Genomic DNA, 286,444 nt, shown 5'->3' on the forward strand with positions numbered 1-286,444 from the left:
ACGGGACAAGCAAGTATATTAGGCCTTTATATATTATATAAGTATATTAGTATATTGTTAAGCGCACCTCTCTTTTTCTTTTCTTTCTCCTATGAGCACCAAGGTCCCAATATTTCCTGCCTTTTCTGTGTGGCAGCTTTGTGGGGTAAGGCATGCATTGCATGCCCCCCTTTTTTATTAAGGGAGGCAGTTATTCCTATAAAAATTATTAGTTCAATCATTCCTCTGGATTTGAGGACTCACTCACATGAGTGAACCTTAGCTCCATGAATTTTAAACCCATGTCTGCCTGTGTTATCTCCCTGTTTTTCTCTTACATACAGAAAACGTCTCTGAAGTGAATTGCACCGAGGTCAGCTGCACCCTAACAGCATGTTGAAATGGTAAGGGTGATACTGCTGTTGTCATACGGCTGCCCAGAATCCTACCTGCGCCTGTTGGGACTGATGGAGAGGCCTCTTTTGGCCTGATAAGGCGTAAAAGAGACTTTGGCATAACATCGACCATCGTAGCCGGCATTGCCCTGACGTTGGCAGCCACCACCACAGCAGCAGTGACCCTAGGACACCCTATAGCTACTGCTAAGACCATGAACAAGCTTGCAGAACTGACTGCCTGAGCTATGGAACAACAGAACTGCATTGATGAACATGTGCGGGTGGGCATGTTTACGTGTTAACAGTGGGTCGTCTTGTTGGTAGAGGAGTGGCACATGCTGTGGGATATGGTTAGGGCCTCTTGTTCCCCATCATCATGTCTTTATGTATGTCACACCTATGCAAGTGCAAAATGTTTCCCAAGCCCGGGAGCTGCTGCCTGCTCATTGCTACCAAGCTAAAGATACTCCTAGCCATGGAACGGGGTTACCAGCCTCCCCAAGTATGGTTTGTGCAGCTGCAACAGGCAATGCGTTGAATGGCAGCCAGTGATGGGTAAGAGGGACCAGGCACTGACCAACCTAAGACAGGGGCTCTGTCATGCTACAGAGATTCTCGATGATGGGTAAGGCTGATAACCTGAGAGTCTACAACCTAAGACAGGCGCATTCAAGTCCACTTCGAAACAAAAAAGTTGGACCTGTTGTGGGCTAAGGAGTTGATTAGTGCTCGTTAGCCTAGGCAGGAACAGGAACTGGGGTTGTGGTTAAAAACGCCTAGATTAATTGGATTTATCTGTATCCAATATCCTGCTAAATGAGGATGTGGGGAAGAGTATATAAGGAGAGGTGAAGGAGCAATGAAGGGAGACTTTCTACAGACTTCTACCATCACTGGTCTCCTCTTGGTGCTTCATCCCCAGACCCTCTCCCTGTCCACATTACTGGTTCTGCTGCCCGGAGCAACCAACTACACCAAAGTAGCCCAAACCCAATTCAAGATGGGCCAGAAAGTGTCCAGGAGTTGCCCTTTGCTTAAAATTAATGCTAGAAGGACTATACCCCCATTACCATAACGTGACATGTCAGGAAGAGATTGTTTCCGAACTCGACCTGTGCAAGATAAAAACTTCCCCTTTTGAATAGTCATTTCCCACTCAAAAGAGGTGGTACCTGATTTCCCCAACTCGGAGAGCCACTGCTTTGAAGGTGATTCCCCATGGTGTCCTTGTTTGCTGCAAATAGAAATTATTCAATGGAGTGGGTGTTTTGGGCCCACAGTTAAGACACAACTTGGGATATTTATGTCCCATAGCCGGGGGCCTGGGTTTAAGTCCTGGCTCTACTTCCGTTCCAGTTTCCTGCCACTGTGCATGCTGGGAGATGATAGCTTAAGCAATTTCATATCTGATACCCAATATGGGACACTGGGACTGACCTCCCAGCTCATGGCCCCACCCCATTTCAGGCGGGGGTGGGGTTAGGTCAGAGGATTAGATATCTTTGTCAATCTCTCTCTAATTCTCTCTCTCTGCCTTTCAAATAAGTATTTTTAAAAACACTAAAATTATATAGAAATGACTTTTTGTGGCAACCACTTTCGGTGGTTTAGATTTTCACTTACCAAGAAATGAACCCACATTGGGTAGATAACAATAGCATTAATCATTTGACCATGAACATTTCTCAGATTCACTCTAATGCTCTTTCTAAACTGAGTTCACACACCTGGACTCCCCTACCAACGGGGGAAATAAGTCTTTTTATCACTCATTTTCTCACATTCCTTGCATACGTCACAGACCTTCCGACTTCCAAGCTGTTATTGAATCCAGTTTCCTTGCCTTGCTTAACTGTTTTTTTCTAAAAGATTTATTTTTATTACAAAGTCAGATATACAGAGAGGAAGATCTTCTGTCCGCTGATTCACTCCCCAAGTGACTGCAATGGCCAGAGCTGAGCCAATCTGAAGCCAGGAAGACCTTCTCCAGGTCTTCCTCGTGGGTGCTGGGGCCAAAGGCTTTGGGCCGCCCTCCATTGCTTTCCCAGGCCACAAGCAGGGAACTGGATGGGAAGTGGGGCTACTGGGATTAGAACTGGCGCCCATACAGGATCTCAGCACATGCAAGGCTAAGCTACTATGCAGGGCCCTAAACTGTTACTTAACAGGCAGACAGACTAGGGAGGGGGCAGGGAGAGAAAATGGGTGCGTTTAAGCACTGGTCCACTCTCCAGCTCTCCAAATCCCATAACAGCCTGGAATCAGAAACCAGAAGCTTAATCCAGCTCTTCCATTTGGGTTGTTGACACTGGATTGCTTGGGCCAGGGTCTGCTCAACAGGAAGCTGCAGTCAGGAGCCGTGGTCTGGTCTCAAACCCTGGCACGGTCACCACTGGGTCAAACTCCCACCCAATCCTTGCTAAATCCTTTTTTTCTTTTTAAAGATTTATTTTTATTTGAAAGGCAGAATTACAGAGAGAAGACAAGACAGAAAGATCTTCTGTCCACTGGTTCACTCCCCAACTGGCCACAATGACCGGAGCTGAGCTGGTCTGAAGCCAGGAGCCAGACCTCTCACGCAGGTGCAGGGTTCCAAAGATCCTGGGCCGTCTTTTGTTGCTTTTCCAGACCATATGCAGGGAGCTGGAAGGGAAATAGAGCAGCCTAAATATGAACCAAGGCCCAAATGGGATGCCAGCGATTAGAGGTGGAGGATTAACCAGTAGAGGCAACTCGCCTGCCCCACTAAATCTTTTTTTTTTTTAAGATTTTTTTATTATTATTGGAAAGCCAGATATACAGAGAGGAGGAGAGACAGAGAGGAAGATCTTCCATCCGATGTTTCACTCTCCAAGTGAGCCGCAACGGGCCGATCCGAAGCCGGGAACCAGGAACCTCTTCTGGGTCTCCCACACGGATGCAGGGTCCCAATGCATTGGGCAGTCCTCAACTGCTTTCCCAGGCCACAAGCAGGGAGCTGGATGGGAAGTGGAGCTGCTGGGATTAGAACCGGCGCCCATATGGGATCCCGGGGTTTTCAAGGTGAGGACTTAAGCCGCTAGGCCATGCCGCCGGGCCCCCCACTAAATCTTAACTGTGGATTGCGCTGAGTGTGGCACAACAGACCTGTCACCTGAGTCAGAGCTGGGCAGCTGCATGACACCACTCATCCCTCTCTGTAAGTCTGCTTTCCCAACAGAAAATAAATAGGAAAAAAAATGACCACAGCTTGTATTGCCACGTGTCTCACTCTCAGCTTCCCCATTCTGTTCCCTCACTGGTATTTCTTGTTTCACGGAGACCTGTATGTCCTCTTGCTCCATTAGCAGTTATGTTCTGTGGCTCACCATTTTTTACATTTACATTCATTTTGCCTTTTCTATTGCTTCATCCGTGTAGGTCCTATCTCACTCAGTGCCTTTATCAACCAAATTTTTCAGAGCCTGTTTTTCCGACTCCACACTGGGGCATTTTATAACTAGTGCGCATGATCATTTAAAAAATAATGCCTAGAAACAAAGAAATTTGATTGTGTTAGTCTTAGCTGTATACCATGTAGTGCAAAAAAAAAAAAAAAGTCCCTTTCTAAATAACTTTAATTCTGCATGGTTTCCTAGGGGCTTTTAGTGAGCCCTGCAAAATCAGGCCTTAGAAAGCGAAGAGATTTTGGCTTGTGTGACAGCCGCGCACTCAAGCACATCAAACAAGGGAGGATGCTGCAAAATGCATCTCCGGCGTGCACTTCCTAACAAGGACTGCAGGCGAGGAACCGGCCTCCGCCAAGTGCACGGCGCGATCCGGGTCCAGCCTCCACGCCTTTCCACCGCTCCCCCCTCCCCCCGCGCGCTCTGCGAAATGGAACATTCCGTGCGAAAGCTTTGACAGCGCGCCTAGGCGTAGTCACGTGCAGCCTTGCGGAATGACGCGCGCTCGGGTTGCCAAGGGGCGTGGCGTGACGGCGCGGAAGGGGCGGGGCGAAGGAAGCCGGCCCGGGTAGCGCGGCGCGGCGGGGCGGGACGGAGGGGCGGGCCGAGGGGGCCGCGCGGGCGGGGAGGGCCCGGCGTATTATGGGATGCGGTGGTGGAATGGCGCTGGGCGCGTGATTTTGAACAAACCCGGGTCTGTGTCTCGGAGGCGCCGCCGCCGCCGCGGCTGCCGGGAGCCCAGGGAGCGCGGCGCAAAGAGGAGGCGGCGGCGCCGCCGGCCTTGGTGAGTGTCAGCCCCGCGATAGGGAGGCTCCCGGGCGGGCCGGCGCGGGCGCAGGGCGGCGGACCGCTCCCCCGCCGGGTGCCGGGTCGGCCGGGCAGTGTCGGGGAGCGGGAAGCTGCGGGCTGAGGGCCGCAGCAAGCTGCCGGCTGAGGGCCGCTGCGGGGCGGAGGATCCCCTTGGCTGTCACCGGAGAGCCAGCGCCTGCCCGGCGGTGTAGACGAAGGGCTCCGGCGGGCCGCGCACGGGCAGACAGCGCGGTCCGGAGAGCCGGGCCGTATGGGCCGCGCTGTCAGGGAACCGGTTCTGCTGCCGTGTCACTCAGGAGCAGCCCTTCCTTCCCTGGCCGCCCGCCGACGCCGCGTTCTTCCTACGCCCCTTTTGTGCGGACCGCGCTCGGTGTGCGTGCGTCGGTTTCGCTCGCGAAGTCCACCAGCTAAGTGTCACAGGGTTCCCGAGGTGCACGGGGGGAGGCCGGGCCACGCAACGGTAAACAACCCGGCGGGGGTGCGGGGGCACCGGGAGGACGAGGGACTTGGGGGCCACTGGATGGACTCAGCGTCCAGCAGGCTGCACCGGACGCGGGCATTGGGGCGGGCGGGCGGTGGCCAGCGCTTGTTTAAGCCTGGGTCCACCGACTACTTGTACGTGGCGTTGTCTTTTCAAACAAGGTAGGGAGATAAAGGGCTGTTTAGACTTCTACCTTAGACTTGTCTCAAGACTAACTTGCTGAAGAGGCACCAGAGTGGCTCTTTTGCCATCCCTGGTGATTGTTGACTCTTTCTGAAATTAACAGAGGTAACTGATTTTTAAAAGAAAAATGTTTGTATTTTCTTAATTAGGTGATTTTAAAAATGCGTAGGTTCTCTTTGAGTTACTTATTAAATATGGTTAAAGGAACTGGTGGGGTGGGCTGAGGGATAGCTCTGGGGTCTTATTGTAAAGCAGATCATTTATTTTTCAGTTTGATGACTTAAATCCTTTAAAAATGATGATCATAAGCATGTGGTAAGACCTTGTAGTGCAGAGCTGTATTTTCCGTATTTGAGAAATTAATCAGGAATGTCTCTACAATTGGGGGGGGGTACGTATTAAATCTAGTTGCACTTTGAGGTTTGGAAGTCTTCGTGTTCAAGGGCAGAAATGAGCAGATAAAGTTGAGTGGTGAGGGATACAGTTCAGAACTCTGTTATTTTTAAGGATAGATTGTTTCTGACCCACCCAGCTGCCTGAGGGGTCAGTGCCTGTGGTTTAGGACCGGGTCAGAGTTCAAGGTGAGCAAATGGAGAGAGCTCATCCTGTCATAGTAGTTCTGTGGGTAGAGTGTCAAAGTTGGAGAATGACGTTCAAGATGCTGATGGTGTTTTCGGTGTCTGAGGTGGACATGGTTAAGGCAACCCCTGCCTCCCACCTGTCTCAAGTCGGTTTTGTGGTGATGAAGGAGTTTGAATTTTTTTTTTTTTTTTAATTTATTGTCCTGGTCCCACCTTCTGCACGGCGGCTGCTTTTTGCACACAATCCTGTGCCGGACTTGGGACCTACAAACGAGAGAGCGACTTCCTTTGGCGCGGTGGCGGCTTGTGGTTTAGGGGGGTGAAAGGTTGTCGAAGCCCAGAGCACTTGTTCCTCGGGTGCGTTTGAAGGGTGGCGGGGCCGGCGGGAGGCTTCCCCGGATATGTGGGTGTGCGCCTCTTGGGAGGGGCGGGCCGGGGCGGGGACGGGGAGGCGGGAGGGGGGAGGCTGCAGACGGCGGCCCGGGCTCGGGCTGCCGGGGAAGCTGCTGAGCTGTGATGGTGATGACGAGGTGAAAATGGCGGATCTTTCGAAATACAATCCCGGCCCCTGACATACCAGAGGCGGCGACCGCAGCGACGTCGCCGCCCGGGCTGGCTCCCTGGCCCCCGGGGTACCCTGCAGCACTCCAGTCCGGGCCAAGTGGGGAAGGAGACGTGCCGGCCAGAGCCACCGTGTCAGGCAAACAGGCAGTGCCCGCCCGGGCTCGGGATTGCCTGGGACCTTCTGGATACCCCACCTCGGAACCGAGGGAGGAGAAAGCGGCCGCGCTTGGAGGTAGAGGAGGCTGGGGTACCCAGGGGGCTGCTCTGGCTGGAGAGCTCTGTATTTGAAGGAGGGGGTGCTGGTGGGTAGGGGAAGAATTACGTGGTGGTTCGAGGAATGACTTGTCCCGAGTGCCAGGAATCCAGAGCCTCGTCATGACATCAACATTATCCGTTGAGAGTGAAGAGGGCTCCAGTGTGCCCTTAGACCTATGGCGCTGTCGAGGCCTAGAGGAACCGCCAGCAGCTACTGTGGGTTCCTGATGCGATACTGAAAATACCCTTGCCAGCCAGTGTTGGTTGGGAGGTGTTCATCAATTTAGGGGGTTATATGTTTCTTGCAGGCACTGGCATTTTATTCTATGTGGAAGATTTTAAATATAGTCTGTAACTTGTTGGGGGTGTTGGAGGCTCACACAGTTTTTGCATAAGGACCAGTGTGAAACCATGAAAAATGTTATTTTTTCCTCCTTTTGTGGCTTATCCATCAGGTGACCCTTTTTGCCCCTGCCATTGGATAATAATTGAGATATTGTCAGTGATATTTTATAACCTATGCTTTTCAGAGAAGTTCTACTCTGCCCTCCTCTCCCCCATCCAGTTTCTTGAATGTAGAGAATAAAGTTATGAAGGCTTGTTTTTTTTGTTTTGTTTTGTGTTTTGCTGTGGTGGACAATCCAAGTGGAATACAGCTCCTGCAGCTCCATTTTGATCATGAGTTTTAGCTTCATTGTTATGGAGTGTGGATGCCAGTGTTTATTATGAGGGTGTTGAGGGTGTGAAGCTGGTCAGGATCAGTTGAGATTTCTGTTATATTCCAAGTGCTGGACTTGTCGCCCTTTGTTTAGAGAGCTGGAGAACTGGACTGACTTAATGGTGGCCATGGTTGGATCATCTGAAGATCCATGGGGTCCACCTGCTCATCCACAGCAGTGCTATTATTGAAAGGTTACACGTGGCTGCTGGAATGTGTATATGTGAGTGTGTGTGTGTGTGTGTTTTCCTCTAGCTTTAGTGCCTTGGAGCTGTGAGAGTCAGCTGAGAAGTCAGTGCTTAAGAATTGCTCACTGGTCATATTTGTGGTGGGCAGTTAGTTCTCTTACTCAGTTTACCTACCAGGAGTGATGTTATACAATATCTTACAGAAGAGAAATACTGTGTGAAAGTGTGTGGATAGTTTGGACTTGTGGCTTTCACTCATTAGAATAAGGAGCCAAAAAGATTTTAGGGGATATACCAGAAGTTTAGTCGAAGATGATTTTATTAATTTGAAAAGTTTTGATGGGAGTTGGCACCATGGTTTACAGGCTAATACTCTATCTGCAAGCACTGGCATCCCATATGGGTGTTGGTTTCTGTCCTGGCTGCTCCACTTCCCATCTAGATTCCTGCTTGTGACCTGGAAAAGCAGCGAAGGATGGTATAACTTCTTGGGCCACTGCATCCACATGGGAGACCTGGAGGAAGCTCCTGGCTGCTGGCATCAGATCAGCTCAGCTCCCAGCTCTGGCCATTGAGGTTGTTTGGGGAGTGAACCAGTGGACAGAAGACCTTTCTCTGTCTCTCCTTCTCTCTGTAAATCTGCCCTTCCTATAATAATAAATAAATCTTAATAAAATAATTTCTTATGATCTTCACTGGAGTTTTATTGCCTTTTCCAAAAAAATTGCAGTTTTATGTCAGTTATTTGGTTCATGTCAGTCTGCTATTTTTGTAAAGAGATTGAGAATTTTGAAAAATAATTATAGCAGGGAAACTGAAATGCTTTTATGCTTTTTGTTTGTTTTAAAGATTAATTTACTTGAAAGTGCTACATAGAGGAGATGCAGTGAACTTCATCCCTCTCTCCGCCATGAGTGGCAGGGGCCCAAACACTCAGGCTCTCTTTCTCTTCTTTTCCCAGGGCATTAACAGGAAGCTTGAGCTGAAGTGGAACAGCCCATATGGGATGTAGGTGTGGCAGGCAGCAGCTTTACGTCTTACACTGCAACACCAACCCTCTGCTGTTTTAATCACAGAAGTTCATTGTCTTACTGCGATGTGTATGGTGTGTGATTGCATTAATGATCAGTTTTCCAGTTCTTAACTGTTGTGGAAAAACAGTTGTCTATTAATGATTGGAGACGTGTTACGGAGGAATGAGGGAAGAGTTAGGCTGCTGGAGATAGTCCTATGCCCTATTGGGAGAGGTGCGTTTTACTGGCTCTGGCACTGGAACCATTTGCACCACCGACTTTATAGATTGAGCATCCTGATCTCAAAATCCAGGCTGCTACAAAGTACCTGGCTCCCGAAAGGGGTGGGTGTCAGAGCAGTTGGAGTTTCAGATTCTGGGATTAGGGTGGCTCAGCTAGGAAAGTCTATGCAAACATTGCAAAATCCAGAATACTTCTGGTTGTGAGCATTGCATGGCTGTGACACTTAATCTCATCAGGTCTCTATGTGTCACACACTATGCTTGTGTCATTGCCTCAGGAGCTCTAGCTTTGGACTCACTCTGCAGTGGGTAGATGGAGTAGGGCTGGACTGGACAAAGCCTTATTTAGACAGCCTTTTTTTTTTTAAGATTTATTTATTGTTATTGGAAAGCCGGATATACAGAGAGGAGGAGAGACAGAGAGGAAGATCTTCCGTCCGATGATTTACTCCTCAAGTGAGCTGCAATGGCCGGTGTGCGCCGATCCGATGCCGGGAACCTCTTCCAGGTTTCCCACATGGGTGCAGGGTCCCAAAGCCTGGGGCCGTCCTCGACTGCTTTCCCAGGCCACAAGCAGGGAGCTGGATGGGAAGTGGAGCTGCCGGGATTAGAACTGGCGCCCATATGGGATCTCAGGGTGTTCAAGGCGAGGACTTAAGCCGCTAGGCCATGCCGCCGGGCCCTAGACAGCCTTTTGAGTAGGAGGATTATCGCCTCAGAAGTTCACTGGTGAGGTCAATCCTGTGGCTTCGCACAGGAGGGAGGAGGTGGAAGCAGAAACACCACAGGTGCCTGTCAGCTTGAGTGTAGTGGGATGGGGTCCTCGTGAAGGCATCATCTCCATGATATGTGACAGGATTATGTGCAGAGAGATGTTAACACCACCAAGAGCTTAAGCCCTGTTGTTTGATAGGGTATTCACTGCCATTACAAAATTTTGAAATATCAGAAGTTAATTTAGCTAGAAAAGCAGAATAAAGACTTTAATTTCAATTACAGTGGGCAGCTGAGGCTGGGAGATAAGGTTGGCACAGGCAACTAGGAGAGCCACCATTGGGAACAAGTCAGGTTTGATGCTCCATGTTTTTCCTGCATCCTAATCTTAAACATGAGCACTACATAATCACCCCTCCCCATTTCTTAGGTAAAAATGTATTTATTTGCTTTGCCCAACAGTTAGAAAGAGGGAAAGATGGAGAGAGAGGGTGATGGGGCAGATATTTTTCATCTGCGGGTTCACTACCCAGATGACTGAAACCACGGGGCTGGGCCGGGCCAGGCTGCAGCCAGGTGTTTGCCAGGTCTCCCACGTGGACACAGAGACCCAAGCACTTGGGACATCTGTCATTGCTTTCCCCCAGAACATTAGATCAGAAACAGAGCAGCCGGGACCTGAACCAGCACCCGTTGGTGATGCAAGCATCACCAGCAGTCATTACTGCTTGCTGTGCCACAGTGCCAGCCCCCACAGTTTCCTTTTAAAGTGAAAAAAATTGTGAAACTCGTATCTTGAGCTAAATTTTTCTTAAAATATGTAATTCATACTTATATATAAAAAACAAGTATAAAGCAAAAATAAATTTGTAAGTATAATGTAAGCTAAATTGTAAGACCAGTAAAATAAACTAAATGTGAGATGAGGCATGATGCTGTTTTCTGAAACTAAGTCTTTGCACAGTGACCATCTTGTTGTCTGCCTTCCCACGCAGGTGTGTAGCTGGTCACATGTTGATCCTAGGATGACAGTCCCCATCCTGATGCTCTGGGTTTGGATGCCACAAAGCTTTCTCCTCAAATCGCAGGCTAAATGGTTGCACTTCCACTTCGCGCATATATGTCATTCTCCTTTCTGTACCTTTTTTTTTTTTCTTTTTAAGATTTGTTTATTTTCATTGGAAAGGCAGATCTACAGAGAAAAAGAGAGACAGAGAAAAAGATCTTCCATGTACTGGTTCACTCCCAAGTGGCCATAATGGCCAGAGCTGAACCAATCTTAAGTTAGGAGTCAGGAGCTTCTTCCTGGACTTGCACTTGGGTGCAGGAACCCAAGGCTTTGGGCCATCCTCTACTGCCTTCCCAGGCCACAAGCAGGGATCTGCATGGGAAGTGGAGCAGCTGGGACATGAACCAGCTCCCATGTGGGATCTTGGTGCATGCAAGGCCACTATGCCACCACACTGGGTGCACTCTGTCTCGCTCTCTTTTTTTAAGATTTACTTATTTTTATTCGAAAGATTTACAGAGGGAAGGAGAGACGGAGAAAAAGATCATCCATCCACCAGTTCACTCCCCAGATGGCTGCAATGGCTGAAGCTAAGCTGCTCTGAAGCCTGGAAACAGGAGGCTCTTCCAGGTCTCCCTCATGGGTGCAGGGTCCTAAGGCCTTGGGCCATCTGCTGCTCCACAGGCATGGATTTGGATCAGAAGTGGAGCATCCAGAACATGGACCAGCACTCATGAGGGGAGAATTAGTTGTTGAGCCACAGCATGAGATCTTTCTATGCTTTTTCTTTAGTCCATCCTAATTCTTTTATCGTAGATTTTGTGGATGAAGTGATTATCCAGATTATCAGAATTTGCTTAAAATACATTAGAGAAAAGAATACAAATCTTTGAGAGTGTTACCAGAAGTCATGGCTTACAACCCACTGACCCTTAAGTGCAGTTGGAGAAGTATAGTTGTGTGCTTAGTTCTTGAATGGCTGACATTTGATTTTAGAAATCAATGCTAAAATCTAAATGGTATAGGTAATTAAACAGGTAGTGCTGCTGGTAAGTTCTAGGTATAAAAGCTTTAGTCTTCTAACACTCAAATTATCTCTAACATCTTTCAGATGAGCCAGTCATCTGTGATGTAGTTATAGGTTAATGCCTTCATGTAATGTGCAACAATGAAAGCATTTATTCACCTAGATTATTTTCCTCTACCTATGAAAATAAGTTTCTGTGATGGTAATATGCTGTGAAAAACTTTTTTTGAAAAATGTAAAAGCCTTGAGCTTTTTTTGTTGTCTCTTTCTTGTATGAGTTTTATTTGTGTGATTAGTGGACTTCATGTCATTGTCTCTATCCTAACGCTGACCGTGGGCTCTGGGCTGTTTGCTGCTGCTCCTCTGACCTAGAGTCCAAGGCACTCCTCAGGTCACTGTGATCTTGCCACTGATCTACTTGGTTTCTTTCAGGAAAAGATCTCTCCTGAATTCTCCAGCCCTCCACATAGCTGGGAGGCAGTAAGTAGATGTTAGCTAAGTGACTCATCAAAATCATAAGCCAATTCAAACTAGGAGAATCTTGTAGATTTTAAGACATAATGCAGTTGCTGAGGAGATTGGTTGGGAGTATTTCTAAATTCTGAGTATTTAGAAACTTACTTTAGGGCCCGGCGGCGTGGCCTAGGGGCTAAAGTCCTCGCCTTGAACGCCCCGGGATCCCATATGGGCGCCGGTTCTAATCCCGGCAGCTCCACTTCCCATCCAGCTCCCTGCTTGTGGCCTGGGAAAGCATTGAGGACGGCCCAATGCATTGGGACCCTGCCACCCGTGTGGGAGACCCGGAAGAGGTTCCTGGTTCCCGGCTTCGGATTGGTGCAGCACCGGCCCGTTGCGGCTCACTTGGGGAGTGAATCATCGGATGGAAGATCTTCCTCTCTGTCTCTCCTCCTCTCTGTATATCTGACTTTGTGATAAAATAAATAAATCTTTAAAAAAAAAAAAGAAAGAAACTTACTTGAAAGGAGCTTCCCAGCTCCCTCTGGGGTTTATTATTTTATTTCAAGTGTTGTGGGGTCCCAGAGTGTTTTCGTAAATCCATTCTACTCAGACCAACAGGTATTTTGACAGCCCAGCACAAGCAACTCAGGAGTTTTAGGTGACACCCCTTGCCATGATGGATTTATTCACTGTTCAGATTGATGTGGAGAGCATTTATCATCTGTGTTCCAGGGACGGGGGATGAGGGTAGAGCGTTGATGAAGGCAGACATGTAGCTGTTCTCATGTAGCTTTTATTCTGAAGAAACCAAGGAGGGATTAGAAATCAGTGAAACTTTCTGAGTGTGAGAGATACAGTGATGGAGAAACCAGACAGAGTAGTTTAGATCACTTGGATCAGTGGAGACCAGGGTAGTAGTGGCACTGTGGTAAACTTTTTTTTAAAGATTTATTTATTTGTATTCTTATTGGAAAGGCAGAATTACAGAGAGAAGGAGAGATAGAGAGGAATATCCTCCATTTGTTAATTCACTCCCTAAATGGCCACAGTGGCCAAAGTTGATCTCATCCAAAGCCAGGAGTTAGGAGCTTCTTCTGGGTCTCCCATTTTGGTGCACGGTGCCAAGGCTTTGGGCCGTCCTTGACTGCTTTCCCAGACCACAGTCAGGGAGCAGGATGGGAAGTGGAGCAACCAGGACATGAACTGGTGCTCATATGGGATCCTGGCACTTGAAGGTAGAGTATTAGCCCTTTGAGCCAACGTGCCATGCCCTTGTTTTGTTTTTATACATTTAAGACAAATGTGGAGATCCTGAGACTTTCTGGAGTGAGTGGCCCTTTTCCTGTGCTTGGACTTCAGTCCATCAGCTGTGCTCTGCTGTGAGGACAACCTGTTGCCTTTAGACCTTTGCTTTAGTGAACTGAAAGTGTTAGAAGCATGTGGGATCCCTTGACTGTGGTCAGGGATCACAGGTGCACCGTCCTCCAGTTGAGGCCATCTGAGCCTCGCCTGCCCCTGGGCCTGTGCTGACCCTCTCTTTGGCTGGAGTGGTCCTCCACATGGCCATGATGAGGTCGCATGTGCTGGCACATAGCTTCCATTCCTCTGAGATAAAATTAGGATGATGATTCATGTCGCTAGGTGCCAAATCCTTTTTCTGCCATGCCCATCAGTTCCTTTTGAGAGTTTTTTTAGCATTGGCTACCATGCCCTGCATGTGACCCTGATTGAAACAGATAAGGTCATCTCACCATCCCTCTGTCGTCCCTACTCCGCTCGGGGGCTGTGGGTGCGACTTGAGGTGGCCTTGTGCTGGGGTCCTACACAGGCCCCAGCTAGACCTTTTCTCCTTAGAGGTTTGAACTTCGCTCCTGGTTCCTAGGAAACACCTCCTGCTCCTGAAACTCCCGTTCTGTTTTAATGGTTCAGATGAACTATTCTAATTACAGAGCTTTAACATATAAAACAGAAACACCTTAAAAGAGGAGCAGTAGGCAAAGCTACCACTGTTGTCGACAGAACAGGAAAAATTCAGTAAGGCTATCACAACTGAGTGACATTATCAGCCAACTTGACCTAATTGACATTTATAGAACTCTCCCCTCAGCACCTGGAGAATACACATTCGTGTGCACAGCGCACATGGAACATTCTCTTGGAAAGATGCACTGTGTTCTGCGTAGTAAAATACGTCTCTAATTTCAGATGTCACAAGTGTTGTACAGACTAGCATGTTCTGACAATAATAAAACAGTAGCAAATTAATAATGAGATAGCTAGGAGTTAAATATTTTGAGAGTTAAGTAGCACTCTTATTTTTTCCACATGTCAAAGTTGAGCCCGCAAGGATAATAAAACTGTATCATTGCGCAGCAGGCCCTCGACACCCCTACTGGAGCACCATTTCGGGCCTCAGCTTCTGTGCCTGCTCTCTGGATTCCTGTCTGTGTTCCTGGGCAGACTGCAGTTGGTGGTCCAAGTGCTTGAAACCCTGCCCCACCGTGAGGCAGTCAAAGAGGGGACTCCTGGCCTTACTCTGGCCAAGTACCAGACACTGCAAGCATTTGGGGAGCAAACCAGCATATGGAAGATCTCCCACTTCACTGTCTTCTAGCTCACTGCTCACCCTTCTTGGTTTTTTTTCCTTCTCTTTGAAATACATGTTTTTTTTTTATCACTAAAATTAATGAAAATCATCTACAGCAACTTTGTGGGGGAATTTTTCATATTAAATGACTACTGTAGAAAAGCTTGAAGTCAGTAATCTAAGCCAGAGGTTAGCAATTTTTTTTTTGTTTTGCAAAAGATCAGATAGCAATTTTTTTAAATTTTATTTTTGATGATATTTACATAGTTGAGAAGGATGCATGACCGTGTGGACCACTGGTTAGGGTGGGAAAGGTTGAAGAATAGGGGAAGGTGAATGAGACTGTTTCCAATTTTCTTCCTGTATCTGGGGGAAGGCGAAGATAATGGGAGAAGCCATACCCAGCCTCCAAACTACATCAGTACTCAGTGTTGGGGGAAGCCACCCAGTATCATCCCAGGGTCCCCAATGTGGAGTATGCTCCAAGGATATTGCTCAAGTGGTTTTGATAGTTCTGAAATGCTATTCATTTTGTTGCTCCAAGGATGAGGAAATCATTCCAACGTCCATTGGCTGAGATAGTCCACCCTAGAGTCTCTGCTCGCCCAGATACTTGCTGTCAATGTCTGGCTGGAAGAGTTGTCCAATTTGTTCTGTACTCCATCCTCTGCTATGCTACTAGATGTCCTCTGAAGGCCCCAGTGGAATGCCATGTCCCCGTGTGCATGTGGGCATGCTGTCCACTGCACAAGCTTCAACAACTGAGGGGGCCCAGTTCTGACTTATGCACTCTATGGTCAGACCACAGATCCTATGATTCTCCCCATGGTTGGAATTCTGAGACCAGCAGTTCAATTGTGGGACTGGGGCAGGGAGGGGAGTGGTTCCCAAAGAAACTTCATCTGAGGTGACCCCAGACCTGACTTCTATGTGTGCTAGCCAGTACGGGGTCTGGGTCAGTCTGTCATTCAGATCAGCCAACACACAGACTGGTGACTGCAGCCCCTGCCTTAGTTCTGTCTCAAGCCTATCTCTTACGTAAACCAACCATACTGCAGCCCAGCCCGACCTGCCCACCACACACTCAGCCCTCATGTACACCAGTGGGAACTGCAGCCCAGTCAGAGCGACCCCCAGTCACCCCACCAGGCCCGTCCCAGCTCTGGTTCCTGCGCATGACAGGATGTGCAGCAGATTGGTCCAGTCTGTCCCACATCCCATGTGGCTTTTGTACGCATGAATGGATGCTGTGGCCTAGCTCAACCCAACTGAACTCACTGTGTAGCCCACATTTATGCTGGCAATTGCTCCTGCCTGTCCAGCCAGGTCCACTCCAAGCCCTGGTTCTCATGTCAATCCAGAGATCGACAATTTTTTTTAAGGGTCAGATAACAAATAATTTAAGTTTTACAGGCCATTTAGGTCCATCACATGTTGAGCTTCTGTCCACCACCCCCAGCCATTTAAAAATGTAAAAAAAAAAAAAAAAAAAAAAAAGAGGAAAAATTCTTATTCTAGTTTGACCTGTAGGCTGTAGTTTGCTGAAATCTGATGTGTGCTTTCATCTGAAGATTCTAGAAAAAAATCCAAATTAAATCCAAAAAAGGCAGAAGAAGGAAGGTAAAGATAACAATCATTTAAGTAAAAATGGACAGTTAAGAAAAATCATCGTTCTAAGCATCGTTCTTTGAAAAGGTCACTAAGAATGGATAAGTCTTGTCAGACTAATCAGGAGAAAATAATACGAATTACCAACGTAAGGGAAAAACAGGGCATTTGTACAGCTCCTACATACCTTATAAGAATAGTATGTGTAACTTTAGACTCAGAGCTTTGGTGGCTTAAAAGAATGTGCAGATGCCTTAGTAGGTATGATTTGTCATATAATAAAGGTCAGTTTTGAAGAATGGTTACTGAGAAACTCCTTATAACCAATTTGAACCTCTTTAAGGACTGGATCCGATGCAGTAGCCTAGTGGTTAAAGTCCTTACTTTGCATGTGCTGGGATCCCATATGGGTGCCAGTTTTAATCCCAACAGCCCTGCTTCCCGTCCAGCTTCCTGCTTGTGGCCTGGGAAAGTGGTCGAGGACAGCCCAAAGCCTTGGGACCCTGCACCCGTATAGGAGACCCGGAAGAGGCTTCTGGTACTTGGCTTTGGATCAGCTCAACTCCGACCATTGTGGCCACTTGGGGAGTGAACCAACAGATGGAAGGAAGATCTTCCCCTCTATCCTCCTCTCTGTATATCTGACTTTTCAAAAAAAAAAAAAAAATCTTTTTTTTTTATTATTCATTGATTATATTGTATTATGTGACACAGTTTCATAGGTACTGGGATTCTCCCAACCCCCTTCCCAAACCCTCCCCCCATGATGGATTCCTCCACCTTGTTGCATAACCACAGTTCAATTTCAGGTGAGATTCCCTCTTTGTGAGCATATACTAAACATAGAGTCCAGCAAAATTAATAAATCTTTAAAAAATTAATGTAATTGGCAAGATGAAAGAAATGCCATGTGATTGTCTCAGTAGTTGCAGAAAACATATATGACAGAATTAAATATTCATTATGATTAAAAGAAAATACAGCTAACTAGAAATAGAAGGAAATTTCCTCAAACCGGAGCACCTATTAGAAACCCACCACTGTAGCTAACAGGTTTGGGAGCAGGGCGAGGCCGCCCACCCTCCCTGATCTCGGTCAGTGTCTGCCTGGCGGTCCCAAGCCAAGGACAGATGGATAAGTGAGAGGAGACTGTGAAGATGATTAGAAAGGAAGGAATACAGGTGTTGCTTGTACACAACATGGATTGCCTTTGCTGAAAACCTTCAGGAGTCTTTGGAGAAGCTAGAACTAGTACTGGAACTGTTATAGACTACGTGGACACACCACAATTATTGATTCAATTTCTGTATAATAGCAATCAATTGGAAAATGGAAGAAAGGCCATTTATAGTAGCATCAAAAATGTGAAATACTTAGGGGTGAATTTGTCGAAATATGTATATGCACTTGAAGTATGTGATGTCATTGAGAAAACAAGATATGTAAGGGGTCTTCTAGAAGTACATGGAAAAATGCATGGACGAACTTTTTTCACACCAAAATAAGTATCTTTAATTAATTCTCTTGCAAATGAGGTGGTTAAAAAAGAAAGATTTACTTATTTGAAATAGCGACACTGGAAGTGGAGGCCTTCCATTCACTGACTTACTCCTCAGAGGGCTGAAACACTAATGGACCCATCTGAAGCCAGGGACCTCTTTTTTTTTAATTTTATTTTTAATATCGTTTCCATAGTTGAGGGATGCATGCCCATGTGGGCCTCTGATTAGGGTGGGGAAGGTCAGGTATGGAGGAAGATGGTGGGACACATATTTCAATTTTTCTTTTTTTTCCCCCTGTGTTTGCAGAGGATGAGGGAGAGGGGGCCTCTGCTTGCTGTCAAAGTACACAAGCACCCCTGGGGATTAGGGGACATCATTTAATGACTCTTAGAGACCCCCGTGTGGGGTGTTATTTGAGTGGTTTTGACAGTTCTGAGAAGTTGCCCTATGGTTGAGAACATGTGTCCAAGGTCTGTGCTGGACCAGGTCCACCTAGTACATGCACGGACCCAGGAACATGCTGCAAAGCTTGGCCAGGAGTCTTGTGCAACCTGTTCTGCTTTCCACCCTCCGATGAGGCAGTCAGCATCCCCTGGCCAGGAGCCTCTTCTGGGTCTCCCAGGTGGGCATAGCAACCCATGCCTGGGTCAGTTTCTTCTACTATTCCCAGGCGCATTAGCAGGGAGCTGGATCAAAAGTGGAGCAGCTGGGACTCAAAGCAGCACTTCTATGGGGTGCTGGAATCCCACCCAGGCTTAACCTACTGTGCCACTGTGCAGGGCGCTGAGCTGTTTTGTTTCCAGGTGGTCTGTTCAGGAATGTAAATGTAGCAAATAGCCATACGTGAAAGAGATAGTGCCTCCTGCTGGTGCATGGGACAGATGTGCTGTTTTCCAGGGCCATCGATGCCTGTCTGCAGGAAAATGGCAGGGTTTGCTTGAGCCTATTAGGAATGATTCTGGTTCTCTCAGTTCCAGGTTCCTCCACTGCGATGCTCGATTCTGACATTTGTGCCTTCTTTGGGTGTGATCTGGGCTGTGGAGAAATGGAGCCATACCCGTTCCTTGCCATGCTGTGAGTCAGAAGTCCTTTTTCTCTGACTCAGGACGGCTGTGTCTTCCATCAGGGTCCAGGACACAGTGACAGACTACTTTGTTGGCTTGTGAGAAGGATGTCTCATCTCAGACCCCCCCTCTCCATTCTTGATGGTTCTGGCCTTGAGGCTACGGGCTGAGACAAACATGTCTTTCTGAAAGAGGAAAGATAAGGTTAGTGGCTATGGCGTGACTGGCAGCTGGGAGTGTATGTTCTCAGCCAGGTGTTGGGAAAGGACAATGGGGCTAAGGGGTGAGAGTTGTGCTGGTTGCACTTGTTGCACTTGTGCAGGAATGTTTGGAGGTTTACCCAAGAGAGATGGCAGCTGCCAGCTGAATGGTGGACACTCACCTCTGTGGCCCTGTTGAAAGGCAGTGTGGGACCTGGTGCAACAGCTTAATGGCTAAATCCTCGCCTTGCACGCCCTGGGACCCCATATGCTCCACTTGCCTTCCACCTCCTTGCTTGTCGCCTGGGAAAGCAATAGAGGATGGCCTAAAGCCTTGGGACCCTGCACCCAGAAGAAGCTTCTGGCTCCTGACTTCAGATTGGCTCAGCTATGGCTGTTACGGCCACTTGGGGAGTGCACCAGTGGACAGAAGTCAGTCTTTCCCTCTATATCTCTTTTTCTCTGCATTGTCTGTCTTTCCAATGAAAATAAATAAATCTAGAAAGAAAAAAAAAAGGCAGAGTGGCCATTGCTGCCTTTTCAGATCTCAAAGCCGCAACCCTGGGTTGGCACTGAGGAGGGAGAGTTTTGGGTGAATTGAAGCCTTAGAACTTTGGTTGACTGTGCTGCAGTGGTGAGGTCTTGAAACCGAAGTAGTAAGAAACCTTTCCTGGGCCCGGCGAGATAGCATAGTGGTTAAAGTCCTTGCCTTGAATGCGCCAAGATCCCATATGGGCGCCTTCTAATCCTGGCAGCCCTGCTTCCCATCCAGCTCCCTGCTTGTGGCCTGGGAAAGCAGACGAGGACGGCCCAAAGCGTTGGGACCCTGCACCCACGTGGGAGACCCGGAAGAAGCTCCTGGCTCCTGGCTTCGGATCGGCTCAGTTCCAGCCATTGTGGCGGCTTGGGGAGTGAACCAGTGGATGGAAGATCTTCCTCTCTGTCTCTCCTCCTTTCTGTATATCTGCCTTTCCAATAAAAATAAGTAAGTCTTTAGAAAGCAAGCAAGCAAGCAAGCTAGCTAGCTTTCCTTACTAAGATGAAGGCACATTCTACCCGTTTTCATCCTCCATGACCTCAGGTGCTTTAAGGAAGATGATGAATAAAAAATTGGGTTGAGATCTCTCTGTTCTGAAGGGAACTGAAGACCTTAACCATGTTTCTGAGTATGTTGAGGATAATTTTAGGGAGGAGGAGGAGTGACAAGTTTATGGCACTGTTTTGAATACAGGCACTCAAAGTCATCATCGTACCTCATTCTCTGACGCCAGAGAACATCCAATCAACTGATGCGCTTTCCTAAGATTGACAGTAGGGAAAGGAACTTGGGGACATTGTGTGTCGGGGAGTGCTCTTGTTTGCTGGTGTTGTGAGTTTGGAACATGTTTTGGAATGTGTAGTTGAGAGTGGTGTCTTTATGTGGCTGGACTGAGTTCATAAGGGCTAGAAGGGATTCTGCTGAGGAAGAGCTGCACAGGAGGAAGTGTTGGTACTTTGGGAGTCTCAAAATGCTAGTGATTAATAACTGTGACAGTGAGTTTGCAGTGTGTGTATAGGACTCATCTAGCCCAATGTGAATACTCAAGACCCAGTAGTTTTTTTAGAAAAGTGACAAAGGCTTTGGTAGACGCTTTTCAAAAGAAGATACACTAATAGGCTCTGTATATGAAAAGATGCTCAACATCATTAGTCATCTGAGAATTGCAAATTAAAACAACAGTGAGGTATCACCTCACGCCTGCTAGAATGGCTTGACAGTACAACAGACCAACAAAAGGCTTGGCAGTACAGTTGTCGACGATGTGCACGTCATACATTGCTGGTGGGTATTTCAGATGGTAAAAATAAAGAAAACCTTGAACTGGAATGTTCATAGCAGTATTCATAATTGTTGGAAACTGGAAATAGTCCAAATGTCCATTGACAGGTGAATACATTCACAGAATAGAATGACTCAGCAATTAAAAAAAAAAGAATGGAATAACAAGTACAGCAATAAGAGTAAATCTCAAGGGTGGACGTCATGGCATTGTGGATTAAGCTACCACTTGGGACACCCGTGTCTCCTATCAGAGTGCCTTGGATCAAGTCCCTCCTCCACTTGTGATCCGGCTTCCTACTCACCTGGGAGGCAGCAAACACGGCTCAAGTACTTAGATTCCTGGCTTCAACCTGACCTACTCCTTGCTCTTGCAGCCATTTGGAGGGAGTGAGGCAACAGATGGAAGATCTCTGCCTCTAACCCCTCTGTCTGTCACTCTGCCTTTCAAACAAACACACAGAACTTACTAAGAAGTAGAGATCTCAAAAAGTATACTTATAGAGAAACCTTACTCTGTGATTCTATCAGGAATACATTATTCAGATGCTCCCTAGCTTATATTGGTTCGAATTCATCTTAAGATTTTTAAACTTTATGATAATGGGAAAGCAATACTCATTCAGTAGAAATTGTATTTTATTTAATTTTTTAAAAAGATTTTTTTAAAATTTAAAAGTCAGCTATACAGAGAGAGAGAGAAAGAATCTTCCATCTGTAGGTTCACTCCCACACCATTGCCATGGAGTGTTTCTAAGTGGAGTATTCAGGGAATTAGGTACAGTAGATGCTTTTTTTTCCCCCAGTACCAATAAGTCTTGATTTATTCAATGTTATTTTCCCAGGGAAAGGAGAAAGGGTGGGGAAGTCAGTATATGTGTTATAAGGTGATTAGAAAATGGGAAAGTACACCAAAAGTCATCCAGTACAGAAAAAAAATCAACCTTCAAATACAAGGATGGGGTTCCCCAAGCCCAGAAGGCTTAGTCTCCTGCAGGTTAGTAATGAGGAGACCTTGAAAGGATACAAGCTTTCCTACCCTCCCTCCCCATAAATTCAAGATTTCACACAAAGCTTTGGTTTTTAGCAGTAAACATGGAGTTGCATGTGTCCATCTCCTATCAAACAGTCTTGTGGCCAGTTTGACTTAAGTTTCCTGCACCTGCATAAAAGTTCCTGAATGAGTTGGAAATACATTCATTCATAGTTCCCTTCTTGGTCTCCATACTCCACTTTCTACACAGAAGGTCCCCAGTAACTTCTCTTCCCTAGGATGCAAATTAAGTAGGCTTGATTCACCCAAAGACATCAGTTTCTAAAATTTTTGGCATGTGAATCACACATAAGGAAATGGCCTTGACTTGGGAGATTGGGAACGAGGGATTCTCTTTAGAATTTTGGCAGAAGTCCTTTAGGGGTGTGGAGATACCCCAAGAATTTATGTGTTAAATGTGTAGGGTTTTCTTTTGTGGGTGGAGGAATGGAGAAGAGAGGAAGAGTAGGCATCACATTTTAAGAATAGAAGATCCAAAATAGGATAGGGGTGGGGAAAACACAAAAGGAAAGATGGTTTGAGATCCCCACTTATGTTCCAGATCCTTTGACTTGGTGCAGAACTTTCTGTCAAAGCTGGTTTGGCTACAAAAAGAAGTTTGTAAACAATACAGCCCCAAAAGAACATGGAGAATTTTATTTATTTATATTGGAAAGACAGATATACAGAGACAAAGAGAGACAGAGCGAAAGACCTTTCGTCCACTGGTTCACTCCCAAAGTTGCCACAGTGGGTAGAGTTAAGCTAATCCGAAGCCAGGAGCTTCTTCTGGGTCTTCCACATGGATGCAGGGTCCCAAGACCTTGGAACATCCTCTACTGCTTTCCCAGGCTACAGTCAGGAAGCTGGATGGGAAGTGGAGCAGCTGGGACATGAACCAGTGCCCATATGAGATCCCAGGCATGCAAGGCAAGTATTTAGCTACTAAGCTATCGCACTGGGCCCTAGTAGGTGCATTTTTAACTAGTGATGTTTTCCCTCTTTTTTGGGGGATCATCAAGACTTGGCCCATCGTACATTGGGTAGCATCTGAATATGACTGCATTTATATGAAGTTCTAGAATGAATAAAAATGCAAAATTAATTCAAGGCTTTAGAACAAATGAGTGGTTATATTAGGTGGCATTTTGAGATTGCATATTGTCTGTAAAGGAATAGACTTATGTTTTTCCTGCCTTTTAAAACACTGGTAGTAAAAAGGCATTGTAATTTTGTTATTGAAATTAATAATTTTGTCATCTTACAACTTGCGTTTGAGTCTGCGCTACCATTCATTGTCTTTGTGACCTTCATTGCTCCTCGGCCTTTTGGCTAAGATCAAGTGTCTTTGTGACCTTGGACAAATTATTTAACCTTATCTGCAGAACAGAAATGATAATGGTACCTACCTGAGAGTTGTCTGGAAGATAAATGTCATCACTGCTACATCATTGCTCAATGGTGATGGTTTATTTTGGTAGCAATAGTATTTGCCAGCCTAATAAGTAATAATTTTCTACTCACGTCCCTCTTAATCTTAAGGAATGTTATATTTTATATCTTTTTTTAAAATTATTTATTATTTAACTTCATTAATTACATTGTATTATGTGACACAGTTACATAGATACTTGGGTTCTCCCACCCCTCCCCAAACCCTCCCACCATGATGGATTCCTCCACCTTATTGCATAACCACAGCTCAAGTTGAGATTCCCCCATTGCAAGCGTATACCAAACAGAGTCCAGCATCTTATTGTCCAGTCAAGTTCAACGGCTTCTTAGGTATACCCTCTCTGGTCTGAAGACAGAGCTAGCAGAGTATCATCCCAGTCAATTGAAAGCTCCAACATACCATCAGTAAAAATTTACATCATTATGGAATTAATTGACATAGTAATGAGTAACCAATATGTTAAAAGTAAATGCGAGTTCCCAGCCACCTTCTGTGACCACCTCACCTACACTTCAATTTTAGTTTATACACAACATATAACATTTATATTTTATATCTTAAAAGGAGGTGAAGGGCCCAGTGCAGTAGCCTAGTGACTGAAGTCCTCACCTTGTATGTGCTGCCATCCCATGTGGGTACCAGTTCTAATCCCGGCCACTCCATTTCCCATCCTGCTCGTTGTTTGTGGTCTTAGAAAGCAGACAAGGATAACCCAAAGCCTTGGAACCCTGTATCCACATGAGAGGCCTTGAAGAAGCTCCTGACTTTCTAGTAAAAAGAAAACATTTTTTAAAAAATGCTGTTTAAGTTCATTAAAAAAAAAAAAAGGCGGGGGAGAGTTATTGATTAGGTCTTACAAGGTTCCTATGGCTCTTCGATATTTTCTGGGCAGATAACTTACTATTATTTAGTCTGCCGCAAACAAGATATGCTGTCTTTAATACATGAAAGTAATAGAATTGATCGCTTTATTGGAAATTCTGTTCACCTTTCAGCCAAAATCATCGCAGCTCTGATTTGTCTGTGGTCTGCTTTCCTATTATGATTGTTTCTTTTCTTAATGAAGACTGACTCCATGCCTTTTCAGGGGTGTCCCCGCCTTTTAAATGGCTGAACAAAATTTGAGGATCTTCTTTTCCAAACAGAAATTTCCTTGATATGAAGATAGTTCCTCAAAGTTCGGTCAAATAAATGGTTTGACCTCTGTTTGCTAACATGGGTTGCTGTAGAAACTTCTTTAGAATTCATTTGGGTACTGAGTGTGTTTTAGTAAATGGAATTGTGCCCTGATTTTGAGACCTAGGTTATTAATGGTTTGAAGTTATTGTTGAATAGGTTAATATATTCATTCTTACATGCTTGTGTGAATCTGCAATTTTGAAGCTTGTCAATGAAAGGGAAAGGAAAACTGGGAAGAAGTAGAATGATCAGTCTTATGAAAGATTGAAAAATGTATGAGAAAGCATTGGAAAGGTGATTTGCATGGTTTTCTGACTCGGTGTGGCCTGGGTGTGGCATTGCTTTGGGACTGAGATATAGTGAGTAGAAGGATGTTTGCTTCTAGTTTTGTGTCCCCCAGGATTTGATTTTCAGGTTCATGAAAGTTGAGGATGTGTGAAAATGGTTGAACCCAAATGGCCATCAGGAATAGCTTTCATTCAGTTACGCATCCTTTTAAAAAGCAGTTATTTTGTCATTTGCATTTTTCTTTGAATTTTTTTTCTTAAATATGTTTTAAAAGCTCGTAACTGATTCATTTTTCAACTTTCATTGCAGCCCCTGATCAACTTTCTAGCAGGAGAACGATCATGGAGGTGGTGCCAGCTGAGGTGAATAGTTTGCTTCCAGAGGAGATAATGGACACTGGTATAACTTTAGTGGATGATGATAGTATTGAGGCTGTTATTGTTTCATCCCCAATTCCCATGGAGACAGAACTGGAAGAAATTGTCAACATAAATTCTACTGGTGACTCTACAACCACGCCCATTTCCACGGAGCCAATCACAGTGTACAGTAACCACACTAACCAAGTTGCAGGCAACACCACAGTTACTAAAGCAGATTCTAATACCACAGTGAAACCAGCTTTTCCAAGTGGCCTTCAAAAACTTGGTGCTCAGACTCCTGTGACAATATCAGCCAATCAGATCATTTTAAACAAAGTATCACAGACATCTGATCTTAAACTTGGCCATCAGACCCTTAAACCAGATGGACAGAAGTTAATTTTAACAACTTTGGGCAAGTCTGGTTCACCAATTGTTTTAGCACTACCCCATAACCAACTGCCCCAGGCTCAAAAAGTCACAACTCAGGCGCAGTCAGGAGATGCTAAGTTGCCACCGCAGCAGATTAAAGTAGTTACCATTGGAGGGAGGCCAGAGGTGAACCCTGTCATTGGTGTCTCGGCGCTGACCCCAGGAAGTCAACTGATTAATGCTGCAACTCAGCCCTCTGTGTTACAGACCCAACAGTTAAAAACAGTGCAGGTAAAAGAAAAGGGGGCTTATTAATTAAAATGCATGTTAACACAGTCTAACTGATTTCTTAGTTGTGTTTGTAGAGTTCTTAATTGCACAGTTGTTTCTGAATTGTTTTGAATGTTTCTTTGAGTAATGGTGTGGGATTTTTTGCTTTTTTGATGTGTCTGATGGTTATGAATGAAAAGTTCTGTCAGAGAATTTAGAACGAATTGAATTTTGATTGAAATTGCGTATGGGTCTATATGGAGCCTTTTAGTCATTTAAAATTGCATTTTATTCTTAGTAATAGTTTAATTATAAGGATATGTTGATGGTATTAAACAGCTAGACTTGCTACAGGGCTATCAAGTCATTCAGGGCCCGGCAGCGTGGCCTAGAGGCTAAAGTCCTCACCTTGAACATGCCGAGGTCACATGTGAGCGCCAATTCTAATCCCGGCAACCCCACTTCCCATCCACCTCCCTGCTTGTGGCCTGGGAAAGCAGTCAAGGATGGCCCAAAGCCTTGGGACCCTGCACCTGCATGGGAGACCTGGAAGAAGTTCCTGGCTCCTGGCTCCAAATTGGCACAGCACCGGCCATTGTGGTCACTTGGGGAGTGAATCATCAGACGGAAGATCTTCCTCTCTATCTCTCCTCCTCTCTGTATATCTGACTTTGTAATAAAAATAAGTAAATCTTAAAAAATAAATAAATAAAATTTAAAAAAACATCATTTAGTTATAATTATTATTACTTTTTTTCCCCCAATTAACAGATAGCCAAAGGTGAAGAAAATATTACAGCTCCTGAAAACTGTGGGGGCTGGCAAGAGTGCATGCTCGCCAGTGTGTTCCTGTTTTTTGGGGGTCGACTATGTGTTATCACTCCTATTTGTAATATGAGCAAGACAGTGATATATAATGGAGGATAACAGGCTTCAGAGTCCAAACAGGGTGTCAACTTCCCTCTGCGCTCCCAGACTAACCTTGGGAACTTCTTGGGAGAGTAATTCTGAAGTTCTGACTTTTGAGATGGCTGTTTGATCATGATGAACTAGCCAGCGCCGTGAACTTCCAGGAACTCAGGGTCTCTCCACGTTGTATCTATTTCTGTGATTAGTACTCTTTATCACCGTTGCCCTAAGCAGCAGAATGACCCACTATGACCAGGAAACAAAAATGCATTTCTTGTTTGGGAGAGTCAGTCGCCTTGTTGAAGAAAGGAGAAGGCATGAATGAAAGAAGTGAAGGAGGAGTAGGAGAGTTTAGGGGAAAATGAGCACTTTCAGCCAACAAGAACTAATATTTTGATTACTATGTTGGCAAAAGAATTAAAAAGTTATTTTTTGTGGGCTTTGTGTTTGAGAACTTCATAGTTTGCAATTTGCCAAGTCAAATGTCAACCTTTGGTGTCCCTTTTCCTTCTTGCTGTCTGTCATCAGTCGCTGGTCTGTGGTTCCCTTTTCCCCATGTTTGTGGACAGTTTCTTGAGTGAGATAGGCTCTCACATCAAATATCATGTCCTTGATTTTGAAACTTATTTTGTACTGATGTTCCAGAGTTTACCTGGCTTTGGTAATATGGGTCAGAATCAGGTTTACAATGACCTGATAACATGAGTCACATTTTTAATTTCATTGGTGAGGGCAATGTACGTATGTATACTTTTCATGATTAGTATACTTGTAAATCACTAATTTTCTACAATAATTCTGTAAATACTGGCAATAAAAAACCAAAAATTTGGGTCTAATTCTTTTTTTATTGCTATTTTTTTTTTTAAAGATTTATTCATTTTATTACAGCCAGATATATACAGAGGAGAGACAGAGAGGAAGATCCTCCGTCCGATGATTCACTCCCCAAGTGAGCCGCAACGGGCCGGTGCGCGCCGATCCGAAGCCGGGAACCTGGAACCTCCTCCGGGTCTCCCACGCGGGTGCAGTGTCCCAATGCATTGGGCCGTCCTCAACTGCTTTCCCAGGCCACAAGCAGGGAGCTGGATGGGAAGTGGAGCTGCCGGGATAAGAACCGGCGCCCATATGGGATCCCGGGGCTTTCAAGGCGAGGACTTTAGCCGCTAGGCCACGCCGCCGGGCCCTTTTATTGCTATTTTTACAAAACTATTCTAAGTTTTAAGAAATAATTTGTTTTAAAAGAGAAACGAAAAAGTCCACTTAGAATATTGTTCTACTTGTCCAAATAATTTTCAGGCAACCTAGATCTTCCCAATCTGAAGGTAAACTATAAAACTCTGAAATGCTGTATGTCTGGTTTCTCGTGCCGAACCACAGTGTTTAATTTGGTGTTACCTGGTGTGTGTGATACTTGTTTATTCCCTAAACAGTGCTCAGCATTGTCTTAGATTTAGTGAAGGTATTGTGACTGCTGGGTGTGGACAGGTGTAAGAAGGAGGCCCATATTGAGAAATGGAGGAACCGGGGTCATTGAGGCCAGAAGCATTTAGAAAGGTTTAGTTGCCCTAAATTCAGGATACATAAACAATGTCCCAGGTGTTGTGTGCGTAGTATAAAAGAGTAGCACATTATTAACATCTGTGGAAACATGACTCCTCCTAGCTCCTACATCTGTCCAACCCACCAGACATGGCTCGCAGTATCGGGAGCGCTCAGAAATGTTCATGGAAAAGCTGGAATTAAAAACCAGGTTTATTTTGGTGTAGAAATTCCTGAAGTCCACCCATAGCATTTTCATAGCGTGCATGAAGTTGTTGAAGGTCACGCATACTATTCAATGACACATTTAGCTACCTTATTGTAAATTTGTTTTTCATTTTTGTCTTAAACTTCTGGTTGAATAAACCTGCTGCAAATCAGGTTTTATAGTTTGTGGTGATGTTGTTCTAGAGTAGTTTGGAATTCAAAATGCAAAAAACCATGGTTTTTGAGTGCGACTAGAAATTGTTAAGTTTCAACAGAGCTCTCTAAAGAAGCATAACCACAAAGGCAAGATGAGAGCATCCATTTGAATAATTAATATAATTTTAGTTATACTGTTCATGTTTTTCTCCTTCTTGGTATCTGTTTATGTAATCAGATGGTTATACCACTCAACAAAAATGAGGAAACAGCTGTTTTATTGGAAAGGCAGATTAACAGAGAGAAGGTGAAACAATCTTCCATCGGCTGGTTCACTCCCCAGGTGGCCACGACAGGTTAACCTGAGCCAATCCAGAGCCAGGAGCCAGGAGCTTCTTCTGTCTTTCACATGGGTGCAGGTTTCAAGGTGGTGGGCCATTCACTGCTGTTTTCCCAGGCCACAAGCAGGGAGCTTGATGGGAAATGGAGCAGCCAGGACGAACCTGAACTGGTTCCCATAAGGGTTCCTGGTGCGTGCAAGGCAAGGATTTAGTCACTGTATTATCACACCAGGCCCCAACAGTTTAAACTCTTAATCTTTATGGCTAAGGTTATTTTTTCTGGAGATGGACTTCTAGGAATATTGACAATTCTAACTGTTGAGATTGTTAATTATATTTAAATATATATATGTGTGTGTGTATGAATTCTGTCTTTAGAATTTTTGGTTTGTAAACACATGTGAAAACATAGTTTCCCTTTATGTTTACTTAAATTGGTGTCATCTTTCTAAAATACAATTATGGATTTATTTGAATACGTTATAATTTTTAAGCTGGTATTTTGTAATATAGTAATGGGTCACTTTTTTAGTGATTTGTATTTCATGTGCCTTTTGTTTTGTCCATAATATATTCTGAGTGTAAGAAAATAATCTGAATATAGCATTGTGTGTTATTTAATTTAATTTGTAATTTGAGCACATAGAACTAATCTATTGCATTGTTCTGTGATCTGTGATAGCTTCTGATGTATTTCTTTTCTTGTTTTTTGATTTAAACTTTAAGAAAATTTACCTCTGGTGTCTTTTTGCTGTTCAAGTAGGTAATTTTTTTATTCGTTTGAATCTTGTTCCTAGTAATAGTAACTTTCTCAATGTTCCTATTTTTCCTATAATAGTATATTTCCTATAATAGTACTGTTCTCAATGTTCCTATATTTCCAGATAAAATTAATGTTGAATGTCCTTCAGAACTTGGAAATTCTATGACTTTTTAAATCAGAGGTAAATTTTGCTTCTGACTTTTAGAAGAAGCCATGTCTTTGCATTATGTTGGCAGTTTCAACATAAAAATATTGGTAATTCTGTATTTCCTGACTTGTGGAAAATTTCAGTTTGGGTCAGAAATGTGCCAGTGTAGTTTCAGTTGGGAGGTATTAGAGATGCAGGCCCTCCCCTGAAGGAGTTGAAAGTCTGATAACCAGGACTTCAGTAAGCAGCATCTCAGAACCTTGCCCTCTGTGACAGTCTTCATTCTGCAGTGCTTGTTTTTTTGCTTCCTGGGCTTTAACTTGCAACATGCTTCGTTTATCTACTACTGATATATAGATCTAAAGCTTAAAACCTAATCGTAAGCCAGTCTCTAGTTATTTTGTTTGTTTTTTGCATCCAGTGACCAGTGTAACTGTATGGTGGTCTGTCATATATACTTTCTTAACTTACTCTTTCAGTTTTTATTACCAAATAATTTGCTGTTTTGAAAAAGAGATAATGCTGCTGTGCCATAATGTTTTATTACTAAACATTTATTTTATTTTCTTCACATGTATCTACCCAAGAAACTAAAAGGAGGACTTATAATAAAAAGCAAAGGTGCTGGTCAGTGTGGCGTTGAGAATGTGATCAGTCTGATATTTTAATGGATGCATTTTAAGAGTTTTTAACATTAACATATAGATATATTTTGTTAAATGAGCTGATTTCATATTGACTATTTATCCAAATCTTTTTTTCTAATTTTGATTGAAAAGATGTTTTTATTGATGCACCTGGTCTTCATAGTTATTTGTATGTTTCAGATTGCTAAGAAGCCTCGAACACCAACCTCTGGCCCAGTAATCACGAAGCTGATCTTTGCAAAACCAATTAATAGTAAAGCAGTTACAGGACAGACAACTCAAGTATCACCACCAGTCATTGCAGGTTATATTTCTTTATAGTTTACTCAGCTATATACTTACCTTGCTTTTAGGTTTAAAAGTAGCCATTCTGCCACCTTAGAAATGTTTGAGTGCAACAATAATAGCTTATTATAAATCAGACTAGTTCATAAGAAATGTTATTAAGTGCATGCTTCATGCAAAATGTTTTATCTCAAAATCAGCCCATTACTTTAGTCATCTTAGAGTTTGGGTAAAGATTTACCATAAGTGTGGCAAAGTTTAAAATTGCAGTGATACTAATTAATATTTGTGTAGCATTTACTGTGTGTCAAGTGCCATTCTTAACTCATGACATGTAGTTGTTTACATAGTCCTCTGGCGATCCTGTGAGGTGGGTGGCTGCCTTTATATGTTCCATCCTGCAATTTGAGTTTGAAATCTCTGATTCATTGATTCTTCTACTTTCTCATTAAATATCACTTCCTTTTGTCCTGAAGTTCTTTGTCAGTGTGGAGTTCATGACTCATCATGGTTACTCCCTTGCAAACGCCATTTGATTCTCTTTGCTATGTATTGCAATGGCTTATTTTTTTTTCCTGGCAAGCAGCTATACAAATAGTTCTGTTCGCCTAGGAAAATCACAAAGCCATGGTGACTGTTCCTTAATTCAGAGCTATCCTAACATGTGCTGTTTGCCAGTTACATGATTGTTGCTAGTTTTCAATATTCTAAAAGCTTTTGTGGAAGCATCTGTGAATGGTAAACTGTTGACTTTCATTATGCTCATTCCCCGTGCCTAGAATGTGTATTTTGATGAAGTTTCTCTAGACATAAACTTAATATGCTGCCATAAATGGATTTACAGATACTGATAATAGGTAACTCTGAAGTCAGTGACAATGACTTGTCATATTCCAAAGGCTTCCCTTTTAGCCAATGAAAGAAGAGCTGGAGAGGTAGTAGTAGTAAGGGGCAGTGTTCGATGAGTGAGAGTTCTCTTTCTTTTGAGGTCCTCAGAAAGAAGTAGAGGATGCAGGAAGGAGACTGTTTTGAGGGCTGTGGTGGTGGCCATGGGTGGCTCAAAGGAAAGATGGGAACGGATTTTGGTTTGGATCTGCTTTATGGGCTGCCATCGTCCAAAAGGAAAAGAGACTTGAAAGTTGAGTGAAAAAGAGGCTGCCAGTCCCGTGGGAGTTTCTGAGTAGCTGCAGGCAGTTAGATGGGAAGTAATGCCTTAATGCCATTTTCTTTGCTGTTTTCTGGGTTTGAGAATTTCTGTTACATTTCACTAATTGTTATTATTCAGTTCAGTTTGAAAGGATAATTCCTACTTTTAACTCCTTCTCAGGAGTCTTTTAAATTCATATAAGCCAGATATTAAACTGCAAAAGTAGCTGTCCTATTAAATTATATCACAAGTAGGTTCCACCATGCATATGTTGTAGCTAAAACACTGTTTCAAAGTGCATTGAGACAGCTTTTTCATGACTTTTGGTCTTGAATTTTTTTTTCTGTGTTTTGATCAAGATAAACTTTTATTTTTCTAAAAATACAAATCTGATCTGGTCCCAACCCTTGCTTAAAATGTTTTTGGGCTTATGCATTTCTTGGCCTCCCTACATCAGTTTGAACAACAAATCCCAGTACTCTCTTAGCATTCAGAGTGTTGATGACCTAATGCATACTTTTTTTTTCTTTAAGATTTATTTATGTTTATTGGAAAAGCAAATTTAAAGAGAAGAGAGATGGAAAGATCTTCCATCTGCTGGTTCACTGCCCAAATGGCTGGAGCTGAGCTGATCCGAAACCAAGAACCAGCAGCTTCTTCTGGGTCTCCCACTCAGGCGCAGTCTCAAGGCTTTGGGCCATCTGCTGCTTTCCTAGGCCATAATAGGGAACTGAATGGGAATTGGAGCAGCTGGGACATGAACCTGGGCCCATATGGGATTCTGTTGCTTGCAGGGTGAGGATTAGCCATTACACTGGGCCCTAATGCATACTTTTTCATTCCCACCTCCTATCAGCTCCATATCACTTGATAGATCATATTCTCTCACGAGCTGGGTCTTGTCTCTTTTCCCTTCACCTGGGATTTCTTTCTCTGTGTTCCTCAAGTTAACCCTTTTACATTTTGGATTACCCATCTTGGGAATTTCTGACTCTATGGTAGTCAGGTACTGTTCCTTCAGTCATTTCCTGTGTGTTCCCATAAAACTTGATTATGCACATAGTTGTCTTTAATTGAACTTTCAAATTTCATGCTAGCTTTTAACCTTTAGTCACATGCTTGACTTTCTTGTTTGTCTCCTATGGCACTTAAGATTTTTCTTGATGGAGATTTACCAACTGCTTCCTCCCTCCAAAAAATGATTTAAAATGTTTTTAGTAAAAAATTATACATAACAAATTGGACACTTTTAACCATTTGCAGGCGTGTCATCCAGTTGCATTATGTCTGTTCACATTATCGTACAGGTAGCGCCACCGTCTATCTCCAACCCTTCTTTCATCTTGCAAGGCTGACATCCTGTACTCTGTAATCAGTAATTCCCTGAACTGCTGATTCCTAGCCTGTGGCAACCGCCACTGGCCTCTCTGTCTCTCTGGGTCCTAAGGGTAGTCATATCGTTTTCATTCTCTTATGACCTGCTTACTTCATTCACCATAATGTCCTCAGGGTTTACTCTTGTTATAGCATGGGTCAGAATTCCCTTCCTTTTTAAAAGGACAGTATTGTGCAAAGGTACTTCTAAAAGTTGATCAGTACATGGAATTTAGAGGTCAGTTTTAGGGCAGGAGTTTGGCCCAGCTGTTGGGATGCCAGTTTAGACCCCTGGATTCAATGGCTGCCTCTGGCTCTTGGCTCCAGCATCCTGCTAATTCAGAACCTGGAAGTTGTGCCGAGGATTAAGCTGTTGGGTTCTCGCTGCCTGTATAGGACACCCAGATTGGATTCCTGGCTTTCAGCTTGGACCTGGTCCAGTCCCAACTGCCATGGATGTGTGGGACACATTCCTTTTTAAGAACCCGCATGTACTGTGTTATGGTGGCTCTTTCTAGCTGTGTTTCACTCCCTCCCTGCCCTGCCCACCTGCTTTAGTTGCTAGTGCAGTTTCTGGCACTGAGGTGTGGTTCCATAAATGTCTCTGCCTATTCATATGTCTGCATCATGGAGGCAGAGTGGTGATAATGAAAGATCGTCATTGTAGTGATTTTCTGTATGATACTTGATATGGGAGTTACTTGTCCATCTTGTTTCTCTAAAAGGTGAGAACCAGCTACATCACAAGCACTTTGAGATACAGAAACCTCCACTCTCAGAGCTCCCATGGTCACAGGTTGCTTCTTGAGAGCAAGCTGCATCCTCACATTGAATTAATTAATCTTTTACAAAAAATGTCCTTGTTCAAAGCTGCTAGCTGCCTGCCCCAGCTTATTCTGTCCAACTAATAACTGTTTCTGTTTGGGTTTTTGAGAGGCAGGGAAGGGAAGGGAAGGGAAAGGGAGGGGAGGAAAGAGAAAGAGAAAGAGAGAGAGAGAGAGAGAAAAAGAAAGAAAAAGAAAGAAAGAAAGAAAGAAAGAAAGAAAGAAAGAAAGAAAGAAAGAAAGAAAGAAAGAAAGAAAGAAAGAAAGAAAGAAGAAAAGAAAAGAAAGGAAAAGAAAAGAGCAAATGCCTGTAGTGACTGGAGCTAGGCCAGGGCTGAAGCCAAGAACTGAGTGCAGGTTTCTTATCAGAGCGACACGGACCCGACCATTTGAGCCATCACCCTGGCTTCCCACGGTCTCCAGGATTCTGGAATCAGGAGCCCAAGTCCAGGTGGAGCCCAGAAGTTCAGCCATGGGATCTGGGCATCCTGCTTGGTGTCTTCACCACTAGACTGTGGGCCTGCTCCAGTTGGTCTCTCTTCATTCTTGGACAATACCTGACAGTAGAATTAGAAAAGTTTGATGAATTGAGTTAAAGGTGAAGTAGACTTAGCTTGCATACTTGCTTGAAGTGAAGTTCAATTAGATCATCTCAAATGCTATGGGAGATGGAAACCAAGAAGTCCCTTTTCAAAGAGAAGCTGCCTCCTTTTCAAGAACGGGAGGTGTTGGGGGAATCTGCGACACCATAAATACTGTGGCTAGAACTGACTTGTATGATAGTGTGGCACTTATCATGATGATATCCTGCACGTTATCACAAGGAGCCTCTCTCTCCCAAATTCAACAGCTGATTAGGTTTTTTTTCTTCATTTTGATTTAATACAGTTACAATCACAAATTAATTTTTTTTTTACAAATTAAATTTTTAGAAAAACAAAATAAAAAATGAGAGTTTTAGTTAGGTTTTGTTTTGAGATTTATTTTGTTTATTTATTTTTTTTGAAAAGGCAGATTTACAGAGAGAAGGAGAGATACAGAGAAAGATCTTCTGTCTACTGGTCCACCCCCCAAAGTGGCCTCAATGGCCAGAGCCGCACCAATCCAGAGCCAGGAGTCCTGGCCCTCTTGTGTATCTAATGTGTATGTGCAGGGTCCCAAGGACTTGGGCCATCCTCTGCTGCTTTCCGAGGCCGTAAGCAGGGAGCTGAATGGGAAGTGGAGCAGCTGGGACACAGGACTGCTGCCCACATGGGATTCCGGTGTGTGCAAGGCAAGGAATTAGCCATTTAGCCATCGCACTGGGCCGTTTTGTTTTTGATAATGGAACTTGTTTGTGTTTAAAATGCTTTTACCTTAAGTACATTTTCTGATACCATTTGTACTCAGGGATTGAGGATTTTCTTTGTGAACATTTGCTGAAAAGCAGTGAAATACCTGACAACTAGAATTGATGAGCTTTTATGGATCGGCATCTTTGTTGGTATGATAACATCTTAATATACTGGTTGTAGAAGCCTTCTCTGATAGGCATGCACTTTGGAAACCAGAATAAACATACTTGTTCCTTTAGGTAGGCCTGCCGCTTCAGGCTGGCTTTGTAGGGTGATTGATGTAGATTCAATCTGTTTCTACAGAATGATTTATGATATATTCAAATAAAAAACCAGAATATTCATCTGAAATTCATCAAGGAATATATAGATGCACACACAAATTCATGTGATCATGTGCCAGAAAGACATTTGGAAAATTACATTTAAAATATTTTTTTAATTCACAAATGAGGATAAAACTTGATTTGCTTTAAAAATAAGCTATAGTTGGCATTATTATCAAATATCTCAGAAACTGTTGGGTACTAGTGGTCTGTTTTTGCCTAGAGAGAAAATTCTTTCTGTTTCTCCCTCTCCACCCAACCCCCACACATTTCATTCCTGTGTGTGTAAACTGGGTCAAAGCATTTACAAGTTAGTTTGGAGATGATTTAATTCTCTATGTATTCCTCTTTTTTTTTTTTTTTTAAGATTTATTTATTTTTATTTGGAAGACGTGGTTACGGAGAGAAAAAGTGAGAGGTCTTCCATCTGCTGGTTCACTCCCTAAATGGCTACAATAGCCAGGCTGGGCCAGGACAAAGCCAAGAGCCAGAAGCTTCATCCAGGTCTCCCATGTGGGTGGCAGAGACCCAAGTACTTGGGCCATCTTCCTTCTGCTTTTTTCAGGCTATTAGCAGAAAACTGGATTGAAGTGGAACAGCCAGGACATGACTCATGCCTATATGGTATGCCAGCATTGCATGTGACAGCTTTACCCAATTAAGCCATAATGCTATTTTTTTTTTTTAATTTATGGTACAGCTGCATAGGTTCTAGTGTATCCCTACCCCCTCCCCAAATTCCCAACCCCGACTGATTTTCCCACTATTATTACAATAGTATAGTCCTTCATAAGTAGTCATATGTCCTTTTTTAAAATACATTTTATTATTATTCTTATTTTATAGTATAGTTTCATATTCTCTTATCCCCTCCCCAGATCCCTCCCCACCCCCAGTTCCTCTATATCATTACTAACATATAGTTCTTCATACTCAGTCATGTCCATCATTGTGGGCCTGGACAATGGCAGAGAGTCCAGCATCCTATTGTCAAGATATAGTAAACAGTTTGATTGTAAGTCCATTTTTGTCTGGAAGCAGAAATGCATAGCACACTACATCCTCACATCTGAATGTTAGTCTCCATTTCACAGCTACTGTATGTCCCCTTAAATGAAAAGTCATGTTTCAAAATCAACAAATAGAAATTTACAATGCCTGAAGTTAAATGACATGTTACTAGATATGACAGTCTCCATTACACAACTACTGTACATCCCCTTAAATGAAAAGTCATGTTTCAAAATCAACAAATAGAAATTTACAATGCCTGAAGTTAGATGACATGTTACTAGATATGACAGTCTCCATTACACAGCTACTGTACATCCCCTTAAATGAAGAGCCACAAAACAAAATCAACAACAGGAAGAAAAAAGAAATTAACAACACCATGAAGTTAAATAACATGCTATTAAATGACTAATGTGTAGCTGAAGAAATGAAAATCAAGAACCTTCTTGAAGAAAATGATGCTACTGTATGATATATGAGTCATTGAATGATTTAATCTGAAGGAAGTGTTTTGAAGAGATGAAACTAACAGAGAATAACAAAACCCATGTGATATAGTTTCCGCTAATCTTTCTTGAAGTGTGTCTCCTCCAGACAATAAGCAGATGGGTTTTGATTTTTAATCCAGTGTACTAATCTATGACGTTTTATTGAGCTTAAGCCATTTACGTTCAGGGTTTAATATACATAGGTGTTACTTTGGTCCTGTCATTTTTTTTTTTTAAAGGAAATAAAGCTTTATTTGCACTTGCAAACAATATCATTTTACCTATTTTAAATCCTAAAGAACATATAGAGATACTTTAAGAAACTACAAAATTAGCAATATTAGGGAATCAAAACAAATACAAAGCTATTGAATTCCTAAAAATAAGAATTATATATACTTTATATATGTATGTATGAATTTCTATATACAATTCCTACATATAAATTTGAAAATAGTTTTAAAGAAAACATCACCTAAATACTCAAAGTGTTTGAGCTAGACAACAAAACAAATGCAGTAGCATTACAGTAAAAATTCAAAATATTGATGAAAAAAATTAAGATAGCATGCATCAGTGGAGTGGTATCCCAATTTTATGGGTTAGAAAAAACATTATATCTTGAATATGATTTCATACACTCAAACAATCTATGATTTCAGTTTAATTCATAGCAACATCCCAATTGTATTATTTTCTAGGAACTGGAAAGTTGATCATAAGATCCATGTTGGAATTATTGGAGACAGAACAAACAGAGCATTCTTGAAAAGAACGAAGTTTGAGAAATTCATTTTCCGAATTCAAAATATACTATGAAGAACAAGGATGGACTTTGGTCCTGTCATTTTAGGAATGGGTTGTTCATTGGTTTAGTCTTCTGTTGTCATTTTACTAGGATGTTCTTCCCGTTTGCCTTTGGTTTTGGTAGGTGCTATTCCTCTTCTCTGCCAAGAGAACATCTTGAAGTATCATTTGTAGGGCAGGTTTGGAAGAGGCAAATTCTTTTAGCTTTTCTTTACTGTGGAAGAATTTTATTTCATTTTCAAAGACAAAAGAAAGCTTTGCTGGATATGTTATCCTGGGCCGACAATTTTTTTCTTTTAGAATCTGGAATATGTCACTCCATTCTCTTCTTGCCTGTAGAGTTTCCTGTGAGAGATCTCCTGTGAGCTTAATTGGCATTCCTTTATATGTCAATTGATTTTTTTTTCACGTGCACATTTAAGGATCTTTTCCTTATGTTCAATTGAAGAGAGCTTGATTATCATATGTCGTGGTGAAGATCGCTTTTGGTCAAGCCTGTTGGGAGTTCTGTGCCCCTCCTGGAACATGTTTCCTAATTCTTCCTCTAGATTAGGGAAATTTTCCTTTATTATTTCATTAAATACATTTGCAAACTCAGCTTCTCTTTCTGCACCTTCTGGGACTCCCATAACTCTTAGATTTGGCCTCTTAATAGTGTCTTTCAATTCTTGAATACTTTTTTTGGCCTGATCCAGCTCTGCTTCCAGCTTTTTGTTTGCTTCCCCCTGGTGACAGGAAATACCTTCCAATTCTGAGATTCTTTCTTCTGCTTGCTTCATTCTGCTTTGGAGACTCTCCACTGTACTCTTAATTTGCTCCACTGTGTTCTTAATTTCTGATATACCAGCCTTGATTTGCTTTGTTGCTTCCTTAAATTCTTTGAACTCTTGCATGAGCTTCTCATTGTTGATCAGAATCTTTACAATGAGTCTTATGGATTCTGTGTGCCCCATTTTCTTGATGTCTTCCTCAGTGAACTCTGAGATTGGCATAGGGTTTTGCTCCCTTGCAGGGGAGTTTTCAGTAATATTCATTGTGCCTTTGTCTCTTCTTTTGCTCTTGATCATTGTACTTCTGGTTAGCAGAGTCTTCTCCTTAGCTCAGGTTTCTAAGCTGTGTCACCCACAGGTCTACAATGCGATTTTACTTATTGCAGTTGGTACACACCTTTTTCCTTGCAGCCACTTGTGCCACAACCTCCAGCAAGTTCCAGGTCTGGGTTCTTATGTCAGATTTCCACTGTGGTCTCCACAGCCCCAGCTCTTGGCTCACCACTCTCCAACTCTTGTGATACCGTGCTGAGGCTGCACCGTTGTCTCTGCAACCTTTCTCCCACTTTCAGTTGGAGCAGGTCCCAGGATTAGAGAGACACCAGGTGTCCTATATAATTAGGTTGTTGGTGGTGCTGATCTTGTTGGAACCTGTTGGACATTAGGTCTGGGTGCTACACGGACCTATTTTGGCTGGTACGCTGCCAGTCAGTATTATTTTCTTGCGGGACCAGTGCAGTCTCGGACCTCAGCAAGTTCTCGCGAGATCAGCACATGCACAGTTCACTGTTGTCCCCTGCAGTCCCAAAGCTATTGCCACAGTGCCCAAAATGGCGCCTGATGTACAACCACTAAGGTTCTTGATTTGCTGGCCGTCAGATCCGAGGGCTATCCCAGACCTGCCCTGAGTGGAACCCGTGGAATGCCACGTCCTTGCAGTTCACTGAGACAGAAATGAGCTCACTCCCAGCTCAGCGCATGCTCAGTCCTCTCCCTCGCCCTTTCCTCTTACACAAAATGGTGCCCAATTCAGCTCTAGGGGGCTGACTGGACTGTGAAATCCACTCCGTTCTCGCACTGCTCGTCCGAGATCTGCTGCTCTGTCTCTGCTCTTGGTCAGATCAAACGGACCAGCAGAACGGACAGTTCTTTGTCTGGGTTCACCACCCGAGCTCCCAGTGAAAGTGCCTTCCCACCTGGTTGCTGGTGGAGTTCTGGCTGCTGGTGGAGTTCAGATCACCGCGCTGGAATATCAGTCTCTGCAACACCACACCGTTGTGTCCGCTGCTTTCCTGTGTCTGTCAGTCTCCAGGTGCCCCTCTGCTGTTGTTCTGTCCTTTCCTATTTCCTGAAATATGTCCTCTCTACTTCATCCTGGTTAAATGTTTTTCCGTCTGTATAAACGTGTCCTTACCCTATTCCGCCATCTTGATTCTCCGTCATATGTCCTTTATTCTGTTTAAGTTAAGCAAGTTTTGTTGAATTTATACTTCATGATTATCTATATGTCCATTATGGCTTCCAAAGAGAGCTCTTCCTTTCTGCTCCTTGGGGGCACTGTGCTGGTCACTCCGTAGCTGAGAGAGGAGCCCCTGTCTCAAGCAGCTTTGGGAGGTCCTACATAGATGGTTGATGCTTTGGCTCAGGTGTTTGACCCAACATGTGTCAGGTCCAAGTCTAAGATGGATTAGTGTGATAGGGAGTACAATTACAATTCTATCATGGGCTCAGAATGGACACACAGAATACTGGGTACAAGGCACGAATGAGCAGTGAAGTGTGGATGGAATCTGGAGCTTTTTTTTGTCCTTGTATTCCTGTCTTGCCTAGGGGCTTCCTGATATTTCAGCTCATTTTAGTATGATTTGGAATTGCCTGAGCTGTTCAGATACAGTGTACAGTAATTTTTCTGTGTTCCTGAGAGATCGTGTCCTGAAGGGAATACAGTATGGAATGTACCTAGGGTAGCTAGAGACACAGTGGTTTTGCTTTGGTCATCTAAAGTCAGTGATAAGTCCAGCAGTGTTCAAGTTGTTCCAAAAGCTGATTTGCAAGTATGCATTTGAATTGTACCTTCACGGTCTGAGCGCAGAGAGGAAGTCCTGTCTAGCAGAGTACTGAGATTCAAAGACAGGTTTAGGTTGTCACATTCAGAGGCTGTGTTCATACTGGGAACGTTTTATGTTTGTCTTGCACTTATTTTCTGATCGTTTTAACTTAATATTTGTGAGACTATGAATAGGACTGTTTTGTAGACTATATAAACTGATACGATATTAATAGAAGAAGCATTGTTTTGTTCCTTTCTGCCTAAGTTCACCAACCAGAGTTCACTAGGGACGTTTAAGTTCCTGTATTGATACATATGAAATATGAGTAATATTCTACATATGCTTCAGCCCTTGTGGGTATAGATCATCATCACATAGATTTTTTTGCTATTATTGCAAAAAGTCAAACTGATGTCCTGCCTCTCATTTGCAGGTAGGGTTCTTTCACAATCTACTCCTGGAACTCCATCAAAGACCATAACAATATCTGAAAGTGGTGTTATTGGATCAACTTTAAATTCTACAACACAGACACCAAATAAAATAGCCATCTCACCTTTGAAATCGCCAAATAAGGTAAACAAATGAGCCACGAATACCACATATTATGGTTGATGCCTTTATTTGTCTTCCTAATCACTTGATTTTAATATTTAAATTATATTTAACAATTTTAATATGTTCCCAAGCAAGTAATAGGCATTCAGTGTATAGTGTATCAATTTAATAATCAAGGCTGTTTAGTGGATTACGAAGATTTATTTTAAACACTTGGTAACATAGTAATCATTTTGCATGTTCTGATTTCTACAGCCCATGACAAAAAAAATCTTTGAAGGAAGTTCACTTTATAAGTGTTTAGTTCCTTTCCCATTTATATTGCAGGAAAATTGTTTTCTTTGGATAAAGCACATATACTGTCCATATAAGTAGAACATGTTTAGTGTAAGTTTTTTAAGATAAAGATCTGATTCTTTGCTGGGTGACAGGACCCAGAGCAGTCATCTTGACAGGACCCAAGCTGCCATCAGATGCTGTTAGCCATATTATTTTATCAGTGTATCCTTTTTTGAATACTTTAAGTCAGATCATTCAAAACCTTTTTATAAGTTGTTTTCATTTTAAGGTGATAGAGTAGCTATTATTTTACTTTCATATGAAGTTAGTGGTCTAACTTACTTGACTAAGGCAGCCACATGTCATTGTGCCAGTCCCAGCATGTTAAAACTGTGTGTCTTAAGAGACATGGTGTCCAGTGGAAAGCCCAGCATTACTCTTCTGCAAGTTGTCACCCTTCTCCTTTGATTTGTTACAGCTCATGAACAGAACAGACATTATACATTTGTCTTAAAGTTTTTAAAGTCCAGCTGTTGGTTTCTGCTCTAAGGAGAATTGCATGTAATATATGAACTTGATGTCTGTCTGTTTTCTTTTAAAGGGGATTCTACCTATATAATAATTAAGATTTTTCTCCCTCTAGATGAAGTGAAGACAGTAAATATTTGGAGTTTGCTGTGTGTCCTGCACACTGGTAGCACTGGGATTAAAACATGGATATGATTCAATTTTTAATTTCAAGGAGTTGGGAAAGAGAATTAGACTGAGACAGTAACAGTTGCCCTCACCCTACCCTGTAGAAGAGCAATGGTCACGGTGGCTGGAGGAGCTCTGCTTCTTGTGTGTCAGGGAAGAAGGGCCATGCTGAGTAGGCAGCTCTGGCAAGGTCTTAACCCTGGGATGGATGAGTGGCAGGGGACTTCCTAGAGGGAAGTAATACTTCACACGACCATATCTGTGTGTGGCCCTCTCATATGAGCTGCATCGCTTTGGTGTGGGAGCCCAGGATGCTAACGTTGGAAAGATCTCTTTATCTTCAAAGGAGTTTGGATTGGCTGCTTGCTGTTGGAGATTGATGTGGCTTTCTGTCACCTCCGAGTCAGTGTTTCTCGATTTTGTCAACACTCCAGAATCATCTCGGTTGCTTTAATAAATCCTGCTGTCTGCCTGCCTCTTGGCCCCAGAGACTGTGTATACATCTGTTTGCAGTTGGCCCTAAGGCCAGGGGTTTCTTAAGTGCCCCTAAGTGATTCACATGGGTGGCCTAGATTGAGAACCACTGTTCTAAATCATAGAAGATTTCCATTTTTAGGAAAATGGTTTTTGAAGCATTGTGCTGGTGGTTGAGGGGTAGGGATGGCTGAACTCTGGGCAAGGCCAGATAGCCTGGTGACCTCAGTCTTGCCTGTGCTTCAGCAGCTTCTGGGGAGCTCTTAAAAAGCTAAAGCCAGGTCTGGCATGATGGCTCAGTGGCTAAATCTTTAGATCGCATGCATCGGCATCACAAATGGGCTCCTGTTCATGTCCACGGTGCTCCACTTCCCATCTAGCTTCCTGCTTGTGGCCTGGGAAGGCAGTGGAAGATGGCCCAAAGCCTTGGGACCCTGCACCCAAGTGGGAGACCCAGAAGAAACTCCAGGCTTCTGGTTTCAGAGTGGCTCAGCACTTCCCATGGTGGCCACTTAAGGAGTCAGCCAGCAGACAGAGATCTTTCTCTTTATTTCTCTTTGTATCTCTTTCTCTCTGTAAACCTACCTTTCCAATAAAAATAAATAAATATTCAGAACAACAGCAGCACCAAACGCTAATGGCTGGCTCCTGCCACCCCATGTAAACCAGAATCTTTAGGCTGGACCCTGGTATTCGGCTTAATACTTTAAAATTCTGAAGTGTACATCAGGGTGGAGAAATCCCAAGTTAGCTGGTAGTACTTTGGGTTTGGCTAGTAGCCAAGCGACTAGGGAAACAGGGATGTGTTGGAAGATTTGAGACTTAATGAATGGATATATCCAGAGTTTGGGAAGGATAAGACTCTAGGATAACTCCTTGACTTCTGACTTGAATGTCTGGGTAGATGGTGGCACAGTGGTCAAATACCTTTAATATGTGGGTTATAGCCAGTGGTGTAAGAAGAGAAGCTACCTTTTTCTTCCACCTTGTCTTGATCCTTGTTATTTGGGATCTTCTTTCCTTGCCTCTTGTTAAGAGTTCACTCATAAGGGCCCAGTGCAATAGCATAGTGTGCCAGGATCCCTTGCAGGCACCAGTTCTAATCCCGGCAGCCCCACTTCCCATCCAGCTCCCTGCTTGTGGCCTGGAAAAGCAGTCGAGGATGGCCCAAAGCCTTGGGCCCCTGCACCCGCATGGGAGACCCAGAAGAGCTCCTGGCTCCTGGCTTCGGACTGGCTCAGCTCCAGCCATTGCAGCCACTTGGGGAGTGAACCATTGGATGGAAGATCTTCCTCTCTGTCTCTCCTCCTCTCTCTGCCTTTCCAATTTAAAAAAAAAAAAAAATGAGCCTGGGCGTAGCCTCATGAGATGGTGGGTTAAGTGGCACACCCACATTCTGTCCTAGAGTGCTTCGTTCAATTCCTGGTTACTCTGTACTTCCAGTTCACCTTCTTGCTAATGTTCCTGGGAGGCAGCAGGTTATGGCTCAAGTGCTGTGTCCTTGCCCCCACATCTGAAATCCAAATGGAGTTCCTGGCCTCTGCCCTCCTACAGTATGTTGCTACTGCAGGCATCTGGAATGAGCAATCAGAATATATCGCTCTGTTTTTCTTCTTCTCTGTCATTCTACCCTTCAAAGAAAAAAAGAAAAGAGCAGACCTTATCCTGATGAGTAAGTATGAGAAGTTCAGGCCAGCACGACGGGAGCCTTCTCTTCCCCCTTGTCAGGCCTATCTGTATAGCTCAGGGATCTATAGCGGGCAGGAGGAATGTCATCTGGTACCTTCTCTTTCTTTCCACTTTAGATTCAGAAGGAAGATTAGTGGAGAAAGGAACAAGTTTTACCTGACTAGGACTGTTGGGATCTGGCTGCCAGTGGCCTCTGTGTGACAGGTGTACAAATGTGAACTTTCAGAGATGTGACCTTAGGGTCGTTTTTGGGATATCCCCAGTGAGTTGTCCACATGACCCAGCTTCCTTTCAGGTAGGGTGTACACTCCCACCACCTTTTGTAATTCCCCTGTGGCTGTCACCTCTTACAGTTGAGCCCATCCCATTTCTGCTAAATATCTTTATTCCATAAGGCAAATGTTTTTGACAGGGGCCCCTTAAGGTGTCTCCTTGGCCTGTGGGAAACCACTGGTAGAAGTACAGCTTGCCTAACTGTGCCATCGTGACAGCTACATGCATCTTGTTTCTTGCAACATGTCCCAGGTTAGGCTAGGCTGTATCCACATGCTCCTGAGGCCACCTGAGGATGTGTCAGATTGTCCTGAGAACATTTTGTCCAGTTTTGGAAGCCAGCCCCAAGAGGCGTGTAAGAGTGCTTTTATCTTAACGCGTTGCAAGCTTACCATTCAGGTGTTGGCATCTCCTCTCTCGGTATCAATCACGTGGCATCGGAGGGTTTCTGGGGGAATCTGCCTTTGTTCTAGCTGGGCTGTGAAGAAGCTCTAACATCCTGCATGTTTACAAAGTATCTTCGATTTAGTAAGTCTGCCATGCATGCCTTGCCCTTCTTTTTACATAAGGTATGGACAGGTCTATCATTTGTAGCTCTCACTATTGAAGTCTCATTTCAGCCAAATTTAGAGGTCTCTTGACTTGGAGAATGCATAAGAAATAGCTGGTTTGGGTAGACAGATGTGTAGTTCTTGGACCTGTCTGTCCTTGAAGTACCCGCTGATCATATGGAGGAGGGTAACATGGGGAAGCTGAATGAACGCGGGTGACTGAGTTCTGTACTTTGATGAAACTGCCCAAAGATTGCATGCAGTTGTAGGTAAAGCAGAACTGAACCACGGAATAGTGCGTGTTAGAAGAAAAGGAGCCAGTGGAAGACAATGAATGGTAAGAAAGCTAAATGGAGGAAGCTAGAATGTGAAGTAAGGGCTCGAGAAGAGTGATACTCGGCCACCATTTTGAGTATCATACAAAAGTCAGGAATAAGTTAAAAAAAAAGTTGCTGACACCCTGCTTGCTTGCTCAGGCTGTCAGTTCAGAAGGACACCCACGCACTTGCTGTACTCCCCTTCCAGCAAATCTGACCACCCCCATCTGCCTTGAATCCGCTGGAGTAGCTCTCACTGTACTGTTCTCTGCTATTGTTGGATGACACCAGAAAGCCCCGATTCTGTGACCCCCACATCGAATCCCCTTAAGGCTCTCCATGTCTCCTCTGTTTTCCCCCACTTGACATCCCTCCACTGTGCCCCTGGCTCGATTTTGTGATCCAGAAAGTCCCCCGAGTCTGCAGCCTTTCCACTGCGAGGTACTTTATTCCTCTGGCACTCCAGGGGACGCTGCTGCTGGACTGCTGACAGATGGCTGTGTTCTCCGCAGTGCTGTGTACAGTCCAAGCCTGGACAGTTGAAGCTAGGTTTTCTGTTTGCTCTGCAGTATAGGTCTAGGCCATTCTCCATCCCTCCTTTGTCTTTGAGTCTGTTGTTACCAAGTTCAATGTGGGGGAGCAAGTATTTATTTTGTATTACAGTTGCCTTCATAAAGGAGGATTTCTTCCTGGGTATTATATACTTTCTAACCTTCAGTTTTATTTAATGTTTATAAGGCTTAGGACCAGTGTTCTGAGGTTATGGGTTACGCCTCTGCTGGAACACTGGTGTTTCATATGAATGCTGATTTAAGAACTGGAAACTCCTCCTTTGATCCAGATCCCTGCTAATGTAGTTGGGAAGCTGGCAGAAGGTATCCTGACCACCTAGGCCCCCACCACTTACCAGGAAGACCTGGATGGAGTTCCAAGCCCCTGGTTTGAGCCCCGCCCAGCCCCAGTTACTGCATTCATCCAGGGAGTGAAGCAGGGCTTGGAGGGTCTGTCACACCCTCTCTGTTACTCTGCTTTCAAATAAATACGTTTTAAACAAAAATACTTGTTAGGCTTCCAAATAAGAATTAAACTAAAGAAAATGTGATTCTACTTGATTTACTTTTTAAAAAATATTATCTGGGCCTGGCGGCGTAGCCTAGCGGCTAAAGTCCTCGCCTTGAACGCCCCGGGATCCCATATGGCCGCTGGTTCTAATCCTGGCAGCTCCACTTCCTCTCTGTCTCTCCTCCTCTCAGTATATCTGACTTTGTAATAAAAATGGAATATATCTTTTAATAAAAAAAAAATGCAACAGGTGCTGGCGTTATGATGCCAGCCTTCCTATATTGAAATGCTGTTTTGAATCCCAACTGCTCTACTTCTGATCCAGCTCCCTGCTATTGCATCTGGCAAGGTGGTGGCACATGACTCAAATATTTGGGCCTCTGCTATCTGTGAGGGAGACCACAACGGGATGTCTGGCTGTTATCTTTGACCTGGTCCAGCCCTGGCCATTGCAGCCGTTTGGGGAGTGAGCTAGCAAATGGAAAATCTCTATCTCTCTCCATCTCCTGCCCCACCTTATTGCTCTTCATTTCAAGTAAATCTTAGAAACACAGTAAGTGAGGCCAGGCATTATAGCCTAGTGGTGAAATCCTCGCCTTGCATGTAGAGGGATCCAATATGGGCACTGGTTCATGTCCCGACTTTGGAGGATGGCCCGACTTTAGAAGATGGCCCAAAGCTTGGGGACCCTGTACCCACATGGGAGATTCAGAAGAAGCTCCAGGCTCCTGGATTCAGATGGGCTCAGCTTTGGCCATTGTGGCCACTTGGGGAGTGAATCAGCAGATGGAAGGTCTTTCTCTGTATCTCCTCTGTATATCTGCCTTTCCAATGAAAATAAGTAAATCTTAAAAAAAAAAAAAGAAGAAATGCAGTGTGTGATGATGACCATCAGATGACTATGTTGATTTGATTCCATTGAATATACTTTAAAGTGATGGAGTCATTGTATCTTACAATGCTGATATTTTCAAGAAATTAGGAATGCAATTGTCTGAACGATTTCAGTTTCCCTGTGGTGCTCTCCATGGCAGTGAGCTGGGAGTGGGAAACACATAGGAAAGGCTCGTGTGGGAGGCTGTTACGGACCAGATGTGGATGATTTAAAGAGCGCTGACGTCACTAGCTAGAGCTCCTTTGCAGGGCGTGACATTAGTGCAAATGCTAGGAAATATAAATAAATATGATAATATAATTTATTTGTTTATTTTTAAAGGTTTATTCATTTTATTATAAAGTCAGATATACAGAGAGGAGGAGAGACAGAGAGGAAGATCTTCCGTCCGATGATTCACTCCCCAAGTGAGCCACAACTGTCGGTGCGCGCCGATCCGAAGCCGGGAACCAGGAACCAGAAACCTCCTCCGGGTCTCCCACATGGGTGCAGGGTCCCAAAGCTTTGGGCCGTCCTCGACTGCTTTCCCAGGCCACAAGCAGGGAGCTGGATGGGAAGTGGAGCTGCCGGGATTAGAACCGGCGCCCATATGGGATCCCGGGGCATTCAAGGCGAGGACTTTAGCCCCTAGGCCACGCTGCCGGGCCAAATAAATATAATAATATAGTTTAATGAGTATCATACAATATAAATATAATGGCTGTATGCTAGGAAGCCGAAGAGAATATGAATTTTAATTGGCACCATAGTCATGCCGCATGATGCATAAAAATATAATATCATCTCAGATAACTGGCATCGGTTAGGCACAGAGTGAGAGCCTGAACAATAATGAAAATTTTCTGTGGTAAAGAGACCTTCTTCCATTCTGCAGTTATCAGTGGCTCTCCAGTATTACTTGAGGCGTGGAGCTCTAGAGGCTGTACAGAATGCAGAGGGGCAGACGGTGATTGGGCAAATTGACTGCGGAGTACAACAATGAGTAGTGCAGTGTGTATGAAGTTGTGGGGTGTAGACTAGGTGACAGAAATGCACAGAGGATAGCAGTGTACAGCTAAGACCATGAGCCAAGTTCACATACTCCTTTAGTCGGCATTCAGCGAGTATTTACTGAACAGCTGCTGTGTATTAGGGCTTGCGCTTCTTGGGAGGAAATAGTAAAAACTAGACCTGGAACCTAAAGTCTGTGGATGACAGAAATGAGTCAACTGAGCATTAACTGAAAAACAGGAGATAGGGGAGTTAGCCACAGTTAGGATGATTAGAGGTGTCCCTGAGGAGTGAGCCATAGTGCGTGTCGCACAGAGTGACCTGGAAGTCATGGCCACAGTGCACACATGGGCGAGGCCAGCAGCCACTGTGGCTACAGTCAGTCTTGCTGGGGAAAGACGGCGAGGATAAAATAAACCTAAGGCCAGACACAGATAACCTTCAAAGCAAAGCAGAGGTGGGCTTCTTTGGCCGTTGAAAAGAGACTGTGGAAGTATGGCTGATTTAGGAAGCAGTAACAGTAGAAATAGTGACACTTGATAAATACTTGGCCATGCCTGGCAGGTGCGTTCAAGACAGGTACAGACTAGAAGTGCAAGGCTGAGTCCGAGTGTGTTTTGCAGTTATCCAGAGGCACAAAGGGATTGGGGTCAGTAATAGATAGCATTGCAGAGTTGAATCTTAGAACAACAAATCTAAGGAAGTGGGTCAGGACCAGATTCCTTTTATATTTTTATTTTTTATTTTATAATTGTTTACACATTTATTGATTTTTAGTTGAAAGCCAGACTTACAAAGAGAGAAGGAGAGACAGAAAGATCATCTGCCCATCAATTCACTCTCCAAATGGCCACCACAACCTAACCTGGGCCGACTGAAGCTGGGCACCAGGAGCTGTTCCAGGTCTCCCATGCGATGACAGGGACCCAAGCACTTGGGCATTCTTACGCTACTTTCCCCAGGCCACAAGCAGGGAGCTGCATCAGACGTGGAGCAACCGGGACTTGAACTAGCACTCATATGGGATACAGGTACCACAGGCCAAGGCGTGGTCTACTATGCCACAGTTCTAGCCCCTGCTTAGCTTTTTATTATGAAGTTCTTACATGATTGAATTGTGATGAATACAATTTGAAGTCAGAGGAATCTTTTCCTAATAAACTGATAGATTGTTATAAGATTTAGATGTAGGTGGTTGCTCTGCATTTTTATTTTATTTATTTAGATTTATTTTTTTTATTGGGAAGGGACGGAAAAAGATCTTCCATCTGGTGGTTCACTCCCCAAGTAGTTGCAGCTGTTACCCACATTTTATTTATTTATTTATTTATTTATTTATTTATTTATTTATTTAGATTTTTTGTTTTGTTTTGTTATTTGGAAAGGCAGATGTACAGGGAGAAGGAAAGACAGAGAAAAAGATTTGTCTGCTGGGTCACTCGCTAAATGGCCTTAATCATGGGAGATGTACTGATCTGAATCCAGGAGCCAGGAGCTTCTTTCAGGTCTTCCACGTGGGTGCAGGGTCCCAAGGCTTTGGACCGTGCTGGACTGCTTTCCCAGGGCCACAAGCAGGGAGCTGGAAGGGAAGTGAAGCAGCCAGGACATAATCTGGTGCCCATACAGGATCCAGGCGATTGCAAGGGAAGGATTTAACTACTAAGCTATCAGGACCTGCATTTTTATTTTGTGTATGGGTTTTCAAATCCATTAGACTAAAAAACAGAAATAATAAATGAATGAGAAAATTTTTTTGATTCATACAAACTTTTTATGCTTTTATGTATTACATGGGTTTAATACCTCTGCTTTTTAAGTTAATTGTGTATTGTCATGTACAGATTTATTATTATTGTATAAAATGCATGAATGCTTAAAAAACTTACGGAGCCTGTGTTGTGGCATAGCTAGTGAATCTGCTATCTGTGATGCCAGCATCTGATATGGGTGCTAGTTTGGGTACAGGTTACTCCGCTTCCCATCAGCTCCCTGCTAATAGCCTGGAAAAGCAGCAGAGGACAGCCAAGTGCTTGAACCTCTGCACTCATCTGCAAGACTCGGATGAGGCTTCTGCCTCCCAGCTTCACTCTGGGAGTTAAAACCCTGGCTGTTAAGACCATTTAGGGAGTGAGCCAGCAGGCTTCTGTATAACTCTACCTTTCAAATAAATAAATAAATCTTTAAAAAAAAAAAAAAAGGAAAAGCCCATGTTCCTTTAATATTACTTGATACCTAGTTAGTGTTCACATTTCCTTATCTTTTTAGACTGTTTGAATTACGATCTAATTCTGTATTCTGTCTTGATAAGTTTGCAAATCTGTGTCATTTTTGTTCTAGCTTTCATAACTGAGAAAATGAATGCTTTTTAATGATAAGTATACTTAAGAAATTAAGATTTTTTTAACAATTTTTGTTAAAAAAACTGTTCCCACTTTTAAAAAAGATTTATCTATTTTGTTTAGAGTGCAGGATAGCAAGTACTTTCATCTGCTGATATACTTTCCAAATTCATGCAACAGCTAGACCTGGGTAAGCTGGAGCCAGGAACCTGGAATTTAATCGGGGCCTCCCAAGTGAGTGGCCAAGGTCCAACCATCTGAGCCATCATCTGTCTGCCCGGGCTGTGCATTAGCAGAAGCTGGGTCAGAAATAGAAGTGCCAGATCTCCAACCAGACACCTCAGTGCAGGATGCAGGCATCCCAGGAAGCCACCTAACCACTGTGTAGGACTTTCTTCCTAACCCTGCTAAATTTTTGTTGTGATTTTTGATGTTCAAAGTTTTAAAATTTCTATGGTTTTCAGTTTGCTTTGTTGTTACTATCTGCACTTTTTTTTTGTCACAGGAAGGAAATCATTGCTGGGGCTGGCATTGTGGCACAGCAAATTTGTGGAATACCAGTTTGAGTCCTGGCTGTTCCACTTCTGACCCAGCTCCCTGAGAAATGTACCTGGGACTGAACCAGTGGATACCAGTCTCTATCCTCTTTTCTCTCTGGAACCTTTTCAAAGAAATAAATCTTGGGGCCGGTGCATTGGCTCAGCTAGGTAATCCTCCACCTCCAAGTGTCATCATCCCATGTGGATGCCGGTCTGTATCCCAGCTGCTCCACTTCCAGTCCAGTTCCCTGCTATGGCCTGGGAAATCAGCAGATAGCCCAAGTCCTTGCAACCTTGCACCCTCATGGGAGACCCGAAGAAGCTCCTGGCTTCTGGCTTCAGACCAGTTCATCTCCCACCATTGTGGGTTTCTGGGGAGTGAACCAGCAGATGAAAGATATTTTGTCTTTCCTTCTCTTTGTTAGTCTGCCTTTCCAATAAAAAATAAGTCTTTAAAAAAAAAAAAAAAAGAAGGGGCCCGGCGGCGTGGCCTAGCGGCTAAAGTCCTCGCTCTGAAAGCCCCGGGATCCCATATGGGCACCAGTTCTAGTCCCGGCAGCTCCACTTCCCATCCAGCTCCCTGCTTGTGGCCTGGGAAAGCAGTTGAGGACGGCCCAATGCATTGGGACCCTGCACCCGCATGGGAGACCTGGAAGAGGTTCCAGGTTCCCGGCATCGGATTGGCGCGCATCGGCCCGTTGTGGCTCACTTGGGGAGTGAATCATCGGACGGAGGATCTTCCTCTCTGTCTCTCCTCCTCTGTGTATATCTGGCTGTAATAAAAATGAATAAATCTTTACAAAAAAAAAAAAAAGGAAGAAGGAAAATTTTTAAGAAAAAAGACAGAATCATTGCTGAGTTTAGGAAGTGTTTGTCCTATGTTTTCTTCTAAGAATTTTCTAATTTTGGCTTCTACGTATGGTTCATGGATCCCTTTTAAGGTCATCTTGGTGTTACTTTGTTTTGTGTGACATAGTGTTAGATAAGGGTCACACTCCATTCTTTTGCCTATGGCTATCAACTTAGCTTGGCACTATTTGTTTAAAAAAGAACAATTTTCCCTCTTCAATGAGTTTGGCATGCTTTGAAAAATAATATGAACACAAATGTGAAGGTTTTTTTCTGGGTTGTCTTGTTCAGTTCTCTGCATTTCTGCCAGTTTTGGTTTTGCTTTTTTAGGTTAGATGTTTGGTCCATGGAAATTTTTAATAATGAGTGTGGCATAGGAATGGGCTTTCTGCAAAAGACCGAGTAGGTAGTTCACATTATTAATTAAACTGTTGATCATTGATCTGAAATGCCAGCTTTCATCTAATTTTGCTCCTATAGTCATTTGACCCGGAGCACCCAAGGCGAAGACCTTAGGTGCTTAGGTACTTAGGTGCTAGGCCATCACACCAGGCCCACTAGTTTTTTTTTTTTTAACGTTTTCCATTTTTTTTTAATTAAATTTTGACAATCTTTACATAGTTAATTTGGGTAAAAAGGTTCAAGGGCTGGGCTGCAGCATGACCTAGTGGCTAAAGTCCTCGCCTTGAACGCCCCGGGATCCCATTTGGGCGCCGGTTCTAATCCTGGCTGCTCCACTTCCCATCCAGCTCCCTGCTTGTGGCTTGGGAAAGCAGTTGAGGACGGCCCAAAGCTTTGGGACCCTGCACCTGCGTGGGAGACCTGGAAGAGGTTCTAGGTTCCTGGCTTTGGATTGGCACAGCACCAGCCGTTGTGGTCACTTGGGGAGTGAATCACTAGATGGAAGAGCTTCCTCTCTGTATATCTGACTTTGTAATAAAAATAAATAAATCTTTTTTAAAAAAAGGTTGAAGGGCTACAGGAAAATGGGTAAGAGTATTATTTCCATATTGTTTCCATCATATATCTGAGGTAAAGAGGGATTTTAAGGGAGAAGCCCCACCCAGTCTCCCATCCACCCCAGGTCCCGGATGTGGGACATGCTCCGAGGGTCTTGTTCTAGTGGTTTTGATAGTTCACCAGTTATGAGTTGCTGCCAGTCTCACCACTCCAAGCATGTTGAGGTCTTTGAAGAATCCACTGATTGACATAGTCCATCTTAGAGTCTCCGTTTGCCCAGTTTTTCACTGCCGACGTATAGCTGAGGTGGTTGCTTGACTTATTCTGTCCTCTGTCTTTTCATGGTTATGGTTCTGAGTCCAGCAGTTCGACTGGGGAGATTCCCAAAGAAACTGTCTGAGTTGTTCCCAGACCAGATTCTTGTGTGTACTAGCAAGTACAGGGACCGTTACAGTCTATCGCCCCAATCAGCTGGTGGTTGCAACTGCTGGGTTGGTTCTGTTTCCAACCTTGTCTTCCACTTGAACCAGTGGGTGTTGCAGTCCATCCTGGTTCTGCCTAGCACACACTCGACCCCCACATAACCAGTGGGAGCTGCAGCCTAGTCGGAGCAACCCACAATAACCACCACCAGGCCCGCCCCCTACCCTAATTTGCCAGTATGTGCAGTAGTCTAGTCCAGTCTGTCTCTCATCCCATTCGGCTCTCAAACATGTCAATGGGTATTGAAGCCTAGGTCCATCTAACCAGCTCCACTATCCAGCCCACACACACACTGGCGGGTGCCTTTCTTCCTGGCCACCCCTGCACCCTTCCTAGTTATCTTGCCCTCCAGTGGGAGTGGTAATCCAAGAGGGAGGAGCCCACTATTTCCTTCCCAGGTCACTCCTACTCCCGGATTATGCACTCTCCAGGTGGTTCTGTGGTTTAGCTTGACAGATTTAGCCCCCAATGCCCCCTTCTGCCAGCTGATGCTGTGGCTAAGCATGTTAAATACCAAGTCAATGTGTCTATTACATTTGAAGCATTTTAATTCTTTAGGCTTACATTTTTTTTTTCGCTTTTGAGGAAAGAGACCAACTTTTGTTCCATTGTACATATTTGTCCCCTAGGTTAATTGCTTCTTCACTAGCTTGGATAGTTATACATTTTATCTCTTACTCTTTCTGTTTCCATTTAATTCAGTGGCTGTTAAGCCCAATGTCGCCTTTATTTTGAATTTTTTAGGGGGTTCCCCAACCTAGTATGAAAGTGATTTTGTGTTGAAGTAATCATCTTTAACTATAGACAGGATCTGAACAAAATAGCACTTTTAGTTTTCTCCTGGGCATTTATGAAATTAAAGAAGTATCAGATTTTATCTTTCATACATTATTTCCTACATGGTGAATACATATTTCCTCCATCATATGTCACTGTCTTTTAGTAGGAAGGCTTTTTGTAGACGAGGTGGGGATGTAATTCTTCATACAGGTGTAGCTGCAGTTGTCAGTGTGTGTACGAGTGCAGCTGTCCCGGTGCATAAATAATGCTGTGCAGCCTGAGAGTATCTTGTGGCCCTTCCATTTGGGTGACATAGTGCAGCACAGTCGGCAAACATCCACAAAGGACGTCAAGAGACTCTTGTTTTGCTTTGCCTGATGTTGTATTTAGCTTTCTGGGAAGTCCCATTGTTTTCTCTCAGACCGAAGGAAAGGATTAAAATTAATGGAAATGATTATATTGCCTCAGATCTCATTCATCCAGAACTGTTTAGTTTTCCTTACACAACTAAAACTGGGCTAACTTTGGACCAAATAGGGCTTCCTGCCCATGTGATAATTAACACTTTGTACCTCCGAGGTATTATAAGCCTTGACTAGACTTAATTAGGGTGTACGATAAGCTTTTCTTTGAAGTTTCACTTGGAGAGCATGGGAATATAAAGATGCTGTAATTAACTTGGTGGGTAGAAATAAAGCCAAATATCTTTGTCTTCTTTCTGTTGAGTATGGGACTTAATTCTCGAACTCTATAATTTTAAAATGTCTTACTAGTTCTCCCTGATATTAACACAGCTGTTTCTTGCAAATTAAATAATAATTTCTTTATAGCAAGTCATCTGACCTGGACTGTCAAAGAAGTTTGCTAGAGATGGAAAGTAGAGCTCATTAATTTTGTTTTTTTTTAATTTATTTTATTGTATTGTTGTTGACAATCTTTGCATAGTTAATTACGGTTAAAAAAAAAGGTTCAGGGAGTATAGGGAAGTGGGTAATACAATTATGTCCATATTGTTTCCATCATGTATCCGAGGTAAAGGGGAATATTGAGGGAGAAGCCACACCCGGTTTCCCGCCCACCCCAAGTCCCGGATGTGGAGCATGCTCTGAGATATTTGCTCAAGTGGTTTTAATAGTTCTCCAGTTATGAATCGCTGCCAGTTTCACTCGATGAGGTCGTCCACTGATTGATATGGTCCATCATAAAGTCTCCGTTCGCCTGATATTTCGCTGCCAACAACATACAACTGAGATGAATGATTGACCTGTTCTGTCTTCTGTCTTTTCTTGGTTAGAGTTCTGAGTCCAGCAGTTCGATTGGGGAGATCTCCAAAGAAACTTTGAGGTATTCCCAGACCAGATTCTTGTATGTTCTAGCGAGCACAGGGCCTGGCACAGTCTGTCACCACGATCAGCTGGTGGTTTCAATTGCTGGGTTGGTTCTGTTTTCAGTCCCGAGTTGCACTGGAACCAATGGGTGTTGCAGTCCAGCCTGGTTGTGCCCAGCACGTACTCGGCCCTCACACTAACCAGTGGGAGCTGCAGCCTAGTTGGGGCGACCCACGATAACCCACACCAGGCCCGCCCCCTACCCTGGTTTGCCAGTATGTGTAGCAGTAGACCAGTCTGTCCCCGATCCCATTTGGCTCTTGTACTTGTCAATGGGTATTAAAGCTTAGTTCCATCTAACCAACTCAACCATCCAGCCCTCACGGATGTTGTTGAGTGCCTCTCTGTCTAGCCACCCCAGCCCCCGTCTTAGTTTTCATGCCCTCCCACGGGAGTAGTGACCCAAGAGGGGGGAACTCACTATTTCCCTCCCAGGTCTCTCTCAGTCCCGGTTTATGCACTCTTTAGGTGGTTCTGTGGTTTGACTTGACAGAATTAGTCCCCAGTGCCAGTTGATGCTGTGGCTAAGCCCAAACATCCCTCACCCACTCTAATTTATGCTTGCACCAGCAGGAATAATCCGCCTAGCCTGGCTATTCCCTGATCTAGTCCACATGCAGCGCACAGGTATTGTAGCCTTGCTTAGTCTGGTCTGTCCCCATCCCAGCCCAAGCTCTCCAGTGGGAGTAGCTGTCTGTCGAGGGGACCAGCCCCTTAATCCCCCCCACCGGCTCTGCCCCTCCCTTCCTGGATCTCACGTGTGCTGGTTGGGTGCTGCAGTCAAATCCAGTACAGGCAACCTCACCGTGGCATTCCATAATGTGTACTGGTTTTGTCGCGACCAGTCCCGGCTCAACCCATACTCTCTTCTGGTGTTCAGATTTGCCAGTGGATGACATGAACTGATTCAGCCTGGTCTGCCCCTGACCCATGCCAAATGTATGCCAGTGGGAAACTTTCCATGGCCTATTCTGGGCTGTTTCCTATCATGCTTCTTGCGCTTACCTGCAGGGACTGTGTCCTGCCAGAGGAGTTGCCCAGGCTCCTCCATCAGAACCCCTCCCAATGCCAGATTTTGCGCATACCAGGGGGTCCTTGAGCCAACCCTACTCAGTTCACCTCCTGTCCTAGCAGGAACAGTGGCTTTTCCTGGCTTGCTTTCACCCCATTCTGGTTCTTGTTGTTGGATGTTTCAGCCCAGCCGAGCTCATTAATTTTGGTTTCATGCCTTTATTTGTTACTATTCTCTGCCTTTCTCTTTGAACAGAATTTCCTTTCAACAGCCTTTGATGAAATACAGGAGCACATTTTATTGCTTGGGGAAGTGCTGTAAGTTAAAAGCTGGGGAAAGTCAAAGTCCAGATTAACAAAAGCTGGGTTGTGTTTTGTTGTATTGTCTATAGGCAGTAAAATCAGCCGTCCAGACCATCACTGTTGGAGGAGTGAGCACATCTCAGTTTAAGACCATCATTCCTCTGGCCACCGCTCCCAATGTCCAGCAGATCCAAGTGCCTGGAAGCAAGTTTCATTATGTGCGACTTGTCACTGCCACAACAGCCAATAGCGCCACCCCACCTGCCAGCCAGAACCCCAGCACAAATACGCAGCCTCTCCAGCAAGGTCAGAAACCGATTGGAGTTTTGTCAATGCCTTTAACAGCTTTATAGGACAGCGGGCCTTGCTAAAAATTCTGGTGGAGTTTGGCATTTCAGCTGACAGTTGGAGCTAGCTGTGGTTATAGAGGGCAATGGGAAGTTACAGTTGTAGCTTAATATTTCATTCTGCCACAAGTTAGCATACCATGTCTCTGTGTTGTATTACCAGATACAACTGCTTGTTAATTTGTGATTGGCTGTGTTAGTGCTGATTTTCAAATTTATTATTTGGAGGGCAGACGATATTGTACAATGGGTTAAGCTGCAGCTTAAAACCCCAGCATTCCCATATCCAAGTGCCAGTTTGTATCCTTGTCGTTCCATTTCTGATCTAGCTCCCTTCTGAATGCACCTGGGAAGCAGCAGAGAATGGTTCAAGTCTCCAGTCTGCCACCAATGTTATGACCACTGGGGAAGTGAGCTGTGAAATACCTCTCCCTCCCTCTCGCTCTCTGCCACTCTGCTTTCAAATAAGTGAATCTTGTAAAAGAAAAAAAGTACCACCTTTGCCAGTGAAATAGTTTTAAATGGTACCAAGTTATTTTGGTTTTTTTTAAACTGTGCGACCTCAAGAAGGTTTGGATCAGTTGACATGACAAATAGACAAGGTATGAATACATAAGAATATCATTCATCTTTTTCTGATGTTGAATCTGTGATTACTAACAAGAAGTAATTATAAACTGTGCTAGTCTTTTCTCAGTTGTGTTTTTTCTAAATGTCATCCCCGTTTTGTGTCCTTTTGTTTTCTTGTTTAAGGTTAACCATTTTTACACCTGATACACAAAAACACTTATGTAACTCTTGTCCATCTTTGTCTGTTTTTTAAGAAAACTGGATTATGTAAAAGGATCACAATAGTATATAGGTGAGGACATAAGTTTTTTCTTGAAAGACTGCTTTCTGTCGAACAGTTTCCAAAATCAGTGTCGAGTGAATGACATGTGTTTGTTTATTTTTTTTTTTAAAGATTTTATTATTATTGGAAAGCCGGATATACAGAGAGGAGGAGAGACAGAGAGGAGATCTTGCATCCGATGATGCACTCCCCAAGTGAGCTGCAGCGGGCCGGTACGCGCCGATCTGAAGCCGGGAACCAGGAACCTCTTCTGGGTCTCCCACGTGGGTGCAGGGTCCCAGTGCTCTGGGCCGTCCTCCACTGCTTTCCCAGGCCACAAGCAGGGAGCTGGATGGGAAGTGGAGCTGCCGGGATTAGAACTGGCACCCATATGGGATCCCAGGGCATTCAAGGAGAGAACTTTAGCCGCTAGGCCATGCCGCCGTGCCCCATGTGTTTATTTTGTAGGAAATAAATAGAAGCATTAAGGATCATGGTTATTTTTCCAGTTTTGTTAAAAGTTCAGAGATTTGAAGCTACCCATTGTTGATGGCTAGTTCACCTGCTGAGAGAAAATGAGAGTTTAAGTTAATACTAACGGAAGTAACATATTGTATACGTATACAGATCTTTTTTGGGACAAGAAAAGAAAGGCAAAAAGAAAAATTTAAGTGGATAAAAGGAAAATTGCATGGATGGGTGAGTGGATATATAGAGAGGGAGATAACAGTAAATGTAAATGTGACAGTAAATGTATTACTGTCTTTCCAATAGCCTGATTTCCCAAGAGGAGTTTTATGACATGCCAAAAGGAACCGGGCTTCCTTCGAAAGCAGTATAGAAACAGAAGCCAAAGTTCAAAGGTCACAGCCTGCTTTTTGCCTGCTCCATGGCAAAGGGCAGATCAGGGCTTGGCAGAGTCCAACTGGGAGTAGGAGGAATTCAGCTTAAAGACACTAAGAAGCCTCCATCTCTTGTGGTGATGGTTCCTGAAGTTTGGAAGCAGGATGTTCCAGAGGATGGTTCAGAGTCCCTTTTAGATAATAAAAATGTTGAAGAGTGTGCCAACTGCTATGTAACCTGCAGTGATGATTGCTAACATGTGCACGGGCGGGGGTCTCGGTTATGTCCTGCCCTTTCCCTGAGTGTTTAGGGTGTTCTCTTTGCTGACCACTTGGTTTTGCATCATTTGCATTCCCTTATGTACAGAGACCAAACCTGTGTACACTTGGGTTTCCAGGTTTTCTAGGTGTGATATATGTGTTGTGTGTGAGAAACACGCGGGCAGGGTAGGAGCAGGAACGGTCCCCCTGTCTGCTGTGACCAAGGGCTGGTCAGACTCCTTTGGCCAGGTGCCTGGTGTATCCCTCTGCCTGTGGCTCACTGACTTAGGAAGCCTCTCCAGGAAGCAGGTGCAGGAGGAGGCCACTGCCCTGCATCCCCAGCATGAATTCCAGCTCACTTTCTGTGTCCCACTACTGTTGTGGAGTCCCTTCTGCAGTGATTATTAGACCTTTCCTGATGCTTGGCTGCAAGTGAGGAGAATCAAAGCTGGACAGGAACAACTTCCAATTCATGTCAGGTAACACTGCTCCTATACTTCATAACCATATACTCTTCTTGAGCAGCGACCTTGTTGAGAAATAGTCCATCTATTGCCAGGACATTCACCCTTGCAGCACAGTGTCCTGCCTTTTAGCATCGTCACAGAGCTGTGCACCCCCCACTCTCTGGAATGCTCCTGCCCTCCCCAGTTCTTCTTGCTGGCCTGTCACCTTGCTGTGCAGCCTGCTGCCTCTCAGATCAAAGCACCCTCTCTCCGATGTTCTCCTTCCAGGACTTACAGTGTTACCTTTAGCCATCAACCTTCCAGCCCTCCCCAAAATAAACAGTCTGTTCATGCCTCAATAGCCATTCTGTCCAAGAAAGTCTATTCTTTTTCATTTACTGTTCAGAGCAATTTAGATCCCATTATCTCAGCCTCATCTCTCAGATTAGCCTCCAGGCCTTACTATGGCATAAATGAAATCTGAAGAGAGATATTGTTTGTACTCTTTTAAGTCCCTCCTTCAGACCAGAAATGCAACAAGCAGGTTTTTTTTTTTGAGCATGAACAATGTGTATTTTCTAGGAGATCCATTTTCTTGCAGGGAGGTTTTTTTGGTTTGTTTTTTTTTTTTTTTTTTTTTTTACAATCTTTACATAGTTAGGGTAAAAAGGTTCAAGGGCTATAGGAAAGTGGGTAAGACTATTATTTCCGTATTGTTTCCTTCATGTTTAAAGGGGGCTATTAAGGGAGAAGGCCCACCCAGTTTCCCACCCACCCCAGGTATGATGTAGGGCATGCTCCGAGGATCTTGCTCTAGTGGTTTTGATAGTTCACCAGTTATGAATCGCTGCCAGTCTTGCCACTCCAAGCACGATGAGGTCGTTGAAGAATCCACTGATTGACATAGTCCATCTTAGAGTCTCCGTTTGCCCAGTATTTCGCTGCCAACATACAGCTGAGGTGGTTGATTGTCCTGTTCTGTCTTCTGTCTTTTCTTGGTTGGGGTTCTGAGTCCAGCATTTCAATTGGGGAGATCTCCAAAGAAACTTTGTCTGAGGTGTTCTCAGACCAGATTCAGCAAGCAGTTTGTTAAAAAGAAATAAATAAAAGGGCAAAAGATTTATACTATCTGAAGGGAAGCTAGCATATAGGTGGGTTTTTTTTGAAGATTTATTTATTTTTATTATAAAGGCAGATATACAGAGAGGAGGGGAGACAGAGAGGAAGATCTTCATCGAATGATACACTCCCCAAGTGACCGCAACGGCCAGTGCTGTGCCAATCCAAAGCCGGGAGCCAGGAACTTCCTCCAGGTCTCCCACATGGGTGCAGGGTACCAAGACGTAGGGCCGTCCTCGACTGCTTTCCCAGGCCACAAGCAGGGAGCTGGATGAGAAGTGGGGCTGCCAGGATTAGAACCTAAGCCCATATGTGACCTCAGCGCATTCAAGGTGAGAACTTTAGCCACTAGGCCACTGCGCCGGGCCCTAGCATATAGTTTTAACATGTGTACTTGTTTTGGTTCAAATGCATAGTACCGACCTCTTGGCTCAATGTCATCCCAGCATTTCTCTCTGTCAGAATTCATCCTCCCTTCAGGCCTGCTCATCCTGGAGTTTTTCATTCAGATAGCTCTCATTGCACCGGTCACTTAGCTGCAGCTTACTTTTTTCTTCCTATATAAACGTGCAGACCTCATGCTAACATGCAGGGCCCTCAGCAAAATGCTTGCAGTCCATCTCTTGCCCCTGGCTGTTGGCTGTAACCCCAACATCCAGCCAGACTGATCTCTTCACCAGTGTTGTGTGGGTTGCTTTGCTGCTTCCCAGGACTGGGCCTGCGTTCCTGGTGCCTCTGCCATGTAGGCCCTTCTCCAGCCTGCAGGCCCTCTTGGTGGTCTGCCTGTTAATCAGGGCCCATGTCAGTGTCCCGTCCTCTGTGCACTCTGTGGAGTCGCAGCCTTGCACAATGCAATGAAGGTTCTTTTTCCTGTGCACTCCTACTTCTTTAGTCCTGCTGGTCTTTTTTGAGTCCTTGCCAGATCCATTGCACTAGAGTATAATCTTGAGAGCATGTGTCTTGTGTTTCTGCTTCTGCACAGCAATGGTTACAGTGCCATGTGTCAAGTCGTGATGCTTATGATAATAACAGTAACAATAAAAGCAACTAGTATGGAGCACTTGCTGTGTGTTAGACACTAATCAGTTTTCATGAACCAGCGTAGATGCTACCATATTGCAAAAGATTTGGACAATGAGAGTTAATGTATTGAGAAAATCGCAGAGCTGGGTTTAGAACTTTGTAAGTTTTAATATATATGTGTGTGTGTGTGTGTGTGTGTGTATACACACACAAATATATATGTATATGAAGAGTTATTTTATTTGTTTGAAAGGTAGAATGACAGAAATCTTCCATTCTCCTGTTCACTCCTGAAATGGCCACAGTGGCCAAGCCTGGGCCAGCTAAAGCCGGAAGTTCCATCTTGTGCTGCCTTTGCAGGTACAATATCAGGGAGCTGGACTGGAAATGGAACAACCAGGGCTTGAACTGCATTGTAGGGTGCCTGCGTCACAAGCAGTGACTTAAATTGATGTATCACCATGCTGGCACTAAAAGCTCATATGCCTACCTTTTATGCTATGCTGACCTTTGCTGTGTATTGTGTTAATACTGATTTATGTGCGTGTCATTTTTCCTGCTTTGAATAGAAGTTTAACAGTTTGAAATTTTAGTATAGAGCAGTATTGTTACTTGGGCTCATGAGCAGCAATTCTTTCATTTGTGTAATATTTCACTTCACTGGATTTAATACTGAGTGTTTAAATCATCTGACTACATAATGAATATTTTCAATAGAGTGTCTCGAGTCTAAAATAAACCTTCCTAGAGTGGCTAGACTGTAGCAGCCGTAACCATGGGTTCGCTGGTAAGATGGGATGATTAGTGTGGAACTACAAGTATCCTGATTAAAGATTGCCCAAAACAGGAAATAAGTGGAATTCTTTAAGCTGTTTCATGCAGATAAACTGGGAGAACAACATCATAACTACTTAAAAATACTTCTCTAAACAAATTGTCCATATTTTTCTTTTTCCTAAAAAAGCAAAGCCAGTGGTCGTTAATACAACCCCGGTACGGATGTCTGTTCCAATTGTTCCAGCTCAGACTGTCAAGCAAGTGAGTATCACACAGCTTCTCTTCTCAGTCTTCTACGCCTACAACTTACCCTTCACATTGAAAGCTCTAACTTAGAGCCAAGAGATTTACACTGCATAATCAGCTGTGAAGTTATTTGGTGATCATGGATGTATTTCCCTTCTTTTTAGGTTGTTCCCAAGCCAATCAACCCAAGTTCACAAATTGTGACTACTAGCCAGCCCCAGCAGCGGTTGATCATGCCTGCCACTCCACTGCCACAGATCCAGCCCAACCTCACCAACCTGCCACCAGGCACTGTCCTGGCACCTGCTCCGGGAACAGGAAATGTGGGTTACGCAGTGCTTCCAGCTCAGTATGTTACTCAGGTATGCGGGAGAAGGGAAGTCACCGCAGGTCAAGAATGGGAACTGAATCTAAGATGGCTAACACTGTCACATTCTGAAACTTAGCTCCAAGTTAAAATGGCTGTTTCCAGAATCTGAAAATGTCAGCCAAAACTTCTGGGCTTATTTCTGTGTCTCTTCAGCACTTGGAAATATACGAGTCGAGCCAGATATAGGAGTAAGTCAGTTGGGAGCTGAGAGTAGCTTGATGAGGGCAACATTTAAAGATGGGAGGAAAAAAAAATCACATTGAAGTTAAACTCAGCAGAATCCAAATGAATTTTTAAGAAAGCCTGATTATAATAAAGTCTTCCCTCAGACATAAATATGATGCCACTGACTTGTACTTGGAAAACAAAAATGTGAGATGCATTTGTCAGTGACATGCCTTCAGTAATCCAACCCTGTCATCTGGTTATCTTAGGAAGCAAGCTAAAGACTAACGTTAGGAGGAGGGGAGAGTGCTGGTTCCATGAAACAGGTAGAAGCTTTATGTATGCAAGCAAATTAATACCATGTTCTAATTGGTTAGCCCAAATTATAAGAGAGGCGGCACCACCATTATGGTATAGAAGATTAAACTGCTGTCTATGACACGTCATCCCTTATGGGTGTAGGTTATATCCCAGGTGCTCCATTTCTGATCTAGCTCCCTGCTAATGTGCCTGGGAAAGCAACAGAAGATGGCCCAAGGACTTGGGCCCATGCAACCTGGAAAGAGTTCCTAGCTCCCAGCTTCAGCCTTGCTAAGCCCCGCCATTGCAACCATTTAGGAAGTGTGCCAGCAAATGGAACATATCCCTGTGGCTCTCCCCTCCCCACCTCTCTTTCTTTCTCTCTGTCTATAACTCTGCCTTTCAAATAAGTAAATAAATCTTTCAGAAAAACAAAAACAGAGAAACAGAAACCTACATATATATTGAAAGGTGCTTTGGAATGTGTTCTATGGCTGCTGATAAATAATGCTGGTCATTGTGTCCGAGAGTGTCTGGCATACTTCTACAACTATGGTCTAAAGCCACCTTTCTTCACCTGTAGCTCCAGCAGTCTTCCTATGTGTCCATAGCAAGCAACTCAAACTTTACCGGCACATCTGGTGTCCAGACCCAGGCAAGGATCCCGTTCAATGGGTGAGTATTTGGTACAAACCTAAGTTAACCAGCTTCACTGCAGAATTCAACAGTCACAGAACTCGCAAATGCCCTGTGTCAGCTTCACCAGCCTCGCCACACTCTGTTGTTTTTCATCCTGAGAATGTGTTTATAATGAAGATGCTAGCTATTTATAAGTGGTGTGTTAGATCCTGGGTTTTTTTTTGCTTATTTGATGTTTGTTTTCTTTTGTCATTGTTGCTGTTTGTTGATCTGCTACTTGCTGCCTTAGCAACACCAAGTTAGATACAGTGCTTGCTCGGTTAGGTGGCATCAACCATACCCCACCTCCAGTTTCTCTGTGTGCCCCTTGACTTTAACTGCTTTTTGTAATAGCATCCTGAGACTTTTAAGGAGCCTTTAACATTTTCCTCTCAGAAGGAGGAGTGGCTGTGGAGTGGTCTCTGGCAGCTGTTGATAACTTACCCCTTTGAAAGGGCTATGCTGAATCTTAGCTCTTTCCCTCTGTTTTCATGTTACAACTTGTCTTTGAACTATGTGATGATGAAATAATAACGGGACAGATTTTTGCTAAAGATGAATGGTGTTGGTTGTAGATTTATTCTAGGAAGAATTTACAGTTTAGAGACTTATAATTTGTACTAGGTGTTTTCGTTGATGAACATGTGGATCTTTGTTCTCTCCTGCTTAGCATAATCCCATCGGAGTCTGCGAGTCGGCCCAGAAAACCCTGTAATTGTACAAAATCCCTTTGCTTGAAATTGTAAGTGTTTCTGCAACTGCTTATTCAATTGATACAATTGGAAGTACTCTTACAAATAAGCAAGAACTAACTAAAGCTTCTTAGCACACGAGTTTCATAAGCCTAAGTCCTCTGAGTAAACGTCCACTGAGTGTTGGTGCACTTAAGGCAGCGTAAAAATACCCTTTTTTTTCCACAAAACCAGCTTTCAAGGTAGAGACACAGCAGCATGAGGCAGACAGCCTTTCTGTACTGAATAGGAATTGGAGTTTATTTCTGACGTTTGTATTTGGGATCCCAGCTAAGGTAATTTTGGATGTTGATCTTCAGTTCATGAAGTCTAGAACGAAGGAATTAGTGTAGCGCTTGCCCTGCAGGTGGTTCAGACCCAATCACAGGAACCGTTGGCACTACCTCCAGAGGTCTACACTGGCACAGAGCAGGAGCCAGGAGCTGGAGCTGTGCTTTGAACCCAGGCACTCTGATTAAGACACAGGCATCCTAACCCTGTCTTAATGGCTAGTGTAAATGCCCACCCTCTAAACCATTTTGCAAGGCTTTACGTGATTAATTTGTTAACATTAAGCTCAAAGATAAAGCAGATGCTCTTCTGGGGGGTCAGTAAGCCCTGAGTTAGCTCAGGAGAGCAGGTCCTATTAGTGTTTTTATGTTTTTCAGGATTTTGAAGTAACTTTGGGAACACATACAATCACATAGCTCCTGTGTTGACATTATTATTACTTAGGCTAGGTTTCTAGGCCACAATTCTAGTTGGTGACTTAAATTTTTAGCCTGATTGAGTATGATTGATAGTATGTGTTAACTCTGTAACTATGTGGACCTGTTTATATTTGTAAATGCTTTGCCACATGCATACCATGTATATAAAATGTGTGCGTGTGTTCATATGTATGTCTTCAGGTAATTACTAGTTTTGTTTAATGAGTGTTAATCTTATACTGATTTTTGCTTTTCAGATATTGTGATTGTTTTGCAAATGGTGAATTTTGCAACAACTGCAATTGTACTAATTGTTATAACAATTTGGAACATGAAAATGAAAGGCAAAAAGCAATAAAGGTGATTATTTTTTATTTTATTTAACAGTAATCTCCAATTTCACTTTTTTTTTTTAAAGAATGGAAATTGTTTTGTAAGGAAGCATATTCATTCCCTTTGCAGTGAGATACAATCTGTGATTCAGCCTCAGTTGTGCTTTGATCTGTTTTGATAGGCATGCCTCGACAGAAATCCAGAAGCCTTCAAGCCAAAGATAGGGAAAGGAAAAGAAGGAGAGTCAGATCGACGTCATAGCAAAGGATGTAATTGCAAGCGATCGGGATGTCTTAAAAACTACTGTGAATGCTACGAGGTAGGACACTGGCTGGGGGAAATGACCCAAGCATCTTGTGAAAATTGTTTTGCATCAAAACATACTACTACTACAGTTTACTTGGAGATTAGGAAGTCATCCTGCTATTGCAGTTTGTACATACGCCCCTTAGCTGGGGGTCCTTGCATGAAGAAGGTCTCCTGGCCTCCCCAGCAGAGCTTTGGCTGTGTCCTTATGGCTCGGGGAGCGGAGGTCTCATTAGCTGACTTGGCAGCTTGCAGCTTCTGGGCCATCACAGCTGGCTGAATGCAGATCAGAGCACGGGTCTCTGGCCTGTCAGGACAAACTTCAGGAGGTCAGCCCCTGTGCAGCAGTGGTGCTCAGCTGAAGGCCAGTGCTGCCTGCCCTTCTCCACGGGCTTTTCAGAGGCACTTGTGTCCAGGCAAGCCTGCACTGCAGAGTGTAGGCCTGAAAGCAGGGATTCCCACCAGAATGCTAGGAGAACCCCCTGCAGGAACACTGTGAAGCTAAACTGAATGATGTGCCATTTGCCTTGACAACGGAAAAAGGCAAGCAAAGAATATGGTTACGGGTGTCTGAGGTGATTGCATCCACTTCCCAATTTTAGTTTTTCACAGACCTAACTTTCATTTATAGCTCAGACATCTTTTCTGGGAGACCTAAGCCCTGAGAGCCAGTGTTGTGTCACAGTGAGTCAGCCACCACTTGTGATGCTGGCATCCTTTTTGATCATTGGTTCAAGGCCCTGCTGCTCGACTTCCAGTCCAGCTCCCTGCTGTTGTAGCAGAAGCTTAAGACCCTAGAACTTGGACCCCTGTCAGCCACAGGGAGACCGAGAAGGAGTTCCTGGTTCCTGGCTTTGCCCTTGCCCAACCTGGTTGGGGTGGCTATTTGCAGAGTGAATCATCAGATGGAAAATCCCTAGTTCTCTGTCTTTTCTACTATTTCTCTGCTATTCAAAAAAGTAAATAAAAAAAAAAAAGAGAGAGAGAGAGAGAAATGGGGCTGGCTGTGTGTGTAGCAAGTAAAGCTGCTTCTGACACCAGTATCCCATATGGGTGCTGGTTCATGACTCAGCCACTCCACTTCCAGTCCAGCTCGTGGCTGATAGCCTGGGAAAAGTTGTGGAGGATAGCCCGAGTGCTTGGCTCCTGGCTACCTATGTGGGAGACCAGAAGAAGTTCCTGGCTCCTGGCTTCAGCTTGGCCCAAACTCAGCCATCGCAGCCATTTGAGGAGTGAACCAGAAGGATAAAGGATACTCTTTCTCCCTCTTTCGCTGTAACTCTTTGAGTGTTTTTTTTTGTTTTGTTTTCATTTTTATTTTGAAAACTTCAATGCAACAGGCTTGGAATGCCTGAGGTAAACTTCAGGTTACCATAACTGATTTCTTGGTATGCCTGAAACTACTGACAGTTCTTTGGGTTGAGTCATTCCTACAGTTGGCTCATCTCATCTCCTTATGTTTTTTTACTGTTTGAAATTAATTTCTCAGTGGGAGACTTTTTTTATTTTTTTTAAAGATTTATTCATTTTATTACAGACAGATATACAGAGAGGAGGAGAGACAGAGAGGAAGATCTTCCGTCCGATGATTCACTCCCCAAGTGAGCCGCAACGGGTCGATGCGCGCCGATCCGATGCCGGGAACCTGGAACCTCTTCCGGGTCTCCCACGCGGGTGCAGTGTCCCAATGCATTGGGCCGTCCTCAACTGCTTTCCCAGGCCACAAGCAGGGAGCTGGATGGGAAGTGGAGCTGCCGGGACTAGAACCGGCGCCCATATGGGATCCCGGGGCTTTCAAGGCGAGGACTTTAGCCGCTAGGCCACCATGCCGGGCCCGACTTTTTTTTTTTTTAACTTTTGGCCAAAAAAGCCTTGCCTTTGCACTTGCTGAAGTAACTCTATTGGTAACTGCCTGTTTCCTTGGTCAGGTTGCCCTGCTGCACAAGGGTGTCACGTGCCTCCATCCCTGTCCCCAAATAGCAGGTGACATGTGAAAGATTTTATGTACCATGATTGTTTTGTGTAATGAACTCTTGTCTAATTTACATATGTAAAAGGCCAAATAATATACTTTAGTAAGTGAAATCATACAGTAGAGTAGCATGTTCTTAGCTCTGTAGTTAATATGCATACAATTTGTATAAAGTCAAGGTTATTTTGTAACATCTCTAAGGATATCTCTGAAGTCCGACCAGCCAGTTTTCATCCAATGTTGGACTGTTTTGCTGCCTTCTTTTACTTGGATACCAGATAAAACATTGGCTTATGTTTATAAACCATACCATACAGAAGTTGTCATGTGAACAGTTTTTTTTTGGGGGGGGGTGTTAGCTTTCAAATCCACCAAAGAGAAAAATGGAAATTGGTGAAAAAGCTGGACAAGAAGATCAAAACTACCCTTTCATACATACATAGCATCGACCAGTCAGCTACATGCTGGGCATGCAAAATTGAAGTAGATATGAACTGATCATGTAACTGAGCTGGTGATCAAATTTGTGAATTGCTACAAGTAGAAAAAATAGTGTTCGAAGAGAGAAACTTACCTATAGGCATTTCAATGGGGATTGTGTTGTGACAGATGCAGTGTCCAGTAACTAATTGGTTATTCCAAAATTCATGAATCAAAAAGTGGTGAAACTTGGAAGATACGAAACTATGAATAGCGAGGGTTTATTGGCTCATGAGGAATTAGCTGCCATGTCTAACAGTTTGGGTTGAATTACTGTTCTTTTGACATCCGAGTCTTCAATTAAGTTGGTTTTTTGATCCAGTTGGTTTTAGCTGGACCCAGGTTCATGTTCACATCACTTACCTTCAGGCTTCTTGACTGGGTAGGTGGCTGTCCACAGTATTTGAATGGTTGTGTCTCTCTTTGTTTTTGAACATTTGTTTATTACTTACCTGCAAGGCAAAATAGTTGAGGAGAGAGAGGGGAAGAAGAGAGGAGATGGAGATTGCTGCTGATGCCTGCAACGGCCTGCTCTGGGCCAGGCCTGAGTCAGGAGCCAGGAGCTCCATCCTTGTATCCCATATGCATGGCACGGGAAGGAGTACTTGGTCCTTCCCAGGAGCATTTGCAAGAAGCTGCTTTGGAAGCAAAGCAAGAGGAATGTGATTGGTATGTCTCTGTCACCGTGAGAGCAGGCAGTTTCTCAGCAGCTGATGCTTATTAAGAGCTGCTTTAAGGGCTGGCGCCATGGCTCAACTGGCTAATCTCCTGCCTGCAACCCATACGGGCATCTGCCAGAGTCCAGCTACGGCCGAGTTCGGAACTCGAGAAGGGTGCGTGAAATAGGTGTAGAGAGAAAAGAAATGGACCACTACAATTTCAGGATCATAATGGGCCGTGCAAGAAAGCTGTCTCCTTTGTTTATACAGAAGCAGTCACAAGCTCTGGCACATAGTCAAATGGGTGTTTCCAAGGATGATTCTACTCTTTGTTTCACCTTAAAGCTCTCAGTAGAAGTTCTCAATAGGCGATGCATATCAATCAGTAGCACATTTCCTACTACAATTCTCATTCTACAACTTAATCTTGAATCAGTTAAGGGAAGAAATGTATCACAAAAAAGGGGGAACCTAAAGATTAAGGATGGTCAAATAGGGGCAGCAAAGACAGAAACAGCATGAATTGTAAAAGGCCCTTTTGCCAAGACATTATCAACAACATCAACTTCTAAGCTCACATTGATAGTAAAGACCAACTCAGCAGTGGCAGACAATGCCTAAACCGATTACAGAATTCTCATCGTGGTTGTCCGATGTCCATGCAAAGGGAGGTGGAACTGCTTTCAGGTGGTTATACAGACATCCACAAACCTTGCCTGCAATGGAACAGTTCTCGTCACACCTTCGTGTCTTCCACACCCACCACACAGACCCTGGCAGGCACCAATTCCTGTTCTAGCTGTTCTACTTCCCATCCAGTTCCCTGTTTTGGGCCTGGGAAAGCAGCGGAGGGTGACATTACACCCACATGGGAGACCAAGTTCCAGAAGCTCCTAGCTCCTGACTCCTGGCTTTCAGTCTTAAGATTGGCTTAGTTCCAGCCATGTGGCTGAGTGAACCAGTAAATGGAAGATATTTCTGTTTTTCCTCCTCTGTTAATCTGCCTTTGAAATAAAAATAAATAAATCTTAAAAAAAAAAAAAAGGAACTGCTTTAAATAAAGTAGTCCTAGACAAACTTAAAATAATGCAATTAGCCCAAATGAATATCCACTAAGTCTTTGAGTAAATGTGTTTTATGGTGTATTATATTAAAAAGGAGTAGAGACGTGCCAGGGGAAAGCGGTGAGGGGACTGAGGATACAGGCTTGGGTGGGGGGTAAACTAGGGGCATAAAACCAGTGGGTTTGTGGGGACCGGGGAGCTCACCTCTTAGACAGCTGAAGCGAACGTGGGGATTTCCTTATGTGCCTAGTCCTGGGCAAGGTGAGGATAATGGAGAGGAAAGCCCCAGGTCAGCACTCTGCTCTGGTGTGCTAGTGGACCAAGCCTGGAGACTTCAGTGGGCCTGAATCTTGGTTGTGTAGAGGGGTACAGCACCAAGCCAGCACATATGATAAGAGCTTGGGACCCCAGAGCACTGAACCAGCAGATTGCCCACTGGGCTTCTGAAGGCTGGGCTAGGCACAAGAATTGTGGATTGATTAGCAAAACAAGCAAAGGGATATGGGGTTGGGAGGACCGTCCTGGGAGTATCTGGCAGATGAGGAATGACTCCTGAGGGACTCTCAATGACAAGGCCACTGTACTTGGCAGGTAAGCGAGGGGACTGAGACATGGAGGTTTGGAGGGGAGAGACCTAAGAACTTTGTGGGTCAGGCCGATGCCCCAGCACACATGGGAGACCTGAGCTGGGCTTGTTAATATGAAGCATTGCTGACCACCACACACCAGCCCACACACAATCTGTGGCTGGGGGCCTGTCTGGCAGGGCTAGATTCCAGTACTTGACAGTGAGTGTTGGATCAGGGGATGGGTCACATTAGGCTGGACCATGACGCCAACCAGCACACAAGAGAACCAGGTCCAGGGTGGATTTTGTGGGGGATATGTGGGCCCAACTCTATGGAGTTACAAGTCCTGCTGGTTAGTTTAAGAGTTGGAATGGTGATGGGCAGAACTAGCCAAGACCATGGAACTCACTAACACTCACGGATACTGGGGCTAGGAGCAAGCGGTGCAGGCCCAGACTGCAGCACCCACATGAGCACCCTAAAGCAAGGTGTGGGGTGAGCCAGGCCACAGCATTTACCAGCTCACACACAGGCTGGAATGGATGGGGCAGGCCATGCCAGGTAAGGGCCTAGCGCCCACTGACATGCATGAGATCTGGGTCTGGGAGTAGCCCGAGTAGGGGAACTTGGGAAACTACCCTGGTGGGTCATAGCTCTTGCTGGTAAGCACGTGGTCCAGGCCTGGGTGTTGGGCAGGGTAGCTCCATTTGTCATCAAGTGTGTGAGTTGGTTTTGGAAGGAAGTGGACTGGGCAGGGCTGAACGAACCATAGCCCACTGGCAATTGCAGAAACTAGGATGGAGTGCAGGTCATACCAGGCTAGGCTGCCACACCTACCAGTTTACATGAGCCAGGAATGGGACCAGACTGAGCACGGCCAGGCTGCAGCATCCCAAGGCAAAGGCTAACACAGCTGGGGGGTTATACTGAGCTAGGTCATAGCAACCACTGGAACACACAAGATCTGTGACTGTGATCAGGCCTGGTTGGGAAACTAAGGGGACACCCCAGCTGGGTTTTGGGTTCCACTGGTGAGCTCAGGGGCTGGAGTTGGGGCTACGGTCTGGTCTGGACATGGCTGCAGTGTCCTCTGGCATGGGTGTGGACTGGTCTGGGGTGTGCCAGACTAGGCTAGATTTCAACACCCACTGGTGCTCATGAGAACCAGGTTGGGTGTAGGACAGGCTGAACTAGTCTCTGCCCCTGCCAAGCCATGTGTGAGCTATATCTGGGTGCAGACCAGACTTGGCTGGGCTGTAGTGCCCAACAATAAGAATCAGAATGGGTGAGGGCCAGTCAGGAAAGGCCATCTTTCCTGCTAGGACAGGAGGTGGACTAAGCAGGGCTGGTCCATGGACTCACCAGTGTGCACAAGATCTGGCATTGGGAGAGATTCTGATGGAGGAGGAGCTTGGGGAACTCCTCTGTTGGGACACAGTCCTTGCACGTGAGTGCAAGAACCAAAAAAGGGAGCAACCCAGACCTGGCCAGGTTACGGTACCCACAGGCTTACCTTTGGTTTAGGTTTTGTGCAAGCCAGACTGGGCCAGTTCATATCACCCACTGGTAAATCTGAGAACAACAATGGTGTGTGGATCATGCTGGGACTGGGTGCTGGCCAGGATGGCTAGGTTGTAGTCCCCACCAACATGAGCTGGAACTGGAGGTGGGCCAGCCCAGGCCAGGCTACAGCACCCACTGGCAAATGCCAAGGTGAGGTGGGCCATGACAGACTGGGCTGCAGTGCCCAACCAGCACATGTGAGACCTAGAGGAGTGGGCAAATCCGGTAGAGAACTACGGGGGCTCCTTTGCTGGAACACTATTCCCACTCATGAGTGTGAGAGCTGGGACTGGGGGCAGACCAGGCTGGGCAGGGCTATAGCACCTGTTGGCCTTCGTGTCAGCTGGATCCAGGGAAAGCCAGGCTGTATGAATTGTACCTACTGGTTCATGCATAAGTCAGAGTGAGTGTGGGTTGACTGGGCTTTGCCACAGCATCAACTAGCACATGGTGGTTCGTGGGGCAAACTCTTTCAAGCTAACCTGCAGAACCACCTGGAGAGTGCAAGATCCAGGATTGGGAGTGAACCCATAAGGGAAATAGTGGACACCTCTCTAATGTGCTGCAACTCTCACTGGTGAGCATGGAAACCAGGATGAGGGGCAGGCATGGCTGGTCAGAGAGTGTCTCCCGCCAGTATGTGTGTGGACTGGTTGTGTTTAACTAGGCTTCAGTGCCCATTGACATGTATGAGAGCGGAATGAGACTGGACTGGTCTGCTGTTTTCCTGGCAAGCACAGAAACTAGGGCAAGGGGCAGGCCTCGTAGGGGTTATTCTGGGTCGCTTCAACGAGGCTATAGCTCCCACTGGTTTGTATGAGGGCCAGGTGTGCTGGACCAGGATCCAACTGGACTGCAATACCCATTAGTGTAGAAGACAGGACTGGAGGCAGAACTGACCCAGCAATTGCAACTACCAGTTGCATGTAGGCTAATTTGGGAGACCAACTGTGACCAGACCCTGTATTGGCATGCACACACAAGAATTAGGTCTGGGAGCAACTCAGATGAGGTTTCTTTGGGTGTTCCCCCAACTGAACTGCCAGATTCAGAACTCCAACCATGGTGAGAATTGCAGGTTCCATAGTTTGACCATAGAGTTCATGTATCAGAGCTAGGCCTCCTCATTGGCTTAGACAGATCAGTGGACAGCATAACCAAATGCACATGGAGGATATGGCAGTACATTGGAACCTGCAGAGGACACCTGGCACCACAATAGAGGACAGAGGACAGAACAAATTGATCAACCACCCTAATCAAGAGTTGGCAGTGAATACCTGGGCAAATGGAGACGCTAAGGTGAACCATGGCAGCCAGTAGATTCTGAAGAGATCTCAACATGATTGGAGTGACAAGATCGACAGCAACCTAAAACTGTCGAACTATCAAAACCACTTGAGCAGGACCCTCGCAGGATGTCCCACATCAGGGACCCTGGGATGGGTGAGAGGCTGGATGTGCCTTCTTCTCTTATGTCTCCCCTCCCCCATATACAGTAAGGATAAAAGAATGTGAAGACAATGGTCTCACCCACTTTGCTTCATCCCTTGACTCTTCACACCCTAATCAAATCTGTAAAAATTATCAAAAATAAAATTTAAAAAAAGGAGTAGATATATTTGTTCATACTGTAGTCAGTCTCTTGCCAGGCACTATAGAGAGCAAGGACAGTCATTTTGTTTGTTAAAATTGACCAGAATTCACTGAAGGTATAGCTGGCAAGAGATACTCAAATTCAGTACGAGTCAGGGAAATGTAGACTAACCTAACTGGAGAATATTAAGAAGAACTAATGCGTCCATTTGGGAGGGGATGTGGGAGAAGCTTCCTTCTGTACATTGCTAATGAGAAGTACGGAGTTACAGCCTCTTGGAAAAATAACTTAGCCACATTTTTAAAATTCAAAACACATAACCTAGGAAAAATAAACCTAATAGTAGAAATCTTGCCTGGTAAAATAAAAGCATAAATCGTTTAGTACATCCTTGATGGTACCTGTTTGAAAAACCTGGAAACAACCACCTGTTGATCAAGCAGTCGGTACCCATTAGATGTGGCACATCATATCAGCCCTTCAAAGGAACTGAAACTGTGACAGGTGATTGGAGACAAACAGTGCTTCGAGTTGAACTGTAAGAAAAGCAAGATTAAAAAAGAAGAAAAGCAAGGTGTAGAATAATTGGCATATGATTTTGTGAACTTAAAGCAACAAAAAATTTATCTGCATATAAGCTCTATTTTTTTCGCATAAATACTTACATTTTATGGATTTTTACATGAAAGAAATACTGTTATTTTAGGTGAGTTTCATTAATCTGTGGACCAAATTCAGCAAGGGAAAGCAGCTATAATAGAAATAGCAGCTGAGAGATACCTCCAGTGTAAAGTTAGGTCTGTATTTGCGTAATTGGGAGGGGGGTCACCATTATGTTAATGGGTGATTTGCCTGAGATGATTGAATAAGCCTTATTTTTAATATTGCAGTGTGCCATTCATATTTGTTACGATATATACATGTTATCAGGAAGGAAAGATTTATGTTCTTGGTGAGGTAAGTTCACAAGGAAGACTTTAAGCATAAGCATTGTGCAGCCACTGTCCAGCTGCTGCCTGTGAGTAGTTAACCCGTTGAGTGTGTCAATAAGAGAGGCTTCCAGCACATCCGAACGCTGGTGGACCAGGTGATGCTAGTTTTGAGGGTACTTCAAAGAGAAATACCAAAATCAACTTACCTTCTGATTCTAGTAAACTTTTGTAGTAGTCTTAACATCTGCTCATTTAGTTGTGAAATCTACTTATAGTAATTCTTTTATGTTTGTAAATCTTTTAGGCAAAAATAATGTGCTCCTCAATATGCAAATGTATTGGCTGTAAGAATTTTGAAGAAAGCCCTGAGAGAAAGACATTGATGCACTTGGCGGATGCGGCTGAGGTCCGGGTACAGCAGCAAACCGCAGCCAAGACCAAGTTATCCTCCCAAATTTCGGACTTGCTCACCAGGCCAGCACCAACTTTGAATAGCGGAGGAGGAAAGTAAGTGTCAGTCAATATTTTTATAGTGTTTATAGTATTTTTATAGTATTTCTCAAGTATTTAATTTTGCTAGTTTCTTTTTTGGAGCAACGTTGAATTTTTTTTTTTTAGTTGCTGCAGACATGATTTTTGCGTTTTTCCCCCACTGTTACTCACTTACCATAAAGAGATTTTAAAGTCAGCAGGAAAACTACTGTCAGATCGTGTAATTCTGCAATGTATGGTAATGCTTTAGTTTGCTATGCTTGTTTTAATTGGGTTTTTGCCTACTAAGATGAGATGTGTTGTAGCACAGAATGCTAAGCCACTGCTTGTGATGTTGGCATCCCATATGGGAGTACTGGTTTCAGTCCCTTCTGCTCTGCTCCGTTTCCCATCCAGCTCCCTGCTAGTGTGCTTGGGAAGGCTGCTGAGGATGACCTAAGTAACTGGGCCCCAGTCACCTATGTGGGAGACCTGGTGGAGTTTTTTGGCTCCTGGATTTGGTCCAGTCTAAGCTATTACCTAGCTGTTGCAGCTATTTGGGGAGTGAAACAGCCTATGGAAGATCCTCACTTTCCCTTTTTCTTTCTCTCTGTTGCTTTGTATTTCAAATAAATAAGTTAAATCTTGACATTAAGAAAAAATCCATAAGTATACTAGTTTTTAAATACATGATAGTATGTTTCACATTTTCGCATTTGCTTGCCTTTTGTTCGTTTGTTTTATGTCCTTGGAGCACTTTCTTCATCAAGTGGACCACCCATCACTGTTTATTGTTAGAATCTTTATTATTTTTTTTCCTTAGGCTCCTGAACTCTAAGATAGAAAAGCTTGACCTTGAAATTTACTTCTTTTTATTTTATTTGAAAGGCAGAAACAGAGAAATCAAGTGTGATCTTCCATCCACTGATTCATTTTCTAAGTGTCCACAACGTCTGTGGCTGGGCCAGTCTGAAGTCAGTAACTGGAAACTCATTCCAGGTCTGTCTGTGGTTGGTAGAGGCCCACATACTTGGGCTGTCACTTGTGTCCCATGGTGTACTTTAACAGGAAGCTGGATCAGAAGTGGAACCAGAGACTGGTGCCGTGACATGGAAGCTAAGCCACTGTCTGTGTGCCGACATCCCATGTGAATGTTGGTTCGATTCTTAGCTGCTTCAGTTTTGATCCAGCTGTCTGCTGGTGACCTGGGGAGGTGGTGAAGGAGAAGTTATTAGGCCCCTGCAGCCACGTGGGAGACCTGGAGATTGCTCCTGGCTCCTGGCTTCAGATCAGCTCAGCTCCAGCTGTTGCGGTCATTTTGGGGGGTGGGGCAGTGGGTAGAAGATCTCTCTCTGCTTCCCCTTTTCTATAACTCTACCTTTTAAACGAAAATAGATAAAAACCTTAAAATATTATGAAAGTAGAAACAGTCACTTCCCTATAGAATGCAAGTAGCACAACTGGCATCTTAACCATCACAGTACGTGCCTCTCCGCCAGGAAAGAGTGACCCTTGATGTCAGGTGGCCCTGAGTTTAGATACTTTAGTCTTTGCTGTTAGTAGTTTGCAAATTAAATACTTTACCTTTCTGGCCTCTGTTTTCTTCTCCTTAAAATAACCCTTTCAGGTGACCACGAGGAGTCAGCCCTTTCGGTCCCCATCACTTGTTAGCTTGATGCATTGTGGCTTGCAATTTAAACTTGGATCTGTTTTACAAAGTTCTTTGGTGCTTAATTAAGGCTTTTGTTTTTTGTTTGTTTTGTTTTTCAGTAGAAAAAAATATTGTATACATAATTTTTTTTCTTTCTTTTTTGAAGACTTATTCATCAGAAAAGCAGTGTTAGAGAGAGCGAGAGAGAGTGAACCATCCACTGGTTCACACCTCAAATGATTGCAATAGCAGGAGCTGAGCCAGTCACAGTGCAGGAGCCAGGAGCCTCTTCTGGTTCTCTTATATAGATGCAGGGGCCCAAGCCCTTGGGCCATCCTCCATTGCTTTCCCAGAAGTATCAGCAGGGAACTAGACCAGAATTGATGCCTTCGGGACTCTAGCCAGCACCTGAGGCCCAGCTTTACCTGCTGTGCCACAGCACCACCACTCAGTATTTCTGAAGAGCTCTTGACAACTTAATAGCAGCAAATGGTTCTCTAATGAAAAAGTGGAAAAGCTTGGATGCCTTAATTAGATAGAATCCTTTCTAAGTTTTAAAATAAATCTTTAGGTTATTAAATCTCACTTCCATGTGAAGATTATAGATAATGCAGCAGTAAAATATGTGCAGTCAAGTTCTTAACCTAGAGAAAATGTTTATGCTGTGTAGCAAAAACACAAAATTATATGGCACAATCAAAAATATGCAAACAACTATATAATTTAGTAGGTTAAGCCTTTGTTTTGAGTAACAAACCCCTGAAATATTTTTTCTCTACTTTTCTGTAGTTTTCAAATTTTTTTTTTAAGATTTATTCATTTTATTACAGCCAGATATACACAGAGGAGGAGAGACAGAGAGGAAGATCTTCCGTCCGATGATTCACTCCCCAAGTGAGCCGCAACGGGCCGGTTCGCGCGCCGATCCGATGCTGGGAACCCGGAACCTCCTCCGGGTCTCCCACGCGGGTGCAATGCATTGGGCCGTCCTCCACTGCTTTCCCAGACCACAAGCAGGGAGCTGGATGGATAGTGGAGCTGCCGGGATTAGAACCGGCGCCCATATGGGATCCCGATGCTTTCAAGGCGAGGACTTTAGCCGCTAGGCCACGCCGCTGGGCCCAGTTTTCAAATATTTCATTATAAAATTTTTATTATGTGACAAGACCAATTATGGAGTGCTATTACAAATACCAACATTACTGTCGTGTGAATTATAATCTTCATGTTACAGTTTTTCTAATTGAACGTGCCTCTTTGCATGTTGAAGGTTTCCGTTCAGGTACCTCAGTTACTTTTCCGGCTCCCTTGTGATAATAGGCCTGATTTCAGATTGCCGTGTTCAGTTGCCATTGCAGCCTACTTCTGTTAGTGACTGCTTCCTGACGGTTGTTGAGGTGGTGGTTAGGTGAGGTTTCCTGGTTTAATCTGTCAGGCTGTAAGGGTTGGTGTGGCTACAATACAGCAAGCCTTCAGGAAGGATTGTTCTGATGTAACACTCAGTAGTCTAGATCCTTATGAATCCAACTCTGTGTACACTGGTGATTGCCCTCCCATTGCTTGCTTTTGCGTGTTGTGATGGGACACTGAAGAATTGTGGCATGCTTCATCTGCTGTTTGTTTACAAACAACATGAGAGGCTTTGTTTTTACTGTTTTATCAGATAGGGCCTCCAGGAGCCAATAATATGTATTGAGTTAGCAACTGTTCATGGAATGTCTGCATCAAGCACTGTTCTAGGCACAGGGGAAACAGTGAGTAAAACATTAAGCAAACACTGCACGCACGCAGGTTGCATTCATGGGAGGATTTCAGTCACAGAAATTTTAGTCTGCCTGTACAATTACATATTTTAGTTATAAGTAACTTTGTCTATGGAGTGAATCATAAATGGTGTATATTTTGTTCCGTATTTTTAAACTGTGCCTAGTGACAAAGCAGATCTGCCTTTTGGAAACCCTTGATGGTATGCTGGTGTTCACTGTGCAAACAAGATGGAAGACTTGGTAGCCACTTCTGTTCTCGCTCAGTAGCATCGTTGACTTTTTCTTTCTCTCAAAACTTATTCCAGGTTGCCCTTTACGTTTGTAACCAAGGAGGTTGCAGAAGCCACGTGTAACTGCCTCCTTGCCCAGGCAGAGCAGGCCGACAAGAAGGGATCGTCCAAGGCAGCCGCGGAGCGCATGATCCTGGAGGAGTTTGGCCGGTGCTTGATGAGCGTCATCAGCTCTGCTGGGAAAGCCAAGAGTGACCCTTGCGCCATGCACTGCTAACCCTGCCCAAGGACCCGTCAGTGCCACTGTGCAGGACGTATAAGGTGCAGGGACGTTTGGTTTTCTGGCACATAGTTCAACAATTACTGTATTTTAATTTGGTCCTTATTTTAAGAGATCTGAAATTATAACATTGAAAGCAAAGATTTTAAATGAGGAAATTAGTGCATTTTAAATCTTGGTTAAATCTGCTTACACCCCTTCTAAATTCTTTGTTATATGATAGATTTTTAACTTGCTTGGGTTTCCTGAGATTTAGATGTTCTCTCCTTCTGATTCTATTGACAAAGAGCATTTATAAATTACTACACTATAATTTATACTGTATGGCGTTGTATGACTTTGTTCAGTAGGAAAAGCCAACGCAGCCTGAGCCTTACCCCGTCATTCTTTGGTACTAGATCTCGACCACATACAGCTGGACTATCTGCATCAACAAAATTACAGGAAATGTATGCTAATGATAGGCTGTGTTGACAAAAGTACTGTTATTTTTAAGAATTAGCTTTTTAGGGCAGATTCTAAAAATAATCGGTTGTCATTTTGGGATTCTCAGAGGGAAGCAGTCCCTAGGCACACTTTTAAAATAAGTTAAAAAAAAAACTATAAAACATTAAGGAACAGTAAATCTCAATTCTGGCATTGTGTTTCTAGATAAATATTATAGAGTGTCTTCATTTTCTCCCCAAGAGGTGGTATGTTTTTGAGATGCTAAGAAATTGTCAGAGTGATTACTGGGTACCATGAAAATGAAAGGTGCTTGTGAATAAAAGTAGGGATATTTTTATTATATAATATGACATAACACTTCACATGAAGTACATAATTTGGCGTAGATGGAGAAATAAGGAATATTGACATTGAGAGAGATGAATTTGGGGGAGGAATTTTCCATCTCTACAAACTTACTTGTAGGCGTCTGAGTTCCAGCGGTTTCAAACCATTGCCTGGATTTGCTGAACCGGCCTCTTAACAAAGCTTTCACCATTACAGTGGCATTTCCTCCGTAAGGAAATTTAATTATGGCATCATTTTTTAGTCAGTGATTTGTAAAGTTGAAGGTGATGAGGGAAGGAATTATTTAAATGATTTTCAGAAATTCAAATTTCAAAAGCTATGAATTTAGGAGGCTATTATAGTAGGCTTCTTGATTTTTATGACAAGAAAAAAATCATGTTGTAATTGAGGCATTTTTTTTTTTTTCTGTTACCTTAATTCTCAGTGATTATCAGTGTGTGATTATACCATTTCCTGCAAGGACTCTGTAGGTGTATGTATTGTGTATATATGTTCATATGAACATGCAAGATACAGTAAATAGCTTAAGTAATCTGAGAAAGGACTCCGTTATTCATTAAAATATCTTCCTTTTGAAATCAGGATTTACAAAATTATAGTGCAGTAACTCTAAATGTAGATAGTGCAAACATTGTTAGCACCTCAATCATAGTGTTTAATTAAAATTTGTATAAATGTAAATTAGTGTAAGAGGATAAAATATCTAATCAAGTTATTTTTCAAAAGATTGCAATAAGTTTTTGGTCTAAACCTAAACTTTGTTCATTTTGTACATACTCTGTGTTAATTCTAATTGTCCTGTTGTGATGTGTATTTATATACAGTGTGCAGAAAGTGTTTGTGAAATTTCAACTGCAGTTGTAGATTATGTATGATGGCATTGCTTGAGAATGTTTTGCTTGTAAAAATTTGAAGGTGCAATCAAATGCTATTAGTTTTTCTGATTTTTCAAGAAGCTATCTAAGTATTAAGCCTTTTCCTTCCTGGGTAGCACCTACTAAATGACTTTTTGTATTTAGGCATTTGCATCAAATTGCTGAACAAGATTATAAAACACATTAACTCAACAATTTTAAAAGACTTTTTGGGGAGGGTTGGGTATATAATTTTTTAGCTCTATTTACACCCCAAAGTAGAAAAATTAAATTTATATTTACTAGAGCTATTCAAAGAATACACTTTTCTATATTGTAAAAACAGGACAGTGAAGAAAATCATACAGAAAAAATAAACATTTATACTATTCTGTAAAAAAAAGGTTTTGCATTTTTTTCTTCAGTTGATTTACACATTTATTTAACCAGTTCACATGCAAAAATCCTTTCATATTATCTAATTCTCAAGGAGATTTGACATTACTTTTGAAAACACAATTAACAAATTGTTTTGAAATGGGAGTATTTTCTTTCCCTCACTTTAAGTGGAAAATCTCAATCCACTTTTTTTATTATGTAATTGAAAAAGAATACCTGTTTGTTTATTTTTAAGTACAGAAAGAGAAAGAAGGCAGAGAGCTACTCCATCTGCTCGTTTACGCCACATGGCTGGGTCAGGTCGGAGCCAGGATTTTCAGTCAGGTCTCCTACATGGATGCAGAGAACCTTAGCCAGGAGCTCGATTGGAATTGGAACAGCTGGGAAATTGAGCCACTGCCCATATGGGGTGCTGAAATCACATGTGGTGGCTTTTCCCACTGCACTGCAATGTCTGCCCGTAATCTGGGACATCCTCTCAATGAAGAAGTAAAAGCAATCTGAAGGTCTCAGCTCTGCTCTGGGGAAAACAGCATCTTAATGGTAGAGATACAAGTAGAAGAGGTGATGTGGGAAGGGACAGGGGCATTCTGTTTTAGCTCTCCCATTTCTGGGTATTGAACAATTGATATTTTCTCAGTCCTACCTAAAATGTGAATAAAAATCATCTTTAGGAAAGTTTTCAGGGCTCACATCCCATATGGGTGTCATAAATATCCCAGCTACTCCATTTCCCATCAGCTCCCTGCTTGTGCTCTGGGAAAGCAGTAGAGGACGGCCCAAAGCCTTGAGACCCTGTGCCCATGTGGGAGACCTGGAAGAAGCTCCTGGCTGCTGACTTCAGATTGGTTCAGCTCTGGCTGTTGCAGTCACTTGGGTAGTGAGCCAGTGAATGGAAGATTTCTCTGTTTCTGTTTCTCTCTCTAAATCTGCCTTTCCAATAAAACTAAATAATTTTTTAAGTTTTCTGTTTTTATTACCATGCAACACAAATAGTTAAGAAAATGAATACTTGTTACATAACTAAAGCTTCAAACCAGATCCTGCAGCCCTACAGCAACAATTCTGTAGGGAACCCAGTTAGTTAACTTATTTACTTATTGGAGTTGTTTTCTGTTAAGCATATCACTTAAGGCTTGTGTGTGAGAATGTATGTGTTAGATCTCCATACACATTTTATCACCTATAGAGCAAATGTGAGCCTTCTTTGATCCAATTGATTTTATGAGGAAAACTATAGATTTTTTGATTAAAACTTTCCTTAATGGTAAATTGTGTGGGAGCATTTAAACCTTCTTAAATTGTGTTCAGAAGCAGTAACTATATTCAGAGGAACGTTTATTGTAAAATCACAAGAACTCTAATGTAACTAATGTATTGTATTACCAGATGACATTTGGCAATATATAAATACATCGGGCCCAGCGCAAATGGCTCCATGGCTAAATCCTAGCCTTTAACATGTCCAGATTCCCATATAGGCACAACTTTGTGTCCCAGCTGCTCCATTTCCCTTCCAGTTCCCTGTTTGTGGCATAAGAAAGTAGGGGAGGAAGACCCAAAGCCTTGGGATTCTGCACCCATGTGGGAGACCCAGAAGAAGCTCCTTGCTGCTGGCTTTGGATCAGCTGAGCTCCAGCTGTTGTAGCCATTTGGAGAGTGAACCAGCGAGTGGAAGATGTTTCTGTGTCTCTCCTCTCTATAAATTGGCCTTTCCAATGAAAATAAATCTTTTTTAAAAAACATACTTGCAGCAAATTACTTTGCAGATATATGAAAAACTGTTCAATCTTATGCTTTAAGAACTAATATGAATTACAAGTCAAAAATTGTCCTGTAAAAGGCACAGAGAATGGTCTGGCGTTGTAGCCTAGTGGCTAAAGTCCTCAACTTGAATGTACCGAGATCCCATATGGGCACTGGTTCAAATCCCAGCAGCTCCACTTCCCATCCAGCTCCCTGCTTGTGGCCTGGGAAAGCAGTCAAGGACGGCCCAAAGCCTTGGGACCCTGCACCCGCGTGGGAGACCTGGAGGAAGTTCCTGGCTCCTGGCTTTGGATCGGCACAGCACTGGCCATTGTGTCACTTGGGGAGTGAATCATCGGACGGAAGATTTTCCTCTCTGTCTCTCCTCCTCTCTGTATATCTGACTTTGTAATAAAATTAAATAAATCTTTAAAAAACAAAAAGGGCAAAGAAAAATTAAGCACTCATCTATGGTTAGAAAGCAATTTGTCTAATAAACTTTATAAAGGACATCCAAACGGTGAAAATGCAGTCTTCTTCTTCCAAGACTGGGAATACCATATTTCATTCAGCACTATCTGAGGTTATTGTGTTGTTTATACAATAAGATGATTTTAAGAGAAAGCCAATAAAATTGATACATGTTTGTTAAAGTCACTATGCAAGATAGATCTATGCTTAAAAGAAAATATTTATGAAAAATAATCCAGAAACACTAGAGAAAGCTACCATGTTCATGGATTGCAAGAAGTGAGCCTCCTGCAGTTGATTTAGAGATTAACATAACTCCAGTCAATATTCCAGCAGGAGTTTTGATAGAAACTGACAAGTTGATTATAAAGTCTGTATGGAAAAAGATAATAGCAAAGACTTTTTTGTAATGTGAAGTTTTATTTATTTGCAAGGCAGATTGTCAGAGCTGTATCTTCCATACACTGGTTCTCTTCCCCAGAAGGTCCACAACAGCAGGGCTGGGCCAGGCTGCAGTCACAGTAAGGCACTCTGTCTAGGTCTCACATGTGGGAAGCAGAAACGCCTGTATCTGGGTCACCATTTGCTGCCTCCCAGAAGGCATTAGCAGGAAGCTGGATCTGAACAGGAGCTGGGATTCCAGACACTCCAGTGTGATGTGGTCATCAAAAGCAGCAGCTCAGCATGTTGTGCCGTATGCTCACCCCAAACTGAAACTTTTTGAAAAAGAGAACCAAGTTGGAGAGCACACACTTCATTTCAGACACATAAAGCTAAGTTGGTCAAGATTGTATTGGTGGGTCCAGCACTATGGCCTAGCCACTAAAGTCCTCGCCTTGAATGTGCCAGGATCCCATATGGGTGCTGGCTGTAATCCCAGTGGCCCCACTTCCCATCCAGCTCCCTGCTTGTGGCCTGGAAAAGCAGTCGGGGATGGCACAAAGCCTTGGGACCCTGCACCTGCGTGGGAGACCTGGAGGAAGTTCCTGGCTCCTGGCTTTAGATGGGCACAGCATCAGCCGTTGTTTCACTTGGGGAGTGAACCATCGGACGGAAGATCTTCCTCTCTGTCTCTCCGACCTTGCAATAAAAAAAATAAAATAAAATCTTAAAATAAAAGACTGTATTGGTGAAGTTTGTATTAGACCCATAGTCGTGGAACACAGCAGACAAACAGATACTTGTACATGTGATTCCTTTTTGGACAAGGGCACAAAAGGCAGTTGAGGGAAAAGTCTTCAATGGGATTTGGATATCTGTAAGTAATGAAACCTCAGTGCATACTATCCTGCAAAGCAGAATGCAAAGGGAGCCTTTGTAACTTCCATGGAATACTTAAAGCTACCAGAGATAGCTAGAACAAAAATCTCTGAGACCTTGAGCTAGCAAAGATTTCTCAGACAAGAAACTGAAAAGTGTGGTCACTGAATGAAAAAAAAAAATGGATGCATCAAAACTTAATTATTATGTGCTCTGTAATAGAGTGGAAACATTTGCGGAGTATCATAATACACTTATATATCCAGAATATGAGAAGTTAAATAAAATTTGTTTCACCCTCTGGTTCACTTCCCAAGTGATGACAATGGCTAGAGCTGAGCCAATCCGAAGCAGGAGCTAGGAACTTCCTCTAAGTCTTCCACATGGGTGCAGGGTCCCAACGCCTTTGGCCGTTCTCCACTGCTTTCCTAAGCCATAAGCAGGGAGCTAGATGGGAAGTAGAGCAGCCAGGACTCAAACCGGCACCCATAGGGATGTTAGCTCTTGCAAGGTGAGGATCAAGAAATTGAGCCATAGCACAGGGCCCAAATAAATAAAATCTTTAAAGTAATGACTTTTTGTGGAGGATAAGCATTTGGCATAGCAGTTAAGATGCCTATATCCCATTCTGAAATGTCCTAGTCTCCTCCTCTCTGGAGTCTAGGAATGCATCCCAGGTAATGCAGTATGGATTACATACATCTGTGTGTTTTTTAAAAGATTTTTCTTCAAAAGGCAGATTTTATAGAGAGACAGAGAGGTCTTCCATCCACTGGTTCACAACCCAGATGGCCACAAGGACTGAAGCTGAGCTAATCTAAAGTTGGGAGGCAGAAGCTTTGGATCACTCTCCTTTGTGAGTGCAGGAGTCCAAGGACCCGAGCCATCCTCTGCTGCTCTCACAGGCCTTTAAGTAGAGCTGGGTCAGAAGTGGAGTAGCCAGGACATAAACTGTTGCCCATATGGAATGCAGGTGTTAACAGGTGGAGGGTTCATTAGCTTTCTACACCACCATGTCTTCCCCCACCCCTGTTGTTTTTCGTAAATGACATTTTTATTGGAAAGGCCAAGTTAAGAGAGAGAAAGATCATCAGTCCTCTGGTTCATTCCCCAAGGTGCTGTAATGGCTGAAGCTGAGCCAGTCCAAAGCCAGGAGCCAGGAGCTTCTTCTTGGTCTCCCAGATAAGTTCAAGAGACCAAGGACTTGAGCCATTCTCCAGTGTTCTCAGCCACAAACAAGCAGCTCAATGAAAAATAGAGCTAGGACACTAAGTGGTGCCCACATGGGAGGCTAGAGCTGCAGGCAAAGGATTAGCTTGTATATACCGCGTTAAGCCCTAGAAAGATACTTTTTCTTAAAAGATTTATTTACTTTTATTACAAAGATACACAAAGAGGACGAGAAACAGAGAGGAAGATCTTCTGTCCAATGATTCACTCCCCAAGTGACAACAACGGCTGATGCTGCGCCGATGCGAAGCCAGGAGCCAGGAACTTCCTCTAGGTCTCCCACGTGGGTGTGCAGGGTCCCAAGGCTTTGGGCCGTCCTTGACTGCTTTCCCAGGCCACAAGCAGGGAGCTGGATGGGAAGTGGAGCTGCTGGGATTTGAACCAGTGCCCATATGGGATCCTGGTACATTCAAGGCGAGGACTTTAGTGGCTAGGCCATAGTGCTGGACCCAAAAGATACATTTTAAAACTTTTCAGAGGCAGATAGAAAATCCCATTATGTTGGTTCATTCACCAAATACAGGCAATGACGGGCTGAGCCAGGTCAGAGCCAGGGACTTGAATGAAGTCCAGGTCTTCCAGATTGGCAGCAGCAGCAGGAACCTAACTGCTTGAGTCAGCGTCACTGCCGCCCACAGTGATCTGTGTTGGCAAGGTCCGGGCATCAAGAACCAGGGCCAGAAATAACAACCACAGGATCAGAATCCAGGGTCAGAAATGGAACTTGGGCACTCTGATAAGAGCTACCACTTGGCTGAACATTGCCACCCTGACTGTCCTTCCTTGTTTGGGTTTTGGTTTTTCTAGAAACAGTGACAACTCCCATCAGCTGGGTCACTCCTCAGTTGGAGCCAATAGCTAAGGCTGGCCCAGGGCTGGAACCAGAGGCCAGGAGCCAGGAAGGCAGAGCAGGTCTCCCACATGAGTCCCAAGTCCTTGGGACGTTAGCATGGGCCTCCAGGCTGCAGGAGCTAAGAGTCAGGCTGCGTCATTCTGAGTGGGCCGCAGCCGTCCTCACCAGCACAAAGCCTGGATGAAACACCTGCCCCTGGGAAGGAGGCTTTTTGGTTTGGTTTCTAAGGAACTGTTTTTTTTTTTTTTTTTCTGAAGAAAAAGACAAAAATGCAGAATTGAAATTAGAACCAATTTACCCTAATCAACATGTGAATGATAATTTCACCATCAGTGAATCTGACAGAAGACTCAGAACCTTTTCACAGATGGCAAAGGCAATGGGCTCTCATAAAAGGCAGGGGCGGGAATATTTTTTGTCTCCAACGTCTGCCTTCCCAATTTACTCAGCACTTAAGGAACGTAAAATGTGTTTTTCTTCAAATACAGAACATATCAGTATTATGCAATGGAAGAGCCAAGACCATTAGCCATCGAAGATGTGGACCTGGTTTTACATAAAGGTTGGGTACAAAAGCTTGTACTGACACGACAATAAGTTACAAGGGGCAGTTCATTAGCAGGTTCTGTTTAATCAAATGTATCGTGGTTTATTTAAAATCAATTCTCTTTGCCAACAAATAGGAAAACTCAGACTTCTGAGCAACGGATCTCGTATAAAACATTAAAACACTGGTTACAATTCAACACCCAAACGTTTCTATTGAGGTAGAATTAAGACATACCAAAATATTCTTTTAAAATTCACCCCCTAAATATATATATATATATATATATATATATATATATATATATATATATATATATATATATATGAAAGGTGGGAAATGACACAGATGCCTTTATACTTTGTTCACCACTCTATTGCCCACAGCCAGGGCTCCCACGTAGACAACAGAGGTCCAAGTTCTTGAGCCATCACCTGCCCCTTCACAAGGTATGTATCAGGAGACTGTATCAAAACTGGAGGCGGGACTTCTCAAGTGGTCATCTAACCGCTGGGCCGAGGGCTTTCCCAGACTCCACTGTTAACCTGCAAGTATCTCCCGCCACTTAACAGGTTTTATAAACATGAGTGAATAATGTGCTTGTTTCTTCTTTCAGTCACTAAAGTACCCAGATTTGGGGAAATATAGGTATATGTTTTCTGACCAACTTTCCAAATCTGAGACAGCGGAGGAAATTATGCTTAAATTTTTTTTTTTTTTTTTGCTTAATCTGTCTTCAGATTAAACGTTTGCATTTCCAAAACACCTGCTGTATACTTTTTCCTGACTCTTGTAGGGCTTGACCATCTTTTGACAGCTTGCTTGTCATGCGCCACCATATCCCGTTATTAACACTGAATGTGTATGTGTGTATGTCGTTATTTTAGCCTCCTGCAAATACACAGAGGTCAGAGTCAAAATCATGGCTTCTTTGTGCTTACTGATGAGCAGCAGACTCTTCCAGAAGGAGTCAAGTAAGTATTCACCTTTTTTTTTTTTCACACATAGTACTTACTTCCAAGTCCAGGAATGCAGGCAGTGAAAACCATGTCACCTAGGTCCTCTCCAGTTTGGTTGCAGCCCAAGAGCAATCCATGGCTGGTACTAACCTTCTGCCTAACAGAGTAGGATTTCCTTCTTAGGACACCCTGGGAGAAAGGTGGTATTTGGCTTTAGCCTAATTTGCAAACCACAACTTCAATTTTCAGATAGAGATCATAAGGTTTCACAACTCTGCTATTAACATTCCTAAAGTCATAAACCAAAGGTCTTTTAGGAAACGTAGTCTGTTCCGGTTTATAGCAGATCATCAAAGATAGAGCTCACTGGTTGGGTCTGTACCTCCAGTTTTCTGTGTCTTGGGAAATTCACAAATTCCTCAGACCATATGAAAGTATGAACAGATTGTATGATATGTTACCAAATTTTCAGTCAGATTTGCAAACTTGTCCATTGTGCAGGTGACATGAACTTTTACCAAGCATTAAAATGCCAAGATATTCTGGTCTCTCATGTCAATGGATATCCACTGCTACTCAGCCTGAATTAACGGTTTCTAGCCAAACATGCCGATGTGTAATCTGTAGGGCTCAGTGTTTCCTTGATATGGTTCTCATTTTAGTTCTGTTTGAATGATGTTGCAAAGGGCCTCAAGCCCCATCTTTATCTCTGATACTTAAAAAACAGATTATTATATCCTTCAGCAATTTCACAAAGTGGTTAATGGCACACACGTCTCCATCGAAGAGATGCTTGTCTAAATCTGCAAAGAGCGACAGATGCTCCAAAAGCTCGCACAGTATTTTCTGTTGAAGGTAAAACTCTCTTTGTGTAGGCCCTAGGTGCAAAACTGCCGTGTTTGAATGGGTTCTTACAACTTGCTCACAGATATTTATGACCCGACACAGGCTTTCTGAAGGAAAATAGGAACCGTACCTCCTTTTAACACATAACAGGGACCCAATTTCAGGAGCCTTGAGGTCTGAGGCATACAAGGCACTGACGCAATCCTCACAAGTTAAAAGAGTGGATAGTTTATTGGCAACATAGGCGGCGCACAAATTGTGATCTGGTTTATGAGCGGAGAGGTCCAGTAACGCTGCGCTTAGCGAGCAGCGGGACCAGTCCTGGTAAACTCTCTCTCTGTGGAAGACTGTCGTCACCTCCCTGACTCCACACTGACTTCGCACCGTCCCCAGGGTCAAGTCTTTCCTTCGTGTGATGGAAATGTCGAAGATGCTTACTTCATTTAGGAACACTTCATTTGGAAATCTGCGTCGGCTCTCTAGGTTATGGTAAGCCTTCTGGAATGTCACACAGGTGAGATTAGCACTGTTGGCTAACTGCCTAAGCATCTTTAAAAACAGTTCCACATGATCCTGACTGAATTTGTAAGTCATAACGTATGGAAAAGGCAGGAGTCTTGGGAAAATATAACTTTGGTACAGCCATCGTAGGCTCTCAGCGTTAAGCAAAAATCCCAGGAATCCTAGTTTTTGCTTCCCTTTGATGATCTGATTTTGACTAGTGTCATATAACGTAGTAAAAATAGTCTTGGCTTCTGTTAATGCATCATTTATTTTACTATAAGTTTTGGAAGACAGGGGTCCTTTAAGTCCTTTCCCATAAAAGTTCCTGCTGTTAAAAATGTTAAACAGATTGTAAATTATACGTAGAAACCGGACAGTCCCAGCGCAGTTCTGAAAAGCAGGCAGGCCTAGGGCCAACAGATATTCTAATGCACAGGCAACATTCTCACTGAAGATTTGGGCAGTATAATTTGGTTTGAGTATGTGCTGCTTCAATCTTGCAAGTTTCCTTGGGAGTCTTTCCATACTTGTTAACTCCTGGTCCTCTAGTGTCGCTAACTCGACAAGGTGCTGCCATCGTGCTGTGCCGTTTTTAAACCGAATGGTTTGCAAACTCTGAAATGTGTTTTTTATTAGTTGAAGCAAGTGGCAAGAATCAAAGAAGTATGCAACCTCCTCGCTGGCAAACGAGGGATGCTGAAACGTACACTTCATGTTGTTGCTGTCGATACGTATCCCCAAGGCTTTCGCCACTTGAATGCCGTGAGCTGTGGCATCGGATGTCACGGCCAGAACTGTGATCCCTGTGTCGCTCAATTTGCCAATAGTCAGACGAACCAGCTGAGCTTGCAAGTAGCCAGATGCTTTGTTGACAAAAAAATAGCCAAGAGGGATTCTCCAATGACCAAAAAACCCCACTGCCATGAGCAAAATCGTTTCTGAGGCAAGTGGCATGTCATCAGCATCCAGTTTCCCAAGACCAAAATCCACAAAACCTTGCATACTGTGGCTACTGGGATCCCACTGGAGCTGCTGCTTGAGAGGGGTCACTTTTATGATCAGTGAACAGTATTTATACAGCTGCTCTCCATTCTCGACTCTTCGTTGAAGGAAAGAAAAGATGTTGCTGTGGAAACCTGGACCAAGTTTCCAGTTGGAAAACCATCTGGAAAATATACAAAATGAAAATCAGAGAAAATGAATGAAGAACTAGAAAGATACAAGGGAAAATGCTTTCAGAAGTCTAAAGAGACTCAAATTCCTACAGGAATCCAGCCAAGTAGCCAAAATTTACAAGTAGATAGTCATACAGTTAGAACACATTAGCCAAGAAAATAGAGCAACTTAGCCATGCAAAATGGCATTTTAGGAAGCAAACATTGTAGCATAATTCACAGTTTCTCATTCATTCTCTGGAAAGTGCACACATTCCCCAGTTTCTTCCAGTTGATCTGTTTATCATGTAGCCCATCAGCTAGTCTCACCTACAAATTCCCTGAAAAGACAGATGGGAAGAACCACTGAGAACATCTAGTTCCTCTGGCTCATTTTACAGATCAGGAAACTGGGACGGAAGGAGATGTTAGGTGAGGTGGCCCAACTGTGCAGCCAGGCAGGAATAAATGCAAAACCCAGCTCTTAATGCCCAGCAGGACAATGTTTTCATCACTTTGTATAGTAAGAGGACTGTGCCCATAGGGACCACTGAGGGCTGCCTACACCCCATCCCTGGAGCATTTTTGTATCCTTGATTTTTTTTTTTAAGTATATGTGCTGCCAAATCAAGCACATCCCTGATCTTCTCTAACATTTTGCAAATTATTCTCTCCTCTTACTGTTTGTGTCTATCTTCAGAACCCCTCAGATGCTCTCTTTCTAATGTGTGAATTCCAGCAAAGACATGATTATGGTAATCTTCTAAAATTAGATTAAAATGGATGCCAACATACAAACTGAGGTGCTCACTTCTGACAGAAGTATGCTTTTGTAACTCAACTCTAAAGTTTATGAATTTGGGTTTATATTCCAGGCAACTAAGATTTTTTTTTTTTTTGATAACTGGGCTCTTTTTAATTGAGATTTTAACATATTTCCTTGAGAATTTCAGGATAGGGCTTTCCAAATATTTTACCTGAAATCTAACACTTTGATAAGAAACTATACTCTTATGACATTTCATGAACTTTCATACATATGAAATTATATAACCTGCATATCATTACTTTATGCGGCAATGAGAACACTGACGTGATTTCATTATGTACAAATGGCTTTGAGAGAACCACTAGCAGAATGTAAAATCCTATCCTTTGACAATAAATTGTCTATAATCCATTTACGAGATGAAATTATTTATGGGTAATTTGTATTTTATTTAAGTAATTTACTTCAAAAGATCTACTTATTTATTTGAAAGGCAATTCCACAGAGAGAGACAGGCATACATCTTCCAATCACTAGTTCATTCCTCAAACAGCTGCAATGATTGGGGTTGGGCCAGGTTGAAGACACAAGCCCAGAATTCCAGCCAAGTCTCCCTTGTGAGGAATAGGGACCCAACACGTCTACTGCTTCCTCAGAGCCATTAGCAAGGAAGTAGATGACAAGTGGAGTAGCCAGGACTTAAATCAGCACTGCTACGGGATGTTGGCATTGTTGGTGGCAGCTTAACCATTGCGCCAGTGTTGTTACGTGATACTTGTATTCTAGGAAAGGGTAAGAACAGAAAGATGATGAGAAAACTAGGGTGTTACGGTGGAAAACCCTTCATAAATATGGTATCAAATTATAAATGTTTAAGTCTTATTTTGTTGTGTTAGGATTCTCAAATGAATGCCAAAAATGCATATGATCTGTTTATATAGTAAGAAAATGTAACTATTTGATTTCTTTATATAGATGTTTTACTCTAAATGAGGTTGGAAAACGAACAGAAAAAAGGGACAAGTGATTAAACCTCTGCTTCAGATGCCTGTGTTGGACTCCCAGGTACTCCACTGCTCATCCAACTTCCTGTTAGCAATGAACCCTGGGAAGTAGCAGGTGATGGCTTAGGTAGTTTGGTCCCCACCACCTAAGTAAGAGATGCAGATAGAGTTCTGGGCTACTGGCTTTAGACTGGCTAAGCCCTGGCTGTAGTGGGAATTTGGGACATGAAGCAGCAAATGGCTTCAACATCAGGGCTGTGCCAGACCTAAGTTGGGAGCCAAGAACTCTAACCTGGTGTGATGGCAGGGCCCAAGTGCCTGAAATATCATCTACTGTTTTCTCAGGTACATTAGCAGGAAGTTGGATTGGAAGTGGAGCAAGTGGGACTTGAACCCATAATCAAAGTGACACCAAAGTTGCCACTTAAGGCTTAACGTGTTACACCACAGTATTGGCCTCTGTCTTACTTACTTTTGAATCTTGTACAGCGTCTATCTATAGAGCAATTTAGTTTACTAAGCTATCGGGACTAAAAACATAGAAACAAAAATGTCAATAAGGAACCGTGCCAGCACTTACCTATGATCAAACTAAATCTTGCGGTTTCATAAGAAAAACTGAATAATTCTAAGGAATCTGTAAAAGCAGTTTACCTTAAAGATCCAAAGTACTAGAACTGGGTGAGTGAAGTACTTCTCTAAACAAAACAGGGTTCTTGAGGTCTGGCTTGGTGTGCCCTCATCTAATTGCTACACAGCTAATGGTTTCTCCATCACTATGGAGGGAAAAGCAAGGATGATGACCACAATTCTGCTGCTACATTTCCCTGGTTACTCACTTTTCTGGTCACTAAGCCAACTAGGCACATATTTTTCCTTTCTTCTCAAATTTCTAGCGCTTCTCTCCTCAACTCTTGGATAGTCACTTTATTTCATTGAGAAAACAGAAACAACCCAATAAAAATCTATTTCCTACCACCCAACCTGCTACCCCATCACATCTGGGTACCTGCTCTTTCTCCTGTTTCAGTGAATGAAATGTCCCTGTTCCTTTCTGTTTCCTCCACGACAGTGTTGGAAGTTATCCAAACTACAAGTCTCCTTTCCGTGTGCAGCACCGATTCTCTTCTAGACTAGACTACTCCCCCATGTTGGAAGATCAATACACATCCTCCATCAACACGTCTTCTCTTCCGCCTACACATGTTTTCCTGCTTTTCTTCATAGCAAAAACCCTTGCATGGAATCTGTAATCATTTTCCCTGCTGCTTCATCTTCTACTCCATCTTGACTCTACTTGAACCACATGTTCCTCTCCATTACTCAACTGTAACTGCTTTTGCCATGATCATCAGTGACTACCAAAGGTCAAGTCTCTGCCCTCATCTTACAGGATCTCCCGGCAGCATCTGACTCCCTCCCACAAATACTTTATACGCCTGCATTCCAGCCACCATGATCTTGCCTCCATCTCTCTCCTGGCGACTCCATTTTATTGGCTTCCCTAAGATTTATTTATTTTTATTGGAAAGTCAGATTTACAGAGAGAAGGAAAGACAGAAAGATTTTCTACACTGTGGTTCACTCCCTAAGTAACTGTAATGACTGATCCAAAGCCAGCAGCCAGGAGCTTCTTCTGGGGTTCCCACGTGGGTGCAGGGTGCCAAGGCTTTGGGCCATTCTCCACTGCTCTTCCCGACCACAAGCAGGGAGCTAGATAGGAAACGGAACATTGGGACATGAACTGGTGCTCATATGGAATCCCGGGACTTGAAGGGAGAGGATTAGCCAATTCAGCCATTGTTTTTTTCCCTGGCTGCTCCTGATCAATAAATATCAAATACAATGATTTTAAAGATCTAATACTTGAACACAGATATATTAAAGGAGCAAATATTTTTAATGGGAAAATGAATGCAAATGCAACCAAATACCAATATGCTTGGCCATTCAGGTGTTTTTGAGGTAAAATTCAGATATTATCAAAATGTATGAATAAGCACTGGCACCGTGGTGTGGTAAGTTAATCCTCCCCCTTCAAGTGCCAGGATCCCATTCGGGTGCTAGTTCATGTCCCAGTTGTTCCACTTTTGATACAGCTCCCTGCTTGTGGCCTCTGAAAACAGGAAAGGATGGCTCAAGTACTTGGGCCTCTGCACCCATGTGGGAGAACTACAACAAGTTCCTGGCTCCGGGTTTCAGACTGGCTCACCTTCACTTGTTGTGCCCAGTGGATGGAAGTGCTCTGTGCCCTTCCCACTCTAACTCTGCTTTTCAAATAAATTAAATCTCTGGTAGGTAGGTAGATAGATACAGATAGATAGATAGATAAAGAAGAATCCCCACTATTTCTGGACTCAGATTTTGTTGATTTGAGTGTAACATCTAGGAGTTACAAAACTCTTGTCTTATCTATGCATCTTCACTTTGTTGGTGGAAATTTTACTGCTGTAATAATATGCAAATAATATGCTACCTGGAAGATCTTAAATGGGCTACAAAACAGGAGTATGAGGACACTTTTAAAAAGAATGTGGGAAATGAAAAGATTATTTGTGGGTAAATGAAAACTTAATTTGGAGGCAAAAAATTCAGGGGGGCCTGGCATGACAGCCTAGCAGCTAAAGTCCTCGCCTTCTAATCACTGCAGCCCTGCTTCCCATCCAGCTCCCTGCTTGTGGCCTGGGAAAGCAGTCCAGGATGGCCCAAAGCCTTGGGACCCTGCACCCGCGTGGGAGACCTGGAAGAAGTTCCTGGCTCCTGGCTTCGGATTGGCTCAGCTTCAGCTGTTGTGGCTGCTTGGGGAGTGCAGCATCAGATGGAAGATCTTCCTCTCTGTCTCTCCTCCTCTGTATATCTGACTTTGCAATAAACACAAAGAATAAATAAATCTTAAAAAAAAAATAGACCCTTAAAAATTAAAATTTCAAAATCCATGCATTGGAATTTGAATACTAGCAGCTATCATGTGCAAAACCCTCGTAATACCCTCAGTTTTCTTTCCCGTCTCAGCAGTTACTCACGTCCTGAGGACAGAAGCATGAGGCAGCTTCAGGAGCTTTCTCACATACTCATAGACTGTTGTACTGCACAGGTAGAGTGTACCAGCAAACTGTTTCATTTCTTTGGAGTAATTAGCTGGGTTGTTCCAGTCATGCAGCTCCCAATGGAAATCTGTGAAAGTGACATTCATTTAGTTAGAGAGAGTGATACACAAAGAGTTATCTTCTATCCACTGGTTTCCTTCTCTAAATGGTTGCAAGGACTGACCAGGGTTGGGTTGGGCTGAAGCTGAAAGCTTCCTTTAGGTCTCCCAAGTGTGTGCAGGGGCCTAAGAACTTCAACCATCCTCTGCTACTCTCCCAGGTACATTAGCAGGAAGGCAGAATAGAAGTGGAGCAACCAGGACATGAACCAGTGTCCACAGGGGAAGCTGGTGTTACACATACTTGCTTCACCTACTACAGCCTCAACAGACATTTTTTGTGCGTGTGGTGAAAAACGGATCATCATGTCGGCATGTAAAATACGCTGTTCATTCAAAATGCGGCAAACTTAGTCATATTTTAATTGTATTGGGTCCCTTAACTGTCCTAACCAACTGTTGATTATTTAGCTGTCAAAATGTGAAAAATTTCAACTTGAAGGCTTTATTATTCATTGGCACCCAGACTAGAAGTTTTTAGAACAAGGGTATAAATATCACAGCTGGTTGAAATTGCCTTTGGGCTATAAATTTGCCTTATTTTGCACTCTGCTTGTGGTAGAGCCCCCTGTTCCTTTTTAATCTCTTCCTCTCCTCTGGAGACATTTCTTTTTTTCTTTTTCTTTTCTTTTTTTAAATGCAATGTTAAATTTTTATTTAACACATGACAAATTGAGATACCCAGAGACTTCATAATAGAAAAATTGAATTAATTTAGATTAATAACATATATACATGATATGATTTTATAATGATCAATTTAAAATATGATTTTGCTGAAGCAGCCTCAAGGTTAATTGGAGACATTTCTTGAAACAGGATTTTTTTTTCCTGTCTCAGAATTTTTCAGTTATTTCCATAAAACAGTAAGTTGGAAACTCTTTTGCTCTTCTTTAACATGTTGGCTCACAAAAAGGACTAAGCGATCTTTTTTTGAAATTATCCACATACCTATGCTATAGAATTATTCAAGAAAAAATAGGGATTCTGTAAATTCTATGGTTCAACTCCACTCTAAAATGACTTTGCAGGCCTTGCACGGTAGCCTAATGGCTAAGGTCCTTGCCTTACATGTGCCAGGATCCCATATGGGTGCTGATTCTAATCCTGGAAGCCCCACTTCCCATCCAGCTCCCTGCTTGTGGCTGGGAAGCAGTTGAGGACAGCCCAAAGTCTTGGGACCCTGCACCCATGTGGGAGACCTGGAAGAGGCTCCAGGCTCCTGGCTTTGTATTGGCACAGCACCGGCCATTGCACTCACTTGGGGAGTGAATCAAAGGATGGAAGATCTTCCTCTCTGTCTCTCCTCCTCTGTGTATATCTGGCTGTAATAAAATAAATAAAAATCTTTAAAAAAAAAAAAATGGGGCCTCCATCTGAAAAATGGGAATATTCATACATCCAAACCACTGTTTGACTATTTTTCACTTACTTATCTGTTCATTAATTTATAAATGCAAAAAATGTGATTGTTTAAAAAAAAATGATGCAATAGCATGTATGAAGTCTATTATAAAAAAGGAAAAGCTCAGAATGTAATGCTGTATAAATTACAGGTTGTCATTTCTGTGTGGTCAGGGCTATGTGATGTTTTAACCTTCAGCTACTTCTTTACTTTTCCTGGAATAAACATGTAAATTTTGTAGCTGGAAGACTGAAATGCAAAAAGCATCTTGGTTAATTTTCATTTTTCTCACTTCTGCTATTGAGACTTTTTACTTCACAGATTAAGAGCAAAGTATACATGTAAGGATATTAAAAAAAAAAAAAAACTACACAGCTATTTTGCAAATATGACAGATTACTAGGAGCAATACCTGAAAATTGTGTTCGTAGCAGAAACTCTGTTTCCTCAGAGAGTAGTTTCTCTTGTACAAGTGCATCGATCAACCGCAAATCCCTTCTCTTCTTGACCAGCCTGCGGTTTGTCCAAGAGACAGGTCCTGCTCGGGACTCCTGTAGCATTTGCTGCACTTCATCCAGCATCTCTGCATCTACTGCCACATGTGTCTTTAAACTATAATTATGGTCCTCAATAGCAACCTCTTGAGACTCACCCAGAAGGGGCTTTCTCAGGATTTTCCGTCTTGCTCTACCTCTAAGGTATATACCTGGAGTAGGCTATTACAGAAATAGGAAATGAGTTATTTTAGAAACCATTACATAGATTATCTATAAAAGCACCACTGATTACAAAGCACTCTTCTGGCTGCTGGGGAGTTAGGTATCAAATGGAATTTTTTAAATCGGTAATCTATAGAAAAATGCGAACGAGCTTGTGGCCTAGAAAAGCAGTGGAGGACGGCCCAAAGCCTTGGGACCCTGCACCCATGTGTAAGACTCAGAGCAGTCTCAGGGCTCCTGGCTTCATATCCGCACAGTTCTGATTATTGCAATCACCTGGGGAAGTGAATCAGTGGAGGAAAGACACTCCTCTCTGTGTCTCCTCCTCTCTGTTTATCTGACTTGCCAATAAAAATAAATAAATATTAAAAAAAATAGTAAGTTCCTGGTTCCTATGAGTAAGTCTGACACCAACGATATACTTCTGAGCATGGCAGTAGGATATAACAACAGCAAAGACGACTATACCCAGAAGCCGCCTAGTGTCAGAGTGCAAATAAGTCAGTGAGTACTGAAGAAGATGGAAAAAGTAAAAGCCATGTATGCGAGTTGTGGTTAAGGGGTAAAAAGATAAAATAAATCAAAGGGTGTGGTTCTGTGGCATAGTGGGTTAAACCACCAACTGTGGCACTGGCATTCCATATGGGCACCATTTTGAGACCCAGCAGTTCCCACTTCCATTCTAGCTCCCTGTTTATGACCTTGGAAAGCAGTTTAGGATGACTCAAGCACTTGGGTCCTTGCACCTATGTAGGAGATCTGGAAGAAGCTCCTGGCTTTGGCCTGGGCCAGCGCTAGTCATTGAAGCCATTTGGAGAATAAACCAGTGGATAGAAGAACTTTCTCTCTGTAATTCTGCTTTTCTTTTTCTTTTATTTTAAACGTTTTAAAAAGGGTTTATTCATGTTTGTTTGAAAGGCACCAAAGAGCTTCGATTCACTGGTTCACTCCAAAGAAGGCTTCAATGGCTGGAGCTGGCTTGGCCTGAATCCAGGAGCCAGGAGTTTCCCTGCAGGGCCCCAAGGACCTTGGCCATCCTCCACTACTTTCCCAGGCATATTAGCAGGGAGTTGGATCAGAAGTGAGGCAGTCAGTACTTGAACTGGTACCATATGGGATACTGGTGTTCCAAGCAGAAGACCAACATAATATATACCACAGTGCCAGCCCCAACTCTGCCTTTCAAATAAAATGAAATCTTGAACACAACACAATAACAACAAAAGAAACCTAAACTGATGATTCACTCATAATAAATCTCACATTTTTCATTTATATCCTCTGATCACAATGCTAATATTAGACATATTTTTGGTAAAAGTACGTAACATGACTGGAAGGAGCTAACAAAAGTAGATTATTTCAAAAAAATATTATGAAAGCTGTCTCATCCTTAACAAAAGCCTGAGTTCTTAAACGATTTCTATCTTTGTGTTTGTGATCCGTCAGTAACCGTTCTGTATGCACATCAACGATCTGCATTTCTGTACTTCGATCCCAGCTGTGATGTGGGCCATCCTGGCTGTGCAATGCTGGGGGAACCTCAGCTCTGCTGACACCGAGGGGGAGTACCTTGTGCAGATAAACAGAGGGCACGACGTCTTTCCTCAGCTTTCTGCGGACGCCATGTATTTCAAAGTCACTTTTTTGAAAATGTCTGGAGCACAACATAGCAGTTGGCCCTGGGAGCCAAATCTTGCTGCTCTCGGGGTCCACGCGGTTAACAGCGCTGATCCATTTTGAGCGCATGAGGGTATCTGTGGGAAAACTGGAGCAATAGGGTGAAACTTCTATCAACACGAAAATATTAAGAGTCAGACTACCGTAATATTCATTAGACAAACCTATCTGCCTGCTGTACATTAACCCCAACTGAGTTTCCTTTACTTGATTCCATTTGTCGAGGCTCCCTGAGTTTTAAAGCTGCATGTTCAACATCGCAGTGATTTAATGTTTTCATCTGTAAGAGGGCAATTCAGCTACCGTAGATCCTGCCTTATTCTATCCTCACTGCCTACACCCAACAGAATCTGTTCAAATGTAAATAGTTCATGAACACAAGCATCTTCTTCTTTCCTATAGCGAGTTTTTATCTGGAAATTCTTTGGTGATTTCTCCTTTCAAGAGGTAGAGTCTAATTCTACTTCGCTTGCGCAGGACCAGGTGCAGTGACCATGGGAGAGCAGATTTCTTCGCGCTCTCTCTACTGCATGGGCTGCTCCTGGGCAGAGTTACCCACCATGCTACAAGCAGTGGCGTGGAGAAGCCTACTGGCTGAGGCCCAAGGCCCTGTGAGTTTCCTCTTTTCTGAAGGCCAGTCCTTCAACCTGAGTCAAGTTTTGGGATGACCGTCATCTTAGGAGGTAACCCACAACACCTGCCTCACCCATGTGCGAGCTCACAGTGTTGCCATGCAACAGAAAACGTTACTACACTTAGTTTTCTCATGTTTGGGTAAAAGGCCCTACTTTTTCCTAGGTTTGAATATGAAACTGCCTCACATTTCTCTATTTTATAAGGTCAGTCAAATTTATAAGGCATTTATTATGGAACACACATGAAGAGCACATTAGTACTTGTTTTGTTCCATTTTCTTTGATTTAGAGACAGATTTCTAGGCAGCTTGCATGCATTTTCTGCAAAAAAAAAAAAAAAAAAGGAGGCAGGGACAGCACAGTGGCTTAGCAGGCTAATCCTCTGCCTGTGCTGCCAGTTTGCATTTCAGCTGTTGCACTTCCAACCCAATACCTGGCTTAGGGACTGGACAAGCAGCAGAGGATCATGCCAGTCTTTGGGACTCAGTACCCACATGGGAGAACCAGAGCAGGCTCTTGGCTGGATCAGTTCAGCTCTGGCTGTTACAGAGTGAACCGGGGATGGATGAACTCTCTGTTTCTCTTTGTCTCTGTCTAACCTAACTTTTCATGTAAAAAATAATAATTGTTATAAAAAAAACAAACAAAAAATGGGGCCTGGAGTAGGCAGCCTAATGGTGAAAGTCTTCGCCTTGCATGTGCTTGGGATCCCATAGGGGCACAGGTTTGTGTCCCAGCTGCTCCACTTCCCCATCCGGCAACCCAATTGTAGCCTGGGAAAGCAGTCAAGGATGACTCAAAGCCTTGGGACCCTGCACCTGCATGGGAGACCCAGAATAGACTCCTGGCTTCAGATCAGCTCAACTTTGGCCATTGTGGCCCATAGGGTTGTGAACTAGTGGATGGAAGATCTTCCTCTCTTTCCTTCTCTCTGTAAAATCTGCTTTTCCAATAATAAAAAAGCTTTTTTTCAAAATCTATTATTTACTTTTATTGGAAAGTCAGATTTTACAGAGAGAAGGAGACACAGAGAAAGACCTTCCATCTGCTGGTTCACTCCTGATGCAGCCGCAGTGGCAGAAGCTGAACCGATCTGAAGCCAGGAGCCAGGAGCTTCTTCCAAGTCTCCCACATAGGCATAGGGTCCCAAGGCTTTGGGCCATCCTTGACTGCTTTCCCAAACCACAGGCAGGAAGCTGGATGGGGAAGTGTCACAGCTGAGATACCAACCAGCTTCCATATGGAATCCCAGCGTGCAAGGCAAGGATTTAGCTCTAGGCCAATGTGCTGGGACCTGGCTGACTTTTTAGATGGAGACAACTCCTTTAACAAAAAGCCAAGGCAGGGGCTGACATCGTCCTAGGAGGTAAAGCCCCCATAGGCGCAGACTGCTGTCTGGGCTTCTCCAATGGCCTGGGAAAAGTAGAAGTCCTGGATGCTTGGAGCCCTACCACCCACTTGGGAGCCCTGAAGAAATTCCAGGCTCCACCCACCATTGCAAGGTTTTAGGGAGTGAATCAGCATATGTAAGAGCTCTGTACAAAGCAGAAGTACACTGAGAGAATGGAAATGTAATTCAGACAGGGAGGGGTCACACGATTAAAGTCCTCACTTAAAAGCCTCAAAGCAAAGTAAAATGCAAGGAAGGGTGTGGGGGCATTTCAAGGAATAATTAGGACCAAAGAGAACGACAAAGAGGTTACTAGACAGGTCATTGGTAATGGTGGTGGTGGTTATCTGGCTACAGCAGGTAGTAAAGCCAGTGGGACTTTATGAAGAGCCTGGTTAAAGGAAGGGGGATAGTAGGGCAGTGAAGAGGGTACATAGGCTCAGGCTGGCCTGTCCCTATTTCAGAAGGGCTTTTAGTGAAAGTAGATAGAGCAGCTGAACAGCAGGGTAATTAACTGACAGGAGAACCTGGCCGGGGAAGAACAGGCCCCAGCTTCCAGAAAATACATAGCTACACACTTGGAACTCCTTCATCTGGACTCACAGTTTTTGCCTCTACATTGCACCTGCGCTTGGCAACGCCTTACCTTTCTCCCCCCCCCCCCCCCGTTAACCGCCCCCACCCCGCCTGGCCCCATCTCTTGCCCCAGCAAGTATTTTCTAAGTCTTTGAACTCCCTACATCGCCCAAACAGCCTACCGCAGTTAAAGCAAATGCCTGCAGGCCCCAGCGTGTCTCCATCGCAGTCTGCACCATAGACGTTCGCGCACGTTAGAAATTCTGGGCGCCTCCCACCTCTTTCCCCCTTTTCGGCCCCAGTGGAAACTTTGTGGCTCAGATCCAGGCCGAAATAGAGACAGGTTCGAACGCCAGACGGGACAGGCCAGAACTGAGTACTCCGGTTGTCCCGGTGCCCCATCACCCGAGGGCCTGCAAACACTAAGGGAAGCTGAAGACAGGAGGCCTCCCTCCCAGTACCGTCGTTGACAGTCATTATGCAAGCAGAAGGAATGAGGTAAGCACAGAGCAGGTGCGAGAGGAGCCCCAATTTCAGGGTTCCCTCGCTCCGCTCGCCCCGCCCCGTGGACGGCGCCACGCACGGCTCGGCCCCGCCCCGGCCCGCAGCCCGCGCCAGGCCCTGAGGGCCGCAGTGTCCGCTCCGGGACTACGCTCACACGCACTTGTGGAAGGAGAGGCCGCGCCTCCGGTTCAGCACGGTGTCCCGGGTGCTACAGCCCACGGCACAGCAGCTTCGGGTCATCTTCTTGTTTGGGAAGGGGGGTCCGCCTCCGGGGTTCCCCGCTTCCGGGGCTCGGACTCTTACTCATACAGAAAGGCGGACCTAGGAGGCCTGTCAATCAGCACCCCCGCTGGGCACCGGAGCCAATCATGAGTCACGTCGCGTCGCAACAGCCAATGAAAAAGCTCGTCGGTGCGGTAGGTGGGACGTTCACTTGGCCGCCTCTCCCGCTCGGTAGAGGGTTGGGGAGCAGGCTTTGTACTCCTCTGAAGTCGTACCTTTTGTATGCACCGGTTCTGGTTCAATCCGGTGCCATCGCCTTTTGTTTGGAGATGGAGCCAGCCGAGGCGAAGCGGGAGGGGCTGGCCGGCGCGCGGCGACGGGACCAGGGTGCGACTTAGAACTGAAGAGGGAGGGATGGGGAGTGGGGAACGAAATCTGGAAGACAAAGTCGAGGTAAAAATGATGGTCTGAGATTCCTGTCCCTTCCTTGCAGCTTTCAAATGCGGAGAAAACGCAGGAGTCGTGAACGGCAGGTGCGTGGTTCCTGACTGGCTCGAGTGACGACTGATGAGAGGATCCGCTGGTTTTTAGTCTGCGAACTCCTGATCGTAAGGAGGGAATTCAGAAGGAAATGGGGTCAGGGCCTGGGGTGGCCGCTGCGGGCAGATGGTGTGGGCTGCGAGTGAGAAGATGCTGGAACTGGGGTTGAGTTGGCTCTTCTCTATTTACCCTCCGGTTTGCATAGAAAGAAACATTGCATTCATTTGTTTCTGTCTTGCCCTTTTTGTGCATTTTGCAAAGATCCCAGCCGAAAACAGTATTCAAGGGAAAGTCTGGCTTTCTCACACCTGTTGGGCCTATCAACAGGAGGCTTGTAATTGAATCCGATTGGGATGGACTGAGCTTCGGCTGAGGGTAGTCCATGAGATTGGAAATTGAGATCAGAGGGATGAGGGGTCTGTGCTGGCCCGCGTGTGGGGATAACACCTGAGTTTAATTAGTGTCAGTTGATTAGACTATTAGTTGCAGATACAGTGCTCAACTAGATAACACCTAATTGCAGCAAAGTAAGAATAAATAACAGTACTTTTTTTCAGGTTTTTTTTTTAAGATTTAATTATTTTTATTAAAGAGGCAGGTTTTCAGAGAGGAGAGAGAAAGATCTTCCATCTGCTTGTTCACTCCCCCAAGTGGCAGCAAAGGTTGGAGCTGACCCCATCCAAAGCCAGGAGTCAGGAACTTCTTTTGAGTCTCCCATGTAGGTGCAGGATCCCAAGGCTTTGGGCCATCCTTCACTGCTTTCCCAGGCCACAAGCAGGGAGCTGGATGGGGAAGTGGAGCAGCTGGGACACAAACCAACACCCACATGGGATCCTGGTGCTTGGAGGTGGAGAATGAGCCAGTGGAACCGCATCACTAGCCCTTCAGTTGTCTTTAAGGAGAAAATTGGCTGCCCTTTTTGGATAACAATTTCATTGAGAATTCCTGTTCCATAAAACTGACTTGGAATGTGGGCCCGGCGGCGTGGCCTAGCGGCTAAAGTCCTTGCCTTGAAAGCACCGGGATCCCATATGGGCGCCGGTTCTAATCCCGGCAGCTCCACTTCCCATCCAGCTCCCTGCTTGTGGCCTGGGAAGGCAGTTGAGGACGGCCCAATGCATTGGGACCCTGCACCCGCGTGGGAGACCCGGAAGAGGTTCCTGGTTCCCGGCTTCGGATCGGCGCGCATCGGCCCGTTGCGGCTCACTTGGGGAGTGAATCATCGGATGGAAGATCTTCCTCTCTGTCTCTCCTCCTCTGTATATATCTGGCTGTAGTAAAAATGAATAAATCTTTAAAAAAAAAAAAAAAAGACTTGGAATGTACAGTTCAGTGATTTGTAGGATGTGCACGAATTTGTTGTGCGCCAGCTGCACAACTGACCCCAGAGTCAGTGGAAGAGCCTTTTATCACCCCTGAAGGGAGATCCGTTCTAACCAGCTGTCCTTCCTCTCACCTCCCAAACTCCAGTCCCCAGAAAGCACCAGTTTACTCTCTGTGGATTTGCCTGTTAGGTTCAGTCCATAAGGAAGTCATTAGCTAGAATGCATGGCCTTTCACGAGAGCTGCTTTCACTTGGGGGAATGGTGTCTGGGCCCATGGTGGAGCATGTCATCGGGCCTTCATTCCTGTACTGATGAGTTTTAACTGCGTCGTGTGGCTGTACAGCAATAGAATTATCCATTGCTCAGTTGGTCAACATTTGGGTATATAACAGATTGGGAGGTTTTGATTTTCATAGATAATTCTTCCTTAATGTTGAAAATGTTGCTGTCAGTTGAGCATGTGAAGTGAGGACTGCTTTTTATGTCCTGCTTAATTGGGTTCCAAGTATTGTAGCTCTCATAGAAAAATAAAACAGCGTAGTTCTCAACGTGATTCTGACAATATTCTCCCAATTATTAATTGCAGAACAGTTCCTGAAAATGGCTGCTTGGCAGAACAGATATGCTAAGAGTGATTCCATAAAAGCAGCTCATTCTCAGAAGCGCCACAAGAGGTCAGTGCACTCAGCTTTTGCCGTACGTCTCTGCATGTGGAATCCCTTGGGGAGCCGTGTTTTGAGTTGTGTTGATCTGTCTTGACACTGGTTTCTGCCCTCTGTGTGCTTTGGGCTGCTGTTGTGGACTCTGTGCTGTGGGATCCTCAGTTTATATTGTTGCTTCCTTTAGGAGCTTCATATCCGGTGATTAAACCTATTTTCACTGCTGTTCACATAATGAGCCGCTGTGATTATTGACTACTTCAATGAGGATATGTAAGCTGTGTTAAAGATAATTGTGATTTGCAAAAAGGCCTTGAAAATGCAGAAAGTGTTTGTTTTTAATGAAAATCTTTTCAGAAGTGGCACTCCTGGAGATGTCGGAGAAAGACGTATAGGTTTTGGAAGACAATGACTGAAAATGTGCAGGGAAGGTAGAGTATCTTTCTTTGTTATTTTAAAAGATTATTTGAGAAGTAGAAAAAGATAGGAGGTAATCTCTTACTTGCTGTTTCACTCCCCAAAAGCCCATAATAGCTGCAGTTGGGCTGGCCCAGGCCACAGCTGAGGGCTAGGACCGCAATTCAGATCTCCCACGTGGGTATTAAGAACCCAAATACTTTGAGCTGTGATTCTCAGGGTCTGCCTTTTACCAGGAAGCTGGGTTCAGGAACTGGCCCCAAGTCATGAAGGTAGGCACTCTACATGGGTTACACACATCTTAACCAGCACCTTAGTCACTATATACTCACTCTCATCTGTGTGTTTTGAATGTATCATGCATTTTTGAAACTATACGAATAACTTGGAAATGGAAAATAGTTCAGATAAAAAGTGGGTTGTGGGCCCATCGCAATGGCTAAATCCTTACCTTGCAAACATCAGGACCCCATATGGGTGCCAGTTGTGTCCTGGCTGCTCCACTTCCCATCCAGCTCCCTGCTTGTGGTCTGGGGAAGCAGTAAAGGATGATCCAAAGCCTTGGGACCCTGCATCTGCGAGGATGACCCAAAGAAGTTCCTGACTCCTGGTTTGGATCAGCTCAGCTCCAGTTGTTGCAGAAGTTTGAGGGGTAAACCAGTGGACAGAAGATCTTTCTGTCTCTCCTCTCGGTAGATCTGATCTGCCTTTCCAATAAAAAATAAGTGTTTTTAAAAACCCAAAGTAGATTGTGACATCTGCTTGTTTTATGGCATAGATCTTCTTAGTGGCTGTGAGGAGAGAAAAATAATTGTGCTCCCCTTGTACATAATCATGACAGTACCTCAAAAAGTCTGGAAAATGTAGTTGAAAGATGTTTGTTGCAAAAGCTTTTCAAATTCACTCAGTTGTTCCCTAATTCATTTTTTCCCTGGTTGTTTTTGAAGACCCCAGCATAATTATTTGTCACAATAGCCTTATAATTTTAAGAAGTCCTGAATCTCCTCATTAGTTCCCAATTGATTCCATGTACTTTTTGGATATGGATGTGGATGTTGGTTAACCTTAGTTTTTAAGACACCACACAGTTAACTTGGCACTTGTGTGGGGCAGGAATCTCGGGGTAGGGACTGGTGGCTCTGATCCAGTGTTCTCATGAGGTTACAGGATCTAAAGAAAGAAGCATGTCTTTGAAAACTTTGGAAGGACTTGTATGCTCTGCTTTGTCCTGTTCACTGAGGCCATCCTCGTGCAGGTTGGGAGGGACTGTGTAAGGGGGACAGTCAAGTGGGGCACCAACATGTGGAGGCTGGCTGTCACACTGTACCCTTTGGCTTGTGTTGCTAAGTTGGAATGGCTGAGCGTTGTTCTTAGTGTTTTCTCAAGGAATATGGTATAATTGCTTGGGTCCAAGGAGCATAGTTCAGTTGCATAAATGCAGCATTCTTGAGCAGTTTGCCTTTTCCTTTGAGCTTCATTTTTTTTTAAAGATTTATTTTATTTTTATTACAAAGATATACTGAGAGGAGGAGAGATAGAGAGGAAGTGGAGCTGCCGGGATCAGAACCAGCGGCCATATGGGATCAAGGCGAGGACCTTAGCCACCAGGCCACACTGCCGAGCCATGACCTTCATTTGTATCTAGTGTAAATAGTACATTTTGCAAGTACTGGCATTTTTCCCCGCTCCCCTGTTACTAATTTCTGCCATGCTTCATGAGAAATATTTTGTCAGATAGTGAAAGTAGACCTGAAAGGCAAAATTGTATTTAGTGCCTGAGATTCATAAGCTTTGAACTGTTGTTCTTCTCATCACCTGCAGGAACACGGCAGCCTGAGCCTTCCCTTGTTGCATTAGGAAGCAGAGCTTTGGATTCGAACCCAAGCATTCTGTAATGCAAGGTATAAGCATCTTACCTCATGTCCTTAATAGCTCTGCCAAACGCCTACCCTGAAATAATGTTTGTGCTGAGTTTTTTGCCGGTCATATTGTAATTTGGAGGCCTTAAATGTTCAGCAATAGAAAATTTAAATTAAAATACAGTTTGTTACACAGTTGCAGAAGGCTAGTAATGGAAGCTTCATCAATGGGGCTTCAAAATAAAGTATAAGTGTCCAATGATTAAACTTTTCGCACTGCTGTTCACATTCTGATTGATTGTGATTACTGTATTTGGATGAGGACATTAAAGTAATCGTGAGATGTGTTTATGTGCACACAGTACAGTTTTCCGTGTGTTGATTTGCCTGTCTGAATGTCCTCCTAGGAATTAAATTGGAGGATGTCAAACATCATTGTCAGATTTATTGGATCCAGAGTCTGAAGGTGTATATAGTAAGGTAAGGTGTTTGTAAGTAGTTTTTTTAAAAGCACATAAAAATGATACGTCTGAGTAAAAAATTGAAATTTAGAATGTAACTGACATACAGGCATAATGTGGATATTTTGCCCTGAAGTAAAAATATTTCCTTTTCAGCTTTTAAAGATAATTATGATTTAAAAGTGAAATAAGCCAATCCCAAAAGGACAAATCATTGTTTCTCTGTGATACAAGGCAACCTTCATGTAAAATACAAGACCAATAGATATATAGGTAAACATGTACATACATATGTTCATCTAGAGTAATTGTATAAGGGAGACAGTCATGCTGAGAAGGGAAGACACAGTGCCATGTGCATTTCTACTCCTGAATGAACGGTGAACTCCTAAAGAAACTGTTAAGTCTATCTTGACAATAGGATGCTGGACTCTGCCATTGTGTATACCTACAGTGTCATGATACACTTAAATAGCAGAATGATGGACTTGTGGCTGTTGCTGAAAGACTGTACTGTTGTGATAATATGAAGAAAAACAAGGTGAAAAAGAGGGAAATGGGGAGGGAGGAAAAGAGAAGTCTTTGAGCCTATGGAACTGTATCATGAAAAACAAAACAAAAAAGTAACTTTCGGGTTGGTAGATTGGATTCAGGAGTGGTCATTGGAGGGCAGTTTTTCTTAGCAATAATGATGTTATCCTTTCATCCTCTGAAATTAAAAAAATACTCTTTTAAATTTATTGTAGGGAACTCCCATCTGTCCAAATACTTGGAAATTCAGCCTAGATGTGCTGTGTAGGCAGCAGGGACGCAGCCGCCTGATGCATCATATGTCTCCCAGGGTGCGCATGAGCGGGCAGCTGGATCAAGAGTGGAGCCAAGATCTGAACCTAGGCGCTTGGAATATGTGATACACACATCCCAAATATCTTCTCAGCTACTCTGCCAAGTGCCTCCTTGCACTGAAATATGAATGACTCTAGGTTGTATCACTACATGACTGTGCAGTAAACTACAGCTTCATTAGGGAGCTATAGATGAGAAGATGGCAGGAAGCTGGATATTGCAAATCTCAGTTCTTTCATAATTAAGCTTGTTGTAGACATTTCTTAAATGTGAAGATCTGTTGTGAATACTTAGGTTGACAAAAGTAAACTTTCTGCTTACGTTTGTAGAACTCTAATGCAAATATTGCTTATAGCCTTTAATACAAAGATTTATGAAAGTAATGCACTTAATAATAAAAGATGACTGGAGAATCATGCTGCTGTTGGCTGAACTGTAAACTTGGTACTGAGTGCTGTGCCACATGTCAGGTACACATGCCATTTATGCCTTGTGTTTTGTTGGTTTACGACTTATTTCTTTAGTGACAAAGAGGGAGAGAATTTTGTACACACTGGTTCACTCCCCAGATGGTCACAATGACCAGCACTGGACCAGAGGTAAAGCCAGGAGCTTCATCTGGGTCTTGTGCATGGGTGACAGGGCCCAAGTAGTTGGACCATCTGCTGCTGCTTTTCCCATGCCATTAATAGGGAGCTGGATTGGGAGTAGAGTGGGTGGGACATGAATGGTCTCCCACATGGCCATGGCTCCTGCCTCATGATGTGTTTATTTGGTTCAGAATTTTACTCTTTCTTACCTCAAGATTTCTGAAACTTCTTGAAAGACTGTCCCTAAGACTGCAAATCCTAATCTGAAGAACTGTGCATTAAAGTATCTGAATGCTTGATCCAGCATAATATGTGCTTTTGTATATTCAGTTAGTCTTTGCTGTACCTGTTTCCAGTGTATGTGATGTTAGGTAACCACAGTTCCATTAAGTAATACGACAGTTACACAATATAAACTGAATAGGTGTATATGCTTTGCTACTAGCTCTTTATTCTTACCTATGCAAATAAGACGTGGCCAGTGATTGGTGACTGAGTATGCTTACTTAGCAAAGTGCATAGTTATGTTGTTTCTTTGTTTCCCAGAGATTGAATTCATGTGATGGTTTACATGGTGGATAATCAAAAAGGAATTGGTCAGCAAAGCAATGAAAAGTGATAATACTGCAAGTAAAATTCAGTGTGATCAGAAAGATAGGCTGCAAAGATAGGCTGGAGCTTAGGCCTTCATGAAGCTACAGTATGAATCAGTGAATGTCTCATGGCTATGAAACGAAGGTAAAGCTGTTTCTACATCTTGTAGTTGAAATTGCACTGGGACTAAAACATCACTTTTGTTTGCAATGAATTGTTCATTTTCACTTTGGATTAAACGAACCAAACAGCCAACATTTGGGGACAAAGCTTTCACGTTACTTGTTACAACTGTAAGACTGAAAAAGAACATTTTGCAGCCACTGGTATGTCAGAAGGTTGGCTTTGGCAGAAGTCAGCATGAATCGATTCATGTTCCACTTTCTGGTGGAGCTGCAGGCTCAGATAAGGATGGTCCATGAAATTTGTACCCAGATGCCACAACCACAGGCTGTCCTTGCTTTGCCAGTCATGTGAGGATGTATTGTGGAGAGATCTGCAGGATTTGGATGGAGTGTTGTGGAAAACAGAGCTGATTGTGGGAGTGCTGGCTCTCTGCTATGCCACAAGTGGCTGTAGTAATGCAACCGGGGAAACCTAGCTTGGGTGAAGCTGTAGGTGTCAATGAGGAAAGTCAGATCTACGGAGAGAAGGAGAGACAGATCCTCCGTCTGCTGATTTACTTCCCAAATGGCCACAGCGGCTGAAGCTGAGCTGATCAAAGACAGGAGCCCGAAGCCTCTTCCGGTTCTCCCACATGGGTACATAATCCCAAGGCCTTGGGCCATCCTCAACTGCTTTACTAGACCAAAAGCAGGGAGCTGGGTGGGGAAGTGGAGCAGCCGGGATATAAACTGGTGCTCACATGGGATCCTGGCACATGCAAGGCCAGGACTCGAGCCACTAGGCTACCGCACCAGACTCTAGAGATATCTTTTAACTTAAACCAGGGATTCTTGGATTTAGACAGTTGTGTTCAGAAAAAGTATATCAATCACTACACAACTTATTGGTTGAAAAAAAATGGGATATTCCAAATGACTAGGAATCTTTCATTTCCATAGTGAGAATAAATCTAATGAAAAAAAAGTTACTTGATGAGAAGGCAAATACTGTTTGAATACTGGTAAAGTATAAAAGGAGTACTGATTTTCATAGCTTCTACTGTTTTGTAATATGCTAAATATTAGTTTCCTATTAAAAAGGTTTTTTTGTACATTGATAAGTAACAACAGTTTATAATGCTTTTGACAACTTTTTTTTAAAGATTTACTTATTTTTATTACAAAGTCAGGTATACAGAGAGGAGGAGAGACAGAGAGGAAGATCTTCTGTCCTATGATTCACTCCCCAAGTGAATACAATGGCCGGTGCTGTGCCAATCCGAAGCCAGGAACCGGGAACCTCTTTCTGGTCTCCCACACGTGGGTACAGGGTCCCAAAGCATTGGGCCATCCTCGACTGCTTTCCCAGGCCACAAGCAGGGGCTGGATAGGAAGTGGGGCTGCAGTGATTAGAAGCGGCACCTCTATGGGATCCTGGCACATACAAGGCGAGGACTTTGGCTGCGAGGCTATTGTCCTGGGCCCTCTCCCACTGGTTTTATGGTGGCAAAACCAGACTTCCTTGGCCAATAGAAAACCGACTTTGGCTTTTGGTCTAGGGATTAAGCCTCCACTCGGGATGCCTATGTCCCATATGGGTTCAACTTTTAGCTCCTTTTGTCAATCTGCTGGTGTGCATTTTGGGAAGTAGCAGGTGATGGTTCTAGTGGTGGGTCTCTACCATCTGCACTGCCATGCTTATCTTACATCCTTCGGGAGGTTTCAGGAATCTGGGGAGTGAACCAGTTGACAGGAACACTCTATTTAGAATCCCTGCCTTAAAAAAAAAAAAAAAAAATTTATACCATTGGGCCCTGTGCAATAGCCTACTGGCTAAATCCTCACCTTGCACCATCGGGATCCCTTATAGATGCCAGCTCGTATCCCTGCTCTGGGTTCAGTCTAGATTTGGTACTTTACTGTGTAGTTTTTCTCGACTTCTCCATTAAAACAAAGACCCTCGGGGCTGACAGACATACAGACCATGCACTTGTTTGGATCCACAACTCCAGGGGAAGCTCGCAGGCACCAGGGGCCCGTGAGTGTGTGCTAAGGGGCCTGGAGCTCAGGGGCTGCTAACTGGCTGCAAAGGATCCCAACTTGGCGGAGTTTGCATCCCTCACATCACCTGTACCTCACTGTGGAGGCTACGTGTGTCCAGGATACACGGTGAGCTGGGTCCGAAGGCTTGATTTTTCTCTAAAGTCTCTAAGCTCAATAGTGTAGGACACCTTACTACAACACCTGTGGGCCTCCTATGAGCTAGATAAGGGAAAAGCCGGGTTGGGATGACTTTTCTGACTGGTGCAAGCAAAAATTAGAGTGGATGAGGGTTGCTTGGACTTTGCCACAGCATCAGGTGGCAGAAGCTGGCACTGGGAGCTTAATCTGTCAAGTTAAACTCCAGAACCACCTGGAGAGTGCATAATCAGGGAGTGGGAGTGGCCTTGTAGGGAAATAGTGGGCACCTCCCTCTTGGGTTACCACTCCCACTGGAGAGCAGGGAAACCAGGACAGGGGCAGGGGTGGCTAGACAGAAAGGCACCCACTGGTATGTGTGTGGGCTGGTCGGGCTCGTTGGGTTGAAGTAGGGTTCAGTGCCCATTGACATGTATGAGAGCCGAATGGGACAGACTGGACTAGTATGCTGTACATACGGACAAGCATGGGAACCAGGGCAGGGAACAGGCCTGGTGGGGGTTATTGTGGGTCGCTCCAACTAGGCTGCAGCTCCCACTGTTTTTTGTGAGGGCCGAGTGTGTGCTGGGTAGAATCAGGCTGGGCTGCAACACCCATTGGTCCAGTGGAATACAGGGCTGCAAATAGAACTGACCCATAAACTGCAACTACCAGCTGATTGGGGCGATGGACTGTACTGTGCCTTGTACTTGCAAGTACACACAAGAATCTGGGATCTCCCCAATCGAACTGGCAGACTCAGAACCCTAACCATGAAGAGAAGTGCAGGCTCCATGGTCTCCCATGGAGTTCAAGTGCCAGAGCTGAGCCTCCTCAAAGGCTCAGACAGAGCAGTGGAGAGCATAACCAGGTGCACATGGAGGATTTGGCAGTCCATCGGAACCTGCAGAGGATACCTGGCACCACAACAGAAGACAGAACAAATCAGGCAACTACCCCAGCCATATGTCGGCAGTGAAAAACTTCTGCAGCGATCTCACCGTGCTTGGATTGGTGAGATTGGCAGCAATTCATAACTGCTGAACTATTAAAACCACTTGAGCAAGACCCTCGGAGCATGCCTCACACCAGGGACCTGGGATGGGTGGGAGACTGGGTGGGGTTTCTCACTCTATCTCCCCCTTTACTCCAGATACAGAAAAAAAACTAGTGTAGGACGCCCTAAGCAGTTGAGCCCTATGAGCCCAGTAGCAAATGGCACTGAGGGCCTCGCAGCCCGATTTTCAAAGTGGGCCGGCGCTAGCAGTGTGGCCAGTGGCTGCAGACGCCCCCTGGACCAGCGCTACGTGGCGTTCCTTCGCTAGCTGGAAACGCCCCGCAGGGCTCTGCTTCAACCCGCGATCCTGCTGGCCGCACCAGCAGCCTGCGCGTCGCCCAGCTCAGAAAGGTCGCCTGCCTGGCGCGCGTGCGCGCGTCAAACCGCAAAGATTCCCGCCCCCCCCCCCCCCGCCACTTCCCCCAGTGCCCCTTGCCCCGAGTTCCCAGCGCCGCTCAGCGCTCCCGGAAGTGCCGTGGCGGGCCGTGCAGCGGGGAGGGCGGAGCGAGACGTGTACCCGGAAGTGCCGGCCGGCCGGCAGGCGGGGCTGCGGCTGCCACGTTGAAGCGGAACGTGGAGGTGGCCCTGGGCCTCGGGAGGAGGAGGAGGAGCGGCGGATTCCGGCAGAGTCGGTCGGGCGCCGCGCTCAGGCTAGGAGTGATCGCTGAGAGTCTCCGCTTGCTGTGTCCGCCTCTCGTCTCCCGTCGTCTCTGTCCGGCTGTCGAGCCTCGAGGTAGAGTCCTAGCCGTTTTCGAAGCCGGGTGGCCCCGGCCTCGGTCTCCGCTGGCCCCGCCGGCCTGAGGCCCTGGGGCTGCCGGTTTGGGGCCCGGCGTCTGGGAGGCGGCTCCCTGGGTGATCGCGCCAGTCCGCACCGCCGCTGGCCGGGCCTCCAGCTGGGGACTCGCGGCCGGGCCGGTAACTGCACTTTAATGGGGAGTCAGCGGAGACCCTCAGATCCTGGGAGCACAAAGAGGTGCAGTCTCCAGGGGCCAGGGCAGGAAAACAGGCTCGGGATTCCTCCCCTCAAGTGCTTAGGATTTTGTTTGCGTTTGAGGTGATGTCATTGATGTGAAGGTTCGTAGGTTGGGACTGCAGGCTTGAACCAGAGACAATAGTTGCTAGTCGCAGCCTGTACTGGCAAAGAAGTCTCAGGAAGTGTTGTGTGGTACTGCTACTAAGTTGTCCTACTATGAAGTTAAATTATAAGGCGGTTGTAAAAAAAAAATCAAAGTACTTGCATTGCGTTGGGCGAGTGGGGGTTATAAACTTTTGTGTAAACTCAGAGAAGTAGTCTGTTTGAAGTTGCGAGGATGTGATGGGCTGTGTGACAAATGCGTCCTCTGAACTCAAAAAAAAAAAAAACTCCTCGTCACGATTCAGTCTGTAATTGGAGGTCCGCCCTTGGTTTCTAACATCCGGCCTTTTCTGTCCATCCCGAAGTTGGGGCTGGCCAGCGCAGGCGCCCCCTTTTTCCGTGTTTCCTGTCTGCTTTTTCCTCCTTGTCTGGTAATGAACTGAGAACGTCTTGCACATTTTAAGAACGTTGGAGAAACTGGAAATGTTCTTGTAATTGTGAATGTATGTTACACGTATTGACGGTTTATTTGGGACTTGGGAAATCTGATCGGCATTTACAATTATACATATACGATATGTATGTGAGCGGCATATACAGTTATTCCATTTTATGTAAACACATTCATCTCTGAAAGTAACAAGACTATAAAGAAATCTGAACTGTGAAGAGCTGTGAATCTCAATCTTTTGGGATTCTACTCCATTTTGAGAGTAATGAAACATTGAATCATCTTTCTAGAATAACCCATACACATTTGCTAATTTCATCAGGCTTAAAAATCCCAAATGAAAAATTTTTGTTGGGTCACATTGTTGCTAGATTGTTTTTAGAAATGTTTCCATTTTTAGGCTAGTTGCAGCTCAAAAGATTTTCTGGTCTTGCAGATTATTTTGACACCTTAACAAGGCAGTGTGGACGCTGGAGTTTTCTTTGGCTTGCTCTTGGTTGCCTGAGATGTGACTATGATTTTCCCATAACACGCATCTTTTATGAATTTTTGAAGGGCACTATGGATATATTATAAAACGAAATGGTTTGCACCAAAATGTATTTTATCTTTTAATTCCATTTTTTCACAGGCTTCTCAAGGCCTCCCAGTTGTTGGTAGGTGTGGGAGTCTGAAGTTCTGATTCTGTTCTCACTTACTGAGGTCCGTGTCAGTTCTGTTTATAGCATTGCTTAAAGGACTCTGGGGTTTTAGTATTACTTTACAAAATTTGTATTTTGAAAATGAGCAGAAGGAGAAAGTTTTCACTTAATTGAATGCAGCTGTGGACAGAGCCGTACCAAATGGAGTTCTAGTATTGAACTTAAGTCTTTGAAGATTCACTGGCATAGACACGCTGCACTGTGACTCCTGTAAGAGTAACCGTTATGGGCCTCAGACATGTGCCACGTAATTATTCCTTTTTAAAAATTTATTTATTTTTTATTGGAAAGTCAGATTTACAGAGAGAAGGAGAGGCAGAGAAGAAGATATTCCATCTGGTTTACTCCCCAAGTGACCACAGTGCCCTTAACTGAGCTGCTCCAAAGTTAAGAACTTCTTTCGAGTCTCCCCTGCGGTGCAGAGTCCCAAGGCTTTGGACTGTCCTTGATTGCTTTCCCAGGCCACCAACAGGAAGCTGGAGGGGAAGTGGAGCATCAGGGATATTAACAGCTGTATGTGATCCCAGCAGCTGCATGGTGAGGACTTTAGCCACTAGGTTACCACACGGGACCTCCACATGATTATTCTAAGCACTCTGAGTAACAAATTATCCAATTCCTACGGCTCTACAAGTGTTGTAGATAGGTTTGTTCTCTGCATTTTACTGAGGATGGAGCGGAGACACAGAAAGCTGGAGTCTTATCATGAGTTGGTATTTCGAGCCAGGGTCCTGGCTCCAGACTCTGTTTTAGCTGCTTGCCTAACTGATGCTGTCTTGTGGATGGTATACGTGAACAATCCACTGTCCTCACAGTATGTCCTTTCATAATGCCTATATTCTGTGTAAGATAGTGTTGGATGAAAGTAGTAGTATTTACCATGTGAATTCTGATCATATATTTTAGATGGTAACAAAGCTGTTAAAACAAGTCTTGGAAGGTATGATTTACTCTAAACTTTCTCATCTTCAAGAAAATCATTTAGCTGAGTTTTCCGAAGAGAGGCAAACTCATGTGTCTCAGTGGACTTGGATTTTTAAAACATTTTTGTAATTTTGAGAATGATGGTAGCAGGTGGAGTGGGGTGCTATTTCTCATAGATGTAGATCATACGAGGTGCTTCATGGCCACTGTGTAGGGTTTTGGTTTGTTTTTTCAGGTGGCACTGAAGCCTTGTATTGAAGACAGACTGGCAGTACAATTGCTGCTGGTGGAGCACTGAGTACCAGGGGCAAGAAAGACATTTCTAAATTGGTTGGAGTTTATGTTCTTGTAAACTTGTCTCCTTGCGCCAGTGTTACACATTAACTAAGCATGCCACAAGAAGGTAGCCCTTGTACCTTTGCTCTGGGAGACAGAGCAATTCTGTTCCATTTTTTTCCTTTAGTTATTTTGGTTTATACTTTAAGAAATCATTCCGAAGGGATTTATAACCTTTTCTCTCCCTGGAAAATGTCCTTTAAAAAGTCAAGAGTTTAAAATTTTCTTTGTGTATGAATCCAGTCTTTCTAGCCCTTCTGTCTACTTGTGTTACTCCAAATGTAAGCATTCAAAACCAGTCATTAAAAATTTCCTGCATATTTTAAAACTAGGCTCCCCTACCCCGTAATCTTAGATGTGCAATTTTCTTGATTAATCTCATGAGAGCAATACTTTTTCAAAATAGCCAGCATACCAAAACGCTAGCCTATGTTCTAGGCAGTTAGGCTCTGTGTAAATACATGATCTCACTTAGACCTCACAATATCCCACAAATTAGTCATTCTCATTGTCATTTCACAAATACAGAATCTGGGTCTCAGAAATTAAATGCTGTATCCAAGGTATCATACCTGCTAAGGATCACAGCCACTGGTCAAATTGAGGATTGACTGCAGGAATCATGCTTTTGACCATGTGACACAGTTGCCTAATTCCACAACTTTTTTTTTTTTTTAAGATTTTATGTATTTATTTAAAAGAGAGAGGTTTTCCATTCCTGGTTCACTCCCCAGGTAACCATGTTAGCCTGAGTTGGGTCTTTCCATATGAGTGCAAGGGCCCAAGGACTAGGGCCATCCCTAGCTGATTTCCCAGGCACATTAGAAGGGAGCTGGATTCAAAGTGGAGCAGCCAGGACTTGAACCTGTGCTCATATGGGATGCCAGCGTTGTAGACAGAGGCTTTACCACAGTGCTGGCTCCCTTATTTTCACAATTTCTGATATGCATCTCTTTCCTTCTTAATTGCGTTGTGCTTTGCCATTAACCATTTCTTTCTTCTATATGTTGATTCTTTCTATTGCATTTTCAGCTCTTTGTCACTATAATGAAATACCAGAAGCATCTAACTTTATAACAGAAAAAAAGGGGCTTATGGTTTTGGTGGTTCAGATCCAGGATCCAGTGGCCCTATTGGTTTGGCCTCTGGTTGATGACATTATTGCTGAGGAGGCACAGAGCATCACTTGGCAGAGGACAGATTTAATGTCTGTGTTTTCTCTTCCGAAGCTGCCAGGTTTCAATCATTGGGTGCCACCATAATGAGATAACCCAAGCCAGAATTTGTACCTCCAAATACCATTATTGAAATGAGTTCCAGACTTCCTAGTGTGATTGTGTTTAAAGATTTATTTACTTATTTGAAAGGCAGAGTTACAAAGAAAGGGGGAGAAGAGACAGATTTTCTACCTGGTGGTTTCTCCAACTGACCTCAATAGCTGGAGCTGGGCTGGTCTGGAGCCAGGAGCGGGAGATTCTTCCAGCTTTCCCCAGTGAGTGCAGGGGTCCAAGGATCCGTGTGATCCTCAGCTACTTTCCGGGGCACATCAGCAGGGGACTGGATCAGAAGTGGACCAACTGGGACTGGAACCAGAACGCACATGGCAGCTTTACCCCCTATGAAATAGCTCTGACTCCCCTCTGAGTGTGATTAGCATAGAACTTAGAGCCCAGAGCATTGATTCCCAGGCTTTTGGGGGACTTTTGACATCAGAAGCAGTGTCCAAAACCCAGCAGCTATGATGCTCAAACTTGTTGGAAGTGACAAGTAAAAACTTGGACCCTAGTGCTTAACTTATAAGTTTAAATCTTAGCACTGCCTCTTGCTAGCCTGTGCGAGTTCTCTTCTTTGTCTTATCTTTAGGATCTGCAGAATCTTCAAATAAAAGCAGATTGTATAAAATTTGGAGAATTATTTGCATAGATATTTCTAAAGATTTATTTATTTGAAAGGCAGAGTTAAAAGATGAAAGATTTGTGTCATCTGAAGACAAACCAGAGTATGAAATGCAGGGATACAGAAGGGAGAAATGGAGACAGATAGATCATTCATTCATTGATTCACTCCCCAAATGGCCACATAGCTGGGGCTGAGCCAGACAGAAGCCAGGAGGCTGGAGCTTCTTCCAGGTCTTCTGTGTGGATGCAGGGACTAAAGAAATGGGTTCGGGCCAGCTCAGTAGGCTAGTGGCTAAAGTCCTTACCTTGCATGTTCCAGGATCCCATATAGAAGGTTGGGTTCCTGTCCTGGCTGCTCCACTTCCCATCCAGCTCCCTGGTTGTGGCCTGTGAGAGCAGTCAAGGATAGCCCAAAGCCTTGGGACCCTGCACCCACGTGGGAGACTCAAAAGAAGCTCCTGGCTTCAGATCAGCTCAGCTCTGGCCATTGTGACCACTTGGGGAGTGAACCAGCAGATGAAATATCTTCCTCTCTGTCACTCCTCTCTGTACATCTGACTTTCCAATTAAAAAAAAAAAAAAAAAAAAACAGATACACCCAAAGTGTAAATGTTCAATTGTCAATAACCTTGAATTTAACTTTAGAAGTAGCGAAGAGAACTGGAAAGACAGCAAGACAGCTGGAGTTAGAAGAAACAAGTGGATTATGTGCCTGGCACAATGGCTCAATAGGCTAATCATTTGCTTGCAAGCACCGGCATTCCATGTGGGCACTGATTTCTGTCTCAGTTGCTGCACCTCCTGTGCAGCTACCTGCTTGTGGCACAGGAAAGCAGTGGCTGATGGCCTGAAAGAAGCTCCTGGGTCCAGGATTTGGATCACTTCAGCTCATTGTTGTAGAGTGAATCTTTGAGTGGAGAATCTTATTGTATCTCCTTTCTATAAATCTGCCTTTCCAATAAAATTTTTAAAAAGATTTATTTTTATTGGAAAAGCAGATTTTACAGAGAGGAAAGATAGAAAGATCTTCCCTCTGCTGATTCACTCCCAAAGTGGCCGCAGTGGCTGGAGCTAAGCCAGTCCAAACCAGGAATCAGGAGCATATGTTGAGTCTCCCGTGAGGGTGCAGGGTCCCAAGGCTTTGGGCCGTCCTCAGCTGTTTTCCCAGGCCACAAACAGGGGGCTGGATGGGAAGTGGAGCAGTCAGGATGTGAACCAGTGCCCAAATGGGATCCCGGTACGTGCAAGGCAAGAATTTAGCCACTGAGTCTTTGCACTGGACCCAAAATAAATACATTTTACAAAAAGTATCTATGGACTATTGCTTCCATAAAGGCCTGGAGTCAAGGACACCATTTACAGCTGACAAATCAGTTAGGAATTGTATAAGCCTGTTTCGCAGTACAAAGGTAAACAGTGAGAAAGATAACACTGTTGAGTATAACTGTGTAGTTGGAGAAGAGCAGTAAGAGTGTATAAATTGGTTTCATCAGTGCAGTTAGTACAACATTAGTTAACTGTATGAAGAAATAGAGGACTAATGGCATTAAATAAAATCATTTATAATTATAGTTATAAAGCTAGAACCAGATGCACATATTAGAAAAGAATCCAGATATCTTGATTACCAAAAGAAATATTTGCACACAGTGAGAGTACACAGTAGCAAAAGATTATAAAGATACATTTTTTTTTATTGGAAAGTTAGATATATAGAGAGCAGGAGAGACAGAGAGGAAGATCTTCCGTCCTTTAATTCACTCGCCATGTGGCCACGATGGCCAGAGCTAAGCTGATCCGAAGCCAAGAAGCCAGGAGCCTCTTCTGGGTCTCCCACGCAGGTGCAGGGTCCTAGGGTTTTAGGCCATCCTTGACTGCTTTCCCAGGACATAAGCAGGGAGCTGGATGGGAAGTGGAGCATCAGGGATATGAATGGATGACTGTATGGGATCCTGACACATGCAAGGCGAGAACTTTAGCCGCTAGACTATTGCAGTGGGCCCAAAAGTCTTTTTTTATTTGAAGATTTATTTATTTTTTATTGTAAATTCAGATTTACAGAGAAGATCTTGTATCCGTTGATTTACTCCCCAAGTGGCCACAATGCTTGGAGCTGCACCAATCCAAACCGAGAAGCTAGGAGCTTCTTCCAGGTCTCTCACATGGACACAGGGTTCTAAGGCTTTGGGCTGTCCTTCACTGCTTTCTCAGGTACAAGCGGGAAGCTGGAAGGGAAGCGGGGCTGCCTGAATTAGAACCAGTGACCATATGAGATCCTGGCACATGCGAGGCAAGGATTTTAACCTCTAGGCTATCATACTGGGGCCTATAAAAGAAAGTCTTGACCTGCTAATAGAAAAATGGGCAAGTGATGTTAATAGAAAAAGATGACGGGTGAATAGGTGTGTTCCCTAATCATGTAAAAAGAGATTCTACACTATGAGAAATGTAAATTGTAACTAAGCCGAGCTAACATTTTTCACTAATTGTGTCTGTGAAAATCTGAAAAGTGGAGAATACACTGTAACACTGTAGAACAGGAGCTGATCATAGGAGGGAACATGGAATTAGACAAGAAGTTTATGTGGTAGGTGGGTACTTGGTACAGCAGTTTAGTTGCCTCTTGATTTGCTACATCCCATAGTACACCAGTAGCCTAGTGGCTAAAAGTCCTCGCCTCACCCATGCCGGGATCCCATATGGGTGCCAGTTTGTGTCCTGGCAGTCCCGCTTCCCATCCAACTGCCTGCGTGTGGCCTGGGAAAGCAGTGGAGGATGGCCCAAAGCCTTGGGACCCTGCACCTGCATGGGAGACTCTGGCTTCAGATTGGCTCAGTTCTGACCATTGCAGCCACTTGGGGAGTGAATCAGCAGGCGGATCTTCCTTGCTGTCTCTCCATCTCTCTGTTTATCTGATTTTCCAATAAGTAAATAAGTAAACACATAAATAATGCTTGAAAAAAAAAAGGAATCCAGTTTCCTGCTCCTGCATCTCTCGGGAGGAAACAGAGGACTCTTGACAGCCTCAGAACTGGGGTCCTACTGTGCACACCACAGGCCTTGAAGGAATACTGGAAGAGCCTGTGCTATTGCAGACATTTGGGGGAGTGAGTTGTCTTTCTTTGCCTTCCAGAGCCAATGACAATGCATTTAATCACTTTTAGAAGAGGTGTAATTTTTTTTTTTTACTTTGATGCAGAAAAAATTTCAAATGCCATTCATATGGGTAGGATTTAGAAAGTTTATGGGGTTGTGTGTTATAAAAAAATTGTATATGGCTTTCAAACCTTTTTACACCAAAATAGGAAAATTTAAATTCCCCTTTTCTGGGCCCAGCATGGTGGCCTAGTGGCTAAAGTCCTCACCTTGAATGCACCAGGATCCCATATGGGCGCCGGTTCTAATCCTGGCAGCCCTGCTTCCCATCCAGCTCCCTGCTTGTGGCCTGGGAAAGCAGTTGAGGACAACCCAAAGCCTTGGGACCCTGCACCGACGTGTGGGAGACGTGAAAGAGGTTCCTGGCTCCTGGCTCTGGATTGGCTCAGCTTCAGCTGTTGTGGCTGCTTGGGGAGTGAACCATCAGATGGAAGATCTTCCTTCTCTGTCTCTCCTCTTCTCTGTATATCTGACTTTGTAATAAAAATTAAATCTTTAAAAAAAATTCCCCGTTTCCATGAACTTTCAGAAATGCCTGCTTATATTGCTCTTTCAATTGTGAAATGCTTGCCTTGGAAGTTAACTTCATAGTATTTATCAAAACTTAAATTGCATGTATCCTTTAACCCGGTAGCTTGACCTTTGAAAATGTGTAGGTATCCCTATCTGCATGAAGTAACACATGTGTGTGGCCATTTATTTTAGCATTGCTTGTAAAAACAGCAAAACTGCGTAAGTGTTCATTAGTGTAGAACTAGTAATTTAAATTATATTACAGCTTATAGTGAAGTACTATGTGATGAAAATGTATTTATGTAAAAATCAGAAATATTGAGCCCGGCACAACAGCATGGTGGTTAAAGTCCTCGCCTTGCACGTGCCAGAATCCCATATGGTCGCCGGTTCTAATCCTGGCATCCCTGCTTCCCATCCAGCTCCCTGTTTGTGGTCTGGGAAAGCAGTTGAGGATGGCCCAAGGCCTGGACCCTGCACCCACATGGGAGACCCGGAAGAGCTCCTGGCTCCTGGCTTTGGATTGGCTCAACTCCCGCTGTTGCTCTCACTTGTGGAGTGAACCATCGGATGGAAGATCTTCCTCTCTGTCTCTCCTCCTCTGTATATCTGCCTTTCCAATAAAAACAAATAAATCTTTTAAAAAATCAGAAATATTGTTGAAAAATGTAGCACCATACCTCCTGAGTTTTTCCACTGAAGTGATTTTAATTTTGTAAGATGGCATGTGGTTTTGTAGCTTGGAGTGACCAACTTTCTTTCTAGCATTTTTGGTTTTAAAATATTTATACTTACCATATTTTTTGTAGTAAATCTGTTAAAAATTCATTTTAAACCCACTCTTGGCATGGGACATTCCTGCTCTTCTGAGATGCACTTTGTTACCTGGCTGCTTTCGCCTCAGACACACTTGCTCATCCTTGTACAGCACTTGTACAGCAAAGTTGATTTCTCATCTCTTTATTCTGTACTGTTTTTATAGAGTACTTTCCAGTGGAAGCACTGCAGGTTGAGCAGCTGTAATCCACACATCCAAAGTGCTGCAACATCTAAAACTCTTTGAGCACTAATAGTAAAGTTTGTACAAGTATTCGAAAATTGAGAAGGCTGAAACCCAAGGTGCTTGTGGTCCCAAGCATTTTGGATCATGAGTACTCAAGCCACTTAGTATGTAGTAGCCCTCTGTGGGCCTAAAATGTTTTCCAGGTTTGTCTTCTTTCTAGGTGTGAACATTCCCAACAAATGATGTGTCTAACCCAGTTTGGATTATGGACACTGGAGAGATACTAATGTAGTTCATGCAATATGTTTCTATGTAAAATATGCTTCTGTGTTCCGTGTTATACTTCATTGTAAACTGTTCTCTTCAACAGGATGAAGCTGAAGGAGGTAGATCGTACGGCCATGCAGGCGTGGAGCCCTGCCCAGAACCACCCCATTTACCTAGCTACAGGTAAGTTTAAAAGATCAGTTGATGCAAGTAATCAATTTTATTCTCCATCTACCTTATTCATATTCGCCTTTTAAAATCTGGTTCGAGCTTCATCTTCTTTGTGGAGCCTTTCCTTCCCCGGCAGGGAACCCCAACCCTCTTTGACCCCGAGCTCAGTGACTTCACTCAGCGCTCCCTCAGCACCTGGTGCACTGTGGCATGCCTGATGCGTGTTCACATACACAAATCTGTCCTGCTTCACAGCAATTTTATCTTTATTCTTCTGGTACTAGATGACACATAAAAGACCCTGTACAAATATCAATTTACATGAATGATTTTGATTCATTGATGACAATTTTGATGCCAGTGGTTTTATATGAAAATAGATAGAATTGAGGTGGGTGGTGTGGTGTAGCAAGTAAAGCCACTGCCTGTGACCCAGCATCCGCTATGAGCTCCAGTTCTTGTCCTAGCTGCTCTGCTTCGAGACCAGCTCCTGGATAATGACCTGGGAAAAACAACACAAGATGGCGCAAGGTCTTGGGACCCTGGGAGACCCAAATGAAGCTTCTGGCTCCTGGCTTCTGCCTGATCCAACCCTGGCCAATTTGCCATTTGAGGAGTGAACTAATAGATGGAAGATATCTCCATATGTAGCGCTTTGAAGTAAATAAATCTTACAAAAATACAAAGATTTAGTTGCAAGAGCTATATATAGAGAAAGAGATGAAAACATCTTCCATCTGCTGATTGACTTTCATCTGCATTTTCCACATGGGTGCAGGGGTTAGAGCACTTGGGTCTTCCACTGCTCTGCCAGACACATTAGCAGAAAGCTTGATCAGAAGTGGGTCAGCTGGACCTCAGACCTGCACCTATATGGGATGTTGATGCTGCAGGTCGTGGTTTAAGCTGCTACAGCAAATCTTTTTTTATTAAAGATTTTTTTATTCCTATTGGAAAGTCAGATTTACAGAGAAGAGAGAAAGATCTGTTTTCTGGTTCACTCCCCAAGTGGCTGCAATGCCCAGAGCTGAGCTGATCAGAAGCCAGGAGCCTCTTCCCAGCCTCCCACGTGGGTGCAGGGTCCCCTGGCTTTGGGCTGTCCTCTGCTGCTTTCCCAGCCACAGAGAGCTGGATGGGAAGTAGAGCAGCCAGGATATAAAGCAGCGCCCATATGGGATCCTGTCACATGCAAGACGAGGACTTCAGCCACTAGGTTACTGCACTGGTCCCTGCTAGGTTAAATCTTTAAAAAGAAAAAAATTAGGTAGTTATATCCTGTATGACTATAGATATAGTGAATCAGAAGACCATTCTTCAGAGAGCGTTTAAAATATACACAGTCTATAAAAACTTGATGCAGCACCCACTGTTACATAGACTGTCTTCAAGCCCTGTGCCAGAGTCTCAGTGCCGTAGTAATGTAAGATCTGGTCAATAAATGCGTGCTGAGAGTTAGCCTCTGATCTAACATTCCTGAGCTAAAAATCATGCTTTTGACTTTTATTTTGTGTAGTTTTCTCTGAACCTTTTGTGTTTGTGTATGTAGTTAGTATAAATGTGTTTTTCACAGGAACATCTGCTCAGCAATTAGATGCAACATTTAGTACCAACGCTTCCCTTGAGATATTTGAATTAGACCTTTCTGACCCATCCTTGGATATGAAATCCTGTGCTACTTTCTCTTCTTCTCACAGGTAAGAGGCTCAACTTAAATTCGTGGTTGTCTAATTACATGTGTGGTTGGTGTATATTTTTGATATAATTATGTTGTTATAAACTGCCAGGGATATCAATGTAATATGAAATAAATATGTCGTAAGAAATCATGTGAATGGGCTTAAAAAAATCTTTTTTTTTTTTTAATTTAAAATACGGAGTTAACAGAGCGAGAGGGAGGATTTACACCCAGATTGTCTGTAACTGCCCAAGCTGGGTTGGTTCTGAAGTTGGGAGCCAGGAGCTTCTTCTAGATCTTCCACATGACCAAGGACTTGGACCTTCCTCTACTGTTTCCCCAAATCTTTAGCAGGGAGCTGAATAGGAAGAGGAGCAGCTGGGACTTGAGCTGGAGCCCATATGGGATGCCATTGCTGCAGACAGAGGATTAACTTGTTAACCTGCTGCAGTGGCTCCAGGTTTTATGGAACTAAAGAAATGTTTATATATTCCATTCACTGTTTTATTACTCATTATTATACAGAGGATATAAAAAGGAAGCTATAGTTTCTAGTATTTTTTCCTCATGATTACTTTTCCACAGTTTTCTATTTCCCGTATCTCACTTTTTATTAAGGACAGGTAAGTGAGCATTTTTATGTTAGACTTCAGTATTTATTCATAATTCTGAAAATATGTGCTGCTTGCTTGATATTCGTGCTAATATTAATTATTGCTGGATGACAGATTACTTAGACTTATTTATTTAGAAGTTTATTTCACAAAGGATTTTTTGGTTTATGACATAGTTTTTTCGATTTTTCTGTTTAAGTACTTGTGCCCTTATATAGTATAAAGGAAGGACATTTTCATTTAAGTAATTAAATAAACTTTATTGCCTTGTTAGCACGTTTCGAAGAGATTGTATTTAGCTAGTAGACTACAGCTTAGGTAATGGAATGTCATGAAGCCTCTCTTACATTACATTGTGCACAACTCTCAAGCTGATGCGAGCTCCAGATAGCCTGGGAGAGTCTAGTGAAAACCCTTCCTTGTCAGATTCCCCCACCTTTGTGTTTCTTCTCCAGGCAATTCCAGGACCTTCTGTTGGTTACCTGTGTGGACACTTGTCATAGTAGACATACTTTTAGTGTTGCTTTTCTGTTAGAAAACATCTTTTTTTTTTTTTTTTAATTTCACTTCCTTGAAATACCTCTGCTGATAATAGAGTACTTGTTAGTGACTGCTTATGTAGTCAGAATTTTTTTATTTTGCAAGATGATTATCTTACCTAGGGGCTCGGAATTCTCAATAGGAAGAGTTCTCTAGTCCTGTCTTTTGAAGTGTACTTTGCTATAGTACACTGCCTCTACATTTTTTTCCTCTGTAAATTAAAAATAAAAATGCCATTTCACTAAACTTGTGCACAATTACCAGATGGAAAAACAGTGTTTGGAGTAGTTATGAAAACACACAAGTTAATTCAGCATATAATTTCAAATTCTTTTCAACATTTCTTTAATTTCAACAATATATTTTGCTCATTTTGTCCTAAAGGTACCACAAGTTAATTTGGGGGCCTCATAAGATGGATTCCAAAGGAGAAGTCTCTGGAGTTTTGATTGCAGGTGGTGAAAATGGAAATATTATTCTTTATGATCCTTCTAAAATTATAGCTGGAGACAAGGAGGTTGTGATTGCCCAGAATGACAAGCACACCGGCCCAGTGAGAGCCCTGGATGTGAACACTTTCCAGGTTAGCCATTTCTGCGACTCTTCATGGTCCTCAGCGTATGTGCTGTTCAGTTGAGATAAGTGCATGTATCTGTTTTGGCTCAGTCATGGATTTGAAAGCTACAAAATACATACCTGGACAGGTTGATGAATGAATACATTTGTTTAGTTGGTGGGTTGAGAGTTAGGATAAGAGTGAAAATTACTGACTCTATGAAAGGAAGCAGGCTAATAGATTTATTTCCAGAAGTCTATTTGACTGGACTTTTTAAAAACATTAGGAATCCTATGAGATGGAAATCTAGTTTTTATGTGTGTGTGACATATCTTTTTTTTTTTTTTTTTTTAAAGAAGTTTATTTGTTTTACTTGAAAGTCACTGAGAGACAGAAACAGATCTTCCATCTGTTGGTTCACTTCCTAAATGGTCACAAAAGCCAGTTCTGGGCCAGTCCAGAAGTGGGAACCAGGAGCTTCTTTTAGGCTTCCCACATGGATACAGGGACCCAAGACTTCGGGCCATTCTCTGCTGCCTTCCCAGGCCCATTAGCAAGAAGCTGGGTTGGAAGTAGAGCAGCTGCGACTTGAACTGGCACCATATGGGATGTGGTGCATGGGCCAGGGGGTAGGGATGAACCTGTTATACCACCACACCAGCCCCGGAAATCTTTACCTTTAAAAATTTGTTGTAGGTTAGCATTAAGGTATTTTGTCTGGGGTAATTCACCGTTTATTAATTAAGAATTTTAAAATAGTTAGAATAGGGCTCGGCAGCGTGGCCTAGTGGCTAAGGTCTTCGCCTTGATCCCATATGGCCGCTGGTTCTAATCCCAGCAGCTCCACTTCCTCTCTATCTCTCCTCCTCTCAGTATATCTGACTTTGTAATAAAAATAAAAAAAAATAAATCTTTAAAAAAAAAAATAAAATGAAATAAAATAAAATAGAATAATTGATCATTAGTAATTAAATTTTAAAATACTTCAAAGTTTTTTTTTAGTGTAATATAAATTTAGTAATTAGTAAAGATCCTATTGTTGCCTTTTTAAATATCAGTAAGTATTAGTTGCATAAATGCATAGGTTGATAAAGATATTGAGTTAATAAGATTCTGAATTTGTTGGGCCCGGCATGGTGGCCTAGCAGTTAAAGTCCTCACCTTAAATGTGCCAGGTTTCCATATGGATGCCAGTTCTAATTCCGGCAGCTCCACTTCCCATCCAGCTCCCTGCTTGTGGCCTGGGAAAGCAGTCGAGGACGGCCCAAAGCCTTGGGATCCTGCACCCGCGTGGGAGACCTGGAAGAGGTTCCTGGTTCCTGGCTTGGGGTCGGAGCTGCACCGGCCGTTGTGCTCACTTGGGGAGTGAATCATCGGACGGAGAATCTTCCTCTCTGTCTCTCATCCTCTCCATATATCTGACTTTGCGATAAAAGTAAAATAAATCTTTAAAAGGCTTGCTTAAAAAATAGATTCTGATTTTGTTTAAAAAAAGATTTATTTATTTATTTATTATTTATATTTGAAAGGCAGAGATCTTCCATCCCCAAATGACTGCAATGGCTGGAGTTGGGCTGCTCCAAAACAAGGATCCAGGCACCCCAAGTCTCCCGTGGCGATGCAGGGACCCAAGCTCTTGGACCATCTGCTCCTTCCCCAGACCCATTAGCAGGAAGCTGGATTGGAAGTAGAGCAGCTGGAACTCAAATTCATGCCTATGGGAGATAGTGACTTTACATGTTATGCCATAGTGCTGGTCCACAATCACATTCTAAGTTAATACCAACCAGAAGAGTTTATAGCATATTAAGAAAACTTTAAATAGTTCTTTTTTTTTTTTTCATAATTATTACAACTAGAAACTTAGGGCATAGAAATTGAGTCTTGGGCCTTGTGCAGTGGCTCAATGACTAAATCCTCACTCTGCAAGCACCAGGATCCCATATGCATGCTGGTTTGTGTCCCAGCCGCTCCACTTCCTGTCCAGCTCCCTGCTTATAGTCTGGGAAAGCGCTGGACCTAAATCCTTGGGACCCTGCAACTGTGTGTGAAACCCGGAAGAAACACCTGGCTTCTGGCTTCAGATCAGCTTAGCTTCAGCCGTTGTATTTTTTTGGGGAGTGAACCAGTGAATGAAAGATCTTTTCTGACTGTACTCTCTATGAATCTGACCTGGCTTTCCAAAAAAGTAAAAAGTAAAAATAAAAGAAATAGAGCCTAAGTTCACTTAATTGCTTACTGTTTAGATAGTGAGTTCCTAGTCAATTATATGAAGCATTTGTTGGTTTTTGGTGTGAGTGTGTTTTGTATTATAGTAGCTACTACCATAAAATTCTTGTGGTGTTGTTTTATGCCACTTGACTAGAGAACTTATGAGCACAGTAGAGAGTCAAAGTAAAAATATTTAAAACTCATTTTTTTGTGCTTCGTATCGTAGTTTTAGGGTCTTTTTTTGCCCTGAAGATATGGAACAGAGATTACAAAATTATTGCCACTTTGAATATATTGCATGTAAATGAACTAGAAAAATGAGAGGATTAAAGGCAGGGTTCCACTAGTCCTCAAGTAGCCTGGTTCTGGAAGCTGACTTAAAGGCATCCTAAGGAAGATGTTATGCGTTTAGCATTCAGCTGTTTCTGAAAGCAGTTGATAGTGACCTCTATTTGTCTTCCAGAATAAGATTTCCTTGTGGGGCTGGTGCAGTGGTGTAACAGGCTAATACTGTGCTTGCAGCTCTGGCATCCATATGGGCTACGAAAGCGTCCTGATTGTTCCACTTCTGATCCAGCTCCCTGCTTATGGCCTAAGAAAAGAGCAGAGAATGGCCCGAGGCCTTGGGCAGCTATGCCCACAATGGAGATCTGAAGGAAGCTCCTGACTCCCAGCTTGGGATCCGCCCAGCTCTGGCTCTTGCGACCATTTGTGGGAATGAACCAGAAAATGGGAGATTTCTTTTTCTCTCTTTCAAGTAAAAATAAAACATTTAAAAAATATATATTTGTTTTTCCTAAGTATTGCTGCAAAGCTACAAATGATAATCCCTGCAGGGTTAGATGGTTTTAAAATCAATCCATGTAATTGTTTGTGTGATATCTTACATTAGAATTGGTTTTGATAATTTGTATGTTTGATTTGAGAGAGTTACACAAAGAAGGCAATACAGTGATCCTCTTCCATTTGCTGATCCAATCCCCAAATCGGTATACCAACCAAAGCCGGACCGGGCTAAAGCCAGGAGCTTCATCTGGGTCTCCCACATAGATAACAGGGGACAACACACTTGGGTCATCTTCTCCTGCTTTACCAGCTCTTAAGCAGGGCGCTTCATGGGAGGTGGAGCAGCTAGGATAGGAATAAGCACATATATGGACGTTGGCTTCACAGGTGACGGCAGAACTGTCATATGCCACAGCTCTGACAGTCACCACCCCACACACATGCATACACTTTATTTTTAGTTAAGTAATTTTAGAATCTGTTTCTCTAAAAATCTAATTAAAATATGAAGGTATATTAAATACAGTCTTATAAGAATATGTTTTTGCTTTCTTAATTGAGGAGAAAAATCAGATGTGCTAAAATTTACACTCTCCTAGCTCTTGCCTGAGTTATTCTGAGGTCTCAGCATTATTCCCAAGTCTTACTTAGTTATGAATAATTTCTTATTGCAGACGAATCTTGTCGCCTCTGGTGCTAATGAGTCTGAAATCTGCATTTGGGATCTCAACAATTTTTCAGCTCCAATGACTCCAGGAGCCAAAACGCAGGTATTGTATTCATTGTGACCAATGTAATCAAAAAAAGCTGTTTCCGTTTTTAATTTTTTTTGCACAAATCTTTGCTTTAATGTCATTGTACTAATACATTTCTTCAGAGTTTCAGTGAGGCCTTCAATGGTAAACATTTAGCACCTGCTGCATGTTAGGTACTGTTCATTTTAGTAGACATACAGTAGTAACAGGGAGACAAATACTCTAGGTTTTCTTAGGTATAGCGTAATTTTTTTTTGTATGATTGCTGTTCCACAGTTTCTGCTAGTTGAACTTCCAACCTTAATTTAAAAAAGAAAAAAAAAGCCACTCGATTTTTTTGCTGTGCATTTCTTGTAAGTTGGGTAAAATTAATCTCCCCTTGTTCTTTCTTTACATCAAGACACCCAATGTGGCCACTTTAACTGGCCCTAATAGTAAGAGTAATTTCTTAATGATAGCATTTGGCCTAACATTTGTCTTGTAGTCAAGGTCATAATTTTTGCTCTTCCCAGATGTCTGTGTCATTCACCAGTGTCTACTTTGTGGCTGTGCTTTTTCTTGGAGTCACTGCAAAATAAGCAATACTTGATTTACAGCAGAGCTCAATAAATGCTTGTTGAGTGAGACAATATTAAACAAAATAAAAAACTTAAAGTGGCATTTTGTGCTAACAGCAGTATTAATTTAACCAAAGGTTTCTGTGGTATAGTTGAATTTTGCTATCATTGAGAAATGGTTTGTAATAGTTTATTCTTCTAGCCCCCAGAAGATGTCAGCTGCATTGCGTGGAACAGACAAGTTCAGCATATTTTAGCATCAGCCAGTCCCAGTGGCCGGGCTACAGTATGGGATCTTAGGAAAACTGAACCAATCATCAAAGTCAGTGACCATAGTAACAGGGTGAGTAAGCGTGTGATGTGTGATGTTGCAGTTCTGCAAGAGTTGTTCTGGTATTGTTAGAGTTGGCAGCAAAGAAAATTTCTGTAAGATTAAATCTTGTATTTTATTGATCAGTCATATTGGAAAGAATCTTTTTATCTCCCTTAGGGAAAATGATAAGATTACCAACAAGTCATGTTGTGTACTATTCAGAATAAAGAGAGAGGTTGATTCATCAAATAGTTTATTCCATGGTATGCTGATTATTTTGCAAAATCTTGTAACAATTTTTAGTTCATTGGCTTTTCCTGGAATGTGCAGACTTGACCTTTCCAGAGCCCTGGCTTATCTCTAGGTTCTGTTGGAGGGAGCTGATGTCACTCTCTGCTTTGCCCTGGGTACCCTGCTGTAAGGCACGTGATATTCAGCCTTACAGAGTCCTTCCATTTTTATATGTTTGAGTGCTGTGAAGTAATTTAGACAAAATATAGACCTTCTGTTTCTTTTAAAGATTTATTTATTTTTATTACAAAGTCAGATACACAGAGAGGAGGAGAGATAGAGAAGATGAACTTCTGTCCGATGATTCACTCCCCAAGTGAGCACAACGGCCGGTGCTGTGCCGATCCAGAGCCAGGAGCCAGGAACTTCCTCCCGGTCTCCAACACAGGTGCAGGGTCCCAAAGCTTTGGGCTATTCTTGACTGCTTTCCCAGGCCACAGGCAGGGAGCTGGATGGGAAGTGGAGCTGCTGGGATTAGAATTGGTTCCCATATGGGATCCTGGCATGTTCAAGGCGACCATGCTGGGCCCTAGACCTTTTGTTTCTTTAATTATGTTTGAAATTTTCTAAAACAAGTTTGCCTCATTTGCCATTTGTAATTTTAAAGCAATAACAATTAAAAAATGTTTAAAATACTTTATTCAGTGTATTCTTTAGTTTAAAAAAAAAAGCTTATTTTTTTTTATTGGAAACTCATACAGAGAGGAGGAGATACAAAGATCTTCCGTCTGTTGATTTACTCCCTAAGCAGCCGCAATAGCCAGAGCTCCGCCCATGTGTAGCCAGGAGCCCAGAGCCTCTTCCTGGTCTCCTATGTGGGTATAGGGTCCAAGACTTCGGGCTGTCCTGACAGTTTGCCCAGGCCACAAACAGGGAGCTGGATGGGAAGCGGGACTGCCAGGGTTAGAACTGGTGCCTGTATGGGATTCGAGCATGTGCTAGGCTAGGACTTTAGCTGCTGGGCTACTGTGCTAGGCTCAGTGTATTGTTGTTTAGGTGAATCAGTTTTAAAGCAGACATTTCAGTGGAATTAAATATACAGTAAGAATTTTGTTCATCTTTTGAAACAGTGGGATCTGTACTTCCAGATAATTCTCAGTAATAATGTTAATTGATCCCATATGAAAATTTAATTAGTAGTTGTTACTTAAAACATTTTTTGTTGATTTTCCTGATAAAATAGAAAAAGAAAGTATGAAGCTTTTTTGTTTTTAAAATATTCTTGTCATTATTTTTTAGAAGGTTAAAAGAATTAAAGAGCAGGAGAGGGGAATCTTGCATGCAAATGGCACCAATGGCCAGAGTAGGTGACTAGCCAGGAGCTTCTTCTGGGTCTCCTACATGGGTGCCAGGGACCCAAGGACTCAGGCTATTCTTCTCTGTTTCCCCAGGCCGTTGGCTGGGAGCTTGATTTGAAGTGGAGCAGCTGGGACAAGGATAGGCACTCCTTTGGAATGCCAGAGTTGCAGGCAAACAGAGGTGCACTATGGTGCTGGCCCCTCTGGTTCTGTTTTTATAAAAAGATTTGTTATTTGTAAGATGGAGTGACAGAGCGGGAGAGAAAGGCACAAGAGATCTTCCATATGCTGACTCATTCTTAGATGGCAGAGACACTTAGTTCTTGATCAGGCTGAAGCCAGGGACCCAGAGCTCTGTGTTTGTCTCCCACATACTTGGGCCATCTTCTGCTGCCTTCCTCGGAACATTAGCACAGATCGCAATTGGAAACAAACCAGTGGGAACTCAAGCTAACGCTCTGACACAGGATGCCTGCATTGCAAGCAGTCATTTAACCTACAGTAACATAGTTAGGATTTTGGCAATGAGGTGTTTGATAAAAATCATAATGGTCCATAATGATTTTGTATGTGTGAAATAGCTAGATGAATGGAAAACATCAAAACATTTTGACTTTTAAGATTACTGTTTAGGGCCCGGCACCGTGGCCTAGCAGCTAAAGCCCTTGCCTTGAATGTGCCGGGATCCCATATGGGCACCGGTTCTAATCACTGCAGCTCCACTTCCCATCCAGCTCCCTGCTTGTGGCCTGGGAAAGCAGTCAAGGATGGCCCAAAGCCTTGGGACACTGCACCGTGTGGGAGACCGGGAGGAAGTTCCTGGCTCTGGATTGGCACAGCACCGGCCGTTGCAATCACTTGGGGAGTGAATCATCGGACGGAAGGTCTTCCTCTCTGTCTCTCCTCCTCTCTGTATATCTGACTTTGTAATAAAAATAAATAAATCTTTAAAGGATTGCTGTTTAAAACAATTTACTAACGTTTAATAGTTTTGTTTTTAAAAACTAAACCTAAACATTTTTGTTGTTGTTTCAATAGAAGCAATCCCAAACTTTCTGTTTTGTTTCTCATAAAGTAAAGTGATTGATAAAATATGAGCTCTAATGTCTGCAGATGCATTGCTCTGGGTTGGCGTGGCACCCTGAGATTGCTACTCAGATGGTCCTTGCTTCTGAGGATGACAGGCTACCCGTGATCCAGATGTGGGACCTGCGATTCGCCTCCTCTCCACTTCGCGTCCTGGAAAACCATGCCAGGTATAATGTTGCTGTTCCAAAAAACTTGTTTCCTAAAACATTTTTACTTATTTTTTTAAAGTGTCGGGTAATTTTTTGAAATTAGAAATCTGTTTGGTCTCTAACTGTTAAAAGGTACTGTAAATGTTTTGTTTTTAAAGTTAAAAATGTATTTCTTTAAAGGTAGAGATAGAGAAGGGGAGTGAGGTTGGAGGAAAGAAATAGAGAGACAGGGAAGAATAGCTCCCATCCACTGGTTGACTCCACAGATCCCCAGATGGTTGGGACTGGGCTCAGTCCGAGAACTAGAAACCCAAGCCAGGGCTGCCATACAGGTGTCAGAATCCAGGGGTTTGAACCATTGCCACTGGCTGTAAGGGTCTGATTTAGCAAGAGGCTGGATCAGGAGCCAGAGCCTAGTATTGAACCCTGACACTCCAGTATGTGGTATGGGCATCCAGTAGTGGCTTGTCCACAAGGCCAAAGGTAGGTCCCTGTTTAAACAATAGTCATCTTGTTTTCTATACTAAGAGTTGGCAGCTAAATTATATTGTAGCATGCATCCTTTGTTGAGATTTTCTGCTACTTGTTTTAAGTATAATTAATAGATCAGAATTCTGATTTGTTATAGAACCTAGGGACAACCCTTGAAATTTATTAAGTAGTGTGGTTTTTATTACTATCTATCATTCTTAATCAGAACAAGTCTTCTATAGCATTTGATGCCAGAAAGCATTTTAACTTCTTTCTGAGTTTTCGTTTTTAATTTACAAGCATATACTTTTGAGATAAGTATGTGATTCAAGTTTATTTGAGAGTTTATTTGAGAGAGAGGGAGTGACAGAGAGATATCTTCCCTCCACATTCATTTCGCAGGTGGCCGCAGCATGGAGTCAGGAGCTTCCTCACAGTCTCCCACATAGGTGGCAGGGCTCGGACACCTTGGGCCATGTTCCACAGCTTTCCCAGGATTAGCAGAGAACTAGATCAGGAGTGGAATAATTGGGAATCGAACTGGTACCCATATGGCACCAGGTGGCAGCGTTCCCCACTTATGCTACCATGCTGACCTGTTTTCAGTTTTAATAAATGTACAAGATGGAGATTTTCTCATGTTAGTTTCTGATTTATGGAATTGAATTAGTTATTGGGCACAGTTCTTCTCACTGATAATTGGGTATCCCAGGAATATAGGCATATTTATTTATGAGACTAAAACTTTTTTTTCTTATTCTTTTGGAAGATTTATTTATTTGAAAGGTAAAGCTAGAGAGAGGAGGAGAGAGAGAGAGCTTCCATCCTCTCTCCTAAGTGATTGTGGCAGTTGTGGTTGTGTCAGACCAGTACCAAGGACCTGGAATGCCATCTAGGTCTCCTGTATAGGTGGAGGGGCCAAGGTATACAGATCATGTTGTTAGGCAATTTTTATTTTTTGTTCTTAACTTTCACATGGTCATAATCTTTTTTTTTTAAAGATTTATTTTATTTTTATTGGAAAGTCAGATATACAGAGAGGAGGAGAGACAGAGAGGAAAATCTTACGTCCAATGATTCACTCCCCAAGTGAGCCGCAATGGCAAGCTGCGCCAATCCGAAGCCGGGAACCAGGAACCTCTTCCGGGTCTCCCACGCGGGTGCAGGGTCCCAAAGCTTTGGGCCATCCTTGACTGCTTTCCCAGGCCACAAGCAGGGAGCTGGATGGGAAGTGGGGCTGCTGGGATTAGAACCAGCGCCCATATGGGATTTTGGCGTGTTCAAGGCAAGGACTTTAGCCGCTAGGCCATGGTGCTGGGCCCCACATGGTCATAATCTAACTGTATCTATGTATTTATTATGTGGAAGGTAAGAAAGACATAGTATACATCATATTGAAATTCTGTATTATTTATGAATTTTAAAAATTTGTTTTATTTGCAAGGCAGATTTTACAGAGAGGAGGAGAGACAGGGAAGGTCTTCCATCCTTTGGTTCATTCCCCAGATGGTCGCAAAGACTGGAGCTGAGCCAATCTGAAGCCAGGAGCCAAGATTCTCCTCCTTGGGTGGCTGCTGGGTCACAAGGTTGAGTCATCCTCCTTTGCTTTCCCAGGCCATCAGTAGAGTGCAAGATGGAAAGTGGAACAGTTGGGACATGAACCAGCACCCGTTTGGGATCCCGGCGTTATAGGACAGAGGATTAGCAACCTGCACCACCATGTTGGCCCAAACGTTCTGTATCGTTGCAATGATCAAAGAATGTGTACATTACTAAATTGCTTTGTGGAAAAATTGAAATAATAACTTTTAGATTGAAATAGTATGAAATTTGATTTTTCAGAATTAAAAAATGTCTTGCTTCCTTTGTGTTTTTCATAGGGGAATTTTGGCAATTGCTTGGAGCATGGCTGATCCTGAATTGTTACTGAGCTGTGGAAAGGATGCTAAGATTCTCTGCTCCAACCCAAACACAGGAGAAGTATGGGGAGGAAATGTTTCCTAACCTTATACCACTTGTATATTTCATTTTTATGTGACTTTTAAGAGTGTTGAAAATTTACCATATGGATTCTTTTTGAAAAACAATTGAGATGCAGAAAAAGAGAGATCTCCCATGTGCTGGTTTTCTCTCCAAAAGCCCAAAGCAGCTGTGGCTGGGCCAAGGGTCGAAGCTAAGAGTTGAGAACCTAATCCAGGCCTCTCACAGTGAGTGGCAGCAAGTCAATTACTAGAACCTTCTCTACTGTTTACCCTGGGGCTGCTTTTACGGGAATGCTGGAGTCAGGAGTTTGAGTCAGGTATCTCAAATATGGATGGAAATTGTATCTTTTTTTAAATTTACTTATTTGGAAGGCAGATACAGGAGACAGAGAGGAAAGGGGAGACAGAGAGAGAAATCTTCCATCTGCTGGTTCACTTCTCAAATTAGCAACTGGGGAGGGACCAAATCCACAGCCAGGAATCATGAACTCTGGCATGAGCAGGGAGCTAGAAGGGACTTAGACCCATTACTCCGGAGTGGGTTGCCTGATGTCATGCAGCAGGTTAGTCTGCTCATGTCCGCAGGACACAGCCATCTTAATCACTAGGCTGAATGCCCACCTCCATAGAGGTTCTTTTTGCATTGTTAATGACATGTTTTAAGTACATGTTGTGGGTAAGTGTGAAATGTTAATCCAACAAATTTCTTCAGGAGAATTATGTAAACCTGGCTGTTTTAACCAGAAAAACAGTTGTTAAAAATAGTACATGGATATGAATAATCACCATTTTCTATAAAAAAGATCAGAAATACTTAGATTGATTTATTTCACAAATGGGGCAATGCATATCTATGTTGTTGAGTACTTTTAAGATTTTAATTTTTGGGGGTTGACAAGGTAGCCTAGTGGCTAAATCCCTCGCCTTGCGCACTCTACGATCCCATATGCGCACTGGTTCTAATCCTGGCTGCCCTGCTTCCCATTCAGCTCCCTGCTTTTAACCTGGGAAAACAGTCGAGGATAGCCCAAAGCCTTGGGACCCTGTACCTGTGTGGGAGACTTGGAAGAGGCTCCTGGTTCCTGGCTTTGGATCGACTCAGCTCCGGCCGTTGTGGCGGCTTGGGAAGTCAGTCAAGAGACGGAAGATCTTTCTCCCTGTCTATCCTCTCTGTGTATTGATTTTTCAATAGAAATAAAATAAATCTTTTTTTTTTTTTTTTTAAGATTTATTCATTTTATTACATCCAGATATACACAGAGGAGGAGAGACAGGGAGGATGATCTTCCATCCGATGATTCACTCCCCAAGTGACCGCAATGGCTGGTGCTGTGCCAATCCGAAGCCGGGAACCAGGAACCTCTTCCAGGTCTCCCACGCGGGTACAGGGTCCGAAGGCTTTGGGCTGTCCTTGACTGCTTTCCCAGGCCACAGGCAGGGAGCTGGATGGGAAGTGGAGCTGCTGGGATTAGAACCGGTGCCCATATGGGATCTTGGTGTGTTCGCAGCGAGGACCTTAGCCGCTAGGCCACGCTGCCAGGCCCATAATGGACCGTTCTTACACTTTTTTAAAAAAAAGCTTGCTATTGTTTTTTTCTTGACTACAGATATTTTCTAGAAGAAAATGCTCACATTAGTTGTAGTGGTTGACCACATTAGTGTTTTGGTTTTAAAAGGACTGCATCCTTTCCTGACTTCTGTTTTGTCATTTTTGTGGCCTAGGTGTTATATGAACTTCCCACCAATACACAGTGGTGCTTTGACATTCAGTGGTGTCCCCGCAATCCTGCTGTTTTATCAGCCGCCTCGTTTGATGGCCGTATCAGTGTTTACTCTATCATGGGAGGAAGCACAGATACTTTGAGGCAGAAACAAGTTGACAAGGTAATAGAAGTGTTAAGAGCTTTATATTGTAATGCATGAAAGAATTACATTGTTATTTTGAACATTTTTTACTGATTAGTAATGTGGATTTCTTGGATAATTAAGTTAAAAAATTTCTTGAAAAAATGCCACACAGTTTGCTACGAATTTTCACTTTCTTTTCTTCCTTTCTTCCTTCCTTTTTATTAGCTGTCATCATCTTTTGGGAATCTGGATCCTTTTGGCACAGGACAGCCGCTCCCTCCATTACAGATTCCCCAGCAGAGCGCCCAGCACAGCGTAGTGTTGCCTCTGAAGAAGCCTCCCAAGTGGATCCGAAGGCCTGTCGGGGCTTCGTTTTCTGTAGGTGGATTTTATTTTCGTGTTCCCCAGGCACAAAGGACTTTTCATAGTGGAATGTTACTGTAGTATGAGCAGAGTGAGCCTGCTTGAGCTTGGCGTGTGACTGTGGATTTCTCATCACAGCGTTCAGAATGATTTCTCACAAAAAGTAGGTCATACTTTTTTTTTTTCAGATTTTAGCTTTATGTAATCTAAGACTTGCCTCTCTTTTTTCAAAAAGGATGTATTTATTTGAAAGACAAGAAGAAAAATTTTTAACAGTACTTCATTCTCCAAATGCCCTTAACAACTGTTGCTGAGCCAGGCTGAAGCCAGGAGCAAGCAATGTCATCCAAGTCTCCTATGTGGTATCAGGACCACAAGGATTCAACCCTCATCTGCTGCCTCCCACATGCATTAGCAGGAAAGCATCAGCAGCTCAGAATTGCTAGTATTTAAACTGGGCACTCCTGTGTGGGGTACTGGTGTCCACATGGCAATTAACTTGTGCTGGACCACAATGCCTCCCCTGTAAGAATTGTTGTATAGGTTAAGCATCCCTGGTCTGCAATGCAAAATCCTCAAAACTTCAAAGGTTTTAGCGTGCTGCATGACACCACAGGTGCAAAATTGTGTAGCTAACCTTCTCAGATGGGTTGCAGTCAGAATATAGGTGCACTAAAAATATTGTGAAAAATTACCTTTGGGCTGTATATGAAGCAGAGCATAAATTTCATGGTTAGACTTGAGCCTCATCCCCATGAGTTCTCATTAAAGATGTGTAAATAATCCAAACACTTTTCCCCCCAAAGATTTATTAGAAAAGCATATTTACAGAGAGAAGGAAAGACAAAGAGAAAGATCTTCTGTCTGCTGGTTCACTCCCTAAGTGGCCACAGTGGCCAGAGCTGAGCTGAAGCCAGGAGCCAGGAGCAGTTCTCTCCAGGTTTGCAATAAGCTCGTTTTTTGGTTACCTCCTTGCAGGGAGACTGATTTTGTTCCTTTGTTCCTGCACAGTTTGGAGGCAAGCTGGTTACATTCGAGAATGTCCGAGTGCAGTCTCCACAGGGGGCTGAGCAGCAGCTGCAGCAGCAGCAGGTCTTCATCAGCCAGGTTGTAACAGAAAAGGAATTCCTCAGCCGGTCAGACCAGCTTCAGCAGGTTGTACAGTCTCAAGGATTTATCAGCTATTGCCAGAAGAAAATTGATGCCTCCCAGACTGAGTTTGAGAAGAATGTTTGGTCCTTCTTGAAGGTAAAATTAGTATTTAAAACCTTTAAAAAAAAAAAAAAGATGTATTTTCTTTTTGTTGTAAAGTCAGATTTACAGAGAGGAAGACCAACAGAAAGATCATCCATCTGCTGAGTTAACTCCCCAAGTGACTGCAATGACAGAGCTGAGCCGACCCCAAGTCAGGAGAGAGGAGCTTTTTCTGAGTCTTCCATGTGGATGCAGGGTCCCAAGGCTTTGGGCCATTCTTGACTGCTTTCCCAGGCCACAAGCAGGGAGCTGGATGGGAAGTGGAGCTGCTAATTTACAAATTGGAGCCCATGTAAGATCCCGCTTGTGCAAGGCGAGGATTTAGCCACTAGGCTATCATGCCTGGCCCTAAAGCCATTTTATTGCCTGCATATTTAAACTTTTTCCCCTTATACTCTGTATCTGCCTTTTAATTTAAGAAGCAGTTGGAAAAGTATGATTGCCTGAATTCATGAAGTTTAAAATGCAAATAATCTGTCTTATAGCTGGAGTTTTTTCCTTCTCTACTTTGAATGGCCTGATATAAAAAAATTTTGGAAGAATTTATTTTTATTTGTTTATTTGAAAAGCAGACAGAGACCAGCCATTCATCTAATGGTTTATTCCACAAATGTCCTCAATAGACTGGGCAGGGCCAAACTGAAGTCTGGAACTTAATCCAGGCTTCCATGTGGAGGCAGAGATTCAGTTACTCTTGACTCCCAAGGTGTGCAATAACAGGAAGCTAGAATTAGAAGTGGAATAAGGACTCCAACCTACACACTCTAAAATGGGATGCTGGCATCCCGAACAGCTGTTAACTGCTGTGCCAAATGTTTTATGAACAAAAGGATTAACCCAGTACGTACCATTTACATGTCTTTACTAGATCCACTTAAGGACAATGGGAAAATATTGTAGATTGCATTTTTATATTTTATATTTATGTATTAGTTTGGGGGAAGAGTTTTGGGATAGACTGTTTCGTATAGTGTGAACTTTGCATTCTTATAACACTGGACGTGAGATTGTCTTTGCAAAAATTAAAATTCAAAATGAGTTGTATTTAACAATGGCTGTTGCTAATACTAATTATTTTTAAAATAGCAGATTTTAAAAAATTGTTGTTTGAGTTCTTTCTAGTAGCGAATCTTTAGGATGATTTAATGGGCCTTAAACATTTTTTAATAGTTCTTGAATTTTTATCAGTTCTTATAAAAGCAAGTATTTTAAATTAGGCCTTTAAGACTGTATCTTTTTTTTAAAAGGTGAACTTTGAGGATGATTCTCGTGGAAAATATCTTGAACTTCTGGGATACAGAAAGGAAGATTTGAGAAAGAAGGTGAAGTCTGGGAAAGTTGAACGACTGTATTATACGAGTAAAATATTTAGTTGACAGACTTTTTTTCTTATAAAGCTCTACATAGATTATCTCAAGCCAATTAATAAGCATTTAATGAGAATTTGTGCTTGGTTACAGAAGTTGCAAATACCAGTTGTTACATTCAGAACTTAAAGTTATACTTGTATTTAGAAGCTGCCAGAAACAATTCAGTTCAAACTTGATTGTTATGGATAATTGGGCCTTGAATGTTAATGTTAAATCACTTAGGAACCTCAAACTCTGGAAATAACTCTGACATTTTAATGCGGTGTGTAACCAGTGACCTTGAGGGTGAAGGAAACTATGAAAGGTCACCTAGGGTCTCCACATTTTCAATAATGGAAAGATTGCCATTTGAAAAGAGGGGGTCATGTTGCAATTTTATGTTGTCCTTCTGAAAAGGGGACTTACACACTGTTTTGCCACCAACATCAGTAATAGTAAAAGTACCCTGACTTCGCAAGCTTAAAGATAGTATTTTATATTCTCTTTCTGTGTAATTTGTGTTAGCGTTGGTGATTGTTTGGAAATGACTGAAATCCTCTGTAGCATCCATGCATCACAGGTTGGATATGGTCCATTCTAGGAGCAGATCAGTGTTCCTTTGAAGTCTGGCCAACGATCCCATCACAGCCCCACTATTTAGTGACTGTGTATCCTTGCTCACTCTTAGAGTTTTTATATTTAACTCTTCCGTTAGCCTAAACCTCATGGTGCTACAAATTTTTTAGGTTTGCCAAAGATTAATATGAAAGTTTTGCTGCATGCCTGATAGCAAAAAAAAAAAAAAAAAAAGAGGAACTAGAATCTGATTCTCAAAATACTTGTAATAGCAGTTCTTTTTCATAGTGAGTAGCTGAAGAAATATTTTTAAAAATCAATTTTTTTAAAGCCAAGTCGAAGCAAACGTGTTCCTTTTCAAGTTGGTTTTGTCATTGAACTGCAGAGCAGGGTGACATCTGCGTTGCAAATTTCTCTGTGAAGGAAAGTAGAAGATTTTAAAGCCAGTTCTGCACAGCTTTTTTTTTCTTTGTTTAAACATACTATGCCTGTGAAGTTTTGTGGATTATTGTTCTTGGGAATGGAATAACATGTAAACATGTTCTGTATACCTCAAAGTAGAATTTTGTTTAGTAGGTGAGTTGTTATTTTTATTTCAGATTGCTTTGGCCTTGAACAAAGTGGATGGAACGGATGTGGTAAGAAGGCGTTTAAAGTTTTGGTTAGGGCATAACGACAAAAAGGAAATTAATTTTTAAGAAATTTGTTTTACGCTTCAGATTTGAAAAATAAATGGTGATTCTGGCTCTTGTCATAAAATAGCATCAGTTTAGCTGACACACAGCATTCCTTTCTCTTGGCATGTTTGAATTTGGTAAAAGAGAAATGGCAGAGCCAACAATTACTACTCAGATACTTGGGATGAACATCTTTTTGTGGCTGGGGGGACCCTTGCTTTTCCTCTAATGGTGTTTCTTAAATTAAATGGCTCTGAATGTTGTTTGATTGGGTCTTTGTCTTCCTCATGACTAATCCTCGTTTCCTGCTGCATTCTTCCTGCTCTGGGACTGTTTCGTGTACCAAAGGCTCTTACAGACTCTGGCCCAGGAGCACAGAGTGATGGGGAGGAAAGCCCTGCTGCCGAGGAGCAGCTCTTGGCAGAGGTACTGATGTTTTTTGCATTATATTGGACAAATGTTTGTGTATCTGGTGAAATATGGAAAATTTCCCCGACTACTTCTTAAATAAGGAAATTGGAATATATTGCCTTTTTAGAGATGCGTAAGATAGGAATCTGTTCATTTTGATTGTAGACCAAAGGAAATGTCATCTCTGAGCTCTTCAGTTCTCTCATCTGACTTCCAGATGTAATATATGTATATAATTGTTCCTATATTGAAATTAACAATTGATTTGAGATTTAACTTTTAGGTCAGATAACATGGCAAACTGAAAAGGGATTTTATTCAGAAATCCACTTGGCATTGCACATAAAGATAATTTTTTATGGCACATAAATGTTAGGTTGCATTCTCAGTGGCATAGACTTCTGAATTAGTCCTGAAGTTTAGACTAGCAAGTATATTTCACTAAACTAAATTGTCATTTATTAACAATGTATCCTTAATGTAGCTGATAAATTTTTGTAACTATCTGAAAAGAGTCCTTGAACACAGGGTTGTATCCTTAAATTTTTCCATTTAACTTTGGAGATTTTTTTTTAACTACTAACAACACTGTAATTTACTTTTCTTGCTTTCTGTGTTGTCTTTGAAAATTAATCAGCAAGTTCATGATTCTCATCTCATTTCTGACTTTTTCTTTGTTCTTGATATGAAACTGTCTTGCCTGCCATACTTTGTATAATCTTTCACTAAATTATAAAAATAAATTATAAAAATAATTCATTATTATGAATAATTATAAATTATTAAACATCATTACAAGATTATAAAAAAAATTTTTTTAGAAGTAGATCTCCTAATAGCATTAATGCAAGATGGGAATAGAGGCTATGTTTAAGACATAAAAGTTAGAGTTAAATTTGGGAATACCTAGAGAAAATTATAGGGGCATATACAGATACTTTTATTTATGCACAGTTAGATTAACTGTGTGTTGCCTAGTAGACAACCATTGGACAATATGAGTAATAGGTAACTTAACAAACTAACCATCGCTGTAATTTTTAAAGAGATTTATGTATGAATTTGAAAGCCAGAGAGAGAGGAATACAGAGAGACAGAGACAGATCTCTATCAGCTGGTTCACTCCCCAGTTGGTTTCAGTGGCTGGGGCTGGACTAGGTGGAAGCCAGCAGCCTCTTCTGAGTCTCCTGCTTGGGTAGCAGGGTCCCAAGTACTTGGGGCAGCTTCTGCTGCTTTATCAGATGCATTTGCCAGGAGCTGGCTCCGATGTGGAGCAGCCTGGACTCATATTGGCACTCTTGTGGGAAGATGGCATCAAAGGCTTATCTTAGCCGTTTGTGCCCCAATGCTGATCCTTCACTTACAAAAAAATAGTGTTTAAGCATCTCTTTGGTTAGAATCATACAGCTTTTTTAAAGAATTCATTTATTTTAGCAGCAGGCAGGGACAGAGTGAGTCCTCCAAGCGCTATTGTGCTCTCCAAATGGCTGTATTGACCAAGCGAGAATGGGCCAGATCAAAGCTAGGAGCGGGAATTGAATTCAACCTCCCATGTGTTGACAGGGACTCCGCTATTTGAGCTATCTCTGCTGATAAATCAGGACTCAGACCTATGCAATCTGATATGGGATGCAAGCATCTTACCCACTTTGCCAAACGCTATCCCTGTGCACAATGTTTTTTTTTTTTCTTTTATTTCACTTTAGTACAAAGAAGCACACATGTTTCAATAGTTCACTCCCAAATGCCTGCAGCATCTGGGACGAGGCCAGGCCAAAATCAATAACCTTGTACTCCATCTGTGTCTCTCCTGTAGGTGGCAGGGACCCAATTACTTGCACAATTATCTGCTGCCTTCGAGGCCCATTAGCAGGAAGTTGCATCGGAAGCAGAGTAGTCAGACTTGATCCGGGTACTGTGATATTGTGAGTGGATATCTTGAGAGGCAGCTTAAGCAGTGTGCAGAATACCCACCCAATATGGGTTTTTTTTTTTTTTTTTAAGATTTATTTTTGTTGGAAAGTCAGATTTACAGAGACAAGGAGAGACAGAGAAAGATCTTCCATTTACTGGTTTACTCCCCAGGTGACTGCAACAGCCAGAGCTGAGCCTATCCGAAGCCAGGAGCCGGGAGTCAGGAGCTTCTTCTGATTATTCCATGCAGATGCAGGGGCCCACAGCTTTGGGTCATCCTCTGCTTCTTTCCCAGGCCTCAAGCAGGGAGCTGGGTGGGATCCCCAGCATTTTAAGCAGTGGATCCACCATCACCTGGAGCTGATCCAGGTCTTGTTCAGACTCAGTTGTTAGAAGAAGAAAGAACAACTTTGGTGAAATGAAATACAACTGGTTTTCAGGGAGGAGGGATGCAGAATATTAGCTGAGGCTCATTGGGGGTGTTGAAAAGTTTGCTTTGCCTTGGATCACATGTTAAGCAACTTTGGGAATCATTCCTTGTATGGTTGCCAGAATGAGAGCCACTATATTTATGTGGTGATACTAGGGCCATGATCAGAAAACTAGGGTTTCAAAGTCTGCTTTTTTTTTTTTCCTAAGATTTATTTTTGTTGGAAAGGCAGATTTACACAGAGAAGGAGATACAGAGAGAAAGATCTTTCATCCAGTGATTTACTCCCCAAATGGCTGCAACAGCTAGAGCTGAGCTGATCTGAAGCCAGCAGCTTCTTTGGGGTCTCCCACACAGCTGCAGGGTCCCAAGGCTTTGGGCCATCCTCCACTGCTTTCCCAGGCCACAAGTAGGGATCTGGATGGGACACAAGTTGGTGCCTATATGGATTGCCAGCACCTGCAAGTAGAACTAGCCAGTTGAGCAATAGCGCCAGATCCTCCCCATTCCTCCCAAGTCTGCTTTTAAAGTAGGCAGTTCCAAGGTTAAAAACAGTAGTTTTCAATCTAAGAAAACACTTTTTCGTTTTGTTCACAAGTGCCTTAAAAAGTAATTCTAGTTTCATTGCTGGTAGTCTGTGCCTGGATCCATGTCCGCTGGAATTGTGTGTTATGGTTTTAGAAATTGACTGGTGGGTTAACTTGGAGGGAAGAGAAAATGACATCTAGGCTTTTACCACCCAGAAGTACTGAAAATAAAGCTCTTCTCTTAAAATACAAATGAAAAATAAATAAATAAAAAGAATAAAGAATGGTGTTTAAGTAGGCAAACATTCTGTTTTCCCCTTCCCTTAGTGATACTATTTACTATTAAAGTTAACGTACACATCGCAGGTACCTAAGACACAGTAAATTTTATGTTTTTAGCTACATTTAGTTTTTTATAACTCCATAAATACAGATTTAATAATTGTTTTTAGAAAGCAAGTTTGAAAGGTAATTAATTTTTAAAGTACTTTTTGTAAATTCTTCAGTGAATATCTTTGATAAGTATCTCTGATTTATTCCCTTTTGTTTGATTTTTAAGTGAAAGGCAGAGTTATGGAGAGGGAAGGAGAGAGACAGAGAGATCTTCTATCTGCTGTTTCACTCTCCAAATGGCCACAAGGGCCAGAGCTGGGTCAGTCTGAAGCCAGGAGCCAGGAACTTCTTCCTGGTCTCCCACATCAGTTCAGGGGCCCAAGGACTTGGGCTATCTTCTGATGCTTTCCCAGGCCATAAGCAGAGAGCTGGACTGGAAGTGGAGTAACCTAGGTTGAACCAAGTCTATATGGGATACCAGTGCAGCAGGCTGAAGCTCAGCATGCTATACCCCGACACTGGCCGTCTGATTTATTTCTTAATGTGAATAACTTAGATTCTTTCTTTCATTTTTGAGTTTTTAAACTCAAATGCTGCCTTTTAATTTTTTTGAAATATTTATTTATTTTTTATTAGAAAAGCAGATGTACAGAGAGGAGAAGGAGAGGCAGAGAGAAAGCTCTTCCATCCAATGATTCACTCCCCAAGTGACTGCAACAACCGGTGCTGCGCCGATCCAGAGCCCAAGCCAGGAACTCCTTTCTGGGTCTCCCACACGTGTGCAGGGTCCCAAGGCTTTGGGCCGTTCTCCACTGCTTTCCCAGGCCACAAGCAGGGAGCTGGATGGGAAGTGGAGCTGCTGGGATTAGAACTGGCGCCCCATGGGATCCCAGTGCGTTCAAGGCGAGGACCTTTACCGCTATGTTATTGCACCAGGCCCAAATGCTACCTTTTAATAGGGGAAAAAAGATTAGGATCATACATTCTTCTGTAATAGTCAACATTAAGTACTAGAAGACATAATGCTGTACTCGGCACTGAAATTATCCTATTCCAAGTGTCCCCGACCTTGAATATTAGACATGTACAATCGTAGAGGTACATACCTTAACCACTGAAGATAAGATCTTTTATCTTGTATTGAAACTGTTTAGAAGAACTTTATAAATAAATTGGTCTCTAAGATTTTTCTTTTGAATTTTTGTGAGTAGAAGGAAAACCACAGTTATTTGCCAATAAAATGCCTGCAATATGTTTCTTCTAACCAATGAAAATATTAAATTTATGTTAATCAGTTTTCGGATTTCAGAAATTTGCAACTTGTTTATTAAAAAAAAATTTTTCCAGAGTAACCTGCTGTTTGAAGTATGACTAATTCTAGAGAATAGTAGCCTGTATAATTGGATTTGAGTTTATGAATACTGTAAGTCATGTTATTACATAAATCATCTGTTTTACAGATTATTTTTTTTATAATCCAAGCAAGCATAGCCCTTATAACCATACCTGGTAAATGGAGTTAATATGTGTAAAAGTGGCTCTTTAAAAATCTTAAATAGTGTAACTTAAAATCTTCTCATGGTTGAGGTATCCAAGAAAAGGGTCTTCCATTTTGATCATAACTTTCAAGGCAACAATAATAAATATCCCCATATACAATATGAATATATACAATTCAGTTTAACAATGTTCTTGATGACCTTAGATTTCTTTTTGTGTAATGGTGTTAATACTTAGGAGAGTCAGAGAATTTAGTGGACACTTAGATCTAAGAATCTCTCTAGGACTCTTGGCGTGTCATCCAGTCAATTGGTAAATAATCATTTACAAATTTTGTTTTGCCAACACATCATGGCAGACTGTTTCATTTTGATTAAATTGCTGGGTTTTTTTTTTCCTTTAATCTCCTAGCGTATTAAAGAGGAAACACAAGAGTCTGAATTTCTACCCTCAGCTGGAGGAACATTTAATATTTCCGTCAGTGGGGGTAAGCAAAGCATTTGCTCTTTTTTCTTTTTTATTGCTTTCGTTAAATTTGAAAGCCAGCAGCTCTGAGTTTAAGGTAGAGATTTTGCCACTGCTAAACTCAGCTATCATTTAGCATATGTGATCCGTGCCTGGGATCGCATACAGTATGGTTCTATATTTTACATATATTTCTGTAGATCTCTTGTATGAATTCTAGCTCATTCTATCTACCAGTAGTTCACATTGCATTGTGTTTGTGTGTGTGTGTGTGTGTATGTGTGTATGTGTATGAATTGCTAATGTGTACTTTTTGTTGTTTTTGATAGTTGCTGTTTAACTTTGGTGTTACTTTCTGGTTGCAGATATTGATGGTCTAATTACTCAAGCTTTGCTGACGGGGAATTTTGAGAGTGCTGTTGACCTTTGTTTACATGACAACCGTATGGCTGATGCCATTATATTGGCCATAGCAGGTGGAAAAGAACTTTTGGCTCGAACACAGACAAAATACTTTGCCAAATCCCAAAGCAAAATTACCAGGGTATGTTATTTTAAGAATAAATAATAACATATTGTATAAGTAATATGCTCATATTCTAGATTTTTGAAGGATAAAAACAGAACAAAACCCTCCATGATATCTTTACCTAGAAACAGTTGTTAGAAGTTTGACACAATTATTCCAGTTTCTGTTGTTATCATATATAGTTTTTTTTAAGATTTATTTAAATATTTATTGCAAAGTCAGATATACAGAGAAGAGGAGAGACAGAGAGGAAGATCTTCTGTCCGATAATTCACTCCCCAAGCCGTCACAACGGCTGGACCTGAGCCAGTCCAAAGCCAGGTGCCAGTATTTTCCTCCTAGGCCACTCCCACTCCCGAAAGCCAGGTGCCAGAAGCTTCTTCTGGTCTCCCATGCAGGTGCAGGGTCCCAAGGCTTTGTGCCATCCTCTAGTGCTTCCCAGGCCACAGGCAGGGAGTTGTATGGGAAGCGGGACCACCAGGATTAGAACCGGCGATCATATGGGATCCCAGTGCATGCAAGGTGAGGACTTTAACCATTAGACTACCGCACTGGGTCTAATACATGAAATATTTTTAAAAAGTTAAAATTACTTTTAAATTGTAGAAAAATTTAACCAAAAATTAATAAAAAATATTCCTATTCCTCTTCCTGTGTATTTTTAATGTATTTAAAGCAGGGTCATAATCATACTTGTGTATGTGTGTGTATTTGATTTCATTTACAGATTACATTCATTGTAAGCATTTTCCCACATTATTTAAGATTGCTATAAAAATTTTATTACTGTACTTTATAAGGTTTATTTCTAATACTTTATTTAATTTACAATATTTTGCTAATAAATAATAAATAGCTATATACCTATAAATGCCTTTGTTGTGGCTAAAGATTTACTCATATTCTGAGTCTCTTCTGGCATAGAAGTCCTAAAAAACTTTTAAGCCTTCTAGTTGTTATTTTCCGCATCATAAAATACTAGCTTTTGCGGATTCTGTTATCCGTAGGAATTAGTGCAGTGTGCCTGCCTCGGGTGCTGTTCATCTCCCACGGCCTCATCACATGAACCCTTCCCGGACGCATATCTTCAACACACTGAGTGTTTTTCAGTTTCTAACTGAGCCTAGAATGCGTTCCCCTGCTTTCTCTTCTTTCTTTGTTTCTTTGTTTTTTTTTTTTTTTTTTAATGTTTTATTAATTTTATTTGAGAAGAGATTGAGAGAAAAATAGGCAGAGATCTCTCATGTGTTGGGTTACTCTCCAAATGATCACATTAGCTGGTGGTGGGCCAGACTGAAAGCAGGAGCCCACAGCTCAACGAATGTCTCCCCTCCATGGGCAGGGCCCAGGTGCTTGGGTCGCTTTCTGATACTACTGCAGGTGCAGTAGCAGGGAACTGGAGCAGAAGTGGAGCACCTGAGACTCAGTTGCTTACACAGGATGCCAGCATTGCAGATAGGGCCTAACATGCTAGGCTGCAACTCTGGCTTGGCTTGTGCCAGATACCCTAGCTTATTCTTCTTGGTGAGGTTCATTCCTGTGTGGCCTCTTGTCACATCTCAGAAGTCCACATGCCTAGGTAGTTTGTCCTGATTCATCAGATCACGTCCCATCTTGCTGTTCAAAGTTCTGACAGCCATCTCTACTCTTCTTCATATTTTACTGGTGTGTTAGTATAGTTTTATGTATTGTGCGAAAATCTATTACGTCATTTTGTTGGCTCAAGGATGTGCTTCACTTTGCTACAGCTTTATTTGGCATGGAGTACCAGCACAAGTAATTATGAAAGATATGCTTGGTTAGGCAGGGTTGATTTTTGTTGATATACCAAAGACTTGTAATTCTCCCTTTGTTTTTCTTTCCTAAGCTCATCACTGCAGTAGTGATGAAGAACTGGAAAGAGATTGTAGAGTCTTGTGACCTTAAAAATTGGAGAGAGGCGTTAGCTGCAGTGTTGACTTACGCAAAACCAGATGAGTTCTCAGCCCTTTGTGGTAAGAAATGGGCTTTATATTTACTTCACGTGTATAATATTATCATTGTTGTAAATATTAAATACAAGTATTATTGCAAATTTTTTAAGTGTGTCATGACAAAACTAACAAATATATCTGCAGCAAATAAGAAAAGTCTTCATTTCAGTGTTCTTGTCAAAATTATTAGCGTTAGTTCTCTGATTATTAAACAGTTTAAAAGCAATACTTTTTGGTTGTAGACAGAAACCAAAGAGTTGAGTTAGAATCTTGCTTTTACTACGTTTATCTCTGTATCACTCAGGAAAAAATAATTTCTAAGCCTCAATTCATTCATTCATAAAATGACACATAAGGAAGCCCTGATTATTGAATGCTGCCTGTTATCAATGAAGAAGTACAACACTTTGAAAGAAAAAGATTTATTTATTTATTTATTTTGAAAAAGTTATAGAGAGAAGGGAGAAAAAGACATCTTCCATGGCAGGAGCCAAAATATGTGGGCCATCTTCCCCTGCATCCCAGGTGCGTTAGCATGGAGCTCAGTCAGAAGTAGAACAGCCAGGACTTGAACTGTTGCACACGTGGGATGCTGACATCACCTGTAGCATCTGCACCTGGTGTACCACAATGCCGATCCCAGGAATGACAACATTTGAATAGGAATTCTTGTCATAGGCCATGTTTAAAGTGCTGGCAGTGGAATAAATGTTATTTTTAAGAAAACAAGCTTTAGTACAGGAAAAAAGAAACAGGCATTTGCTACCTTAAAGGCTTATGAGAATATGAAAACAACAGGGTATTAACTATTTTCATAAATTATACTGAACCTACCTACCGTTGGGAAGTCTATTCCAGTTGATTTTTCGTAATTAATAGAAATAAGTTATGCAGATACAGATTCTTGTGACATGATTTATTCCATGCAGTCTGTCACCTACATGTATTCAGTTGACAAATATTTTATGAGCATTTAAAATGATTTTGTCTCTCTTAGGCATTCGTGTGAACTTTAATCCATACTTATGAGAATCTTAATGGGCTGTTCACAGCCTCACATACAGATTGCTTTGTTTAACATCTTACTTTGCTTTGCTTTGGTTTTGTAGATCTTTTGGGAACGAGGCTTGAAAGGGAAGGAGATAGCCTCCTGCAGACGCAGGCTTGTCTCTGCTATATCTGTGCTGGGAATGTCGAGAAGCTAGTTTCGTGTTGGACCAAAGCTCAAGATGGAAGCAGTCCTCTGTCCCTTCAGGTTAGCATCTGAAACAAGCGGCCCTCACATTTTAGTGTTTTCTTTTACTTTGTATACAATCAAGATATATTCTAGAAATTCATTGTTCTCGAAGTTCATTGCTTTCACCCTAGTTTGTGTTCTAAGAGTTTTTTCATAGTCAATTGTAAGCATTTATTGCTGTCTTTGAAAAAGCAAAATCCATGATGATACTATAGGAAAATGGCATTGCAGCAAAAATGGTCCCAATGTGATCACTTCTTTTTCCTCATGGTCCTGTCCCTATGTCCAGTGGTCCTTCTGCCTTGGGCACAGAAGGAAGTCATGTAGGCTGAGTAATAGAATGCATCCCCAGTCCAATACAGAATCTTCAGTGTTAAGAGACAAAGTAAAAGTGAAGACTATTCTCATAGACTTCTTAATTATATGTTGAAATTTTTTTCCCCAAACATAAATCAGCCAAATTTTACTATGTTTCTTTATGATTTCAGTAGCATCATTGTAAAACTACAAATCAACTAGGTAATTAATTATGTAAATCTTAAGGTTTTCCATCTAATTGCTTCTGGGAGAAAAACACTTGATTCACATTACTGAAGTTGTTTATTCAAAAGTAGACAGATAAGATAGGCCTGTCCATTTTATGTGAAGCCTGGCTTGCCATGTTGAAGGGCAGCATGAGAAATGTTGAGTTAAAACAGTGTGCCCATTTGAGGGTCATGTGCCTTTGTGTGTGAGTCATATTATAATAGTGTGGGGTTTTTTTGGGTAAATGGTGCAATGTGTGTAGATGATATGATGTTCATCCCCCACTTGCTAAAACATAGTTTCAACATGCAGATAACTTCCTGTTGTTCACTTTGAATATTTGCCTATTTTAGATTGCTGGGCAAGGATTTGGATGGTTAGGGGAAGGTGGTAACCTTGTCCTTATCCGTGAGTAAGAGACTTTCTTCTTCCTCAACTTTTCCAGTTACCTTAGTAGTGGTCAGCTATTCCATGCTTTCCAAAGGGAGTTGATAATAGGTGTTATATTTCTAGTAGATTTTGAAATTCTTAGTAACTGTGAATCTTTTCTTGCTTCCTTTTCCTCACATGGTTTTGATATCTTTGACAGTTTCTTTCTGGATTGTTCCTTCTTTTTCTCATTTAGGATCTAATTGAGAAAGTTGTCATTCTGCGAAAGGCTGTACAACTCACCCAAGCCATGGACACTAATTCTGTGGGGGTTCTGCTGGCTGAGAAGATGAGTCAGTACGCCAACTTGCTGGCTGCCCAGGGCAGTATTACTGCAGCGTTGGCTTTTCTTCCTGACAACACCAACCAGGTCAGTAGAACGAACAGTTTGTCATCATTAATGTATGAGTAAGATGAGGCCAGTAAGCACCACTTGGTACTCTGGGTAGGTGGGATGTTTTGGAACAGTTGGATTTCTATCACTCAACTGTGGGTAGATGTTAATGACAGTTCTTCAAGGATCATTTTAAGGACACCTGATCTGTATTAGACAGGATGCTCTTGTAGTTTGAAAGATCCCTTTAGGAATATTTAATATTGGAAAGTTAGAAATGTTAGTGCTTAGTGAAACAGGTGTGATTATTAAAGTGTCTGGATTCCCACATATTATAATACAGATATTAGCAAGGAAATCTATTCTGTGTGGCACTTTCACCCTGCTTTAATTTCTTATTTCATTTATTTAAAGGGTATACAGACATTGACACAGACACAAACAGAGAGAGCTCCCATATACTAGTTCACCTCCAAGTATCTACAGGAGTCAGGACTGGGCCATCCTGAAGCCAGGAGTCTGGAGTTTGTTCTCCCATCCCCACCCCCAACCCCCAAGATTTATTTTTCATTTAAAAGACAGGGTGGAAGGAGAGACAGATCTTCCATTTGTTGTTTCACCCTCCGGGTGGTCACAACAATTGGGCTGAGTCAGGCCAGAACCAGGAGCCAGGAGGTTCTGCCAGCTCTCCCATGTGGGTGCAGAGGCCCAAGCACTTGGGCTACCCTTTGTTGCTTTCTCAGGCGCGTTAGTAGAGAGCTCAGTGGGAACTGGAGCAGCTGGAGGTCCAACCGGTGCCCAAATGGGGTGCTGGTGCTATAGGCAGTAGCTTAACCTGCTGTGCCATAGCAGCAGCCTCAGGAACCTGAATTCAATATAGGATTCCCATACGGGTAGCAGGGAACTAGCAATTGGAGTCATTACCTGTTACATCCCTGGATGTGCTCCTTGAATTGGAAACAGAGCTGAGATTCAAACCCAGGTATTGCAGTATGAGATGTGGGCACCCTAATCCTTATTGGAATGTTCCAGAAAGTTCTGTCTACTCACATGCTACTACTAAGTGTTTTCATGACTGGCAGATGTCTGAATCCATTTTAATCTGTTGCTACTTATAAGGAACAATTGCTTTACATTTCTAATTCATTTTCCTTATTTGGTGTATAATAACACTCAACTTTTTGTTGTTGTTGTTGTTGTTTGTTTAAGATTTATTTGTTTTACTTGAGTCTTCTACCCTCTGCTTCACTCCCTAATGGCTGCAACAGCCAGACCTGGACCACTCTGAAGCTGGGTGGCAAGCACTTTTTCCAGGTCTTCCTGTTGAATGCAGGGGCCTGAGGACTTGAGCCATCTTCTGCTGCTTTCCCAGGCCTTGAGTGGAGAGCTGGATAAGAAGTAGAGCAGCTTTTCACAAACTGGCACCCAGATGGGATGCCAGCTCTGCAAGCAGAGGTTTTGTCAGCTGTGGCACTGCCCTAACCTCACTAGATTATTTGTTTTATTTTAGACTTATTTGTTTATTTGAAAAGCAAAGTTACCGAGAGATCTTTCCTCTGCTGATTCATTCACCTAAATGGCTTCAATAGCTGTGGCTGGACGAGGCCAAAATCAGGAACCAGGAGCTTTGTTTGGATCTCCCAAGTGGGTAGCAGGGGCCCTGACATTCGTCTGCTGCTTTTCCAGGTGCATGAGCAGGAAACTCAATTAGAAGTAGAGCAGTCAGGAAAGGGAATGATGCCCTGCCAGAATGCTGGCATCACAGGTGATGACTTAACCCTCTGTACTTTTTATTATTAATGTTATTCTGGGTGTTGATGGACTTTTTTTTTAATTATTAATTACGTTGCAGTATGTGACACAGATTTATAGGCTCTGGGATTTCCCCTCCCCGTGCCCTCCCCCCTTGGAGGATTCCTCCACCTAGGTGCAGTATTACAGTTCCAGTTAAGTGAAGATTCTTTCGTTGCAATCATATAGCATGCGTAGAGTCCAGCATCTTACTGTCCAGTTAAATTCAACAGTTTCTTGGGGAGACCCTCTCTGGTCTGAAGGTAGAGCTGGCATAATATCGTCCCGATGAATTAGAAGCCCCAGCACAACATCAACAACAATTTACAACATTATAGAATTAATTGACATGGTATTGAGTAATCAATATGTTATAACAGTGCAAGTTCTTAACCACATCCTGTGATTACTTCATTGACCCTTCAATTTTAGTTTGTACTCAGCACCGGCTGCTATACACCTTAAAGTGGCTATAGGGAATTATTCAGCTCTCTCATATCTGTTTTCATTTTAGTATTTAGCTGTTTATTGTGTTGATGCATAATGTTGCTGAACTTGGTGGATTTTTGGATAGTCTTAAACTGACTTATAAAGTTGATGGACTTTTTAAAAGTTGCTTGCAATATTTTGTGTGTTATAGGGGATTATCAATAAATTTCAGTGAATAAAACTATAAAACTTGATGTGCTCCAGGATTCTAATTGGTTTTGCAGACATTTAATGCTAGGATCCACTTCTTACCTGTCTGAATTCTGAATTGTTAATGAAAGTATTCGTTTTAGGAGTATAGTTTTTTTCTTTATGGTAACACTGCCACTACAGTTTTATGAGGACGTTAACTTTTTGAAATTTCATAATTTATTTTTTCAAGTTTATTGTTGTATAAAATTTTCCTCCATGAAAGATAATACACATATCTGAAAAAATTTAGGGGCTGGCAAGCTAATCCTCAGGCTACAAGTGCCAACATTCCACATTAGTCCTGGTTTGTGTCCCTGCTGCTCCACTTCTGATCCAGCTCCCTGTTTATGGTCTGGGAAAGCAGTGGAGGATGGCTCAAGTCCTTGGGCCCCTTGCATTCACTTGAAAGACCAAGAAAAAGCACCTGGTTACTAGCTTCAGATCAGCCAGCTTTGACTGTTGCAGCCATTAGGGGAGTGAGCCAGCAGATGGAAGAGCTCTCTTTCTCTCTGTCACTCCTCTCTCTAGCTCTGCCTTTTCATTATAAATAAATAAATAAAAGAAATTTAAATGGTGCCTTTGAACTTGTAGCCAACTTATAGGATTATCTAGTCTTTTAAAAGATATTTCTTGAAACATTTTAACGCATTGTTTTATTATTTGACAAATATTTAGAACGTGATCAACTTATACCTTTCTAAGTCTGTATAATTGTAGAGCTATGTGAGCCACAAATCTGAATCTTTCAATTTATTTCAAAAGTGTTTTAAATTTCATTTGTCTTAGGTCACTTTTTTCATCCATTACTACCTTTTTCAATTGATATTCTCTGGGAGTCTCCTTTAGTGTATATTGTAAGTTAGTTTTGTCATTTGGGAGCATTAACCACAAGGAAACTTCAAAAGAGATGCAGTGACAAGTAGGAAGTCATGCTATAATGATATGAGTGTAATTCAAACTACTGCCTCAGTTAAATTGTAACTTATACTGTAGGTCATTGAATTCCAATGCCAGTTGTGAATGTTAGAAATCATAATGGCAGGTCCTCAAGTGTCAAGGTCTGTGGTGTAATACATATCAAGTGGGGTCTCCTGAATGATCGTATTGCTTTAGGACTTTCAATATGCTGCTGTAGTTAGGGTGAATTCTAATAATTTCCTCTTGCTACTTACAGCCAAATATTGTGCAGCTTCGTGACCGACTTCGTCGAGCACAAGGAGAGCCTGTATCAGTGCAAGAATCAGCTAAAGTTCCTTATGAGAGGCAGCCGATGCCCAAGGGTAGACCTGGGCCAATTGCTGGCCACCCACAGATGCCAAGAATGCAAGTTCAGCAATATTATCCCCATGTGAGTAAGAGTATTTATGTGTTTCTGTTCAAATTGAAAGTTTCTGTTTGTTGGACAAGACAGCTCTGATATGGTAAAAGTAGACCACATGTTACCTTTCTTAGAACTAATGCTTTCTAGATAAGTCAAAGTGACATTTATGATCTGCTTTTCAGAGTCATTGCATGGGACCAATACTGTGGTATAGTCTGCTAAGGTTCTGTTTGTGGCTGTGGCGTCCCATATGAATGCCAGATTGTATCCTGGCTGCTCCACTTCCAATGCAGCTAGCTCCCTGCTAATGGCTTGGGAAGCAGCAGAGGCTCAAGTCTTTGGGCTTCTGTACCCATCTGGGAGACCTGGAGGAAGCTTCTGGCTTCAGGTGTTGAGTTGGCTTAGTTTGGGCTATTATAGTCATTTAGAAATTGAACCAGCAGATGAAAGAACTCTGCTTCTGTCTCTCCCTCTCTCTCTGTAACTCTGCCTTTCAAATAAAAAATAAAATATGTCTAAAAAATAAATCATTGCATTAATCTGGTCAAACAGATTATTTTACCTGTAAATTGGTTCTGGATTCTATAGGGAATTTTATTTTTTATTATTTCTCCTTAAAGGTATATCCGTCTCTTTCATGGTTTATTTATTTGAATAATGTCTGAAAGTGATTGAGTATTATTCTGAGGTTGACAGAAAGGGAGAGACAGAACAAGAGCTTCTCTCCATTGATTCACTTGCCAGATGTTCACAACAGCCATAGCTTGGCCAGGCTAAAGGCAAGAGGTTGAGCTCCAGCTCAGTCTCCCACATGGGTGCAGCGGCCCAAGGACTTGCTCTGTCTCACACTGCCTTCCCAGGAGCATTAGCAGGGAGTTAGACAAGAAGTTAAACAGCCGGGATTTAAACTAGGACCGGCTTCCCCACTGCATTACAGTGCCAGCCTTGTACATCTGTACTTGAATTTCTGTTTGATTCATTCTATAAACTTGAGTACAGTAGCAGGAATTTTCTTGTTAGTGGCTTAATTTTGTATTTTTAGTAAATAGTCTTTTTGAGCATCTTTTTGTGACTCATTAGTATAGGTTTCTTTTGTTGCTTGTATCTACACAATGAAGAGTATCCAGAATACACATTTTTTGGGTGACTTGGATATTAGAGAAAAGCTGATGACCAAAAGAAGGTTTATGAAGGTGTAGGTTTTAGAGCATGTTGAAGGATTAACAATTTTAATCTTATTTATTTTTTAAATTATCAAATGTTTAGTTACATAAAATGTGGCTTCTTACTGTGTTACTGTTTCATGTATAAACTTCGAATTCCAGAACAGCAGAGATAATCTTCATGTTGTTTGGTGAGAAGTATCTCCCCATAAGTATGTAATGTGTGGACTTAACTGATAGCAAACCTAATAAGTACCTTGTCTGTTTTAAATAGAACAGATTGGTAATAGCATTGGCAAGCATTTTGCACTTCATTGTAGTGAGAGTAAAAAATCCAATCATGAAATGTTTAAAAAGGAAAAAAAATCATCTTTTTTTTTTCTGTTGTATTTTTGATTGGTAGCTAACCAGGATAGATTACATTTGAAAGTAACTAGAATTCTCTGTATTTTGTTGTTGTTGTTCATTTAATAAGAGAGTTTATTGTGAATACCTAGTATTCTTGTACTAGAGTATATACTGGTGAAAATAATATACAAAAAAGAAAATGATACACAAACATGAATTCCCTACCCTGCTGAAGATTGTAGCAGACTTTCAAAGTCTCTGCGGTAGGTGGAACAGAGCAGATGGTGTCTAGGAAAACTGAGATCGCAAGCAACCAACCAGAATTTCAAAACCCGGAGCTTGACTCTCAGCTTTAAGTGGCTGTTCAATGGCCAAAATATTAAACCTCCCAGGTACTTGTGTTAGAGCAAATGCTTTCTTGGAGTACTAAAGCAAGGCAAGAGGGGGCAAGAGGCTTTATTTGTTTTTTGGAAGTTTGTCGGAGGAAAAGAGGGAGGGAAAGAAAGATTTGCTGTCCACTGGTTCCCTCCCCGAGCACTCAAAACCAGCTGAACTGGGCTATGGAAAGCCAGGAGGGTGGCAGGAACTTAATAACTGCTTGCACTATCACCCAGTGTCTTCCCTGGAAATTGAATCAGAAGCAGAGCAGCCAGGATTCAAATTAGCCTTCTGATATAGAGGTGCTGGCATCCCAAGTGACATCTCGGTGTGCCATAGCACCTGCCTTAGAACACCAACTCTTTCCATCGTTGAATTTAACTAAGTCTTTGTGGGAGAAGGTAAAAATATTCAAAGACTTGTTCTAATTGATACCAGTGTTGTGTCTTAAGAAAAATAAAACAAAGTTAAATCATAAATAAAGCATTTTTTAAATTAAAATATATAATACCTTAGATAAGTGAAGACAGTGATTTGTGGTTTTAAAGAGGAATTTGTAGACAGGACAAACAGGATGCCAGGTTAACAGGACTTCCACTCCCAGTCCAGTCAGCACAGCTCTGCCTTTCTTTTGTGTGTGTGTGTGTGTGTTCAAGATTTACTTGACAAAAAAGATCTTAGTTATAGTAACATTGGAAAGCACTGGACTCCAAGGCAAGTCGCGTGGTGCCATGTGAGAATCCAGGGCTGGGAAGCAGGTGACCCGCAGAGCACCATCTCTGCTCATGGTGGAGTGAGAGGCACCTTAGCCGACCCCGCGTTTCTCTTGCCCTTGCCTTCCTTCCTTGCTGCTAAAGAGAGGGCTAGGCTACAGATTCAGCTTCAGTGTTCGCAGTGTGATTGTTAAGCCTTGTATGGGACTTCTGTCAGGATGTTTGCACAGTAATGGTGGCATGAATGCTATTAATGCTTCAAAAATCACTTTTTTAAACAATTTTTTCTGCTGTGTCTTCTTATCCTAGTTTTAGTACCTCACTTTTCCCATTTATTCTTGGTGCTTGAATGGCATTGTCCTCGTGCTTTGATTTATGTTTTTCACATTTGTGTTTCTTCTGCCCCACTCCCATCATTTTGTTATGACTGTTTTCCGTTTGGTATCCCAACTACTTTGAAAGCATTTGCCTGACTGATGTACATTATCTTGAAGCTCTTTTTTGGCCTTTCATCTGGCTAGTATTAATACCTTTTGAGGGTTTTTTTTTTTTTTCTTCTTTTAACATTTTCATTTTTTATTTTCTGTGATTGGTATTTCTTTGTTCAATTCAGGTTAAAATTGCCCCTACTGTCACTACCTGGAGTAACAAAACTCCTACTGCCCTTCCCAGCCATCCACCTGCAGCCTCTCCCTCTGACACACAGGTATATCCTTCATTATTCCTCCTCGAGCAGGATTCTGCTCACCTAAATAGAAATACATATAGAGAGAGTTATCTGTTTCCCTCCCCCCTTTCTGAAGTGCCCCATTCCTCTCTGTCTGTGTTTTATTGCTTCTGTGGTGCAAGAAGCGGTCTTTAGCAGTTTCCTTATCCCTTCTCTTTTTTTTGGCAGTTCAAAAATGTCTTGAACTAGAAATCGTCATCAATGGTTTAAATGTAATTTCTGTTAGAATTTCTTTATCTTTTTTTTTAAGCTTTGCAGAGTTTGAGGAGAAATAAAATTTTCCTTTTTGACATATTTATAATTCTAAAGTATGAAATAGTAATGGCAATTAGTAGAAATGGAAAATCTTGGTGGCATTAGAAGTATCACTGACACTGTTTTATGAGGCTGTTACATCTTTGGCCATTCATTGCAGTTATTTTTTGGACATGTCTGTTTAAAAAAAATCATTTTGAGGAGATAAAATGCAATGTTGCTTATGCAGTAAATTTTTAAAAAATAATAAACATGGAATTTTATTTCAGAGAGTATAAATTCATCTTGTGAGGTTGTTGCTTCCAATGTAATCCTCTTTTTTTGACCATATTCTTACTTCCCAGGGAGAAAATCCTCCACCTCCAGGTTTCATAATGCATGGAAATATTAACCCAAATGCTGCTGCTCCGCTTCCCACATCTACGGGTCATGTGCATGGCCAGGTACCACCTTATCCGCAGCCACAGCGTAAGTAGTGCAACCCTAATGTTCTTTCACAGCAGCATAGCTGATGTAGCAGCCATTCACTTTGGACAAAGTACGAATCAGTTCTGCACAGGACTGCTAAATCCCTGCAGCAGAGGAACATGTTTTCCCAGGAGGCATCCGGCTTGAATCAGCAGGCTGGGCAGTCCTGTCCTTTCACTGTGTTTGAAGCACTTGACTTCTTTGCCTGAGCCATCACTTGGACCTGTTAAAGAGATGCAGATGTCCCACACTTTTAGCGTAAAGAAATACAGTTTTAAAAGTTACACAGTGCAGTCTTTTCCTTTAGGGAATGTAAATTGTTCTGGGAAAAGTGGTTCCAAGGGACATTTGCTGTTACTGCTGTTTATCCATTTTATTTACGTATTTTTAAAATAGGCCTATTTAGAGCAGTTTGAGGTTCACAGCAGACTTGAACAGAAGTGCCACCACCTGCCCACCCTCCCCACGGTCCGTCCACCTCTGCTTCTGCAGTGGTAGATTCAATGGAGCTGCGCTGACCCCCCATTATCACCCAAAGTCCACAGTTTGCGTACATTAGCTTGTACTCTTGGAATTGTAGAGCTTCTGGATTTTATTGCCTTTTTTTAAAGTAGTGTATTTGTTGATATTTATTTTATTCTATGGGTTTCAACAAATGTAAAATCACATTAAAAAAGAAACACTGAATCTCAAATGGAAAAATTACAAGACAATTTATAAAAATTACAATTAATTGCAGAAACAAGAACTAATCCAGATAAGCACCATTTGTGCTAAAATAATGTTCCCACTTTCCATGAATGTAAATTCGAGACAGTGTTTCTTTCAAGTGCTCAGTGTGAACATGTGCTTGAGAGTACTGATAGAAGCCCTTCACAGTTCTGCTAGGTACCTACACTTGGTCATAAAGATAACCCTAATTTGAATTTAAGTCTTTGCTTTAAAACATTGGTTGGCTCTCTTGCTTGATTGGCTCTTAACTCCCTCCATGCAGTGTGTAAAGTCATTAAAGTACTGGTTCTCTCAGGGCTTACAGAATTGACTCTTAGTCTGGAAAGACCCTCAGACTCAGGATGTGGGTTACCGATGATTTTACAAGGTTTGGGAGAAGATAACTGATTCATGATAGTGCTAACGCTGCAGTTTTTATTGGAGACAGATTTTGAACTGCCACCATACTCCATGTACCTTTTTCTGTCGTTTATTCTGAGTAGAGTCCATCTGGTGATTAGTAGGTCTCATATAGCTTTTATACAGGAACAGGAAAATTCTTAAGAAAAGGGTCTGATGATTCAGAGATTTTTTTATAACCAGCAGAATATTCTGGGGGTGGAACTTTTCAAATGTTGGCTTAAGTGGTTCTTAAGTATATGTAGGCCTCTGAACCTCAAAAGCAAAATTTGGTCTAAGTGTTCATTTTTGGTTTTAGCTTACTTTTGGTTAAGTCTAATGATGCAGATCAATTCCCTAGAATGAGATAGCCTTTTGGTTTTCTGTTGTAGTGTGAATAAACTTGAACTAACCAAAATTTCTGTTTCTTCTTCTTGATGTAGCTTATCAACCAGCCCAGCAGTATCCCTTCGGAACAGGGGGGTCAGCACTGTATCGACCTCAGCAGCCTGTTGCTCCTCCTGCCTCAAACGCTTACCCTAACACCCCTTACATCTCTTCTGCTTCTTCCTATTCTGGGCAGTCTCAGCTCTATGCAGCACAGCACCAGGCCTCCTCACCTACCTCCAGCCCTGCTGCTTCTCTCCCTCCTCCCCGTTCCTCTGGAGCATCCTTCCAGCATGGCGGGCCAGGAGCTCCACCGTCATCTGCAGCTTATGCACTGCCGCCTGGAACAACAGGTACACTGCCTGCTGCCAGTGAGCTGCCTGCGTCCCAGAGAACAGGTCTGCGCTTGAAAGGGGTGTGGTTTGGCTCCCTCCTTCCTTTGGTCATGAACAGCTGGGTGTATGGGGACATGTGTTATTTCTACCTGATTGTAAATGGGTACTGTGAGGTGTTGATGGGGGCCTCATACCAAGTTCTAACACTGTTTCTGAAAATGTTATCTTCTCATAATATCTTGAGCAGCTGAATTAGGAAAACCACAGCTTCAAACTAGCAGAAAATAAGTGATGTACCATTGAAAGTAAGCTAAGAAATGAATAGGCACAATGTAGTGTTTGGAATCAATCTAGTGGATGCTAATTTCTTTTGTGTTTTCATTGGGAAAGTTTTGGTTTTTAAAATTATTTGCAACTTAAACTCATTCATGGAAGTTAGTATAGTATCTTAATGAAGTATCGCAAATTTTATAATTTTATTTGTTAAGAATTCATTAAGATCTCATCCTGCTGGGCTGAGAGAAGAGGAGCATTCACCTTTGACTGTGTATTGTAAGAGTAAAGTCAGTGTACAATAGGAAGTGCAGTGTCCACTATGGTAATACTGCCCTCTTGAACATTTTGGAAATTTCTAGGATTTTTTTTTTTTTGGTCTTATATAGTTGTGTCTGAGTATATCTAATTAATCTCATAATTTTGTAAAATTTTCATGATGAGATGTATCTTTATTAATTTTATAATTACAGAAGTACCCGCTGTTTCAGTATGTGTATACAGTATGTGTATACAGTATGTAGTGATTACTTCAGGGTGTTGAATCTCACTTCACTCACCTGTCTTTTTTGTTGGTGGTGGTAAAATACAGTTTTATACATTTTTAAATTCTTAATATTGCAGTTAGAGAATTGTGTTCATTTTATGAATAAGGTTGTATTATCTGGTTTTCACTTTGGGGTGCTGAAAAGAGGCCTCAGAAGTACTCATTATAAAAAAAGAACCCATCAGTTTAGCATAAGAATCACTTCCATAAAAATTGAGTACAGATTGTCTGGGTTTGTGTTTCAGCTTGGCTTCTCAGTATATGGTTTGAGTAATTTTCTAAGTCTCAGTTTCCTCAGAGAATAGCAGTAGTACCTATGCATTAAAAAAAATTGAATACATTTGAAGACAACGATTGGTATATCAGAAGCACTTTTTCTTTAAAGATTTATTGTTCATTTTGAAAGTTACAGAGTGAGAAATTCCATCTCCCCAGATGGCTACAGTAAGAAGCTTCATCCAAGTCCGCTGTGTGGATGCAGTGGCCCAATGCTGGGGCCGTCATTCACTGCTTTCCCAGGCATGTCAGCAGTGGCTGGTTTAGAAGTAGAGCAGTCGGGACACAAAGCAGCACTCACATAGGATGCTGGCGTCACGGGCAGTAGGTTTACCTGCTATACCACAGCACCAGCCCAAATAAACACATTTTTTCAAAGTTAACTGTAATGATAGAAAGCGTTACTCAACTCTGTGCATTTTAATATTTAAAAGAGGTTTCCTTTTCAGGTTATAAATTTTGGCTTTGAATAGGTTGGCAAAAAAAAAATTGAGGTAACACTAACTATTTCTAATTCCAAAGTTATTCAAGATTTGTTTATTTATTTATTTATTTATTTATTTTTGAGAGAGAGAGAGTTAAGAAGAGAGAGAGAGAGAAAGATGGAGAAAGATCTTGCATTCCCTGGCTCACTCCCTAGATGGCACAGCAGCCAAGGCTGACGTAGGCTGAAGCTGGGAACCTGAAGCTTCATTCGGGTCTGCCTGGTGCTGGGGCTGTCTTGCAGTGCTTCTTCAGGCCATTAGCAAGACATTCATCCACACCAGTAGGGGATGCAGGCAGCATCTTTAATTATTACACCACAATGCTAGTTCCTCTGATAATGTCTTAAGAAGCCTGGATATGACATTTTCTTTCCTTTGTGCTTTTTAAACATTGATTTATTTATTTGAAAGACAGAGTTACATGGGTAGGGTGGGGGAGACGAGAAAAATCCGCCATCATTTGCTTCACTTCCCAGATAGTCACAATGACCAGAACTGGGCCAGTCCAAAGTCAGGAGTCAGGAGCTCCTTTTAAAGTCTAATGAGTGTTTGATCCCAGAATTATACATGCATTTTCATCTCTTTTTTAGTGCAAAATGTTAAAATCCCTAATAGTAAAAATCACACATACGTAATACTCACACTCACGAGTATGCTATAGTCATCCTCTGTTACCTCTTAGGAATATATTGCAGAATCCCCAGCCTAGAGCCACAGGAAATGCTGAATTTTGCATATATTATGTTTTTTCCTATTCATATAAGCCTATGAAAAAGTTAAATTATTTAGACATATTAAAACTAACAACAATAATTATACCAGAATGATTATAACTGTATACTGTAATCAATCTGACATAATTGCTCTTTCACCCTGGGACCAATGATTATGTAAAATAAAGGTTACTTGAGCTCAAGTACTCTAATACTATTGGCGTGGTAACAAGATGGCTACTAAGTGTCCAGTGAGCAGGTTAGAGTGCGTAGTACATGCACACTGAACATAGGGATAACTCATGTCCCATACGGAAGGGAGCTACATGCACAAGAGTGCATCATGCTGCTCACAGTGCTGCACAATTTACAACTTAAAAATGGCTTCTTTCTGGAGTGTTCCATTTTATATTATCAGTCCGTATTTGACTTCCAATAATTGGAACTATGAAAAATAAAGCTACTATGTGTATGTGCACCATCCTTTGTTACTCAGATAAATGTACAGTGATACATCACAGATAGCTTCAGTTGTTTCATATTTTAGAGAGGAATGCTACTTCATCTCCAGTGGATGAGTGAAGATAGTACATATTCTGAATAATTGAGTAATGTCACAGTAGGTTAAGCTGCTACCTGTGTGGCTGGCATCTCAGAGCACCATTTTGAGACCCAGCTGCTCTGCTTCTGATCCAGCTCGCTATTGAAGAGCGTGGAAAGCAATGGAACATGACACAAGTGCTGGGCCCCTGCCACCCAAGTGGGAAATCCAGAAGTAGTTCAGACACCTATTTTCAGCCTAGCCCAGTCCCAGTCGTGAGAGGCCATTTGGGAAGTGAACCCTTGGATACAGATCTCTCTCTGTCTCCCTCTCTCTCATGTTCTCTGCCTTTCCAATAAATGAAATAAACCTTATTAAATAATAATTGGCTAATCATCAGAGCTCTTAAGTGAAAGAGGTAGCATGGATTCAAGGAAATCCTCACTTAAAAAGTGGCATAGGGAAGAAGGGAAGGAAATGAGCATTTATTGAGCTGATGTTAGACACTATTTTTTTATTGTTTTATATTTTCTTATTTGTCTCAGAACTCTGAGAAATAACATTTATTATTTTTTAATTGTAGGTGAGGAAACTGAGTTCCTTAGGGATTAAACTTATAAAATTTTCTCAGGTGTGCAATATGATTGAGCAAGTTGAGATACAAACCCAGGTTCTTTCAGTCTTCAAAGCTCCTGTTCCTTCTGTACCAGACAGTCTAGTCTTGATATAGATGGCGGAAAACTGCCAGCCTTGGGATTGCAAGAGTCATATAGCAGCACCGCCCAGGAGTTTGTTACTTTATAATTTAATGTACATGTTTGCATGGGTATTCTTTTTCTCTTTAAGCAAAACAGCATTTGGCTGTGGGCCGTGAAAGTTAGTCTGTGAATGCAAAGTAACATAGTGCTCTAACCTGGCTGAAAACAGAGTAACTAATAAGAAACCAAACATTTTTCAGTGTTCAGCATGCACTATACCTAGCTGCTCTGTTGCACATTAACAGTCTCCTATATTTTATATTAACAGTTAATAGCTTAACTCTGTTCTTTTTTTATTTCCTAAAAATTTTGATCATTATATAAATAATTCTGTGGGAAAACATTGTTCTATGATCATGATTTTATTCAGCATTTCGAAATTCCAGTTGACGGTGGATAATTGCTGACCGACATAGATTTTTAGTTCTCCCATGAATAAACCACAAAATGTTGTGGTCCAGGCCATAGACAAACTGATGTTGCAATCAGCAAAACATTGAACCAGTAAATTCTTAATGATGACCTGTTTGATCTTAAATTGGAATTACCCCAAGGATGGGGAGGTAGAAAGGCACAGTACATTTCTATCGAACAGCAGCTAAGCTGAAGCCTACAGTTTGTATCTGGGCTCAGTTTTAGGGAACCTTATATGCAGGGCAAGAAGGGCAGAGGTTAGTAAGATAAGAGATTCCTGTGCAGGACTTTGAGCAGGTGAGTGGTACTGAGGGAGCATCAGCTCAAGGGGCCTGCAGGGTGGCCTGTGGACAGCACACCAACAGAGCGCGTCAGCAAAGCTGGCTCTCCAGGGGCTGCGTGTGGAGTGGCCAGCCCAGGACAGCAGGGAGCAGTCCCTGTTCCAGGAGAAGTGGGCACTGCCCAGTTCACTTATTTCATTGGTTGGTCGGTTAACTTTCTTGCCTCTGGTTAAATGCGTGCTCATTTTTAAAGGGAAAGTGCTTTCAAAAGTGAAGTCTCTACAATTTTACTCAGGAAAATTGTTTTCTAATAAAGCAGCCTTTGAAATTTTAACTTATGCATACAGTCTTATACTTGTGCGCATTCAACAATTTTGAAGGGTCATAGTGCTGCATGTTTTTGTGAAACAGTATCTTAAAATTTTGTCTTAATTTTTATGAATTTCCCTAAAACCGTAGAACCTGGTTTTACTGGGTTTCAAGTAAAGTGAATGGAACATTATAGCCTTCCTTACTTTAGTTTTATCTTGGGTCACTGAAAAATGGCTGCAAGGATTTATGTCTTTGATTTTATGACTTTTTAAAAAATACAACCTGCTGGCTTGCAAGGATAGGAAGAGTTGATGTATAATGAAGATACCCTATTCCTTCCCTTTCAAAAGATTATCTAACCAAAACTTACCATGAGATTGGCATCATACTGAGATCCAAGGCAAATGGAAAGTGTCTTAGCCACTGTATCCATCCTGTCCTTGTATTCTCCGTGAGGACCTGAAAAGGTCCCTGAGAGGAGGCGTTCGTTCAGCTAAGGGTGGTGTGCAGCCGCACACTCAGGTGCAGGAGCAGCAATCCCTTCCTCCTTCGCAAAGAATTCTGTGAAGTACTTGGTCTCCACACCAGGGAGATGAGACTTTAGCACGGTCCAGTGATGAGCTAGGGTAATTCCCAGGTTGCCCCTAGATTTTTTTTAAAGATTTATTTATTTTTATTACAAAGTTAGATATACAGAGAGGAGGAGAGACAGAGAGGAAGCTCTTCCATCCGATGATCCACTCCCCAAGTGAGCACAACGGCTGGTGCTGTGCCATCTGGAGCCAGGAGCCAGGAACCTCTTCCAGGTCTCCCACACGGGTGCAGGGTCCCAAGGCTTTGGGCCATCTTCAACTGCTTTCCCAGGCCACAAGCAGGGAGCTGGATGGGAAGTGGAGCTGCCGGGATTAGAAGCGGTGCCCATATGGGATCCCGGGGCGTTCAAGGTGAGGACTTTAGCCACTAGGCCACGCTGTCGGGCCCAATCCCTAGATTTTTTTTTTTTTTGCTTAACTTTTTACTATTACAAATGATTTTTGAAAGACCTGAAATAATATAGAGTAAAACAGAAATTACCAAGGATTCTTCCACCTACAGTTCTTTCATTTACACTCACACGTGTATACACATTGAATTTATATAAATATATACTTATGTATATGCTTGTGGGCATGCATTAAAATTGTTACTGTGAAATACATATACAATTTAGCATTTTAACCATGATTTCAGTGTTCTGTTTTGTGGCATTAGTATATTCACCTTGTTGTATGATCATCACCAACATTCATCTGCAGAACTTTTCCATTATCCCTTACCAAAACTCTACAGTGGCATTAACCGACTTCTTATTCCCCCTGCCTTTGGCAACCACTGTTATACTCTCTATGGCCAGGGCTTAGCCAGGCCGTAGCTCCCCAGCACTCGGGCCCGTGGCGAGGACCCTAGCCCTGACCATTGTGGCCATTTAGGGAGTAAGCAGCAGATTGAAGGTATCTCTTTCTCTCTCACTCCTTGACTTATTAAAGTGTTGGATGAAGTGTATAATTTTCCACATCTCCAGTAAATCTTCATAGTACTATTTTAAGTATATAGTCATACTTTTTTTTTTAAAAACATTTATTTGTTTTTTTGGAAGGCAGAGTTAAAGAGATAGAAGAAGACGCAGAGTGAGAGATTTTTTATCCAGCTTTGTCATGTGTTGGAGGATCCAGGCACTTGGCTCATCTGCTGCTGCTTTCCCACATACATTAACAGGGAGCTCAGTTGGAAGCAGAGCAGCCAGGATTCAAACCATTGACTGTGTGGGATGCAGGTATCACAGGCAGTGGCTTAGACTGCTGCTGTATCATAGTGCCAGCCCCTGATAATTTATATTCTTCAAGTAGCTTATCACTCTTATAAAGTATCCCCACAGAGGAGATGTTGTGTTGTTTTTGGGTAAAAATTCTTATAGTTTAAAACAAAAATAATTAAAAATGTTTGAATTCCAGCTAAGACAGAAGTGTATATCAAATTGACAGAAGATTTGAACAGTGATGGACTGTAATAAAACATTGCTTAGTATGTGTATGGCTTGAAGTAGGGAGAAGAATCAGGCATGTGTTGACAGAGGGTAGGTTGGGAGGGGACTTTGATTATTGGAAAAACCTTTATCTTCTAATTCAACAGATCTATTCCCAGCCTCTCCATGTTATCCAGGCTGGCCAGCTAATTCCCTCTGCCTGTTGAGTCTTGTTACTAATGTCAGTCTTAGGACCCCTAACTTGGTTTTAATTATGACTTTGAAGTCATGTTGTAGAGATTTCTTTGTGCTGCTGATAGTTTGTGACGTCAGGATGTTGCCCCAGGCTTTAATACTGAGGACATGAAGCAAAGTAGTCTGCTGTCCTCTGCACCTCCCTGCCATGGAAGACGTGGGGTGGGGAAACTTTTGTTCTGCCCAGGACCACTTCGATGTTTGTAACAGTATTCATAGGCCACACACAATTATCAATTTAAAAATAAAGCTGCTATAGATTTATTGAATTTCAGTTCCCACCTGTGGTTGCCTTGACCGGACCAGACTAAATGACGTTACCCACCCTTGGTAAGGAAGAGGGTCTGTTTTTGGTACTGCTCTGAGAAGAGTGTCAAGCCCAGGGTATTTTCAGCACTTTGAGATCTGCCATATATTGACCTGTGTGGCCCACAAGCTGAAGTCTGGTGCTGGAGTACAGAGTAGCTGGGAACCGGGTACATCCTCCAGGGTAATGCACATGAGAACTCCCCAGGCAGGTATTTACTGAAGTTAGGCATCTATTACCTGGGAGTTTGGTTATAAGGTTATGAAGTCATCACTTCCACTTCAGGTGATAATAGGAAACCACTTATTGTTTATTATTATTGAGCACTCCTTTCTTCAGTTAACCCCTGTGTGAAGAAGTTGGCTTATATTGAGACATGTTGTGTAAAAAAAAAAATTCCTTAGAGTAAGCATTAGGATACCATGAGACCTCACGCTGCAGCATTACCCTGCTACCTGGCATGTACAAAGCAGGAGTAGAGTGCAAACAGAATTGAGCTCACCATTTTAAATGCTATGTGCTCTTGGTTCCTCTCTTGCTAAGTGAAGAAAACTGAGTCAGTATAAGTTACACACCCATAGGAAGTACCTTCACTGCATGCTTTTGATGAAGGTTATAGTGGGCCTGGCCTAACCCTGAATATCTGAGTATTGGAATTGCTGTGTTGGCTGTCAACCAGAAACTTCAGTTACCGGAAGAGATGTAGTAATTTCTAAAAGATTGATGTTAAATGGTTTGCACATCCATTTATTTTCCCTGGAAAAGCCCACATGAGATGGTTACATATTTTCTGGACCTATTCTCATGTACATTAATTTAGCATGTGACCCCAGAAATTTTAGTTATTCCAGAATGTAGTCTTTGGTGCCTCCCAAGTTCAACAGTGAAAAGCACAGCCTTCCTGTCAGAGATGCTCAGGCCCAGTTCTCCTGTGCAGTGCTCACACTCCTGCGGCTCAGGAGTGTGGAACTGGCTCCCTGCTGTGTCCTTAAATCTCTCATTGCAAAAGAGGAGATTGGGCCAGTGATGTGCGCCTCACCTGGGAGCTGGCTGACCAGGAGACTTTGTGACTTAGCCAGTTCATTAGAATCATATTTTACAAACTCTCGGACTGATGTGGATTACAGCTTTGACTAATACCAACATTTAGGTATAGTAAGTTAAGAAGTGCTATCCCTTGGTGATATTGTTGAGCCAACCAGTGGGAAACTCCATGCAAACCAGTTAAGGAAATACTGTTAAGTAGGAAGGGAGAACATTTTCTGTTGAAAGAAGTCAGGTATGAAGAGGAAAGAAATTAATGTATAAAAGTTACTTCTTAACTCTGATAGAAATTAATTCACCTTACCCTCAAACAGGTTACTTTCTTAATTAGATAGGAGACATTTCACATGTGTTGGTTAAAGCTTGGTTCCCTAATAAAAGTTTGCTGTGGGGCAGGTCTTCAGTTTAAGGGGTTAAAACACCTGTACCCCTTACCGGAGTACCTGGGTTTGATTCTCAAGTGGGACTCCCGCTTCCTGCCAGTGCACATCCTGGGAGACCACAGATGGTGGCTCAAATGCTTGGGTTTCTGCCACCCACATGGGAGACCTGGGTTGGGTTCCTGACTGTGTCTCAACTCGGCCCAGTCCTGGCTGTGGAGGACACTTGGAGAGTGAATCAGCAGATGGGAGCTCTGTCTGCGTGTCTGGCTCTCGCTGCCTTGCCAGTAGATGACGGAGAAGAGAGGGAGACATGAAACGAGTAACCCTGACCCTGTAGCATCCCCAGCACATCCAGCAGTAAATTAAAAAAAATAATAACTTGTTCTTTATAGCAATGGGGGGGGAAGGAGAGAAGCTGTTAAATTAGACTTTGGAATGTTTTCAGTAAAACTATGTAAATGACTTTTACTTTTTATCTACAGAAATTCAGTTTATCCAAGACCAGGCATTTATGTTGGAAGGTGAATTGGTTGTAAAATATACTTTGGTAATACCTGAATCATTAAGTATAATTGATGAATGAACAATAACAATAATGCATGTAAATTTGAAAGCTAATGATCCAAAAATCTGATTAGTATCATTTTTATTTAGCCTTGATTCAGTAAAATTTGATAGCTGATTGACTTTATATTATGACACAAAACAGCTTTAAATCATAAAACCTGTGTATTTTATAAAGACATAAAGAAAACAGCTTGTAAGATTGTCTTACGTAACGGGACGAAGTGGCCGAGTGGTTAAGGCGATGGACTGCTAAAGGTTGTCTTAGGTATTGATAAGAATAAAAAGTCGTGGAAGATATTTGAATGATTGATACCTGATCAGAAATGTAAGCATTTTCCAAGAAGCTGGCATAATTGAACTCGGAGTACTTTAGCCTGATTTTGTGTCCCACCTGGTAAAGTTGTGGCTACAGGGTGGTTAGGAGATCTGTAGTTCAAAAGTTTGTGATGTTATGTGTGAATCAGGTTCTTTGGCTTGCTCAACAATTTTATGATTGGATGTCATGCGTATCAAACAAATAAAAGTTAACATGCTGAAAAATAGCTTATTGGAAGAAGAGTAATTTGTTGTCTTTATATATACACATGCACGAAACTATCTTGACTAGTTATCTGGGTCCATGACAGGACAGATTATAATTCGCACTTGATGAAAAACAAAAATGTTACGATTTAAAATTTACTGTGGGACCAATAAAAATAAATCTTCAAAAAAATTTTTTTAGCTTTGTGGGCCAGTGTTGTGGCACTGCAAGTGAAGTCACTGCCTGCAGTGCTGGCCTCCCATATGCTTGAATACTCTCTGCCCCACTTCCCATCCAGCTCCCTGCTAATGTGCCTGGGAAAGCAGTGGAAGAGGGCCCAAATGTTTGGGTCCCTGTGCCTACATGAGAGACTTGAAAGGCGCTTCTGACTCCTGGCTTTGGCCTGCCCAGGTGTGGCTGTTGTGGCCATGTGGGGAGTGAACTAGTGGATGGAAGCTCTGTGTCTCTCCTTCTGTATCCCTCTGTAACTGTACCTTTCAAATCTTTTTTTTTTTTTAAATAAAATGATCCTGTTTTCAATATGCTTTTTCCCCTTTGAAGACACTCAAGGCTCTAATGTACGTAATAAATTATTTCTTTTTTTTTGAAGTTTATTTTTTTATTTGAAAGAGAGGGAGATATTCTGTCTACTGGTTCACTTCCCAAGTCACTACAACTGTGCCAGGGCAGAGCTAGCTGAACCAGGAGCCAGAAGCTTCTTCTGGGTCTCCAACATGGATGCAGAGTCACAAGGCTTTGGGCCATCTTCTGCTTTTCCCAGGCCATTTGCAGGGAACTGGATGGGAAGTGGACATGAACTGGTGCCCATATGGGATGTTAGTGTCACAGGCACCAGCTTTACCCAGTATGCTGCCAACACTAGCCCCAGTGTTTAGTAAATTCTGCTTCTGGTCTTCATTTTTCACTTGAGATATAGGGGTAGGGGTTGTGCTTTTTGTTTCGTTTTGATGTGTTCAGAGAAGAAATTTACTATTTACAATAATTTTGTTACATGTTTGCTGCCAGTCTGGAGGGTTGTTTTTTTTTTAGCATTAAAAAAAAAATCTTACAGCAGATTTTTTAGTAATCTTTCCATCGTATAATTCTCAAAGCAGAGATGCTCAGAATTTGTGGTGCTGTGTAAAGGTTTGTTTTTGTTTCTAAACAGTGTTTCTACCATATAGAGGCGAGTATGTGCTTATTTATTCAGGTATGGTGAATGTAGCAGAACTTTTTTTTTTTTTTAAACAGACTAAGGTCACTGATTCTGCCCTTTCTGGGAGACAGTAGTAAACTGCTCCTTGGAGGTGAAGCATGTCGCCATTCCTACATTAGCCATTTAAATAGAAATGGTGCAAAGGCGGCTGGTCCCTCCACTGCAGCCTGTGGTAGAGGTCTGAGTGCAAGACCGCAGTGCTACCAGCGACCCCACAGGCCAGTTGGTAAAAGTTTTATGAGGTTTATCTCAGAGCTAGGTAGAATTTTAGAAGTTAGATGACGGACTCAATTTCGTTTTCTTGCTTTCAAGATTCTAAAGAAATGTGTCTTCTGTTGTCGCTGATAGGTCCACAGAATGGGTGGAATGATCCTCCAGCTTTGAACAGAGTACCCAAGAAGAAGAAGGTACTTAGAAAAAGACACCCATCCTGGGGCCCACAGGTGTCAGGCTCATCACATAGGCACTTAGAGCACATTACACTTCACTGATTCTTATAAAGGCATAGTTTACTCACTGATGTATTTACAGGGTATTTCAACATGGTTTTAGTCATCCCTGGAGGGAAGCAAAGTGGAAAACAGTATCAACCAAACCTAGCTCTAACGGCAGTGGCACAACTTGAATCCCTTTAAGAAGGCAAAGTGTCAGTTCCAAAAGTAGAAAATAACATTTCAGGCTTCTCAAATGATGTGTTTTGGGTGGCATTACTTCGGTTATGGAGTTCCAGCAAGAATCATGAACTTGGTCATGATACATTGGCATTTTGTCTAACTGGATATTGTTTGAATACAGAAGTGATGGTGTAGTTAAGCATTGTTCAGTTGTCAATAGCTATTAAGAACTTCATAGTTCTTACAATTTTCCTTTCCTTCTTCCCAAGCCATTTTCTTTTTTTTTTTTTTTTTTTAAGATTTATTTTTATTACAAAGTCAGATATACAGAGAGGAGGAGAGACAGAGAGGAAGATCTTCCGTCCGATGATTCACTCCCCAAGTGAGCTGCAACGGGCCGGTGCGCGCCGATCCGATGCCCGGAACCTGGACCCTCTTCTGGGTTTCCCACGCGGGTGCAGTGTCCCAATGCATTGGGCCGTCCTCTCCTGCCTTCCCAGGCCACAAGCAGGGAGCTGGATTGGAAGTGGAGCTGCCGGAATTAGAACCAGCGCCCATATGGGATCCCGGCACGTTCAAGGCGAGGACTTTAGCCACTAGACCACGCCGCCGGGCCCCCAAGCCATTTTCTACTTCTTTTTTTTTTAACTGTTCCTCCAAATACAGCCATGAGCACATAAGGTGAAATTGAGAGACATGAAGTGCTCAAACCTAAAACATGAGTTAATAATCACAGACTTGATCAGCTACTTTGAGTCGTAAAATTGTTGAATATCTACTTTCTGGCCTAGGAAAGGAGTACCCTCCTTAGACACATTAAACACACAAATGCGGCACATGCGACTCCAAGTGTTTCCAGGCCGACTTCTGCAAACTGGACATTGCCTTTTGGGAAGGCCGTATTTTTTGCTTCCCTTTACTGGGGTCAGTGTGGAAGGGCAAGGGCAGAACGGAGAGGTCCAGGTTAGAGCTCCCACTGACCTTAGCCACATTAGCTACTTCATGTCCTATCTTAGAATTCTGCATGAAACTTGATTTGACAAAAGTTTTCTGTTGTGAATTTTTTTTTTAAACCAAGGAATGGTCTAGTTCTCTTATATGAAGCTGAGAAAGTTTTGCTATTTGTTTTGACTCTTGGTGTCCTCTGTTTCCATCTTTGCAAAGATGCCTGAGAACTTCACGCCTCCAGTTCCCATCACGTCACCAATCATGAACCCCTTGGGTGACCCCCAGTCACAGATGCTGCAGCAACAAACTCCAGCTCCAGTACCGCCGTCAAATCAAGCTTCATTCCCACAGCCGCACCTTCCAGGTGGCCAGCCCTTCCATGGCATGCAGCAGCCTCTTGGCCAAGCAAGTATGCCACCATCTTTCTCCAAGCCCAATTTGGAAGGTGCCCCAGGGGCTCCTATTGGAAATACCGTCCAGGTAACAGTCAGGCTGTGGAAGTGGAATGGGAGGATGGCTCTGTTAAATGCATTGTCATATAAAGAGGGTTGTCTATTTGATCATTTACATTTTCTGCCTTGACAGTTGTGGTATATATTTTATTTATTTATTTAAAATATTTATTTATTTTTATTGGAAACACACAGGTCTATAGAGAGTAGAGAGGAAGATCTTCCATTCACTGGTTCACTCCCAAATAACCACACTGGCCAGAACTGAGCCAGTCCAAAGCCAGGAGCCAAGAGTTTCTTCTGGGTCTCCCATGCAAGTTCAGGGTCCCAAGGCTTTGGATCATCCTCTACTGCTTTCCCAGGCCACAAGTAGGGAGCTGGAAGGGAAGTAGAGCAGCCAGGGACTCAAACCAGCACCAGTATGGGATCCCGCTTGTGCAAGGCGAGGATTTAGCCACTAGGCTGTCGCACCAGGCGCAGTTGTGCTGTATCCTGACCTCATCAGTGACATCTGTCTGTTCATGAAAAGCAGGGAGCTGAAGCAAGCTCTTTCCCAGTGGAAAACTAGTTCTGTTTGTCTTTTACTCATCCAATTCAGATTTGTCAGATTAGTATATCTTTAACAGCACTGTGTTTTGCTGTTTTAAATATTTAAATTTTAAATATTAAAAGTTGAATTATGAAAACACATGGGAAAGCATTGAGGTATGCTGGATTAAGCCACCTGTTGGGGTACCCACATCCCTTCTCACATCCTGGGTACTCTCCTTTGATCTGGATCCCTGCTAATGTGTGTGGGAGGCAGTAGGTGATTCCTGTGGGGCAGAACGTCAGTTACCGTGGAAAGTCTGACCCATCCAAGGAGAGATCTGCAATGTTCAGGCAGGTCCTGGAGCCAGCTGCCTGGCTCCGGTGCTCTCTCCAAGGCCCTCAGCCTCAACATGTACAAACTGTAATTTATACTCATTCTTCCAAACAGAGTGTCAGGGTTTCCTGGTTCAGTGAATGGGACCATTTTCATTTCTGTTGCTTCCAGCCAGAAACCTAGGAATCTGTCTCTCCTTTAAACTCCAACTCAGATTTTGAGTGTACTACTATAAATTGTTTCTTGATCTTTATGTTGCTACTCTGGCCCATGTTGCCCTTACCTCAGATCTATACCAGGGCAGGAGCCTCATGATTTTTCTGCCAGCATCTTTCTTGACCCATTTAAAGAAAAAAAGGGGTAGGTAGGGGTTAAGGAGAGATTTATTTATTTATTTGAAAACCAAGATCTTAGGGAGAGATATAGATCTTTCATAGCACTGGCTTATTCCCCAAGGTCCTTTAACAGTGGGGCAGTCCAGATCAAAGTCAGGAGCCAGGAGCTCTGTTCACGTCTCAAGTGGATGTCATTTTTAGGAAGCTGGCTTGGAAGTAGAATAGCTGAGATTCAAACCAGCATGCCAGTATGGGATACAGATGCCTCAAGAGCAGCTGTGCCACAACATGTGCCCTACCTTGATCTAGTTCTAATTTGCTTTTGATTCCTCCTTACTGCAAACAGTACAAGTTCCCCTTGTCATCAGGATAAAGGCCAAAATATCAAACACAGTCTGGAAAGCCTCTTTTTATTTTATTATGCTCCTTCTTGCTTTCTCTGTTCCAGCCACTTGGCCTCCTTTTAGTCTTTTTTCCTCATGCTCCTTCTTTTGGACATGCCATTTCTTCCACATCTAATTGTTATTTATCCTTCAAATGTAATTTCCGGAAGAGAATTCCCATCCTTTCAGTCAAATCCCAGGCATGGCATTTTTCAGGTTCCACTGAGTGTTAACTTGCTGCAGTTGCTGTTCTGACCATTAAAAATTTTTTTTCCCATTAGCTTGAGAACTCCTTGGGAACTCAGTGATTTTTATGTAGCCCGTATCTGGGATATAGTTGCATGATTTTTTGTGTGTGAATGAAAAATGAACCAGTTGGGCCTGGCGGCGTGGCCTAGTGGCTAAAGTCCTCGCCTTGAAAGCCCCGGGATCCCATACGGGCGCTGGTTCTTATCCTGGCAGCTCCACTTCCCATCCAGCTCCCTGCTTGTGGCCTGGGAAAGCAGTCGAGGACGGCCCATGCATTGGGACACTGCACCCGCGTGGGAGACCCAGAAGAGGTTCCTGGTTCCGGCATCGGATCGGCGCACACCGGCCCGTTGCGGCTCACTTGGGGAGTGAATCATTGGACGGAAGATCTTCCTCTCTGTCTCTCCTCCTCTGTGTATATCTGGCTGTAATAAAATGAATAAATCTTAAAAAAAAAAAAAAAAGAAAAAGAAAAATGAACCAGTAGCCCATGTATACACTCAGCAAGATCGTGGCATCGTTCGTCTAGCTTTATCTTGCTATTTTGAAAATTACACAGTGAACAAGCTCTCAGTGAAACAACAAATGAAATTGCACCATAAGATGATGAAAAAAGAGCCAGAAAAACAGAAGCCGGTGCTGTGGGAGAGCCAGGTTAAGCTGCTGCCTATGACACCAGCATCCCACATGAGCGTCCTGCTCCATTTCCTATCCCCGTCCTTGGTGATGCTCCTGGGAGAACAGTGAAGGACATCTAAGTGCTTGGGTCTCTGCACACATGCGGGAGACCTGGATGAAGTTCCATTCTCTGGCATCAGCATGGCCGACCCCAGGCTATTGGCAGCCACTGGGTAGTCAATCAGTGGATTAAAGATCTTTATCTCTCTTGTTCTAATTCTGCCTTTAAAGTAAAGAAATAAATCTTAAAAAACAAACACATGCACACGCACACAAAAACAACCACCCTGATCAGCCTGCTATGTTCTCTAGTACCCTGATTCTGTTTCCATTGGAACAGGTTTATGTCCATTGTTTCTGTTTGATAACGGTCAGCATCTGCTCCCTAAGGAGCTATTTTGAATTAGTCCTGCTTACGAAAATCTAAGCTATCAGAAGAGTGCTTGTTATGCCGTAGATCTACAGTTCCCTTTCCTTAATTGATTCCACGTGTTGCATTTTCATCTGACCTGTCTATAGAATGGTCAGCTTTTCTTTACCTCATAGCTTCAGAATTTTATATGGAAGTGCTTCTGGCCATTTCTGATTATTTTACAACATCTCTTCCAGCATGTGCAGTCTTTGCCTACAGAAAAAATCACTAAGAAACCCATCCCTGACGAGCACCTCATTCTGAAGACCACGTTCGAGGAGCTTATTCAGCGCTGCCTCTCTTCGGCCACGGATCCTGTGTGTATCTTACTCTTTTTAGGGGTTATTAAAAGAATCCTATATGGGACTCTTCCCTAATTGTTGCTCTAAGTCCTACAAGATGTGTGTCTTAAAAGTTTTTGTGAAAGTCCCCAGCCTGGCACTTAATACAGCTTACATTAGAGAAATGGGTCATTGCTTTATGTGTGTGTGTGCGCACACACACACACACACGTTTAGTCCTCCCACTAGCCCCAGTATAGGTAGATTTGTGCGTTTTGTTTTAGAGATGAAATAGTTACAGCAAGGGGCAGGCAGGTACCATCTGCGGTCAGAGCCAGCGTTGAACCCCAGACAGTCCCACTGCAGACCACGTGCCCGCAGCCCCAGAACTGTGCAGTGTCTCATCAGCAGCCTGCATGCTTGGCACATACATACAGCATCAATATAACAGCATCCTGCTGGTCACGCAGGAAGGTCATATATGAGAGTTCTTGCTGAAATTACACCAACAATCACCTCTGTAACGTTACAGGAATCTTAAAGTTAGTTAGATGTTTTAGATACTGGGTAGTTAAAACAGTTGCTTTTATTTAACATATCTTGAGGGTGCCAAAATTCCACAAAGCCAGTATTGTAAATGAAGTTTCTTTTTTCTTTTCTTTTTTTTTTTTTTTTTTTTTTTTTTGCCAGCAAGCAGTGCATATATTTTTTAGAGCCGTTTACCACTCGTCTGCTTGAACAAAACAGCTCTGGAATGTGTTGTTTTCATCAAACACTGGGTATTAGTATGTGTATCCTTCTGCTAGCCCTGTAGCCAGGAATTCCCAGCACAGAGACTGTCAGGAAAGCAGAGCAATAGCAGGAACCTTGACTCCTGGTATTCGGCGAGCGCTGGGAAGACGGAGCTGGAAAAGGAGAGCATGTGAAGCTGAGAGCCAGGAACAGCCAGCGTCCGCTGTGCACACCCTGAGACCTAGGCAGTAGGCTGCAGGGCTGGAGAGCTGCTAGGAAGAAGGTGGCAGAACTCCGCTCCTGCTGCTGGTGGGAGTCTGTGGAGGTGGAGAGGCAAGGGAGACGTGACCCAGCTGAGTAACATTTTGGTGGTGTTTACCTTTTCTTTAGGTAGTCATAACATCTTCCCTCTGGGTGCCCAGAAATCCTGGGCAGAGGGAACCTACAAAGACTGCTCATGTCATTCTCCAGTTAGCGGAGAGGTTGTTATGTCTCCTCAGCTGTCTGCACCCCCTCGGGGTACAGCTTCTGTTTGTAGCTGGGCAAGGTTAGTTTCAGGCAGGGACTATGAGTTTGCATTTACCAAGGTTCATTTGCATCAGTAATTAGAATAGTTTCTATAGCCTTGGTTTATTCTTATTTTCACACGAGTTATGTTCCTTCAACACAAACTAACTTTCCAGCCCAACTGAGTCCCTGATAGTGTCAGTGGCAGCCTTGCCTTGCCTCTCTCTGCTCCTGACACCTTGGCACTCTTTCCTCAAATACCCAGAGCACTGCAGCTCAGGGCCTCTGTCCTGGCGGAGCCCTCTGCCTAACACTCATCCCCCTTGATTGGCGTTGCCTGCTCTTGCTCTGGTAAAGTCTCTGTTCAGATGTCCCAGGGCTATTAGGTTTTACGAAGCCGGACAGCTGTAACTCGCCATCCCATGGGTGGCAGGACCCAAGGACTTGAGCCATTATCTACCTTCAAGATGCACCTTAGAAGGAAGCTGTCTTAGAAGCAGAGCTGGGACTTGACCCTGGGGATTCAGTATGGGGTTCCAGAATCCCAAGTGTGGTCTTATGTGCTGTACCAAATGCCCGCTCCCGCTGAAACGGAAAGTTTTTCATTGTTGTTCTGAAATAGTTTCTCTCACTGTGCTTACAAAATAGGATGGGAGTGGGGTGGGCAAAGAATCTCTAAAGAATTTTACAGCTTTCTTGTTAGTAATCTGAAATTTCTGGAGTTGCCCCTTCTACCCTGCCCCAGTTTGGTGCTTTAAAGGCTCAGAAAGGAGAATCAAACATGCCAAGTGTGACTAAGTGTGTGGAAGTACAATTTTGAAAAGTTAAAGCAAGATTTCACAGGCTAATATTGTGGGACGATTCGCTAACCCACTTTTTGGGATGCCTGCATCCCATATGAAGGTGCTTGATTCAAGTCCAGTTACTCTTTTTTTTTTCCCTTAAGATTTACTTTCATTTGATTTATTTTTATTTGAAAGGCAGATTTTGCAGAGAGCAGGAGAGACAGAGAGAGGGGTCTTCCATGTGCCAATTCACTCTCCAAATGTCCGCAACCGTGTGAGCTGAGCTGATCTGAAACCAGGAGCTTTTTCTGCATCTCCAAAGTGGGTGCTAGGACCCAAGGACTTGAGTCATGCTCCTTGGCTTTCCCAGGCCGTAAGTAGGGAGTTGAGTAGGAAATGGAGCAGCCAGGACTCAGAACAGCACCCATATGAGACTTAGCCTGGTCTGCCAACGTGCTAGCCCTAGGCTACTCAATTCCCTCATCTAGCTTCCTACTAATGTGAGAGGCAGCAGATGCTTGAGTCCCTGCCACCCATATGGGGTGAGATGTGAATGGGGTTCTAGGTTCCTGGCTTATGCCTGGCCCACCCCGAGCTGTTGCACGCATTCAGTGAGTGAATCAGTGGGTGGAAGGTCTGTCTGCTCTCACACATCCTCTTTCTCTAACTTACTACCACTGTGCCTTTCAAATAAATAAAAACATGCAGGCAGGCAGGCATTAGTCTTTCAAAATGTATATGGCTCCACAGTTCATTCACTTATTTTCCCCTTTAAAGCCTACAGTCTACAGTTGCATCATTCGACCTCTTTCCTGGAATGCTAACCATTGCTGCTTACAGGTTTCTGTGGATCTAGCATAACTGCTCACCCCGCAGGCCAGCCTTCACCTGCCCCCATCCTTAATGGGTTCCTAATCTCTCTTATAATAATCTGTTCAAGTCTCCTAGTTGTGTCCATTTCTTTATAAAAGGGAGCTGTTGAGCAGCTTGAGGATAAAGGTGTGGTGAAATGAGATACGGCAGCCTTTTTTGAGCTAAGTGTCCATAATGTAACATCTGTTTTTCCTCTCCTGCAGCAAACCAAGAGGAAGCTAGATGATGCCAGCAAACGTCTGGAGTTTCTATATGATAAACTTAGGGAACAAACAGTAAGTTTTGGGGTAAAGGGGAGGACTTATGATAATCGTTGATTCTGAGTTTTTGCTAGTAAAATGAATGATACATCACACTTTCATTTAGAATGCTTGGGGGCAAAGTTGGCAATGTTTATAAAATGGCCTTTCCTCTGAATCCTGAATTGTGCATTCTGTTCAGTGAGGATGAAGGAAGAGATGCATGCTTGCATGTGTAGAAGAAATTTTAATCCTTCTTAGAACAAACTAGAAACACAGACTGGCTTATTTTAGCCTTAAGATTTCTGGCCTTCTGCTGCTGTTCTTTTTAAACAATCCCAGCTACACTAAGTCATCATGGACTAGGCAGGTGTTCTGATTTCTGGCGTGTCATCTTTCCTGTGATCTGCAATTCCTGCTCCTGTTCTTCTAGAATAGCTGTTATGCAGAGATGAAGCCAGACAAAGCTACAAGCTGAACAGGGCAGTGCGCTGTAACTGAAGGTAGCTGCCAGTAAGGAAGCAAAGCACCCTGTCCACTCTTGTCCCTACCTCTGCATTCCTTTCTTGAGTTTTTTTCTTTTCTTTTTTAATTAATGAAAGCACTAGGAGAGAAGAGGGAGAAAGGCTTGGTGCATTCCTTGCCTACTTTTGCATTTCAGCATTGCTCTGCCCCATTCCCCACACCCAGTCCAACCAGATAAAAATAACCTTCCTAAGACCCAAACCAAAGAGTGCTGCCATCACAGTGGAAGTGGTGTGGTCTGTGGCCTGATCCAAAATGAAGTTTTTTCTCTAAGGAAGGACATGGAAAAGAAAACTTGGTTTTATAGTTGTAAGAGATGGGAAAATCATAAAAAGTGGTTAAGAACTGGGTGAACTGAGTATGTGGCCAGGCCTGTTGTCCAAGTTTAGTTCAGACTCTCCATTGTAGTAACTTGAATCCGTACTTTGAGAGAGCTTGATAATGAAGCTTTCATCTCTTTCATGACGTAGGAAAGTCTGTCAAAGACTTTGACTGCAATAACTGGAAAATTAAAGACATTAGGCAGGCAGAGAAAGTGTCATGTCATTACAGCCTTGGGACTCAGAATAATACTATTTAAGACAGTACCTGGCAGCTCATAATGTAAGATGCATTAATAACTCCCTTACGCAAATCATTGCATCATGCTCTGTGACTTCACTATTGCTTGATCCAAGAATAACAGTGCTCACTTCAAGCCCCATTTCACTATCCAGCTTTAATGTTCATAGAGACTCCCATGGGAAATCCTTTCTTAATGTTTCTTTGGTTCTGCCTTTACTTCAGCTGTCACCGACGATCATCAATGGTTTACACAGCATTGCCAGGAGCATTGAAATGCGGAACTACTCCGAAGGATTGACCATCCACACTCACATTGTCAGCACCAGCAACTTCAGTGAGACTTCCGCCTTCATGCCAGTTCTCAAAGTTGTCCTCACCCAGGCCAATAAGCTGGGTGTCTGAAGGGACAACTTCATCTCCCCACCAATATTGCCATTTTTTCCAAAGAAACGTGTTCTAGAGAAATTGTATGACATGGACCAATCTCATTAGCATGTTTCCATAGCAGCCAGTGAAGAGCAGTTCCATGGTTCCTACAGCTGTACTCACTTTACACTGCTCAAAACCCTGGTGCCTCCTTTTGTTGTAACTTTCTGTTGCACATCTTGATTTTCTTGTTCTGCAAATAGTGTATTTCCTGGATTACACACAGTATTGTTTTCCAGGTATTCTGATAAATATGATTTTTAAAACCTCAATTTACTTTTTAGAAAAATTGCATATGGTTATGCATAAAGCAGAATGAAAGCTAAATTTCTTCCATGTCCTCTCTACTTCCTCCATGTCAATCAAATTAAAGTGTATACTCCTGTTTCATGCGCATGTTGTGAGTTTTTTCAGAACTGCTCTGTGCAACTGAGTTTAGTCCCCATTCCTTGTCTTTTAAGCCTCACGCTAGGCCTGAACCAGTAACGGCAACTAGAAGCTACTACATAGGTTTTAGCAAATTGTATGGGGGAACCTAAACATTGCGTTCTGTAGAATGCATTGAGCTTTTCTCTGTTAAACATTTTCAGTGCTTGGTTTGAGTTTTCAGTCCAGTTCTCTACATTTTGTAGTTAGAAATTTATTTCCTTAAAAAAAAAAATCACTTATGACTGAGATTTAAGCCTGACAAGAAAAACCTTAGTTCTAGTTGGCCTGCTGAGCAAAATCAAAGCATTTTTATCCAATTTTTCTGTTAAATAATTTTATTCTAACCTGCTCTTTAAAAATATTTATTTATTTGAACTCAGTTGCAGAGAGGGAGAGAAAGAGCTTGCATTGTCTGGTTCACTCCTCAAATAGCGGTAATGGCCAGGACTGAACCACAAGCTTCCCCCAGGTCTCCAAAGCACTTGTGTCATTTTCCTCTGCTTTCCCAGGCAATTAGCAGGGAGCTGGATTGAATGTGGAGCATCCAGGGCTCAAACCAACACCCATATACGATGGCAGTGGTTCTGGCGGCAGCTTAACATGCTGTACTACAATGCTAGCCTCTAATATCTTTTCAGAGTAGTGGTAAACAGAAGATAATGCCCTTAGACTGCATGTGGAGACTTAAATGCTGATAATTGTCATTTTTTTGTGCAATGTTACCTACCTTAATTTTCTAGTTTTCCAGCCAAGGGCTGTAACTACTGCATAGATGGCTAGGCTATTCAAGGAGTAAGAATTCATCAGGCTTTTCTGTAGCTGAAGGGAAATAGTCTGCAAGAACCCGTCTCTTCTCTGGGCTGGAATGAGACAAAACAGTCCTCTACACTTAAAAAAAAAATCAACCAACCCAATTTGACATCTCACAATAGTTTTGTAACTAAAAAAGAAAGTGCCTTACTGACATGGAGCGTTTGGCAGCTCCACTAGGTGAAGGCTTGGCCTGGACCTGACACTGAACCACAGAGTCAACCCAGGACTCCATCTAGATAGCAGGCTGCTGGCTTCTAGTCATTGTTTTCTACTCATTGCTCTTACTGTCACATCTGTTTGTGGCTGCATGTTTACCCTCTTGTCATAATGGGATAGTTGGAGTCATTTTAGAAAGACAAAAGTTTGCAACTTTTTTTTGGAAAGAAAAAAGATGAGAAGATTAGATGGCAGGGGAGCCCTAGCCAAACCTTGGGGTTTCTAGAGTATGCATGTAAGAATGCAGTTTGCCTGTGACATCCGAGGAGTTGTCTCCTTTTACAGTACAATGTTGTGGGTTTGCCCCCACTGTGGGGCCATTTCTTTTTTTTTTTTTTTTTTTTTTTTTTTTAAGATTTTATTGTTATTGGAAAGCCGATATACAGAGAGGAGGAGAGACAGAGAGGAAGATCTTCCATCCGATGTTTCACTCCCCAAGTGAGCCGCAACGGGCCGGTGCGCACCAATCCGATGCTGAGGACCAGGAACTTCTTCCGTGTCTCCCACACGGGTGCAGGGTCCCAGAGCTTTGGGCCGTCCTTGACTGCTTTCCCAGGCCACAAGCAGGGAGCTGGATGGGAAGTGGAGCTGCCGGGATTAGAACCGGTGCCCATATGGGATCCCGGGGCTTTCAAGGCGAGGACTTTAGCCGCTAGGCCATGCCGCCGGGCCCTGTGGGGCCATTTCTTAGTGTAGTTTATAACCCTGAGAAGTTTCAGTGAAAGGTGGTAAGATGAGCCGAACCCAAAATTGTTTCTGTCTCTGGAGTATGAAGATAAGAGATTATGGACAGAGTAGCTAGGTTTGTTTGTTTGTTTGTCTGTTGCTACCTGAAAGAGTTAGAGAAGACAGAACAGAAAGACCATCCAAATGCTGTTTTACTCCCCAAATAGCCACAATAGCGAGAGCTAGGCCAGTCAGGATCCAGGAGCCTCTTTGGTCTTCCCTAGGGATTCAGGGGTCCAAGGATGGGCCCTCCTCCCCTACTTTCCCATGCCATTAGTGGGGAGCTGGATTGGAAGGGGAGCTGCTGGGACTCCCAGCCTGTGCCCATGGAGGATGCTGGCACTGCGTGTGGAAGTTCACCTTGCTGTGTACAGCTGCGGAGTAGTTCATTTGTCTACACTTGATCTTAGCCAAAAGGCCAAGAAACAATAGTAGTTTTTCTAAGGAAAAGTTTTGATTTACTTTTTAGGGAATAAAGACAGAATTTTGGAGATTGGTTGTGTAGCAGGTTAAGCTGCTGCCTCTGATTCTGACATCCCATATGGGTGCTGGTTTGAGTCCTGGCTGCTTCATTTCTGATTCAGCTACCTGCTAATAATGGCCTGCCAAAGCAGCCAAAGATGGCCCAGATACTTGGACCTCCAAAGTCACATAGGAGACCCAGAAGCTCCTGCCTTCAGCATGGGCCTGCATTGGCCATTGTGGCTGTCTTGGGAGTAAACCAGGGGATGGAAGATCCATCTCTCTCTTAAAATAAATCTTTAAAAAGACAACATCTTGGTTTTATAAAATGTTTCTGTTGGAATGTTTTCAACATGGACAGTATTGCCATATATACTAAAGTAATTCAGGAAGCTGTGTTTCACACTATTCTTAGATGAAGACCTCAGGGACCATGCAACTGATTGTTCAGTTTTGTAGTCACAGCACCATTCTCTGTGCGTGTGCCATTACGTCATGTCCTGCCTGATGTTAGTAGTATGCATGCTTTAGTAGTATACATCGCATCGCAGACCTCTCTGATTTTCTTATGTCTTTTGTTTTCACGTTTAAAACTACTGAAGTTCTGAATGAAGGAATATGAGGGAAACTGGTTGGTGGGGCCAGGTGTTGGCAGGAGACAGGACACTGAGGTGGTGCTTTTTGACCTCTCCCTTCTCTGTGCCACCCTTTGTTTTGGGTGCCATGGATGTCTTTGTGTCCTGCCTGAGAGTAATTAGGAGTAATGAGATGTGTTGGTGGGGTGGAGGTTGTTCATCTCAATAATGTGGGAGCGGGAATAAGTTGGGAACTGGCAGTCTACACGTGAGCCTCTGTATGCCTTTGGACTTGAACAATTCCCATGTATCCCGGAGGTTGGGAAGATGTGGGTTCCCAGGCAAACACGTGCAGCCTTGCTTTCCACAAGTATCTGAAAGCTGAAGAGGGGAGAATGGCTGGCTATCATTTACCACCCTGGGCTCCCAGCCCAATTGGGGTTCACCCAAGTACGAATAACACAAAGCTACCTTCCATCTCCTCTGCCGTGGAGACTTTCGGAGCCTGTTGGTCCCAGCAAACAGTATGTGCACATTCATATGTGCGTGTGCACAGTGCGCACACACACGTCCCCTCTTCTCAGTTTTGTCTTTCCCCCTAGTGGGCAGCAGCACCCCCAAACCCAGCCTCTGAGTAGTCAGTCTGTAGGGGTGTCACCCATGGATGTCAGTCTCTTCCAGTTCTTCAAGAAGTAAGGGCAGGGAGTGCTCTGTGTATAGACAGTGTGAGCTGCTGCAGCTAGGGTAAAGCCCCCACATCCTCAACACAGGCAGAGCGCAGAGGAGAGAGATGCTGTCGCCTTAGCCCTGACTTGCCCTCTTGCTGCTGCACCTGCTTCCGTATGCACTTCTGTAGCTTGTGCTCTGCTCAGTGCGTTGGTAAACATGGTGTGTGCCTGGGTGCTGTGTTGCGTTCATACTATTCCTCCCAGATGTTTGCCTTTGTTTCAGAAGGTGTGGGCAATGTAGGCCTTGGGATGATTGAAATGGATTTTTCATAAGTGAATAAAATGAAGCAAATAGCCTTGGGTTATTTCTTTGCATCCATTACCAAAGGTAACTGAACTGAAGTGTTCATTTAGCAAATGACACTGACATAGTTAAGGCTGTGCTTGTTAGAATGACTTCATGCTGCAAATACCATTATTCAATAATATCTGAGTTCTTCATTGTATTGTAGCTGTATTCACTGCTAAATTTTTATTTGGTACTAGGCTGACATTTTTTTTTTTAAAGATTTATTCATTTTATTACAGCCAGATATACACAGAGGAGGAGAGACAGAGAGGAAGATCTTCCGTCCAATGATTCACTCCCCAAGTGAGCCACAATGGGCTGATGCGCGCCGATCCGATGCCGGGAACCTGGAACCTCTTCCGGGTCTCCCACGCCGGTGCAGTGTCCCGATGCATTGGGCCGTCCTCAACTGCTTTCCCAGGCCACAAGCAGGGAGCTGGATGGGAAGTGGAGCTGCTGGGATTGGAACCGGCGCCCATATGGAATCCCGGGGCTTTCAAGGCGAGGACTTTGGCTGCTAGGCCATGCCGCCAGGCCCTAGGCTGACATCTTAAAATCTCCTGACCCTGTGAACTTTCCAGGGTTCCTTTTCCTTTTGTCAGTGGCCTAACATTGAACAAATGGGAAGCAGCTTCAGAGGTCTTGTGAAATAGAGGAAGGCTATTTCAAAAAGACTGAAGAGGGGATGGCATTGTGGTGTGGGAAAAGTTGCTATCTGCAACACCGTTATCACATGTGTATGCTAGTTTGTGTCCCCGGTGCCCCACTTCCGCCCCACTCCCTACTAGTGGCCTGGGAAAAGCAACAGAGGATGGACCAAGCGCTTGGGCCCTGTCACTCATGTGGGAGACACAGATGAAGCTGAACCAGTTCGAAGCCAGGAGCTTCCTCCAGATCTCCCACATGGGCCATCCTCTACTGCTTTTCCAGGTAACTAGAAGGGAGGTGGAGCAGCTGGGACACAAACTGGTATCATACGGGATCCTGGCGCATGCATGACGAAGACTTGAGTTACTAGGCTGTTGTTCTGGGCCCTGTGCTAGTATTCTTAGCTTGTTCTGCACTTCCTAAATATTGTGAAGTACTTTCTATAGCTCATTAAAGACTTCCTGTCTGAACAGATGTGTCTCCAGGTAGGCAATGAAAATCAGAGCAATTACAGTGGGATCAAGTTTGAATAGACAATGAGAGTTCTAGACTGTTTCTCCCCAGAAGTAACATGTCAGTGAATATAATCTATAATTTAAGGGCATCCGTAATGTTAGTGTGTGTGTGTTTTATTTTCTTGTTTTTAAAGATTTATGATGTATTTTTATTTGAAAGTCAGATAAAAGAGAGGAGGAGAGACAGGAAGGTCCGTCTGCTGATTCACTCTCCAAGTGGCTGTAATGGCCAGAGCTGCACCGAAATGAAGCCAAGAGCCCAGAGCCTCTTCCGGGTCTCCCACGTGGGTACAGGGTCCCAAGACTTTGGGCCATCCTTGACTGCTTTTCCAGGCCACAAGCAGGGAGCTATATGGGAAGTGGGGCTTCTAGTATTAGAACTGGCGTCCATATAGGATGCTGGTGTGTGCAAGGTGAGGACTTTAACTGTTAGGCTACCATGCTGGACCCTCTTTACTTTTATTGAAAAGATCAGATTTATGCAGAGAAGGTAAGACAGAAAGATCTTCCATCCGCTAATTCAGTTCCCAAATGACTGCATCAGCTGGAGTCGGGCCAATCCCGAGCCAGGCACTAGGAATTTCTTCTCTGTCTCTCATGCAAGTGCAGGGTCCCAAGGCTTTGGGCTGTTTTCCACTGCTTTCCCAGGCCACAAGCAAGGAGCTGGATGGGAAGTGAATCATTTGGAACACAAACTAACACAAACTATCCTGGTGAGGATTTAGCCATTGAGCCATAGCACTTGGTGACCAGTAAGCATGTTCTAATGAGTGACAGAAAACCTTTGCACCCTGCAGTCTGTCCATCCAGGGATCTGCCTGCTTGAGGAGGATTGCCAAGGAAGGTAGAATGGAAATTGCCAGCTGGTCTTGGCAGTAAGGAAAGCAGCCATTTCCTCAAGGTTGCCTAAAATTCACTTCCTTTCCCTGCGAATATATGAGAGTATTTTTGGAAAGTTTGTGGGAAATGTAAGAGTTAAGTTGATGATACACAAAATTTAGCAATTGGGGCATAAATTGGATCTTCAAACAGTACGCAGAAAATGTGTTGAAAACATTGGATCTCACTTTTTTTGCACCAAAATTAAGTTACGTTTCAATCCATTTTCTACAAACATTTTGAAGTACACCTGTGTCTCCCTATAACGGATGACCTTTTTATTTTTTAAAGATGTGTTTATTTTTATTGGAAAATCAGTCTTACAGAGAGAAGGAGAGACAGAAAGAAAAATTATCCATTTGCTGGTTCACTCCCCAAGTGGCCACAGTGACCAGAGCTGAGCCAATACCAAGCCAGACACCAGGAGCTTCTTCCAGGTCTTTCATGTGGGTGCAGGGTCCCAAGTTTTGGGTCATCCTCCACTGCTATCTCAGGCCACAAGCAGGGGACTGGATGGTAAATGGAGCAGGCAGGATGCAAACTGGCGCTTGTAAGAGGAGGACTAGCCAATTGAGCCATTGTGCTTGATCCAGGAACTGAGTTCTAGAGTCTTCTCTGCCTCTTACCGTTGGCCAACTCGTGTCACCTCTTCCTGCCTGCATTTGTTTCTGTTTCCGTTAAAGGAGGGGCAGGACTGGATTGATCTCTCATGTCACTTTTAGCACTGCAAATCTACGCCATTGACATTTCCCAGGTGATATTACCTTCAGGTCTTTCAGAAGGAATCAAAAAGAAATGTTGGCAAGGACCCAGGCTTTTGGGAGTGAGGAGAAAAACAACTGGGACCTGCTTGTATTGGATGACATTTTCCCTTGGTAGGGTTAATTTGATTTCCAGTTGGGTTGATGGTGGTGGTGGGAGGGGTGGTGGCGGCTAATGTTAACACTTTCTTTGGAAACAAGTGAATAAGCATGAGTGGGTTTGTAACATAAGGACCGGAAAGAAATATGCTTGCCTGACCTCAAGGTCCTGACATGCCCGTGTGTGGAACTTCTCTGCATGGCTATCCCCTGAGTCTTAAACAGGCTGCATTCCAGTGCTTCCATGGGGCTAGCAATGAATTGGGTTTTTCCTTGGTACCGCACATCAGGGTCACCCTTTTGACATTATTGAACCCTGTTTAGCAAGCTCCTCCCTCCCCAGAGAACTCCCGTGGCAGCCTGTGGGTAACTGACAGAAAAGGAAGAGAAAGAGGTTACTGAGACCGAAACAATCACAGCAGCTAAGAACTTCTCAGCGCATCTGCCCCTGACAAACAAAATAATTATGTTCAAAAAATAGGGAGAGGGCTGTGGAGAGGAGAGGGGGCTAGAAGCAAACTTAATATCGCCTTTCGTCTGTCACAATAATAGGTATTGTTCATGTATTTCAGAGAGCTGAGGGCAGAGTGGGTGGGAGTTTGGGTCATGCACCTTGAGTCTAACATGGAGGAGGTGCAGGTGTTCGTGGATGCTGGGTCCCTAGGCGGCGTGGCTGTGGAGGCCTCCACAGTATCTCAGCTGTGGCCCACCCTCAGTGATGCTCTGATTACTTCCGCCTCTCACAGCAGGAGTCAGCAGAAAGCTGCATGTGTGAGCACTGCCAACATCTGTGGGGAAATGGAATTGAAAGATAAGTGCACTTGACTGCCTTCTGGAACACCCCCTCATCTCCCTGTCTGGAGCTGAGATCAATATTTGATGTCTAGTGAAGACTCAAGGATATATGACAGGGAGAGGGAGGAGAGAGTTGAAGTTGGCTTGATGGCTCAGTTGCCTAATCCTCTGCCTTGCAGGTGCCAGCATTCTATATGGGCAAGGGTTTGTGTCTTGGCTGCTCCAATTTCTATCCAGCTCCCTGCCTGTGGCCTAGGAAGCAGTAGATAATGGCCCAAAGCCGTGCTACCCTGCACCCACATGGGAAACCCAGAGAAAGTTCCCGACTCTTGGCTTTGGATTAGCTCAGCTTTAGCCGTTGTGGTCATTTGAATAGTGAACCTGCAGATGAAAGCTCTTTCTCTCTGTCTCTTCTTCTCTCTGTAAACTGCCTTTCAAATGAAAATAATTTTTTAAAAGGGATATGTGGAGTGAAGGCCTGGAAAGTCCAACTTCAGGTCACCTGCAGAGATGTTCAAGCAGCTTGTCACTGATGAGAGGGAGAGGTGTCGCCAGCGTTTGACGCAATAGTGAGGCCCCTGCCTGGCCTCTAGTCCCAGCTGTACCCCTTCCCATCCTGCTCCCTGCTGATGTACATCCTGTGAAAGCAAAGAACATGGCCCGAGTGCTTGTGTTCCTGTCCCCCACACGGGGGACCAGGTTGGAGTGCCTGGCTCCCGGCTTCAGCCTGGTCCAGCCTAAGCTGCTGTGGCATTTAGGGAGTGCGCCAACAGTTGGAAACCATCTCCCTGCCTTCCAAGGAAGATGAAAATAAATACATTTTTTAAATTTTTAAGACAGGTGTGAGTTGGGTTTAGCACTTGGGTGGGTTCCCCACTAAGCGAACTCTTATATACCATGTGAACCCTGAAGCGAGGGCGTTCAGATCTGGCTAAAGCCCAGCTCCCAGCCACCAGGGGCAGTGCTGTATTCAGTGTGCAAGGCTGGGCAAGGGTCTTCTGCAGTAAGGTGGAGCCTCTGTTAAAGGGACAGCATCACTCACCAAGAGCCAGTGAAGCATTCGAGTGAGAGCCAAGCCTACCCTCGTCCCTGGCTGAATGAACTCCTTCATGGAAAGTTTCCTAGTCCATTGAGTTCAGAGACAAGGACACACCTCCCCTACCACTCCTCTGGAACATGTCCCATCTGAAGCCTGCATGTGGTTTTGCCATTGTGGGAATGGTGAGACAATTTGTGTTTGGCATACTTGTCCATTCATAGGCAACCTTACTGCCCCTTAAGTCCACAACGTCTCTGAGCTCATTCCTCCTTTGTGCAGAGTTCAGGAGTTGGTAAGAGAGGTGATTGCCTAGGACCCTATGAACCTGCAGGATCTCAATCCCGCAGCCCACCCATGAGGCTTTGTCTTGATGGTCTGGGGTCACCACAAGAACTCTAACTTTCTTCTACCTAGCCCAGTCCAGCTCTCAAGAATGCTCACTTGTATAAATATCACTAAATAATAGAATAAACCACAGGGGCCAACACTGGCGCAGCGAGTCAGGCTGTGGCTTCAGGCCTGCCCTACAGCCTTTGAAGTGCAAAAACTTGGCTCACACTGCTTTCTTTGCCATTTCTTTGGTTGGCAATGTATCATCCATCAAACATGTGGTGTAGAGGGTTAAGCAGCCACCTGCCAGCATCCCATATCCAAGTTCCAGTGCAATTCCCAGCTGTTCTGCTTCTGATCCAGCTCCCTGCTCATGGACCTGGGAAAACAGTAGAAGGAGACCTCTGTTCTTGGGCCTTGCCAACTGTGTGGAAGACCTGGATGGAGGTCCTGGCTCCTGTTTTCAGACTGACTCCAACCCAGATGTTGCAGGAAACTGGAGAGTGAACCAGTGGATGAAAGGCTCTCCCTGTCTACCTCTCTCCTTTGCTCTTCCTCCTTCTCTCTTCCCCTCCCTCAGTCACTCTGCCCTTCAAATCGATTAATAAGCAGATCTCTTAAAAAACAAATCACTAATCTGATAGCCTAGAGACACATAAAACTACTGAGCAGTGGTATACTTTTAATCCGAATTAAGATGTGTTGTGCTATAAATAAAAATGCTGAATTCTGAGGGCCTGCACTGTGGCTCAATAGGCTAATCCTCCACCTTCAAGAGTTGGTATCCCATATGGGGATTACTCCACTTCCCATCCAGCACCCTGCCTGTGGCCTAGGAAAGCAGTAGTGGATAGCGCAAGGCGTGGGACCCTGCACCCACATGGCATACCCAGAAGAAGTTCCTGGCCGTTGCAGCCACTTGGTGAGTGAACCAACAGATGCAAGATCTTTCTCTGTGTCTCTCTGTGAAGCTGACTTTCCAATAAATTTTTTTTTATTTTTTATATACATTTTATTATTATTGAAATAATTTTATGATACAGCTCCATATTCCCTTATCCCCTCCCCAATTCCCTCCCTTCCACCTAGTTCCTCTATATCATTACTAACATATAGTTCTTCATACACAGTCATATGTCCATCATTGTGGGCACGGACAATGGCAGAGAGTCCAGAATCCTATTGTCAAGATATAGTAAACAGTTTCATTGTAAGTCCATCTTTGTCTGGAAACAGAAATGCATATCATACTGCATCCTCACATGTGGATGTTAGTCTCCATTTCACAGCAACTATACATCCCCTTAAATGAAAAGTCATAATACAAAATCAACAATAGAAAGAAAAATAGAAATTTACAATGCCATGAAGTTAAATGACATTTTACTAGATATGACAGTCGCCATTACACAGCTACTATAAATCCCCTTAAATGAAGAGTCACAAAACAAAATCAACATCCAGGAGAAAAAAGAAATTAACAACACCAAAAAGTTAACTAACATGCTATTAAATGACTAATGTGTAGCTGAAGAAATGAAAATCAAGAACCTTCTTGAAGAAAATGATGCCACTGCATGATCTATGAGTCATTGAATGATTTAATCAGAAGAAAGTGTTTTGAAGAGATGAGAACAACAAAACCCATGTGATATAGTTTCCACTGATCTTTGTTGAGGTGTGTCTCCTCCAGACAATAAACAGATGGGTTTTGTTTTTTAATCCAGTCTACTGATCTATGGCGTTTGATTGAGCTTAAGCCATTTACATTCAGAGTTTAATATACATGGGTGTTACTTTGGTCCTGTCATTTTAGGAATGGGTTGTTCATTGGTTTAGTCTTCTGTTGTCATTTTACTGGGATGTTCTTCCCGTTTGCCTTTGGTTTTGGTAGGTGCTATTCCTCTTCTCTGTCAAGAGAACTTCTTGAAGTATCATTTGTAGGGCAGGTTTGAAAGAGGCAAATTCCTTTAGCTTTTCTTTACTGTGGAAGAATTTTATTTCATTTTCAAAGACAAAAGAAAGCTTTGCTGGATATGTTATCCTGGGCCGAAATTTTTTTCTTTTAGAATCTGGAATATGTCACTCCATTCTCTTCTTGCCTGTAGAGTTTCCTGTGAGAGATCTCCTGTGAGCTTAATTGGCTTTCCTTTATATGTCAATTGATTTTTTTTTCACGTGCACATTTAAGGATCTTTTCCTTATGTTCAATTGAAGAGAGCTTGATTATCATGTGTCGTGGTGAAGATCGCTTTTGATCAAGCCTGTTGGGAGTTCTGTGCCCCTCCTGGAACTTGCTTCCCAATTCTTTCTCCAGATTAGGGAAATTTTCCTTTATTATTTCATTAAATACATTTGCAAACTCAGCTTCTCTTTCTGCACCTTCTGGGACTCCCATAACTCTTAGATTTGGCCTCTTAATAGTGTCTTTCAATTCTTGAATACTTTTTTTGGCCTGATCCAGCTCTGCTCCCAGCTTTTTGTTTGCTTCCCCCTGGTGACAGGAAATATTTTCCAATTCTGAGATTCTTTCTTCTGCTTGCTTCATTCTATTTTGGAGACTCTCCACTGTACTTTTAATTTGTTCCACTGTGTTCTTAATTTCTGATATACCAGCCTTGATTTGCTTTATTGCTTCCTTAAATTCTTTGAACTCTTGCATGAGCTTCTCATTGTTGATCAGAATCTTTACAATGAGTCTTATGGATTCTGTGTGCCCCATTTTCTCGATGTCTTCCTCAGTGAACTCTGAGGTTGGCATAGGGTTTTGCTCCTTTGCAGGGGAGTTTTCAGTAATATTCATTGTGCCTTTGTCTCTTCTTTTGCTCTTGATAATTGTACTTCTGGTTAGCACTCTTCTCCTTGGGGTAAGTTTCTAAGCTGTGTCACCCACAGGTCTACAATGCAATTTTACTTATTGTGGTTGGTACACAACTTTTTCCTTGCAGCCACTTGTGCCACAACCTCCAACGAGTTCCAGGTCTGGGTTCTTATGTCAGATTTCCACCGTGGTCTCTACAGCCCCAGTTCTTGGCTCACCACTTTCCACCTCCTGTGATACTGTGCTGAGGCTGCACTGTTGTCTCTGCAACGTTTCTCCCACTTCCGGTTGCAGCAGATCCCAGAATTAGAGACTCCAGGTGTCCTATGTAAATAGGTTGCTGGTGGCACTGATCTGGTCAGAACCTGTTGGACGTTAGGTCTGGGTGCCAGATGGACCTATTTTGTCCAATACGATGCCACAGTCAGTATTATTTTCCTGCGGGACCAGAGCAATCCACTGACATCAGTGAGTTGTCACGAGCTCAGCAAATGCACAGTTCACTATTGTCCCCTGCAGTCCTAAAGCTATTGCCACAGTGTACAAAATGGCTCCTGATGTACCACCACTACAGTTCTTGATCTGCTGGCCGTCAGATCCGAGGGCTACCCAGACCTGCCCTGGGTGGAACCCGTAGAATACCACGTCATTGCAGTTCACTGAGACAGAAATGAGTTCACTCCCAGCTCAGTGCATGCTCAGTCCTTTCCCTTGCCCTTTCCCCCTTACGCAAAATGGCGCCCAATTCAGCTCTAGGGGCCTGACTGGGCTATGAAATCCACTCTGTTCTCGCATTGCCTGTCTGAGATCTGCTGCTCTGCTCCTGGTCAAATCAAATGGACCAACAGGACGGACAGGTCTTTGTCTGGGTTCACCTCCCGAGCTCCCAGTGAAAGTCCCTTCCCACCTGGTTGCTGGTGGCGTTCAGATCACTGTGGTGGAGTATCAGTCTCTGCAACACCACACCATTGTGTCCACTGCTTTCCTGTGTCTGTCAGTCTCCAGGTACCCCTCTGCTGTTGTTCTGTCCTTTCCTATTTCTTGAAATATGTCCTCTCTGCTTCATCCTGATGAAACATTTTTCCGTGCGTTTAAACATGTCCTTACCCCACTCCGCTATTTTGATTCAGGAACCTGACTTTCCAATAAAATTAAAAAATAAATATTTTTTTTTTGTTTTTTTAAAAAATAAATATTTAAAAGAGAAAGGAAGGAAGGAAGGAGGAAAAAATAAAAGACACCCCTTGAGCTGCCAGTGTCCATATTGGAGTTCTCATACAAGGCCTAGCCACTCTCCCAATTGCAGCTCCATGCTAATGCCAACACCCATGTCCTGAGCAGTGTCACAGGATAATGCCTATCAGGAGTAGTATCTCAAGCCAGCACAAGGGGCTGTGCTCCCACCTCCCCATCTGGCAGACCTGGATCGACTTCTGCGTTCCTGAGCCCGCGGAATGAACCGGAGAACGAAGTCTCCAAAGAACAGACAAAGGGTTTGAATAGACCTTTCTCCCAAGATGATACCTAAGTAAGCAACAACTTCATGAAAAAGAGGCTCAAAGCTCACCCTTAAGCAAATGCATTCGTGAGTGCAATGAGGTAACACGCCACACCAATTAGAACGGCCGTTTGCTAAAGCACAGAATGTAAGTGTTGGTGAGCATGTGGAAACACTGGAATCCCTACGCACTCTTGGCAGGAATGGAAAATGATACAGCTACTGCAGAAAACAGTGTGATAGCTTCTCCAAAAGTTAAGCAGAGCATTTCCATCAGACCCAGCAACACAGGATCTCCAAGAGACATTTGCACTCGACTGTTCACCACAGCATTATTCCTAACAGCCAGAGCAGAAGGAACACGTGTGCATGTCCAACAGATGAACGACTGAACAAAATGCGATACATACATTCAAAAAGAAGAAAATTTGGGCAGGCATGGTGCCTGGTAGGCTAAGGCTTTGCCTGCAGCACTAGCGATCCCATATGGGTACCGGTTTGCTCTTGGTTGTTCCATTTCCGATCTAGCTCTCTGATGTATCGAGGAAAGCAGCATAGGGTGTTCAAGTCCTTGGATCCCTGTACACAACATGAGATGCTCCTGGCTTTTGGCTTTAGACCAGCCCAGTTCCAGCTACTGGGGTCATTTAGGAAGCGGACAAGTGAATGTGAGGTCTCTTGTCTCCTTTTCTCCTTAACTTTGCCTTTCAAATTAAAAAAAAATTTAATGAAATTCTTATACGTAGTAAAACTTGAGTAGGCATTAAATAAACTAAGCTAACAGCAAAAAACAAAAACTGTCTGATCTTAACTAGATGCAACCTTTAGAGCAATGAAACCAATAGAAACATAAAGCAGCTTGGTGGTGGGTAAATTGAGCCTCAGTTACTTATTTGACAGGCAAAGTGACAAGGGAGACTGGGAGAGGCAGAGAGACACAGATCTTCCATTTGCCGGTTTACTCTTCAAATAACCATAACAGGCGGGGCGGGGGGTGGGGACTAGGCTGAAACCAGGAGCCTGGACCTACTCCTGCATCTCCCATGACTGGCAGAGGCCCAAGTACCTTGAGTCGTCCTCTGCTGCTTTCCTAGGTGCATTAGTAGGGAACTGGATCCCAGAGAAAGAAATTTGTAGCTGGAGAGCTAGATCAGAAGCCAGAGCAAGTGAATAGTGGAACTCATGGACCAGTGCTGCAGCATAGCATATTGAGCCCTGGGCCTGCAATGCTGGCATGCCTTATGAATGCTGAATTGAGTCCTGGCTGCTCCACTTCCAGCCCAGCTTTCTGCTGATGTGCCTGGGAAAGCAATAGAAGATGGCCCAAGTGCCTGGGCCTGTGCACTCATATGGGAAACGAGTTTCTGGCTTCTGGCTTCCACACCACCATTTGGGGAGTAAACCAGCAGGTAGAAGACCTCTCTGTCTCTCCCTTTCTCTTTGTAACTCTTTGAAAGTTTTAAAATAAATCTTAAAGAATACTGGAACTCGGAATCTAGGGGCTTGCAGGCCTGGGCCCATTTCCTTCTGAGCCACTCTGGCAGGTGCAGCGATGCTTGCTCAGGGCATTTCTGTGCAGTAGAGGCTCTTTCCCAACAGCTCTCAATCCACTTCTGGTGGCAGGAAGAACCCTGTAGCCTGATTTTCACATTTTCCCTTGGAACGTTCTGGGCGATTCTCACTTCTTCATGGTGCTGACTTGAAGGGGGCTAGCCAGGGGTGCACTGGTGACTAAGGAGCGCGTACATGCACACACACACACACACACACACTCACTGGCAAGCGGGGGTGAAGGTGGGAACTGAGTCCGCGGCAGTCCCCAATCCCCTGTTATTGCCTTACAGAGAGTCTGAAACACCCACTGTATAGCCAGACAGCCAGGGATGAGTGGCTGCCCCCATCTCTCCACTGGCCCAGACCCGAGCGTCAAGGGGTCTCTCTCAACCGCAGACACGGGGATTCTGATGTTCTTTGTGGGTTAGACCCTAACTTGACTTGTTTGGGCAAATATTTAACATTCTTCAACACGGGTGAACTGCGGCTTGAAAAGGGGGAGAAAGGCGCCTTCAGGGGTATTGGAGGGTAGGTAGAAGGAGAGAAAAACGTACTCCCCTGGCCCTAGATAGTACTTCTGGCCGCCTTCCTCCCTCACCACTACTGGGGGTTGCTGGGGGATCCCTCCCGCTCCGGCCGGAGCTCTCTTGCGCCTGGCTGCTCGGGCCAGGCGACCGCCTTTCTCTTTGAGAGCTCCACGGGCGGCCCTGATTGGTTGTAGCTATGTAGGTCTTGCTCCCGCCCGCGCCGCTGGCGCCACGCGCGTCCACCCGCTGCCTGCGCTCCGCCCGCCCCCCGCGCGCCTCCTCCTGTTCCCCGCCAGTTCGGCCCCGCAGTGCCTAGGGAAGGAATCAGCAACAGATGCCGACTAGCCCCTCGGGCAGCCCCAGGCCGCTGTGAGCCGCGGCACGCGGGCGGAGAGAGTCGCGGAGCCGTGCCGCGAAGGCGAGCGGGGGACGCTGCGGGGCAGCCCGGCTGAAAAGCGAGACCCCCTTGGTCCCATCTTAGTGTCGCCCTCAGACTAAGCGCTCAGCTTGTCCCAGCCATGCCGGGTCCGGCTGCCGACGTGGAACAGACTCCGTTCTGCGATGCCGAGGAGGCGCTCCGGGTGCGAGCCGGCGGTGACGGCGACAGCCACGGCTTGGAGAAGCCGCAGGCTCGCGGGCAGCGGCGGCAGCAGCAGGACATCATCTGGAGGAACGTGTTCTTGATGAGCCTGCTGCACCTCGGGGCCTTGTACTCGCTGCTGCTCATCCCCAAAGCCAAGCCGCTGACTCTGCTCTGGAGTAAGTCCTGCGCGCGCCCCCTGCACCTGCCGCTTTGCTGCTCGCGCGAGCCCCGGGCACTCTGGGCATTCAGAGCCCCGCCCGCTGGGAGAAGTAGGTCTTTGGGATCAGGTGTAATGGCTTTAACTTTTGTGCTCCCAAGCGCCGGTAGGCGACCCGAGACGGCGCAGTGGCCGGCTCCGGTGGGTGTCAGGAGGGTCTTGGAGTCCTGAGGCGCCCCGCGCCGTACTCCCAGGCGCGCACACGGGGCTGCTAGGCAGCGGCGGAGTCAGGTTTCCGGGGAGGGAGGACAGCGCTGTGGTGGCGTCGCCGATTTCTCCAGCCCCCGCCACGGGCCACAGACCTTAGGACCAGCAAGGGAAGGGGTAGGGTAGGGGATGGCTAGCACACGATGGAGTCCTGGTTCTCGCGCGCCCGGGGGTGGGGATAAGGAGGCAGAAGAAACCAGGTCTCCTCTTGCTTTTCCAAGATCCCTGTCTGTGCCTGCTTCTATGATAGTTGCTTTTTTTTTTTTTTTTTTTTTCTTTTGCCGCAGAAGTTTCTTGGGGCAAACTGAGCCCCGGGCCAGAGTATTCTGCCGCGCCATGAAGTCCCACTGGGGCCATCTGGCCCATGTGGGTCTGGGTCTGCTCCATACCTGTGGCTTTCCTGTCGCTCTCCTTCCTTGTACCCCGCGTCCCTCCCGACTTCAGGGAAGGACTCTGCAGTACCGACCATCCACCCCAGTGGTTCAGGGATTCCAATGGCTGGCTCTTGGTCTCCTCAGTCAGGGCTTGGACGTCCTGCAGTAGCCAGGACGAAAGGTACCGACTGGCATTGCCCTGCAGGGCTCCGGATATAAGGAGATGAACCACCAAGAGCCTTTAACCCCAGTTACAGAGATGTCTATGGACAGAGGTGGGAGATATACACCACCTGCTTCTGTTGCCAGAGGGGAAAAAGGAAGGAAGAAAAGACCTTCCTCCATCCAGCATCCTACTGGGCAGGATGCCAGCTGCAGATGCCTGGGTAGATAACAGGGCTTACTTGGGCTCCCTGCATCCACTTTGGGAGTGTGGCCCAGGCAGGGCAGCCTGGCCGCAGTCTGGACATTCCCTAAACTCTGGAAGGACTTCCCAGAACTCCTGCCTCATCTTCCCTTTCTTGTTCTCTTATTTCTCCCATCTTTTTTGCGCCTTGGTCTAAGTCTTGGCCCGCCTTCCTTGGACTCATTTCCAAAGGGTCGAGTTCTGTGATGTGTGGCCAGCAGGCACTTGGCCAGAACTCTCCACGGCAGCCCCAAGCCGGCTCTGGCCAGAGCCCGAGTCTCCAGCTCCTCCATCCCCTACATTTGCAGAGACACTCAGGAATCTCTGGGGGAATCGGGCTGTGGTGTTCAGAGAGAGAGAGAGAGAACGCAAGAGCTCAGGGCTCAGAAGCAAGGGCTGGAGTTGAAGTGAACACTCAAGATATCGTCTTACATGCCTGGCACGCTCTAGCCTCCAGGCCGTGCGGGTTTGCATGCCGCAAAGACCCTGGGGTTTGACCAGGAGCCACAGGCTGCCGATGCCCCAGCTCTCCAGGCTGGTCAAAGTCACCTCTGCCTTAGCCGTTTCCTTTATACAGTCTTGTGCTGAAAGACCTTGGGCAGGGGACACCTTGCTTGATCCTCTGGTTTCGCCCTTGCCCCTCGCTGAGAAGTCAGTCGCTGCAAGAACCAGCTTTGCTCTCTATGGGTGCTGCTGCCAGACATGGAGCTGACCTGCCCAGCTACACAGCTGCTTTGGTACTCTTCCTGGCTGCCTCCCTCCCTTCATCCTCTATAGAAAGGAGGAACAGAGCACACGGTGCTGGATGGTGTCTCTCCCACATCCAGCCCTGGGAGTCTGGGCCACTGGCTTGAATGTTTCCAGCTGCTGGGCCTTTTCCAAAGGGGGACGTGCGGACACCCATCAGACTCCATGTGGATGGCATCGGTTGGGGTGCATGTGGGAAGGGGCAGGTGAACTGCTGACCCAGAGTTGTTCACAGTCAAGGGCCTTGGCCCACCACCAACTGTCCCTTTGTTTAGTGTTAGAGCCCAGTTTGTGCCAGGGACCTGAGTTGTACAGGAAGTGGGCTGAGTCTACCCATTGCTTGTCACCCTCCACCAGGTGATGTTGCCCCAAAAACGAGGCATCCATGCAGTGCCTCGCCTTCTGAAAGGGTGTGTGAGAGATTCATGAAGGTGGTCTGCCTGGCTCCCTCTGCCTCTCTGTGATTGCCCCTGGGGGTGGGGGGTTTCCAACGGCCTTCCTCCCAGTCTCCCTGTTTTCTGAGCATGCAGCTTTGGGGACAGATGACCTGTGGTGGCCCCAGGGCCTCAGGGTGAATTTCTGAGATCACGGACTGAAAGCAGCTACAGCCTGAGAAAGCCTCTTGAACCACAGCCTTGATCTTGCAAACGGGCTGGCTCCAAAAGTATCTGGCCCAATGAGACAGTTAGTGAGCTCGTGAATGGAGCAGGGAGTGACCACCTGAAGATGGGTCATCTGGGGCTGCTCCCAGGGGAGCCTTGCCCTGACTCCCCCAGGCTGCCACTGTCCACATCATTGACTTTTCTGGTTTCTCTCTGTTTGGTGTCTGGCTTGCCTCAGTGCTCCCCCATAGTGGCATCAGGCTCCTCCCGCCCCAGACCCCTTATAAAACAGCTTCAGTGCCAGTACTAAGTACGCCAAGTTGGCAGTCTGCCTGGTTCCTGGTGAAGTGTCACTTGTCCTGATCTTCTGCCCCAGGGGACTTGTGACCCCAGTTCAGGCAGAAATGGGATTTTTGGGTACCCTCTGCACGCTGAGTATCTGCACCATCCTTGGTGGACTGCAAGAGGGAGAAGGGACAGAGGTTAGCAAAGCAGCTAGGAGGGTAGGGGAGAGTCTGTGAGGTCAGGGGATGGGCGTGAGAGGGCCTGGTCCTCCAGGCCAGCCATCTCCCTTTGGCAGGGGGGAACCTGCGTGTACAACCAGAGACGGGCATCTTTTCCATCGAGTCCTTCAGGCTGTTGGGTCTCTGGCTTCCCTCTGGCCTCTCCGTCCCCTCCCGAAGTAAGCAAGGCTCAGCTGAAAGTTACCTCTGAGCCTAGACTCCCTGCTCTCCTTGCCTGGCCCTGGACAAATGACATACCAGAGTCTTGATGTTTTCCCCTTTAGAGTGGGCATGTGGTAGTACAATTTGGAGGATGAGCTAATGCTTGGAAGTCACTCTACGCAGCGAATAGTCCCCTGGCTGGTGTTAGGTAAGGATTAGCTGTCACCATCATCATGATTATCAGTCCCCATACCAGCTCTTTTTCTTTCAGTAGCACGGGAAACAAAGGCATCAGAAAACTGGCTCAGAAGTGGGCTTTATGCCTGTCCTGCGTGGAAAACATGGCATAGGCTTTGGAAACAAGGGTGTTTTTCTCTGCATACCCGAAGGAAGATGTGGATTGTTCCCTCTGTCCCCCCTCTGTCCCCCCTACCTCCCACCGAGCCTGCTTCTTCCCCTGTGGCCCACTTTCCCCCTGCAGGCTTCCTCTTTTCCACCCAAAGATCCTTGGGTCTTTTTGTTCAGCTGGCCACTCAAGGTCTCTGTATTTTCTTTGAGCCCAACACAGTCCTGGAGAAAGAGGGCCAGATGGTGTCTCGGACTCTCTTTGGGCCTCTGTTTTGATCAGTTTTCCTTCCCTTCTGGTTCCTTTGAGTTGTCATTTGAAACAAATCTTTAATGCTCACTTAAACTCCTAAAAACTTTACACAGTGCTTGCCTCTTGCTTTTAAACCTTGTAACTCCCAGCTTGTTGCTGCTGAGGCTCTTGGGTTTTTAATGGGTGAATACCAAGAGCGTTCCCCAAGGCTGGAAGGCAGCAAAACCAGTGAGAATCCAGAGTGCGTTTGCTGGGTTAGTGGTTCCAACAAGCATGGAAGTGGGTTGATGTCCACGTAGTTAACTCAGGTCCCCCTACCCCAAGAATGGTCAAGGTCACTGGAGACTGCAGAGTGATCATGGCATGAGGAGTGGAGCTGCAGGAGCCAGGGCTAGAATCCTGCTGGCATTGACAATGAGCTTAGCTCCACACTTGTCCCCTGGCAGTGTGCGAGTTGTGGTTTCCTCGGCTGCAGAATTGGGACAGTGATCCTGGGCTGATGGTTGCTTTCCGGAATGAGGTGCACATTCAAGTGCTTGCCACTTGCTCAATGCTAGCTGCTAGGATTGTAAACGTCCCAGGCTGAGAGTGTGTAAGGGAGAGGGAGGCTGAGCTTAAAACCTGCACTGGCTTTGTCTTCTCCCTGCCATTGGAGCCCTTGTGGCTTGGCGCGGCCAGCTGAGCCGGTATAGTAGGCACAGCAAAGGTCCGGGGGTCAAGACCAGTGATGGTGGGAGAAGTCCCCTAAATCCTCTCTTTATTATCCTTATATATGCTCCTTCCCCCAAGCCCATTAACAGAACAATAGAACGCCAATGAGTCTGATAAGGCCAGGTGCTATAGCCATTCCTGAGTGATCAGCTTAAGGAGTGTTAATCAACTCCTTAGCCCACAACAGTGGCTCAAGGCACAACTTTTTAAATCCAAATATTTGATCATGACCTTGCTATGATGTCTCAGTTCTAGCTTCTGTTGAGCTCTCTGGATTGCTTAAAATTTATAACCACTGCTTGGAAAAGCCAGATAGATCTGTAAAAGGGCACCATAGCTCTGGCAGTATTTTTAAAATTTCATTTTATTTTTGATATTGTTACAGAGTTGACAAGAAGGCAGGCCCGTGAGGACCACTGAATAGGATGAGGAGGGTTGAGGGGACAGTGGAAGCCCCGACACAGCTGGGTTTCTGCATTTTCTTCCTTTTAATGGCCATCTCCCCTCAACTTCTCCCTCTACCCCTCTGACTCCTTGTGGCTTATTTTGGAACATTCTCTCGCCAGCAGAAAGGGCCATGGCTAAAATCTTTCAGCTGCCAGCAGCAATGTTTAATTCATGGGCTAGAAAATTAATTTTATTCCCATGAAGAGAGCTCAGGAAAAATAACGAGGAGTCCGTGCCGCATGGCACTTGGGGATTGGGCTTGTCTATTTAACTGATGAACTAGTGCCAGCGAGATGGTGGGAGGATGGGCTGCCTGTCCCAGAACTGGGAAGCCAAAATTTTTTTAATATGATCTATTTATTTATTTGGAAGGCAGAGCAACAGAGAGGGAAGGAGGAGAGGGGAGAAGAGAGAAACAGAGAGCAATAGATCTTCTGTCCATGGGTCCATTCCACAAATGGCTACAGCAGCCAGGGCTGGCTGGTTCAGGCCCAAGCCGGGAGCCTGTGTGGGTGACAGGAGCCCAAGTACTTGGGCCTTCATCCACTGCCTTTGGTACATTAGTAGGGAGCAGAATTGGAAGCAGAGCATCCAGGACTCAAGCCAGGTCCTCCAAAATGGGGTACTGGCATCTCCGCTAGAGGCTTAAGCTGTTGTTGTTACAGCAGTGGTCTCCTGGGAAACATGTTTTGTAGGGATGCTGTTGGCTTCAGACAGCTTCAGTGATGAGGAATGGGTCTAATTTCACTGATGTATTCTGCGTGGGGCACTTCTGTGATGGCTTAGGATTGTCCCCCAAGAGAAGGTGTTGATTCTGTCCCTGATGACCTTGTCCCAGTTAGCATTCTTGTGGTTACAAGGTGGTTGCCAGACTTGTCGGCAGGCAGTCAAGAGAGTTATAGCGGCATTGTGTGGAAGATGAAAGAGGGGCCACTTGCAGCTTCCCAAAGTTTGAGTTCATCCGAGTAGACAGACTCCTCCCAGCAGCTGCGTCCCCAGGTCTCCCTCCCAGAATCCAGTGCCTTTCCTCCGTGAAACCACAGGAAGATATGGGTCACCACGGGTCATTCAGCTCCTAACTGTTGACTGGAGTGTCCACGGGAGTGGTCGTTGGAGTGGCTGCAACAGAACACCATCATCTGGGTTGGGGGGCTCCCTGGATGAATTCCTAGTCACTAGTGCTTTCTCACCTAGCCTGAAGGGCCCCTGGGGTACTGAATGCATTGATGAGTATCCCTTCCACAGAGGGGTTACTCTGAGCACAGAACATTGTAGCTGGCAGGGGAGGCTTCCTGGAACTGAATGGCAAGGGAAGAGGTTCTCTCTAGGGACACTTGGGCCACTGATCTTGTCCAAGGTGAACCTTATCTTGAGATGCACACAGCCTTGAAGCCGGAGACCTCTGTCACCTTACCTCCAATGTTTACTTCAGAAAAGGGTGTTCCAGCCCTGCTGGTGAGGGAGGCCCTCACCAGCTCCTCCCAGCAGGTGCGGTTTGTTTGCAGGAAGGAAGCTTGCTGGAGAGGTGGGTGCAGGCTGTGAGGTCAGGGGAACCAAACAGTAGCCTGTGGCTAAACCGTGGGGTGGGGAAGATGGGTAGGACAGGATGGCCTCATTGCCACAGCATGGAGTCTTTGAGTTAGACTGCATGTGGCTCATATGCCTAATGGGTGCTGCCAGGGTGGCAGTGGTTGGGTATGCCACTAGAAGCCTGCTTTCTTGCCTCTGAAACGGGAGAGAATGAATCCGGCATCAAGTGAACTTGGACATCAAGAGAGACATGGGTAGAGGTCAGAATTCAGGTTTAAGTGTATTTTCTTCCTGTGTCACTGTTATATGAAAATCATCACCTATTCATAGTGTGAACCATGCTGGTTTAGCTGGGTTCCTTGAGGAAACACTGAGTTGTTAATGTAACACATGAATAGCAGCCGCTGAGTCTTCAAAACACATCATCTATCCATTAAGTGATGAATCATTTCTAGCTCTGGACCTGGCGTGACGTGAGAAGACAAAGACCCTGTCTTGTCTGCTCTCACCATTAATAACCGCAAGGAAGGGCTGTGGCGGTCTCCTTCCCTCCTTCCCATCCACCCCCAGCCATTTAGGCCAGGCGAGATGATGGAAAATGCTCTTGTTTTCAAGGTTCTCCATGTGAGATTGGAAATGAACTTCTAGCGCTTGGTTGTCTCCTGGAGTGAGCACTTCACACATCCACTCCCGGAATCATAACATGTTATGAGTGGTGTTTGCAGATGGTTTCAAAAGAGCTCGCTCCAGTCTCATCCTGTGACTCACTGGATGTCGTCAAAGCACCTGTTTGGCCCTGAAGAAGTCTCTAGAAGCCAAAGGAGATATGCTGTAGTGAGTGTGAATGCTGCTCACAGCTTCCCTACTCTTCCACCTGCGCGGGCCAACCATCCGTGGGGCTGAGCTTTGCTGCTCTCGTTGTTTCAGGTTCTGAGACTAAAGGGGAGGAAAAACAATTTTTAAGACCCTTAATAGTTGGTTCTTCCATGGCATAGAGTCCTGTAAACAAAGTCAGATGAACAAGGTTATCAGATTAACAGGCTATTAACCTGGAGATTCCGTGTGTGGCTCTGGATTGCGGATGATGCTGCATCAGTATACAGCGTAGTGCATTTTCAGAGACTGATGGAAGGAAAAGGACTTGGAGCTTGTGGGGGTGGCAACGGGCGGGATGCCCCTTAGGGAAGCATCAGGGAGTGAGGCTGGCCGGTGGCTTTCTCCCATGTGCGTATGCATCTTCCTGATCCACCTTTGTCTTTTCGGGCGGATAAAGGCCCTGCTTTCAGGCAGGTGGAGGAGAGCACAGAGTGCTTTCCTTGGATCTACTTGCTGGCTGCCGCTTTCAGTTCCACAGGACTGGCATGTGTGGGTCTCCCGGAGCTGCACCTGCAGCCCTGGGGATTGCTGAGTCACCACCCCTGCGTGGAGCCTGGGTGTGACCTCCCTGGAGGCAGGGAGAAAGCACCAGGCTAATGCTCCCTGGTGCATGGAGCTGCTGTGCAGTCAGGGACAGTGAGTGACAGCTGCCATCCGTGTCACTGCTGGAGTCCCTCGCCATCTGGGAGCCAAGGGTGAGGGCCTGGCCCAGTGACAGGGCCCACAAGTGCATCTGTTCTTACTGGTAGTCATTCAGCAACAGTCCCAAGTCCATCACTCTGCTATTTAAGTGTATGATGACATTGTAGGTATAGACAGTGCATTTACAAGTGTTTCCCTGGATAAGGGATGTTAGGACAAAAGTGGTGGTGGAGGGCAGGAGGAGACACTGAATTCTGCCATCACAGTGGAGGGATGAGGTCTCTAAGAACTGCTGGCATTCCATGTAAGCGCCAGTTCAAGAGAAGTTTGGCTGCTCCACTTTCGATCCAGCTGCCTGCTGATGTACCTGGCCAAGCAGCGGAGGATGGCCCAAGTGCTTGGGCCCCTGTCCCCTGTCCCCTGTCTCCTGTGTGAAAGGCTGGATGGCTGCTGACCTTGGCCTGGCCAAGCACCAGCCACTGCAGGCAATGGGGGAGTGAACCAGTGGAGAGATTTCTTGCTCTGCTTCTTTGTCTCTTGTCCCCTACTCCCATCCTTGTAAGTCTGTCTTCAAATGTTAGAAGAGTGTGGTAGGGGAGTAAGCAGACACATTTCAGTTGGTGTTGTAAGGCTTTAGCTTGATATATATACATATATTAGCTATTTATGAAAGAGTTACAAGAATAGTACAAGGAACTCCCTTGTACCCACTCTGTGTTGGGCCTAGGCTAGCTGTGGGCACCTCTTACCTCTTTCGCTCTAACAGTTGTGTGCCTATGTGTTCATCAGCCATTTCTGAGGAAGTTGGAGCTGTTCAGACCCCTTTACCAAGAACTGTTTTTTAAGATTTATTTATTTTTATTACAAAGTCAGATATACAGAGAGGAGGAGAGACAGAGAGGAAGATCCTCTGTCTGATGATTCACTCCCCAAGTGAGCTGCAACGGCCGGTGCTGTGCTGATCCGAAGCCGGGAACCAGGAACCTCTTCCAGGTCCCTCACGTGGGTGCAGGGTCCCAAAGCTTTGGGCCGTCCTCGACTGCTTTCCCAGGCCACAAGCAGGGAGCTGGATGGGAAGTGGAGCTGCCAGGACTAGAAACGGCGTCCACATGGGATCCCGGCGCGCCCAAGGTGAGGACCTTCGCTGCCAGGTCACAGCGCCGGGGCCCCCAAGAACTGTTTACTTGTGAATTTCTTTTTATTTTTTTAAGATTTATTTATTTTTGGGCCCGGAGCTTCTTTTGAGTCTCCCATTTGGGTGCAGGGTCTCAAAGCTTTGGACAGTCCTTGACTGCCTTCCTAGGCCACAAACAGGGAGCTGGAAGGGAAGTGGAGCAGCTGAGATACGAACCAGCGCCCATATGGGATCCTGGCGCGTGCAAGGTGAGAACTTGAGCCGCAAGGCTACTGCGCTGGGTCCTACTTCTGAATTTCTTAAGAAAGAAACATTCTCTTAGATAATCAATTTCAATGATTGCTGAGCATTTTAAATTATGTTTTGCACTGTTTTAAGTGACTTCCTACTGTGGGAAATCCTTTACCCAGAAGTGTGTCCTGGGTGGGCTGACTCAGTGCATCATCGATCAGCTGGGGTTCCACGCAATGCTGAAGCCCACGCGGAGGCTCCCAGAGCTCTAGCAGATCGTCACTTTTACTGCCGTCTACAAACCAAACCAAAGCAGACGTAAAAAACAACCAAGTGCTCTACAAAGCAGGGAGACTCTTCTGGGCAATGGGAAGCTGCCCACGCCGCTTGTATCCTCTGCCCTCAGCAGTCTGCTACAGTGCATGGCATCTTGTTAATGCATGAGCCATTCGAGCCCTAGAAGACTCAGTGCCGGAGCTGGAAGGGATGCTTGGGGAGTCCCCCGGCCCTGTTTTACAAGTCAGCCCACGGAGGACCACAAAGGTATTGTTACCCTGGCATCCCAGAGCCGTGGCTGGGAGCCGGAGGCTTTCATTCTAGACTGGGGAGTGGGTGGGGGTTATTCCTGAGGCCCTGAGGAACCTTCCAGGACTGGGAGGCTGCTGGTGAGTGGAGAGTGTGGTCCCAGTCTCCCATCTCCAGCCCCTGTCACACACAGTATTGTCTTCTCTGTGAAGGTAGGACCTGATCACTGAGGGAAAAATAAGTGCCTAGAGGGGTTTAAAGGCAGGCTGGTAGCATTCATACCAGGCCGCTACCTCTGCTGCATGTGTGGCCAGTCCTGCCACCTCCCCGACGCCCAGCCTCTTCTCCTTGGTCCACTTTTGACCTGTTCACCACCACCCTTGAGGGCCAGGGGTAAGATTTACCTGAAAAGGCTCCACCTGCTAAAAGGGGGTTTTGTTTTGCCAGTGCCCCCTCTCAGGCTCACCCCCATTCTGTGCACACCTTTTCTCTGGCACGTCCTCCTCTGATTGGGCCAGGCTTGGGAGCTGGGCTGTGCCTCTGACGACCCCCAGCTGCTCACAGAACTTGCATCGTATTAGCGATAGGTGATGTGTTTCATCATAGGCGATTCATATAACCCCTGCTCTTGTGTGACGCTCAAGTGTTTGTGCTTGACCTTCCCACCCAGCTTTGCAGCAGTTGAAGTCTGGGCTTTTGTTATCGTATTCTTCCTACCTATTGGTCAGACATTTATTGCTAAACAATATTGTTTCTTACTTCCATTGTTAGCCCAATAATTTCTTTGGGTCATCATCTTCTTGCCTTCAACCAGGCAGTAGAATTTCCAATTTGCTTGCCTGCTCTAGTATATAAGGAGTGTCAAGGCTGGCAACTCTACCATGTCTTAGGTCTCAGTTTTTTCGTCTGTTAGTGGGCATGGCATTTGCAGTATTTATTTTATGGGATTGCTGCAAATATTAAGATGTATATAAAGACTACCTGGTATGTCATGAGTACTCACAAGTTATCATTTTATGCAGAAATAATCTTTGGTTAACCTCAACAAATAGCTGAATTAGATGTAATCTAAACATTCAAGGTCTCCGCCATGGCCCATGTACCTTATGAAGTTGGTATTTGAGTCAGAAGGTAGTTGATGGCAGCACACTGGTACAGCAGGCAACTAGAATGTACTCTGTAACCATGCACTTGAACTTGACAGCCCAAGGCAAATGCTGTGTTAGCATTTCAGGATAGCATTTCCTTCCATGTGTTACTAGTTGTTAATACTGATTTGTTAGTTATTAGTACTGAACAAAGAAGGAAGACAGAAAACGTCTCAAAGATTATCTTGAAGAAAAGGAAAGTTAAGGGAAACAAGAGAAAGATGTAGAGGCTGGTGCTGTGGTACACTGGATTAAGCTGCTGCCTGAAATGTGATAGCCCATGTCAGAGTGCTAATTTGAGTCCCAGTTGTGTTGATTCTAATCCGGCTCCCTGCTAATGCACTTGTGAAAGCAGCAGAAGATGCCCTGAGTGCCTGAGCCCCTGCCACCCACGTGGGAGACCCAGATGGAGTTCTGGGCTCCTGGCTGTTGACTGGCTAAGTCCTGGCCAGTGTAGCCATTTGGGGACTGAACCAATGGACTGAAGATCTCTTTCTCTCACTGTCTCTCCCTCCTACTCTCCTATTTGGTTTTCCATATATACATACGTATGCAACAAAATTCTCTGGAGACAGTTTAGCAAGGCTCATGCCCCCAGCCAAGATGGGTCTGACTCGGCTCCTAGGGGTTGGACATTCAGGATGTCTCATTGACTGCTGTCCTGTCCCACCCACCTCATTGGCTGGGCTCATTGGCTGCTGTCCCTCAAGGACCCTCCTTCGTTCGCACAGGCCTGTACTGTTTCTGCCTCTTTGTGTTGTCTTTGCTCCCTGCTATCTCTTTGCCCTGTCCAAACATCCTCCCCTGAGCAGGACAAAAGGCAGATTAGGTCAGGGTCATCCTGCTAGTGCATTTGATCTTCATCATCCTTTTAGAGACCTGGCCTCCAATCACAGCCTGGGGTAGCTGGGTTTAGAACTCCAACATACGATTCCCTACGCTTACAGGCAGGGCTGTGGTTGGTCACACCTGTCCTCCAGCCTTCCATGGGGTGAGGCAATTGTCTGGGGACTAACACTACCCTCCAGGGCTTTCTGATGACCATAAAGCAAGGGCCAGGCTGAGCGGGAAGGAGGCAGAATCCTGCGGAAAGTGAAATAGGAAGGAAGGGAATCTGACAACCGCAACTCCTGTGTGGCTTCTGTTGTGCCATTGAACCTCCAGACTGTTAAATGTGTCGCTGGAGAAATCTCTGTTGGTTGAAGTTTCACTGTTGACTTTTCCCCTTTGGAGTGACCAAGAGGGAAATCTCTGGCAAGCCCTGTTGTTGCCTCTGCTAGGCATGAGAGGAGCCACCCAAGGCCTGTTGGCCCTGCCATAGCCTCCAGTTCTCTGCATCTGCAGCAGGCTGCCCCCAACCCCTCACCCCCTATCACCACAGCAGCCTTGACCTTCAGCTGACATGCGGGTGTGCTGGCTCTGGTCCCACTCTGTGAGATGTTAGGAGACCTGAGCGAGTTCATCTGGTTGACCCCTGCGGTGAAAGTGTGTGTGTGAGATTGCAGATGTGACATAGAGAAGATGCTGTGGGTAACATCCTCACCCCACAGCCAGCCCCCAAGCTACTGGATCTGCCAAAGTTGGATACCAGTCTCCATGGAAACGCCTCAGCTGACCGACCCTTACTTGCACTAACAGGTTCTTCCTGATGTGTGGACAGAGTCCAGGTGTCATGAGAGAGAGGCTGAGACAACTCTGAAGAGGCAGAGGATGAGAGGCTGGGCAGTGGCTAGTCTTCCAGAGACTAGCGGATGCGGCAGGTGCCAGCCTCCTGCTGCAGTGATTCGGACAGGGTGATGGCAAACAGGAAGCTTGCCCACCTCGAGGTCCTCCATGAGATCAGACCTTGAGGGAGTCCCTGGGGCTGCATTGGCTGAAGGCAGTTGTCACAGCGTGTGTGGTTTGCCAGCACTGCCCACGGTGGACCTGCAAAGAGGAAGGCAGCTAGCCTGACTCCTCCAAATGCCGGAATGTTTTTTCTCACCCACGCTCAGCTTGCTATGTGTGTGCTGTACTCAGGGCTCTGGGTTAGGTGGGGAAGTTATACAAAGAAATGAAGACAAGTTGGTCTCTGTCCCCCAGGGTTCCCATCTAGCAGGGGAGGTGGGTGGGGCAGGGCAAGTGCTGCATGTCAGGGTCCCAGACTGTGAGCTCCTGGTTGGGGGTTGGGAGAACTAAGGCTCCTAGAGCAGCCTAGCTTACAGGAGATAGGGTACCAGAGGGGACAGGGGCACCTTGTACTGGGCTTGGCTGAGGACGGGATTTGGTCATGGCGGGTGGAGGTGAGAACAAGTAAGGGAGAGGAGAAGCAGGTGCTAAGACAGGAGTGGGAGCAGCATTCCTTTTGGGGGGACAGGAGCGAGCTTCCTGGGGAAGGAGAGTCCAGGACATGGCTGGTGGGAAATTAAATTAAATTGGCAAGGGAGGGTGGAAATTGTCAGGGCTGGGAAAACCGCAGCAGGAGTTCAGACTATCTTATAGATGGAGGATGGCTGCCTGAGGTGTGGAGCACAGGAAGGGTGTGTGTGTGTGTATGTATGTGTATGCACACGCATTTCTATTGTGGTAATGCAATTGTTTTTGTTTTATTTTGCAAAATAATGCTACTTGGGGCTAGCACAATGGAGTAATGGGTAAAGTCACCACCTGAATGAGCATTGCTTCAAGTCCTGATTGCTCTACTTCCGATCAAGCTGCCTGCAAATGTGCCTGGGAAAGCAGGGAAAGATGGCCCACGTGTTTGGGCCGCTGCACACATGTGGGAGACCCAGAGGAAGCTTCTGGCTTCAGATTGGCCCAGCTCTGGCTGTTGCAACCATTTGGGGGAGTGAACAAACAGATGGAAGATCTCTGTTTCTGTTTGCTGCTCCCCCCAGTCCTGCACACCTCTGTCTGTAACTGCTTTTCAGATATAACATAACAGACATTACATAACATAATGCTGCTTGATCGGGTGCCATGGGTAGGCTAGATTACAGGGGGAAGGCCCTAGAGCCAGGCAGATTGAATAGGAAATCTGTTCGGGGTGAGGATGGAGGCTGAGGGATTGGAAAGAAAGGAATGTATGGATACATGGATGGAATTGTGGGCCTTGGAGACACTGGAAAGGCACGACTGATGGAATCCAGCAGAGGAGGCTGAGGGTAGGCCCAGGGATGCGCTTGGCTCTGTAGGAAACGACCTGCACCTTTGTAAGAAATGATGCCCAGCTGCATGTTCAAGAAGAGAAAGTGTTCTTGCCCTTTAGTGGCTCGCTGCCAGGTGCTCACACCCGTTAGGGAAGGGGCAGTTTGGAGGGTCCTGAGGCTCCGAGGAGGGAGGCAGTGGTCCTCTTGGGGGCAGGGTTGCTAGGAGGCCCAGCAGAGAGGAGCTGCAGCTGCGTGGAGGGGAGCCTGCTCCAGGAGGAAATAGATGTCAAGGGCCGTCTTGAACTTCAGGGTTGGTGTTGAGTGGATGCAGGATGTCTGACCAGAAGCACCTGTTCATTCCCTCCTCGCATTGTGGCAGCATCTCTAAGAAGGCAGAGGAGAGAGAGATCTGGCGGGGAGGGGAGCAGCATCTGGAACCCTGCGACTCACCCACCAGGCTAGTCACCATGGGCCCTGGGCATATGGCAGTGACTAATTGTGAGGCCACATCTGGTTAAGAACCCAACCCCCATCCCCAAAAGGGCAGAACAAACCCCATGTATTAAGAGCCAGGTGGAAGGAAAATGCGTGGTATGTAGTGGACAGGTGTGTGTGGACTTGGTGGTCACAGAGAGCGAGTGAGGGGATGGCGGCTGGGACCCTCTCGGTGGGGCAGAGCTGTCAACCTTTCTCTGGGCTCTGAGATGCCCATGGGACCCCCTCGAGTGTAGGTGGGGCCCTCCTTGTGTCCAGACCAGGCTCACAGAGCCACATCCGGTCACATGGGTGACTGGGAGGATGTGATTGAATTATAATGCCCCTTTCATATGTTAAAATCTTCTTTTTATAAAAAACATTCATTTATTTATTTGAAAGGCAGAGTTACAGAGAAAGGGAGAAAAAGAGAGATCTTTCATCTGTCTGCTGGGTCACTGCCCAGATGGCTGCAACCACTACGGGTATTTCTCTTCTGTCTGTGTCTCTCCATCTTTCAAATCAAGTGAAAATCATTAAGTAAGTTTTTAAAAAGTTCCTTGGAGTTCCCCTACGACTGGGGGCGGGGCAGTGTAAAAGAGGAAGGTGTTAAAAGGCCCTTAGGGCAGCTAAATGGGGTGAGGGGAGCATGAGGGGAGGGCAGTGAGCAGGGCAGGAAAGGGACACCCCCTGGGGCTGGGTGGCTCACTCAGGAGCCGGCAGTCCTGGCAGAGCTTGAATTTGTGTTTGTCTCTGGAGGGGGGTGACCTGAAGGAACCAGGACTGCATAGGAGGTGAGGCGGTAGGTGGTGGTGATAGGAGGTGGGAAGTGTGCTGTTAGTGCAGGTGCCAGAAATGAGAGTCGCCAGGTGGGAGGGCGACTTGGAGGTTGACTGGTTCCCTCCTGATTGTTTATGGGGTAGAGCAACCGGAAGCCTCTACCTAGGACTGAACCTGTGCTGGGTGGGGTGTGAATTTTTTTTTTTACATATTAATTAATTAGCTTATTCAAAAAGTAGTGTGAAGGGGGCACAAGGTAGAGAGGAAAAACCAAAAAGATCTTCCATTTGCTGGTTCAGTTGCCAGATGATCAGAACAGCTGGGGCTAGGCCCGACTGGTACCAGGAACTCCATCCAGGTCTCCCATGCCAGTGGCAGGGGCTCAGGTACTTGGGCCACCTCTCACTGCCTTCCCAGGCTCATCAACAGGGAGATGGATCAGAAGTGGAACAGCTGGGATTCAAACTGGTGCTCTGATGTGGGATGCTGGCGTGGCAAGCAGCAATTCCCTGTCTCTTGATGCCTTCGTCGTTGGTGGGGTGCCTCAAGCCTGGTCCAGAAGGGCAAGAGAGCATCTAAGTTACACTCCCCAACCTACTCCCCACAACCAGAGCCAGCTGCTCTATCTGCTGTTGGCTGTGTTAGTTATTTAAAACAGTTAAAGTTCTAGTTTTTACGATATTACACACAGCTAATTCCCGCAGCCTGGTTCTTTACCATGAGCTGAAAACACCAGATGCAATGAGGTTATCTTAGGTTTATTCCAGCGGGGCAGGAACAGGATGGGGTGGTGGTAGAGCAGTGAGGAAAAAGGGGAGGAAGGGAAGAAGAGAGACACGGAGCTGCACCTGGGGACCTTTATGCCGGTCAGGTGAGCCTGAAAGGAATGGAGCGGGGCGGGGAATTGGGAAGGAGTGAGGGCAGGCCCCAAGGGATTGGTGTCTTAGACTGTCACAGGTGATTGCCTAATAATGACTGGTAAGTGGAAGGAGTTGGGGAAGGGGCTGGAAGATTGGGGGTGAGATTCTCAGGTGAAATGCTGGGTTACATCTGATTGGTGAACTGAGCTGTGAGGAAGATGAAATGGCACCGGGTCCAGGGTGGGGTGTTACAGGCTGAGGATGATGGAAGGAGGCAGAGGACTATCAGCTTCCATATTGTGAACAGAGACTTCAACAAGTTCAAGGAAAACTTGCATGCAGCCGTAAGTGCATTTTGGTGCAAGATCCTGTAGCCATGTCTAGTTCTGTCACAATAGACATTTTCAAGGACTTTCTTCATGGGTTTTACTTTTTTTTTCTTTTTTTGCATTAAAATCATCATTTCTTTTGCTTCTCTTTCCCACAAAGTTGGTGAAGTCGCCCTGTGAGCATTTGGCTTGAGGCCCCATAGAAAACCAGTAGAGAAGCCAGCCTTGACCTGGCCTTTTTCCCGCAGCCAAAATCATGGAGCTGCTTGCTGTTTAGGGGACAGGCTCTAGAGCTTCTCTGAACCTGAAAGGATCGCTCTGTTACCATCCCACTGAATGTGTGGCAGATTAAAATGTATGGGTTTGGGCCCTGTGCAGTAGCCTAGTGGCTAATCCCTTGCTTTGCATGCGCTGGGATCCCATGTGAGCACCAGTTGAGTTCCTGCTGCCCTGCTTCCCATCCAGCTCCCTGTTTGTGGCCTGGGAAATATGTCGAGGACGGCCTAAAGGCTTGGGACCCTGCCTCAGATGGTGCAAGGCAGCCCGTGTGGGGTCCTCTTGTTGTAGGGTTTTTGAACCCCGAATACTGCAGCAGCCTCAAATTCTTGTCTCGCAGGAAAGAAGAATTTTCATGCGGACGCAGTTTAGTTTTAAAGTAAGATTTATTAGAAAATCTGAGAAAGGAGACTCCCGTCCTAGTGACGAGAGGGGGTTCTGAGATAGAAAAGACCCTTACCCCCTGCCATAGTGGCAGGAGGAAAAGCAACAAGACCCTAGTCCCCTGCCATAGTGGCAGGAGGAAAAGCTAGAGAGAAAAACCCTAGTCCCCTGCCATAGTGGCAGGAGGAAAAGCTAAAGAGAAAAACCCATATCAATGGTGGGGAAAGCATCTTTTAAAGGTTCCCCTCAAAGATGTTTCTCCATAAACAAAGGAAATTCCTGGTTTCCATGGTACCTGGCCTTGGGACAAAAGGCCAGAAAGGTGTCACTGGCCAACTTCCTTGGTCCCTTTCTAATGATAAAGAGGCCAGTCTGAAGCCCTCCCCCTTGGCAATGGCTGGAGACAGAATTGGGTGGAGGCTTCAGGTGGAGAATAGATATGTTAATGTTACCCTTGTCTCCTGGGGGAAACACTCCTGATAAAATATGCATTCGTCTTGGGAGAGACGTGTTCTGGTGAATCCAAGACATGGTGGGGAAAATACCCCTTTATATTTGGGAAGAAAAATGACTTGGGGACTCAGAAAACCCTAACTGCCTACCACCCAGTCTAACTCCTCTCACACTCTAGTTTACTCTGGGCTTCCTGCTCTGTTTGACCCTGATGTGTTGGACAGGTTCTGCTGTGGTAACCACCGCACCCGATGCTTATGCCCCGCAGGCTACAACAGTGCACTCCTTCCCGCAGGCCGCCAGCACCTGTTTAGCCCCTTGTTGTCCACGGAGGGGCTCTGTGTGATCCCTGAATTCTGCCCAGTTCTTTGTCTTGGCCTCTGAGGCTCGCTCCTCAGTCTGCCAGTGTAAGAAGGGAAATATAGGTCAGCTTCACAAATCCCAGTTTTAAAAATAAACGCGTTGTCCCCAGGCCCTGCGGGCTTCCAGCCAGTTCCCTGAGCTGAACTGCTTCTGGGAGCTTCATGTGGACGCTGCTCTCGCAAGAAGAGTTTAAAAACCCAAGAAGAACTGACAAGCCTCTCTCAACAGACTTCCATGCCGGCCCTCCAGGCAGCCCCGGAAAGCAAGTGTAGCCGTGTGAAGAGGCACACCATTGTAGTTTTTTCTCCCTAGAGGCCTGGTGAGGGCAGGTGCTGGCCCAGGGTCCCTAAATGCCTCCTTATTTTAATGCAAAGTTGCCTCCATTCACCTCCCTGTTCCCAGTCTCACCTTTCTGAGTCCTGGTCCTTGAACTTGAGCTGTTTCCCAGGAGATGACCTTTTTCTGTGATCCTGTAATCCAGGAGGGGAAAAGGAAAGCCCAGTGTGTCTTTAAGACATGCACCTCTTTCTCCTGGGTGCTCCGGCTTTCTTCCTCTCGCTGTCCTCTCCCCCTTTGCCCTTCACTCTGGAGATAAGTCTCCCCTGGCTTGCAGAGCCCTGGCCCCTTCCATCTGGCTGCCTCACCCCTGTCTCCTTTCTTGGACTCTCTTATCAGGCGCCACTGCGTTATCGCTGGAGCACAGAGTACTTTGGGACTCTTCAAAACAGTCTTGTCCGTGCCCTGGCAAATCTCAGGGCCAGCCTATGCCTGCCTGCCACAGTTCGTGGCAGATGCACCTGTCAGGGTGCTGGCAGCTTTCCCTGTTAGCTGGAGCTGGGGTAAGGGGGGTGGGAGTAGGGAGGACACCTGGGAAGGCGCTCACTCCGCAGTGGGTGGGGCAAGATGGAAATGCTCCAGGGCCTCTGGACCAAAGGAAAGTAGAAGGGCTCAGAAGGAGTGATTTAGGTGACACTGGTGCTGTGGCATTGTAGGCTAAGCCTCTGCCGTCTGCACCAGCATCCCTTTTGGGTGCCAGTCCGAGACCCACTATTTCACTTCCAATCCAGCTCCCTACTGATTTGCCTGCGAAAGCAGAAGAAGATTCAAGTCCTCAGACCCTTGCTATCCGAAGTTGGAGGTTCTCCATCAGCTGGTTTACTGCCCAAGTGCTTGAAATAGCCAGGGCCGGGCCAGGCAGAAATCAGGACCCAATCGGTGATAGAGCACCAAGTACTGGAGCCATCACCTGCTACCTCCCAGGATGAGTATTAGGAAGCTGCAGGAACTGGACTTGAACCTAGGCACTTAGATATATGCAGTGGGAGTTCCAGAACCTTATCCCCAAGGGACTTGCCAAGAAAAGGACTTAGGAAGCAGTTGGTGGTTGGCCCACTAAGTGTGGCCTGAGAGGCCCCTTGCTGGATGGGCCTGAGTTGGGCCTTTCCACTGGTTTATGTTGTGACGGTGGTTGCAAGATGGGAGCTCTGGGCAGCTGCAGGGGCTGGTCTTGTTCTGCTCCAGGGCCTGACCCACCCGGCAGCTTTACACACGTGCTGACTCAGCTGTTGCCTGGGGGAAGCACTCCAGGGGACTCACATGTAGCCTTACTCTCATCAGTCAATGCCAAGGCTCATCCCAGTCAGGAGCCAGGAGCCTTCTCCTGGTTTCCCAAGTGGATGAAAGAGCCCAAGGCTTTGGGTCAGTCTGTGTCTCTCGCAGGTGGGTGTTGGGGACCCCCCTCTCTGGCAGCCTTCCAGCATGCACTTTAGCAGGAAGCTGGAGTCAGGGCAGAGCTGGGATTGCACACTGGTGCTCTGATATGCAGTGCAGTCATCCCAAGCAGCCATTGAACCTACTACGCCAAGTGCCAGTCTGTCTCTGCAGGTTGGTTTGTTTTGTTTTAAAGATGTACTCATTTTTATTGGAAAGTCAGATATACAGAGAGGAAGGAGAAACAGAGAGGACTATCTGTCTGCTCATTCACTTCCCAAGAGGCTTCAACAGCTGGAGCTGAGCTGATCCGAAGCCAGGAGCTTCTTCCTCGTCTCCCCGTGGGTGCAGGGTCCCAAAATTTTGGATTGTTCTCCATTGCTTTCCCAGGCTGCAAGCAGGAAGCTGAATGGGAACTGGCACCCATATGGGATCCCAGCACGTGCAAGGTCAGGACTTTAGCCTCCAGGCTACCACAGTGTGGCCCCCCTGTGTAGTTCTGAAGAGAGCAGGGGACTGAGTGAAGGCTGTTTTGATGAAAGTGAGGACGTGATGTGATTGGGGGCAGGGAGATGTACTGGCTGGGGTTTAGATTGTATCCTTTCTAACATGGAAGAGAAAGCGAGGCAGGGAAGAAGGGAGTGGAGGAAGTGAATGTGGGAGTGGGCTGGGTGAGCATTCCAAGGCAAATAAGGGTTGGGAAAAGGCCTCTCTTTCCTGGTGCCCTTGGGGCTGACTTCATGCAGTTGGAGTTTAAGGTGGGGATCCTGGAGCTGGCACAGGGGCTCAACAAATTCTCCACCTTCAAGCACAAGCATCCCATATGAGTGTTGGTTCGTGTCTCAGCTGCTCCACTTCCCGTCCAGCTCCCTGCTTGTGGCCTGGGAAAGCAGAAGAGCATGGCCCAGTCTTGGGACCCTGTGCCCATGTGGGAGACCCAGAAGAGGTTCCTGGTTCCTGGCTTCAGATCAGCATAGCTCCAGCAGTTGTGGGCATTTTGTGGGGGGTGAATCAGCAGATGGATGATCTTTTCCTCTCTGTCTCTCCTCTCAGTAAATCTGCCTTTCCAAATAAAAATAAATAAAATCTCAGCACGTCTTATAGGCCAGAGGATCTCTGTGGCTCTCATCCTGCCCAGCCATCTTCTGGCTACGCTGAACTGCTGTGCTCCCCTGGTTGGTGAGTTTCTGCCGCTGCTCTTGTTCTGTGGCAGGCCATCAGGGCTCTGAACACCTTTTTCACCCAGGATATGGCAAGGACAGCTTTCCGTCCCCAACCCCTCCGACCCTGCGCGAGCCCCCGCCACGCACTTGGAGTGTCCAGATGCTGTCTGATTCTGCACAGCTATTTATGTATAGATGATCTTTTCAAATGTCAAGGTCAACTTACAGAGATGTTGCCTGTGTTTTGCCTTGTGCTTTTTGTAATCCTTAGAGAACAGTGCATTCTCAGACGTGAGCACGTTTCCCCTGGTTTCTGGGTGTACCTGAGTGGAGGTGCTGTGGCCTGGGGTGCTGATCTTTCTGCCCCCAGGCATAGAGGCTTGCTCTTGCTCTAGGACCCGGCTCTGCCAGAGCAGTGCTCCTTGCTAAAATGTGCAATCCAGGATTTAGTCACTGTCCTTGTTCCAAAGATCCCTCCAATTTGTGGTTCAAGGTACAAGAATGCTAATCAAATGAAGTATCTTTCTTTGGTTTTTGAAGGTTCATTTATTAATCTGAAAGTTAGAATTATAGAGATGGAGGGGAGAGACAGAGACAGGGGTCGGCCTCTGCTGGTTCACTCCCCAGCTGACCACATCAACCAGGGCTAGGCCCTGGAGAGATGCCAGGAGCTAAGAACTCCATCTTGGTCTCCCATGTCAGGTGCAGGGGCTCAGACCCTTGGTCATCCTCTGCTGCTTTCCCTTGGCATTAGTAGGGGGCTGGATCAGAAGTGGAGCAGCAAGGACAAGAACTGATGCCTATATGGGATGCTAGTGTCTCAGGCAGCGACTTTACCTACAAGACCACAGTGCTAGCCCATAAGTGTCTTTCTAATATAAAAAGGACTTTTTTCCATAGTTGTATTATTTTTATTTTATTATTTCAAAATTATTTATTTTTATTTTAATATATTTATTTACTTGGAAGGTAGAGTTACATAGGGAGAGGGAGAGACAGAGAGATCTTTCATCCATTGGTTTGCTTAAGAGGCTTACAGTGGCTGGAGTTGGGCTAATCTGAAGCCATGAGTTTCATCTGGGTCTTCCACGTGGGTATAGAGACTCAAAGATTTGAACCATCCTCTACTGCTTTCGCAGGCACTTTAGCAGTGAGCTGGGTAGGAAGTGGAAGAGCCCACAGGAACAGGTGCTCTTATGAGATGCCAGTGCTTACCTACTATCTCACAGTGCCAGCCTCTCAAATTCATTTTTAAAAAAGGAATCACAGAGAGGCAGAGGGAGAAGGAGAAGCACAGAGAGAGAGAGAGAGCGCGTAATCTTCCATCCACTGGTTCATTCCCCAAATAGCCAGAACTACTAAAGCCAGAACAATAGTTAGAACTCCATCTGGGTTTCCTTTGTAGGTAGCAGGGCCCCAGGTAGTTGGGTCATGCTCTACTATTAGCAGGGAGCTGGATTGAAAGTGGAGTGGTTGTGCACCCATATGGGATGGTGGCATTGGAATGCGGCAGTTTACCCCAGCATGCCCCAACATTGCCCACCCTGGTTGGCTTTGAAGCCCTTTTCTTCTGTAATGGATTCCCACCCTAGCATCTTGGCTCCTGGGGTGCCATTGCCTACGCCCCTATTGTGAGGGTCAGTTGAGCTTCAGGCCTCAAACACAGTGTGTTGTAGACACTATCCCTCAGCCGCTCTTCCTTCCCTTTCTCCAATTCTGGTTTTCTAAACTCTGCTTCTAAACTCCCACACTTTTTGAGTCTCAGATCCATCTTGGGTCATTCAAGAACTATCTCCTGAACCCTTGGGATGAGGCTGACCCTGTACTACCCACGGAGACCCTGGCGGTGATGGGCTGTCTTGTTCTCTGGGGAGCATGCATTGGGAGGGGATCAGGAGATGAAGCTCAGGGTAGGGGGTGGGATACTCCATGTTTGCCCAGAAGAGCAACACCTGTCAGTCAGCGTGAAGCAGATAGGGTGTGGTGTGCGGAGTGTCATGGAAGGCTTCAAAGGCAAGTGAGAGGGTGCAGGTGTCTGGCCTAGTGGTTATGATGCAGCTAGTGGTGTCTGCATCTCACGTGGGAGTTTGAGTGTGGCTTGGGGTTGTGCCCCTGCTTCTCATTCCAGCTCTCTGGAGACCTGCACCCTGGGAGGTAAGGATGGAAGTAGTTCTTTCTCAACCACTCTTGTGAGCGTTTTGGGCTGAGCTCGGGGCTTTGATCTGAAGCAAGGAGTCAAGAGCCTCCTCCAGGTCTCCCACATGGGTGCAGGGTCCCAAGGCTTTGGGCCGTCCTTGACTGCTTTCCCAGGCCACAAGCAGAGAGCTGAATAAGATGCAGGGCCATCAGGATTAGAACTGGCACCCATGTGGGATCCTGGTGTGTGCAAGGTGAGGGATTTTAGCTGCTAGGCTACTCTGCCAGGCCCTGATTTATATATTTTTAAAAATATATTATTTAAAGATTTACTTATTTGAAAGGTAGAGTTATATATAGAAAAAGCGAGGCATGTGCGTGCGTGCACACACACACACACACACACACACACACGAGTGCTCTTCCATTGGTGGTTCATTCCCCGGATGGCCAAAATGGCCAGAGTTGAGTTTGTCTAAAACTAGGGGCCAAAAGCTTCGTCTGGGTTTCTTACATGGATTCAGGAGTTCAAACAGTTGGGTTGTTTTCCACTACTTTCACAGGTGCATTAGTAGGAAGTTGGATGGAAAGTGGAGCAGCCAGAACCTGAAACTGGTGCCTGTATTGGGTGCTGACCCAGCAGGTGGCTTTACCCACTACACCACCATGTTGGCCTCAGTATTCTTTCAGCAAGAGCAAGGGCTTTGTCTCCCTTCCTGTCCTGTTCCCAGTCAAGACTCTGGCCTGGGATGCCGCCCAAGCACAGACATTCCCTGACCCGAACCTCCAAGATCATGGGAAGTTGGGAAATGCTTCCCAAGCACTGTTGCTGTCCAGCTGAGGCAATGAGCATGGTTTCCTGGTGTCATTTTCTGTGGCTTTTGAATTTAGGGCTTGCAAAAGTCTCCTCCCCTCATCCTCACTCCATGGATGACTTTTCAAACTGCAGGTCCCAACCCATATAGTTTATGTGGTAGACAATCAATAATCTGCTACCAGTGTTTTAAAAAATGAAGTGTAAGGGAACAGATCAGCATAATACATCACACAGATGACAGCTGGCTTACTTAGTGCAACCTTGAATGTGTATTCAATGCAAAATGTCTTTTTTTTTTAATTATGGGTCATGGCAAAAGGAGTTGGCAATGCTTTGGAGAATACGCTGGTAGGCCAAATAGGCAAAGATGGTTCATCTTTGTATTCCAACTTTGATTGGCGGTGATTGCCTGGGGTACTGTATCAAAAATAATCCAGAGTCGGTTGGCACTGTGGCATAACAGGTAAAACTGCCACCTCAATGCCAGCCTCCCATAAGAATGTCAGTTCAGGTCCTGGTTGTTTCACTTCCAAATCAGCTCTTTGCTAATTGCTTGGAGAAGTTGAAAAGTACGGTCCAAGTGTTTGGACTCATGTTACCCATGTGAGAGCCCCAGATGAAGCTTCTGGCTGCTGGCTTCGGCCTGGTTCAGCACTGGCAGCCATTTGGTGAATGAACCAGCAGATGACAGCTCTTTCTCTCACTTTCTCTTGATCTTTCTCTGACTCTTTCAAATAAATACATAGGGGCTGGCACAATCCTCTACCTTCAAGTGCTGAAATCCTATGAAGGTGCCGGTTTGTGTCCCACCTGCTCCACTTTCTGTCCGGCTTCCTGCTTGTGGCTTGGGAAAGTAGTAGAGGATGGCTCCAAGCCTTGGGTCCCTATACCGATGTGAGAGACCTGGAAGAAGCTCCTGGCTCCTGGCTTTGGATTGGCTCAGCTCCAGCTGTTGCGGACAGTTGGGGAGTGAACCTGCAGATGGATGATCTTTCTCTCTTTTTCCTTCTCTCTGTGAATCTACCTTTCCAATAAAATAAATACATCTTTAAAAAACACAAATAAATACATAAGTCTTTAAAAAACTTGAGATGGTTTAAAACACTGCAAATTAATTTTCATTTTATTTGAAAGGCGTGGATAGAAATAAACATAGAGATCTTTCATCTGCTGATTTACTGCATGAGTGGCTGCACCAGCCAGGGCTGGAGCAGGATGAAGCCAGGTGCTTGGCCCTCCATCCAGGGTTTCTGGTCTGGAGCAGTGGACCCAGACATTTCAGCCATTACCTGCTGCCTCCCTGGCACCCACTTACAGGACGTTGGAATTAAAAGCAGAGCCAGAACTTCACCCCGGGCACTCTGGCGGGGGATGTGGGTATCTCAAATGGTGTCTTAACTGTCGTGCCAAAATCAGTCCCCTTAAACTGGCTATTTTAGATGTCTCATACCTAGTTCTTTAAATGCTACAGGGGCAATGATTCCTCAGACCAGCTGAGCTGCGCTGATCTGAACATCTGAGACCTAAAATCTGAAACTTTTTAAGAAGATCCTGAATGGAAACTTATACACGTGATCTCTTGTGGCAGGTCAGAATGTAGATGCACTGGAAATAATGCATGAAAGTTACCTTCAGGCTATGCGTACAAGGTGTGTAAGACACATAAATGCATTTGGGTTTTAGACATGGATTCTGTGCTGAAAGTATGTCATTGCCTATATGTGAGAATTCCAAAATCTGAAGGGAAAAAAATCAGGAATGTGGAGCAGTTCTGGTCCCAAGCATTTCAGATAAGGATGCTTGACTGTGCTACTTCTCTTTTAAACATGAATATGTGGAGAGTCCAGTAAGTCCGCTCAGAGATGCGGGTGTCTGAATCTCCCAGCCACGTGGCTGTGGCTGAGAACCTGTGCCAGGCCAACCTTCCTGCTGGGGATCCTAGTTCCCCATCCACCACTGCCAAGTGGTAGGCAAATCCTGGGCTTGTGGGTGACCAGAGTGACAACTGGCGCCAGGCTTTGCCTGCTGGCCATCTGGCGGTGAGCTCTGGAGTCTTGGGGGTCTGTAATTGCTGCCTAGGGACATCCATGGATAAGGCCACTGTACGTGTTAGTGAGGAATGAATCCTGAGGGACACTCAACAACAGGGCCACTGCATTTGCAGGTAAGCAAGGGGACTGAGACCTGGTGGTTTGGAGGGGAGAGACTGGAAGATATGTATGGGTCAGACTGATACACCAACTCACGTGGAAATCCAGAGTTGGGCTTGTTAACATGGAACATTTCTGACCACACACAAGTTCATGAGACAGCTGTGGCTGAGCGCCTGTCTAGCAGGATCAGATCCCAGTACCTGACTGAATGTCAGAACAGGGGAAAAGACAAGTCAAATTAAACAGGGCCATGACACTATCCAGTACACAAGAGAACCAGGTCCAGGGGTGGTTTCTGTGGGGGATATGTGGGTCAAACCCTGTGGAAATACAACTCCTGCTGATTAACTCAAGAATTGGGGTGGGGATGGACTGAGCTACTTGTGACCATGGAACCTGCCAACACTCATAGGTACAAGGACCGAGAATATTCTGGGTAGGCCCAAGCTGCAGCACACTGCATGTGTATCTTAAAATAGGATGTGGGGTGGGCCAGGCCACAACATTCACCAGCTCATACTAGGCCAAGATGGAGGAGCAGGCTATGTCGAACAAGGGACAAAGGATTAACACCCATTGGCATACGTAAGATCTGGGTATGGGAGTGGGTCAACTGGGGGAACTTGGGAAGCTCCCCTAGTGGGTCATAACTTCCATTGGTTAGCACATGATACAGGCGTGGGAGTCAGGCAGTTTGGGCAAGGTAGCTCCAACTGTTGGCTAATGTGTGTGTTGGTTCTGGAGGGGTGCAGACCGGGCAGGGCCAAGCAAACCTTAACTCACTGGCAAGAGCAGAAACCAGGCTGGAGCACAGGTCAAGCTGGGCTAGGCAGTCATACTTACCAGTTTGCATGAGCCAGGGATGGGAGCAGACTGAGCAGGGCCAGGACCCAGCACCTGCCAGCGAGAATTGGGACTGGGTGTAGGCCATGTCATTCCAGGCTACAGCATCCAAAGTCAAAGGCCAAAACAGGTAAGGGACTGTGCCAAGCTGGGTCAGAGCAACCACTGGCACATGCAAGATCTATAGCTGGGAACAGGCCTGGTTGGAGAGCTAAGGGGACACCCTGACTGGGTTGTGGTTCCCAAGGTGAGTGCAAAGGCTGAAGTGGGGGCTGCTGTCTAGTCTGTACATTTCAGTGTCCCTTGGCACAAGCGTGGGCTGGGTCTGGGGCATTCCGAACTGGGCTAGACTCTAGCATCCACTGGTGTTCATGAGAACCAGGGTAGATGTAGGACAGGCTAGGCTCGGTCTTTTCCCCTGCTGAGCCATGTGCGAGCTTTGTCTGGATGTGGATTAGGCTTGGCTGGGGTGTAACACCCAACAGTAAGACCAGAATGGGTGAATGTGTCAGCCAGGAAAAGCCACTGTTACTGCTAGGACAGGAGGTGGACTAAGTAGGGCTGGCTCATGGACCCACTGGTGTGCGTGAGATCTGGCATTGGGAGAGGTTCTGATGGAGGAGCTGGGCAACCCCTCTGTCTGGACACAGTCCCTGCAGGTGAGTGCAAGGACCACAAATAGAGAGCAGCCCATACCAGGCCAGGGGACAGTACCCAGTGGCATACTTTTGTTGCAGGTTAGAGTTGAGCCAGGCTGGGCTAGTTCATATCACCCTATGGTGAATCTGAATGGAGTGTGGGTTGAGCTGGGTTGGGTCACAACACAAGCCAGTTCACATGAGGGCCAGCAGTGGGGGCTGGCTGGGCTGGGCTAGGCTATAACCTACACCAGCATGAGTTGGAATTGGGGGTGGGCCGGACCCAGCCAGGCTACAACACCCACTGGCAAATGTTGAAGTGAGAAGGGCCATGCCAGATTGGGCCGCAGCACCCAACCAGCACGTGTGAGTCCCAGCGGGGGAAGCAGTAAAGCCAGCAGGTGGGTTGTGGAGGGCTCCCCTGCTGGATCACCACTCCCACTGGAGAGTGTGAGTTGGGATGGGGGCAGACCAGGCCAGGCAGGGCTGCAACACCTGTTGGTCTCATGTGGGCTGGATCAGGATAAAGCCAGGCTGGGTTGACTGTTCCTGCTGGTGCAAGCATAAATCAGAGTGAGTGAGGGTTGGTTGGACTTTACCTCAGCATCAGCTGGCAGATGCTGGCACTGGGGGCTAATTCTGTCAAGTTAAGCTGCTGAACCACCTGGAGAGTGCAAGATTCTGGAGTGGGAGTGGGTCCAGTAAGGAAACAGTGGGCACTTCCCTCCTGGGTTGCCACTTTGTCTGGTGACCATGAGAACCAGGACTGGGGCAGGCATGACTAGACAGAGTGGCACCCACTGGCAGTTGTGTGGGCTGGATAGTGGGCCTGATTGGATTGAACTAGGCTTCAATGCCCATTGACATGTACGAAAGCTAAATGGGATGTGGGACACACTGGACCAGTCTGCTGAACATACTGGCAAGCACGGGAACCAGGGCAGGGGGTGGGCCTGGTGGGGTTATTTCGGGTCGCTCCGACTAGGCTGCAGCTCCCACTGGTTTGTGTGAGGGCCGAGTGTATGGTGGGCAGGATCAGGCTGGGCTGCAACATCCACTGGTTTGTGTAAAAGATACAACTAGGGACAGAACTGACCCAGCAATTGCAACCACCAGCATGTGCATAAGCTCATTGTGGCAACAAATGTGCTAGACCCTGTATTGGCAAGCACACACATGAATCAGGTGATGAAGTTTCTTTGGGGATCCCCCCAACTGAATTGCTGGACTCAGAACCCCAACCATGGAGAGAATTGCAAGTTCCATGGTCTGACCATGGAGCTGGGCCTCCTCAGTGACTTAGACGGAGCAGTGGGCAGCATATCCAGGTGCGTATGGAAGATATGGCAGTACATTGAAGTCTGCATAGGACACCTGGTAGCATAATAGAGGAGAGAGGACAGAACAAATTGATCAATTACCCCAGCCAAGGGTTGACAGTGAATATCTGAGCAAATGGAGATTCTGAAGTAGACTGTGTCAACCAGTAGATTCTGGAGAGATTTCTTCATGCTTGGAGTGACAATAATTTGGAACTGTTGAACTATTGAAACCTCATGAGCAGGACTCTGAAAGCATGCCCCACATAGGGAACCCTGGGGTAGTGTCTGGTGGCTGTCCTCCATCCCAGGGTGCAGAAGTGTTTGGGAGGTTGGATGTGGCTTCTCTGCTTGTCTTCCCCCTTCCCCTGCATATGGAAAGGAAAAAAGAGAATGTGGAAATGGCCTTCCTGTAGCCCTTGGCCCTAATTACCCTAATCAACTATGTAAAAATCATCAAAAAATAATTATTAAAAAATATGAATGTGTGGCATGGTTAGGTGATTTGTGTGACTGGCATGTGATGTGGGCTTTTGTTCTTCTTTACTTTTCTTTCTTTCTTTAATAAATTAAAAAAAATATTTGAGAAGCAGAGACCTTGAAAGAGATCTTTGATCTGCTGGTTTACTCCCCAAATGGCTGCCATGGCCCAGGCTGGAGCCAGGAGTCAGGAACTCTGTCCAGGTCTTTCATGTGGGTGGTAGGGTACAAAGTAGTTGAGCCATCTTCTGCTGCTTTCCCAGCCACATTGGCAGGAAACTGGATTTGAAGCAGAGCAGCAAGGACTGGAACCAGCTTTTGACATGGGATGTCAACATTGCAAGAGGTGACTTAGCCAGCCATGCTTCCATGTGGGGACCATTTCTGGGTCTAACATTGTAGTGTATGTGGCTTCAGTTCAACAAGGAGGATGCGTGTTTTTGGAATGGGGGGATTTGAAATGTGAAATCTTGTGTATTCGGCCCCATGGTGTTCTTTGCTTTTCTGATTCTGTGTATGCTTTGTTTCCTAAATAGACCACAGGCTCCCTGAGAGGACAGAGTCCTTCAGTGACTCATGGCTGATGGGAGGGTTGATCCTGACAGATGCCGCCTCTGCCCACTCCTTCTGTGTCCTCCAAAGAGTGTTGTCCCCTGAGTAAATGTCCTGGCGTCCACTAGCTCGGACCAGTGCTGCAGCCTAATGCTACACGTAGCAAACTCAGTGCTTCTTGTTCCATCCCGTGCTGTTTTTGTAGCTTCCAAACCTCTGTAATGCACTGATAGCCCCTCTTAGGCCTCAGTGTTATGTAGGACCACCCAGAGCAGCTCACCACCTGCAGGTGCAACAACATTTTCATTTCCACTTTCCTGGAAGAATGAAGATGCTATGCAACTTCTTTTTGCTCCCACATCTTAGGGATTGCAGCAGATGTGGGGATTCTCAGCCAGGCAGGTGTTAAAAATAAGTGCCATTCCCTATTGATTATTTAAAGTTAAATTTAAATTCTTGGCATCCTTGGCTTGCCTAAGTAGAAATAAACACAGCTGAATCTGATATTCTCATTCAGCTGAGCCAAAAAAAAAAAAAAAAATAGTCAGTTGAAATAGAAGATTCTTTTTTGTGTCCTCTTACCCCGTTTCCTCCCCATGTCCAGCCCTGGCTCCGAGTCAGATTAACCCCCTTGGTTCTGGGCCTGGTCATTTCTAGCAGGGGCAGGCATTCACTCTCCCCGACTCACCCCAGTTTCTGGAAGTCGAATGGGGCCCCATCGTCATTTCCATTTGTCTCATTTGATTCCATCCCTGTTCTGATTCCCTTTTAAGACTCTGGAAATGAAGCCATTCTCTTTTGGGTTAAAATGGGCTCAAGGTGCAGATTAAATTCTTCCCAACCCTAAATCCATTCCTCTTGAAAGGACGATTTACTTCATCTAGCAGCATGAACAAGAGCTTCCTCTCAAATCCCACAGTAATTTGTTTTCTCTCTGCAGCAGCAATCTCCCTGCCTCCTGCCATTGATGGGATTTGTTGTTTCTGCACCTAGCTCAGCCTCTGTCTCTGGGATCACCTCTGCCTTTCCTGCTAGCTCCCCAGATCTGTCTGAGCTGTGACTTTCAGGGACCACTGCTTTCCTCAGGTGATGCTGCCACTCCCAGCTTTTGCCCTTGTGGGGTCTTTCTCCTTGTGCCAGTGGCAGGACTGAATGACCAAGGAGATGGCATTTATAGAGCAAGGTGCGTGGCCAGCCAATGGCACAGCGATGGCTTGCCTGGTGCACAGATTCTTTGGATGCAATGCTGGTGGCTTTGGGGAGCTCCTCAGGCCCTGGCCCAGTAGCCACAGGAAGTTACATCCACGTGAGCCTTTGTGGTGTACCTACCACATGTTCAATATTTTAATCCACATCTCACAGAGTTTTCACAGTCCTGGAGGGAAGCTACTGCTTACCATCCTTATTTGAGGGAAGAGGAAAGTGAGTGGTGAGATTTGGAGAAGTGGAATAATTTGGTAGTTGGTAGAGTTGCAATGTTGACCCAGTCTAAAACTCTTGTAGTGAAACATGTATGTGTGTGTATAAAAGAGAGAGAGAGAGAGAGAGAGACATAAACTTTGGAGTCAGCCCAGGTTTGACCATTTAAAAATATTTATTTATTTATTTTTAATTGCAAAGGCAGATATACAGAGAGAAGGAGATAGAAAGATCTTCTGTCCACTGGTTCACTATCTGAGTGGCCAGAATGGCTGGAGCTGAGCTGATCTGAAGCCTGGAGCCAGGAGCTTTTTCTGGATCTCCCACATGGGTGCAGTGTCCCAAGGCTTTGGGCCGTCCTCGACTGCTTTCCCAGACCACAGTCAGGGAGCTGGATGGGAAGTAGAGCAGCCAGGATATGAACCGGCATCCTTATGGGATCCCGGTGCATACAAGGTGAGGACTTCAGTCGCTAGGCTATTGTGCAGGGCCCCCAGATTTGAATCTTAATTTGCTATGAGACTTAGACCTTGAGTCTCCCTCAAGTGTCAATTTAGTTGATTAGTAAGTTATAAATCCTAGCATCTGCCTCCCAGTCTCTGTAGAAAGCTTCTGAAAGCTTGCATGGTGCCTGGCACTTAATAAGCACTTGGGCTACTGTGTTTATTGTGACGTCACTTCTGCTTCATAGTGCTAAGTCTCCCTAGGGATGTCCTTGTACTTTCTTCAAGTGGCTTCACTTTCTTTTACAAATGATTGATTCATTTATTTGAAAGGCAGAGTTACAAAGCGAGAGGAGGAGTCACAGAGATCTTTCATCTGCTGGTTCACTTCCCAGGTGGCCACAGTGTCCAGCACTTGAGCAGGCCAAAGCCTGGAGCCAGAAACTCCATTTAGATCTCCCGTGTAGTGGCAGGGACCCAAGCACTTGGGCCATCTTACACTTCTTTCTCAGGCATATTAGCAGGGAACCCAAATGGAAGGGGTACAGCCAGGAGTTGAGTTGGTGCTTGTATGGGATGCCAACATTGCCGGCAGCAGGTTGACTGGCCACACCCTAACACCAACCCCCAGTTGTCACCTTCTAATTTGTCTAGATGTCTGTAGAACATGGAGACATATCAGGCCTGTGGTATGGAGTGGAACAATCAGTTGGCACAATTGATGTACTTTAAAAAATCCATATGGGAGCCTACTTGATCCAAAGAGAGGAAATTCAAGTTTAAAACTGACTGAAGGGGCCCGGCGGCGTGGCCTAGCAGCTAAAGTCCTCGCCTTGAACGCCCCGGGATCCCATATGGGCGCCAGTTCTAATCCTGGCAGCTCCACTTCCCATCCAGCTCCCTGCTTGTGGCCTGGGAAAGCAGTCGAGGACGGCCCAATGCTTTGGGACCCTGCACCAGCGTGGGAGACCCGGAAGAGGTTCCTGGTTCCCGGCTTCGGATCGGCGCGCACCGGCCCGTTGCGGCTCACTTGGGGAGTGAATCAACGGACAGAAGATCTTCCTCTCTGTCTCTCCTCCTCTCTGTATATCTTACTGTAATAAAATAAATAAATCTTTTAAAAAATAATAATAAAAATAAAACTGACTGAAGGACTGAATTGTGACCTCGCAGTCTCAGATGAAAGCCACAGAGGAAGGACAAAAGGCTGAGTGTCTGGCCTTGGAGAAGGAGGCTTCGCTGCAGGAAAGAAATTGCAGCACACCTCCACAAAAGCACCTTTCATCTTCAGTGTCTGAAGAAGCCCTCGGCAACCCGGAGAGCTCCGGCCTGGGCAACGGCGATAACCTTTGGGGTGATTTCCTCGGCTTCTCCTCCCCTTGCAGCGCAGCATTGCCCCCACATTTTGCTGATTGCATGTCCGACTCGAGCTGCCACTGGGAATCCATTCTGATATCTTGCGTGGTGGGTGACAGTTTCACAGAGCAACTCTTTTTTTTTTTTTTTTTTTTTGCTGCAGAAATAACACTTTATTAAAATTTGTTTTAAATATTTGTCAAATTGATAGAAATTATATATTACTACAGTTTGTGGTTTGGAGGTTTTTTTTGCTTTTTTCTTATTCATTAATTGCATTGTATTTTTTTTTTATTCATTGATTACATTGTATTATGTGATACAGTTTCGTTGGAACTGGGAATTACCCCACCCCTCCCCCCGCCCTCCCTCCATGTGGAATGTTCCACCTTGTTGCATATCCACTGATCAAGTACAGTTGAGAGTCCCTCTTTGCAAGCATAAACTAAACATAGAGTCCAACATCTTATAGTCCAATCTAGTTCCTCAGCTTCCTGGGGAGACCCTGTCCGGTCCGAGGGCAGAACCATCAGAGTATCATCCCGATCAATTAAAAGCTGCAACATACCCTCAGCAACAATTAATTTCGTTGTGTAACTAATAGTTATAGTATTGAGTAACCAGTATGTTAAAAACAAATGCGATTTCTTAATTTCTTAACCTCATTCTGTGGTCACCTCATTCTGGCAACCGAGGATGAGCCGGGCACTGCGCTGGCTCTGCGTACGTCATTTCGTTTTCCACAACCACCCCAGGAGACAGGTTTTATTATCACCTTCACTTGGCAAACAAAGAGACTAAAGTAGGGAGGGATTTGGTAACTTGCCCAAGGTTTTTGTACCTTGAAGATTTATTTATTTAGTTGAAAGGCTGTTTAGAGAGTGAGAGAGAGAATCACCAAAGGGTTTACAGCTGGTGTTTGGCAAAGCCGGAGTCTAACTGTAGGTAGCCCTCATCTCATGTCTGTTAGTCACCAATCTGAGTGGCTTCCTACCACCTTGGTTGTATGCAACAGTCCCTGATACTTCTTATTCTGCTTTATATTCTGTTGTTTCAGTTTTAAAATGGCATCTGGATGTGATTCAGGAAATGATTTTCCTACTTAATAGTGGATACTGATGTTTAAAAGCCACTGGGCTAGACCCTCCCTATTGAGACAGATACATTGAACTGCCTCCTCTGCCCAGTGCCTGGAACATTCCATCCACCCCCTCCATCATCAGTGCCTCCCACCCCCCGCCCACCCCAGCACCTGTCCTGCTGCCATGTTCTGAGGGAGGTCAGTTCTTAGAATTCAGTTTCCTGGAGAGTCCACCTGCTGGGAAGGAATGCACTGAGTATGTGGAGTGCGGCTGCAAATCTGTAAAGCATCTCTCTCTGGTGTAGACGATGAGGCTGCAGACACGAACCTGCTGCACCCCCAAAACAGCCCCCTCCGCCACTCTGAAAGGTGGAATTGCTAGATCAGACTTGGGTGCCAGGGATGCTGAGGGCTGCGTGCTGGGCCTTGGCCTCTCTTGTGATGTTTTTTGTATGATAGTCTGTAGGATTTTTCCCTGGGTGCTGAAGCCCAGCCAGCCCTGAGGAGCGACTGTAAGAATGTGACAGAACCTTCCATGGTACTCAGCACCATTTGTCCCACAGGCAGCAGTGAGGCTGGCATTCGGTCTTCCTCTAATATGTGTCCTCACTGATGTGCGTGTCTTTCCACCCAAATGAAATTGATGTTATTTTCCCAGCTCATTGTTATTATGCCATATGAATAAATGCATCACATGCCATGCAAATAACTGATTGAAATGCGAGCCCTTTCCCACTCGTGGCAGCCAGTCTCTTATCTTGGAGGATATCCAGTGGGACCAATGGCTTTATACATAATGCATCTCCATGATTATGCATTAAATACTTGAGAACTAGCAAGCCATCCCTAAATTCTTCAAGCATGTTTGGTTATGCTAAATAATTGATTGCATCTTTGATGTATAAAAACACACTTGCTGGAATTTCAGGCAGAGGGTCTGTCAGATTGACTCTTCTGTTTGAAACCAGCACCCCAGAATTAGGTCCAAGCGCTCACCCATCCATGTTGGTCTTTGAAAGCTTGTAGGCAATGAGCCAGGAGGCCCCCCAGGCAACAGACACCTGCACTACCCTCTTCCCATGGCCGTGGGGCTGGAGCGTACCAGGGCAGCCAGTGCTCAGGGAAGCCTGTTTCCATGTTTCTGGCCTCAGGAAGTGCTGTGCCCTGAATGATGGGCAGATGAGGACTTTCTGCACCTGGGTAAAGGTAACACTATCGTTGGGATACACAATAGCTGCCCTGGCTTTTGTGAGTGGGAGAATGATAGTAGAAAAGAACAGCATGGGGCTGGCACTGCGGCATAGCACATAAAGCCACGCTTTGGACATGGTATCCCATGTCGGAGCCGGTTCATGTCCTGGGTGCTCCACTTCCAAGGCAGTGGAAGATGGACCGAGTGCCTGGGTCCCTGCCATCCATGTGGGAGACCTGGATGAAGCTCCTGATTTCTGGCTTTGGCCTGACATAGCCTGCGCCATTGCAGCCATCTGAGTGGTGAATCTCCCTTCCCCAACTCCCTTGTCTGTCTCCCCCTTGTTCTGTCACTCTGACTTTCAAATAAATAGATAAGAATACTAATAGTAATAATAGTAGTAAAGAAAACATGGACAATGGCCTGAGGCAACAGGCGGCACAGTGAAAACTGGGTTCTTTCTTCTTCTTTTTTTTTTTCTTTGTTTTGGGTTTTTGATTCTTTCTTGTCCTTTGGGAAGTGTATTTAGGAGAAATGGCAACCAGACAAACAGAGGTAACTACCATGTTTGGCACACACCATGATGAGTATGACCACAGCATGCTTGTCTCCTTGCCCTTTTAAAATTATGTCTGACACAGGGGGCCTGATGGAAACCCAGCAGGCCTGTGACTTTTCAATTCACTTTTGGGAACTAGGCTGTCCTTTTGCTTTAAGTTGCAAACCCAGTCTCAATTCAGTAATTACAATGTCCAGGGGCCAGGAAACCTGCTGCCTGTGATGCCAGCATGTCATATGGACACTGGTTCAAGTCCCGGCTGTTCCACTTCCTATCTAGCTCCCTGTTGATGTACCTGGGGAAGCAGTGGAAGTTGGTCCAAGTGCTTGCTTGGCCCTGTGCCACACACATGGGAGACCTGCATGAAGCTGCTGGCTGCTGGCTTTGGCCTGACCCAGTGTTTGCCGTTGTGGCTGTCTGGGGATTGAACCATCAGATGGAAGACCACCTCTGCCCCTCTCTCTCTCTGGGTAACTCTTTTAAAGAAAATAAATCTTTGAAAACAAATTGCAATGTCCAGCCTGAGGTGGGAATCAACCTTTGAACTTGATTCACTCTTGGCCCTCCTGCCCTTGCCTGTCTCTAGCCTGTACGGCTAGGGTTTCAGTGGGAAAGGGTGAGGGCTTCATGGAGCTCTGTGGGGCCTCTGCTTATTCCCTTCCTGCAGTCTTGCCATTGCTCACTGGACTCAGAGCCCTCAGGACTGGGTGAGGATAAGGTTAGGATTCAGAACAGTTGGTTTCTCTCTCTGTGAGCGTGGCCAATGTTGGTGTGTGGGTAGCCTCTGTTTCTCTCTCCTCTCGTAGCTGCTTAGATGCAGGGATAGGTGTGTGTAATCCAAGCTGTGAGGGGGCAAATTGCCTTGGCATTTCAGGAAGCCCTGCCTGCAGGGATCCAATCGGAGCTTCTCTTAAGGGTGGCCTCACCTAGCTCAGGAGAGCCCAGGAAAGCAGGCTGGCCCCTGCCGGCCCCTGCTGCCACAGCTGGCTTGCTGCCCCTGCGCAGCTGGCATCCTGGCCTGTGGGCGCGGGGCCTGCAGCTCCCCTGTGGGCGTGAGGCTTCCAGGCTTGTAATGAAGTCTGCATTTCTTCCCCTGGGTGAAGAAATATTCATTCATTCATTCGAAAGATGGAGTTACAGAGAAGGAGAAGCAGAGGCAAAGAGAGAATAGAGTGGAGCAGTGGAGACCCTGAGTGGTGTCCTTATGGGATGCCCGTGTGCCAGCTTGCTCCTACAGATCGTGAACAGATGCCGCCGAGGGAGCACAACCGTTGGCCTCAACTCGGGCCTGGCATTTCCTTTATGGCTTCTCCGCCTTGTGTCTCACCCACACAGGTCTCTGATTTCCATCACATTGGCGCATCAGTGGAAACGGAGGCAGAAAGAGGCCCACTTGACTATCTTGTTACCTTAGTGATAAGGCAAAGGGCCAAAATACGTGTCAGTTTTCCCCTGCCGCCCATCACTCCAGGGCTGAATGGTGCCCACGCAGCTTGACCCGATTCCCGGCGATCACGAGAGCCACAGGTCAGCTCCTCGTCTGGCTCCATCTGCTCCCGCTCAGGCACTGCCACCACCGGCACGCCTGATGCAAACCTTGGGTTGGGGATCCCCATCTTCCTTGTCATGACTGCTCATGCTCAGCTGGGTGGGCTACCATGGCTTCCTTCCCTGAGGTTGGTATTGTGGGGCTGTGGAGAGCCAGCCCTGAGGTTTTTTGCAGTCCAGGATGGGTCTTGTGAGAGTGAAGCCGCTAGCCGGCCAAGGGCAGAGGGCCAGGAATGCTGCACCATCTCTGGCCCTCAGTCTCCCACCCCACAGCATTGCGTCTCACCGGGGCTGGCCCTTGTACCTGCTGGTATGGTTTGATTGGCTTACACTGCATAGAGTGGACAGAGAGATCAGAGGGGAAGCAGGAGTGCCCTGTATGACTTCGGGAAGGCCCTGGGGACCAGAGAGAAGAAGGATAGCTGGGAGTGCCCCTCTTCCTTTTAAAAAGATTTGTTTTATTTAGTTGAAAAAGTGACACAGAATAAGAGATGGATACATACATATATAGGAAGGAAGAACAGAGATCTTCCATCTTCTGATTTGCTCTCTAAATAACAACAGCTAGGGCTGAGCAAGGCAGAACCTGGAGCCTGAAACTCCCAAGGGAGTCTCCCATGTGGGTGCAGGTGCCCAAGCACTTGGGTCATCCTCTGCTGCTTTTCCAAGGCACATTAGCAGGGAGCTGAACCGGAATCGGAATAGCCAGGACTGGACCAGGAGTTGAAGTGGATTACTATGTTTCCAGGCATGCACAGCGCCGGAGCCTCTGGGTGTGTCAGTCTAGCTGGATGACCCCAGACCCTTCGAACCTTCCTTATGAGTTGGGCTCCCGTGGGACATCATGGGATGCTAGCTCCGTAAGGCTGTTACATCCACGAGATAGGAGGCCATTGTATCAAAGGACAGATGGAGAGAGGTCTTAACAGGCTTTACTTTGTGGTTCTCAAATCAGGTGACATTTTGTTCCATAAAAAGGGGCTTGAGTTTACCATAGGGGGGGTGGTTCAAGAAGCACAGCCACTCTGCCCAGGAGGCAGGGAGGGGGAGACTGTCTGGTTTATGTCAGGTGGCTTTTGGTAAGGCTCACGGCAGCAGGGCCTTCCATTGCTGGCTGGCTGGCTGGCTGGCTGAGCTCCAGCTGTTAGCGTTCGTTCCTGTTATCTCAGGGCCGTGAGAAGATAACTTGGCCTTGGTGTCCTGATGTGAAACCCGAGCCCTGGTGGCTCCACTCTGACCTTCAGCCTGAGTCCAAAACAGAGGCCCCCTGAGATCTTCACTGACGCAGCCCAGCCCCGCAGGCTCCTGTCCCCGCCTGCCCCACCCCCACTCCCATCCCACACCCCACCCTTTCCTCTGGCATGCCGCTCAGGGGGAAGGTGCTGGGTGCTGGCAGCGCCACCTAGGCTCTCAGCGTAAGATTTCAGAAGAGATGCTCATGAGAAGCAGTATAAGAACAGTGTTTCTTATAAACTGTTTCTGAAGTTTTCAAGGTGTGATTGCCTTCTGTGTATCTAGAGTCTGCGCTGGCAGGGGACCCCGAGGGGTCTCATCAGGTGCCCCAGGAGGGCAGTGGAGACCTCTGATGTTGGAAAGACAGGCCAGGCCAGTGGGAAAAGGGGGGCTTGTTTACAACAGACAAGGGTGAGCACATACGTGGGAGTTGGTGGAAACCAATAAGCATGTTTGGGGGTGCTGGCGGCCTTAAGGGAACTCTTTCCTGAGTGTGTTCCCAGAGCAATAACCTCAAGCCGGAGTTGTCAGAGGAAAGTTTTGTTTACTTGTGACAAGTTGAGGAGACAGTGGCCTGTCTTTCTGGGAATCAGTTACCCAGGAGGTAGAGTGGGGGTGAGTGTGAGAACCCTCTGTGCCCGTTCAAGCTTTTGCATGCGTCACCACAGCCTGTCTGTCTCAAGTCCTGCCTCTTGCCGTCTCCCGCAGCTGTCTCCTCCCAGCTACTTCCTTGTCCATGGCGCTCTGAGCCTTGCAACATCCGCTTTGCTGGAGCAGCCCCCAGGACGCCAGAACAGGGGGTTAGTGGGCTTGGATTCTCTGCCCATGCACCTGTGTTCCCCTGCCCAGGGCCAAATTCCTGCATTCTTAGCTGCAGGGAGAAGCTTGGGACCTGGCCTTATCTTAAAAGGTGCACAAACCCACAAAAATCTAGAGATGAGTTTATTTTCCATTTGCACAGAAAAGATTTCCTTCTCTGTGAGAAAATGATTCTATGCAAAAACAGAAAAAAAAAATCGATATTTCATTGTGGTGTTTGTGGTCCACGCAGTAAGCATCCAACCACGACTCCCTCTTAGACTGTTCTGTTACCCTTTTGTTCTCTTTAAAATCTTTGCTCCTCTGAGTTCTCAAACATTGTTTTTGGCAAACACGCAGCCCCATGCGCATTTGAGAGCAGGGCTGGGGTAAACTTGGTTCTCTGAGGTTGACCTCTGCAGCTTGGCCAGCAGGTGGGTAACTATTCCAGACCTCCCTCGAGGTGGTGCTGACAGGCCGCCAGTAGGGGGTGCTACACACACATCCTGAACACCACCAGGGGCACATCATTGTTATAAGAGATTTATAGTTGGAGAGGCTGTTGAGACCAGACTGCCCGTGGACTTGTTTGCCAGTAAGGAACCTGTGATCCGGAAAGAGGAGTCCAGGGAGGAGGAGGTGGGGCTACAGCGCTGGGACCCCAGGCTGGGAACCATGGCTTCCCGTCCTCCATTCCCTGCAGTGACCTCGGATGCCCTCCTCAGTGCTGAGAGGAGGGTGAAGGTGTGTGGTGCTGTTTGCCTGGGAGATCACACTTTGAGACATTTAACATTTGACCCCACAGAAACAGTTGACTCACAACTAGTAGGGATGAGACTAATCTTGTTTTTGTTTTTAATGTTACTGGTTAAATATAGCACAAGTGTGGAAGAAATCACAATTTACTGTCCATCATCCAAATGTTCGCCATTCTATAAGTGCTATGCTGTGATATTAGTCCTAAGTTCTGTGACTACTGCCTGGGTGATGCTGGCCAAGTTTCTGAACATCACTTTGCCTCATCTGTGAGATGGGCCAGTGGTCGGGAGGATTTCTAAGGCTTAGAAAGTGCTTCTCCTGGGCCAGGTGTTAACTCAGTGCCAACAGCAATGACGACGATAGTGCTGGAAGGGAAGCCTCCGTAAGGTGGCCTGTGACTGGCTTGTGTCTCCTGCAATGGGTAAATTCATGTAGATGTGGAGGTTTCTTTGGGGTAGCTCGTCTACCAACTTCCAAAGTCAGGGCCAGGAGTTGGTACGGTGAGGGAGGGGCTGTGAGCGTGGCAAGGGCAGGCTTTACAGTCTGAGCTGAGGAGTGGAAGAGGATTGGAGAGAGGGACAAAGTATGTGTGCTTTCTAATCTAGGGACCCTTCTTGCAATACTCATTCTCACCCTCTCCCCCAAATCCCAGAAACAGAATTGTTTTCCTAAAAGTAAAATGTTTTGTTCATTTATTTTTGAAAACGATTTGACTTATTTGCAAGGCAGAGTTAGAGAGAGGGAGAGACAAAGAGAGCTTCCTCCGTCTGCTGGTTCGCTCCTCAAAAAGCTGCAGTGGTGCAGTGGCTGGGATTGGGTCATACTAACCCAGCAGCCAGGAGCTTCTTCAGGGCCTTGCACATGAATGGTGGGTACCCAAGCACTTGAGTTTTTCTCTGCTGCTTTCCCAGGGCCATTAACAGCAAGCGGGATTGGAAGTAGAGTAGCCAGAGTTCAAATTGGGGACCTCTGTGGGATGCTGGCATTGCAGCAGTGGCTTAACCCACTGTACTGCAACCTCAACCTTTTGGCTCTTTTTCTTTCTTTCTTTCTTTCTTTCTTTCTTTCTTTCTTTCTTTCTTTCTTTCTTTCTTTCTTTCTTTCTTTCTTTCTTTCTTTCTTGTTTCATCCACTTTTATTGAAAGGCAGATATACAGAGATAAGGAGAGATGGAGGAAGATCCTTCATCTGCTGGTCCACTCCCCATGTAGCTGCAAAGGCCGGGGCTGAGCCGGTCTGAAGCCAGGAGCCAGGAGCTTGTTCCAGGTCTCCCATGCGGGTGCAGGGTCCCAAAGCTTTGGGCCATCCTCGACTGCTTTCCCAGGCCACAAGCAGGGAGCTGGTTGGGAAGCAGGGTGGCCAGGATTAGAACTGGCGCCCATATGAGATCCTAGAGCATGTAAGGTGAGGACTTCAGCCGCTAGGCTCCTTTTTAATAGCATAATTTTACAATGTTCAGCATTTCTTGTACAGTTCTTACTTGGTGTTGTTTTTATAATCTTGGGGGATGTCCCCAAAAGGTAAATAAAATTCTAAATCATTAATATTCTTTGGGCAAATTCCATCAATTTATGTGCAGTCCATAACATGTTTCAGAAATATATAAGTTTTGCATAAATGAGTTCATCTTAACCTTGTTCCTGCAGCTGGTGTTGTGGCATAGTGGCTTACACTGCCAGCTTCAGCACCAGCATCCCATGTGAGTCCTTGCTTCTCCACTTCCAGTCCAGCTCCCTGATGCTGTGCCTGTGAAAGCAGCAGCGAATAGCCTAAGTATTTGGACCCCTGACACCTTGATATCTCTGGGAGACTCAAAGGAAGCTCCTGGCTCCTGGCATTGCATATCCATCTTTCTACTCCGTCGTGCCATGGAAATCTACTTGACCTTGGCTCCTTCTCGTTTTCTGAGTTTGACCCTTTGGCTGTAAAATGCTTTGTGGTTCCGTGGTGTAAAAGTTACAGTCTAAAACAGAGATGTCCAAAAGAGGCAGGATGAAAATAGTTCCCTCGCCCCTTTTTTTTGTCCCCCAGGAACATGTGCTACCACCTTGAGTAGTCGCTGGTCGTATTTAATAAATTGGGAGTACAGTACATTAGGGAGCTGGGGAATTTCCAAATGAGGCTGCCTTCAGGAAAATGGCCAACTGGATTGCAGTGTGCAGGCACCAGGAAACAGTGCTGCGGGCACCAGGAAGCAGGGCTGCGGGCACTGGGAAGCAGTGCTGTGGGCACCAGGAAGCAGGGCTGCGGGCATTCAGGCCAGAGAGGTGGTGGGCACTGGAAGAGCTTCTCTCTCAACAGGGGCTGTGGCCACTTAGATGGAGATTGTGATAAACTGACTGAATGGAAAAAACCACCCAGAACGTTTAGGGGTCAGAATCAAGTCTGTGGGGGTGGGGGGCCAAGGCTGTCTCTGTTACATTAATGGTCAAAGTTATCTGAACATGACAGTTTGCGTCAAAGACTTTGCAAGGACAAACCCTGGGAGAGGGATTTGGCACAAAACCATGTGCTGATGTTTATGTTGCTCAAGGAAATTAGCTATTATTTTTTAAATCACAGTCTTGCCCAAACTGTGTTGTCACACTGGTATAAATCAGTACAATACTGCTAGAAAGCAACGTGGCCACGCTTGATGAACCTTAGAATGTCACAGCTCTCAAGAAAAACGGATTTCAGATCATACTGTGTGAAAAAACAGTTGAATTCAACTTTGTAAATATTGATGATAGGTTCCTTAAAAAAACCAACCAACCAACCAACCAACAGCAACAACAAAAAAAGCAAGTAGCAATAAATCTTGGCAGTGTCTGGGCTAGGTATGTGGCTGGGTAAGAATTTGGTTGTATTTTTTATTTCTATGGTGTCACTTGTCAAGGCCAGTGGGGAGGTGAGCCCCCATTTATTTATCTATTTTTAAAGATTATTTTATTTTTATTGGAGAGGCAGATTTACAGAGAGAAGGAGAGACAGAGAGGAAGATCTTCTGTCCACTGGTTCATTCCCCAAGTGGCCACAACAGCCAGAGCTGAGCCGATCCGAAGCTAGGAGCCAGGAGCTTCTTCCAGGTCTCCTACATGGGTGCAGGGTCCCAAGGTCTGGGTTGTCCTCCACTGCTTTCCCAGGCCATAAGTAGGGTGAACCCTCATTTCTTTGGGAAGTGGAGCTTCGGGCAGTTGCCTGGATCGTGTGCCTGGGTTGGAATAGCACAGATTCCCCATGGATCCCGTGGTCCGTGGGGTGAGTAAAAGCTTTGAGAGACTGTGGGAGGAGACCCTGCCCGCTCAGCTCATGCCTGAGCTGCTTCTGCTTAGATCTGCTGCTTGCCTGGTTTGGTGTTTCTTTGGCAGCAGATAAGGCCAGCGCCGGCTCCTTCCCACTCATTTGGAAATGTCATCAGCTTTTCCTTGTGGTCCAGTGCTGCCTGGCTCTGACAGGTCATTCTCACAGCTACCAACAGTGACAGTACACTCTGCATTTCTCCCAAGTGGTCAGGTGTTCTTAAGGATTTAGACACAGATTTCATTTTATTTAAGAGAGACCTTTCCATGCAAGTGGTGTCCTAAACCTAGTGGCTTCCACCCGTGTCTGTCAGAGCATCAGCAGCAGCAGCTATCCAGGACTCTGTGTTTTGACATGGAACTCTGCTCACACCACTCACCTCCCCGGGCTGGGGGTGGCAAGTCCTGGTCACACCGATGACCTGCAATCTGCTGTGTGTCTAAGGCTGCCAATGGAGAACTCTGTGTGGCCACCAGCCGGGCAGGTGCACAGAGTATGTGCTCCCAGGGAGGACGGGTTGGGAGAAGTTGTTCTTAGTTCTCCGGTTTTCTCCCACATAAATCAGAGAGCTTCAGAATCCAAGGCAGCATATGAGGCATGTATCAGATGTCTCTTCACCTCTGTTGCCACCCTATGAGGTACCCAAGTGCAGTTTTTGTGCCCATTTGGCAACTGGGCTTGCCTGCACTCAGACTTACTCATTCAAGGTCGTTAAACAGGACTGAGCTTTGAATCCAAACCCTTGACCCCAAGTGTGTGTGTGTGTGTGTGTGTGTGTAGCCCAAGCCGTCCTGCCACTCATTCTGTGCCAATACTAAGTCACCTTGCCTTTCTGACTCACTTTCCACATCCGCAAAATCGCAAGAGTGCTAACAGTCCTTCAGGCACCCTAGGCTTGTGATGGTTCAAGTGTCTCGAATCAATAAGTACAGGCCACCAGCGTTGTCATCATCACCGCTTAGGCCAGGGTTGAGAAAGCCTTGGCCTGTCTCCTCTCTCTCCTGGACTATGTTTGTTTGTTTGTTTGTTTGTTTCTTTCTTTCTTTTGTGACTTCATCTATTATTATTTTTGAGATAACATTTTAAATTTACATTGCAGTCAAAGTTGTAATGACTATGAAATAAAAAGTAGTTTTTATAGGTTTATTTATTTGCCAGACAGATTGACAGAGAAAGAGAGAGAGACAGAGCTTCTACTTACTAATTCATTTCCCCAAATAGCCCCAACAGCAGGACTATTCCAGGTTGGAGCTAGGTGCTCAGAACTTTTTCCAGGTCTCCCAGGTGGTGGCAGGCTCCCAAGGACTTGGAGCTTCTTCCACTGGCTCCAGGTGTGTTAGCAAGGACCTGGAGCAAAGCAGAGCAGCCAGGATTCTAGCATTGGAGTGGCAAAACCAGCCTCTAGCCTGTGTTTCTAGCTTAGCCCAGGAGGCGCTGATGCTTCTTGTCTAAGAGCTGTGCTTTGAGAACCATTAACGCTGCTGAAGCTATCCCTGTCCTAACATCCTGAGTCCCAGTTTTTTCCCCCAAGCTCTGTCTCTGGATATTTTCATGTCCTGACTTCCCCTAGAATGGAGGGGTCAGGGACAGGTGCTGTCCCACAACCCAGCAACCTGAGCCCAACCTGGTGGGCCCAGGGACTCCCGCGGGAGAGGGCTGAGAACAAAGACAACAGCTGGTTGTGGAAGTAACAGGAAAGGATCTTCCTCCAAGGAAGAAAATGGTCTTCAAGCAAGCACAGAGGTGAAGGAGGAAAAGTGAGGAGAGGGAGAGGGGTTAAGCTGCTACTTGCTACGCTAGCATCTCACGTGGGCACTGGTTCATGTCCTGGCTGCTCCATTTCTGATTCAGATCTCTGCTGAGAGCCTTGGAGAGCTCTGGAAGATGGCTCAAGTGCATGGGTCCCTGCACCTAGGTGGGGCACCTTTCTAGAGTTGCAGGCACCTGGTCCCTGGCTTCAGCCTAGTCCAGTCACAGCTGTGTGGCCATTTGGAGTGTGAACTAGCAGATGAAAAGATCACTCTCTCTCTGTTTCCCTATCTCCCCTCTGTAACTCTACCTTTCAAATAAATACATAAATCTTTAAAAAAAATGCTGCAGCTGTGACAATGGCCACTGCTGGCATTTCAGAGCCCAATCCCTGGTCTAGTCTTTCAGCAGGTGTTCCTGCGGAAGGAGGAAGCCAGAAGGGCTGCTGGGTGTCCGCAGGCCCCATGGGCCCCTAAGAGCTATCCTGGCCAGGCTGGATCCAGTCCAATAGTTGTGTTCTGCATCTTGCATTCCTGACTAGGCGAAATAACAGCTGCTTCCAGCTACAGCCAGCTGGCTGCTGGGAGACGTCATAAGGGAGGATTCTGCCACCTGCTCCAGGCTGTCCATTACCCAACCCCCTGTTCACTTCTGCTCTCAATAACAGACTGTGCGTGTCCTCTGCTTGTCAGTCTCAGAACTGGAGATGAAATGAAAGGCAGCCAGCAGCAGCAGCCTGGTATTAGGGAGTGGTGCATCCCAGTCTGGTGGCTCATGGGTCTGGGACTTCCTCTGCACCCCAGACAGGAAGGCTGGATCTGTTCTGGGACTTTCGGCTCTGGGTTGGAGCCCTCCCTCCGCCCCCGCAAGAAGGAGCAGGTTTTCAAGAGAGTGAGCTCATGGTGTCTGTAGGAGAGGAAGGAAATATTTGTTTTTAAAAAATTGATTTATGGGCCCAGCAGCATGGCCTAGTGGCTAAAGTCCTTGCGTTGAACGCCCCGGGATCCCATATGGGCGCCAGTTCTAATCCTGGCAGCTCCACTTCCCATCCAGCTCCCTGCTTGTGGCCTGGGAAAGCAGTCGAGGACGGCCCAAAGTCTTGGGACCCTACACCCGTGTGGGAGACCTGGAAGAGGTTCCTGGTTCCTGGAGTCGGATCGGCACAGCACCAGCCGTTGTGGTCACTTGGGGAGTGAATCATCGGACAGAAGATCTTCCTCTCTGTCCCTTCTCTTTATATCTGACTTTGTAATAAAAATAAATAAATCTTTATTTATTTGAGAGGTAGAGTTAGAGAAAGACAAAGGGGCTTCCTATTGATTGGTTCATTTGCTGAATAGTCACAATGGCTGGGGCTGGGCCAGGCTAAAGCAAGGAGCGTGGAACTCTGTCCTGGTCTCCTGTCTATGTGACAGGGGCACGAGCACTTGGAGCATCTTTCAGGGATTCCCCAGGCACATCAGCAGGGAGCTGGATTGAAAGGGGAGCCGCCAGGACTCAAACTGGCGCTCTTATGGGTTGCTGGCATTGTAGGCAGTGGCTTAACCTAGCTGCAACACCTGCTCCACGGGTTAATTCTGCTTTCCTCTATTTTCTTAGGGACTGCAGCTGGGGTCCTGTGTATTTAACAAAGGTAAACTTACAAAAGAGCACCAGCAAGTTTATTAACATGTGTGCATATTGTGTGCACACAAGGGATCTATCAGAGATGTATCAAAGGGTTAGAGCTTGAGCCTGTATTGCAGGTGAAGCGACAAGGTGAAGACAAAGGACCCGGCTCCTCCTTGCTCATTTTCTGATTCGGTTTGTCACTGTCATGGCTACACGCCTTGGAGCCTAGCCAAAGCCAGATGCTGCTTCGCGGGGCCTTATTTTCATGAGGCGTCATGTCTCAGAATTGTCAGGAATGAACTAAAAAGCTGCCAGAGCAGCACATGGCTGGTTTTCTTGTCCTTGTTTTGAACAGATGTCAGAAGGTTAGGGAAGTAGCCAAATGGTGCTTTTGAGTTTTTGCTTTGCTTTCTGGTAAAAACGCTGAGCCATGAGCAGCTGCAAAGACAGCGCTCCTTTGTCCCATGGTGGCCACGTGTTTTCAGAAGGGGACTGGCAGTGGAACAGGGGCAGTCTTCAGCAGGGGCCCTTCCCCCCAACTTCTCAGTTTGATCGAGGGTGTGACAAATAAGGTCTCCTAACTTCCTGCTTAACAAATTCTTTTTCTTATCAAGAGATCTATTTTCTTCTTCTTTTTTAAAAAACAACTCATTTATTTATTTTTATTAGCAAAGCAGATTTGCAGAGAGAAGGACAGACAGAAAGATTTTCCAGTTGCTAGCTCACTTCCCAGGTGGCCACAATGGCTGGAGCTGAGCCCATCTGAAGTCGGGAGCCAGGAGCTTCTTCTGGTTGCCCACGTGGATGCATGGTCGCAAGGCTTTGACCTGTCTTGTCTAGACCTGGACAAGAGCAGTTTTATCTTTGGTTGGAGACAAGGATGAGCGGCCCAGGGTGAAGGCCTGAGCGCATAGCTGAGGTGAGAATGGCAGGAGAAGGGCTCGGTTTAGCGACTAGCGATGGTGAGTTTCTCCTAAAGAGTAGTGGAATGGCGTCTTGGGAGGAAGTGCGGTCGACATTTTCAATGGGCGAGAAGCAGCCATTTCTAGAGGCAGGGTGCACTGGCTGCCCAGGTGGTAGGATGGTGGCAGCTGCCTGTGGCAGGCTCAGGGTGGCAGGTGGGCGGAGGTGGCGGAATCTGGAAATGTTCTCAGTGAAAATGTTGTCAGCCGGAGTGGAAGGAAACTCTTGTGGCCCTTTGGGGACCAGAGGATGGAAGATTCCCTGTTTCTTCTTTTCTCTCTGTAATTCTGCTTTATACATAAAAATAAATAAATCTTTTTTTAAAAAAGTTGTCGTTGGACCAATAATCCTATGTTTATTGCAACATAGCAATCACCGTGTTGGCACACGGAGGACCTATGAGCCTCTGCCGGGGTGCCCCCACCTGCAGTGCACTGGTGTGCAGGCTGAGTGAGCTCCTGGGGTACCCCAGCTCCTGCCTCTGAATCACAACTAGCCCGGTGCAATGGCAGACAAGTCCCAAGACAGGCTCTGCTCCAGTGTCTCTTAATGATGGGATGTGACTTGCACGTTTCTTGTCAGGGATGCTGTAGCTCTACTGGCAGAGGTAGCATCCGCCTGGGACTGCAGAGCCGTCAGACGGACCCAGCCAAGGACTTGAAGGACACTTGAGGGAAGCAGGCAGGGTGTACAGTGGGCATGAGACGTGTCCCCTCTCCCTGCAGTCTTCCTGGACGGGGAGGGTGGGGCAGGTGCTGCGAGATGAGAGAGCATCCAAACACATCTTTCTGCAATTCACAGGCAGCCTGGTATCATGAAGGATGGAGGCAGATGGCAAGGGGGGAGGGGCTCTGGGCTGTTGTTCTGGAAGGTTCTATATTTTAAATTAGAGATGAAACGTTTAAAATATCTGAAAGAAAGGGAGAAGGAGAGAGGGAGAAATCTTCTATTCAGCAGTCAGGTCACTCCCGCAGCTGGTGGTAGGCCGGTGTCTGGCACTCTGTGTCTTCCACAGTGGTGGCAGGGACCCAAGTACTTGGGTCATCATTTGCTGCCTTCCAGGCCTGTTAGCAGGGAACTGGACTGGAAGGATGGAGCAGCTGGGATGGATCTGGACATTCGGTTGGATGTGAATCTTGCAAGAGGATCTTAATTGCCAAGCCACATGCCTGTCCCCACAAATTTTTCACAGTAAAAAGAAGCCCTTTGCTTCTGGGCCTTTAGTCTCCAAGCCCCTGTGAACATGATCTGATTTGGGGAGAATTCCTGAAGTAATAACTAGGAGGAAATTGCCCCAGCCTTTAGTAGGAATGTGGGACAGTGGGGTCAATGTGACGTAGTGGGTTAGAGTCCCGGCTGGACCCCTTCTGATGCAGCTCCCTGCTAATGTGCCTGGGAAGGCAGTGGGAAGGCTCCTTCATCCCTATGGAAAGCTGAATGGAGTTCAGGCTCTTGGCTTCGGGCTGGCTCAGCTCTGAGCTTTGTGGCCATTTGGGGAGTGACACAGCAGGTGGAAGATCTCTTTCTGTCTCTCCCTTCTCTCTGTCACTCTTTCAAATAAATAAATAAATGTTGTAAAAGGGCACACCTGAGGCCTGGTGAGGATCGCTGGAGCCCAGGTCTATGAGGGGAGCAGTTGTGGATGCTGGCCCCGCAGCCGGCAGTTCCTTCTCAGGCGTGTGGCCTCAGACCTGGCCCTTCAGCTGGCTGTTCTGGGTTCCTGGGCCTGCAGCCTCGGAGTTCCTGCAGACTCGTTGGAGAGCAGCGCTGATGCCCTCCCTCCCTGCTGCTGAACTGCTCCTAAGAGAGGGGCCCCACATCTGCATGGCCAGGAGCTCCCCTGGGGACATGCAGGGTGTATGTCAGAGCCTAGGAATCAATGACCCGCAGTAAAATGCTTCTGACCTCGGTCTCTAGGCCTTGAGCTGGCCCCACAGCAGCCCTCTGCGACTCCAGAGAGGTGGGGAGAAGGACACACAAATGCAGACACGCCTGTGAGGGCAGCGAATAAGGGCCAGCTTCCAGAAGAGCTTTTCTGAGAAGTGAAAGCGGGAATTCTCTGTGTGTGCACCTGCAAGGGGTCAGGCAATTCCTGTGGCATTCCAGCAGGCAGGTCAGACACCTGAGTCACCTCTGCCTGGGGCACGCCAAGTGGAATCCTGGCTCTGGCTTCTGACTGGAGGAGACAGTGTTGATGGCTGAAGTGACTGGTTTCAACTGCTCACATGGGAGACCTGTATGGTGTTCCTGGCTGTAAGCTGCAGCCTGGCCCAGCAGGCCTCAAGAGTCCAGGAATGGGGCCTAGCACGGTGGCCTGATGAAGTCCTCGCCTTGAACGCACTGAGATCTCATACGGGCACCGGTTCTAATCCCAGCAACCCTGCTTCCCTGTGGCCTGGGAAAGCAGTGGAGGACAGCCCAAAGCCTTGGGATCCTGTACCCACGTGGGAGACCCAGAATAAGTTCCTGGCTCCTGGCTTTGGATCAGTTCAGCTCAGGCCATTGCGGCTGCTTGGGGAGTGAATCAGTGGATGGGAGATCTTTCCCTGTTTGTCCTTCTCTCTGTAAATCTGCTTTCCAGAAAAAAAATACATAAATTTAAAAAGAAAAGATAAGTTTGGGGCCTGGCGCAATAGCCTGGTGGCTAAATCCTTGCTTTGCAACCCCACAATCCCATGTGTGCATCAGTTTGTGCCCCCAGCTGTTCTGCTTCCTTTCCAGCTCCCTGATTGTAGCCTGTGAGGGCAGTAAAAGATGACCAGAGCCTTGGGACCCTGCACCTGTGTGGGAGACCCAGAGGAGGCTCCTGGTTCCTGGCTTCGGATCAACTCAGCTCTGGATGTTGCGACCACTTGGGGAGTGAACCAGCAAACAAAAGATCTTTCTCTTTGCATCTCCTTCTCTCTATATAGATCTGACTTTCCAATAATATATATATATATATGTGTGTGTGTGTGTGTGTGTAATATAATATATAATGTATACAGACACACACACATACATATATAAAAGATAAGTTTGGAATCGGCATTGTGGCACAGAGGACTAAGCTGCCAGTATCCTGTATGAGTGCTGGTTTGAGTCCTAGCTGCTCTGCTTCTGATCAAGTTCCCTGCTAATGTGCCCTGCGGGGGGAAACAGCTGATGTTGGCCCAAGTGCTTGGGCCCCTGCTGCTCATGTGACACACAGAAAGGAGTTCCTGGTTCCTGGCCCGAGCCTAGCCTAGCCCTAACCTTCGTGGCCCTTTAGGAAGTGAATCAGTAGATGAAGGATCTCTTTGTCTCCCTCTGCCTCTGTGTAAGTCTACATTTCAGTTTGCCTTATTTAAAAAAAAAAAAGTTCATTTTGCTGCAGAATCTTTGAAATGCATGTGCACAGGCATGGCTCCCCTCTCCGTGCGGCCCTCAGTTCATCTGTGCAGCCTTGCGCCTTTCCCCAGCTAACTTCAGAGACTGGGAGGGCCTGGAGAAGAGCTGCTTAGCAGCTGGAGCCCAGAATGTTCAGAGCACCTGCAGCTCCGGCAAAGCACACATCAAAGTGCAGCGTAGTCCTCCCTGCCTCGGCTGCCTGCCCCCACGCACCAGGCATTGCCCGTTCCCAGGAGCCTTACCCAGTCTCCCCTCTGCCTTAGTGGAGGATGGCTCCCCACTGGTCCCCCATCCACCACACAGCTGAGCTATCAAAGGCTGCACCACAGAGGGCCTGAGGACAGCCCCATCATCAAAGAGAGCAGACAGTCACTTGGCAGGTGCCAGGGTTCCATGGAGGGAGGAGGGGATGGAGGAAGGCAGTGAGTCGCAGAGAACACACATCACTCCCTGGATCCCAGCTGCTATGTCTCTAAATGGAAGGTAAGAGGGCCCCTGTCATAGCTATGCGAGGGACCCTACTGAGCCGCACTCATCAGCCCTGGAGTGGGACCCCTGCTGTTCTGGGCATCAGCTTGGCACAGCTGTAAAATGAAGACTGTGATGCCTGTCTCATAGGAGCGGAGCTAGGAAAATCAGGCCTGTGGTGAGGTGGCCACAAGGGGGCAGCCTTCAGGGTGCACAGAGTCCATCCATTTCTAGCCAGGCTATGTCCCTCTGTGGACGCTTGGACTGTGGCTGTGTGTTAGCTCTTGCCAACCCCCGTGCGTGAACACGGAGGCACACTTCTCTGTGTGAGACCCTGCTTTCGGGCATAACCTAGATTTGCTGATCAAGCAGGAGCTGCCAGTTTCGTGCACACCTGCAGCATCATCTTGTATCCCTGCTGCCCATGCTCGCGATCCTGCCTTCTTTCCCCTCAAGCCAGCCCTTTGATCGCCCATCTTTGCTGACAGCCATCATAGGGGGTGTGGAAGGGCCAGGTGCCGCCCAGCGTGCCACCCCATCTTGCCCTGCTCTGCTGACTTCTCCACTTCCCTAGAGTGTTATCTTCAACTCTCACATCCTCTACAAAGCTTTCTCCGGTGCCCCAGATGAAATTACCCCCTTTTTCACCTTCTGAGCATGACTCAGTTCATTTCCACTGCAGCGCTTGCCATAATTTACAACATTATATAACGAGTAATCTACATCTCAAAACTCCTGTTGACTTAGAGAGGGAAGAAGCCAGGTTTGGGTAGCAGCCATGTACAGCCAGTTCTGAGATCGGTTGCAGGCTACAGGAAAAGGTCAGTCTAGTATTTAGATATTAATAAAGTATCTTGAGCAACTTGAGTCACCTGATGCTCATGCTAATGACGAGGTGAGGCTGAGCTGCACGGAGGGTATGGTGAAGGTTTTCCCGACAAGGAAGTGAACTTGCAAACATAGAAATCAAAAGGTAAAAGCAAGATGTTGACCCTCACTCAGCTTATGTTTGGGAGTGCCTGGCAGCTTGAATGCCTTTAAGCTCCCACTACCAGAGTGGAGGGTGCCCCCAGGGCTCAGCAGGTAGCAGGGATGTGTCCCAAGTCACTCCTCCAGCCAGAGACTGGGTCCTGGTGCTAAAGAGACTTGGCTCCAAAGTGAGGATTTGAGAACCCAGCCCCTTGCTTCTTGCTGTCAGGTACTCGGCTGGGGCCCAGGGCTGGCTGGCTCTCTCAGATCGAGTCCAGGGCAAGGGATATTTCACCTTTGGTTCTTAGCATCTCAACAGGACCACGCTCTGCTGCATGATCTGCGATGGGGTAGCAGGGTGCGGGTCACTTCAGTTGTTATCTGGATATTGCACCAAATAGGATCAGCATCCATGGGGTCACGACCTCTGCCACAGAGGCCCGAGCTGCTGGGCAGCCTCCCTCTTTCTGTCACTGGCAGCTCCAGCTTGGGCTTGTGAGTTGAGCATGAACAATGAGGTACTTCTGCTTTGGAACTGGGGTCAGGATAGATTTGGGTGCAGGGTCAGGGGCACCTGAGGGTATTTTTGCAGTAAAGGAGTTAGGTCCCTGGAATGACTCAAGAATGTGGTAGGTGGTATCAAGTGCCCCACGGGGTTGAGGGCTATGGTGGCATCTCAAGCAAGCTCTTTCTTTCTTTCTTTCTTTCTTTCTTTCTTTCTTTCTTTCTTTCTTTCTTTCTTTCTTTCTTTCTTTCTTTCTTCCTTTTTGTAAGATTTTTTTTTTTTCAATTTGAAAGGCAGACTTACAGAGAGGAGAGACAGATGCTCCATCCACTGGTTCACTTTTGGAATGGTCACAGTGGCCCGAGCTGAGCCAATCTGAAGCCAAGAGCCAAGAGCTCCCTCTCATGTTTCTCCTGTGGGTGCAGAGGTCCAAGAACCTGAGCCACGCTCTGCTGTCTTCCCAGGCCATAAGAAGGGAGCTAGATGGGAAGTGAATCAGCCGAGACACGAACCAGAGCTCATATGGGATGCTGGTGCCACAGGGTGGAGGATTAGCCTGTATGCCACCGTGTTGGCTCCAAGCTATGGGTTTTTGTTGGTTTTTTAAAATTTCATTTTGACATGTCTATTTCATTTTAAATTGAGAAAATTTATATAATAACAGAGTATAACAAAAATTCAGTAATGATTTTCTTTATATAAAGGCCCTATTTACCTATAACTCATACAATTTAACTCATTGGTTTTAAATATTGATTTTAAAATTATATTCAGAAAATTGTGTAAGCATCAGCAAAATCAATTTGAAAACGTTCTTGTCACCTCTTAATTCTCAAACCCTGCTAGTGGTTGCTTTGCCAAGCGCCTCCTCAAGCTAGTTGTAGGCATTGCTATGGAACCCCAAACTGGGTCCACTCACCCGATGCTCAGAAAGCCAACCACTGATATTGGCTTGATGGAGAAAAGTAGACATTTATCACAAAGTATAGGGCAAGGAGCTGGGCAACTATTGCTTAATTACTGTGGTTCCCTGAGGAGTTGAGGTAAAGATTATTATAGATTGAAACTGGACTGAGAAGTGCATGGTCAGCTTGTGTTCAAGTTTCTGGCTGGTCCATGGAGCTCAGGACCTTGCTTTGATCGGTCAGTGATGCCACCATGCTCTTTATGAAATTGATGATGGTTAGGTAGGCTCCAGTTGGTCTGGGGGTCATATGAATGCAGCAACGTTATGCTCTGCCTGGGCCTGGATTTCCCTTACCCTATTTATCCCAGGAAAGTACTAGCCATTAAGAGTCTTACCTGTTGGAGATGCAAATGACTCCTTGAGTTCAGTGATTAGAACTTTGTAGGGCCAACTGGAGCACTCCTGTAAGTCAGTGAATTCGTTGGAATAGAGGACAGGCAAGAGCACCTTGATCTAAGGGAGGCAGAATAGAGGCTGGGTCCTGTTTTATATTGCAGGGATTTGGCTTTAGTTGCCCCTTCTCCTCTCCTATGCCTCCTCCCCAGCACTATGCAATATCAATCTGCTTTCTCTCTGTACAGATGGCCAATGGTTCTGCCACTAGAAATGAGATGGGCCCACATTCCCTTAAGGAAAAGACCCTGCAAAAGTTTGTCTCTCTCTCTCTCTCTCTCTCTAGGATTTATTTTGTTTTTTGAAAGTCAGCGTTATAGAGAGGAGATAGAGAGGTCTTGCATTTGCTGTTTCATCCCCTAAATGGCCACAACTTACAGAACTGAGCCCTTCTGATGCCAGGAGCCAGGAATTTCATCCCAATCTCCCATGTATGTGCAGGGACCCAAGCACATGGACCATTCTTTGCTGCTTTCCCAGGAGCATTAGCAGAGAGTGGATTGGAAACGAAGCAAGTGAGGCTCATACTGACACCCAGATGGGACACCATTGCTGCAGGCAGTGGGTTAACACTAAGCCACTCCAGGCTGCACCAGCCCCTGGAGTCTTTTCAAACATTATTTATTTGTTTATTTAATTTGAAAGGGAGAGAGTATGAGTGAGAGACTGTCCACCTGCTGATTCATTCCCCAGATGATTATAACAGTCAGGACTGGATCAGGCTGAAGCCAGAAACTCCATGCATGTCTCCCACATGGGGACCAAGGACCCAATCACTTGCATCATGATTGCAATCACCTAGGGTACACATTAATGGGAAGGTGGAGGTGGGATTTGATTCCCAGTACTATGATACATGAAGTGGGTGTCACAAATGATGATTTTAACATACCATGGCTCAATGCTTGCCCCCTTCTTGAATTTTATTTTAGTTGTGTATTGCAGCATGGCAAACTACCCCCACAATCTAGTGTTTAAAGCAAAGCATGTTGATTTTTTTTCATAGTGATTGTAGGTTAAGAATGGAGGCTCAGCTTGGTCTTGAATCCCTCCGAGGAGGTTGCAAGGTGCTGGCCAGAACTGCAGTCCAGTCTGCTGGGTGCGATTCCGCTTCCAAGCATGCTCACAAGCAGGAGTGGGATTTGCTGCAGGGTTTGGTTGCCTGCGGGCTGTGAGGTTGAGCATCCTGTTTCCTGACTGGCTACTGGCTGGAGGAAGCCTCAGTTTCTTGCAACAGAGACCTTCCTGGCATGGCAGCTCACTTCATCACAGGCACCAGAAGGAAGAATTTCCTAACCAGGAAGAGCCACAGTGTTTTGTAGCCTAACTTCAAGCTAACATTGCATCGATGTGGCCATATTCTTATGGTTAGTGTAGGTTGCTAAAGGGAAGGAGCTGGTCCATGGCCGTGAATACCAGGAAGTGGGGAACTCTGGGCCATCCCAGAGCCTATTCCCCAAAAGCCTATCCTGACTTCTTAGCTACTCAGCATGTTTTTTTTTTTTTAAAGATTTATTCATTTCTATTACAGTCAGATATACATAGAGGAGGAGATACAGAGAGGAAGATCTTCCACCCGATGTTTCACTCCAGAAGTGAGCCGCAACGGGCCGGGGCGCGCTGATCCAAAGCCAGGAACCTGGAACCTCCTCCAGGTCTCCCACGCAGGTGCAGGGTCCCAAAGCATTGGGCCGTCCTCGACTGCTTTCCCAGGCCACAAGCAGGGAGCTGGATGGGAAGTGGAGCTGCCGGGATTAGAACTGGCGCCCATATGGGATCCCGGGGCATTCAAGGCGAGGACTTTAGCTGCTAGGCCACGCCGCCGGGCCCTACTCAGTATGTTTTTAAAATTAATTTTTAGTTGCGATTATTATCTTTAAAGATTTATTTATTTGAATGAGTCACGACACGCAAAGAGAGGGAGAGTAATCTTTCATTTGCTGGTTCGCTCCCCAGATGGCTGCAATAGCCAGAGCGAGGTGAAGCCAAAGCCATGAGCCTGGAACGAAACCTAAGACTCCCAATAAGAGTGGCAGAGACCCAAGCACTTGAGCCGTTACCTGCTGCCTCCCAGGGAGTGTATTAGCAGCAAGCTGGAGTTGAGGCAGGACTTGAACTCAGGCACTCCAAAGTGGGAAGCAGGCATGCCAAGCAGCATCTTGACTGCTCTGCCAGCTGTCTCTCTCTGGGCTTCATTCTTTGCTGCTGCAAGCGGGTGTTCTCTGCTTGTTACTGCATGACTTTTGGTAAACCCAACCTGAGAGTTGGGTCATGTCTGATGTCCCATGAAAATGGGACACTGGACTAGGCTAGGCCTGTGCTGCAAGGCTACATTCTTGCCACCAAAAGAAAGATCATGGAAACGCAAAGCCACCAGTGTGCAATGCCCCATTGTAACTACCCCAGGCAGGGGCAGAGCAACCATGTGTATGATGCCTAAACTGCTGGGAATTCCAGAAAGGACAAGAAGAGACCATAGTCTGTGGTAAGGGCCTGCCTGGAAACCATGATTGGAATAATTCCATTTTGACTAATGCTTTCCATGAAGCCTTGGACTTTATCTGATTGCACCCAAGGTCCAGTGTCATCGTCCACTGGCCAATCACACTGCACTTTTCTATTCTGCATTTTACTTGTTCTCTCACTGCTTGACAGTTGAAACAGAAATGATTTAGAAGGGACGCAAAGGTCAGGGATGACATGGAAAGTAACTGTTTTCATGCACTGCTGACCAAGGTGAAGTTGCCATCGCGGAGAAGGCGAAAGCTTTGTATTTACTGCTGCTTTCCATGGTTGGCAGGTGAACTGCTGTTTGTTGTTTATCATTTCCAACCTTTCAAGTAAGGGATGATATGTCAAGTTCGCGAAAACCACAGGTATCCAGGGACTCATTCATCTTAGGGCTGGGGCTCAGTCTTGTTTCTAGAACCGCATAAATACAGACTGAGATCAAGATCAAGGACTTCTGGAAGAGGCAATATTATGCTCCTTTTAAATGGTGTGGGATGGGCCCGGCGCTGTGGCCTAGCAGCTAAAGTCCTCACCCTTAACGTGCCTGGATCCCATATGGGCGCCGGTTCTAATCCTGGCAGCTCCACTTCCCATCCAGCTCTGTGCTTGCGACCTGGGGAAGCAATCGAGGACGGCCCAAAGCCTTGGGTCCCTGCACCCATGTGAGGGACCTGGAAGAGGTTCCCGGCTCCTGGCTTCAGATCGGCACAGCACCAGCCATTGCAGTCACTTTGGGAGTGAATCACTGGATGGAAGATCTTCCTCTCTGTCTCTCCTCCTCTATGTATATCTGACTTTGTAATAAAAATAAATAAATCTTTAAAAAAACGGTGTGGGGGCACCCAAGTTCCCCCAGTGAGTCTTCCAGAGAGGGGTTGCAGCAGCTCCCCCAATGCCCACACTGGCTTGGGACCATTCACACACCACACTGGGGATGGACATGCAGGCAAATGCTCATTCTTAGGCCATTCTTTATGGAGGATCTTGCAGGTAGCAAACTCTGAAAGTGGTTGTGAAGATCATTGCTGCTTAAAGCTCTTCCCCAAGAAGGGAAGCAGCTAGCTTTTGCACTTAGATGAGATGATACAGGGTGCAAATTAATAGACAAAATGTACTTGATGTCTCCCAGAGGCACAGAGGAGCGTAATGGTGAGAAACTCAATCCTTGGGGGCGATGTTGTGGCATAGTGGATCCTATATGGGCACTGTTTCATGTTCTGGCTGCTCTACTTCCAATCCAGATCTTTGTTCATGGTCTGGAAAAAGCAGTGGGAGATGACCCAAGTCATCTCGGGCCCCTGCCACCCATGTGGGAGACCTGGGAGAAGCTCCTAGCTTCAGCCTGGCCCAGCCTTGGCTGTTTCAGCCATCTGGGGAGTGAGCCAGTGGGAGGGTCAGTCCCTTTATCCCGCTCTTTCTCTCTCCCTATCTCTCTGTAATTCTGACCCTTGAATAAATTAAAAGAAAAGAAAAGATACTCCCTGCTTGCTACCCCCGGCCATCTTCATGCCACCCACTGGAACACGAGTCTCCACAGCAAAGCTCTGCCCTCCTGCTGTCAGCTGGACCCTCATTGCCATTGGTTCTGATCAGTCTTCCTTGCTGGAGGTGTGGGTGCCCATCAGAGATGGTGCAGACATTTCTCAGCTCCACTGATAGTGGATGTGTCAGATCACACGGCAGGTGCTCTGTTAGCTGGTTGCGACTTTGCATCAAGCCTGGCCGGAAACATTGGCAAAGAAAAGACTTGTTCGGTGTAAAAACCAAAGAGCTATGTAAAGGTCTGACTTGCCTCAAGTTGTCTTCTGCTCCTGTCTGGTACTGAAAACACAAAAACTGTGCCATCTCAAGTTACTCTCCTTCTTCTCCTTGTAGAATCTTGCCCTGCCATCCGTTGGCATGGGACTCCGTGCAGGAAGATCAGAGCGTGGGACTGTGGAAGGGCTTGGGGGAGCTGGCTGACCTTCCCCCTCTTGTGTCTTGCAGGCTACTTCTGCTTCCTGACCACCGCGCTGGGCGTGACTGCTGGAGCCCACCGCTTGTGGAGCCACAGGTCCTACAAGGCCAAGCTGCCTCTGAGGATATTCCTGGCCGCTGCCAACTCCATGGCTTTCCAGGTAGGAACAGAAGGTCTCCCTGGCGGGGACTCCATGTGACAGGAGGGGGAAGCATGGGCAGATGCTCACTTACTTCCATCCTAGCTAGATTCAGTGCTTGGGCCCCAAGCAGGCCCAGTCTGCTCCAAGGTTTTAATCTTTCAGCTTTAGATGGAAGACCCTCTTGTCTTGTGCCCTCGCCAAGGTATACGAACTATGGAGGGGGAAAGGAGACTCCATCTAGAGGCCCTACTATAGATATATCCTGAAACATTTATCCCAGAGCCAACATCCTAATCAGGGGCCAAGTCCTGAGCTGGGTATGCTGTAATTGTACTGCATCCAAGCCTCACAGCAACATGGGCAAGATGTTGGATGTATCCCCACTTTACAGGTAGGGAAACTGAGGCTTCACAAGGCTTAAAAATGTTATATCCAGGCAGGTTAGCCAAACTGTGAAGCCAGGGCTCCTCAAAAATACATTCTTGTCCTACCAGGTGATGGTGCGAAAGACTGGTCTTTGTCAGAAGACTCTGAGATCTTGCTCTGACGATTGCCAGTTGTGAATCCACCACTTTCTGCCCTCCAGCTCTTTCATCTGTGAAAATAAGACTATAGCCCCATTCCCAGGAGAGCGATGGAGCCATTGAAAATTATAGGGAACTCTGAAAATAAGCTAGAGGGTCAAGACCAACTAAGGGAGAGTCCATCTCCTTGAGGATAGTCCCTACCACTTGGGGCACTTTTCTTGCTCGCTGGGATTTTGGCAGGATTACAGAGCAATGTTTTCCCAGGTTCTTACCTGGCCCAGGCAGGGTGGAGGGGAAGCAGCCTGTTTTCCAAGTTTCTGTCCATGTCTGAGTGCAGAGGAGCCTGAGCCCTGGGCATTTTCACCCACGGGGAAGGGAGGCGATTCCTAACACTGCCTCAGAGTGAAGGGAAGGGTAGGGTGCGGAGGGGACGCAAGACCCTGCACGTGGCACCAAGCAATGGGTCTCCCATTCTTACAACATGGCTTAACCCTGGCTGTTTGTCTAAGTGCTCTTGTAGCTAAGAATTCATTTCCCAGTGGAGATGCCCCTTGTGTAGTTGTTGGAGCTTTCATAAAAAGAAGGAGAGAGAACACAATTGCTCAATTAGGGAAACAATTGGTGGCATGGGTATGTGGTGGTTATAATTCAAGCACAGTCGGGGATTAGTGCCAGCATGTAATAAGCAGCTATTATGCCCAGCGGAGTGCTGGCAGCTTCCTGATCCCAGGTTCTTTTGTTTGCCATCAGCCACGTGAGCCGCCCTGTACTTTATTTTGACTTCACCCGTTTTTCATGGTTGGACTGGTTTATTGTAACTTAGAAACCTTAGACTTGGTCTTAGATGCCATTTAACATATGACCTTTCTCTTATGTTTTGTTCAAGAAACTTCCTACATCTCATATCCAATTGCACGCTCATGCAGTAATAAAATATCTGTATGATTTTTTTACAAGATAAATGACGTGCAAATGATAGCCTAAGACATATATAGAAATATGTATGTCTTATATGTATATAAGAAATATATGTATTTGCTGTTCCAGGTGAAAAAACTATTTGTTTGCAACTTAGTTTCTGAAATCCTAAACTTCTTTAACGAAACATCACATAACTGATTAGCCAGCTGTGACTCTTGGGGAGCATATGCATTGTGGAGAAGTGTGCAGGTCCTAGAATAGACTCTCGGCTGGGTCATTTGCTGGCTGTGGCCTGTGTGCAAGCCTCAGAGCCTCTATCTGCCAAGAGGGGACCGTACTGTTTACCTATTGGAGATGCGGAAAGGATGAGACAATGAAGGAAAGTGTGGAGCTTATAATGACAAAAAGATCTTTTCCCTCTAACGAGAACCTGCATCCTGCCCCATTCACTTCTATATTCTAGCACCTGCTGTGTACAATAACACTCCATGATTGTTAAATACATGCAAAAGGGCTGAAGAGCTTTAAAAGGTATTTTTAAGAAGAATCTGATTTGAATCATGCTGCATCTTCAGTGTCTCCATTTGTGATTTTTTTGGGGGAAAATTTCATTGAACAGATAGCTCTTGGATACCTTCTAGGGCAGTGCTGGCCGGGCATCGGTTGCATTCCTTCCTCTGCTGGTGCTTTCATGTCCAGTGGGATCTTAGAATTCCCACAGTTTCCCAGTGGACACTCCAGCGCTCCGTGGATCTAGTGTTTTGTAAAAGTGTCACCTGAACCTGTGTGAAGGGCAGAGCTGTAGGCCCACATGGCGTCACCTCCCACAGTAGCATACAATAGCCTTAGTGGGGAAGAGTGCAGTCGCTTGCATCCCTGGACTCCAGAATGACACAAAGCTGGGAAAGCAAAGAAATGGGCCGTGATCTGCCAGGGTGATTGTGACCCTGGCTTAGTGAAGTCATTGATTTCGTTCCCTTTTGAAGTCCCTTTGGTTTGTTGTTGTTGTTGTTGTTATTTGTTCAAAAGTCAGAGTGACAGGAAAAGAGAGAGTTTCATCCCGCTCTCCCACGTGGGTGGCAGGGGCCTGTATTAAAGCATCTTCCTTAATGACTAGGTACCAGGTTTTCGTGTTTTGTTAATAACACCTCCGGCTGGCACTAAATGAAGAGATACAGCAGACACTATTGACGACAGAGAAGTAGCACAGATGGAACTAAAGAGGTTGGCAATATGAATATAAATGATCACAACAAGATGTAATTTAGGGAGAATGCAAATGAAGGCAGCTGGGGAAGAAGTCACCCGAAAATGCAAAACAGTCTCGGGCAGACTGAGAAACCTAGAAAGCGATGCCAGACAGGCATCTGGAGGGACAGCGCTGACATGGAGCACCAGCAGTGACAGACAAGGTGCTCCCAGCCCAGGCGGCCAGCAGCCAGCCGCAGGTGCAGGAGGAGCTGCACTGCAAGTCTGCGTTCATGGAGTAGAAAGTAAGAGCCAGGCAGCCAGGCCCTCGGGTTCCTGCGCTGTTAGAAAAGGCAGGAGACTCTGGCAGTCGAGGGTGGCCCAAAGACTTTGGACCCTGCACTTGCTTTGGAGACCCAGAGGAAGATCCTGGCTCCTGTCTTCGGAATGGCTCAGTTGTGGCCGTTGCGGCTGCTTGTGGAGTGAACCAGCAGCTGGGAGATCTTCCTGCCTCGCCTTCTGTTTGTATATCTGCCTTTCAAACAAACAAACAAATAAATAAATAAACCACAAAGACCAGCTTTTCAATCCTCTCTCAGCTTCTAAAACCCAATGCAAGCAAGCTGAGCGCCACAAGGAAGGTGACGTGACAGGTGGCAACTTGTCCTCCCAAAGTGACTTTGCCAGGTGCTGCTGAATGCTGCCAGGGCCCTCCTGGGGGGACTTTCTGCGCTGTTCTTCCGGATTGTCAATGTTATCTAAAGGGAAATCAGTGCTGACCCAGTGTCAGCAATGAGGAAAGCCCCTGTGTTCCTCACCATGCCAGTGACACAGTGTTGGCATCTGAGCTGAAGGAGATTAAGTTTGAACCCCAGAGACGGAGGTGAAGTCTGTTTCCAATGGGCCGTAGGGTTCCCAAGAAGTGGCAGCCACATCTTTCCCTGTTAGACCACTTCCACAGAGTGACCGCTTTCCCAGAAGGCATGGCACTCACCCACCATGCCCCACTCTCAGGCGCGTGGCGGGGGGCGCCACATGTATCCATAAGTACTTTGTACTCTAAAACCTGACTGTTCCAGCTGACGTGTTGCCAGGTTGGTCCTGGTTTGCTTCTCACCGCTCAGTGGAAATGAAGTGTAGTGCATGCACAATCAGAATTGCCTATGGCTGTGTTTCAGGGCCACCCTGTAGGTTCTCTACTTGGGAGCTTTGGCAGCCACAAAATCGGCTGATTTCAGGAGCTGGGTGCGACCCCGTGGTGGGTCTATGATCCGATCTCTTGGAAGGGACAAGCTTGGAAGTAGACCACACTCAGGCTGCCCTGGAATTACCATGTCATCTGCATGTACATCTGCTGTCTCAGCGGGGACCCCTTCGAGGGCTGTGATCCATGATGAACAGTGATGGCATAAAGGTACCCAGTGTAGGATGGGTTCAAGTGTATACACTGCCACCTCAGTTCACATGCCGGCATTACAGGTAGCTTTATCCACTATGCCACAATGCTGGCCCCTAGAATTTTTAAAAAGCGTACTTACCAGAACGAGGGAGTGAGAGGGAGAGAGAGAGTGTGCATGAGTTTAATTCTACCAGCTGGTTCACTTCCCAGATGTTTACAATGGTCAAAAGCTTAAAGTCAACTCAGACCTCCTATGTTGAGGTGGGAGTTGAATTATTTGAATGATCACAATTGCCTCCCAGGATTTGCATTAGCAGGAGCTGAAGGTGGGCAATTTGATGTGAGATGTAAATACTGTTTATCTTTTTGAAGGGCTGCTTTTTTAAAAAATATTTTCATAATATTTGAAAACTAGGTGCACACACAGTCATACACAGACAGACATATAGAGGCAAACAAAGATCTGCCATCTTTTAGTTCCTTCCTCAAAAGCCTGCGACAGCCAGGGGTGAGCCGGGCAGGAGCTGGGATCCCAGCACTCTGTCTGGGTCTCGCACGTATGTACATAGCAGAGGTCCCCCACATCATCTGCTGCTTTCCCAGGGTGCACATTAGCAGAGGGATCAGTCCGAAGCAGAGTAGCCAGGACTCACACCAGGCACTCTGACATGGGATTCAGGCATCCCAAGTAGCACGCACTGTATGTGTTTATTTTTTAAAAATATTCATTTATTTTACTTGAATGTCAGAGTCACAGAGAAAGAGGGAGAGACAGAAAGATTTTCCATTTATTGGATGATTGCCCAAATGGCTGCAATGGCTAGAGCTGGTCTGATCTGAAGCCAGGAGCTTCCTTCAGGTCTCCCACACGGCCCAAAGGCCTCAGACCATCCTTTGCTGTCTTTCCAAGTACGTTAGCAGGGAGTTGAATCAGAACTGGAGCAGCCAGGGCTTGAACTGGTGACCAATATGGGATGCCTGCACTGCAAGTTGAAGATTAGCCAGCTATACCACTCTGCTTGCTCCCCAAGTAGCACTTTGCCTGCTGTGTCAAATTATCATTCCATTTGGTTTTACATATACACATATACATACATATATATAATATTCATTTTATTAGAAGAGCAAAAAGAAAAGGAGAGATGGAGAGACCGGAAAAGGTTAAAAGCATCTTAGTTGCTTGGCTAAATGACTGTTCCATGTGTAAACTTTTTACGTATATATGGATACATGCATGAATAGCATTTAATTAATTAACGTATCATTAGATACTTAATGAAATCCTCTTATGTGGAAATTCCGGGTTTTTCCAAGTTTTCACTACACTGGGCATCCTTGTGGTTAGCTCTTTGCACACAACCCTGAATATTTCTCAAGATAAATTCTGGAAAATGAATTGTCACATTCAAAGATATGTACAATGTTAAGATGATATGTATTATTCATTGGGCCTTCATAGGGTTTGTGGCAATTTCATACTCACCAGTAGGCACTACTGAACTGCAGAAAGCTTTTACAGTGGAAGTGTAACACACACAGTGAGAACTGTGCAAGCTACAAGTTAGATGTGTGCTCCCCGGTATGCAGACTTGGCATATGTTACATTAAGTCAACCACATTAAAGCTAATTTCATTATTTTTTTTAAATGTGGCTATTCAGAGCAATTGCAGTTTACGCGTGACTTGCCTTGTGTGTCCATTGGACATCACAAAGTGGGGCCACAGCATGGCCCCTCGGAAAAGGCAACCAGCGCCTGAGCTATACATTCCTGATTTCTTCATTCTGGCCCCTCGTCTTACCCACCTGCCCATGCCTCAGTCCTGCCTGGCACTCTAGGTACCAGTGTACCCTGTTGAATACTGCAGTCCTCTCTCAGCAACCTTCGGTAAACACGTGGCAAGTTTCCACTTGGGAAGGTCAAGGGGTCAAGAGGTAGGCTATGACCTGCCAGAACTTTGTTATGTATAAACTCACAAGCTGCAAACTTAATCATTCTTTTTTTTTAAAAAAAAGATTTTATTATTATTGGAAAGCCGGATATTCAGAGAGGAGGAGAGACAGAGAGGAAGATCTTCCATCCAGTGATTCACTCCCCAAGTGAGCCTCAACGGGCCGGTGCACGCGCCAATCCGATGCCGGGAACCAGGAACCTCTTCCGGGTCTCCCACACGGGTGCAGGGTCCCAAAGCTCTGGGCCGTCCTCGACTGCCTTCCCAGGCCACAAGCAGGGAGCTGGATGGGAAGTGGAGCTGCCGGGACCAGAACCGGCGCCCATATGGGATCCCTGGGCTTTCAAGGCAAGGACTTTAGCCGCTAGGCCATGCCGCCGGGCCCAGCAAACTTAATCATTCTTTACTTGACTTGTTGGGATGTGTAAATATTTAGGCTTCAGGATTTGCTACTGAGCCGAGCATCACACCTTCATCAAAATGTATCCCCCAGCAGACATACATGGGCAGAATGCCCAGGCTCAGGAGTCACTTCCCTGGTAGCCAGGCATCCTCTCTCTAGGCCTCAGTGCTGACTGCCACTGGGCACACTTGAGGTACCCAACCTTGTCATCAAACACAGATGCTGGTCACAGTTGGTTCTTTTCCTTGTTCCCCTGCTCCCTCCCCACACTCTCATGGGGAAACATGAGGATATTGCTTCCTTCTGTTGACTCACATCTTGTTTCTGTAGTCACTGTTTTCATTGGTCTCAACTTTTTTTTAAAGATTTATTTATTTTATTACGAAGTCAGATATACAGAGAGGAGGAGAGACAGAGAGGAAGATCTTCCATCCGATGATTCACTCCCCAAGTGACCACAACGGCCGGTGCTGTGCCGATCCGATGCCGGGAACCTGGAACCTCCTCTGGGTCTCCCACGCGGGTGCAGTGTCCCAATGCATTGGGCCGTCCTCAACTGCTTTTCCAGGCCACAAGCAGGGAGCTGGATGGGAAGTGGAGCTGCCGAGATTAGAACCAGCGCCCATATGGGATCCCGGGGTGTTGAAGGCGAGGACTTTAGCTGCTAGGCCATGCTGCCGGGCCCCATCGGTCTCAACTTTACAGTGAGAACAATGACTTAGAGACAATGTCTTAGAGGAAGCTGGGCTCTGTGGTAGGCTTGTTTGGGTGGTGGCCACAGCCCTCGCCTCATTACCCTGTTTCAGTCAAGTGGCTTCGACGGGGGAAGGAATCCAGCAAAAGTGATTGAAGCAGATGCGTGTGTCCAACTTGTCTTCCTTGTTTTACACTTTCCTTCTTGTGGTAGGCTCAATTTTGTGGGACTAATGTTTCCAGCTTTTGGAACTCTTCATTTAGAGTCTTGTACAGTGTTCATTAAAGAGCTTGCATATTCTTTTAACAAGGTAAAAGAGAAAGTTGTCTAAAGACTTTCCCGATACGTTTGGGGAATGAGGGCAGCATGTTGTGGATGGGAATGTGAGTGGAGGAGTGCCATCTTTGTGCCATTGCTGTTTTAACTTGTTAGGTAAACTTGAGGCAGTGTCCCCTGAGCCATCATTTAGCCATTTGTAATTAAGGGAGAGCAGAATATTTTCCTTTATTCCTGTATCATCTTCAGATGAGCACTGCAATAAAAGCCAAAAACAAATGCGAAAGGGCCCTTCTTTGGACCAAAGTGATCTTGATTAACATTTGAAATGCTTTCCCAGCTCCAAACTCCATAATAAAAATAATAAAATGCTTTCTCTCTTCCAACCACTATGTCTAAATACACTAGCAAAATCTAAAAACCTTTCCTTTATTGTACTGAGACAGGCTGTAATCTTCACCTTGCAAAGACAGCCCAATATTCCCTGTCATTGTATTCAAATCTAAAAGTCTGTGCTTTTTAGGAACTTGTATTACTTGTCTTTCTGCCTTGTTACTCAGGGCTACCACTGCCTGCAGCAGCAGGAACAGGATTGGAGAGGGAGGCAACGTGCGCTTAAGGAAATAGATGATGAGACAGACACAAGAGAAAGATGATAAGAGCAGGGCAGTCAGAGAGAAGCCCCCTCCTCTGAGACCAGCATCAGTGACTTCCATAGCCCACCCAGGGCCCTCTTGTCCCGTGCACCCTCCCAGTCTCCCACCACGAGGGACTGGTAGGGTTGTCACTTCTACGCTCTGCGTGCTTGGCGGGTGCGGCTGACCTGTGATGCTTTGTGCCTTCATGGGCAGCACAGTCTGTGGGAATGGTTCCTTGGGCAGTGCCCTGAGCGTCACTGCTTCTCTAGGTGGGTCCTGCTGAACATACCAGGTCCCGCAAGAAGCCCAAGTTACACCTCCCTCCCCCATCCCTTTCTGTTGCACTGCCTTGGAGCAACCCTAAAGCCATCTCATCTGTGCTTGGGCATTTTGCAGAGATTCGGGAAGTAACCCTTTGGGCTTCCAGCTTAGCAGTTTCGTGCTGGCTCTGAGTTGGGTTTGAAGGACTTCGAAGTGGGAGAAGGAGGCAGCAAGATCCAACACCAAGACTGGCCCTTCCTCAAGGGTGCCCCGCTGTCAGCTAAGGCATCCCCATCAGACTGAGCTTAGCTGTTCCTGTGGTAAACTGTCAGTGGAGCTGACAGCCCCACCAGAGCTTGCTTTCAGGCCTGCTCACTGCTGGTTCCCAGCAGGTGTGGTCTCTACAGCACAGGTCTCTACCCTTGTCCCTGCTCCCCAAGGGTTTACTCTTGTTCCAATGCACACCACCCAGATGAGCTCTAGGGAAGACGTGGTTGAGGATTGTGAAGGGAAAGCAGGGTCAGTTGGGGAGGAGGAGGAGGCTAAGAATGTTCCAGAAGGCTTGGCCCTGGGCATTCTTTTTTTTTTTTTTTTTTCCTTTTTTCTCTCTTAAGCTTTGCATTCTCTCTGCAGAATGACATCTTCCAGTGGTCCAGAGATCACCGGGCCCACCACAAGTACTCGGAGACGGACGCCGACCCCCACAACTCCCGCCGCGGCTTCTTCTTCTCCCACATCGGCTGGCTGTTGGTGCGAAAGCATCCAGACGTCATCGAGAAGGGCAGTAAGATTGACATTACAGACTTGCTTGCCGACCCTGTGGTCCTGTTCCAGAGAAAGTAAGTGAGGGGACCTTTTGCGGCCATGTCCCCTAGGGTGGGACGGGGGTCAGAGAGCATACCACTGGGGCCAGTTCCTCAGGCATCAGCCCTAATGATTAGGCTCCAACTCAGGGCTTAACTCTTGTTGACTGATTTCTTTGCTTGCCCCACTGGTACCTTTGCTTTTATTTATTCATCCGAGAGAAAGGAACTTCCCCTTTCCTGGTTCAGTCCCCCACCTCCAACCCCCTTGTGACAGGCTACCTGTGACAGTCTAGATCAGTAAGGCTGAAGCCAGGAGCCAGGTATCACACTTGGGTTGTGGGAAGCCCCTTGCTGGAGCCCTCTTTGCAGCCTTCTGGGCTGTAGCATCAGGAACTGGAGCCTAGAATCAGCCCTGTGTTGAGTCAGGACCTGTTGGGAATGGATTCCTCTTAAGCCCATCAGCACCTTCTGATCTCTCGTGTGAGGTTGTGTTCAAGGAATCTCTCTGCCTCCCCAGCTACTCACACATGCCTCCATTGGCCTGGCCCGAGGATGTGGGGAGGGCTTGCTTTAGTTTGCTGACTCATGTGACTTTGCTCAATTCCAGCAGGGCCTGTCCTCCCTGTTCTGGAACTGTCCTTATTGGTGCTCCTCTCGTGTCTTGGATTCCAGCCACTGCCCTACCCATAGGTTTCTGTACAGACAGCTGGGAGTATCAGTCACGAGTGGCCATCAGGGGGCCCTTGCAGGGTGAAGCTGCTTGCAATCAGCACATTTTAGATTGGACATGTGCACCTGCTGTGTGCGCACTGGTGTGCAAGGTTGGCTGTGCTGGGAGTGTTAGTGAGTGGGCTTCTTGCCGCTGTAGCAATGAATCTGGTGCGGTGTCGCTGTCCCGCAGCGACACTAAAAAGATGGTGCAAACCCTTGAGGGTCTGGGAAAAGCCGGAACCGCAACCGGACCCCTCATTGCCAAAAGCGGCTGCGTTTAAATCCTTATCTCCGCCGCTCCTGACCCCATTGGTCTAAACTTTCCTCTGCCGCTTCTCCAGCTCTCTCTCTGCCACCCTTCTTGCCGCCCGGCCTTCGTTCTTTCCCCAATCTTTCTCCTTGTCGCCCCCCGGACTTTCTCTCCGTCTTTCTCGTCTTTCTCCATACTGCTTTTACTGCTTCTGTCTGTATCCCTCCTTTCTACTTTCTCTCTCCGGCACCCTTCCTCCTGCCCGTTCTTCTTCTCCCAGTCTGTCCGTCCGTCTTCGTCCCAGTCTGCCTGTTGTTGTCCCAGTCTCTCTGTCTGTCCCAGTCTGCCATCCGTCCTGGTCTCGTCTGCCCTCGTCCCAGTTTCCCCGCCTAGCTTTTACCGGCTACTTTTATCTCATTCTCCACCAATCACTTCTCCCCGTGGGTCCACTTGGTGCTATGTGATAGGCCAGTAATCATAGCGAGGGCATTAGCCTATCCCTGTGACTTCCTGTTTACCTGCTGGTGAGACCAGCTCTGCCTCCTGGCCCTGGGCCAGCTGCCATCTTGCAACGGCCCCTCCTATTCCGGCTTTCCTATTGGGGGAGCAGCTTCAGCACCCCGCTCCCCACAGTGCGGGGAAGGTAGCATGCCCTCCCCGCACTGGCGGAGCCCTGAGGTGACACAGTGAGAAGATAGTCCCTGAAGACTGGCTTCCCTGGCTGGTCCCTGTCACCCGAGGATTTTGCCCCATCTCCTGTTCAGGCTGGAAGTGGAATCGGAGCCCATGCCTTTGGCCAGTAAAGGAGTCCCTGTGGGCAGGGAAGCGAGGCTCAGCACTGCACCTCCTTTCCTCTACCCCCTCGTTTGACTTTGGCAAGGGCACTAGCGCATGGTGACAACTGTCTACCCACCGAGCCAGACTGCCCAGCATCTAACGCAGCTCTTGCTGCACCAGCAGAGAAACTCACCCCCCCCCAGTTGTCCCTCTTTCTTCTCTAAAGTGGGTGGAACAGTAAGCCCTGACTCCCACAGCCCTTATAAAGACATAGTAGAAAACAGCATACAGACGCCAGTGTTGTGAGTGGTAGGTTAAACCACCACCTGCTCTGTAGCCCTGAAGTCATTAGAGAAAAGACTGGAAGTTTAGAGACGCAGATGGAGAATTGAGCATAACTTCCCCTGGGCACACACAGCCACTGTTGCTTAGCCTGTGGTGTCTTGTCCTGTTTTCGTGCGTATGGTAGGTATATTTTGTCCCAAGGCTGTCATGTTACCTGTGTCCCTGTGTGTCTCACCCTTTACTTCAGCTTTCCTTGTCAGCGGCCTTGCCAGAAGCTGTGTTGTGGCAGGGTGGGGAGCGTGGTGTGGTTGGGCTCACCACCCTCTGTGGCTGGCTGCGATGTGTGCAGCAAGTGGTCCCATCACACCATGCGTCATGTTTTACAAGTCGGACCTCACCTTCACCCCACGAGCCCAGAGAAGGCGAGGGATCTTCTGCTAAGCAACATGAATTCAAAAAGCTACATTAACCTGAGGGTCTATCATCATAAAAAAGAAACATTTATTTTTCCTTAAAAACTGCTGTGAAAAGGGCCCGGTGGCGTGGCCTAGCGGTTAAAGTCCTCGCCTTGAACGTACCGGGATCCCATATGGGCGCCGGTTCTAATCCCAGCAGCCCCATTTTCCATCCAGCTCCCTGCTTGTGGCCTGGGAAAGCAGTCCAGTTTGGCACAAAGCTTTGGGACCCTGCAGCCACGCGGGAGACCTGGATGAAGCTCCATGATCCTAGTTTTGGACAGGCTTAGCTCTGGCCGTTGCAACCACTTGGGGACGGAAGATCTTCCTCCTGTCTCTCTTCCGATCTGTATACCTGACTTTCAAATAAAAATAAAATAAATCTTTAAAAATAAACAAATAAAAACTGCTGTGATTAGATAAATTACATGCATCCTGATGGTATATGTATCCAAAGACCACTTCTCAGTGCAGGCAGGAGGACCAAGGCCATTCCAACAAGTTCCCTGGGGAGTCCTAGGAGAACAGGTGTCTTTACCAGGCCAGAGCCCACGGGGGTCGATGGTGTCTGACTCCAATGGGTCCTGTTGGTGTTCCCAGCTCAGGGAACCCTTGCTGGATGCATATCCTTGGAGATTGACTTCCGGCCTCCCAGGACTCCTGGGCAAGGAGCCCACAAGTTACTATGCACTCTATTACACTCTAACATGAGGAGTGCTATAGTACAGCTCAGGACACCCCGTATGTACCTGGGGCAGGAATCCTGACCCACTGTGGAGGGGCAAAGGAAGGGCGTTGGGAGGGAACAGGCTCAGAGCTCAGACCTGGAATCTGGAAGGGGGTTTGGAGGAAGGTGGAGGAGCCATTGAACTTGAGAGCTGGAAGGAAACTTACAAATCACTTAGGCTAGGCCTTGGCTGTTTTGTGGGTTTTTTTGTTTGTTTTGTTTTACTGTGCTGGTCAGTCAGGTGTGCGTATAAGCGAAACAGAAAAGCAAAGCTTGTTACAATTACAGAGTTTGTTGTAAGTAATGACAGTCAACTACAATAGGCTGTGTCGCCATTGAAGTTCATTATATAAGCAGCCAGAACAGGGCCCGGCAGCGTGGCCTAGCGGCTAAAGTCCTCGCCTTGAACACCCTGGGATCCCATATGGGCGCCAGTTCTGATCCCGGCAGCTCCACTTCCCATCCAGCTCCCTGCTTGTGGCCTGGGAAAGCAGTTGAGGACGGCCCAATGCTTTGGGACCCTGCACCGGCATGGGACACCCGAAGGAGGTTCCAGGTTCCCGGCATCGGATTGGCGCAGCACCAACCGTTGTGGTCACTTGGGGAGTGAATCATCGGATGGAAGATCTTCCTCTCTGTCTCTCCTCCTCTCTGTATATCTGACTTTGTAATAAAAATAAATAAAACTTAAAAAAAATGATAAGTAGCCAGAACAACAACTTATATATAAATATTGGTGTAGTGTAAGAATATCTAATGTGTAAAATAATCATGTAATATCATCAATAATAATCATTAAGAGACTGCATAAGAAACCTTGAGGTGACCAGGAGACAGAAAGTGGGAATGAGAGGCAAATGGAATCCAGGACTATTTTTTAGATTTGTATATTTTTATTGGAAAGACAGATTTACAGAGAAAGATCTGGTTCACTCCTTAACTGACTACAATGGCCAGAGCTGATCCGATCTGAAGCCAGGAACCAAGAGCAGCCAGGACACAAACCGGCACACATATGGAATCTCCACACTTCTGAGAGGGAAGATGAGCCATTGTGCTGGGCCCCCAGGGTCCTTTCTTGTTAAAAAATAAATAAATAGGGCCCAGCGACGTGGCCTAGCGGCCAAAGTCCTCGCCTTGAAAGCCCTGGGATCTCATATGGGCGCCGGTTCTGATCCCGGCAGCTCCACTTCCCATCCAGCTCCCTGCTTGTGGCCTGGGAAAGCAGTTGAGGACGGCCCAATGCATTGGGACACTGCACCCGCGTGGGAGACCCAGAGGAGGTTCCAGGTTCCCGGCATCGGATCGGCGTGCCTCGGCCCATTGCGGCTCACTTGGGGAGTGAATCACTGGATGGAAGATCTTCCTCTCTGTCTCTCCTCCTCTGTGTATATCTGGCTGTAATAAAATGAATAAATCTTTAAAAATAAATAAATAAATAAAAAAGTATTTATGTGGGACCCACATGTGGGCTCATCTGGTTAATCCTGTGCAAGCACCAATATTCTCTATGAGTGCTGGTTCACGTCCTAGCTGCCCCACTTCCCATCCAGCTCCCTGTTTGTGGCCTAGGAAATCAGTGGAAGATGGGCCAAAGACTTGGGATCCTGCACCTGCATGGGAGATGTGGATGAAGCTCCTGGCTGCAAATCAGCTCTGTTCCAGCCATTGCAGATCTTTCTATTTGTGACTGCTTCTCTCTGTAAGTCTGCGTTTCCAATAAAAATAAATTTAAAAATTATGTATATATTTATTTATTTTCACATGAAAGGCAGGGAGGAGACCAAGAGATCTTGCATCTACTGATTCATTACCCAAATGCCTGTAACAGCCAGAGTTGGGCCAGACCACACACAAGAGACAGAAATTCCATCTGGGCCACTCACATGGGTGGCAGGAACCTAAGTAGTTGGGCCATGACCTGCTTCTTCCAGGGTACACATTAGCAGGAAGTTGGATGGGAAGTGAGTGGGATGAGGGAGTGGAGGCTAAGACTTAGGCCTTAGCCCGCAAGCTCTGCCTGCCCCCAGCAGCATGATCTTTCTGGAAGCATTGCAGGCAAAACGAGCATTTGGAACCGGCTGCTCTGGAGGATTTGCCAGGCTTCCAGAGTGGCAGGTGTGGTTCTTTGTGGCATGGCTCATCCCTCACTGATTTGGTGAAGGTACCAGCTGGATGTGGTGTTCTGCTGGGTTAGTTTGCTAATGTGGGGCCACCCAGGCTGGACACTCTGATCTCTGGCAGAGCAAGTGGGTGGGGAAATGGATGCCAATGACAGACCCAGTGTGCCTCGGCCCCTAGTGCAGAGGAGGACACTATTGATAAAGTCGCAGCTTACTGGAGGAAAGCTAGCCAGAGAGTCAATGTTCCATTCTCCTGCTTAATGAGGCAGAGAAGAGAGTAGCATTAAAAATGACAGTTCACGCTATACTAGGTCATTTTAACAAGACTGTTAGACTAAACAAGTTGTTAACTAGGCTGCTTCAGGATTTGCTGGATTAGCAAGTTGTGACGGGTAAGGCCAGCATGAGAAGATGAGACAGTGAGAAACAAGTGGCAGTGGCTCAAGGGCCAGGACATTAGGCTCCTCTGCCCTTGGTCTCAGGGAGAAGAGAGGGCCTCAAGGATCTGCCACTGGAATTTTCCACGCCTTGCCCCAGGGTCCTACCTCCCTAGGAGTCCTTGCCCCAGCGGCCTTGAGCCCACTTCCAAAGCCTTCACCAGCCACTTCCCTGGGCTCCACTAAGAGGAGCCAGCGAGACTGGAACTGTAACACGTTTGCCCTATTGTCCACAGAGTGACCTCCAGAGTGGGAGATAGGAAGAGAAAGCAACAGGTTCCATGTGGGGAGTCCCATCTGTGCTCTGTGCCCAAACCCCACCACACACGTCAGGATGAACCTCAAAGTGAGCCATGCCAGCGCTATTAAGAACTACGTTTGGGATCAACAGGATGCACGTATGTCTTCCAAAGGATGCTGGAGATAGACAGTGCAGGTGGGTGTGGGTGTGGCTGTACCACAGGGCCAGGAGACGGCTGGGACTTTTCCCCTTCTGCTCCACTGTCCCTTGTATGCAACACTGATTTTGGTGTCACTCATTGTCCAAGTTGACCACTGGAGCTCCATCAGAGGAAGGCCGGAGAGGCAAAAGGGACCCCCTGCGGAGTACAGTCAAGCCACCCTCACAGAGCCTTCCCTGGAGATGCCCAGCCGCATCACCTAACCCCCTTGACCACACCTGCACCCAAGGGAAATGTACTCTCCTGATTAATACAGAAACACTTTAAAATTTTTGCAGAAAGATGGGAGCAGTGGTTAGCCGGGTGGTTTAGATGCCCACTCATTAGAATATCTGGGTTCAATTCCTGGCTCCAACTCCGGATTCTAACCATCTGCCAGTGCAAACCATGGAAGGCAGCAGGTGATTGGGGCCTGTCACTTATGTGGGGAACCTGGCTTCAACCCTGATGCATCCCCGCCATCATAGATATTTTGAGATCTAACTTGTGAAAAGGAGCTGTCACTCTCTCTTTCTCATATAGATAAATAATTTTTTTTAAAACTTTGTGTGGGGCCCGGCGGCGTGGCCTAGCGGCTAAAGTCCTTGCCTTGAAAGCCCTGGGATCCCATATGGGCGCCGGTTCTAATCCCGGCAGCTCCACTTCCCATCCAGCTCCCTGCTTGTGGCCTGGGAAGGCAGTCAAGGACGGCCCAAAGCTTTGGGACCCTGCACCCGCGTGGGAGACCCAGAAGAGGTTCCTGGTTCCCGGCATCGGATCGGCGTGCACTGGCCCGTTGCGGCTCACTTGGGGAGTGAATCACTGGATGGAAGATCTTCCTCTCTGTCTCTCCTCCTCTCTGTATATCCGGCTTTCCAATAATAATAAAATCTTTAAAAAAAAAAACTTTGTGTGAAAATGGGATTAGAAAATAAGTTTATCTTGGTGCAAAAAGCTTTTTGAAGTCCATGCAATTTTTCATCAAATGTATTTCTGTGAACTTTTGCAAAACATATTTGCGATCATTTTTTTTTCATTTATTTTTACCTATCTGAAAGACAGTTACAGGGAGGATGGAGAAATCTTCCATCCACTGATTCCCTGCCCAAATAGCCACAATGGTTAGAGCTGGGCCAGGCCAAAATCAGATTCTCCATCCAGGTCATTCTCATGGGAGCAAAAGATCAAGTTCTTGGGCGGCCTTCTGTTGCTTTCCCGGGTGTATTAGCAGGGAGCTAGATCGAAAGTGGAGCAACTGGGATTCCACCTAATGCTATGTGGGATGCTGGCATCGCAGTCAGGAGCTTAACCTGCTGTACCACAGCACCAGTCCTTCTGAGAAGTTTTTGAAGACCCCTCAGCTGTTGCCTTCCTGAATAGTTGTGTTTCTAAGGAAGAAAAGGTAGCTGGAAATGGGGTGAGTCATTAGCAGCTCTGCACTGTCATTATTCCATTGGTCTGCCTTCAGCAAAGCATTTGGCCATCAAATATGACTCAACCTTAGAATGTTTTCTTGATGTGTGTGAAGCAACTGGGTGGCCTCTTTGCCACCATTTAGTTAGCAGAAAGTAGAATCTCAAATCATTTTCTCAAGATACCAGAATGGGGCCCAGTGCAATAGCCTAGCAGCTAAAGTCCTCGCCTTGAATGCGCCAGGTTCCTATATGGTCACTGGTTCTAATCCTGGCAGCCCCGCTTCCCATCCAGCTCCCTGCTTGTGGCCTGGAAAAGCAATTGAGGATGGGGCAAATCCTTGGACTCTGCACCTGTGTAGGATACCCGGAAGAAGCTCCTGCCTCCTGTCTTTGGACAGACTTAGCTCTGGCCATTGCAGTCACTTGGGGAGTGAATCATTGGATGGAAGATCTTCCTCTCTGCCTCTCTTCCTCTCTATATATCTGCCTTTCCAGTAAAAATAAATAAATCTTTTTTAAAAGATAGCAGAATGAAGATCAAATCCAGAGATGATTTCTTCTAATGCTTTGCTTAATTGAGGGAAGTAATCAATTCCTGTAAGACTGACATCCAGACACTGCCAAGAGCATCTTCGGAGTAACCAAAGTGAATGCTGGTCCAGACACAAGCAAAGCTCTTGCCTCGTCGCCATGGTGATGGGCTGACCTAGGCAGAGATGGGTGGGATTATTTGAAAGAGCAATGCCCTTTCATTTTGGTACCCTGGGACGAGATAAAAATGGATAAATATTGCCATGCCTTGCAGGAGGACAGCTGAACAGCTAGAATCTTTTTTGAGACCTATTTTACCTCAATTTGTCCCTTAGTCTTTTACCATTAATCCTTTTCCTTTTCAAGAATGTGTATCCTATTTCTTCAGTGATACTTTATGATTTAAAGAGTCGTTTGAAGTTCAGCACAGTAAAATGGAAAGTACAGAGCTTTCCCACTAGCCCCCATCAGCTCACATGCACAGCTTCCCACTGCTTCAACATCCCTCACTCAGTGGTACATTTGCTACAACAGATACTCATTATCCCCCCAAGCCAGCAGCTTACAGCAGGACTCATAGCCTGTGTTGCAGATGCTGTAGATTTGGGTAAATGTATACTGGCGTACATCTACTATTACATCACATTCATGGTGCTTTCACTGCTCAACAACAACAAAAATTCTTTGTTCTGCCTTCATGCTTCCCTCCACCACCACTCCCAACCCCTGGCAACCACCGATGTTTCTGCTATTCCCACGGTTTTGCCTTTTCCAGAATGTTGTATACTTGGAATCATACAGGATATTGATAGACGTTTCAGTTGGCTCTCTTTCACTTAGCCAAATGCATTTCTGTTTCCTTCATGTCCTTTGTTAGCTTGTTAGATAAATTCTTTTAGTGCCAAATAATAACCCCAGTGAGATTTGGATGTGCTACAGCTTATTTACCCATTCTCCTTTTGAAGGCAACATCTTGGTTGCTTCTAAGTTTTGGCAGTTACTGAAACTACTGTAAATATCCATGCACAGGCTTTGGTGTGAGCCTAAGTTTTCAACTCCTCTAGGTAAACACCAAGGGGCGTGATTGCTGGGTTGTGTGTGATAAGTGTATGTTTGTTTTTGTAAAAAACCAACCAGAGTGCCTTCCAAGATGTCTTTAGCATTGTGGGTTCCTATCAGCAATGAATAAGCGATCCTGTGGCTTCATGTCCTTGCTAGCATGTGTTGTTGTCAGTGTAGTGGGTGTTGGCCATTTTAACTGATGTGTAGAGGCATTTCAGTGCTTTAATTTGCATTTCCCTGGTGATACGTTTGTGGAGCATCTTATCATATACTTATTTTCCATCTGTATATCTCGAGTGATGACTGTTGTAATCTTTGGTCTGCTTTTAAATCAAGTTGTTTTCTTCTTTGTAAGTTCTCACAGTCTCTTTACATCTTAGATACCAGTTCTTTATCAGAGACACTTTTTCTCTTAGTCTGTAGTTTTTTTTTTTTTTTTTTTGGCTCTCCTGCCAGTGTCTTAGAGAGGAGAAATTGTAAATTATGATGGCATTCAGCTTACCAACTTCTTCCTTCATGGATCCGGCCTTGGGTGTTGTATGTGAAAAGTCCCTGCCAACCTGAGGGCTGTCTAGGTCTCTCATATGTCATCTGCCAGGACTTCTGTGGGTATTTTGTTTCATAGTGAGTCAGTCATCCACTTTGAGTTCCTTTTTTGTGAAGTAGAGTGTCTGTGTCTAGATTCTTTTCTTTAATTATAATTTTGTACATGACTGGTTGTTCCAACACTATTTGTTTAAAAGACTATCTTTTCTCTTTTTGTTGCACTCATTCCTTTGCCGAAGTTCAGTTAACTAAATGTGGATCTATTTCTGGGCTGTCTTCTGTTCTGTTGTACTATTGGTTAATTCTTCAGCCAATACCACACAGACTTGGTTACCAGCTTTATAGAGAGTCTTGAAGTCATGACGAGGTGTCTGTCCTCTACCTTTGTTCTTCTCCAACGCTTTTGGCACCACAAATAATCTTTAGCATCGGTTTGTCAACTTCTGTAAAAACATACAAACAGCACATCTACAGTTTATCTACAAGATAAACTGCTTGGATTTTTGTTGGAATTACATTGAATCTATAAGTAATTTGGAAGAAATGGCATTTAAAATATTAAATCATCCTGTTCATGAACCTGGGATAACTCTTCACTCACTTAGTTCTTCTTTGATTTCTTTCATCAGTCTTATAATTTTCCATATGTATTTGTTATATATAGTTTTGGAGATTTATACCTAAAAATTTCACTTAAGTAGTGTGCTAATGTAAATGGCATTATATTTTTAATTTAAAATTTTGTTTCTTCTTAATGATATATAGAAAAGCAGATGACTTTTGTATATTAAACTTATATCCAGCAGCCTTATTAGTCACAGGAGGTTTTTGTTAATTCTTTTGGATTTTCCACAAAGTCAGTCATGTCATCTCTGAGCAAACACAGGTTTTGTTCTTTCCCAGTCGATATAACATTACTTCTTAATGCATCAACTAGAATTTCAGTAGTAAGAAGTCTTTGCCTTGTTCAGCATGTTCTGGAAAAGCTTGTTAATCATCCTTATAAAGTTTGCTGTAGATTTTTAACCAATATTCTTTATCCACTTCATTTAGTTCCCTTCTATTCCACATTTACTGCTTAGTCACCGTATCACACTGATCCCTGTTTTGACACCTATTGATCTGATCATAGCATTTTTTTAAACCTGTTGATAAGATGGATTACACCAGTTGATTTTCAAATGTTGAACCAGCCTTACATACTTGGAAGAAATCCCACTTGGTCAGAGTTCTTTTTTATGCAATGTTAGATTCAATTTGCCACTTTGTTGAAGACTTTAGCATCCACGTTCATGAGAAATGTTGGTCTGTAGCTTTCTTCTAATTTCTTTGGTTTGTCTGGTTCTGGCATTATGGTGGCATTGGTCTCACAAACTTGATCTATGAAAGAAATTGCAGAGAACTGGAATAATTACTTAAAATTAACCAGAGAACTCATTTGGGCCTTTTCCTTTCCATTCTGGAAAGAGTACTAATTATTGACTCAAGTTATTTAGCAAATAAAGACCTTGTTTTGGGTTGTCCATTTCTTTCCATGTGAGTTCTGGAGGATAGCACCTGCTAACAAATTGTGCAACTTCGTTTCAAGTTTTCAAATTTGTGCACAAAGAATTGTCTATGGTATTCCTTTGCTATTCTTTAATGTTTGGAGAATCTATAGAGACTCCCCTCATTTATTTTTAGTATTAAGTTTAAATCTTCTTTTTTTCATACCTAGCCTGAGAACAGCCCTATCAACATATTAACCCTTTTAAAGAACCATATTTTGTTTTTTTCCTATCTATTGAGTATTTGTTTTTATTTTTATTGATTTCCAGTTTCATTTTTATAGTTTTTGCTTGGGTTTAAATTACTCTTATTTTTGTAGTTTCCTAAGATAGCTTAGATAATTTATTTTAGACCTTTCTTTTTTCTTTTTCTGGAGATTCATATATTGTTTGAAAGGCAGTTATAGAGGGCATGTACTTCCGTTGGCTGATTCACTCCCCAGTGGCAGCAATGACCAGGGCTAAGCCAGCAGCCAAGCTCTTTATCTGGGTCTCCCACGTGGGTGCAGGGGCCCAAGCATTTGAACCATCTTCTACTGCTTTTCTCAGTCCACTGGCAGGGAGCTGGATTGCAGATAAAACAGCTGGGACTCAAAATGGCACCCGTATGGGATGCTGGTGTCTCAGATGGCAACTTCACCCATTGTGCCATAAAACCAGCCCCAGTTTTCTTCTTATATATGCCTTCATGCTATATATTTCCCTCCAAGCACTGTTTTCACTTCGGCCCACAAATTTTGATGTTGTGTTCATAATTCCATAATTCCATTATGATCTCAGAGCAGACAATATATGATTTCTGTTCTTTTAAATTGGTTAAGGTGTGTTTTATGGCTCAAATTCGGTCTATCTCGGTGAAGCTTCTGGCTTTGTTGAATGAAGTCATCGTTAGATGTCAGTTACATTCAGTTAATGGAAGGTGCAGTTAGTCCTGCCTCTTAGATATGTCTGTTTTTGATAAACATATATTCAAGTCTCCAATGGTGGATTCTTCTGTTACTTCTTACAGTTCTATCCATTTTGGCCTTGCATTTTTCTGCACTGTGTTGTTGGAAAAATGTGCATCATTAAATTCCTAAAGGATTATTGTTTTCTTAGACAACTCCTGTATCATTGTATAGTGCCTTTCTTTATCCCTGACAACTTTCGTAGCTTCAAAGTCTGCTTTGTTTGAGCTCAGTATAATTATTCTCACTTTTTTTGATAGGTTTGTATAGGGTATATGTTTTTCCATCCTTTTTATTTGGTATTCATAGTTACAAGAGCTTCTTGAAGACAATATATAGCTGGATCTTGTTTTTCTGGTTGATTCTGACCATCTCTTGTCTCTTTAAAATTTAACTTTATTTATTTGCATTGGAAAGTAAGATATACGGAGAGGAGGAGAGACAGAGAGGAAGATCTTCTGTCCGATGATTCATTCCCCAAGTGAGCCACAATGGCCAGAGCTCAGCCAGTCTGAAACCAGGAGCCTGGAGCCTCTTCTGGGTCTCCCACGCGAGTTCAGGGTCCCAAGGCTTTGGGCCGTCCTCAACTGCTTTCCCAGGCCATAAGCAGGGAGCTGGATGGGAAGCGGGGCTGCCAGGATTAGAACCGGCACCCATATAGGATACTGGCACATGGAAGGAGAGGACTTCAACCACTAGGTTACTGCGCTGGGCTCATCTTTTGTCTTTTAATTGGTACATTCAGAACATTGGTGTTCAATATTTTTGTTGATAGACCTATATAACCAGATTTACCATTGTTTTATTGGTGACCTTTGAAATTTTTTTCTGATTCTGCTTCTACTCTTTTTTTCTTTTTAAATGATTGCTTTAGAGTTTGAATATACATTAACAAATAATCGAACCCCACTTTCAAATTGCACTGTACTGCTTTATGAGTAGTATATCGTATAATGAAATAATCCTGATTTTACCTCTTGTTCTTTTCTTTTTTTTTTTGAAGATTTATTTATTTTTATTACAAAGTCAGATATACAGAGAGGAGGAGAGACAGAGAGGAAGATCTTCCGTCCGATGATTCACTCCCCAAGTGAGCCGCAACGGGCCAGTGTGCGCCAATCTGAAGCCAGGAACCAGGAACCTCTTCCAGGTCTCCCATGCGGGTGCAGGGTCCCAAAGCACTGGGCTGTCCTCGACTGCTTTCCCAGGCCACAAGCAGGGAGCTGGATGGGAAGCGGGGCTGCTGGGATTAGAACCGGTGCCCATATGGGATCCCGGGGCGTTTAAGGAGAGGACTTCAGCTGCTAGGCCACGGTGCTGGGCCCACCTCTTGTTCTTTGTATCATTCTCTTTTGTCTCACATACACATATGTACATAATCAGATACTTTTATGATTATTTTGAATAATCTTTTGTTAATTAAGAATAAGAAAATGAATTTTGATGTCCTTTCTTTATGTAGATGAAATTCCTGACCTATGCATTTCCCTTCTCTAAGTAACTCCTTGTTTAAAGATTTACTTATCTTATTTGAAAGTCCGAGTTACAGAGATACAGGGAAAGACCGAAAGTGAAAGATCTTCTATTCGCTGGTTTATTCCCCAAGTGCTACTGTTCAAGACTGGGCCAGGCTGAAGCCAAGAGCCAGAGCTTCTCCAGGTCTTCCCCGTGGGTGTGGGGGCCCAAGAAATAGGGCCTTCTTCCTCTGCTTCCCAAGGTGCATTGGCAGGGAGCAAGCTTGGAGGTGAGGCAGCCAGGACTCGAACCACTGCTCATATGTAATGCTGGTGTTGGCAGGAGGTGGCTCAGTCCCTCAGGACTCTTTTTTCTTTGACTTTCTGTAACTTGAAAATAATATGCCTGGGTGTAGTTCCTCTGACATTTATTCTGCCTGGTATTGTCTGGGCTTCCTGGCTCTGCGACTTGGTGTCTGCCATTAGTTTTCCGAAGTTCTTAATCATTTGTTCTTGCGTCTCTTTTCATTTGGTATTCCCATTACATGTATGTTATGATTTCTGAGGTTGTCCAGGAGTTCTTGAATGCTGTTTTGTTGGTTTTCAGCTGTCTTAGCCTTAGCTTTCCTCTTTTGGAGGCTTCTGTTCCTGCATCCTCAAGTTAAGTTTTCTTTTTCAGTTGTATCCAATCTACTTACAAGCCCAACAGTGGAATTCTTCATTCTTGTTCCAATATTTTTTTAAAAAATCCCTAACCATTTGTTTTTGGTTCTTTGTTAGAATTTCCATCTGCTTATATTCCTCATCTGTTCTTACATGCTGTCTGTTTTACCTACTTACCGTCCCTGGCATATTAATCATGGATGTCTTGAATTCCCTATATGAGAATGCTAGTATCCCTACCTGGTCTTCTGATACTTGGTCTGTATTTTCAAACTGTGTTTCATTCTGTTTTGATTTTTGTCTTTTAGTATGCCTTGTAACTTCTCTTGCTCTCTGGACATGATGCACAAAATAAAAGAAACTGCCTTGTTTGGCCTAGAGTGGCATGGAGGTGGAGATAGGTGGAGATGGAGAGCACCCTCTTGTCCAGTTAGTGAACATATGCCTCTCAACTGTAGACTTCACAAGTGTTTCTCAACCATCTTCTCCACTTTCAGATGGGAGAGAATGGCAGGAATGGGTAATCTCCCTGTCCCAGGTGGAAGGCTCTGATAGACTGCCGTAGGATATGTTCCCCATGTCAGTTAGGCTCTGGTGAAACTCCAGCATGTTACACTGGGGTTAAAAAGAACGGAATGTTCTGGTGTATTTCAAGATGGTTCATTTCACCCCCTTCCCCACCTGGGCTAGAAATATGAGGGAGATTTTTTTTTTTTGCTGTTTACTATGGAATGTTCCAAAGCTGGTCAAGTTCCTACAGGTAAATACAACTTGTCCACAGTTAGTCTCTAACAATTCAGTTTGAATTTTCCAGAGGCTTCTGCCCCAGTATGTTGTGATTTTCTTTGTCTCTTGGTTTGGGGATCAGCAGTTTACCTTGTAACTTCTATTCTTACTGATCTAAGAGCTGTTGAATTTTTTTCCCTGTTTGTTCAGCTTTTTACTTGTTGTTTGGGTGGAGCAGCAACTTCCAGGCTGCTTATGTGGAACTAGAAGCCAGCAAGTAGTGCTGTTTCACCATTTTTCTTTCTTTACCTTTGGTCTAGCCCTGTCTGTCTAGACCACAAGCACTCTGTTTATGAGTGTCAGGTAGCCAGGGCCATGTAGGCAGATGAGTCTATAGTTGACTCATTTCTGTTTCTCCACCAGCTTTGTCTTCTTACTGGGGATTCCTTATGGAGTGGGATGGATCATTGGGGGATTCCCAGCCAATACGATTCATCCTCCTTGACTAAATCCAGTTTTCTTTGATCCTGGTTCTGTGTAGAGTGCCGGGGAGTCTGGTTGGAATCCATTTGCCATGGGGCTCTCCTTACATCTTGTTAAGTTACTAAATCAGTTTCTTGTCAGGACATTGGAGACTTTGAGCACCAAGGAGAGGCTCTGGATGATGCTAGGACATCCAAGCATCCACACATGCTTGGGCTTGGGATTGGATTTGAAGAAGATGGGAAGGCAGAGGTTTTTAAGGACAACCATCTCTCCCTAGTCCCTTGTTCCTGGGTCACCCTTGGCTTGATGACTGCCATTTTACCTGAGTCCTCCACAGATCCTGCAATAGGGAAACCAAACTTGACTCCAAGGCAAGTATCACTTGGACATTGCCATTGGAGAGCATGGCTCCTTATGTCCTGTCAACCCATAGCTTAGTGATGGATGCCATGAGCCGTGTGGCCAACTCAGCTTTCTTAGCTACCTCAGCTTCTTTTTTTTTCATACTTATCAGTTATTCATTCAACAACTAGGTTCAACATACCTTCTGTAGAATAGCCACTGAGCAAGACACAAGAACAAGATTCTGGAATATATTTGCTCGCTCGTTCTGGAGTACCCTGTCTGCACCCAGGCAGGAACAAGAGGAAACTCCACGGAATCCTCCCTCCATAGACACCTGTGCTGCTTCTCATTCAGTCTCTCCAGCTGCCCAGTCTCTGTCGGTTCATCTGTTTGTAGTTCCCTCCCTCCTGTCTGTTAGCTCCTGGCTGTCCCATCCAGTCTTCTGCTTTTTACCTGTCAGAGACTGTCATTCCTTCTCAAGGGAGGACGTTCTGTCACATTGGGTTGTCAGCATCATAATGGTGTTCCTCTGTCCCTCAGCTGTTTTAGAGGCAAAAGCCGTCCAACCTATTGCTTGGCCAGATTCTTTTTTGTTGTTGTTTTTGTCTCCATTTTTGCCAGGAGGACAGGGTTCTTTGTCCTCT

General features: G+C 45.0%; 4 protein-coding genes and 1 long non-coding RNA gene across 40 annotated transcripts in view; 4 read left to right on the forward strand and 1 right to left on the reverse strand.

Moving 5' to 3' along the window:
- The first annotated feature begins 4,434 nt into the window (after positions 1-4,434).
- On the forward strand, positions 4,435-82,378 carry LIN54 (lin-54 DREAM MuvB core complex component). Of its 7 annotated transcripts, none has more exons than XM_058667115.1 (13): positions 4,435-4,586; positions 25,092-25,144; positions 30,680-30,803; positions 41,353-41,495; positions 57,445-57,661; positions 63,190-63,263; positions 63,413-63,610; positions 64,667-64,758; positions 65,432-65,503; positions 66,460-66,562; positions 66,717-66,854; positions 75,982-76,184; positions 79,871-82,378. In XM_058667115.1, exons 2-13 carry the CDS (start codon positions 25,124-25,126, stop codon positions 80,070-80,072), a joined length of 1,587 nt encoding a protein of 528 aa, XP_058523098.1. In that variant the 5' UTR covers positions 4,435-4,586; positions 25,092-25,123; the 3' UTR covers positions 80,073-82,378. The 7 variants fall into 7 exon arrangements, with proteins under 7 accessions (XP_058523098.1, XP_058523094.1, XP_058523096.1 ...); XM_058667111.1 differs by having other exon boundaries at positions 25,092-25,807; positions 79,871-82,377; XM_058667113.1 differs by lacking the exon at positions 4,435-4,586 and adding an exon at positions 5,055-5,072 and having other exon boundaries at positions 25,092-25,807; positions 79,871-82,377.
- Positions 82,379-89,721: 7,343 nt separating this feature from the next.
- Positions 89,722-103,830, reverse strand: THAP9 (THAP domain containing 9). The gene is made up of 5 exons (XM_058666712.1): positions 103,741-103,830; positions 100,368-100,563; positions 98,489-98,792; positions 96,490-96,640; positions 89,722-91,704 (listed from the first exon to the last, which is right to left on the reverse strand). The coding sequence occupies exons 1-5, from the start codon at positions 103,818-103,820 to the stop codon at positions 89,880-89,882; spliced, it is 2,556 nt and encodes an 851-aa protein (XP_058522695.1). The 5' UTR covers positions 103,821-103,830; the 3' UTR covers positions 89,722-89,879.
- A 202-nt stretch (positions 103,831-104,032) lies between these two features.
- On the forward strand, positions 104,033-110,984 carry LOC131480831 (uncharacterized). Its single transcript, XR_009245852.1, has 6 exons — positions 104,033-104,189; positions 104,296-104,335; positions 106,254-106,341; positions 106,684-106,757; positions 109,010-109,082; positions 109,810-110,984. It is a non-coding gene; the product is annotated as an uncharacterized LOC131480831 (long non-coding RNA).
- Positions 110,985-114,933: 3,949 nt separating this feature from the next.
- On the forward strand, positions 114,934-185,717 carry SEC31A (SEC31 homolog A, COPII coat complex component). 30 transcript variants are annotated; one of them, XM_058667122.1, is made up of 30 exons: positions 114,934-115,165; positions 116,590-116,660; positions 124,860-124,939; positions 126,498-126,621; positions 128,141-128,339; positions 131,984-132,079; positions 132,824-132,964; positions 135,637-135,779; positions 138,113-138,212; positions 139,937-140,098; positions 140,288-140,440; positions 141,437-141,673; positions 142,927-143,001; positions 144,204-144,242; positions 144,630-144,707; positions 149,808-149,883; positions 150,227-150,405; positions 152,258-152,384; positions 153,473-153,618; positions 154,751-154,924; positions 158,535-158,708; positions 161,897-161,989; positions 162,610-162,733; positions 164,287-164,628; positions 173,639-173,677; positions 175,811-175,869; positions 177,241-177,504; positions 180,596-180,715; positions 183,780-183,851; positions 185,127-185,717. In XM_058667122.1, exons 3-30 carry the CDS (start codon positions 124,861-124,863, stop codon positions 185,304-185,306), a joined length of 3,795 nt encoding a protein of 1,264 aa, XP_058523105.1. In that variant the 5' UTR covers positions 114,934-115,165; positions 116,590-116,660; position 124,860; the 3' UTR covers positions 185,307-185,717. The 30 variants fall into 30 exon arrangements, with proteins under 30 accessions (XP_058523105.1, XP_058523104.1, XP_058523101.1 ...); XM_058667121.1 differs by lacking the exon at positions 116,590-116,660; XM_058667118.1 differs by lacking the exons at positions 114,934-115,165; positions 116,590-116,660 and adding an exon at positions 115,203-115,405.
- Positions 185,718-201,298: 15,581 nt separating this feature from the next.
- Positions 201,299-286,444, forward strand: part of SCD5 (stearoyl-CoA desaturase 5) — a 116,079-nt gene continuing 30,933 nt past the window's right edge. Inside the window, exons 1-3 of the mRNA XM_058667149.1 lie at positions 201,299-201,793; positions 260,698-260,828; positions 269,701-269,906. Coding sequence (XP_058523132.1) covers positions 201,553-201,793; positions 260,698-260,828; positions 269,701-269,906 — 578 coding nt within the window. The 5' untranslated portion in view covers positions 201,299-201,552. The remainder of the gene's footprint in view (positions 201,794-260,697; positions 260,829-269,700; positions 269,907-286,444) is intronic.

The sequence above is a fragment of the Ochotona princeps genome, chromosome 7 (genome assembly GCF_030435755.1).
Source record: "Ochotona princeps isolate mOchPri1 chromosome 7, mOchPri1.hap1, whole genome shotgun sequence".
NCBI classification, from domain to species: Eukaryota; Metazoa; Chordata; class Mammalia; order Lagomorpha; family Ochotonidae; genus Ochotona; species Ochotona princeps.

What these genes read in the sequence shown, in the direction of transcription:
- LIN54 (XM_058667111.1), top strand. Translation starts at nt 25,124, where the DNA reads ATGGAGGTGGTGCCAGCTGAGGTGAATAGTTTGCTTCCAGAGGAGATA. An exon ending in ATCACCACCAGTCATTGCAG is followed by an intron (nt 30,804 to 41,352) that starts GTTATATTTCTT and finishes TCTCATTTGCAG; the next exon opens with GTAGGGTTCTTTCACAATCT. An exon ending in CAGCTCAGTATGTTACTCAG is followed by an intron (nt 63,611 to 64,666) that starts GTATGCGGGAGA and finishes CTTCACCTGTAG; the next exon opens with CTCCAGCAGTCTTCCTATGT.
- THAP9 (XM_058666712.1), bottom strand. Translation starts at nt 103,820, where the DNA reads ATGACCCGAAGCTGCTGTGCCGTGGGCTGTAGCACCCGGGACACCGTG. An exon ending in CCTCTGTTTATCTGCACAAG is followed by an intron (nt 98,793 to 100,367) that starts GTACTCCCCCTC and finishes TTTCTGTAATAG; the next exon opens with CCTACTCCAGGTATATACCT. An exon ending in GCTACGAACACAATTTTCAG is followed by an intron (nt 96,641 to 98,488) that starts GTATTGCTCCTA and finishes TCACTTTCACAG; the next exon opens with ATTTCCATTGGGAGCTGCAT.
- SEC31A (XM_058667118.1), top strand. Translation starts at nt 115,362, where the DNA reads ATGGGGAGTCAGCGGAGACCCTCAGATCCTGGGAGCACAAAGAG. An exon ending in ACTTTCTCTTCTTCTCACAG is followed by an intron (nt 126,622 to 128,140) that starts GTAAGAGGCTCA and finishes TTTGTCCTAAAG; the next exon opens with GTACCACAAGTTAATTTGGG. An exon ending in TTCCTGACAACACCAACCAG is followed by an intron (nt 154,925 to 158,534) that starts GTCAGTAGAACG and finishes TGCTACTTACAG; the next exon opens with CCAAATATTGTGCAGCTTCG.